This window comes from Scophthalmus maximus, chromosome 14 (assembly GCF_022379125.1).
Source record: "Scophthalmus maximus strain ysfricsl-2021 chromosome 14, ASM2237912v1, whole genome shotgun sequence".
Taxonomy (NCBI): domain Eukaryota; kingdom Metazoa; phylum Chordata; class Actinopteri; order Pleuronectiformes; family Scophthalmidae; genus Scophthalmus; species Scophthalmus maximus.
Window position 1 is genome coordinate 8,492,501 of NC_061528.1, and position 275,000 is coordinate 8,767,500.

Genomic DNA, 275,000 nt, shown 5'->3' on the forward strand with positions numbered 1-275,000 from the left:
GTCTCTTTCCAGCTGATGGTCATCATGTTGCACCTGAACCAAGCCCTGCTCTCTATTCAACTCGTAGTTATGTGTCATGGCTTAGAAGGTACGTTGGATATTTTTTGTGTTTTTGCTGCTTGATTCTCTGCAGATGTTATTTACACGTTTCATTTTATATTGATTGATTGCTTTCTTCCATGTAGTAGCTAACCACTGGAGTGAACTGGTGTTCAGGGGAAAGTCTGTCACGTTAACCTGCAACAGATCCATGATAAACGCAACACAAGTCAACTGGACCAAAGGCAGATTTCTTTTCGCTTATAAAACTGCAAACAATGGCACGGTTTCAAATTTTACCTCCAACAGACAGAGAATAGACGTTGACTTTCATTCAAAGCTGAATATTTTTAATGCTCAGCATGAGGACGCAGGACTCTATAGATGTGACGTATCTGAGAGAAGAGGGACCTGGGTGGATGTGTGGAATTTAACTGTGTCTGAGGAACGGGAAGGTAAGTTGAGCGCGAAGTAGAGCTAATTGTTGCTACACCAGGCAGAGTGCAACTCTGAGCTCAAACTGCATGCTGCCTGAATCAATGCACATCTGACTTGCAGAAATCAACCAACCTTTCCGGTCGTTGTATTTTCTATACATAACCGCAGCTGTCATTGGGTTGCTTGTGTTTGCCATCACTTCAGCTGTTTGCCTCTACAGGTGAGTAACACCTTTTACCTTTCAGATTAGTTTGTGTGAACGAATTAATCGGACTCTTTTCTGCTCTGTTGCACAGCAGTTGTCGGTACTTGGATGACGGAGTTTGACCATAAAGCTCCACAACAGACAATTGTGTCCACGTTTAAGGGTCATTACCGCGAGGGATGCCGTGTCATCCCATATGTGCACATTTTGGAATCTCTTTATTTCTACACCACAAGGGAATGCGAACTTTCCTGCTGCTGCTCATGTCGTTGATTTGATGACAACTGAAAGTTTTCTTGACCTTTTGAATTTGAGTTTCACAGGATGTTCAGCTATTATTACCCACCCCCCCAAGACTAACGTAACTTTTGCAAAACAGCAACAATGCCAAAATGTAATGGCAACAGCAGTGCAAGAGAAGGTCAGTGAACTGAGGTCAATTCAATGGACATAGCTACCATTAGAAAGTGTTGCCTTACTTTCGATTTCAAAGAAGAGAAAGGTGTTTAAGCATCCCATCAAAAGCTTCTTAACACAGGTTTTCAGTATTTCAGATGTCCTTCCAATGTTTCATTCTTCCGCACTGGGTCCATCAAACCCATTATGAGTACAAGTGATATACTGACCTTGAGGTTTGCTTTGTCCTTTGGTCAAGACATTTTTTAATTCAACAGAGATTCCTGACAGACCAGTGTTGATGCTCTAATTCTTATTCTATCACTGCAGCTCAGAACAACATGAGACTCTGATGTCGTTCACTTGAGAAATTATCCACACACCGTTGAATACTTCCCATGGTTATAAATCAACATTTCTATCTGGTTGACCTCATCAGACTTTGGACTGCTTCTCTTTTCTTTTCTCAGCTTTGGCAGCAGAAACAGCCGCACATTACTCGACTGTGCAGTATATTCACAATTATTTGTTCATCATCAGAAAAAAAAGAGCAAAAACAATCTCTCTGTAAGACACTTGATTAAATGTAGGACCGTATTTACAGTATTTCATTAGCCTGACTTAAACAATCAAAAGTTCTCTCGTGTTTATTTTCTCACAGTTTACGTTTCGCGACAGCTAAATTTGCCCGCATGTATCAGGATTCTTATTAAGAACTTTATTCCCGGCTCTGACGATGTTGCATGTAATCAATGAGTCTGCGTCTTCCACGTGAATGCTCTCATAGCTTTGTAGTACAGGTTATCCAGGACGACCAATATCAAGCTTAGGGGAGCCAGATAACGGAAAGATATCCTGGTATGTAGTACCTGGTTCAGTCGCCTGTTCAACAAAACCAAGTACTTTAAGCAAACATAAGGAATATTCACTTTGATAAAGCACACACGTTTCCTTTGGTTAATGTGACAGATTCTGTGTGACTGCGTACCTTTAAGAATATATTGTAATACAAACATTTGACCTTAAACAGTGGCCTCATTGAACTCTTTTTAATAAAGGGCTGCGCATGACTTTCATTACTGATCATCTGAAGACTTTTTCAATTAATCAAGTTTTTGTTTAGTCTGTGAAATGTAAGAAATATCTATCACAGTTTTCCAATGATGTCTTCAGACACCTTGTTTTGTTCAATTTATTTATACATAAAGCGAGGAAAGCTGCAAATCATCAAATTGAGTAAGAGCTAGAGATATAATTGTTTAAGTAATGACATAATGATTAATCAATTATAAAACAATTGTTTTTCTTTGTCTTTATTATCCATTGTCACACGTGGAAACTCTGATTTAATAATTCACCTGCATCAGTGGGACGGGTATCATTATGAGGTTTGTCTTGGCTTGATCTCCACAGAAGACTGGGGACCAGGACACCAAATGGGGAGCCAATCCAGGACCAGTTTTCTCTTCCATTAGATGGAAAGGTCAGGTGAACTTTTGTCATCTCCACGTTGTCGCATTTCTTCATTTTTTCTTTTCCTTGCCAGAGAAATCATTGAACTTTTTGTCTCTGTAGGTGGACATCCCTCATCCGCAGGCTGACAGAGACAATAGGACAAATAAGAAGCGGAGGAGTCAGTACACGGAGAGGCTCAATTCAATATATGGTCTCTGATGAGTTGAAAGGACATAAAAAAAAAAACCTGAGTCAATCAGAGACATGACCTTTTAATATAATTTCAAATCAGGTGCTTCGAGTGAGGACAACTGGTCCACAGATGCCTTTGACCTTAAAGAAATATACATATATATATATATTTTTTTTAAATGTATCTTAAACATTGTATGTACTTTGTATTTTTTATGTATGATGGTTTTGTGCTGTGTTGAATGCCGTACTGTCCGTCCTGCGCTGTTGTATCACCAAGGCAACAGTGTTTGTTGTAATGGCAATAAAGTCAACTCAACTATACTCAACAGGCTTTAACTGAAGGTCTGTGCCCTCTAGGGTTCTGTAAGGGAAGTGCATGGAGTCTTTTTCAACCAACTGATTTATGTTTCAAAGACTCAAGTCAAGGTAAAGGGGCCTTCACGGTCCTCTAGCTGTGAGTTCTGTGAGTGTGCTGAAAGAAATGCGTGTTTTGGGCTCAGCCCAGGCTCTGTAAATCGAAAACAAATACAACAACAGTGCGTGTGCAGTTTGTAAACATCACTTATATGTCACACGTATATGTCTCAAATAATTTTCTTAAGGACCGAGGTACAAAGTAAGTCAAGTAAGTTCACCATAAGTTAACGGATTGGTTATTGAAATGCGGCCTGTGATCAAAATGGGGAACTATTCCAAAGTAGAGGTGAATTCATTATGCACTCATTATGCTGGTCTTGTTTCGCTTCTTCTAAGCATCATAAAGTGTCCGACATGCTCAGAAACCCTTCACACTCTGAGTGTCAAAAGCATCACCTAAATGTGGTTTTCCTGCCACTGAGATTATCCATTATGTGCATTTTATAATTCACTTCATCATATTATTCCTAATGATCATCATCATTTTAGTTTCAAGAAGGACCAAGCTTGAATTCTCAAAATTCTCATTCAAATTTAATAATTGTACTACCCCATATTTATATATATATATATATATATATATATATATATATATATATATATATATATATATATATATATATATATATATATATATATATATATATATCGTTGCTTTAAACTTCGCTAAACAGCAACTAACCACTTCCTTTCCTCTGTGCCTCCACCACAAACACTTATGAAGGTTCAGTGTGAAGATCTAGTCTGTCTCTTTCCAGCTGATGGTCATCATGTTGCACCTGAACCAAGCCCTGCTCTCCATTCAGCTCGTAGTTATGTGTCATGGCTTAGAAGGTACGGTGGATATTTTTTATGTTTTTGCTGCTTGATTCTCTGCAGATGTTATTTACACGTTTCATTTTATATTGATTGATTGCTTTCTTCCATGTAGTAGCTAACCACTGGAGTGAACTGGTGTTCAGGGGAAAGTCTGTCACGTTAACCTGCAACAGATCCATGATAAACGCAACACAAGTCAACTGGACCAAAGGCAGATTTCTTTTCTCTTATAAAACTGCAAACAATGGCACGGTTTCAAATTTTACCTCCAACAGACAGAGAATAGACGTTGACTTTCATTCAAAGCTGAATATTTTTAATGCTCAGCATGAGGACGCAGGACTCTATAGATGTGACGTATCTGAGAGAAGAGGGACCTGGGTGGATGTGTGGAATTTAACTGTGTCTGAGGAACGGGAAGGTAAGTTGAGCGCGAAGTAGAGCTAATTGTTGCTACACCAGGCAGAGTGCAACTCCGAGCTCAAACTGCATGCTGCTTGAATCAATGCACATCTGACTTGCAGAAATCAACCCACCTTTCCGGTCGTTGTATTTTCTATACATACGCATACTCATAACTGGGCTGCTTGTGTTTGGCATCACATTAGCTCTTTGCCTCTACAGGTGAGTAAAACTTTTCATTTTGTGCTGTGTGTAAAACATTGTCATGACAAAAGTTACATCTTGCTTTAGTGTTAAATGGTCGAAACCGTTTCATGTGCCCCTCTTTATTTATTTTTTTTACCTCCAATTTCTTATTCTACCCTCCACCATTTTGACGTCGTAGTGTGACCGTGGTGTGTGATCTCATTGCATTGTGGAACAATCTACAGTTTACTAAATTCTACACTTTTACCTTTTACTTTTGGGATTTTAAATGCAGGACTTGTAATTTAGTATTTTTACACTATGGTATTTACTAATTGTACTTACACTACTGGTCTCGTGCCGCTCAGTGTAAAGATGTGTTATTGTCCCCAACAGTATCAACTTGATCTCTATTATAACGTTTCTGGTCTCACTTTATTTCTACAGAAAACGCTTGGCCAGGACCTGAAAAAACGCTGTGGCAACAGGAAAACCTGAGTTTCATCTTCAGTTGGGAGAAGAGGAGATGATCTTTTTCATTGTTTGAACTTTCATGTTTTAGTTTCCTATAGTCTCTACTATTTCCTGCATCTGTGTCTATTCCAGTCCATTTTTATTTTCAGTCCCTGGTGGCAGGATACAGACAATCACAAGATGCAGTCAACACTTACATGAACCAATTTAGACTCGGTTCAATGTGTGACTTCTAGTAAGTATGAAGTTCAGATAATAGCTGAATAAGAAAAGGGATATTGACAGAAAGTATACGAGAGTACACATATAATTATGCATAAAAAATAAATATTTTCTGAGATAGAGGGTGTATGATACACATTTTTTTGTAGTTATGAAAATAACCTGAGGCATTGTTTATATTTTAATTTCTTGGAACCTAAAACCTCATGCTAGCTTACTGTACCTGCTTGGGTCTGTGACCATAAAATCCATGTAAAATATACCAAAATGCTAATGTTATAAATGTTTTGATAAGTGTAAAGGCTGTTGTTTTATTTTTTTTTGCTTCTTTTGTGTTGTCTGTCTTTTGAAAACTGCATAAAATGTTTAATGCAATAATATGGCCAACATTTATGTAACTATATCTTATATAAAACATTAAAACATCAGCGATCTATTATCTGTGCATGACTTTTTCCATGGAAATGTGGTGAGAAGTTTTTTGACAATTTTTTTCTTATATTTCTTAAAACTAAGGAAGTCTGAATGTAATTCATGAACAGGGCCACAACTATTGAGTACATCTGTCTAGCAGCTTCCAGTTTCTACTTCATGGTACAAGGATCACGTCCTCCGATTAAATCACATGCAAAACCTTGGGTTGCTTTTGCATCAGTTCTCCTTTATCTCTTCTCCCTCGTGGCATGAGGGTGAGGGTTTAAAATGTCATACGGTGCCTTAGAATACAAACAGCTTCGGCTTGACTGTGATGTCGTACTTACAGACCCAGTCTAATGTGATTTGCTTTGATGCCTGCATTCTCTACCAATGTGATACAGACACATGTATGAAACTGTAGTCAAATCCATGTTTCCACACGTCGGTTATATATCTCCTTAACAGACGATATTTGCATAGTTGGAAAAAAACACCAAAACCATTAAATTGAAGCAGTTAAATGTAATTATATATATATGTTTATATATAATTATATATATATGTTTATATATTTATATATATATATTCATATATATATATACCTGTGTCTATCCTACTGTTATGTGAACATGTCTGAATTGGTCTGTATGACACGTGTAGGCGTGTTAATAAGCCAGCAGATGGTGTCAAAGTTTTGTTATGAATCTAAAATGCCACGGGAAGGATGGTGTGTCCTCGCCTCGAAGGAATGAATACAGGGTACACAAAAAATACACCTTTATTTGTTATTCTTAATATGTACATTGAGCTCAAATGTTGCTCACTGAGCTGCAACTTTTTATGTTATTTAAAAAATCAATAAAATAAACATTGCGCCGTTCTGCAGTCATACGCCGTTCTGCGCATGCGTCACCGTTTATCGCCTTTCCGGGGTCGGGGTGTTTTGCTGAGTCCACACCTCCCTCTGGGATGCCCCGCTGTCCAACGAACTCCTAGAGACGAATGGCTGAATGGAGGCTCTCCCGTGTGTGTCGCCGCGGCCGGCCGCCGTGTCCGGGCTGACGTCGCTGGTGGTTCTCATCCTGGTCCTGAGCGGACATCTTGACGGTAGGACGGATCCACCCGCACACCTAGCGCACAGACTGCCCCGTCACATGTATACAAGTTGGACTCTGTCAGTCCAGCGCCATATTGCAACAAAGACGAGTCATCCTCATCATCTCACCTTTACAACGTGACGTCGAGACGTCGAGACGTCACAATGTAACTGAGGAAAACGCGACAGTTCGCACAATGAGCGAGCACGTGTCGACTGCGGAGGAGAGAGAGAAAACCACAACTCCCTTTGCCCATCACCTGCTGCACGAGCAGCACGTGGACAGGGAACATGGCACATTGCAGGTTCCATATAAATATGTACTACAGTTATCAGCTCATGAAACTACCACTGATGATAACAACATCAATAATAATAATAATAATAATAATAATGGTGGGATTATTATTATTAAGTTACATGTTCATGCTTAGGTTAGAGCTGCAACAGTCAATCCACTAAACTTACTATTTTGATGATCGGTTAATCGGTTCAAGTAGTTTTTGTGGGGGGAAAAAAGGCAAAGTTCTCCGATTTCAGCTTCTTAAATGTGAGGTTTTTTTTGCTCCAAGGAAACCAACTGACATCAGCTCCCCCAATAATAACATCTGTAATTTATGAGTTGTTTGGTCCATAAAATGTCATTGAATGGTGAAACATGTTGATCGTGTGTTCCCAAAACCCCAAGATGACATAAGGCGCTATGTCCACAAACCAGAGATATTCAGTAAATTGTCATAGAGGTGCAAACAACAGAAAAAATATTTGCATTTAAGATGCTGAAATCAGAGAATCTTGACTCTTTTATCATCAAAATTACCTAACCTGATAATTAGCTAATTCAGTTGTCCGATTACTGTTCGATTAATCGATTAATTGTAGCAGCTTTAAACATGACAACAATCTCAATCATTTGACTATAAGAGGAGTAATACGACTAACTCACTTCCCTTCAGGTTGTTAAATTATTTTTAACAACCTGGTAGGTGTGCTTTCTAATAGCCTGATGAGATTTCATGCATCTTGCAGCTCTGCGGGTGATTGCGGGAAACAAGACCGTGGTGCAAGGGGAGAGCGTTATCTTGACCTGCAAACTTGTGGACTCCACGGAGGAGCTCACCCAGATCTCTTGGCAGAGGTCGACCAGAGGAAAGCCCCAGAATAACAATTTCTTGACGGTCCAGTCCTCCAATGGACCACTGTTTGTCAATGGGCGCGATGATCAGTTGAAATTTATTGGGAGCTTCCGTGAGAAGGATGGATCTTTCCAGATATCCAATGTCACATTGCTGCATGAAGGCGTCTACTCCTGCATCTTCACTTTGTTCCCCAGTGGAGCTCACAAGACAACGATACTTCTTAACGTGCTCGGTAAAATGAATATTGCATTAAAAAAATTGTGTGGGTATGAGAGAGAGAAAGAGCCGTGTTGATCCCTTCTTGCTTGCATGTTTACTTTTTGTGTGTGTAATAACTCTTCTAGTGCCTCCAGTCACACGTGTGGAAGATAATCTTCCATTTCTGGCTGATGAAGAAGTTAGCATTGCTACCTGCACGGCTGCAGGTTCCAAGCCTCCTGCAGAGGTGAGGTGGCTCACCGGTGCTCTGGGAGAACAACTGCGGGCAACAACCAGCTCCACCAACCACACCAACGGTACGACTACCACAGTCAGCTCCCTGCTCGGAGTGCCGACCAAAGACATCAACAAACGCGTGGTCCAGTGCGTCGTCAGCAGTTCAGCTCTGCTGGAGGAGAAAACCATGCCCTTCACCATACAGGTCTACTGTGGGTACAAAAATACTCCTCTACCTCAGTTTCTTTTTCCTTCTCATTTGCGTCATCTGTTTTAAGAATTTCTCAAATCATTTCACTTTCTTTCAAGAAAGGCGGTTTTGAAAGAAATATTGTTTGCATGGTGACTAAATATTTTTCCATCCACTGCTCTGCTCTGAAGCTGAACTCCAGGCCTGAACTTGGTTGCCTATTTTAAAACTATAATTACTGCCTTGGTTGTGGTTGTTTTGTCTCTGCCATCCAGTCAAGTTGCAGGAAATATGGTCACAATCTGCCCTGTTGTTCTTCACTGATACCTTATGCCTTAAGATGTTACAGTTGGGATGAAATGGTGAAATTTCAGACGGTTAGTTCTACCGTTTCAAATTTTAATTTTAAAACCGCGGCTGATAACCAGGGTATATTACTCCAGTAAATACTGTTTCCCAGACGCAGGTGCAGCTGCAACGTGGGTTTATTGTGGATCCGAGATATAAAACTGTTTTGTTTTGTTTTATTTCAAATCTGATTATTTCATGGTGGTTATGGTGTAAAGTAGAATCAAACACAGGCACATCTCTGCACAAGACAGGATCTTTGTGTATGCAATGCAGCCGCAGTAGGTCTCTTCGTCGAAAAGATAGTGAGCTGTTCTTTTGAAAAGGTTTATGTATCCTTTTGAACATAATACTGATAACTGTGATATCTATCTCTATGTATCTATCTTTATATCTATCTAGCTTTAACTCAACTGGCTAATGGGATATGACGGTGACAGTGATGATGTTTTATATCCAAATATATTTAGTGACCTCATGATGTTCAGTAAAAAAACAATTTCCTGCCATTATTCAATTTTTGCCATTTTTTCAAATTATCTTGTTAAAATAAAGTTTGATTTAAATTTTGGAATTTTCTTTTGGTTTTTTGATTTAAAATTAAATCAGAAGTTAATGACAAAACTCACTAATAGCTGTCAAACAGCCTAAACAGCAGCCAAACGTAACGTAACATTATGTTACACTTTATTCCTCTGGGCAGAGCTGTGTCGCTTGAGCTCTCCCACCTACTAACGTTACACACTGAGCACTCTTGTTGTTCCACACCCAGTTTTGCCCTGAGGCTGCTTTGACGTGACAGAAACACTGTCTCCATTTGTTGGTTATTGAAACATGCTTGTTTAATGAGAGCTTGGTTTACTGTCTCTGGGGGCTGTGGACCAGCAGTCTGTGTTGAAAACTCGAGACAACAGCGTTCTTTCAAAGGAAGTTCACCTACTGTAGATGTGGAGTTTGAGCTCTTGCCAGTAGTAATCCTTAATGTTTGTTAATTGATGGATTTTTGGGTATTCATTTATCAGTTGCAGTACGCAAATATGTTTTGCGACAGTCAAGTAGGAAGTGTCTTTATCATGATTAAACAAGATCATCGTGTGAAACAAATAAGGCCTGTGCGGGGATTCAAATTTGCTAATCCAAAAGGACCTTGAAAACAATGAAACTGTATCAGTGCGTCATGGAATTTGAGCCACACACTGTTATCAATTCTATGTTTACAATACTTTAGTACTTTCCCACATACAGCGAAAACACAGCTGATTCTCTCTCTCTCTCTCTCTGTTTCTTGCAGTTTCACCCAGGGAAGTGAACATTACCACAAAATCCAAGGAAACATTTCAGTGCATGGCTCAAGCCAACCCAAGTGCAGAATTAACTTGGAGCAGGTACAGCAGTTAGAATGAACCAGATTCAAAGGTTTTTTGGTACGAAGCAAGAATTTTTTTTTAAACTATTTTGAAATTGTACATTTTGAAATCATGTAATTAAGACCTATGAACTACTTGGAATTCTAGAGACTTGTAATACAAATTAAATTTTTACAAAATCCAGAACAAAAACTTGAACAAAAAAGACCAATTTGACAATTTGGCACATTAGCTGCACCCATGGATTCAGCAACACCACTTGAGTGAGCGCACTGACATTTTGAGGTTGTTTTGTAGATATGAGTGAGATACCCTGAATAATCTGCTCAATCTCCTCTTTATCCTAATTAAATCAGCAAACAACAAAACCGAATTGTTAAACTTAATTGTTAAAATTAATCTAATGGAATCAACCCATCATTTGTCATCGAATGAAGGTAAATGTTTAAGTTTTAGTAGTGATTTCAAGTCAGTTGAACTCAAAATTCCATACCACAATGAATGTTGCTGCTGAATTCAGTCCCAACAAGGCAGACAGAGTCTGCGCCAGGAAAAACCGGAGCCCTTTCTGCATGTGTGGGACATATATTTGATCATCAGTCTTGTTTGTTGCTTCAGATCAGGCCAAGCGTGGCCTCAGTCTGCCGTCCGAGGAGAGGATGGAACACTACAGTTTCAGAGCATGAGCTCTGACCTGAATGGCCTCTACCATTGTGAAGCATCTAACCAACATGGAAGGAACCATGGTAACCTCTTTGTGCATGTGACTTCAGGTGAGGTGAGGTGAGGTGAGGTGAGGTGTGTGTGTGTGTGTGTGTGTGTGTGTGTGTCGTAGTTATAAAAACACCTGCATGCATTTAGTCAGGTTTCCTCCCACACACCCTAGAAATTCCATGATATGTGCATTGGAGCTGAAAGACTTGGTCCCTCCCACCTGTTTCCTTTGTAGTAGAGTCAAGTGGAAGACATTCACTACTCCCCCCACTGCCCTACAGGAAATGATCTTGTGAAGTGGTCCATGTCACAGTCATGGTCATTTCATGTCTCAGTTTCTTTTTTTTAATCGCAGGACCTGCGAGGACAAGAACGTTTGTCAGAGCACATTTCACCAAGGGTTTAGCTGTGCAAAGTTAGTCGACTAAATGTAGTGTGGAATCTAACGCTAAATGTTATGTAACAGAAGAAAAATATCAAATATTAAGTACAATAAACACCTGTACATGTTAGTACAACATTTTTAAAATGTAGCATCATGGCAACCATTCGGCTGTGCCTTTCGAGCGAAATGGACACGGTGAAGTCGAGCCAGACTTCCTGGTTTGCGGGGCTGCAGTCACAGTGATGTAAAAGGACAAGATCAAGTGTCATTGTGGTTTGAAACTGGATGAGTTGCAAGGAAAAAGGCTCTTGCTTAAGTTCAGGCTCCTTGGCGGAGTTTGTTTGGCCGACAGGCAGATTTCGCAAACCTGCATTCTGTCAGTGTTCTGCAAACAAGTTTTGTGTTGAGTGAGATAACAGCTTAGATTCAAGCTTCTCCCTCTGTTTTAGGTCTCTACAAACTCCTTGGAGAAATCCCTTACTCCACTGTATTCACCAGCTTGTTGCTAGTCTGCTGTTCAGTGCTAAGCAGGTGTACGGAAGGTTTTTAGAGCTATTGTGCATGTACAGCGGCCACAAACTGACTATAAGCTATGACATCAGTAAGAGCGAAACAATATAGTAAAGTTGCAGTCACAAACAATGAGCTGAAACCAGGCGGAAGGGAGCTGCGAGATTCAGGCGAATACTTGCTTTGGCTTCATCACTTCAAATGTCAACTTTCACATTTCATATAGCCATTTGATACATTGTTATTATAAATAATTTAATAGTAATTGTTTAAAGTAAAAGAATACATTTGAAGGAGTTAGTACACGGAAGATGTGAATATTACACATGTCTCGTGTGATGAATACATTTACACCTTTTCACATTTTGCGATGTCCTCTTTGTGCTTTTAGATTTAGCGAGAGAAACTGGCCGTGTAAATCAGTATTTCTTCTTACTGAGTTCTTCTTTCTTGTGTCCCTACAGGAAGCTGCACCGCTTGTTGGACTTTGTTTGCTATTTTGCTTTCTGTCATTATCATTGGAGCTGCAGCGTGGTACCTTTATAAATCTGGAAAATTTCCAAGGTACCAAGTACAGTATTACTGCACATTAAATCTAATTATTTTGTGGTGTATTAATTCATAGTTGATTGTCTAGGTCATTAGGTGGGACAAGCAGGAAGAAGCAGAAGGATCAAAGTAATTCCAGGGGATCCAGCGAAGAGGGACAGAGAGTAAAAGAAGAAGACCCAGAAGAAGAACTTTAAGAAGAAACGTTACAACAGGCATTGATACATTATTATGTTTGATCTGGTGCAATGCTCTGCAGTTCTATTTATTTCAATTAATCACTAATCACTATCTTTCATACAATAATTAGATGCATTTCATTATTACGACACATTTCATTATATCTCCTCTTCTGGAAATTGATGATCTCTTTTCTTTCACCATTTGTTTAAAGTATCATTTGATATGAAATGTTTTAATCAGTTGTTTTGAATTGTCTCTCTTAGTGACCTCATTGACGTCCATGGAAGCGACAAGATCGTCAGCAATTGTATTGCAGGTGATCTACAAGCTCCACCACACTGTTCACTCGGTGAATAGGTGCAACAGTCCAGGTGCTGTGTATCAGTTTGTATCCCCGTCAGTGCCAGTTATTATATAATATATTTTTAATTCAAGGTTGTTTTTTTTTATATTTCCTGTTTGGAACTGATTACTCATTGAGGTCCTCCCATGTTGACCTCGCCTCATTTCATTCCGGTGGGTGGAGGGAGGGAGAATAAAAATAACAATGATAACAGTAATAAATACATAGTTAAATATGTTGACGATAAAAAACATTAATAAAACGTAATAGATAAGGATAAAATACATACAAAAAACAGATAGATATACTTCTATATATATATATATATATATACCACATATGGCTGACAGTATAAATATTGTCCCTTTAGTGTTTACAATGGCACGGCTGCCTGTCTCGTCAAGACTTGCCTAACTACTAATTGCTAGCAAATTTTTCCTGTTGCCTGGAGATTGTCTGCAGAGGACGCATATCTGTCTGTGTAATAGTTTACCGTCAATATGGGAAAAAAAACTTGTAATGTCAATGTTGAGTTTGCTACAACAGAACAGGTTACTTTGCCGGGTACCCAACTGAGTTTATTTATGCCAACACCACCACTGAAAGTACGATCACACTGAATTCAAAGCTCAAACTCAAAGCTGCTCAACTTTTGAAACTGCATAAGATGGAATATATCTATATCTCTATATATTTTATTCTAATTCATACAAAGCCTAACCTAAAAGCAGTATGTCTACTTTGAAATGTTTCTACAACTGCAAACAGTTTGTATTATGCAGTAACCACAAGTGGTTACTACTTTTACTTACTTTACAAGTAATTATTTTTAATACAGTTAGTACAGTTCTTTCAATAAGTTTGAAGTAATGTGTTACCTGTTGTGTTAGCTTCTGAACTGCATTAAGACAGAAGTTAGCAATGAAGCTCTACGTTCCAATCAAAAAACATGTATAATATGAAAAGTTACACTGCATCTCCAAAATGCATATTCCTGTTATACTGTCTCGTGTGTTTACAGTTGATTTGTGTAAGAAACGCACATCCAGGTGCACAATGGACATGTTTGCTCAGAAAAGGTGTTTTTCAGAGCTAGCCTAAAGTATATAGCCAAGCTAACACCTCTGTGAGTAAACAGGCACAACCTATACCTTTAGCTTAATGCTAATATTGCGAAGCTAACATACTCACAATCCCAGTGTAACTACGCTAAAGTTTAGGAGCTAACCTGTGCACCTCTAGCTGGTAAGCATGCTTGTTAACATTTGATATTTACCAGTGTGTGACCGGCACAGCCACACAGTTAGCATTGCTAAAAAATGAGCGATTACTGCAATCAATTTAATTATCGTTAAGACAAAACCGAAAATATCTATCTGCTAATGGCACTAGAGGAAACATTAAGAGGTACAGGATACATCATCAAGGGGCCATGAATGTCTACACCCAAATTGGTGTAGGCCTAGACATAGTTTTCCTGGATGAAAACCAACTACAGTTTATTCAATCCATCCACAATTTGAGGATCACTGCAGACACTGGGATTCATCCTGTGGACAAGAAACTGTCAAGTGAATCAAACCAAGTGTTCGACTGACCAAAATATAGTTTTAGTTATAGTCTTAGTCCTGATTAGTCTGTAGGCTTGGCTTTAATCATATTTATTCAAACTAATTCTTCTGAGCTTTAATTATACACAAGTTACATATTTTTAACTGTTGTACTTAAATCTTTATGTATCTGATTTTCCAGTCAGTTTAGGGTGTGGGTCATGGCGAGACCTTTAAAACTAAAGCTGCAACAGTATCTCTTTTCCACTAATTCAATTCCTACTTGTTGATATACTACACTTCATAGCAGCAGCACAAAGTGCTTTATGTAGTACTTAAAGATACAGTATGAATAAGTGAATGTGCATTAAACAACCTTTAATTTGCCCAAGATTTGGCAATAATAGAATCATGTTTAAAGGGCAACTTTAAACTTAAAAGACATTTGAAAACATTTTGAAAATGAAAAAATTTAATAAAATCTGTCCGTGCGGAGAAGTGAGTCTACCAGACATCTGTAGCCTGCTCCTTATGTTTTTTAAGTTTACTGGTTTGAGCTCTTTCATACATGCTTGGTCTACGTGAACCACTACTAACATAACACCCAAATTTCTGACTGAACTATCGGAAGCTGAGTTGCATTGTGGGTCTTTTTGTTGTTCTAAAGCCTTAACTCATCATGATCAGTGTGTTGTGTGTTCAGTTATTCACATTACATTTTTTTCATTGAAGTTTTTAGAGTAGAAGAGACTTTACCAATGCAGTAATTTTCTCACAAATGTTTTTTTTCCCGTGTGGTGTGTCTTTCCATTTCAGTCTTGTTCCATTGCTTGTTTTTAAATTACATTGACTCAAGTAGTGATGACATTAATTGCCTTCGCGTGCACTTGTATCCTCATTAAAGTAAGTTAAACATTACAAATGTGTCAGATTTGCTGCGGTCAAGGTTTTCTGTATTTACAGTAACAACTCTACACACACTGTCCTTGATGCCGAATCCACAGTTTTGGTTACTGAAACACTTCTAGAATAGTCTTTGCCTGTATCACACAGTATTTCCTGGATCCAGGTTTGTGTCTACTTCACTAGGAACAATAATCCAGCCAAAGTAAAGACAGAATAGGCGAACTGAGTTTCTTGGCTTAGCTTTGTCCTTTTAGAGTGGAAATAGCAGCTGTCACGAGTCGTGTCTTGTGAAACAAAAGTTCTCTGTTCTTTGACCAGACAGACGGAGTTTAGTGGTAGTTGACTCTGCAAAAAGGCTTGAGAGGAGCCACTGTTCTGATCCTACTTGCAGTAAGTCTGTATCTGTTGCATTACACACTATTTCATATTTTTCAAGTCTTTATAAATACAAAACCCACACGCTTGTATGTGCATTGAAAGAGTTACAAGTGTCTCCTCTTGTCTACACTGGCAGAGTTGAATGACTCTTAAGTTACCGACTGTGTTGAACTTTAGTGTACTTTCAAACCAGAAGAGGTATGTACGTATGTGTGTTCAGTAAGATTGATAGCTACCCACTCAGCCTCACTCAGCATGTGGAAAGTCTAAAATTATCCTTTAAAGGCACATTCCACCTAAATTTGCACATTAAAGCCACAGCAGCATTTCTTGCTCTATAGTGCTACTTGTGGTCAGAACCATGGCATGTGTTTGACATTAGCATTTACTAAACAAGGAGGGGCGAGGAAGAGAAGCATCATGGGACGTGTAAGTGGCTTGGAGCGCGACCCATATCAGAGACTTAGCCTCTGCTGCTTTTATTTCAGCTCATCTTTTTGATTGTCTGTTTTCTGTGAGTCCCTTAACTTTATGGAAGTGCAATACTAAATGACTAGAATACCACATTTATTTTAACAGCAATTATTTGTGGGGGTTTTTTCCTCAATTCACAAAGAATCTGATGTGAATATTCTCGAACTTGTCAACCCTGGTCCTCACTTCTCTCTTTTCCTTGTAGAATCAACAACAACATCAACAACAGAATTGTATGTCTACATTTACTTTTATTATCTGCATATTTATCAGCAGCATATTGTTCACTATTTTTATAGCTGATTTCCAAATCTTAACAATCAAAAAGCAAAGAAATTACATTGCATATTTTAATTCATTTGACCCAACATAACACACAGACTTCCTTTACCACCCACACTGCTGCCACTTGCCTCACTGTAATGTATATTTAAAACATGACAAATACTGTGGGTTGTCTTCTGTGGTTATGGTAATTTTTAGTACATAATCTCATTCATCTTTGGCAGTTTACAACTGATACAGCCGCTCTTTGTTCCATGGAACCTTGCAGTATCTCTTATTCTATTTAAATCTGCCCTAATCAATATATATATTTTTATATATATCAAAAACAGATCCAATGCTTGTGGGATCTTCTGCTCACCTCAGCTCAACAATGAACTATTATCTTACACATTCACACGATGAAGGTAATGGTGTAAGTGGCCCGAAATAAAAGAAAAACATTTTAATGCACCTTTCAGCAATAATTATACTCCATTACACATAGTACATTTCTTGACAAAACAGTTTCAAATTGTACATGAAATAAGAGGCAGGTTTTCTTTTATGTTTCTTCTATGAACATTTTTTGTCGTCTCCTTCCCTTTTGAGTCTTTGAACTGCACTTCGGGGCGGCACTCACATGGGTGAGCTCGGGCCTTGTAATGTCTGACGTTTGAGTTGATGTCTAACGTCTATTTCCAGGCAGTTCTCATAAATAGTATCTGTTTCCTCCTGCTATCCAAAAGTGAAAGAGCAAAACTGAAACACTGATCCCAGCTGGCAGGTAGAAAATGTTTGACCTCACTTTGCTTATCATTGAAAAGGGGGGGGGGGGGTTATACATTTACAGGTTGTGTAAAAGTTGTGCAATGAACAATGAAAAGATGATATAAGTTTGTATTTACCATTGTTGTAGCAGGCTGATTGTTATGTCTGTAAAGGAGAGTGACATTTTCTTCATATTCTAGTGGTGAAATACCATCAGACAAACATCCTTTGAGCATAGAGTCATGTGTTCAAGAAAGGCCAGAAGCAAAGAAACTTACCCTCCATGCCAACTGTAGGCTCTTTGCAGAACCGCAAAAGTAAATACAAAGATCAGGAAACACACACAAGGAACAACTGTTGCCACAGCAATTAGGTGCTTATTCCAGTTTCCTTTGGGCTCTGGGGGAAGAAAAAAAAAAGTTTCACTCAATTTACTATGGGTGTGATATGCAATTAAATTGAAGACTTTCATTTTGGTGTGTATGTAAGGTTCCTGTTCCATACAGGAAGCCACGGTGGTGCCCTCATGTCCTGTGGTCTCTTACCCCAAGCACTGACATGTTATGCCAAAATGAAACACCGTGTGCAGTTATTCTATAAAATCCAAGCTGAAAACGTCTGAGGCCCCTTGATGTTTGAGCAGGCTCCCCTAGGTAAGTGCACAGAGTTATGGAATATATAAACTAGCCTCAGGGACCGCAGACATGAAGTGGATGCCAGTGCAGTGTCTCTCTCTTGTGTGTGTCTAGAGGATTATCTCGGTGGGAATTGTTCACGCGGTTGTAGTGTCTCTGTAATCGTTGGCTCCATAATCTTCTGTAAGCACACATTCACTCTGTTCTTTTCCACACCCTGTTTTCTTTGCAGTTTGCCGCCACACACACACACACACACGTTGGTCATTTGATTATGGGACTCCTGAGCGTGCACACCTGTGATTATCAGCTCCCACTCCTTCTCCCACACTCCTGTGAGCGTGGCGATGTCACAGGTGTAGTTTCCTGCGTGTGACTTGTGGGCGCTCTCTATGACCAGTGCGTACAGCTCGCTCTGGGATAGAGATATGTTTATCTTCAGACGTTCAGCCTCCTCTCCGGCGTGCAGGGGTCGCCCTGGCGTGAAGCTGATTAGCTGAACCCTGTTCATTCGCCAAGTGACCTGTTGGAGCTCGTCGCTGGACTTGTCACAGTGCAGCATCACTCTGCTGCCCGCCACCACTGAGAGGGTGTCGCCGTCTGAATCACAAACATTTTCATGATGTCACTACGTTTATGGGAATAGTTTGACATTGTGGGACATGTGTCTATTTGCTTTTCTTGCCGAGAGTGAAGCAGGGATCTATACTGCTGTTAAATGCTATGTAACAATGTAACAAAATCCAGCTACAAGCTTTCCCAAGGTCACCGGTGAACGTGTTATAACTCATCTGTTTAATATGAAACAAATACTAAAGTTTTAAAAATGACAATTTGCTGATCACAGTCAAGTAAGCATATTTCCCGACATGTTGAACTACTCCTGTTGCTCACACTCATTGTCAGGGTAATGGAGTTGAGAATTCATTTTTACCTGCAGGCGAGAAAATCCAGAACATGCAATACATCACGGTCAATGTCCCGTCGATGCTCAAATATCTAGAAAAGTTTTCCATCGCACCTTGAAATAACGATACAGTTTAATTTTAAACATTCATGCTTATCTGGGTTAATAATGGGACAAATGCCAAAATACTGTCTGAAAGTAAATTAAATGTAGATTACTACTACTACGTCCTGATCAAGGTAGGCAGCAATAATGAGTCACACACTAATAAAATTAAATATCACGGAAAATATGTCTCAAAATCAGATTTAAACAAACATACCATTGAAGAATCATGAGTAAGAAATACCTCTGTGAATCTCACACCGTTCCACACCTGGATACCATGAGATGAATATAGTAACAACTTTCTTACTGGCAGTGAGTTTCTGTGCTGTTTGGTTTCATTCTCCTGTTAAGTATCACCTCTTATGACAGTGTAGCTGATGTGTGCTAAACCTGACCAGATCTCCCCTCTGATAATGTTTCCTTACAGGAAGTGGAAGTTAAAGAGCTTCGGTGGTCTGTGGTTTTACTGGCTGATTGTTTGTGTCTTGGAGATTGCAGACATTTTGCCGACCTCGTTCACACAACATTCAGAGCGTTCGAGGCCTGAAAGCTCATTGAATTTCTTTTTCTTTTCTTCATCGTGAAAAATGCAACGGGAAACTTTTACATTTGAAATTCAACTGATCTCATGATGTCAGCCCTTATCAAATGAAAATTAAATGAGACTATGTTTGGACGGTGGAAACTTTTACTCTGGAAGTTCTCTGAGGTCATCTCGTCGGGCGAGTGCAACCTCTGTTCCATTGTCTGTTAAGGCTGGCATGTTTGGTTAGATTGAGTAAGGGCTGGCCTGGCAAACACAACCCACACATATATATCTACTGTTCATCAGTAATACATGCACATGACCACACCCAGTTTCCTAAAATGTTATGACAACACATCCTCTCTACTTCTGACTCACTGATTACAAACTCTGGGATTGTAATCAGCTCTGGCAACTTGAAGCATCTCTGTCATTTGAGTCACTTAACCCACAGGCTAGAAATCCCCCTGTGTTTTATATGCGGGAGGGAAAATATAACCTTAGCCGACCCAAACACTGACACTGGCCTTAATGTAGTCCATCTGACACCATGATATTTACGAATTTCTGTCAGAGATCCTGCTTTCAAACAGGCCCATTCCCCAGCTCCCCAAGCATGATGTCATGATGATGGAACTTCGTCTGAATTACCAGTGGCTCTTACAGTACGTACACGGTACTGGTACCAGGTATTTGTATTTGATTGGTCTTCTTTGAAGCGCAGGACTGTCTGCGTCTGAGATTGTTTGCTGATATTTTTTTTCGATTCAGATTTTAAAATTTAGAATATTTGTGAAGAAATGATTCACTCAGCTGTTGAAGAGCAGTCATCAGCATCAGAGTCAAAACAGAGGCTGCATGACTCCAGGAATAACAGACCTCTTTTACAATACTGCCCCTTAGTGGTGATTCAATATAATCCTCTCCATTTTTCCAGTGTCATAAACACCATTTTTTCCCCACCAACATATCTTCTTATAGTTAAACTAAATGTTTCATTGAAGTCGGCTGAGTAAACCCCTGTGCATGGGATGTTTTCAAGACTAAAAGTGATAATGTTGCCTCCCTCAGTCCAAAGCATCCTGGGACCACGTGTTGTGTTTGTGTGTAGGTATTTGACAGGCTTGCATAGTATCTGTATGGGCCCTGCATCTGATCCAGTGTGCGCTTACACACTGGCCCCCCACAGAAGCAGATACAAACATGGTTATTTCTGAAGCAACAGAAATGTACACATGCTTTTTATTCTTCCTTTTTTGGGTCTAAACGTTTTATGACTGTTGTGTGTCTCATAAAGAACAAGAATTTCTAAAACCAAAAATGTAAATTTTTGGGCTTTGGTGCACTAAAATCTAGTTGAGTTGAAGTCAGTGCTGGAAAGTAATAAGGTACATTTCCCTTTTCAAGTATGATTTTGATGTACCTCAACTTTGCTTGAATATTTAGATTTCAGAGTGAAATGGTGTATATTTTCTTTGACCCCCACTAATATGATACATTTAGCCAATTGTTATTTTCAGATTAAGTTTAATGACAGAAAAAGAGATCGGCAAAGGAATAATTAAGAATTATTACCGGTTAAAATTAGACTCATACACTACCCTGCAATTTGTAAAATAAATTTAAAATCCCTCTTGCATCCTGAAGGCATAAATCGATACGGTCTAATCCAGCGATTATATATGCAATATTCCGAAAAAATGGTCATTCTACTTTAAATTTGTATTATTTTTATTATTTTGAATCCAGGACTTTCATTTTTAACAGTGTGTGTGTGTGTGTGTGTGTGTGTGGGTGTGTGTGTGTGTTTGTGTGTGTGTGTGTTTTATGTTGCACTTGAGAAAATTATATTTCCAGGTTTCTTTATTAATTGTATGTATTTGTACAGATCAAACCTGTCTGTCAGTTATAAAAAATAAACAGCATTGTGAACCTTCATAATTTTTTTTATTGTGAATGAAAGTCCATTGCTTTAGTTTTAGTTCTAGTCATTTTTTTACCTGCTTATTCAAGAGTGTGTGGTGTTGTTGTTGTTGAGTTAAGTGCATGTGCATGTGTGTGTGCGTGTTGGCGTGTTGGCGTGTTGGCGTGTGTGTTTTGCAGGGAAACACTGACACAACACTTCCAGACCACGTGTGACTTTTTATTGCGTTGGTTCACATTCCAAAAGATGATACTGCCACACATCTATCAGCAAAGAAGACTACAAGTTAGTAAAAAGTTTTTGTTTTTTTATCGTTCCAAAGATTAATCTTGTCTTCTTACAAACATACAGGCAATGCAATATTCTTATACAAAAAAACATACGTTACCAGTCACATTTGTTCACACAAGGACCGAGCATCATGCTTTGATTGAAACACTTGATGGAAACAGTCTGGTGATTCACTGAAGGCGCTCTTTGATTCAGATTTTCACAGTAATGGATTATTGGAGCAAAGGGATGGCAGGGGGTCACAAAGGGGTCAAAGCTGCCTTCTCTCTCAGAGTTTCTCTAGAGCCATTCGATCATACCCCCAAAACCAACACTGTGCAGTGTGTGTGTGTGTGTGTGTGTGTGTGTGTGTGTGTGTGTGTGTGTGTGCGCGCGCGCGTGTTCACACAAAGGCACTTGTGTGAGCATAGGCTGTGTGCTCATGCAACTTTGTGCTCTACTATCTACTGAACATCCTAAAATTATGAAGTTAATATTTTAGATACTTGTTATTTAAATAGTAGCGCTGCATGATAGACACACACTCGTCTGTGTGTGTGTGTGTGTGTGTGTGTGTGTGAAAGGGGCCACATACAGAAATTAAACTCAAGGTTTTAAAAAATAGCAAATAAAACAAGTTCACATACTATAAGTCCCAGAGCGATATAACCACCTGCTACAATCTCACAACATTTGACAACGTACATTCACAGATAAGGCACAGTAAGTCGTACAGTGGCAGCTGTTTGAATAAGGATAAAATTTGTAATAAACCTAAGGCATATTTCAAGGCTTAATGCACTTTTGTGTTATTAATATATTGGGTAATTGTTTTCAAAGAAATTCACCTCCTTTACTCAGAGGGATGCACGATACCACAGCACGGTCATGATGTGATTTTTTTTCAGTTTTTTTGAGTTTGTGAGATTTAATCAATCTTGCGATCACAATTATAACCTTTGTAATTCCTCTAGACAGTGTAATAACTAAAAACAGCTGTTCAGCAACATTATGTACATTATTAGACATGAGATAGGGCATTATGTACAGGGGGAGTTGCCCCTAGTTGTTTGTTTCTCTCTGAATTTCAAAGCATGTCACAACTATTGTGTTTTCTTGCGGGGTAAGGACCAGCTATGGTCACATAAAATCAAGTCGAAAGAATTTTTTTTTCTTCTTTTACAGCCAGGTCAAGGAGGCTTGTTTTCATTGATGAGCGCGGTTTCTTTTATTGTCTCGCCTCGATCAATACTTTGTGCTGATGGTGCATGATCTTTATCGCCCGGACGCGTGTTTGTACAGCACGAAAAGAGAGGATTTGGCCTGAGGTCGCTGCTATAGTTCATTCTCTGATAGGGCGAAAACGAGCGCCGCTCTCTTCCACAGTTATCACAGTATACACAGTTCAACTCGAAAACCAACAAAGTATAAGCAAATCTAAAATGAAGAGATGCAGATTCACATTGAAAAAGACATTCAACATGTGGTCTTCTTTTTTTTTCCCTCACTAACTCAGCTCTGGCTGTGCTACCTTGGTGTATAAACATGAAAAGGAGAGAAATGCTCTGAAACTCATGCACGTCTCTCTTCACTTGAAAGAATCCTGTGTAAAATGGATGCATAGATGAGGTGTTATGAGGGTTAAAGGCCTTGCACAGGGTCTAAACCTATGGATGTGCAAAACAAAAAAAGATACGCTCTTCTCAACCTGAAAATTTAATTTTCGTCTTCTTGTTCTCAAAAAAGCTGTATACTTTTAAATGTACCGGCACGCATCTGTATGATTTGTCAATGCAAGAGCCCCCTCACCCACAATGTTTGACGCCACATGCTGCATTTGCAGTATGTCACTTTCTGAATTGGGAATGACAGTTGGGGCCCAACTGCAGCCAAATTACTGATTTGGAGACACACAAGTATATCATAACTCTCTTTTCCCTATCTACTCAAACCCTGTGTAAAAATGTCTATTCCTCCATCGTTTATGATTAAAACTCTTTCAATAGAAAAAGATGTTTTTAAAAATTGAACATGGATTTTTATCAAGTAAAAACATTTCCCACCTGCATGTGTCCTCTTCACATTTTTAAATATAAGAACACGCTTAATAAAAAAAAAACAACCTCCTCCTCCCGTCTTTAACTTTTCTACTTTTTATATTTATCACAAACACTCAGATTTTTTTCGTCGCTTGGTAGAATTGTTGCCTGTGTTTTAAAGATTTAATCCCTGTTGATATTATTTTTCATCCAGTTGGTTTTTGACCTGCTTGTTCAAGAGTGTTCGTTGTTGAGTTAGGTGTGTGAATGTGTGTGTGTGTGTGTGTGTGTGTGTGTGTGCGTGTGTGTGTTTGCGCTATCTCTTATGTTGAACATTTTGCATGTGCAGGTGTACGTGCGCTCTCTCTCACAGGTTCATACGGTGAGATCGTCTGACCTGGCCCTGCTGCTGGCTTTGCTCAGTCGGCTCAGCGGTCTGGTGTCTTCTATCGTATCCGTGGCCTCCATTGCCGCCTCCGCCGCGGTTACCCCCTCCCTGTTTACTGCCTCCTCCACATCCTCATCCACAGCCTCCTCCACCCTTTCTGCTTCCACCTCTGCTGGCTGAACCTCCTCTGCCTCCTCCTCGTGTAATGTCACCCCCCCTGTGTCAGTGGTCTGGGCGTAAGTGGGCAGAGTCTCGTCATACACCTTAGAGATGTCGTCCATTGGCAGCACCTCCTCCCCCTTCTCCTCCAGCCCCTGGAAGGGTGGGGCCCCTCTGCCAGCCTCCATGCCCACCTCAGCCAGCGGGTAGAGGTGAGTTACAGGGGGAGCTTTCTCCTCCTCCAGCAACCTGTAACCTTTCGCCCTCTGCAGGGAGGACACAGCCAGCGGGGGCAGGCCCTTCCCTTGTGGCGGTAGGGGGGCCGAGCCCTCACCTTGGGCCGGGGCTGGGGCTGGCTTACGAAAGACAAATCGAATCTTCTTCAGGCCCAGGTGACTGATCTCCACAAAGTTGAGGAAGAGTGAGACACATGCCACAGCCAACATGAAGATGATAAAGACGGTCTTCTCCGTGGGGCGTGACACAAAGCAGTCCACCGTGTTGGGACAGGGCCAACGGCTGCACTTGTACAGTGGCAGAATGCGAAAGCCATACAGGAAGTACTGGCCCACCACGAAGCCCACCTCAAACAGTGTCTTGAAGATGATGTGGCAGATGTAGGTCCTCAGCAGGGTGCCCTCCAGCCGGAACTTCTTGCTGCCCTTCGTACTGGTCTCTTTAGTGGTGCGGACGCTCCCCTGATCGGGTGCCAGAGGGAGACGCTCTTCACTCAGCTCCTGCTGCCGGCTCAGCTCTGCCTCCTCGCGCTCTTTACGTTTCTCCTCCATGTGGACATGGTGCACGGCGTGACCCACGTACACCAGAGAAGGTGTGGACACAAAGATGATCTGCAGCACCCACAGGCGAATGTGGGAGATGGGGAAGGCCTCGTCGTAGCACACGTTCTCACATCCAGGCTGCTGTGTGTTGCAGACATAGTCAGACTGCTCATCACCCCACACAAACTCCGCCGCCGTGCCCAGGATGAGGATACGGAAGATGAAAAGCACCGTGAGCCACACCCGGCCGATCACCGTAGAGTGCTCGTTGACTTCCTCTAAAATATTACCCAGAAAGCTCCAGTCACCCATGATCGGTCCGTAGCACTGCAGAATGAAGGGTGGGGTATGGAGGGAGAAGGAGGGTGCAAACGAACAGGGAGGGTGGGGTAGGCAGGTCAGACAGGGGGAGGGGAACAGAGAGTGCCAAAAGTAAGAAATGTAGGAGAGGAAAACGCGAAAAAAAGTAAAAAATCTAACCTAAGCCCTAACTTCATGCTAATGTCAATTTCTATTAGAGAACCCGGAGAATCGGAAACATTTTAAATCTTGGCCTCGTGGCTTTTGAATCTATTCCGGTCTCATTGCATCATTAAAAAAAACGATCTCAAATATTAAATTAAAACTTTAAACAAAACATTGATTTTGCCGTAGTGAAGGCTGCTTGTTCTCGCTGCAAACATTATCAACTTTGCCGAACATTTTACAAAGTCCAAACTAAAGAATGTCTTTCACTAGCCCTTGAAAAAATAAACGACAGAACAACTCGTGAATAAAAAACCACTAAAGAGAGATCAATGAGTAATATATAGTCCTGTCTTCTGCAAGGTACGATATAGGTTAAATCAAATGGGCAACTTGCCACAGCTGCGGCTCCGGCGAAGTTGAGTCCTGTCCCGTTCTCTTGGCACCCGGCAGGGAAAAGTGATCTTTTTTCTGCCCTCTTTCCCACCTAAAGCCCTGTCCTTGTCGCCCCACTGAGCAGATGTGAATGAATCGGCTCTGATGGTTGGTTTTTAGTTTGCTGCAATATTTAAGCTTGGAGCCAGACGGCCTTTATTTGCCGGGCGACGTGTGGTGACGCAGGAGACAATAGGATCAACAGAGCCAGAGCGGGGATGTATGGGAGTAGGCCTCAGGCTCCCACACCAACACGGACACTGTACGGCCGGGCCACCGGGTCCACAGCACAGCAGTCCTGCTCTGTGCGTGCGACATCCTTACACATATATTATGTATATGGTATGTAGAAACACAGATAGAGTAGATGACACAACAGCAGCTGATGTGCCCCCATCTCCACCGACATGCCCAACGGTATAGCAGAGAGGCAGGTCAGTGACGACTCAGGCAGGGATAAAGGAGAGTTTTTGTCCTCGTGTATTAACCCTGGACGTTGTTGTTTGTACAACTATTCAGTTAAGGCAACAATTAGTAAAGATTTAAATCTGATGTTGACCCTTGGAAATTATTTTATTTTTGTCCAGAGGAGGTGGAGGCCAGTTGTTTCTCATTTTCTTTTATTACATTTTGTGAATAATTACAGTTTTTATTAAAGTGCCATGATACAGCTATAGCCGGCTGCTACACATCCAGAATTCCACATACGCATTTTCATATAATTTGAATGATTGTCACGATAAGATGTTCAGACGTTTATGTCTACAACAAAATCGATAAATCACTATGTAGAGACATTTGCAATACAGGAAAAAGGAAAAATCTGACGGACTACTAATTAAATAGATCATCTCTCCTTGTTTTCCAGGTTTTTTGAGACAACATTAATAAACTTGAACACTCTTTTGAAAATTCTTCATAATGTTTGTAGTACAAATCACACAGTTTTATTTTCCTCATATATATATATATATATATATATACATATATATATAAACCTGCAAACCTTGATAGCCAAAAGAAGAATACCAGTTCTTAACTGTGTAACTAGAGAGGAAATCTTATATAGAAACCAAACCTGTTGTTAAATGTCCTTTTATCGTTTGATTGGGTGTGCTTATTTTTTCAAATCGCTATTTATTGTGACCTTTCGCCGACGTAAAAACGAACACAATCTGTTTGTCTGTGTTGCATTTATCTTTGCTATCGAATGTAATTTTTTTTACTTTATCACACAGCAGACAACCGAGGCCACCTTTGTGTGTGTTTGTGTGTATCATCATATCTGTGTCACTTGGCTGGAATGTGAAGAATGTGAACCACTGCGTGAAAGGACAAACTGAAATGTCGCTATTGGGGACGTTAGTTAAACTTTTCCTGGCTTAGGAAAGAAAAACAGTCTGCAGTGAACTTTGATCACTGAATCTTTCCGCAGATGTTTGAAGAGAGAAAAGGCTGCCGCAGCACCCGCAGAGACTTGTTTCCACTATCCAAGTCCACTGAACAGTTGCTCCAGGTTCGCACAACTACATATAATAACTCGAATAAGTGTTGACTGAAAACAGAATGTGTAACGACAAACGTGACCTGAGATCCTGGCTGTGGCTCGGATACATGAAGTCCAAAGCTTCATGATTCATCACCTGAGAAAAATATTTAAATATATAGTTTAGTATTTTGCGTGGAGATACAAGCACATATATATTATTCTTATGCATTTGGTGATGTGGTGTGATTTTAAGGGGTTATAAAGGATGTGGCTTATTATGATGATTCTGATATAATTCATAACGATAAGTTGTATGTAATATGATAAAATATACTGACTAATACAAATCTAATAAGGTGCAAGTATAATGAGCCCAAATACAATTTTTGCTCCAAATACAATTTTTTTTTAAATCCCATTTAATTTTTGGTAACTGGAACTTTCTGTACAATAACTCACTCTCAAAATGAGTTATTGAAAAATGTTTGTTTTTTAACAAGAAAAATTTTACATTTATATTTCTTATCTGATATGCACAATACAGTCTTCTCATAAAAATATTTGCCCCATCTTAAACAGCATAATGATACCTTATCCAGCTCAGTGCTCTGAAAACAAACCACATGTAGTTATACTGAAAATAGAAAAGTGTTCTGGATCAGTATCAGAGTGTTGGTGTTTCACAGATGCCGCCTCATTTCTCACTGGTTGTTGCGGTTTGTCTGTTACACTTAATCTGATGATTTTAATGGTTTTGACATAAAATAAAATGTTGCTTTAGTAATATTTAGCAGAGGCTTTCCTATGTCCAAATGTTTCGTCATGACTGTACAACAATCATTAGGACACAGCGCATGAAGAACTTAAGACCTGCTGTGAATCAACACAGGTGATTTCTCTGTGCCAACATTTGTATGCCTTTATTATAAACCATGCTTTGAAAAGTTTATATGAACAAAGATATTATTTGTTGAAAACTTGCACTCCTGGTCTCCCACTGAACACAACAACTGCATGCCAGTCAGGAACAGAATGTTTATTTACAGTTAAACAACTGTTTTACAGACTAATTTCCAGGTTCCACAATTGTTTCACATTCACAGGACCCAGGGTTTTGTCACGAAACAATGGCTTTTTTTTTCTAAGGAAAATATGCTTATATGTTCAATACTGATATTTCAAGGTTTTAAACTCCCATATGATGTTCATATAACACTCATTCATAATCTTTAATTTGAAACTAGAAATATTTTTTTATATTCATTTATACATCACATACTTTTATGACCCAATGCATCCGTTGAGATTTGAGAGTCTGTGATTTATTTGTGCCTTTTAAGTGAATTTAAAAAAATTGTATACAGACCCAAAGAAACTGATAACATTTTATTTCTTTATTTTCTCCAATTTTTTTTTTATCAATTTCCCCAAGGGGCAATTGAGGTGACCTCATGCTACAAGGCCACATCAATCGTCAGATTCTATGGACGTGTCTTCACTCGGCACATCTCGTTACAGCTCGACCTCACTGTCTCTCGACCAATCGCGTTCACGGTACAAGGTGACATCACTCGGCTGGTAAACTAGAAAGTCCACCTATTGATGTCTGGCCTCTGAGACTGAGAACCACTGATCCCCACAAAAGCCAGAGTGAGGCAATATCTCTTGTTGAACGCCCCAAATGCAACATTACGTCCAGGACCATTAGTGTGTATGTTAGCCAACTGATTGATGAGAACAAGTCTCCAAATTACCAGGAGCAATGATCTCTTCTCAAATAAAAAAAAAGGCCCCTAACAAAAAGCCCAAACATTTGCTCTCCTCTGGGCCATGGATGGCACAAAGGTTCAGCCCGTTATGTCGGAGGGGAAGCCATGTTCAGAGTTCTGTGGAGGCATCAGGGTGTATCCACTGACCTGGGGGACCAGTGGACTCCCTTTAAAGAGTTGTGTGTTGGTATAGTGAACGCTTGCATGCTAAGCCCCATGGTGGGCCCGTGAATGGCACCGGGATTTCACACAAAGACATGATGTCATGATGCAGGGTGCGGACTCTATTGAGCACGTGCAGTGAGGCGTGAGGCCAGATTAGACCGCCGAAGCAGGGCACCAACTGGCCGTTAATCAGAATGCTAACACGCTAACAAACATATCGTATGGCGATCTGCCTACGGCGCGACGGTGCCACGCGCTTCCTGCTCGCAGAGCCTTTGAGAGACGGGAAGTAACTGAAATCTTACTTTTGTAACGGCCTCACCAGTGCCACGCAATTTAAGACATGCATTCTAACACGTCGGCAGGGGGTAGGTTTGATTTGGCCTCGTGGTTACCTCGCACACAATGAACACCTCCCACCACTCCCTGAGGAAAAACAGGATGTTTTTTCTCTTACAGATGTTTCACAATGGACACATAATGAGCGCTGTCTGAACTGGAGGCGTACATTTTAAATCCGGCAGATATCAGCAAAAAGTCGTTTCTGATTGTTTCAGGAATCCTTGGTCCTTGTTTGACCCCATTAGGTGATCATGACCATGTCATGTCTGTTCTGTCCACACTGTGTCTCCTCAGGACAACAGTTAAGCTGCGTGCAGACATGCACAAAAGTCTGGACATCTTCCTGAACTTTTCTGGAGGAGCTGTGTGTGAGAATGCAAATGGCCGCAAATGTTGCTCTCGACATTTTGCAGGACTTTTCCTGCCAGCCTCCATAAAATGTCAGAGCGAGCCCACGTGAATGTCGCCTGAATGTTCCAGAAGTGTTCCTGCTGTTGCGATTGCATCGGACTTTGACAATCTCCTGCTGCACTCATCATATGTACTGTAAACGGCAAACTCCCCAAAAATGGGGTCAAGCGTTGTTAGCAGCGAGGACTGCAGCATCGCTCCAAACTACAAGCAATCAAGCAAACTTAAGTGTTCCCTCTTACCACCTGTAAAATCTGCCCTTATCATAGTTATCCACCAAGGTGGAAGTGCCTCTGGCTTTTAAATGGAATGGGAGATGGAACAATTGGTTTATTTCGTGATACACCCAAACACATCCACACTCGGTGCACCTCCTTTTGAACCATGCAACCCTTTTTTTCCGCCGTTAAAGTTCCAAAAGTCCAGGGACCATGTGTTCATATTGTATATAGAGCCTTTATTCTTTAACTCACAGTTCTGCTTTACTTTAATGAGGATGCACTGTGAAAAAAGCCCAAAGGTTTTGCTGTCAGCTAAAAAAGCTGAGGTCGTAAGATGCAGCGGTCTTCATGTATCACCCACTTGAAACTTTCTTTGAATAGTCTGCCGAAGCTGACTGGGGGGTTGGGGGGGTGCAACTTGTATTCAGCAGAGGATGTAGCCGGCATATTTGAGGCTGTACACAATTACAAAGCGATGTTCAGACACTTCAAGCAATCATTTTGGGCCCGCTTAAATGCTTAGTTAATAACAGGCTGAGATTACTGAAGTCACAGTGATTTCTCACCCTTCATTTAAGTTTGCAATAACTTTCATGGCATAACTAGCGGCACAGTAGGGATTATACCAAACTCGTGATTCAACAAATATTATCATACCTTTGACCTTTTTAATTCATCTTCTTGCTTTCCTAACTTTGCAAAGTATATTGTTAGAGATGCTTTACATAAGAATTTATTACATTAGATTAAATGAATAGTAATTAAAATTAGTTATTATTACTATTATTGTTGTTGTTAAGGTAGACAAAATGGCTGAGCTACTGTATGTTAAATTTATCTAATATTTAATAAACGTAGATGATCTGTTACAGGATCTGAGACTATCGGCCTCCTGTCAGACAAAGTTTACAAGCTTTAGTTTTTGCATGTGATGATTATGCGATTTGATCCCAAAGATCACTCAAAAAATGAGTAATGGAAGCCTAATATTAATGTTTGATAGAACTAAATAAATACCAAATAAATACAAAAAGTTCTATTAGTTCTAGATCTATTATTTTATGACCCTGGGAAAGTGGGAAAAACTTAAATTCCCCAAACCCACTGATCCATTTACTAAGTCTCCCCCAGAAGCAGTTCGGTCTTCCTCGGCAGGCGTGCCTCCCACTTCGAAAACCTCCGATGGAACAATTTTGAGATTAGTGTTTTCATTTCTTTATTTCTGAAGAAAATACACTATTTACACTCCATTATGTTTATTTGACAGCTGTACGCTGATCAGATCAAGCCCTGAAGCCATGGAAAATAAGTTCACAAATCACATTATTGTTGGTTCAGAATTAACTCTTTCCATCCAGGCCACAGATATGACAGCTGCTGTATCTCTTTCAAGATTATCAACATTTGATAAACTTCAACATCAGATAAATTATTTTAAAATGATGGTTTCACCAAATGCCACCAAATTACTTTTCATATCTTTCATCTTGTAATTACTTATTTGTTTCTTGTTTGAAACAGATTGTGGACTATAAACTCAGAAATCATCATTCATCTCAAAGGCATGATCCTGAAGAAGAGTTAAAATAATAGACGAAAGATATACAAGTTATTAAACAGCTACGAAGATTTTCCAGCCAATATTTGAATACCATTTTGTACCTCAAGAGGCAATAGTGAGTCACTCTATCCTCTGGTCTTCCCTCTCTATCCTCGGGATGAGGGTTGGTCAGAGGAAGAAGAAGCAGCGCTGCCCAGAGGCCAGGAAACCATGTTCAGGGACAAAGAAAAGAAGTAACAGAAATAGAAGTAAAACAAGACTTAACACTGCTGTAGCTTTCCACTGCTGGAAACCGCTCTTGGCAAGTTAAAGAATGACGTTTGATGCTTAATTCCTAAAACCTTCCTTCTAGACTGCAAGTGAACAAGCTGTAGATGCTAAAGTTGGCACCTTCAAATCCATCTTCAATTACACTGAAGTCACAGTCTTTTCATTTCAGTCTTGTCACCTCCCTAGCCTTGCTATAGCAGTGTTAAATGATAGTTAGTAGCCAAATTGATAGATGCTCGACACCTTTTTACATGCAGTAGGTCAAGTCGCAGATACGCAGATTGTTTAAAGCAGACACTGTTACCAGTCGATCTCGGTTCCGACCCTCACAAGCTTTCGGTGGTAACCCAAAGAACAAGATTGCAGATACGAGGGGTTGACATTAGTTTCCTCCACAATTGGTAACCGGGCTCGGCCTTAGAGATAGCGTACAGAGCTGTGATGACAACAACATCTGATCAGGATGACTCCTTCCACTGGAGGTCTTCCAGACATGTTCAACTGTCAGGAGGTCCAGGGGTCGACCCAGACGTTGGAGAGACTATATGTCTCATCTGGCCTGGGAACACCTTATGATCCTGCAAGACAAGCTGGAGAACGCTGCTGCTGCTGACTTCTCTGGTCAACCTGGTGCTACAGGATCCTGCCCTTTTGAGGTTTTGCTACTTAGTAAAAGAATTAAATTATATTATATTATATTATATCATATTATATTCGCGGTGATAATTTCCCTATGGTTTGTGATTATTGCCTTTAGAATTTAGTTGATCTCCCAGTTCGAGGAAAAACCTCATATATTTCCAAGCTTCACTCATCTGTCTGGATCTTTTTCTCAGTCACTTTTCTTTTGAATCACATGAACATCACATGAATTGTCTGTGTCATACATAGCTTGACATAACACAGAAAGGAGGCATTCACAGTGGGTTTAAAGAGATGGTATCAGTGATGCCCTTCGCTGATACAACATGACCTGGGGGCAGTGCTGAGTCCCATGACATAGCACAACACTAAGGCCTCAATGGCACAAGGCTTATGCTTAAAGACAGAGATGCACTTGTTCCTCCACACTTGTTTGTTTAGTGTGCAAACCTTAGTCCATACAAATTTGTGTCCATATGTGTGAGTTTCATCATTTCTCTTTGTGTTTTAGCGACCTACTGCCGCAGCGACAAAGCATTCGTTCTTCTTTGTTTGTATGTTTTTTTTCCCATGAGTCATCTGTTTAGAACCACCTCTTCTGCATAAAATGGAGCAGTTAGATATCAAGGATCGAACATGCCGCTTTTTTTTGGTTTTGCAACCACGCAGACTTTTCTCTCTGCACTTTTGAGTATCAGCATTCCCTTCTGGAAATGTCTCATTTCCTCTAAGAACCAAGCAGTCATTTCTTCACTGAATAAATTAACAGTCCGACTGCAGCCACTCACTTCAGTATTAGTCGACGGAAGCTGCTGAGAGGACTGATAAATGCTGCAGTCCAGAAGCTTGAGCCAGGGATAAAAAAAAAACTGAGACAAAAATGTACACCAATCTGTCAGAATGAAATTCAATCCTTGCTTATCTGTAGACACACAGAGACCCACACCTATGTAAGCTAAATCGATGCACACACACACACACACACACACACACACACACACACACACACACACACACACACACACACACACATACACATACACACCTGCAGGCCCTACAGCATATGTCACCTCTGGTCCCGGGCCATTACATTGTGTTTCTGAGTGCTGAGTTCTTGTCGCCAGCTGACCCAGGGTTCGAGCATTGTTTTTAGGAGATCAGATTTGTTGAATTTGGACCAGCCCGCTGTCCTTCATGTACTTCTCACAGACGATGGTCTCATGGGACATTTGGGTCATTTAGTGCCTGGAAACACATAACCATGACTGTAAGATACACTTTACTAAAGGAACTGGGCCTCAAACACACTCTCATGCATAACAATTTAAGCACGAAGAAAGCTAAACGCGTCACTATGAAGAAAAAACTGGCACTTAAAAATCATAGTTTGTTCCTCCGTAAATATTTTTCACCGGCTATTGTATGACAGTTTGCTGGAGAGGTAAATACATATTGATGGTTGGTACGATTACAAACGAGCGCAGTGTTTAAACGGTGAGAAGATTGGACTGTTTAGTCTCACTACCTGCACTTGTGCTCAAGGTTTCCCCTTCCATGTCCTGTTACAACACCAGCACACACCACCCTCCTGTGTCTGGGAGGGGACTCGGGCCATTATTCTCTTGTTTGGGTGGATGGAATTCTTGTGATGTTCCACCAGGGAAATTTGGTAACCATAAAAGGAGGATCCCCACATGCCCGAATGTAATACATGTTATGTTCTGCAATAGTTGAGGAAATATTAACCTTGACATTGTCTAAGCACCCTTCAATTTCAGATTCCAGTCATTTGTCGGGATTAAATGTGAAGATACTTCGGTTGGTAAAACTATGAAAGTATAAAAACAGGGATTAAGTGACACAATGCTCTTGAGTTTTTGCACATAGCAGTGGTCAACATGTCTGGATATGGGGAAAACAGAAGAAAATTCTTGCCTCCGACAGAAACATTTTGGAATTATTAACAAATTGATTACTCTCTCAACAAATACTTTGATTTAAGATTTGATATCCGTTAAAGGCATTTCCCAAAAATCCATATTGCAAACAATGTATCAGTTATTCACAAGTTGTAGTCAGGACACCGAACAGGGTCACGGGATAAACCTGAGAGCTCAGGAAATTATCAACAAGTTAGGAATGTGTATGAAAAACATTTTTTTTTTTATTTCTGACTTTTCTCAAAGTTTTGCATTATGAGTTAATGTTTCTGTCACTCGTTGACACATTCAGTGACACATGCAACAGCCAATAGTTAGTGACACATGAGTTATTGCTCATCAGGGACAAGCTGACGATGATGATGTATTCAGTGTGTTAAATATGCGACATGTGGGCGTTACCAGGCTATAAAGGTCATAATCCTAAAGCCATGTTCGATTTATGAACCTTCATGTATGTATATTCAATTTCTTTTTCCTGGCCCCTTTATTTCTAAGCCACCAGATGTATTATGTTGAGCAATATATTTGGTAGTTATGCATTGCTGCCACCTGCGTGTGGTCTGGTGTCCGACATTGGGCGGGCTGGAGAAGGACTCAGCCCAGTTAGCCCATTAGTGCATTAATACATTAATGAATGTTATTAGTCTTTAAGTATTAAGGTATTAATTGTAACTTAAGTTAATTTAGTTTCACCAGTCACAACACATCTGTTTTAGACACTGTGGACATGCGTGTGATGCTGATTTATTTAGCAATTCATGTTATGGTACCTTATCCTTTATTTAAATTTAATCTACGATTATTTTTGGCCAGATTTCTAACTGAATTTGAATTGATTTGAATTTAATAGTTTGTGTATGCCCCAGGCATTGTCTACACTCTACAGAACTTTAAAGCGACCAAAATGAATGGGAAAAAAATAAAATAAATATACAGTTGTACAAACATATTGACTTCACACATTGCAACACCATATTATATTTGATATTATTTGTAGTTCAGCTGCTGTAAGATTTTCATACTCTTTCCCAGAACTTCATTATTTTATCTTTTTTGGGAGTCATACTGGATGTTTATGTCGCTGACAGTCTTATAATAATTTCCCTCTGCATTTTTATAGGACCAGGCCCTGCACCAGGAAACTGTCTGGGTCTGAGAAAGAGAGAGAAGGGAGAGAGGGAAAAAGGAGAGACGGGGTGAGAGACAAGGCAGGAATTGTTCTCACTAGTAAGAACGGAAGTGGAAGGGCAACTTCCTCTCTGTGTAGCGCTGGGCACCATGGGAAGGAGAGGAGAATTGATGTGCACACAATGGAGAAGGGGGTGGGTGGAGGGCAGACGGCGGGTGTTAATGGAGAGAGGATGTGAGGGCTGTGAGCGACTGGATGTGAGCGGGTGGATGAGAGAGAGTGAAGGTTTGGATGAATTTTGCAGCACTGAGATGACCTTGAAGGAAATCCATTCCCTGCAACTCTTGAGTTTGCGTTGTGTTATTTTTTCTTGTTTGCTGCCCCACTTTCCCACAGTCTGACCACGAATGCAACATTTCTTGCCTCTGGCAACATCCACATTACTACGTTTTAGTTTTAAAATGCATCATTGCTATTTCACTGTGCGAGTTTTCGAAATGCCTGAAGCAGAGATGTTTGGAAAACCCAGCTCTCCCCTGCTCTTTGGAAACGATGAGGCTGTAACCCAAATCCGCCTGATTGGTCCTTACCGGTCGTGACTCGACTACCAGCCGTGAAGGCAAAATGTTGTAAACACAGTCAGTAAAAGTTCCACCTCGCATTGTGTCCGGGTAAAAGAACCCCACGTCTTACTTTTCACCATTGTTGTCTCTCACAATTAGTATTTGATGTAACTAAGCAGTCAACTGCAGACAGTATTTTTTAAAGTTTTAATAGGGAAGTTTGGGGCCCCTGAGAAGAGGCTGATTGGGTCAGTCTACAGTCACTGCACCCTTGTGAGAAGCCCCTTAAATTCTATGATCGGCACCATGGTCGGAAAACCCCAAATGAGGCCCCTTCATAATTTTAGAGGTTTGATAGAAGACTTTAATGTCTAAATGTGTGTAGGATGTGCATGGGATGGTGAGGGGGGGGTTGCACTTAAACTTTAATACTTCACTATATTTTATGTGTATGCACAGTATGTGCTTTGTTTAAATTTTGATATAAAAAAAGAAAAGAAGAATCGTTTGAAGATTGGAATGATGTGGTTTGGTATCATATGTTTCTCGGGGGATAAGGGGGTGGGTGGGTGGGTTTGATGTAGGGGCCCCTGGGTCCCTTTTGCCAGGGGCTCCCAAAGTCCCTTGAAACACTCCTGCTTTAACTGCTTGAGTTCAATATGTCTTTTCGATGTTAACCTGCTAAATCTGATTTTGTTGGCCACTTGGGGGCAGCAGAAACAAGCCACGTTGTGAAGCCACATTAACGTTCATGTTTTTAGTTCTGTTTTGTTCACCACCAACTCCACGGAGACATTTCTTAAGCTATTAAATTAAATGCTCCACATTTCTTTACCAGCTTGTTGCCAATTTTGTTGTTTGGTGCTGAGCAGTTGGTGAACAGTGGGTTTTCAGAGCTTATTTTGCTGGAAGTGACACTGACTAGAGCAGTGCGAGTGAAACATATAATAACACCAGTGGGCTCTAAAATGAAAAACTAAATCGCTGAGTAAATTGAGTGAATGTCGATCGAAGATGTTTTTGTGTATTCATCACTACGAATTTCTCATACGAATATTAGTGTGATCCATTTTTGATAATCCATATTGATCAGAACATGAGCTTTTGGACAAGCAAGTTTTCAGGTTCTTTACATGTGAACGACCCTGGGAATCAGTCAGAGGTTGTTAATGTCTTAAACATCTGAGGAGACCAAACAAAAGGAGGATGAAAGGACATTTTGATTTTTCGATAAAAGCGCATGAAGGGTGACTAAGGTGCTGAGAAAAGCGGTGCAAGGTGGAACACTGTGGGTATGTGTATCGCTCAAGGCAGGAAGAGCTGCGTGGGACGCTGGAGCTAGATCTCAGAGGAGGGTAACACCCTCTGTGTCTCTATCAGGGGAACACATGGCCCGACGCAGGAGGATTTCATGACTCTTGGTTCCCTCAGTCAGCCGGCTGTCCAACACAATGTTATCTACGGATGGACTTGCGGGCACACACGGTCAACCAGCCACCTCCAAACACCCGCAGCAGTTTCTCACACACGTTGAGTGGGGCGAGAGGAATGATTTAAATTAATGTTGTTTCCTCGACTGAAACTGAGTCACCTCAACAATGACCAGGACGTCATAAAACATGACTGCAGAAAAGTGTGGGAGACAGAAAACACAAACACAAATGCACATACACAACCATCCATGAGTTTATGTTCATTTGTAAAATCAGCTACCCCTTGATCTTAATTTATTTGGTTTTAAATTACTCCAGTCAAGTGGTCGGCAGAGAGGAAGGGACTGAACTGAAAGCCTGAAAGCCTTTTTCAAGCTTGGCCAGTGGCTGCATGTTGCACGTCTACTGGGTGCGATGAACAATACCGTCCTTTCATTCACTGTTTGTTTTCTGGGATGTATGGTGCACACATAAACACACATACAGCCCTCGTCTGTCTTCAGTCGACATACACACATAAAACACATGCACTGGACAAAGTTGATCTGTTCTCACAAAGACAGACACACACACACACACACACACACACACACACACACACACACACACAAGCATGCACACACACACACAAACAGCACCCGTCTGTCCGCATGTCTGGGTTGTCTTGGGTGAGAGGTCTTACAGATATCCCCCTTCCTGTGTTTGTTCGGCCGCTCCTTTGCTGCGACTGCATACTGGGATGCTGTTACTCCACAGTGGTGGTGGTGGTGGGGGGGGGGGGGGGTTGAGACTGTGGCATTAAGGGTCCAAGTTTCCTCCGACTCTGCCCACATCTTGATAACCTTGTTCTTAGAAGGGCGGAGGAGGAACTGACAAGGTCCACCGCATGAGTTTTGTTTGCTTACATTTTGTTTCACCATCGGTCGCACAAAGAAACACACGGTAATCTTTCGAAAACTTTTTAAAATAAAAACATTGATAGAGGGTTTTAGCAACAGCCCCGCCAGTCGCAGATATATGGCTACTGAGCCTTTTTTTCATGGCAGACATTTTCACTTTGCAACCAAATCAGCAAAATGAACTTCAGTCTTCATTGATCTTATTATTTACACCTGTTCTTATATCATTATTTGAGAGGTTTAGAAAGCTGCCGTTACATTAAACATTATAATAATAATAATGATTTAAACATTTATCAACACTTGGCTGGCAGATATGTCTGTGATACTATGAAATCCTCTGGAGTCTACATTTAAGCCGGCATGATCAAGTCACGTGATGTGTCACGTGTGTTTTTAGGTCCAATCTATTGATAAAAGTGAAATATTAATAGCATTTCGAAAAACAGCCAAAATAGCCCAGGACTCCTAAAGGTTAATGCATAAATCTAAAGTGTAACTATTTCACTTTTAAAATAAGAAAAATACAAACAAGAATTAAAGAAGTTAAATTCATGGGCAACAGAACACATCTTTGTTCAATTCACTACAATGCTACAGTCTTCTTATTTCTGCCGTTGCCATTATATTTTGGTGTCTAATATTAATACAAATGTACATATACATGTACATATAACTGTAATCCTGTAATATAACTGTAGTTGTAACTGGCATCATATAGATTATTGACTATATGACTCTCCTCTACTTGTGCCACTGTTACACTGTGGTTTGGCATTTCACAGATAAACCTTTAATGATTTTATGACAAAGTTATACAAGAAATAAAGACACTGCTCTTCTCATCCTGACTGTGGTCCTTTCATTCACGACCTGATCCTTTTCCATTTAAATTACTCATAATAACGCACGTGTGACCCACATAGTGCTTGCCTCCCGAAAACCTAACGTCATCATCAATACTCTGAGTGTCAGGCAGCATTTCAGTCAGGGTCAGAGATCAGCTGATAAGAATAGCATCAATCTAAATGGACAGAAACAGCGTTGGAAACATCCGAAATACGTTTTGAGTGACAAGTCTAAAATACAACTGACAGCTGACTCACTCGCCTGCCACGTGAGCCTCTCCCAATCCCTCACCTGTCGGCCCAAAGCTTTGTCACCCTATAATGAGCAAACAGCAGCGCGGCTAATCGCTTACCGCCTGCGACCATGTGCTCTCTTCTCTGGGTCAGCAGAGCAGCACAGGTTTAATAATAACCTCTCGCTCTCAACAGTGAAGATGTGTGTGAGATGAGAGTGAGGATTGATGGCGTCGTCGTTTGTTCTTTTACACTAACATCAAAGCTAACCTGGAAATATCTTTATCAGCTGTTAAATCAAGTATTTATATATTCAATATTGAGAATAAGGAGGGGGGGTTCTGGATTTTTCTTATTTTCAACAAAGAATCCCATTAAAAGAGCAGACCCAATTGCAAATTAATACCACAACAAGTATTGCCTGTGTATCCAAAGCCTGATGCTGTACTCTGTACCAAAGACCTCCATTGTTGTCCAAAAACGATTAAAATCACATAAATGAGCCACATTGTTGCACTGGGTGACATGTTTCTTCATAACCACGAGCACATGGACACTGTAGTTTATTTCAGTTAAATCCTTATACACCATGTTGATGCCGTCAATAGTCACTAACCCACAAAATTGATATTCATCCACAGCAGCAAATAGTCCACAACAAATGCTATATTTGCTTCAGTTTGAGTGTCCATTGGAAAAAATAATGAAGGCGATCTTTTTGGTTCAGGGCCAAGTTCAATTCCAAGGAAGGGAAGGGCTGAAAGTTGAGCTGATGTTTCTGGTGTTTCTTTTTATTATAAATGAAATATAGAATAGCACAAGGAGTCAGACAGTTCAACTCTAGAGAAATGGGTAAAAGACAAAAAGTAGATGGATGGTGGCACCCTCAATTATTTCCAGTGCTTGAGCACTAACACTTGTATTGTTTTTAATAAAAGCATAGACAAAAAATGGAAAATTAGACCTGAAAAATCTTCTAGGATTTTTTCATTTATAAAACCAATTAATTTACTGTATATTAAGAGGGGAAAAGGAAAGCAAAGGTGCAAAGGATTTCTAATTCAGCTCCAGGATGTTTTGGACAGTTTTGTCTGATTGACAGGAAGTCTGTGACAAAACAACATGGCAGTGCAGTGGATCACTTCAGTCAGTCACTCAGACAAGGTTTACACTCACACATAGTACAAGTGAGTGACAGTTTCTGCATGAAACAACCTTGACTTTTCTCTTTTCGACCTTTTCCCACTGTCAAGTTTAACGCTACATTTAATTGCGGTTCAGGCAGCCGCCAGTGGATGACAGTAATGAGTTGGAGGGTGTATATGTGGTCGTGATGTCCGTCCAGGAGCACGTGTCCATCAAGCCTGGCTTCCCTCCGACTTGAGTGAGGCAAGGCTGAAATGGGTTTGTGTCACGAGCGGGCAGGGGTCAGGCTGGTGGGGTGGACGGGGAGGGGGGTTACACTAACGCATCCTGGCAGCATGGGCTTTTTCCAAGCACACGTACACAAAATTCAAATTCAAACGCAGACGCAAACCATAAACCCATGCAGTTGGTGTCTCTTGCTCTTGATCTCGCCGTAACACACACACACACACGCACACACACGCACGCACACGCACACGCACGCACACACACACACACACACACACACACACACACACACACACACACACACTCACACGCACACACACACACGCACACACACACACACACACACACACACACACACACACACACACACACACACACACACACTCACACGCACACACACACACACACACACACACACCCCTCATCCTGGCACCATGGAGGAGAAGAAGTGATGTGATTAAGTGAAGTCGTGGAACATGACTTCTATGTTACAGATCACTTCATTCCGTTACCCTGCGTGAACAATGTTCCACTTCTAAATCCATCCTGATGAGCAGCACAATGGAAATGAGAGAGTTGCCTTCAAACTGCGGGAGGCTATGTAATTAGGAATTTGCAACAGCTTTTCCATCCCTTGGAGTGATGGACCATAGGCTTGGGGGGATGTTGCATGCTCCATCAGCTTTTGTTTAAGGAACCTCCAAAAATCACAGTGGACTCACGACCAGCACAAGAGTGCACTCACATGCACAGAGTTCGGGGGTTTTATGGAAGACTCAATACAAGTCCATGAGAGACAGAGAGTGACACAGACGAGATGAGGTTTCAGGGTCATCGCTCCTGGCAAGAGGTCTAGCAGGGTTTGTCATGAGATCCTTATTACCCAGTTTTCTCTGCTATTTATACATGCAAAACCATTCTCTCTGCTTTTCGATCAAAGGCACAGTTGTTGGAGAGGAGAATTAAGCAATTTAGATCACTCGCCCGGGCCATGTCATTAGAGGGTCGAAGAAAATCAAGTCAATGAACATCAGCGCTAAACTCACAATTGACAATTTCTGAAATGAAAATGACACTTTGAATGAGTTAAGGGGTATTTGAAAGGTTCCGGAAAGTTTGACATTTTTGGGGAATACAAGAGACATATGGTGCTGGGAGTGAAGTCCCATTTTTAATTGAAAATATGCCGGCACGCGTGTTCCCTCGCCACGTACGGCCACTTGAATGCCTTCGAATGAGCGGTGGCCCGTCCGCAAGGGGGAATCAAACGTAAAAGATTCCCAGTACGTAATAATAGCGTGTATCTGCAGGCATGCTGCGGAGCCCAGAGATAATCCTCCACTGAAACTCACACCACATACAGAGGGAGAGGAGAGGAGGAGGAAGCAGGGAAAGAGAAGGATGAGCTCTCTTCGTTTTGTTTGTTTCCCTTTGCTTCCATCCCGCACTCCAGCAAGGGGGTGTCACAGCAGCACGAACTCTGAGAGGAGCAGGAGCGGAACCAGGGGGAAGAAAGTTTCTCCGCCAATTCCTTCAAAGGTATCTATCTGTATCACATTTGTCTTTATTGGTGTTTAACCTCAGGAAAACCTGATGTGGGCTTAATGTCAATCGCTTTACTCCATTCACTCATCAGTTTGACCTTTTCTTCAGGAATAAATGCTCAAGACCTGAGTAAAAACATCGTCAACTTGTTAAAAAGATATGGAGCGAGAGATAAGTGATTGCTGAATTAAAATGTTTGCTAAACTTTGTTCAAAATCTTGCTTTGCAGGAGTTCCTCTGTGCCTGGTTGCTGCGAGTGCAGAGGAGCACTCGTGCATGAGAGAGATCTGGGAGTTTACTCTGAGTGGGATTGCCATTGATCCCAGAAAACAATTCCACTTCCTCTCCTGTTGCCGGAGAATGCTTCCCAGCAAAAAATAGAGCAGCAGGGATGTAAGACGAACAGGGAGGTGGTGGGGAAGAGGAGGAGGAGGAGGAGGAGATGGAGGAGGAGACAGAAGGGAGGTCCATGGGGCGGAGGGGGGTGGGGGGGGGGGGGACTCTCGTGATGCCCCTGCTTTTCTTCTCGTGCCCCCTGTGTGGACTTACAGTTTGGTGTTGGGACAACACTTAAACCAGACACCGTTATTCAGAAGTCTCTCCAGTTTTCTCCTGTGTTCAACAAGAAGAAGGCAGTCCCACTGTCACACCTGCCACCGGTCCCAAGGAAGACTCATCTCACCAGGGTTCATACATGGAGCCTCTTCTTGTTTAGAAGCAGCCGCCCAGACGACTGTCCTAAAGCCGAGCAGCAGGTAAGCCTCCAAATGAGCATCAGATGTAGCGAGTTATCGCGGAAACTCTTACTTGAACGTTAAACTTAAAGGGGGTAAACACTGTGAGCATCCTACTTCAAAACTATACTTGTGGACCGAAGCTTAGTGTCGCCGTCTCTAAGGACGACAGTGTCTTGAATGGCTGGGAGGATGGCGTGGGAGGCCCGGTTGTCCCAGGCAGGTACAGCTGTCACCTTACTCGCTCTCACCTCTTTCATCTCCCTCTGTCTGTGTTTCCTCCTCGGTCTTCTGTCCCCGTAACTCCCACCAGAGTCAAAAACGTTGAGAAACTGTTTCCTGTGTCTACACAGAAATTGTTAAATATAGGAGTTAGGGCATTTGCTACTGTGAAGGATTATGTTTAGATGTATTAAATAGCACGGTGGTTTTTTTGCTCTTGTGAAGGCAGAAATTCATACTGTTGTTCATGAATCTGTTTTGACAAAATGCATTGCTAATATCTACTAATCAATCAGACAATAATGGGGGGGGAATGCTAGAAAAGTGAAGACAAACACACTGTTGTTCAGGAATACATAAAAACAAAGGAGGTGAAAGTCCTGCACCGTTAAGTCTGTTGCAATGTGTCTCAACTGTGGTTGAAGAAAGAAAAAAATCTTTTCTTTACTTCATTGAAAGTGTTTATATCCCAGTGTAAAAGTATTTCCTATTTTCATAATGCTACTTTCTAAATGTAAAGAAGTAGTAGCAGGAGAGATATTACCAGCAATATGTACTTCGAATGTATAACTTATTTACTGTATGCAGGTAAAATGGCCATGGTCAGTGTTACAATAGTATTTACTATAACAATGGACAGTTTTTAATCCATGTATTAACATGAAATAAGCATTTAATGGCATATCTTCACCTTGACCTATTTATGGGGTGGTAGAAATAACAATAGAGCCCTCAATATAGCAAGTGGATTAAAATGCACAAAATATATTTTCTGAAATGTGATGGAGGATAAGTAGGAAAGAAGTAAAGTACATGTACCTCAGTTAGAGTATATGGTTACTATCCACATCATGCCTTCTTCAGAAAATAGTGAAAATGTGATTCGAGACAATATTTTTTTTAAGGCCAATAATGTGGCAAAAAGGGGTCAAAAAATTTGTTACACACAAGTTTTTCAATCTGAATCTGGGTCAAACACAAACAACGCCTTGTCACTTTGGTGTGAATAAAATACAACAAGAAAAAAAAACGGATGATAATCAAGGCTCACTAACCCAATCATACTGATGCCATTGCCAAGAATGAGTTGACATCACTGGAGACGTCAGATGATAAGAACAAAAACAAACAAACAAAACACGCCAAATATGTAGTCTGTCACTCTCCAGGAATAGCAGCGTTCCAGGGATTTCAGTCGGGAGCGTTAGACAGAATTTCCCTCGGTGAAAACACCCCGCAACTGTCTCTCGCCTGACGGTTCACAATGTAATGCCATATGCAGCGAAACAATGGATCACAGCAGTGCTGTGGGTCTGTGTACAGTAGTGGGCAGATGAAGAGCCAGACAGCCATGTAAGGTAGCAGGGAGCACATCGGCCCCGCCGGCTTCTGCTGGTGTGACTGATATACGGCAGCCTAGATCCATGCCGGCCTGCAAGCGGTGACAACAGGTGACGATTTTCTCTCCCTTCATCCCACATCAGAATCCACTTTGTAGGTCGCGCTCGTCGACCAAGCCGATACAACTAACCTTAAACGTGCTCATCCTTGACAGTAGTGCCGGCACCCATGGGGAGTGACGTGCACACGACCCCACAGCTGCAGCAGTGCATATACTGGGATCAAATCTCCACACGTGTTCAGGTTCCAAAAGCCATGCTTCGAAAATTGCACATGAACTTTGACCCATTTGTGCAAGTAGTTATTCTAATAGCATACACAAGCAGTATTTATTTCTATTAATCTCTCCGTAATACGTCAATCACCTCACGAAACAGATATCGATCACTCTGAGAGTAAAAATAACCATCACAGAGCTGAATAACTGCGGCCTCTGCGTATGTCCGGCGTCCTGTGTGGAAGTCTGTTGATTTCAACTGAGACTGACGGAACTCGTGTGTACTGTATAAATGTGCTACCATCCAGCAGCTGCGTGGTTCGGTTTGACATTTGTCCTCGTGCTCCGCTGTGGTTGCTCCACTGAAACACTGCTGAGCTGTCACAACACGGCAACATTAATTGTAACCGGCAGAGTAAAAATGTTGTCATAGAGCTCCCGGCGTATGCTCCTCGTTTGGTTTGGTTTGTTTAATAGAAGCTGTAATGTACCGTTGTTCTACATTAGTAACTTAAAAAATAAAAATAAAAGAATCATCACAAAACCAAACAACCAGCACGCAAGAAGCAAAACATTATTTCAGATAACCAACAATCAAGCAAATAATAGAATTTTTTTTAAACAATTACAAGAGTGAAAGTATGAAAACATTAATTAATAAACATTTAATATCGCTAAGTGGAATGAAAGAATCTAGTTTGTGGTATAAAACGTCCTGTAGTTTAAATGAGAGAAGACACATTCACAGTGAAGTGTTACAGTTATTTTAGCATGGGATTGTCTGAAAGTCCAACATTATGATACACAAAGTGGTGATGACTTTGAAATTTGTCATCAACGATTAAGTATACACCGTTTTTCTCCAGATATTAAAATGCAAGACTTAATGGGTGTTTATTTTAAAATGTATCAGACATTACATGAGTCATTATAATCAATGCACTGTGTTTAAATTCCCCAGCAAAACCCAAATGAATGAGGTGCTTCTGAGCTGGAGCCACTAGTATGAACATGTGGTATTAAAGGTGGTCTCCACTAGTATCCCCTGAATCCACCCTCCATTATGAGAACTACTTCCCTCTAGTATATGTCAAATACTGTCGGCCCTTTTTCCAGGGAATGAATGAGTTTTCTTGCTGTGTTTTTCTTTCTGATGAGGGCAGTACATTAGGTCGTCAGGCGATGTGGTTTTGAAGCTGGCGTGTTGAGATCCTGAGTGAGATTGTCGAAATATCTACTTCATCTCCAGTAAATCCACTCACGCACGAACAAACACAACTGTGCTTGGTGCACGACACCGCGCAAATAGTTTTTGTTCCGCTGATGTTCGTCTAAACACGCCCCGTTAAAGGGAAGCGGGCCAAGAAAATGTACAATCCACCATCTAATTGCCTGTATTTTTTACGAGGACAGCGTGGACAAGGCAGTGTATCCTGATCCTCTATGAGGATCGGGAGTTTGTCAAACATGGCATAGTGCTGCTGAAAGTTGCACATCGACAAAGGGAATGTTTAAATCAACCCTGCCCCCTGTTGATCCTGCTCTGTGGATACACTGCAGGCAGAGAGGAACCAACTAGTGTTGGCACATGAGGACAAAAGACTGGAAGAGACTTGTTTGCTTTTGTTTTGTTCTGAACATCTCTATTTCTAATGCGAGTCAGAAACTAAAGACTGAGAAGAGTTGTCTGACCTCTGCTCACTAATTTAATGACGCGGCAACAAAAAAAATTGCACAGATTCTGTGAGCGACATAAATCTGGAACCATTGCTCCATGTGCCACCGTGCAGTGAAACAAAGCTCGGTGGTCCAATAAAACGGAGGCATCTCCAGCCTGAGTCGCCCGTCTCATCCCTCCCTCATCCCTGATTCTTGAACCAGAGTCACTGCCCTCTAAGGTAAAAGCGAGGCCGGTCCAACAGGCCAGAGGATTTATTGTTGTGTTACAGGGTAGAGAAAACACACAGCCGTTATTCTCAGCAGCAGCCGTCACTTCACACCCATGCAGTTTAGTAGCTGTATCTTCGTCCCTTTTTACCTCTGTGAGCAGCCTGGCTGCCGTCCAAACCTAGCCGAGTGTCGGTGCGCACACATCCGACCGGAGATTCAAATGCAGCCACATTCAGTTGTTCCAGCTTCGGTTGGAGTTGACCCCGAAGTGGTGAAAGGACATGTAGTTCTTGGCTACAGTTCCCCCAGGGTCTGCTTTGTCACTTGGTTTATCATATCTCTACAACACCTATGCTAAAACCAACACTCTCCGGCATGACACACTCACTCACAAACACACAAAGAAGGGCATGCACACACACACGCGCACACACACACACACACACACACACACACACACACACACACACACACACACACACACACACACACACTAATGAGATCATCCCTGACGCTGTGATCGACGTCAAGGAACATAAATCAGACGCACATTATACTCCATTTGCGCTGTTCACCGTTCTGATTACCGTCATAAGCAGATTGCCCACTACTTCTCCTTTACTTTGCCACAGAAATTATAAACAACTATGACAGTCATGATGTTCTACAGGCAAACCAGACTGCTCAGCAAAGGGCCCAATGTGTCTCCATAAAGTCCCTGGCTCCCAGAAAGCCCACAGGAGCACAGGTATCACCCAGAGCCAGCGGTGCTCGTTTGGAGCATAGAAGTTCACTGGAATATCGGCTGTAGCGTCCCAGCGCCCCTCCCCGTCGATTTAATACCGCGTTCCTTTCGTCCTTCGGAAATCATATTGTTTGAGATTGCTTCCCCTGAGAACAGGAAGAAGTCGTTAAGGGAAAGAGACAGAGACTAATACAGCGGCCTCTCCCTGGCAGTTTCTGTGCTTCGTGGATGAAAATACATGACATGTATATAAAAGAATAAGTTTAGACCATGTTAACTGATTAATCTCCCTTGGTTGCTGTTCGCCTGATATCTGGTTTATATACAAGTGTGGAAAACTGTTGTCAGTAATGTCCGATAAAAATGTCGCCTCCTGCTATTGTGCAGGCTGTGCTCTCCCCCCTCCTCCCCTGGACTCCAAGTCTGTTTGTGATTTACATCCAGTAAAGATCCCCAGCTTTATCCAGTCAAGCCTTTGAGCCAATTCCCTTCAGTTCACCAGCGGACGATCCAACTGGTCTGCAACCTGTGACCAGTCTGACGTTATCGCGCATTAGGCAAAATGCTGGAAAACAAGTGTCAGACCACAGACTTTCCTATGCTATGTATCGGCGTATCAGACTCGGGCGCGGACAGAGTTTGGACATCTCCTCTCCCACATGTTCTCGTGGGGGTGTCTTGTTTCCCACCTCTCCATGTTGTACTGATAAAGAGCACAACGCTCTGATTTTCCATCTTATTGCCATATATATACTTCACAGAGACACAGAGGGAGGGGGAGAGACAGACAGAGGGACAAATGGTCCTGGTCAGTTAGACCATCTCTCTCTCTCCCTCTCTCTCTCTCACACACACACACACATAACCAGTGCGAGTGTCAGCCGAGGATTTCAGATCCCTGCACATTGGACTGTTTAGCAGAAGTTAGTCTGTGGGGGAAATGGACACAACCGCTTATGGATTACACATGGAGGGAGATGAGGGACGGTAAGAGATAACATCAACTCCCTGTTTGGCTCTTTTCTTTCCCACTCTCTGTGATTGTAGTGATTATACTGTATATGCTTTTCCTGCATGGCACACCATTAGAATAACAGTTTGTCTTAACACACAGCTATTGAGGAATGTATACGTTTTTCTATAACTTTGCCGTGTAGTGCAGTAGCTTTACGTGTTGGAAAAAAAACCTGTCAAACTGTAACACTCAGTCGTGCCTTTGCCTCATAACTCATCTGTCTTTGATCTCTAATTGTACAGTAAAAGCTGGCCGACAAACATCGAGCACGTAGATGTCGCAGTAGGTCATCCCTCAGTGGAGTTTGATGGGTTTTCCTAACCCCTCGATGATGGGGTCATTTATGGCACCCACAAAGCTGTCTGGTGAACTGCCTTATAGGGTCATTCTCGGCTGAGACTCGCCAGCCTGTCACTGCCATGTTTGGGTCATACCCAAACTCTCACTAATGCTCGAGTCAAAAGGTGAAAGCGCGCACGCAGACACACACACACACACACACACACACGTCGAGTAGACGGAGGAATCTGACTGACGCTTTAAGATGGTCGGAGATCGCGGGATGCAGGAGGGTGTCCTCGCTGCAGAGAGGGGCGGTGGGCATCAGAGCTGCCGTTCTGTCGTTGGGAGTGACGGCTGCTGGTTGCGTGCCGCGGGCAAGATGGAGCTCAGGCCGGGTCATGGCATCAAAAGGACAAAGTTTGCCTCGCTTTGATTTGCCCTGTGGTACAGTAGCCAGTCAACCTCTGTCTGTCACACAGAATTTGGAATAGGACAAGATGGAATGTAAAAATATACGTAACGTAATATTAAATCATTTTTCTTAAAACAACTTGATTATTTACTTTTACATGACTCCTGAACTTCCCCCTCCTCCCTCTGTCTCTCTGTGTTTCTCTTTCTCTCATGGGAAAGTGGTTGTTCTCATGCCGCGGTGTCCAGTCCTCAAGCGATTCAAAGACAGCAAGGCTATTTTTACGCATACGATGCCACTTACAAACATACCGAGGTCATTTCATCAGCCATTCCTGCAGAGGACCTACAGCTGTTTATGACTGATTGTCTGTTTTTATCCTTTTTTTTTAACTCTTCTCTCTCGTCTGTCCTCTCCACCTCTCACCTGTTCACCCCTACGACCCCCTCTTTTCAGCCTCTCTCTCCTCCCGCTCTAATCTTTGTTTCCCAGGTGTGTGCTCAGCCCGTGAGCAGCGATGGGGGATTGGAGTCTCCTGGGGAATTTCCTAGAGGAGGTCCAGGAACACTCCACCTCAGTCGGGAAGGTTTGGCTCACCATCCTCTTCATCTTTCGCATACTTGTGCTGGGCACGGCGGCCGAGTCCTCGTGGGGCGACGAGCAAAGCGATTTCCTGTGCGACACTCAACAGCCCGGTTGCACCAACGTGTGTTATGACAGCGCCTTCCCCATCGCCCACATCCGTTACTGGGTGCTGCAGATTGTTTTTGTCTCCACGCCGTCCCTCATCTACATGGGGCACGCCATGCACATAGTGCGCAGGGAGGAGAAGCAGCGGAGGAGGGAGCAGGAGGAGAGGGAGGCAGGAGGTGACGGTGGTGGAGACCTCGAGGGGGAGAAGGAGTACCTCCAGCAGAAGGAGAGCGCGAAGGAGATGGCACCTGCATCAGGCGGGAGTGTCCGTATTCACCTGAGAGGGGCGCTGCTGCAGACTTACATCCTGAGCATCTTGATCCGCACAGTAATGGAGGTGACGTTCGTTGTTGTGCAGTACCTGATCTATGGGGTGTTCCTCAAAGCGCTGTACCTGTGCAAGGCGTGGCCCTGCCCCAACCCAGTCAACTGCTACATGTCCCGCCCCACAGAGAAGAATGTCTTCATCATCTTCATGCTGGTGGTGGCCGGCGTGTCTCTACTGCTGTCTATTTTGGAGCTCTACCACCTCGGTTGGAAGAGTGTCAGAAGGTGCGTACGCAACAAAGTGATCCAGAGGAAGAACCAGAAAGCTGTGACAGTGGCCATGTCTGCAGCTTTAGAGCCAAACAGCCCCCCGCGGCCCGCGGTTGCCTGCACCCCACCCCCCGACTTCAGCCAGTGCCTGGCAGCCCCGAGCTCCATGAACGCCATGACCTCCATGGCCTCGCATCCCTTCAACACCAGGATGGCGCTGCAGCAGAACTCAGTCAACTCGGCCACCGAGCGGCATCACAGCTGCGAGAACCTGGAGGACGAGGAAGACTTCCTGAGGATAAGATATGACCAGGCTCCCATGGAGCTGCCCAACAGCTGTGCCCCATCGCCTCTGCCGCACTCTGGCTACATGAAGGACAAACGCCGCCTCAGCAGGACCAGTGGGACCAGCAGTCGGGCTCGCCAGGGTGACCTGGCAGTATGAGGCTCACAGCTGGAATGAGTGGCTGACAAGGGGAGAGGAGAGCGGGTTGGACCTTCAAAGAAAAGTGACGGAGGGATCAGTTTAGCAGGACACAAATACGGATTTCAGGATGTGAACACACTATGCAACCTGGCACAAAGAAGTCAGGCCTATAGACTCTAGATGACCATAGAAGATGGACTGAGAATCTACATTAGAAAGATACACTGAGATCTGTGAGTGGACCATGTGAACTGGACGTGTGTGAGCTCTGTGAGTGGACAGTCTGTCGCAGAGCTGCGGGGGGGGGGGGGGGGGGAATGACAACCAAACTGCAAAAGGAAAACCATTTTGAAATGAGAACAGGGTAACAGGTGTGATACCTGACTATTGCACATTTTATGTTTTACCAAAAACTAACTGAGTGAAAGAGACAAGAATGACATGATGCACGGTGCTTGGTGTGAGCTGACTTAGGGAATCGTTCATGGTAAAGCAAAAATATTACACACATCTCAACTATTCAATTAAAATACTTCAAATAGACTTTAAATAAATAGCACAACCAAGAGTGTCACTGCTAAAAAACTTGCAAAGAACTTGATGGACAATAAACTGTGAAGGTTGCTGCACATTTGCAGTGAATCAAGGTTAAGTGCCTTATCAAAAGTTTTAAAAAAAAATCCACATGAAGCATTTTTATATATATATTTTCCCCAAAGGCCATGGTAAAGCTGTAACTTTAAATTAATCCACGTGTTTACTTGATTGCACTATACAGTACCTGCGGGTCAACAAACAACATGTAACACAACAATAATAACCTAATAATCTTTTTAAAAAGTGTGAGAAAAACTTAATTCGAAATTCATGTATTCGACAGGACTCTTTGTGTGCAGAGGTGGTGAGAGAAAGTAGCCAGTTTGAGGATTTTCCCGTTGAAAGGGGATTTAATGAAAAAGAAGAGGTCCTGCCTGGACGGCGGTGATGAGGAGATCCAGCCACTCGGTGGCAACATTGCACTAATGTTTTTCAGTTTTTTCTCCTGGAGCCATTGTGTAAATACTGAGTTTGTCCCGATGCAATGATCTATGTTAGAGTTAACGTATTTGAATGTGTTTCATATTATCTCTGTTGTATGTTCTTCTTGTATGCAGTTTGTGAGCGAACGTCCTTGCAAATGGAGGTTTTACGTTTTTATCCTACATATGTATTCGACAATCACTCGTCTAAGAAAACAGAAATCTTGTTCAGCCGACAGCTGCAGTTGTTGGCTCCTTCACAGACATTTATGCAATAAATGTCGTCACTAACCCATCACTAAGCAATAAATCATCAACTGTACAGTCTGTTGTTCACAATGTGTGAGATTCATTCAAGAACTTCTAATAATGTGTCATTGTTCTTAGATTTCAGTGTTTTTCTACGTCAACGTATAAATATGATGGTGTTTTTACCAAATGATTCATTGCTCGCACACCAAAAATCTTGGTAATATAAACTAATTTACATTTAGACCAACTTGCACCATATCAAAACCATGTGGAAAATTGCAGTGTTGGTGTCACTGGTTGTAAACTTGAAAATGAAAAAACTGCACGGCAAGAGAGAGCAGAACTCATTGGGTAGTCCAAGACAAGGCAACCACATGCCCTTCCAATAATAATCATTTGTCTTTTGCTTTTTTTTTGTTTTCAGCGTTAGTTGTGACAAGCTGAACCAGGAATTGGCTCTGCAATGCGATGACTAATACAGTGGGAATGTAGGGCATTAATGGGATAATTTGGATTTCATATCACAAGACTGTCAGTGTCTGACCTTTATTGATATTCTTGCTTCATCATCACCTTCGGCAGCGGAGATGTCCTCTGGTTGGTGACTTTTTCAAGCAGCCAGGCCTTGGAGAGACAATAAAACTCACTTAATATCTAATTTAAGTAAGGACATTGTTTGCATTTACAGTTTATATTTAGTGCGTTATTTCTGAAACATATATTATATTTTGGATGTAAGTTTGATTCTGTATGCAACTATTAACTATAGTATCACATAAAAGGTACAATAAAAACTATGATATTCACCTATAAAATGTATAAAGTGGAAAGTAAGTAAGTATAATAGAAATAAAGTTTAAAAAAAAAGTAAAGTGGGTTACGATTTTCCATGTAGGTTTACATACTTCTCACTTCTCTTTCAAAAAATGAAAAATTATCATAGATCAATTAGTCGACCATGAAAAAATATTTATATTTGTTACTACAGTATAACATATCATATTCACAGTCCGGATATATATATATATATATATATATATATATATATATATATATATATATATATATATATATATATATATATATATATACATAATGTTTTGTTTACAGTGACACAAAATAGAGGAAAACTGTAAATCCTCACATTCAAGAATATGGAAACAATAATCATTCTTAATATTCACGTAATAAATCACTGAAATGAGGCAGAGATCTTCAAAAGTGAAGCATGTCGACATGCAGCTACACGTTATGTTCCCTAGAGGGCAGCAGCGTGCTGCGATACACTTCCTCCGAAGCAAATCCTATAAACGAAGAAGAAGGACGACGTCACGCCTGTGAGGCTGGTGTCGGGAAATGTAGTTCAATCCTTGTGGCGTTCGCGTTCACATTCACAGCAGAGTGGCAGCTGCTGCACTACACTTCCCGACACGCCTTTCGCCTCAACCCGACTCAACAGTTTGCCTAATGACAAATTGAATTATCATAAAGCCTGAAACACATCGCGTTGTGTTCTTATCGAGGGCAGCACAAGAATTTCATTTTAATCTCCTTGGTAAGAAAAAGTAAGTTGACCCCTGCGATATAAAGCGAGCTCCTCTGTCACGGTTTAAAACTTCACGTTGTCATGTTGAGATGCCGCCGCTAACCAGGAAGAGCCGTGTCTCTCCACCGGAGGTCTCTACGTGCTCTTTCTCTTAACAACTAGTTTGTGTAGGAATATGTTGTTTTTTTGTCGGCCAACTGTTTACCTGTAGTGTAAAAGGTCCTGAGCTCCGTGTCTGGGCAGCTTCGTAGCAGATGATGGCTTTTACAAGCCGATTTAAATATATACACGAGTCCAGAAAAGCTAGTGGACGTCCTACAGCGTTCTAAGTTCGTCCTCGTCTTACTCTTCTATCAGGCTGTCAACGTGTCCTGGTTCTTTAATGGCGTTGGTCCTGACCGATATATCGGTTGGCCGACTAAAATCGGCCGACATGAGACGTTCACAGACGCATCGGTATCTCGCATTTGATTTGAGTCAATATGAAAACTTTTATTTTTACAGCATAAAGAATGAAGCAAACATGTTTTTGTCTGCACAGAGATGGCGCTCTTAAAGAAAACACAGGGATGATCAGAGAGGGAGCAACACCGATCACCACAACCTCAGAAATGTTCACACCCTTGGACATGATTAAGTCCTGTGTGTGTGTGTGTGTGTGTGTGTGTGTGTGCGTGCGCGTGTGTGCGCGTGCTCCGTCACATGTCATTCAGTCCGTAGTTATATAGATAAGGACACAGTTCTTCAGTCCCTCTGTCCAGGGGTTTGTCAACATTAATGTTGGAATCACCAACAATCACAACACGGTAAAAGTCAATGCAGAATTTAGACAGATAGTTCAGAAAAGTCATCAACAAAAGGGTTGCGCAGTATTGAGGTGGCATGTAGATATTAAGGATCATAACTTCCGTAATGTGAGTTTGTTTGCTGGGTGCTGTTATTGAAAAAAAATCTGAATGTCTTTGGGGTTTGGAGACAAAACAAGCCCTTGGAATAAGTTAACGTAATTATGCATAATTGATAATGAAAGTAATCAATAGCTCAAATAGCACAGAGGCAGGTTGAGCTGATGTGTCGGGAGGCTGAAGCTGTCTCTGAGCCTTTTCTTAACACCAGCAAAGATGATATTATAATAATAATCTTCCTCCTAATATTGACATTAAGGTTTCACATTAGACATTCTGCTTTTTCTGTTCACAGTTCAGCCATGAGGAATCTTTTGACCAAGGCAGGTGTTTTAGGCTCAGCGTCTGTAGCGCTTGGCTCAATGCTGTGGTCCCAAAAAAACACAGACTCGGACCGAGTTGCTTCAAGTGGCACGGCTGCTGATCCCAGTTCTGCCTACGAGCTAAAACTGGTCCAAGTCCTGTTCCGACACGGTGCTCGAACCCCGCTGAAGTCAATACCTAATGTGATGGAGGTAAGGCCCCCCCCAGCGATTCATCAAATCCTTTAGCGTGTGCCCTTTAAGGATCTCAGGTGTCAAATAAAATCTAAAAATAACAACTATGCATTTCATTTTCTCTGCACATTTGTCTCGTCAAAGGTCCAGTGGGTGCCAACGCTCTTGGAGCCTCCGGCTCACACCCACATCAACCACGTAGTGACAGATCTTCGCGGCGGCCCCAGGCCCTCAGCCCCTGTAGAAGACAGCTATCGGAGAAACACGCTGACAGTGAGTAGGTGTTTTTTTGCGGCGTTAAATGCAGTCAGACAGCAAAAAAGAGGCTCAGTTGTGGAAACTTGTATATAAGCTGCTGCTCCACAGCAAGAGGCTTTTTGGGAAAGTATAGTAGCTGAATACGTGTCAACAACAAAAATGTAATTTTCATGCCATATTGTGTCTGAGTAGAGTCCTAAATGATGAAATGAATCAAACAAATTGAGGCAAATAAAGAACAAGAAGACAATAAACCAGCCAGAAGGCCAGAAGCAGACATTTACACGATTAACACTTACTAACCTGAACACTGACATTGTGCCGACTGGCTTAGCTTGCTTGAACAATAAAGTTTGTTTCATCTGTGCTTTTGTTACCATAACAAGTTAATATCTGCCAGTGACAAGTGAGTTTGGATTAGTTGATTCAAAAGATGCAAAGCAAACCATATTAATCTGTTGATTCAGTCGTCTTTCACCCCTCTAGTGGCCACTAACATTTCCTACAAAGAAGACATGTGACACTTAACAGGTTCATTCATTCGCCTTCTCTCTGTAATACAGCCAAACTGTGTGTATAGCTACCCAGTGAGATGGTGTCCAGTTTGCCAGCTGCTGTGTCACTGAAGATGTTGGTTTCCTCGTGTTGAGTTAGCTGCTTCGCTAAAGAGGTTTAACTGCATTCGGCTTTGCAAACTAAATCCCATGTGGTGTGGACTCCTGCCACGCTTGTACTAACATTCACTCTAAGGTCCTGCATGCGATCGCAGATGTGTGTGTGTGTGTGTGTGTGTGTGTCTTTGCCAGGCCGTACCTGTGAGTAAAACCTGATCCTGTTTGCCTGCTCTCGGCAGGGTGGCACGTTCCCTGGTCAGCTGACCACGGTGGGCATGCAGCAGCTGTACGAGCTGGGCGAGAGGCTGAGGAGGAAGTATGTTGAGGAGGTTCCCTTCCTCAGCTCCACCTTTAGCCCGGCTGAGGTCTAGTAAGTGTTGCACAACACGGTGGGTTAGAAAGAGGACAAACACTTTTCTGTGCTCTGCGGTTACATTGGGTTTATGAGTTCTGTACAAAGGACATCAACTTAAATGCTCTACTATGTTTTAAGTTGGCTGCCTTCCATAACCTTGTTTTTTAATTTTTAATTTTTATTTTTAGTGTGCGCTCCACTAACATTACGAGGACCATTGAATCTGCCAGGTGCCTGATAGCGGGGCTCTTTCAGCAAAAACAAAAAGGTAGTGTATATAAACCTAGATGTGCACAAAATTATTTATTCTGTTGTGGATCTCATCTCACCTGTTTGTGTCATTTTTTTTCTCTTCTACTTGAAGAAATTGTTCATATATTCACAACTGAGGCACAATCTGAAATCCTGTATCCAAACTACCACGGATGCAAGCTGCTCAAAATCCTTAGCAGGTATGTTTGAGTCAAATTTTCCTACCAAGCGCACAACGAGGGCCTGGGCCCATCCTACGCACCCACAACCCAAAACTGGAACCTTGAATAATGTGTTGTGCAAAATTATAAGCAGAGAGTTGAGATGCCTCTGACAGGTTGTCATGGTGTATCTGGGTTCGGTGGCTGACACTGTGTTCTTTGCAGCCACCGCTGGGCAGAGTCGTCCACTCTGCCAGACATTGCGGCAGACCTGCAGAGCATCCACGACGCACTGGGCATCGCTGCTCACCAGCACGTCGACTTCATCCTCATTAGGGATGACATGGTCGCCAGAGAGGTGACACTGCCACATCACCATTCATATGACTTTTATTAGGGTCTCACCACCAGCTATCAGAATACATATGCCTGCTAGTTATGTATGTTGAAACAAGGTCATCGAGTTTATAGAGATTTTAGCAAGTAAAAAAAAAATCGAATCAAGCAGGATTTGTGTCTTTTGTAATGTGTCAGAATTTGAGGTATTTTAAAATAAATGCATAGATGTCAAATCTAAAGACTTTGGTCAGTGAAAGAAAATCACTGCTGGACTTTTGCAAAGATGAGTATGGTGATATGAGATTTTAGGGGGGCGTTTTTGTAGATGTTCAAATAACCATATTATAACTGCACAATGAGCTCACTTTGAGATCTGAAAACGCACAGCAGGGGGCGTCTGGCTGAATTTCTTTTCTCTACTTAAGTTTTTTCCAGCCAAAACCAAATACTGAAGACCTCCCTTACATTCTTTCCAATTATCCTTTTAGATCCACCTGGTATCGGTTTAAAATCATTCCAATTAATAAACAGATAAACGCATCAAATTTCTCAACATAACCGTATTCCAATTAAACAGGATAATAAAACTAAGAGTAAATTATAATTGGTTTAATTTTGATGCCCCTTCTTTCAATAGACAGCACAGTGGAAAATGATTATAATGAAAGTAAAAATTGACCTGATACTGTGTCTTGTTCCTGCATATTGACAGGCGCACGGCCTGCCCTACCCACCAGTGCTGGACACCTGGAGGGATAAAGTGGAGCAGAGAGCCGTGGAAATGATTCACTACATCTATGAACCCAGCAAGAGGTTAGATTGAACAATGCCCGTAGATTCAAAATCCAACAATAACCCAAATATCTGTGTGGATGAGGAGCATTTACAGTTAAGCATCAAGTTAAACAAGGCCACCTTTAATTCTTCTGCTGTGCTCCTGGCAGGGAGAACCTGCAGCTGTGCGTGGGACCGCTATTGCACACAATGTTAACCAACTTGGACGAGAAAGTGCAGGGCACCTCGTCTGAGCCAAACAGGTTGGATGAACACACCCATTCTCTCACACACACACACACACACACACACACACACACACACACACACACACACACACACACACACAGTTGTGTTTGGTCTTTACTTGTTCCCCTCTCTCGCACAGGAAGCTGTTTTTGTACTCCGCGCACGACACCACTTTGATTCCCTGTCTCATGGCTTTGGGGATTTTTGACATGAAATGGCCTCCGTACGCAGCCGACATCACCCTCGAGCTGCACCAACACCGGCAGACCAACGAGGCCTTTGTCAAATTGTCATACGCGGGCCAGGTAGGGGGGTGAGAATGTATCTACGTTTACTTGATAAGCTGTTACAACATATTTTTGTGATTTACTCAAGTTGCTCGTCTTTCTTCAGGATCACCTCATTCCAGGTTGCAGTGGAGTCTACTGCCCCCTGCAGGAGTTTAAAGAGGCCCTCTCAGCATACTCCCTGACCTCTGAACTCTACCAGTCTGTTTGTAATAACACAGAGGGTTTAACCAAACCCTGAATCCTTCAGCAGACCTCCAAGTCCGGACACAGTGCTGCTTGTGATATTTAAAACCTGACACCCCTCATTCCGTGTTTCTTAACGTCCTCAGTTTTCACTCCATCGTCGCACTGCACTGTCAGACTACACTGGATTACAGCCTCATGTCTACGTATTTGGCATCAAATACACCATAGAGGTAAATAAATAAAATGGTCATGGCTCATGTGCAGAATGATTCTGCTATTCAATGTATTGTCTTGGTATCACATGCTGGGGACAGTTTGGCTCAGTGAAAAAAATGATTTTATTCTCAACTCACGAAAGACTCAAACCAACAATGTTTGCCCCATCAATAAATCTTTACGATGTGGTTGTCAAGAAAATGTGTAAATTAATGTGTACAAAAACCCCCCCATCAAAATAGAATAATTGCCCGTTTTGATGTCCCCTTTGGGATGTGAACAATCCTGTATTGGACGTCATTTACCTGTAATCTTGCCCTCGCGTCACCCTTTGTTGACTGAAACTAACTCTTGATATCATTTTTTCAAAAGATCATTCAGACTCCTGTGCCACCTCAGTCAAGAAAAATTCTGATGAGGACAATTGAGACATGAACTCAGCAGGTGATCTTGTGTTGAAATAGTCAAAAACATACTCATTCCTACAGGAATCACTCACGCAGTTTACTCGGCTGAAATACTGCAAAGAAGTGAAATGCCATACATGTACTGCTCTCGATGTAGCCCGACATTTGCAGATAAAACCTGACGTGAAACACTTGTAAAGCACAACAAAGACAGCATGAAGCATTAACTATGCAGGGACAGATGCACTGATGGAAATGCAGAGCCACATACTTTTGTTTGCATTTTGTAAGTTGAAACTTGTTTCTCATGGCAAATATGGATGTGTGATTCATTGAGATTAATTTATCACAAAGCATGTGATTAACATGATTTTTAAATTGTTTCACAGCCCTAATAAAAACAGATCAAATGAAAATGTTTTTGTTTTTTACAATGGAATAAACAAAAGCCATGCTTTGCCAAATAACTTTTACTTGTTATTAGGGTCAACAATGTTAATTTACCACTTGAGGATTTGACAACTATTTTACATCCCTGTTCTTTAGTTTGTTGGTAGTTTGGCTTGTTTTATACGTGAGCAGGATTACACCAAAAATACGGAACCGATATTCACGAAACTTGGTTGAAGGATGGACTGGTCAGTAATTAAAACTTGATCAATGTTATGTCTCATAACTCGGAACGTCACACAAGTGACATTGGAATATTCCTCCCGGCCAAGTTAACAAGACTAAGTTCAAATGTATCAACATGCTTGCATCTATTTTGGAAGTGTGGTGTCCTCTCACTACAGCACCTCCTGATAAAATGTCAACGCTGCGTCTTGGTAGAACTCGTTCTAGCTGAATGTTGGTTAGCTGGTTTGACACGTAGAATGACGAAAGACATCACCTGGTCCACAAAACTGACTAGATGTGAACAGGGCCACGTAGACACATGCACACGTACACACACTACATGGACAACATTTATATACCAAAACAATATCTTTTATTTGTAGTCCATCACCACAGCCCTGGTAGGCTATTCTGCACCAAAGCCAATGGAGAAACACATGACAAGCTTATACAATAGAGAAAAGAGGAAGTCAACTGGATGGTAAGCAGTACTTGTTTACATTTCCACGTGTCTCACTCTGGACACCACACCGGCCTCACTAAATTTTTTACCAGATCTACCTAGCTCTAGTTCTATAATACCTGGCATACCTGGTGTGGCACTCGGCCACTCCTGTCCCATTCTGCTGACCATTGGGGGGGTTTATTGCTGTGGGAATGATTATTACCCAGAGTCAACAAGAGAGTCAAAACAAAACAGGAACACAACAGGAACAAGAAGAACACACGTAGCACATCTGGGTATAAGCAGTATTATTCACACTGGCGAAAAGTTTGAGTCCTGAAAGTTTTAGAGCACCAAGTCAAATATCATCCACAACCTCAAAACGGACTAAGAGATTATCGTTGTGCTGCAAAGCTGCCAGGATCCTCACACTCAAATGTGTTGCTCTTAATGGTAAAAATAGAGAAAGAAGACGCTTTCTGCAGACGGTCCATGTTTGTGCTTTTTTAATAATACTATTATCTTAATGAGGTCATAGTTTGGTTTGTTATACACTGGAGTTACAAAGGAAATTAAAATAGACTAAAATTCGAATAGCCCACCAATGGTAAACAGTACAGTATTTTTAGGGGGCATTCCTCCCCCAGTGAAAGTTGGGTAAGAGGAGTTGAGAGGTCACTGATAGAATGCCTATACATACAGACACATACATAACACACAAACATACAGTCTGTCAAGCAAACATTCGCACTCGCACACGTATATACTGTACAGAAACAGTCAAAACAATGGAGCGAAAGACAAGATGGAGTTCCACTAAAGTCTTCACAAAGCACAATTTCTTCTTATTCCGTTCTCTTGTTCCATACCACTTTCATGACAAATTGGTTTTTTTAGATTTGAAAAAAGTAGACATATACTGTAGCGTCTCGATTGCTGACTCTTAGTTAGGTTGATTCCTCTTTGATGATGACGTCATCTTTATAGTCAAATAATCAAAAAACACAAGAACAGTTTTGCGAATTTGATGCACAACAATCCCATACATTCTGGAGTTCATGAGTCAAAATTAAATGTTCTTGTGGCAAAAGTACTCCAATCTGGGCTTGTCCGAGTCTCCGTTGGAATAGTTCCCACAGGACATTATCGTTTCGTATTATACTTCCTTTATTTGAGTCCATCAGAGTTTTCTGAACACTCTTAATGTCATGATCTTAACTCCATCCTTGCATTTTGTCCAAGAACATTCTAGATACAAGGTTTCTGTTGGATTAGAACATTCCAGGGCCCGGACTGAATCCCATGTCCATGTCACGTGGCCTCATCTGACCCCCCATCATCATTGTCTGCTGTGGAGGGCCGCCCATGCCCTGCAGTGACATCATCATGTTAGGTGAACCACCAGGGCCAGGGTGGGCCATTTGTCTCCCCTGCATCATCCCTCCCGGACCCCCAGGGGACATCATCCGGTGCTGGGGTCCCATCATGCCCTGGCCCATGAATCCTGGTGGCCGCATCGAGTTGTGGCCAGGATTACCCATTGGCATGTCTTGGGGGCCCATTCCCCCGCCAGGTCCCCCAGGCATCCCCCCCATCCCCTGCATGGACATTCCCATCCGTGGCGGGCCATCGGCCATCATGCCCTGCATGGGGAAACCAGAGGGGTGTGGTGGTTTTCCCCCAGGGTTGTCTCCTCCACCTCTGGGGAAGTAAGACAGAGTCTGGCTGGGCTTCTCTGATGGGATTATCCTGGACAGGTCAAACTCAGGAATGCCGGACGCTCCCGGCCGCATCACCTCATGAAGATCTGCATCACTGAATCCACCTTGCATGTTGTTGAACTCTGGTCCCCCCGGGTTATTGGGTTTACACATACCCCCATCACCCCCTCCCCCGTGAGGCATGTTCCCCATCCGTCCACCCATAGGGCCTCCTTCTCCCTGGAAGCCCATGGGATGGCCAGGGAAACCTTGAGGACCAGGACCATTGTGTGGGGAGAAGGGGCCTTGCTGGGAAGGGGACTGGGTGAGGGGGTATCCCTGGCTTCGGTGAGGGTAACCCATGCGTCCCTGGGGCATCATTTGAGGGTTTGCCATACCAGGGTCTTGGGGATTTGGTGGTATCATCATGCCATGAGGCATCATTCCTGGACCCATATTAGGGGCATTGGGAGAGGGCATCTGTGGAGGCATGCCATGGGAGAGGGGCTGAGATCCCATTGGATTCATACCCAGAGGGCTGAGGGCGGGCATGGGTCCGGCGTTTCCAGGTCCCATCATACGTGGATTGCCTTGGTGGTTCATTACCATACCTGTATGTGCAAAGCGAAATATACATTTATGATATATTCAGTAAACGCGTTAAACAACAAACAGAGAAATTTCAGATTATCTTACCATTATTGTTCACTGAAGGCAGGTTAGGGGAGCGGGCCGGAGGCGAGTCGTCATCAGAGCTGGCAACAGTCTTTATGGCATCATGGTAAAGAGGGGTAGAGCTGGGCATGGCAAACTTGGACATGCGTGACATCATGATGGAGAGAGGGTTCTGGGATAGTGTTGGCTCAGGTGGTATGGTGTACGGACTGCCAGACGGGACATTGCCTGGGTGGGACATTGAGCCAGATGGACCCCCTGATGGAGGGGCTGAGGGAGGACCGTTTCCACCTAGAGGACGACACAAAGCAAAATAGATTATTTGCTAAAACTTAGCAGTCGATACTTTTCATTCTTTGGCAGATTGTTTTTATTTCTGATGCAATTATCAATGGTGACACCCCTTGCAATATGTTTTACTGAACACACTGGGTTATGGTCCAGTGGCCATGAGAGGGAGCCACTGGACCATAACCCACTCAACCCCACCCCTCATATAGATGTGTTCACACATGAGTGATACACCTGAGTGACAGCCTCCACATCCATTTCATTTTCAATTTTGTAGACATGTTTTTGTTATTTTCAAAAGATTAAAAGATAGCCAGTTAAAGTTAAATGTTAACAATCACTGAGACCATTTACTTCAAATTTAACACTAACCCGTTTACAAAAGATTTCCCACTATTGATGAATTTTAATGAAGATGCACTGCAAAAATGTAATGAAGTATTGGAAGAAAAAACAGTGGCAGATAATTTGATGAACACAGAAAAGGGAATACAGTTTGTTGTACCTTGCTCCATATTCCCCATCATATTTGGTGAAGTGATACTGAGGGGAGGCTTGCCACCCTGAGGTGGCACTCCTGGACTCTGCATGGGTGGTTTTGGTGAGGAAGCCCATCCTGGAGAGGGGTTAGGAAGAGAGGGAGACCTCATATGTACAGGAGAGGCACCTGCTGATCCCATCATGGAGTGGGGGGACTTCATTGGTGCTGAAGATTGAGGAGCTGGAGGGGCGTTAGGACCTGTGGGACCAGTTAGCATGCCAGCCAGCTGGGACGGTGTCTGGGGCGATTTAAGGTTTCCAGAGGGGGAGCCCATCATTGGAGACTGCACTTGCCTCAGAGGTGGGGACTTGAGTGGATTAACACTGGGAGAGTTCCCTCCTCCTGCTTGGACATTCAGATCTGCTGGCTTTCGGCCCCTCTGACCTTGTGAAGGGCCACCAGCGGAGGCAAGGTGGTTCATACGGCCGTTACCTCCTGCTGGTGTAGATCTGTGCTCTGGACCGAAGGCTTGGTCTGCATGTGGACCCCTCATTCCTCCAGGACCCCCTGGGAAGGGTCGCCCAGGCCCCATAGGAAAGTCTCCTGGCTGTGTCTGCTCAGGGAAGACAGGACCCTGCATGGGCCTGCCTTGTGGACCCATACTCTCCATTGGAGGACCTCTACTCATTCTCATCATCTCGTCTGGACTCATATTCATGGGAGGCTCTCGTAATTTCGAAGGGTGCATGTGTGGTCCTGGCCCAGGGCCCATGCCAAACTCAGGCACCATTTCCCTGCCCCCCATTGCCTGGAGCCGTGACGATGGACTCATAGGACCATCACCAGGCATTCTGGGAAACATACCCATGCCATTACCAGGTTCCATACCACCTCTTTGATGCCCCATCATCCTTTGCATGTCCATCATCATCCCAGGAGGGATGCCCTTCTCTCCACCCATTCCTTGGTGGAACATTGCTTCTTGGACTGCCTGGGGGTTTGGGAAACGCTCACCCCGACCCCCTGGACCAGGAAACATTCCCCCAGGTCCTCCAGGGAAGCCTCGTGCATCTCCCATCCTGGGAGGCATGTCGTCAGGCCAGCCCATTCCAGGCCTGGGGGGTCCCTCCATCTCAGGATTCATCATACCAGAAAAGCCAGGCATCCTCTGCATATGAGGAGGCATACCTCTGGGGCCGGGGCCCGGGCCAGGGCCCATGGCCATGCGTTCTGGGTAGTGGTCTGGTGGACCACCTGGCCCCCCCCACATCTCGCCTGGGCCCATCTGGTAAGGAGGTGGGGGCCCGCGCATCATGGCACGTGGACCATGGGGGTGCATCATCATGTCTGGAGGAAGTGGCCGGTGTTGCATTTCTTGCTTCTTCCTTTTCTCTTCATAAAATTCCTGTTGTAACTTCAACCAAGCCACCTGTTCTGGCGTCATCTGATCCCCTTCTCCACAGCCCCCTGGACCCCCCATATGTGGACCCATTTCATCCTGCGGAAATGGGGGCATGTCCCTGGGACCATGGGGAGGGCCAAAGGGTGGACCCTGTGGACGGGGGCCTCCTGGCCCACCTGGCGGTCCAAGGCTCTGTGACTGCGCCATCATAGCCTGTAGGGGGCCCTGCTCAGACCTCCGGGGTGCACCATCAGGGCCTCCATCATGCACTCCACCATGGGACTGTGGGGGCCCAGTTTGTGGGGCATCTCGGTCATCAGGGAAAAGCATGCGCTGGATATCTCGCAAGGTCTGCAGGGAACGCTGCCGATGCTCCAACTGTTCTTGGGACAGGCCCTCTGTGTTGGCCTCCATGTTCAACAGCTCCTGGGCCAGCTGCTGCTGTTGTTGCTGCTGCTGGGGTGTCAGCCCCACTCCACCAGAGCCTCCACCCTGCCCTCCTTCACCTGTTGTAGGAGGGTTGAGGCCTGCCTCAGGTTGGGTGACAGGGGCCTGGTCAACTGGAGCTGAAGTGTTACTGGGGCTACTGCCAGGAAGATTTTTGGATTCCATGCCTCCAGCAGATGACCCTTCCTGTGGAAGAACACCAGACTGGCTCCCTTGGTTTGAAGGCTGGGGTTGGGCTGGCTCTGCCATGCCAGGTAAGGACGGTTTGGATCCAGGCTGATGGCTCTGATCTTGGGCATGGGATGTAGGCTGCTGAGGAGGCTTAGAGTCATTTCGGAGAGCGTTTGCTGCATTGTTCTTTAACAGAGAGGGACAGAAAAAGGATAAAGTTAGGATAGTAATGTGATGTTGGTTTATGTAAGCTTATGCGAGCATTAAAAACGCTTCTGTGAGTGTTTACCAAGAGAACGTGAGCTTTGTCCTTGCTGTTAGAGATGTTTTTCATGTGGAAGGCAATGATATTTTCTGTGTGGCCAGTTAGAACTGCATCGGCTGCCCTGAGGACAAGAAGGCAGACAGTCAGATATCAGTCATCAGACACAATAAGCTTGCGTGTGTGCGTGTGGTGGGCCGGATGAAGGAGTACTGGATGGGACCATGAAGGTAATCCCAAGGTCAACTGATGAGGCACACTACTACACGCACACACATTCCCCGAGCATCCACATATTTGCTCTCTAATTCCCAAAAGAGAGTATTAATCTAAGACAAGTTTACTCCCACTGAGAAACACATGCTTGTGCAGATACATAAAATGGATTTGGGCTATAACTGGGAAAGTAAGGGCAAGGAAGAGAAGAAATGAGAAGCAAGTATCTTAGTGCAAAACACAAACATCAAAGGCAAAACCCACCACCGTTGACAGAGGCACAGAGTTATACTTAAGGCAATTGACATTGTTAGTAATGTCGTTTAATTTTGAACTGTAGTTCCACAAAAGGGTTTCTCTGTGGGTGTATGATTTGCATATGTTAAAAAAGGTCTATGTTTTAAGACCATGATTTAATTAGCCTGCCTAAACACATAAATATTAAAAACTCAGAGATAAACTTTAACAATAAATACGAATCATTCATCACAACAAAGCAAAAACACATGTACTGTATATGTACAACAAATTCTATAACAATACAAATGGTGACTTGGCGTCCTTACTTGTTGGCCATCTCCGTGGTGAAGACATAAACAAGTTTTGTGCCTGGTTTCTGGCCACTAGCTGGTTCTGTTGTGGAGCCCTGGCCTCCCAGCGTATTGTGGGAAGGTGTCGAGGAGCGACTGAGTCCAGCATTGGAGGTAGGATGTGTGACTGAGTCCTGGGGCTTCACGTCACTGGAGTTACAGTCTACGGGAAGACAACAGGAAGGACCACAGATTTAGGACCAGCACAGGCTTATAGGCAATGTAGTTCTACTAAGGAGCTGTTATAAGTTTGAGATGATCTGTGAACGGACCACTACACATGCTTGGATGCACACGTTAACACACTTACTGAAGAATCCTTTGTCATCTTCGTCACTTTCTCCCCCAGAGCACCAGTCAGCTCCACTGTACGGCTGCCTCCTCTCTGCCACACACATCCTCTTCACCCTGCTACTGTCTGTTCAGAAACACACACACACACACACACACACACACACACACACACACACACACACACACACACACACACACACACACACACACACACACACACACACACACACACACACACACACACACACACACACACACACACACACACACACACACACACACACACACACACACACACACACACACACAGAGAGAGAGAGAGCAATCAGTGAGATGGGGTTGATCAGTGTGAGTGACAAATATATCCAACTGTTGCCTTGTCTGGGCAGCTTGTGTTTTATACCTTATAGAAAAATAAATAACTATGTTTACAACATTATAAGTTGCGTAATGCAGTGGTACACAATAAAAGGAACACAAAAAACATCTGATAAATCAGGGCTGATTACATTTGATAAAATGTCTCTATAGAACATGAGGTCTGACTACCAGATGCAAAGATGCAGTTCACAGGTATAACATTCATTAAGTATGAAATGACAGCTACTAATTATCCCCTAAAACATCATGAACAAACTCCTGCTCTTTGCCCACCTAGCTTAGTTCAACTATCATTTAACATTTACAAAACATTTGTAACAGTCTCAGATTTAAAATTCATACTATCAAACTTCAACACTGACTTTAGATGGACTATATGAAAATCTCTATCCCCGGCTACCAGCTCGATATCAGATAGTCTGACGATAACAAGTTCTGGCTTTGTGGTTTGTACCTTTCTCTTCACTCGTGGGCGTGCCGCTCTCTGGCTGATCAAATGACTCCACTGAGGTGCTTCTCTCCCTTTTGACTTTAACCTTGGAGCTTGGGCCAGAGGTCAGGCCCTGGCCATTCTTCAGCCCCATGCCCCCTGCCACATTTTGAGCCCCTTTGTTGCCCATGGTCTTGGGATCACACGGTGAGGACTGTGATTGGCTGCTGGTGCTCCCTGGTTTCCCCTGATTGGGCATTTTAGAGTCCATCTGGGCAGCAGTGGAGGGGGACATGACGGGAGGTGATCGTACCATGGCCTCCGTCTTAGGTTTAGGGCTGACATAAAAAGGATTAAAAAAACACATCAATTTAGTACTTGACATTTAGAGAATAACAAAAAAACATTTTCTGTTTCTATGAAAACAGGGCTATATGACTGATATTACAAATTTAATTTGTCCATTTACACCATTCAGGAATCTGATGCAAAATGACATTCTGCACACTTCCAAAATGTTGTGTTTTTTACTTCCAACATTATTTGTGACCTTGTTTACATTTTAAAAACACAAACAGCGAAGGGGAAATGGGGCAAATAAAGCAAAAAGCCCGGGGCTTGAAGTAAGGTTACCCAGTAATCATGTTCTGGAATTGGGAACAAGCCAGACGAGGGGAGGGGTTCGTACTCAGGCAGCTGGCCATCCATGAAGTCTGATATCCCCCAGCTCCCCACTACAACAAGTACCCTTGTTACCTAATGTGGTGCCTAGGAGGGTAGGGAGCGTATGAGAGTGAAATGTACTTTTCCTCTTTTTTTTCTCCTTTGCAACCGCTTGACACAATGTCATTATGACATCCAACAGTTGGCATAGAGGAGGTATGATTAGCTACTGGTCTTGGGAACTCAATGCACACAGTTAAAGCTTAAGAAAAAATGACTGATTGAGAAACAGGCTGTGTACAAATAACTGCTGCTTACTAGTTATGAGAGCAGTTCAGTTAAGGCAAGCAGGACAGATCCAACTGGCAGAGAACTCCCTTACCACACCCTAATCTCTTTCTATGTCTCTCTCAGACACACACACACTGACACACGTGCATACACACGCACGCGTGCACACACACGTAGCCTGAAACAAATGCCAACATGTTCAAAAAGTACAGCCACAGCTTAGCAAACTGTATGTACATGCACACAGACACACAACTAGAAGAAAAAGGCACAGCCAGGATTTTGGCAGTCCAGACAGCCGTTTCCCGAGGCTCCAGGACCATGAGTCAGCAGGGAAAACTTCCAAGCACCATGTACTCCCTGACCCTAGAACAGCTCTGGATCACACATCAGGACATTTCAGGTAAAATAATAGAGCGGAGGAGCTGATCCTAGATCTGCATCACGACAGACGTACGCTACACCTTCTTAAACACAAGGGTAGGGACAGTCACACGCTTTAATCACATTGCCAAGACTCAGTTTCACTACCGTTCAAAAACCATGTACACACTTGCCGTGGCTGACACGGACACTATTAAATGAGAAGGTCTCAGCCTCTGCCCTTTGTGTGTGGAGATTGCATGAGATAGAGGGGTTTCCTCCAGGTAGTCCGATTTGTAGGCACATGAAAATCATGCTTGTTACGTCATATAAAGCCCTCTAACATTGACCTGATCAGATTTTTCAGAATTAATAACACACCTTGCAACTGGTTAGATCACAAGTTCAACACGCCAAACACTGGAATGAAGAACACACTATGCAACCTCAGCAACAGTGGCTGCGTAAACTGGCTTCTCTACTTGGCTGAACCGCATGAGAGAGTTACAGCAAATATAACTTTTAAATACCGTCACTGAGCAGGACCTGAGGCCTTCACATCAAAGGATGGTTTGGGGTTAGTGACGTTACTTAAGGTTTCTCCCTGGATTTTCAGGGTTACAATTAGAGCTGCAACAGTTAATCACCAACTATTTTGATAATCGATAAATGGGTTCAAGTAGTTTTTATGAAAAAAAAGCAAAAATTCTCTGATTTCATCTTCTTAAAAGTGAATATTTTTTCTGATTTCTTTGCTCCTCTATTACAGTAAACTGAATATTTTTCGAAACACAACCTCATTTTGGAGTTCGGGAAACACGCTCAGTATTTTTCACCATTTTATGACATTTTATGGACCAAACGACTAATCGATTAATCGAGAAAATAATCGATAATGAAAATAATTGTTAATTTTAGCCCTAGTTACAATGGTGGTTCACTTATTTCCTGCGTAAATCGCCCGGGTAACATATGCAGCACACAAGAGTCAAGAGGATCAGCTGAATGAACGGCCCAACTAGAGACCAATCAGTTCACTGGAAAACCAGAGTCATCTTTCCTACAGGATCCTGAAAGGGACAGTTTACAGCAAAAAGAGGAATAATAAACAACAATAGAAAAATTTAATGGATCGAATGAATCCAGAAGACTCTGGTTTTAAAACATTTAACAGACAGAGGGAGGATTTATCACACTAAATAAATACATAATAAGTATCGTAGATTCATTTTAATTGAACAAAAAAAACTTTGATCACAACAGAATTGCTGCCAGTGTTGATGCTTTTACCCTTCCCTACCCTCGCTGCAGCGCAGAACAACTTGAGGAGACTGGGACGATGACTGGAAATAAAGACCATGATTATAAATGAACATTTCAATCAGATAGACCTCACATTTTAACTACTTCCTCTCTACCTAGGCAGCAAAAACAGTCTGACATTACTTTTACTTCTACTTTTAAAATCTGTATCACTTGAAAAACTCCTTTACTTTAATAACTGGAAATTATTTCAAATTTTTTAGTTCCTATTCTTGTTCACTTTGTTGAATTGTCTGCCACCGTAATCTAATTTACCTGCAGATATCAGCGTTTCATCTCATATCACGTTAAATACTTAACAACTCCGCCTCCGTCACATGACGGCGCTCATGGCCTGAAGGAAAAGCCCTGGGTTAAACCCCAGAGTTAACTGGGCCAGTTGATATCCAGCTTCATAAATCCAGGATGGCCCGTGTTAGGCTGAGTGAAGCCCGATAACTAAAAGATATCCAGAGTATGTTGAACTTGCTTTGTAGCCAATGCCCCTGGTTATTTAATTTCATTCTTTTTTGAACAAAGGGTTGAGTGTGTGTGTGTGTTTCTCTCTTCTCAGCTGTTAATAAATACTGTGAGCCAATGACAGTGGATTTTTTTTTTTTTTAATTACTTGAAACAGGTTTATGCAGTGGATAGAAGCTTGTGCTTCCACAAATTAAGTCTGATTATATGTTATTGATGTGGAACGATGCAACTAAGTGGCTCAATCGGCAGCCATTGCTGAAACGACGAGGGGCAAAAACTTGATTTGGTGTCACTTACTGCTGATAACAATGTTGTGCAACCATAAGAATAATCTGTTTTAACAATGTAGCTGAAATTCTACTTGGTGTGCAGTTAAAAAACGCTGAGCTGATTATAGACACTCTGGATCTAATGCACAGTATTAATTAACATTCAGATCAGCGTTTGGCTGATTAGGCTGTTGAAACACACACACAACACACAACACACACACACACACACACACACACACACACACACACACACACACACACACACACACACACACACACACACACACACACACACACACACACACACACACACACACACACACACACACACACACACACACACACACACACACACAATCCTGCACATGTTCTTCCTCACCTTTGTGTGTTGGTGGACGGGGAGTTCTTTAGCCTATTGGAGTGCATTGATGGGGCTCCCAGGACTACAGAACAGGGTGGGGTGATGAGCTGGTGAGGACTGCCCGTGTGCGTGAGCGGCGCTTTTGCGCGCACGTTCCTCGAGCCCGGAACTGGATTCCCGATGTTCGAGAGGTTTCCCCGACTGTCCTTGGCCTCCTCTCGCTCTTTCTTCCCTCGCTCCTTCTTGTTGAAGTGTGTCGCTGCTGTACCTGCCGCCGCTGGCCTTTCCTCTTGGACCTCCAACATTCTCTCCACGTACTTGTCTATGTGAACGTGTGTGAGAGCGTGTGTGTGCGTGAGCGTGCGTGTGTGAGCGTGTGTGTTTGTGTGTGTTTGTGTGTGTGAGTGTGTAAAAACAATAACAATAGTCCAGGAGTCTTTTCTTGTCCGGGGTGTATTTATGAAACTCCCCCAAGGGGGCTTTCAACGGCCCTTGGGCACACTGTTGAGAGAAAAGAGAGACAAAAAAGTCCAGTTAACAAAAAAAAAAAGAAGGAGGCTACACTCGGCAAAAATTAAAGAAACATTCCACCTGATAACTCTTTAGTGTCAATCTACCAGTGGGCTTCAATAGTGGCACATTTGTTAATGATAAAATGAAAACCTGACACTTCACAGCGAGCTGAGCCATTGTTTAGGTTCTTAGTAACACCTGCTTTTCCAGTCAGAAACTTTTTTTGCTAGCCCCCTTAGGAAAATTCCCGAATATGTCCAAGTGAGCACATGTAAGAATACATCAGGATAATCTCCGGCAGATTCCCAGCCGGCTGCTCTAGTGGCCACTCTAACCAGGCACAACACTTCACCTGAATGTTCCTGCATCTGGCTCAGACAATCCCCTATTGCGTTCTTCATATGTGATAGGCAAAACTCTGGAAAATATCCAGAACCCATTTTTCTGACCATTTTCCAAAGTTCATGCCTGAAAACAGCTTTAGATACTAAACAGATTTAAGGTGGGGTATCGAGTTGACTGCTCAAATACCAGCACTACATTCTCTGTACAGCAGTGAAACAGTTTAGTGTGGTGGTGGTGGTGGTGGAGGAAAGGGTTTTACTTTTGTCCAACCAACTAATGCTGTTTGTTTCAGTTTCTGTGTCTGCGTTTTGGTGAGTGAGCAAGAAAAGTGCATGAGAATCCTGCTGGAGAGAGCGGCCCAGTCAGTCAGATTACATTGTCATCCTGAAAATATTTAGGAGCTCTTCCAAAACACTCAACAGTGTAACTGGCTCCAGAGTTCCCCTGGGGAGAGGGAGGTGGAGAGTTTTGGAGGGAGAGAAGGGGGGGTATCGCTGGGAACCGTACAAATGCAGCGACTCCTGCTACAGCAGCAGCAACTCTCTCGTCCCTCGCTGGTCTACAGGAGAGGTGATTTACAGCCCTCAGGTTCAGAGATTACTACTGCTCACGAGCAGCGGCTGGCGTCCGCACGAGAACAGAAAGGGGGCAAAAGAACAGTGGAGACTCGCAAATCCAAATTACACTGATTGGACTAACCTTTAAATACAAAAACAAACTGTGTGACAGTGGAGGCTGTAGTGAGTTGATTATTGGACTAAGGACACTTAGACAGGCTGAATATTTATTTACAACAGAAGTTCTTGAAAGAACTCAATCCTCAGTGAAATTACTACACGACTATGGAGAGAATTTCTACAACAGACAATTACACAGGAGTAATTCTGCACCCAGGATGTACCGCAAATAGAAAGCAGCGTGCATTTCACAAAATAGTTCTTCCTCAAACGACAGATCAGACAGTAAAAGTATAACGTCTACCACTTCTACAGTAGCCTTTCTGTTGTTTCTAGTGTCTGGGTTTTTCTTAGTGCAGAGTTTGGATTGTGGGAAGAAAGATGATGCATGAGACAGGTCGGGAAGAAAGTGTCAAACCAGAGACGCCATGTTTACGGTTGCAGTGGAAAAGACCTGCCAGAGCCACTCAGAACCAGAACACTGTCAAGAACAACATGCAGGATTTTAAGCTTTTACGCCAGAGAAAGGGAACTCTTGCCTTTCCAAACACAGAGGCAAAAAAAAAATTTTAAGTGTAAAAACTGTGTACACTGAGCAGTTAAGACAGACAGTCTACGGCTACATCCATACTAATACTTTTCGTCTTTAAACTACAAGGGGCGCTTAAAGAGACAGGAGCTAAAACCAAACAAGTTGGAAAGAGGAGCTGCAGGAATGGACAGTCTGAGGAAACTGATGTGTTTTCTGAACACTAGAGCACACAAACCATTTCATGTAATAACCCAAATTAAAATTAACATAATATGTGTCCTTTAACCAAGATGAGCGACGTAGCAAGACAACTGTCCACAGCCCCCGCACTAAAATCCTGTTCAGTTTGCCCCCCGCCGCATTCAGCCCCAACTATCATGCGTCTCTTCGAGGGGTGTTATCTCATCCTAAACCCCAATCATTCACAAATGCCAGTAATGCGAGTGAGTGCACGAACAGAAACTAACAGCAGGACCCGTCAATCACCTGTTCCCTCCAATCGCACGCTAACGAGACACTAATTAGGCTCCTTGCTGACGCGACTGTCAGAAAGAATGCGCACGCACACACACACACACACACACACACACACACACACACACACACACACACACACACACACACACACACACACACACACACACACACACACACACACACACACACACACACACACACACACACACACACACACACACACACACACACACACACACACACACAAAACAAAGCAACACAGAGGTATTCAGAGATTTCACTCCCTCCATCTCCGGTGGAGACGCTGAACTGTCGATCACAGCACAGCCGAGGAGCCGAGGTGCGTGCGAGTTAATGGGAAAACGGTATAATGAGGCTCTAGACTTGAGCCCTTTTTTTGCCTCCGCTACAAACATGAGGTTGCACATGAAGAGCGGGCAGAAAATAGTTCAATTCAATTAGATTTGGCTTTCCCGATGCGGGTGGCACTAAAAGGGAGCATGTCATTTTCGTGCTTATGTAACAGTCACTGTATGCTAGCCGGGTGCAGCGAAGAAAGTGGACCCTTCCCCGGCTACGTCACCCAAACTCCTCTGCGGGGGAGATGGGAGGATTTATACCAGAGTAGTGTCCACTGGTAAGATTGAAATTAACAAGAGAGGAACCATGACCCGTAAAAGGACCTGCTGATGTTTCAGTCTTATTTATGCAAATCCCATTTCTCTCTCTCTCTCTCTCTCTCTCTCTCTCTCTCTCTCTCTCTCTCTCTCTCTCTCTCTCTCTCTCTCTCTCTCTCTCTCTCTCTCTCTCTCTCTCTCTCTCTCTCTCTCTCTCTCTCTCTCTCTCTCTCTCTCTCTCTCTCTCTCTCTCTCTCTCTCTTTTCCCTACCCGGTCTCCGTCTGCTCGGCCTCCATTTCAAAAATTTCTTAAGCCCATTATTTGTTTAGGGCAATATCAGAAACGTTATTTCCACTTCTCCTTGCAGTTTCCTGCAAGAATATACAAAAACACACAGCCGTCAGAAAAAAAAAGCAGACGGAGGAAGAAGGAGCCAGCTCCGTCAAACAGCGAAGCCTTTCCTTCGCTTCACTTTTCATTCAAATCAAATCACTGTGTATGTTGTATGCAACAGAAACCCAATGAAAAATGATTTTATAGGTCTGAGGTCGGCTTCTCATCTCAAATTCTGTTCTGAAAATGCAGCACTTAGGTCACTTTTAGAATTGAAATACTCTTCTACACTACCATTTTGAAAAGGCAGGGTTTTTTTTTTTACTGCCTCCGAGAGATGGGTTTTCTACACATCTTGGGGCAACCCCAGTAATTTCTGTTGAAAAGAAGCCACAGGTGGTAATTATGAGATCAGGGCACATTGAAATTTCTTACTTTTCAAAAAGTCCCTCCTCAGTGAATATTTCAAATCCTTCATTAGTGCCCTGAGAGTGTTACTGTGTGTATTTACTTCTTGTTTTACTCTAGTGATATGGAATTATACATTTTTTACCTGACGAGGGCCTGAGGACTGACGCATCGAAAAAACAGCACAAATCATGGACAGTGTGTGGGAGTTTATGATCTGATGCACCTTATATATTATATTATTTAAAACTTTATGGTGCACAAGAACTTTAAAATTCCCATTTCTTAGAGAACAGAGTCATAGACATTTAAAAAGGAAGAAATAATTTGCAACTGGTTGTTAAAGACTAACAACAAACCAAGAGAATATTGCTTTGCAGACTTGTATAAAATGTACAGCTTTGCTTCTCCATTCTTCAAAAGTTATCTTTAAACACATCTATTGAACCTAAACCAATACTGAAAACTTGCTAAAGGTAAAATGTGTTAAATTATCTGGGCTTCAACTACTATTTTCATCATCAATTCATTTGCCAATTCTTTTTTAAATGAATCATGGTCTATAAATGTCAGACAGTACTTAACGGTTTATCACGGACTGAGGGGATGTTTTCTATATTTTTTTAATTTTTCAAGCATTTCAAAAATCCTGAAAATTTTAGAGTTTATAGTTTTATAAGAAATTACTGAAATAGTTAAACGATAAAATAGCTGTCGCATAGTTGATTAATTAAGTCATCTTTGAAGCTCTGAATTTCAGCTGTCTAATCACTGTAAGGCGAATGTGAACCAGTATTTATTCTGCAGTAGTGATTCAAGTACAAAAATGGACAGTACTTCCTTGTAAATAACAGGTTTCTTTATACAGCGAGCTCCTACACATACCTGCCAGGCTGGTAGTGAAGCATAAGCTTCAAGAAGAACTTCAACTCTACTTTTAGATGCAAGACGTGACACTGTATATCTGTGGGACGTGCCCCCAACGATCCCTGACTGATGCAACACCTGAGTGCTTACCTGTTGAGGGGACTTCCTGAGAGCACTGTCCCAAAATGCCACACCCTGCAGATAGCACTCATGACTCACTTGGCACACGCAGAATGTGAGGAATGCCGAGTGTCGCTACAGATAGAACTGTGACGCCACGGGCGCAGCATTTGACATAATACATCTACTGTGACAGGAAGGACGCTCGCACGAGTATGACTGGGCTCCTGTTTCTGCTAAAACCGAGCCGCGCAAATATTTACAAGGAAATTTTCTAACTTTTTCCGCATTCTCCAAACTCTTTAACTGCTAGGTACATTTCTCTGTTCACTGCAGTCTGTGTTTGTCTTTCCTTCTCACTCACTCCGTTACCCCTCCACTCTCAACCTTCTCCCTGCTGGTTTTTCTGTCCTGCATTTGTACAACCAAGCCTAACCACTCCCCTATCTTCGGTTCATCCCTTCCTCTGGCCTGCAGACGATGCCCCTCCATCCCCGGGGAGGCGACATGTGTGTAATGTCACATTTTGTCATGTAACGTAGTGACAGATGCGTTGCCCTGTCCATCACGGTGATGGAAGGGACAATGAACACAGGAGGATGGGAAAGGGGTGTGATATAGATATACCCCTTTTTTTTTTTACATAAGTCGATCTCTTCTCAGAGAAGACACACACACACACACACACACACACACACACACACACACACACACACACACACACACACACACACACACACACACACACACACACACACACACACACACACACACACACACACACACACACACACACACACACACACACACACACACACACACACACAGCTGACTCACTAGTGACACATCTGCTGGCGTAGCCTGGGCACAGTGCCATGTGTGGTGGCCAGCTCCAGCAGCAGGACTGGCACTCAGCACTCAAGCCTGTTCTGATCTCCGTCTCACACACTTCACTCTGCACTTGCATCTCTGTGCATCTGCTCTCTGTCTCTGCATCTCTGTCTAAGAGGGTGTGTCTTGTTTACACACACACACACACACACACACAAGTACGTATGTTCTCACAGATCACTTCTGGGGACAGTACATTGACTTGCATTCATTTCCTGGAGAATGAACCTTATGATAAGCAATAACCAACACTACTCGAGACATTTTACATTTTTCCTGAAATGCTGCCATTAGTGCCAAATACAGTTCAGACAAAATTTTTGCCTTGGATTTTATTAGATGTGAAACTGAACTGTGAAGTGTATATTGTAGCTTTTGAATTGACAGTAACATAAAATACGGACAGAAATTCAGTCAACAGACAGTTGACCTGAAGTTACTTTAAATTCTGTCTGGTCTGGATCCTGCTTCACTGTCCTACTGTGAAACTGTAGGTTTTTCTGTCTGGAACTGACCGGTAGAAAGGAAAAGGTTTTCATAGGTCAAACTCCAGCCTCTTTTTCCACCTGGACGGTGCCAGAGCAGAGGACGCACAGAAAAGGCTCCAACCGCCAGCATTTAAACTGGGACTCCGTATCAGCAGTGGTGGCAATGCATCAATTCTTCACCATTTTTTGTTTACCAAGAGCCAATAAACCTCACAAAAAGAAGAAGAAGATTACGTAGCAGAAGTTGCGGTTGTTTCCACTGGAAAGGAATCACAGCTGACAGAATGCAACTGCTTTGCTTGCTGCCATAAATTGACTGTTTAAGTCATTACATCTTGCGTTCTAGAAAGCATCGAACTTCTTGTGGTAGCCCCTCCAATATCTAATGACATCAGTGGTTCCAACTTTTGGACCAGCAATTTTATGGGAATTTTTTGGAGGGGTTGAAATGCGTGGAACTGGTTCTTGATTAGGCACCAGCACCACATCGGTGGAAAAGCGCCATCAGACAATAATAACCAGGACCAGACCATGCTGAGCTCAGCCGACATTCTACTTATTCTCTTAAGTCTGGGTAGAGTCTTGGGTCTATGAATGAACACGTCTAACACACGAATGGATCCAAGCAGTTTTACCGTCAGCTCTGATGATGGTGTGATGATGTGTGTCACACTACAGAGGAAAAAGATGAAGCTGAAGGTAAAATGATATATTGTTATGGTTTTGGACAACGGCTGCTTGTTGACTAGTAGCACATCGAGCTACACCACCAATTAACTGTTGGTAGTCTTCTTTCTTCAGACTGGGTCTGAATTGTTTCAGATCTATTCTGCATTGGGTTTTTAATATATTAATTTTCCACAGGATCAAAAATTTGAATCCATGTATAGACAGTATCTGCGATCGAGTGCTTCGGTGTAGCTAAGCAAAATAAAGCCCCAAGGATTCTGTGTTGTGTTCATAGTGTCCACTGTAATAATCTGTAGTTATAATGATCACCGGAAGATAGTAGAACGGCTCCGAGTGCAAATGCATACATGCAAAGCATGCAAAGTTCTTCCATACAGTAGGTTTCTCTCACTGGCAGATCGAATGACAAGCCAAACAGAAACACCATTTGCTGGAGAGAAACTCTGCTGCCCCTCTCTGCAGACCCCTTCTTTCCTCCCTTCCCTTGACCGTGCTCTCTGGTCCGTGACTCCCTCCTTCCATCCAGACGGTCGCTCCCACACTCGGGCCACATTCCTCCCCTGCTCATGCTGGGAGGACGTCTCCCTGTGGCCAAAGGCATTGTGGGAAATCCCAGTGGCCAGGCCTTTCAGAGGCCATGCAGACCATTGAGAAAAACTGTAAAGGAGATGTGCGTTACCCGCTTAATGTTCATAAGGCCCTTTCTGCAAGACACCCTCAAATGTACTTCTCAGAAGCACAAGAAGTAACAAGCGTAATTAATGTCTTGATACTGAGCCTCAGAACAAACAGCAAAGAAACTCCACATATGCATATTTCAACCAGCAGTCAATACAACCCACGCTGTGCAAAACCTAAATTTGGAGCAGTTAAAACGTTAGGCAGGAAAGGAATAAGACGCATAATATTTAAATTTTTTGGGGGGTTACATCAAAAATCACTAAGCAAAAGAAACAACTGGCTTCTCAACCTGTCAGACCATGTGACACACCTCAAGCATCTTCACTCACCTGGCATAACAACAGACAAACAGAAATATATTTAACTCGGAGCAGAACACTCACGGACACAATTCATGTGCCGAATCCTTTCCTCTGCTATCAGACAACAAAATTAGCACTCTGGAGAGAATATGAGCCAGATTGTGTCCCTGAATTACCCCAGTCTGCACTGGTGTCATTTCCATGGAATTTTAAACACACTGGCTAACACCTACCCAATTAAATATACAGGCACAGAGCAATATACACACGCACACACACACATGCTCATACTATCGCACATGGAAATACTCACATGTGGCAGTATTTAGCCTAATAATGTCCAAGATGTACCGAAATCGGTGCTACTCTATGGCATGTGCTGCCGTGAGACAACAGTGTGTTCAATTCTTTCTTAGCCTCCTTTAGGTTCCTCAGAAAATGTGCACGCTTCACAACATTTGACCTTACTATTTACCCTCAAGGTAACATGTTGAGAGCATACAGTGTATCGCCCAAGCAAGCCAGGTACAATCCAACCTGCCAGTTAATCCTGCTATAAGAGACACCACACTCTTAACACATCATATTATCAGGAAAGAGGAGATGATAATTGTCATGCCATGGTGTGGTTGCTCTCAAACGACTACAAGGACATTCAAATTTAAGTCATTACACTGTACATTTGAGGCATACAATTGTTTTTTTCATTAAATTCAATGTGGGTAATATGGATCAATTGAATCTCACTTGTTTATTAGTAAAGGTAGCGACTCAAAAACTATACTGAAAGATTAAATGAGTTGTGTTCAAAGCCAAAGTGTGGCACTGTTTTGAATGTCACAATAAAAAAAATATATAGTAGTGAACCAAAAAAAACTGATGATGTTCTTTTCCAACTAACATTTCATGCAACCATCCACATTATTAAATACAAAATACTAATAAATGCAACAACTTTTCTGGTTAATCCAATATTTAAAAAAAAAAAAAGAAGCCAGAAAAGATTGACATTCCTGCGTCCATTCCAAGCGAGACTCAAGGAACTCTCAACGGGTGTCATATTAGCACCTCGGGAAACAAACTCAAAGAATTCTCAGATCTCTTTTTTCGTCAGACCGACAATGCAAAAAACACCGATATTTAGTTTAATACCATGAAATACAAAGAAAGGCAGCAAATCTTCAATGAGGAGCTTCTCCCCCAACTCAACCACATCTGATACCTGCCCTCTTCTAATTACAGCTGATTCTGTAACTATGCATATTTCCCCTTGTGAGATTGATAAAGTTCATTTTACCTTAACACGGCAGATTATAGTCAATTATATATCAAAAAAATTGTTTGGCAGACCACTGATCATTTCAGCATCATTTAAAAACTTTCTAAAAAGATATATTCTATAAGGCACTGACACATACTAAGGGGTCTAACCAACCAGAAGCTTCCTCTCACTTACACTGAGATTTTAAACAAAGACCACTTGATAATGAAGATTTGACACAGCTGATTGAGGCTCATGACTGCCTCATAAAATCAGCTGACTGATTTTCAAATTTAAACCAGACTCCTTTGAAATGTGTCACATGCGCCAGGTTTCACAGTAAATGGACAAAGTGGAGAATATCGGGAATTTTTTGTGTTCTGCCCGTTGGTAAACCACAGGGACAGAAATAAAATCTGTAAAAATAAAAATTCATAAGATATAGTGGGCAAAACGGCTGAGGACATATTGATTATTCTTGAATACGGTCACTGTCCAGTGCTTGTGTCCATTTCAGTTGGCCGTGAAAGCCTTTAAAACTTTTAAAATTTGGTATTCTCTTTAAACTTTTGCAAAGGTAAAAGTAAAATATACCTTACAGACCGTAAGCTATTACCGTTTTCAAATTTTAATCATCATGAAACTGTGTACGAGTAGTGCGCGTTGAAAATCACACAATAAATACAGTCCATCAGCGTTGGCAACAATAACGCAGGAGGCAGCAACTGTGCCCCGGAGATTCTTTTTTTTGCCTTTTGAAGAGGACAGAGTGAAACCTTATAAAAGACGGTCACCTTGTCTGCAAAACATGCAGAAAGAAAAATGGCAACAAACGGGAGGGGGCAACACTTCAGATGCAAGGCAAGTTAACGTTTAGCTCGATGCACGATTCAAGGGGAAGATGTCATCGCATGATTGCTAATAACGTGATAACATGTTGGGCTGTTTAATCACCAACATATTTTGATCATTTAAAAAAAGTTGTGGAGTTGTTTGTGTTCCAGCAGGAAAAACACTACAGACTTTTATATTAGACACATCAGCACTCATGTCAATCGTTGAGCTCATTGCAATTACTGTCACCGTCTCCTTGCTCATGGGTATTTATTTAACCTGCGCATGGGGACATTGTATATACTAAAATGCAAGGAAAATAGAGTGAGTGATAAATTTAGCTTCACTAATAACAAATATCAAATTATCTAAGAAAGTGTTTCAGTACTTTTCTTCAGTAATACTGTGATATAACTGATAACCATGATATTTCTACTCATTGTGCTGTGTTAAAACTAGCCAATCTAGTAACTAGTAAACTAGCTGTAGAGGCTCTCAGCTTAGCTCGCGGCTTTAAGCGCAAATAGTGGAGATGACTTCTGGTCACCAGCAGCCCCCATGTTGCACCTGAGAGCAGCTCCCTCTGCGAGGATCCCGCCGCTCGGAGCGGGACAAGCAGCCCATCTGTGCCATAACTGTCAATCACGGCAGAGAAACATGAAAGCAGATTGATAGGTACATTCTGACTCAGCCAGGCACATCCCTGAGGATCCCGTACATGCAACAATCCCACCACAGGAGACAGAGACCCCCGCCACTGAAAAGCTTGGAGCTGGTCCCTAAAATATTTGCTTTGAAATAATGTCCCATCTTAATTTTGTCCGTAATATGTTTCTTAATGATGATTGGTGTATACTGGTCAGCATAGAGTGTGATCAAATGAATAAATAACTTTAACACAGTAATGTGCTTGTTCTCACACTTGCTGAAAAACGCTCTGTGGCATGAATGACTTTAAAATGAGTAATATATAAAAATTAACAAATGCATTACGTAATTTCATCGACTTAAATCACTTGTCTTTGTTTTAAATGATTGGTGCTGTGCTCCTGAAACAACAGAGCATTATTTACTCTAAACATTATTTTAAGATAGACATTATCTATCCATGCATGTCTTATACCTTAATGTTTTATTGTCCTCAGTTTTATCCTGTTATTGGCCCTAACCATGAAAAATAATTACAGGATTTAATGTGGATCAATCACATCAGGCTAATAAAGTCACTGATACACACCACTACGTATTTGTAATGATGAGGAAGGCATGATAACCCCCCATCATGACACTTGGAGGGGGGAAGGGCCACATCTGGTGCAACCAAGGTATCAATAGCCGTAGAAATCAAAGCGTTAGTCAAATACTTATTAGCCATAAACATATCATGCAAGTTATAAAGTGTGTCTTGGAACAAAGACTCTTACTCTCTATGAATATTTTTCTAAAAGGTATTACACATACTTCAATGTTCTGTGGGGAACATCAGAATAGACTGTACACAATTTTACATCACAATTTTATGTACAGTAGTTCTGTGATGCGAGAGTTTCAATTACCCTGAAGGCCCCAGAAGTGGTAAACACTTGGATTACAGCTTTATTGCGCTGTAGCAATAATTCAACATCACTTAAAAAAGTAATGTGATATCTTGGAGACCTACGATAGTAGATCATGCCAAAGAAAAAAGTACAAATACACATAACCAAGAAGAGGAACCAAGAGTTTTTTCTGCTCCTTGGGGAATACTACTACATTATCACTGTAGTTTGAAGGTCTGATTGTTGAAGGAGTCACTCAGGAGACAAACTGAATTCCTTATTTGAGAATAAAAATCTCGATCAGAACACCATTCATATGTGAAAATATTGTCTTAGTTGATGAGCAAACCGTCACAAAAAAATATCAAAATGAGGATACAGAGTGGATTTCAAGCAGGAAAGAACTGATCTACTGTATGAATGGGGGGGGGGGGCTGCCATCCACTACACATGCTATGAGACGGACCATCCCTCCAACACATCCTTCCATGTCATACACAACACAAGCCTTCAAGGTTTTAATTAGAAAACCCATGAAGCAAACAAATGCACAGAAACATGAGAGGCCAATACACAAGAGGGGGAAAATAAATCCTTTGCTGCTTTACGTCAATATCCACTTCCCTGCATCCTTCACCTCACTGTGGTTTTTGGTTAACACGCTTTCGGATTAGATAGCAGATAAATAAACAGTGTACACAGCGTTCTCAGGAAGTGCTCCCCAGCCGTGTTGTGTCCTCAGCATGTGCAGATCAGAGAAATAAGACCCAACATTGCGCTGATAGTCCAGAGCAGCGTGGCTCAGAGGTCCTTCGCCTCGAGCCGATTTCCCGGAGCATGGCGAGCAGTCGCACAGGGCGGACGCTCTGCAATTCAAGGCCTCGCTCATCAAAATACAGCTATCCATAGATAAATGTCAGGGCGATAGTGACCTGATGTTAGGAAGCGCCTGGCTCGTTACTGCTGCATCGCAGCAGCGTTGGGCTATCGAGTCACGGCACCAGTTAGTCTTTGAGTTAGAAAGAAATCAGTGTTTGCTGTCGTGCTTGATATTGTGACAAACGTTGACAATGCTAGACAGTAAAAGCTCCCAAAAAAAGCATGTCTCGTTCTTTTTCCAGTATCAAATTACTCTTTTGTTCACTCGTTGGATTACTCCACAGTGACTGGGTGAGATTGAGAATTCGGACACTTATGAATCACCGTCATTTTCCATCGCCTCTGGCGAGCATAGTGTCACATGACTGATCATTTTCACATACAGTCAAATGTGACGGGTTGGGGGAATTGTTGAGGGCACTGCAAGGGTGCATACATTTCAAAAAGCAGATGCAATTATGCATTGAGGGTGACAAAACTGTATTTTACTGCAGCGTGTCCTGGATGTGTGCGTGCGACAAACTTTGTGATAAAGAGTGAACAAAAAAAAGAAAAAAATGAGAGTTGAGCTGGGTTACCTCAGAAGCCCCCCTGCCCTTTCAGCAGGGCCTCATATGGAGAACCAGGCCTCCAATCCCCTGGGCACTGATGTCTGCTGAGGCTGTGCAGGAACCTGGCCCACTCACGACGCCCTACAGCCACAAGTCATTCACACCTGGAACAGAGGCAGAGAGAACTTTGCTCATCGGGGGGGGGGAAAGACAAGAAAACGGCAAGAGGAAATACACTCAGTCGCTCTTGTTGACACGACTGACATGTGGCAAAACACACAAAACCAGAGCGATGTCTCGAGTCATGGGGGGGGGGGGGGGGGGGCAGTAGTGGCGTATTCGCCACTTTTTTAACCCAGACGCTCGTTTATACTTCAGTTATCGACCAAAGTGCACATGAGGGACTACAAGACAGAGTGTGATACTCCATCAAGAGCTTCCCTGTCTCTCTGCATCCAACAGGGCTTCCTTCTTCCACTATTACTCAAACATTTTCTTGCATCCCCCCTTAAGAAGCCAAAAGAAGTTCATGATCTGCCTCCACAACTTTTAACTTTTTTCTTTTAACATGATAGGCATAGCAACTAATAAAATAGAATAAGATGTCTATTTTATCCACATAAATCATATTCATTCAACTTCGCTTCTCTCCATATTTTTCCCCCAAGTCATCCAGATCCCCTCCCCCCTCCGGCAGTGGCTTTACGCTCCCCCCACCCCAATTTGAAAACCACGGGTCTGGATATCAACTGTGGGAGCAGAAAAAGAAAAGGAAGGTGACTTTCCCCGGACATGAAAACTGCAAAAGAAAAGAAGTAAAGAGCAAGAGAAAGGATGAATATGAAACGGCCTCAAGACGACTATATGCAACAGATGCACGTTCGTGGCAGACGGCAGTGTTGCCTAGCAATTGCAGAGACCAGAGTCCTGTAACAGGAAGGTTCAACCTCAGCAGCTGGCGTGTGCGCGCGTGTGTGCGTGCAGTCAAAACTGACCCTGGACGAGACAGTGGAGCCCCTGTTACCTGCTGCAACACCCAAGTTGCTCTGGAGAACAGCCTCGGCTACACTGGCTAAAACTGAGGAGTGCTGAGATTCTCTCATTACTCTGGTGGAGGAGGGGGCTGAGCGCATCAGGCCAATAGTATTTTTATTTTAAATCTTATTTGCAAAAAATGAAAAGTGAAGTTAAAGTGACTTAATACATGAACAAGTGAAAGACCTTCACCCATCTTTTTGACCCTGACGCACTACAGGACCTGTGGACGACTGCGTTCCACTCACAAGTCAACTTGTACGACGTCACTGGAAGGGAACAAACGGGCGAACACACACATTCTTTGCCATGTTTAGCTCCCTGGTCTCTGCCAAGGTAACAACAACAACAACAACAACAACAACAACAGCAGCAGCAGCAGCCGCACAATGCCACAAGTTCTCCACACAAAACAGGCCTGACTCGAGGAAGTCGTTCCTTAAAAAAAAAAAATCACACACACACAGAGAGACACACACAGAGAGAGACAGAAAGAGAGAGAGAGACAGAGAGAGAGAGAGAGACAGAGAGAGAGAGACAGAAAGAGAGAGAGAGAGACAGAGAGAGAGAGACACACAGAGAGACACACACAGAGAGAGACAGAAAGAGAGAAAGAGACAGAGAGAGAGAGAGACACACACACACACACACTCACACAGAGAGAGAGACACACACACACACACACACACTCACACAGAGAGAGAGAGAGAGAGAGAGAGAGACACACACACACACACACACACACTCACACAGAGAGAGAGAGACACACACACACACACACACTCACAGTCCACAAAGCCCCGAAAAACTGCGAATAAACCTCGCCCCCCCCCCCCCCCCCCCCCAGTGAAATCTCAGCGCCTCACTGGACCAACTCTTGGCGGACAAAGTAATTCCATGGCGCTTGAAAACTCCAGGAACTTTTTTTTTTCTTCTTCTTCTACTTTTTTTTTCTCTCTTTCTTTTTCCTAAAAGAAGTTGTTCCTGTTTCGCCAGAGAACTGGTGGTGGAGGTAGTGGTGGTGAGGGGGGGGGGGACTTCAGCACTCGCAGTCATGGAGCCTCGGCCAGCGCAAACAAAGTCTTTCCCCAAAGAGGGAGGCACTGGACGGGCGGCGGAGAACAACGACGTCGGTCACAAGCAACACACACACAACACACAACACACACAACACACACACACGCAGGCACACACACACTAAAAAAAATTTCAACAAAAAAACGACTCCACACAGAAAAGCTCGGCTCGTCTCGGAGGCTTTGTCCGATAATGAAAGCAGCGCGGGGCCTCGTCGCGTCGCTCTCAAGTTGTCGCTCGGCTCCGTTCGTTCACAATGTAACAATCGAACCAGCGAGAGCCGCCGAGGCCTCGCCCGCGCCGCCGCGCGCCCCGCGAGCCACACCGGCCACATCTCCTCGTCTCCCTCGGCAAAGAAAAGAACGGCGGCGGACACAATACCCACGGTGCGGTTCTCCCGAAGAAGGCGCGACGCGCACGCTCCGCATTGTGTGCGTCCCCCCCCGGCTCGTCGTCCGTCTCCCTCACGACGCACGGGCGGTCCTCCGCCGCGGCGACGGGCTGAAGCCCGATCTCTCTCCGCGGGTTTCACACCGGGCCCGAACCATCGCGAATAATCCGCTTTTGTTGCGCCCGGACAGAGGGAGGGAGGGAGGGAGGGGAGGAAGGAAGGAAGGGGGGAGAAGAAGGAGAAGAAGGAGAAGGAGGGAAAAGGAAAAGGGCCGTTTAACAGGCTGGAAGGGTGTTCACTGTCTGCCAGGCCAGACACGACGTGGGCTCCGCTAGCCAGCCTTCGGGGACAGAGGCGGAGACGGACGGAGACCGGAGTGAGATGTCCCCGGGAGGAGGACCCGCGTGCGCCCGTTGCCAGGAGGCGAAGCTCGCTGCGCGGTCGGACACTTTCCACCTGGATTAGACGGGAGGCAAGAAAGGCAGAAGCACTCACCTGGAATGTGAGCTGAGCGTCCGCTTCCCCTCGAACGACGGGTACATGGCGCGCGCCTCTCAAAATCACAACATTATCACGGTAACATTATAAAATAGAAATGTGCCAACCCCCCCCCGCTTCGCCTGAGCTTTCCAGTGGTCCTACTCCATTACATCCCGGGTAAGAGCTCCTGCCGCCTCTCTCTCCCACCACCCCCCTCGCGTTTCGGCGCGATGGTTCAGTCCGAATTCTAAGTAGCAATTCTAGGTCAGGTCCGTGCGCCAGTGAGGACGTTACTGTCGGACAGAGAGACACGACTGTCCTGCTCCGTGGGGCCGCCGCACAACACGCGCACGCACGCACACACACACACACACACACACACTTCTACCGTCGGTTTCAAATGAACAGGTTATTCCTGTACGAACTGAAAGAAGTCCGTCGTAGTTGAGCATCAAACTCGTGAAAGTTTTCACAGGACGCTGTTAAACGTCTTGGTATTAGTCATGGATGGATCAGTGCAGGGCCTGGGCCCTGGCCCAGGAGAGGTCAGGGGGCCCCGAGCCACCGCATTCGTATGGAGTGAGTGTGTTGAAGTTGTTGTTCGAAAGTCGTTCAACGCAGTTATAAATCACGCAACTACCTGAAAGGGGTGCAAAACGAGGTATAACGACCACAAAGAGACACAAAACAACTACTGATAGATACAATACAACTACGAAGACACAAAACAACTACAGAGAGACACAAAACCACCACAAAGAGACACAAAAACACCACAAAGAGACATAAAAACACCACAAAGAGACATAAAACCACAGCAAAGAGACACAAAACCACCACAAAGAGACACAAAAACACCACAAAGAGACATAAAAACACCACAAAGAGACATAAAACCACAGCAAAGAGACACAAAACAACTACTGAGAGATACAATACAACTACGAAGACACAAAACAAGAGAGACACGACGGCATCCGTATGAAGCAACTGTTATAATTTCTTCTTCGAAAGTTCTTGAGTCTTGTTATAAAACATGCAATGTCGTGAAAAAGATGCAAAAGAGCTCAAAACGAGGTATAACGACAACAAAGAGACACAAAACAACCTCAGTGAGACACAATAAGCAAAATGGACGCAAACAAAATACAGACACGCAAAACTACCACAAACCCAAAACAACCATGAACACACTCAAAACATCTACGAAGAGACACGACCAGAATGGACATGGATGCAAAACATCAACAAGAAGAGTCACTGAAGTGCAAACAACTAAAATAGGAGATTGAAAATGACTACGAACCAAAAGAGACACAAAACAAGTACAGACAGATGCAACACAACCATACCTTGGGTGTTGCATTATTCAGTATCTTCTCAACAAAAAAAAATCCAGTCCAAACTATAAATGGAGTGATCAAGAAAACCACTGGCAGATGAATCTGTTCGCAGCTTGATGTTACAGTCCTTTTTGGTTTAACTTCCAGAAACCCTGGACCCTACTATTGCTACAATCCAACCAATAGAAGCTTTTTCATTAGATCCCCAGTGCCTGGAAACACCCGGAAAAGTTTGGGTTTTTTAAAATCTGTATCCTCAGGAGACGCCGTACAACTCTTTCGACTGTTGTAGTAGTAGTAGTACTTCTAATGAATAGTGCTCTAAGGTTTGTTCGTGCCCACATTCTCTGACTGTCCCACCAGGAAGACCGTCACAGTGTTGCACTGTGTTGTCTCGCACGGAAATTGACGAATGAAAACAAGAGACCAAGAAGGAGAGAAGTTCCAACTCAGCGTACCGTCTACCCTCCGCACAGCTGGCCAGACACGGAGTGAAGTTTGTTATGAATAAACGTCGGATCGTCGGAAACCGAAAGTAAACAGGTAAGTACTTTTGATGTTGGGGCTGCTCCGTGTATTTCCTACGTCAGGCGGCTGTAGTTCGATGCATTTAGTAAAATTGGTTGAACATCATTTGGTGATGGACATAGTCCCATCCAATTTAATATACAAGGGTAAAAACGCAATCAAGAGACCAAAAAATAATATCAGTATAGATTTCTCAACCTTTCATTCTTTTTATGTAAGTCGAGGTCGTTCAGTGCAATGTCGTTTTAATGGTGTTCATAATGAGCAACGTAACCATATGAAAACATTGACTGATGCCACTTGATGAATAAGGTTATGTTCGGCTACAGTACGCGGGTGCGCGCACACACACAGACACACTTCTCAGAGAGGGACCACTGCGAGCCTCAGCGGAGGAGTGAAACATTAAGGGCATACAATGTGAGAGTGGTCCTTCTCAATATTTAATCATGATACGTTTCAAAACCAGCCCAAATATATAATCAGTACAACTGGGGATTGAATGAATTGGTGTTTAAGTGCACACATAATTAGTTGGCCTGGTTGTGTGTGTGTGTGTGTGTGTGTGTGTGTGTGTGTGTGTGTGTGTGTGTGTGTGTGTGTGTGTGTGTGTGTGTGTGTGTGTGTGTGTGTGTGTTTTCCTGTACTGAGCTTATTTTCACTCTCAAAATGACATTGTTTTTGCAAAGTGGAAACTGTTTCACAGCACGTTTTATATTATACAACAGGTTAAATGTACAAGGACTGAATCACAAGTGAAATATATCTATTTAGCTTTAATAAAAGGGTTTTCGTCTCTAGATTTGTTTCAGCAACAAGGCCTCCTTTGCTCACAATCTTCAGAATGTCAAACGAAAGTCGTTCAACTCAGTTATAAATCATGCAATTACCTGAAAAGGGTGCAAAACGAGGTATAACGACCACAAAGAGACACAAACCACCACAAAGAGACACAAAACAACTACAGAGAGACACAAAACAACTGATGAGAGACACAATACCACTACGAAGACACAACAACTACAGAGAGACACAAAAACAACTACAGAGAGACACAAAAACAACTACATAGAGACAAAAGGCCAAAATATCTGAGAAAAAGCCAATTGCAACAGTGGATTTGGAGCGGAAAACACACAAAAGAATGGTGTGCATGTTTTGTGCTTGAAACGGATGCAATTCGGGGCTGCAATTAGCTATATTTTTGTCATAGTTGATTTTACATGCCGTTTATCATCTCCTGAAGAATTATTTGGTATATAACATTTCAGAAAAGAGTCTAAAATGTGAGGAATAGAGAAGTAAGAAAAACATCAATTGCTGACACTTGACACTGAACCTGCTGCACGATTTGTCATTTTTGCTCAAAAAACCATGACAATCATCTAAATTGTCCCTAATTTGTTTAATGTAGATCATCTAATTGATCAGTCAACTAACTGATTCCACTCAATATCATTATGGAACTAGAAAATGTGTTTTTGTTTGTACACTGTGTGTGGAATCTACATCTTCATGTCCATACGAACCTAATTAGTTATTCAGTGTCTTTCTTTAATTCTTTCTATCTTTGTCATGCATGTGAGCAGGCCATATTCCTCTCTGCGTTTATTGCACATGGCTGTGGAGCATAAGCCAAAGTGAAGCCTTCTCGCGGCAGTGATCATTGCAGGATGACACACTGCACAGGACACAGACTCATGGGATGAGAGCTGCATATTTGTGACTTTTGACAAGCAGGCCATGGCTATGTTGGACATGTTTGCGCATGCTAGCAGAGATCAGTGACAACCACAAAGCTCTGTCTCTCTCTCCCACACACGCACACACACACGCACACACACACACACACACACACACACACTTACACACACACACATCTGGAGAGGGGAGGGAGAGTGTGTGTGTGTGTGTGTGTGTGTGTGTGTGTGTGTGTGTGTGCGTGCGTGCGTGCGTGCGTGCGTGCGTGTGTGTGTATGTAGGTGTGTGGGTGTGTGCATGTGTGTATGATAAACCCCACTGGTGAAGTAACAGTAGACTGGCAGTATTCCCAGACTGGGTTGCATTAGACATGCACACTAGCAGAGCTCTTCAGGTCGATGTTCTGGCTCTCCAGCGCTGCAACTCTCTGGCATGACTAACCCGGAATACTTTGGAAACTGGGAAAAACAAATCCAGATTCCGTCCAATGTTACGTTAAAAGGACTGGGGTTGAAAAAAAAAACTACAAAAAAACATGGAATGACATTATTGCGCTGTGGACGTTGTGTGTTTTCCCACGTTTTGCCTCTCGCGTGCGTGGGTGTGAATGCATCGTCTGTGTGTGAGTGTGTGTGTGTGTGTATGTGTGTGTTTAAGCAAGACACTAACATTGACTGTTCGCTTATCATATTACCATCTGCATTATTTAAAGTTTCGATAAACAGTCTTATGCTGCATTGGGAGACACACTGCTGACACAGAGAGGAAGGAAGAGGCGCAAAAGAAGACAAAGAAGATGAATATGGAGGATATTAAGAAAGTGCCAAAACACACACACAGCTAGTCTTAGGCCAGCGGCCCCGGGAAGACTGATAGGTGTAAGTATTTTCCGGGCTCCCACATCAGGAGAGGCTGGTCGTGTTAGGGATTAGTTCATTAATAGGTTGTTGTTGGCGATGCTGAGAAGAACACCAGCGCTGACTGGGTTATCAAAATACTGAGACAGTGAGCTCACTCACGCAGCCGTGAGGTCACTTACCAGAGTGTGGCAGCCTGACCAATTATCAGTCAGCCTGTTATCATGGTATGCAGTGTTGCTATGAGTTACAGCACAGCCTCGCGGATCCCTTAATGATGGCTGAAACACAGACATGCTACCACTTGGGCAATTCATCTCCAATGCTGTTCCATTCCGTCGTCCGTGCGTTCCCCCACAGCCGCGCTCTCCTCCGCACTCCGCTCACACCTCCTTCTGTGTTAGCTTTCAAGCATTAAGACGGTAACCGATGAATTTGTTTCGACATCATGCCACCTCATTTCCTTCCTTTTGCCCTGGCGTCCTCCTCCCTCCTCCTCTTGTTTACGGCCTCCTGCAGCAATGTTTTCTGACTCTTCCCCGTGGCAGGTGAGCGCAAACAAGCCGGAGGACTGCAACAATGTTAATTAACCGATCATTAACGAGTCGAGGCGGACCCCGGAGATCTAAGCAGTTGCCCACCCACCTGCGTCTCACCATTCCACTAACTGGACTGTTAATGACTAATCAGAGGCAAGAGCGATTAGATTGCCTCCTAACGAGAAGGATTTATGACTGCGAGAGTCCGTAATGCTTATGTGGCTGAGGCGTTTACAGTGACAACAGGAGCTGAGCTCAGGTGCGGAGGTGGAGGAAGTACTGAGGGATAGGATTAGGTTCCAATATAAGAATGTAAAAATACTCCCATGACAAGTAAAGTAAAGTACAGTACGGTAGTTCAGTCCAGGGGTTTCCAGCAAAGGGGTCGGTCCCCACAAAAAGTTCAAAAGATAAATTTGAGGGATGATTAATGCCGTAGAAAAGGAAACAAAATTCTGTCTCATATATTTGTATAAATGTTTTTTGTTTTTTTCAATTTTCTGTTTTGACTCATAGACCTCTGAAATGTGCAAACCTGTGTGCAAGAAATTATGTTTTGAGGGGAAGCATAATGCCGACCAGATTACATTCTGTATTAACATAATAAAGAACTTTTCTTAATGAAGTATCTGTGCTTTTTACGCCCTCCATCAACCCCAACCGTCCCTGTGACTTTGGTACAGTTCATAAAAACAGTGCTTCATTCACTCCAACACAAACAGGCATCGATTACATTTGTCAGTAAAACTCTGTATTATATAAAGGTAATTTCCTGGAGACAGGGTTGGAAACATGACGAAGGGCCCCCCAATCAACAGCTTTATTCTGTAGAGGTCAGGAACCATGGGTTAATCTATGAATACGCATTGTATATAATCTAATATTAATCAGTAGTAGTAGTTAGGCATCAAACTGGATACTGTTATGTGTCAGCATCAGTCATGGATGGATCACTGAACCCGTCTACCGGGTGCAGGCACAGGCCCAAGGGTCTGAGAGGTCAGGGGCCCCGCGGGCCACGGCATCTGTATGAAGTGACTATTGTAATTTCTTGCTTGAAAGTTTCGGAATTCACTTACAAAACATGCAATGACCTGAAAAAGATGCAAAAAGATCTCAAAGAGAGGTAACGCCGACCACGAAGAGACAAAGTGGACGCAAAACAAAATACAGACACGACCAAAATGGACATGGGTGGACTGACAATCCCCTCTGAATCAAAAGCATTTCAAAATTGCACAGTACAGTCCTTGCGGTAAATAAACTTTCTAGAGTGCCGAGGTCTCACAGCGAATGGGTGACATGGAGGACAATAGTGGTGAGTGTGCGTTGTCGAACGCCTCCCAACAAACAGAAGAAGCACCCCGACTCAGCGAGCGCATTCTCATCCTCTCCCCTATCTTTGTGTATGAATGCTTACGGAGAGGAAACGATAGATGCAGACATTCCACAACCCATATTCACCCTCACTCTATCTTGTTGCCATGGGAACCAAAGCAGACGGGAGACAGGTTCATATCGGCCTCCCTCAGGTCTCGCAGTCACAGTCTCCTTCTCTCTCTCTCTGTGTGTGTGTGTGTGTGCTGTCAGAGCTGGCTGCTCCTGTGTGGGCCACTGATACTCGCTGATTAAAGGAAGTTATAATTTGATTTTCTCAGCAGGCGCCGTTTAATAGAGCAGTTTAACTAAAGCTGTGCCATCCCCAGGGCTTATAGAAGAAGAGGGAGAGAAAGAAAGAGGGCGATATGTGGAGAGAGAGAGAGAGAGAGAGAGAGAGAGGGGCAGAGAGAGGGAGAGACAGTCATGCTAATCCCAAACACTGAGCAATCACCCTGCCACGAAACTCTCCCACTCACTCTCTCGTTCTAATTCTGTTTGCCTATTTTATCGTGTCTCTCTCTCTCCCCTCCGTCTCTCTCTGTTTCTCTTGCTCTTCCCCCGCCTATTAATCTGTGCCTCCCCTCTCCTCCCCCTCCTCCCTTATTACTTCCTCACTCCTCTCAGTGAGGCAAACATGGGAGGGCTGGCTCCTCTGTGTACGAGCCGGCTGTATTACTGGCCCATTGTGATAATAGTGTTTAATTATCCTCTCAGCTAAAATCAGCCCCATCACTCTGCTTCTTTTACCCATGCTTTCCTTCCCTTTCCCACCCCCTCTCCTCCTCCTCTCCCACCACCCGTCTGTGGTGTGTCTAATACTTCCCCCTACCGCCCTCTCCCCCTCCATGCATCTCTCCTCTTCTCTACCCCGCCGCCACCACCGCTCCCCCGCCCTGTTCTCCAGCTATTTCAGACCCATTTAGCGGGATAAGCATCTTGAGACAGACAGAGGGGTTTTTTGCTCTCTTTCACAGAGAAGCGAAGAGAGGATATGGAGACTGGCATCCTGGTGCCCGCCTCAGAATACCAAACAGGGTCCCGGGCATCTTAATATGCAGTGTGGGACAGAGGCTGAGATCAAAGACAGGCACAGACAGACAGAGAGATGGGTTGTGGGAGGGTGCATTGAGAAGGAGGGGGGGGGGGGGCAGAGAGAGGAGTAGAGAGGCAGAGATGGAGAGAGAGGTGAGAAAGGGAGGGAGTGAGTCCTCTCATTTCTCCTCATCTGAGCATCCTTTCCCTCACATCATCATTTCTTCTCTGCTCTCCTGCGTCACTCCCCTGACCCTAAGATAAATCGACAGCTTAATTACCACGGTGTGCAAATCTGCATGCCGCCCCGTGCATTGATGTGTTTTTGTTCAAATGCGAGGATGCTGGCGGAGTGTGTGTGTGAGTCTGTGTGTGTGTGTGTGTGTGTCTTTCTCAATTTCACCCTCGCACATATACATTTGTTTGTGGACGCTGGGGGGTTGGATGGTGGCTCTGCCTCTGCCACCTATCAAGCCCGTCTATCTCCTCAGTCAATTAAGATCGTGAGTAGCTGTCCCTGAAGCGGTGTAGACAGGCTAAATGGAAAGGCACTGGATGTGAAATATGAATCATTAGAATACTGCAAGGACTGGGCTGGGGGAAAGACAGGAGAGGGGAGGGAGGGTCTGGTAGGGAGATAAGGAGGAAAAAGGAATGGAGGAAAATGGGAGAGGAAGAATGAGGGAGCAGATAATAAAAGATTAACGTCACGCCTCTCAGAGTGGTGGAATTTCAAAACCCTCCAGATCAAATTATTTATCCCTGTCTATAAAGGCAGTGGAAGAGAGGAAGATCAGGAAGAAGGAAAAAAGGGGGGGGGGGGTTAGAACAGAGGGGGGGGAAATGAGTGAAGAGAGGGAAATGGAGTAGAATGGAAGAATGGCGCGAAAGACCTCTCGCTCTCTCTGATGACGGTGCTGACAGCAAAACAAATGTGGCGCGTGTCTGCGTGCGTGTTTGTGTGTTGGTTTGTAGACAGAAGAGAGGGAGAGAGGCAGAAAGAAAGAGACAGACACGGCGGGGGGAGAGAAAGTGCGGGCAGATGTCTGCGTTCACTCTGTGGGAGGCTCAAGGCTGTTTGCCGAGGACAGAGAGAGGGAAGAGAAGGAAAGACAGAGAGAGAGAGAGAGAGAGAGAGAGGGGGGAGGATTAACTGAAACCTGTTTACCTTTGATTCTTCACTAATTTGCAGTGAGATGAAGAGAAAACAAACCACCTACGCAGCACAGCACCACACCAAGCCGCACACACGCACATCACTTGCCTAAGTCTCCGTGGAGTTCACCCGGGCACACTGACACACACTCTCTCACGCACACACACACACACACACACACACACACTCACATTCATCTGTAGTTCACTGCCTCGGCACTGACATTGACATTTCTCTGTATGGACTGTGTAACCCCTGCTTGACTTCAACTCTGCTCTATTTTTTTATACTACCCACTCATTCTTCTCTCAACTATCTCTTCCACTATCACCATTTCCTCTCTTTTTCTCTCTCTTAAATTTCCTGGAGTGAAAAACCATCATAGCACCAATTGTCCAGAATACCAGCGGACCGTGTTGCTCAGATACACATTGACTAAACACTTGCGCGCACACACACGCGCACATGCAGGCGCAAAGTCCTTCCTCATTAGCCCTGATTCCCCCTGAGTGACATCTTTAACAAAAGGATGCAGCCTCTGCCGCCATGGCAACAGCCTCCTCCATCTCTATGCGGTGCTTCAGACTGTTTACATGATGGGATCTCGCTCTCTTCCCTCCTCTCACTCCATCTCTGTATCAGCTTCCCGCTCTCTTTCAGTCCTTTTTGTCCGCCTTTTTCCTTGTTCATCACTCGACTTATCTCACTGTTTTCTCTGCTTATTCTCTCTCTCCAGCTCTCTTTTCTCTTGCTCTGCCTCAACACGCTGCTGCTTTGCTGTTAGTGTTATGTGTTGGTGTTATGTTTATACCACCAACTCTCAGTGGAGACCACCTGCTTGCCAATCAGAACATTATATGTAGGTCTGAGAGAAGGGGAGAGGGAAAGAAAAGAGAGGGATACAGATGAGTGTGTGTGTGTGTGTGTGTGTGTGAGGGGCTTCCAGGTGACTCTGATATGTAGGGCATTGGAGTCCATGGCAGCCAGTGTGTCTGGTGTCACAGCAAATCAACTGTCAGCTGTACACCACCTGCCCACCCACACATGCTCACACACACACACGCACGCATACACACACACACACACACACGTGCGCACACACACACACACACACACACAGTCTGAGGAGAGAGCGACTAAGAATAGAACACCCAGAGAGTGTTGCCGCTTCTCCCTCCACCTCCTCTTCCCTCTCCTTGCTCGCCTCCTGCCACTGTCAGCGGTGTTTTGCAAGTGGCCTCCAACACGATAGGAATCTTTTCTGTCTTCCGCCCTCTCCCCAGAGCTCAGCTCAGCCCAGCCCTTCTCTCCCACAGTGAAATGAGTCACCTGCGCACTCCACCGCTTCCCCCTCCACGGCCGTAGGAATACAGTAGCAGTTGAGGTCTTCTTCTTCTTGAAAAGAAAAAGGAAAGACAAAGCAGACAGACGTCATCTACAGCCCACCAGTGTGTTCTTCTTTTGTTGACAAGAGTATGGGAGCGAGGGAAAGCGGCGGCAACACAAGAGGGGATGCTCCTGAAGCGGGATTTGATCCAAGGCCAGCAGGGGTGCGTGCCGTTTCAGAGGCCGCAACCACTAAACCATCTCCTGAGGGCCTGCGTGTGCGTTAATGTGTGTGACCTGGAGATGTTGGACACGATTGTCACTGCTTTGTTTGTGTGTCCGCACAAGGAGTGGTTGTGCAGCTCTGTAGCATCTAGATCCACATAGCACACAGGCGATGTGTGTGTGTGTGTGTGTGTGTGTGTGTGGGCACGTAAACAGAGAGATGTGTGAGCGCTTGCTTACATGCAGTGTATTTATGTATGGTTGTGTGTGTGTGTGTGTGTGTGTGTGCTGCTCTCAGTCTGGTCCCTCTGTTTCCCTGCTGTCTGTGGCCTCCTCTTCCCCATGAATACTAATGTGCCTCAAACCCCAGAGATCAGCCCTCCTCCCTTCCCCTTCACTCCCCTAACTCCCTCCCTCCTCCATCAGCCTCCCTCCCTCCCTCTCTCCGTCCCTGCCTTGCTTCGCTACCGTTTTCATTCATTTCTCCGCCCCGTTTACCTTTCAACTTTCCCTCTCTTTCATGTACCCTTTTACACCCCATCCTTCTCTCCTCCCCAAGCGCCCTCCCTCGCTTCCTCGTTCCGTGCCTTATTTCCTCGTCATCCCCTCCCTCTTGCTTTAACCTTTTCTCCCCTTCATTTCTACCTCTTCCCTTTTTCATCCTCCCATCTCGTCACCTCTGCTGAACCTCTCCTCTTTTACTACCTTATTTTCTCACCCTTTCCTATCTCATCCTCTTGCCTATTCTCTCCATCTTGTGCAGCTCCTCTTCTTTTCATCATCACCTATTTGCTAAACATTCACCCACTCATCGCCTCTCCTTTCCTTCTATTATCTCCTTTTTCATTCCTTTCTTCATTCTCATCTCTATTTTCTTCTCCTTCTTCTCTCTTCTCCCTTTGCTCCTCTTTCTTTCCTTTCCTCCCTCTTCCCTGATCTCCTCTCCTCTTGTCACTTCTCCTCTTCCTCCCTCTTTCCTCCCCCTCCTCTCCTCTTTACAGTACACCACCTCAGGAGGACATGTAAATGAGGTCAGCACAGTCGAGTACATTAACCACATCACTCAGGTGTTGGCGTAGGTGTGTACCTCCACATACATGCAGAAAATAAAACATGTAAGTCTGTGAATATGTGTGTGTGTGTGTGTGTGTGTGTGTGTGTGTGTGTGTGTATGTGTGTGTTCATTATGGGCTGCGTGTGTGTGGTGCATTCCAGTATTAATAAAGAATTTCCTCTCTTCGGCTGTATACCAGTGAACCAAGTGCTCCAATTACATAAACGCCTTCACCCCAATACATTTTGACATCCTGAAAATTATTCACGGCCTAATTAATTTTAAAATTGCATCCCATTTCTTGGCCTTGCCGTCTTTTTTTTTTTTTTTTTTTGCAACACATGCTGTGGAAACAGATGATGAGTGAGGGTGAAGGGATGAGAGGAGATTTCAGTTCCTTGTGTAAGCTACAGCTCAACAGTAGCTGCTGACTGGACGTTCTCAAACTTTACTGCCTCTCCACACACACACACACACACACACACACACGCACACAAAGGATGGGCGAGGAAATAAAAACCCTGTGACTGCAGAGTGTGCGAGTGTGTGCATTTGTGAGAGAGATATGGGAGTGAGTGAAAGGGGAGAAAATGGGAGGAGATAAAGAGGAGAGTTGTGGTTCAGTCACTTAGAGCAGAAAGTTGTCCAAGTTTTGGGGAGAAAAGGAGGAAAATGCTCCTTGTGTGTTCATCACTAACATCAGGGTAAGTTTCAGTCGAAAAGATTCCCCGCTCTGTGTCGGAAAACCATCTCAGATGTGCGTGTGTGTGTGTGTGTGTGTTTGTCTGTGTTTTTGTTCAGCTGCAGCAGTAATGAAGCCAGAGAAGAGGAATCCTACGACAGGAATCCATTTCAGTCTGCATTCCTCCCGATGTAGAGCTGAGAGCAGTCAGAGACAGAAAGCAACAGGCTACTGGAGATTGACCCATACACACACACACACACACACACACACACACACACACCTAATTCTAACCCCTAAAACCGTCAAAAAGCAGTCTCCTGAGGGTAAGTGTATGTGCAGCCACACACACACACAACATCACACACACACACACACACACACACACACACACACACACACACACACACACACACACACACACACACACACATTCTTAAGACAATAACAGCCCCTACAGGGGAGAAAACACATAACATGACCACACTGAAATACACACATGGACCTTTGCATGCAGAAACACACACACACAGACGGGGCTCGAAACACGGACACACACACCCACACTGCACAAAGCAGGACACACACGGATTGTTAGTAAACACATTAAATTGGAGAAGCTATCCACACTGGCATGCACACACACACACAGACATATGCACATATGAGCATCTGTGTGCGTACGCGCACGCACACACGCACACACACACACACACACAATTCACACTGCAGGACCACTTCAGGTTTCATCATCTTCTTTCCCTTATTTTTTTGCTTTCTTTCTCTTGAGAGCCAGAGGAGGAGGAGGAGGAGGAGGAGGCGGGTGAGGAGGGGGTGTCTCATTCCCTGTCTTTTGTTGCTGCTCTAGAGAGAGAGAGAGAGCACATATCCATACAGAGCGCTCACTCCAGCCCCATTCACACCCACACACTGCTCCCTCCCTCCCTCCCTCCACACACACACACACACACACACACACACACACACACACACACACACACACACAAAGATACAACATCAAAGAGACGACACCAACGAAGGATTACTTCAGCCACACACTGGCCCCCCTCGATCCGGGCCTGCTCCTCTGGTGGAGCCCCCCTCTCCCCTGGCCACACTTGGTACGGCCCAAGCATTCCTGCCAAGTAGCTTTCACACATGGAGGGGAAGCTTGTCTCAAGCAATTGCTGACAAGCTACAAACAAGACAGCCTCCCATTCCATCTCCCTCCCTCTCTCACCCCCCTTTCTCTCTCTCTCTCTTACCCCTTCAGTACCCCCCCCCCCCCCCCCCCCCCCCCCCCCACCCTCTTTCCTCTCTCTCTGTTTCTCACTCTCTCTCTGAGAATGTGGGGGCCCCACTAGCATAAATTGTCAGCTGTTCCTGGGCGTACCTCTCCATGGCTCCCTAAACTCACATAAGCCCACATATGCGGTCGCTGGTGGGACAAGGGTAACCCAAGTAAGCCCCCGCCGGTCGTAGGTCTGAAAGCGTATACCGAGGGCCCCCGAATAATGCTGCAGTGTGAAGGCACCAGGAGTTGGACTCTATAATAAGCGGCAACAGATACTGGGGCTAATGGTATTGCAAGGTTAACGTGGATGTGTTTCCCTTTTGGCCTCCATTAATGCTAAACAACCAACATACTATTATTAGTGTGGGGTCTTCGTTATGCACGAGCAGTGTTGTCCACGCTCCTTTTCCTGCAATCGAGAGCAAATTGTCCCAAAGCCACAAGTCAAACTTGGGGTCACTCGGTATCAATCCCCCTGAGAGTTTTCATGATTGTAATTGTTGCGTCTGCTTTAGGGGAAGAGATATGAAGGTGATTCGTATTTGTATGAGTCATGAAAAAGTTTCCACTCACAAAATAATCACATCCCTCTCATTCACCCCCCAGTCTGAGACGCTCCACACCAGGGAGTCTTGAGGTTTCCTGAGGTAGGCTTTGATATGGCTGGAACCATTTTGCATTAGTCTTATTGTTACTGAACTGCCACTGTTGTCCACTAGTGCATGCTGCCATCTAGTGTTGCGTTTAGGTACTGTCGGTTTTAATGGAGCAACACTTTCTTTCCCCTTCCCCTCAGTGGCTCCACAGAAAACTTGAAACTGAGTACCAGTTTTTGTTTTTTTGCTGTCCTCATGAAACATCAGCATTAAAAAGTAAAGGAAAACAAAAAAACTTTCTCTCTTTTGTTTTGCAGTTGTAAATTGTATTGTCCTCTGCTGTAACACAGACAACGGCAACGTTTTGTGGCAACAACGTAGCCTAAGTATAATGTGGGGTACTATACTTTTTCTAAAGCAAATAAAAGATAATTGTATTGCAGTGTTCCACAACAGTCTAAATAACCAATACTTCACACAAACATAAACACAAAATTAGTATATTGTGGCCACAATTTATTAAAAAAAAAATCCGGATGTCATGTCTGGGGCTTTCCGTAGATGAGGGACTTCAATCTGACAATTACATTGAGATTTCTAAGCTGGAATTTAAATTTTTTTTTTGAATAGTATATGGTTTGTGCGAACTAGATTCAAATGCCGATGTTTTAGCCACTAGCTCAAACTTGAGCAAATTGGTCTCTGGTACTGTAAAAAAAATTTTTGCAAATGTTTGTGACCATTTGTGAATTTTTAAACAAATGTCAAAAAGGGAATCTGCCTCACATACAGTATATCTTTTAAAAAATCATTTGTGTGCATGTTAATGTCCCCCGAAAAGTTTTGTTTGCTTTTATTGCTGCACCAAGCAGACACAGTTGAATTTGCACAATGCTCCCAAAATGTTATTTTATTTGCTCCGTTGCTGTTCAGTATGTTGATCGATCAAATCTGTTCCTGATGCCTGATGAAGATCTGACTCATCTAAATGTTTAATAGTAACAATGAATGAAATGATTTGTTGAAGCAAAGAACACTGTGAAAATTATATTAAGCTTTTAAGCTATTGAAATTGTACAAGGAGCATTTTTGAGGAGAATGTTGGAATAATGTTAAAACTTGACGTTGGGAAAATAGATGTACTTGACAATCATTTGTTTATTCATGAGTCTATCTCAAGCAGCAAGATGAATTCCTCTCCCAAAAGAAGCAGGTGAGATAAACTCCAAGTGCCGACAGACTTGAGACAGTCAGCGAGGGAAGATGATATTTAACTCGATCTCCAACGGAGACAACACCTCCCACCCCCTTTAAAGAGCTATTACCCCCCTGCAGCACCGACCGCCTCCAGTTCACCACGACTATAAATGCTCTTTTATACCGACAGCACATTGGACTCACCTCTCGCAGCATCCAGTCTCCTTCAGCTCTATATGATCCATCCTGGTCTATTTCCCCTTATGCACATTTTTGGATTTATCTGCAGTAAGACATTTTTTGCACTATTTCGGATCCATGTTCATGTATTTCTATATTTAACATTTGCCTTGATTTCCTCACTGACCTTTTAGAATTTTTAGAATTTTTTAAAACTCCCAGTTTAATTTAGGTCATTTTAATGTTATCGTACTTTGTTTTGTTTGTTTGTTTTGTTTGATTGTGTCTTTGTCTGCAGGATGACGCGAAAATGAAAAAAAAAAATCATATATTGTGCACTGATATCTATGAGTGTGTGCAATTTGGTGCAGCTTGCATAAATTGAAAGGGACTGTTGGGCCTTTTTTAATGTCACTTTTGTTTCATCTTTTTTGTATCACAACACTATTTTCATTTTATTTTCGTATCATCAAGGGTTCATTTCAATGCAGCAGAACCTTCTTAAATCATTTTTACTTACTGCCCAACATGTTGAAACTCAACGATCTGCACATATGTACTGCCGATGAGTGAAGGCTCTTCCTCATTCCTTTCGGGTCACCACATCCCAGACGGAACTCCTCATCCTCCTCCTGACTGGACACTGATCCCCTGTCTTTCCTCATCTTTCTGAACCAGGAATTCCCATCATGAGAATGAATCATGAAGTTAACATTCTGCACACTTGGCTCTAAATCTCTTCAGATTAGATCTGAAAAAAGTAGATGATAATCTGATTAGTCAAACAACAGAAGCTTAATCAGCGTCTTAATTAAATAATTATCATTTTACATTCCTTGCAGAATTGCCAAGATTTTTTCTTGTTCCACCTCCTTGTTAGAATTTACGCTTCTTTTTTTTTGAAGATTGTAAACTGAATATCTTTTGAACTGTTGATCAAACAAAACAAGACAATTGAGGACATCACCTTAAGCTCTGGGAAAATTAAATAGATCTTTCTCAATTTTCAACCGTTTCAAACATCAATTCAGAAAATAAGCAGCTTAATCAATAATGTAAAGAATAGATCAATGTAACCCAACTCCAGACAAATGTCCTGTGTGGGCTGCATTTACACATTTTGTCTTTTTATCATTTGGTCTATAAAATTATGATTAAAATGTTTGTTTTCAAAATGCTTGTTAGTCCAAGTAGAAGTATACAACACAAACAAATTGAATTTAATGTAAAAAATTATTTATTATAACACAAACATTATACTTCAAAGGGTGACACCTTCTTTAACCAAATAATTACTATAATAAATATAAGTAATAATTAAATAAAAATAAAATAAATTAGGTAGAATTTCTCCAGGCAACAAGTCCTCAGAGAATTCTCTTGAATTTTGGTTTGGATCTTCTATTTATTTTTCTCTCCAATATCTCTAAACTAAATAATATATAATTTGAATCATGAAAGTTATACTCATTACCCCTCATTTCTTTGTTTCATATCAAATGTGTAATAAAAGCACAAATAACAGGTCATAAAAGGCAAAAAATTTATTCAGTCTTTTAACAGATTGCGAGACAGCTCATTTATTTCTAAAATCAATTTTTGAAGAAACATCTCTTTATGTGCACACATTGCATTTACTCAGTAGGAGGAGGGGAGGGAAGTAGAAGAGGGTCTTGGATTGAAGTGGAAGAAAAAGATCAATAAAACCAGTAATGACACTGTTGTGTTATTACTTATTCAGAAATTCACATTAAAAACAACATTTCCCTTTTAAAATTGGCAGCCTTAGAAAAGACAGTGGCAAGAAATGGCCCCGCGAACACACATGCAGTGATGTAACCGTACCGGCCCACCGAGTCACTGACTGTGTGAGACCGGCAGATCTATACGAAAGGAGGGAGAGACTCGTCAAATCGTTATTAAAAAGTTAGGACATGGAAAAAGGACAAAAACCCACCTTCAAGTATTCCCTCAGATGTTCGCAACACTTCAAGTATTCCTGCTGCGGACTCCAGACCTTCAATTTCATCACCACTTCTTAGGTTTACAACATAAGCTATGATATAAGTGCACTCAAAATTCATCTATAAATAGAAAAATAATGATAACATTAAGTAGCATTAATAGTTATAACAATCACTTTACATTTCATTTTATACACAACCGTGATGTTATATCACAATATACCGTGGCGTCGTCATCCCCCCTCCCCTGAGTGTAATGTTCAAGTTTAACCTTCTGTAGCCATGGAGATGCAAACAGGAACAGCAACCTTTTTTTGTTTGGTTATTTAAATAACATTAGCGATGCAGAGACAAAGGCGAGGATTAGAATCAGAGTGATTATGCCTTTTCCACAGAGTGTTTGTGCTTGTGTGTGTGTCTGTGTGTGTGTGTGTGCGTGTGTGTGTGTGTGACAGATGCAGTATGTACAAGCTGCTGATCGATCATGTGCCTCTGGTTTCTCTCCAGTCCGCTGGTGTCGGACGCCGACAGCCTTCATCCTGGGAAAATAAACATTAGCGTTAAGGAACAGACGGGGGCACTCTAAAGAAAATCAATGGCGATATTGAACGCACGTGATCACATCGCATCGTTAGGCCGCGTATCGACAGCACCTTTGTGTTTATAGAGTGAAAGTCAAATACCTACTCATCTCCTCCTCTCGCACGTTTAGACTGCACCGTGACACATTTGCAAGCTAAGCATGAAGCATATTTACTTAATCAGTTAGGGTGGTCAGGCTTTCACATACCCCAGTTTCACTGCAGACACTCCAGTTACCTCAGGAACTGGCAGCGATGCAGCTCCGGCATTTGTACAACTTGGGGTCGTGGGTGCGGATGTGGTTCCGTACATTCCTTAGTCGAAAGAACGTCTTACTGCAGAGCTACAGAGCGCAGATTGAAAAAAACAAAAAAACAAACAGATTTAATATCATGTAAGGCAGAAATCTAGGCTGCTTTCAGATATGCACTGAAGTCCGGACATTTTCCTGAAATTGTATGTGAGAATTAGGGCTGAACGATTAATTGCATTTGCGATAATATCGCGATATGATAAAACGCGATTTCTAAACGCAAGGGACGCGATTACACGGGTCACGTGATAAGCGAGCGAGTGGAGCCCTCCAAAACAAGCATCAGTCACGCTGCACTCACCTGCTGCGCAATTTCCTCAAGCTCGACAGAACAGTCGGAAACTGATACAGCGGAGACTTTAGTCTCGAAGAGGAACAGCACGTCGGTTTTAAAAAGGGCGATGCTGCGCAGCGTAGGGTTTTGTGCAGAACCTGTATCAGCGATCGGCACAGCGGCTACATGACGAGTGTACGGCCAACAATAAGTGACAGTAGTGACGAACACAGAACCATACAAGAGTTGTTTGAGACTGTTACTCCGTATGGAAATGTCTCACGTGGCACCGTGAGGTGACGAACACCACGACAATTCCCTCGTTAAAGAGACATGCTGCTAACAGAGAGAGAGCTCTCTCCCCTTCTCCTCTTCAACACATCTTGCTCTCTGTCAGTGTGTGTGTGCGCGGGCTAATTATAATCGCAAATCAAATCGCAATCGCAATATCTGTTAAAAAAATCGCGATTCAATATTTTCCCCAAATCGTTCAGCCCTAGTGAGAATGCAAATGTCAGCAAATGTTGCTCTGGAAATTTTCCTGCCAGCCCCCTAGTAAAATATTCCAGAATATATCACAGTCAGACCATGTGAGAAAACAGCAGGAAAATCTCAGAAAGATTCACAGAGGGCGAGTGTGTGTGTTGATGACAGTTAACAAAGACACTGAATCATCATCACGCCTCCGGCCTCTGGTGTGCTCTCCCCAGACAAGACAGAATGTTCTGGTAATGTTCCTGTTGGTGAGAACTTCTCTGACCTCGGACAATCTCCTGCTGTGTTTGTCATACGTGAAAGGCGAGGAGTTTATGTTTAAAGAACAGCTCAGGTGTGTTGAGCTTGTGTCCTACTCTGGATTTCTGCAGTTTAAAAGGTGAAGAACCAAATTGACCACACAGTAACTATCCTCCCTCTATATTACAATACGCTTATTTTGATCCATTTCCTTCTGTTGATCATTTATTTTTGAAATAAAAAGTCCAGTTACAGTCTCAACTAATACTGCTCATAATCAATTATTTCTCCATGAACACTTTGTGACACCAAAGAAAGATAAATGAACCCATAGAGGTGAAACAGAGCAACAGAGATGCGTTTTAAAATGAAAAGTAGTGTGGATGTAGCATGAAACTGTCTTTGTGTGCACAGTTCTTTGTCGGTTTGTACAAACACAAACTGGACTGGAACTAAAATACAATTACATACGTTTTTCTTTTTGTCTGGACCAGATGAAGCAAACTACATGTGTGAAAGCACCCTTCGATATTTCACTCAAACTGGATTATGTTGGATGGGAGTAACACATTTGCACGTTAGGGTTGTCTATCCATAGTCTCAACTCGAGTGAGTCAAGTGGTTCTAGGTTGTTTAGGGAAGTCGGTGCTTACCGGACAGGGCCACTGCTTGCCCTCGACGTGCCTGAGGCGATGCATGATTAGAGCATCACAGTCCGTGTAGGAGGCTGGGCACTGTGGGCAGGTATGGGCCCCCTTTGGGACCTTCGGGGCTTGACTGCGAGGCCCTCGGAGCCGCTTTAGCCTTGACCGTCGCACAGCATCCTGCATGGCACAGTTCCTGGTGCTCAGGGCGAGGAGTTTAGCTTGTTGCTGGAGAGAAGACAAAGGGGGGGGGGGGGGAGAGAAGATTATGGATGGGTTGACTCAATTCTGCTAAATACAAATAATGAATTTACCAGTGTAGTTTTAGTAGGAAATTAACAAAGAAAAAAAAAAGTGATGTTCTACTGTGTTGTTTGGTCCCTGTTATCTACCTTTGGCATGGTGCGTGTCACCTTGGACCCAGAGGATTTGGCCTGATGAAGGGTGTTGTTTCGGGGGTTTCCCCTGGGTCTCTGAACCCTGCTTTGGCTCACTCTCCTCTCCTGCCTCTCCCTCTTCACCACGGGCAGGGTGGGTGGCACTCTGGCCCTCAGTGCCCTGGGGGGGGGCTCTTCGGCTACAAATTTATCCCCCACTTGCGACACGGAGCGCATTAGGCAGATATCCACGCTCTCCTCCTCCTTCTTCAGTCCTGCCATGGGGCCCCCTGCCGACCGACAGAAGCTGAACAGAAAGCCAGAGTCCAGTAATTTGATGGGGGGCTTGCTCTGGCGCTTGCCCAGGTCTGGTGATGGTGGATCAGGGAAAGGGCCACCAACTGGCACTGGGTCTGCTGGCTCCTCTTTAATGACTTTGTACAGAGGGTGGCTGTAAATGGAAGGTGGTGGAGGCTCGTGCTCTGACAACTGGAGCCCACCGGTGTCATTATCCTTCCCTCTCAGTCTGGTGTCCATGACCCCCGTCAGCCCCTGGCTCCCCGCTTTCCTCCCCTCCTCCCTGGGCTTACACTTGGTTTTCTCTACCTCTTTTGTGGAGCCCCGCTTGAGCTTGGCCTTTGTTGCTGGTCGGCTTCTGTTGTAGCGCAGCGATCTGACAGCCTCTACTGTGATCTTATTTCTGGCCTGTGTCCTCTGTGAAGGTGAAGGGGATCTGTGAGCTTTGTGGCCACGACAACTGTTTGACGAAAAAGAGAGACCTGAGATAGAATAGTCAGTCGGCTCTGATTTGATCCTGACTATATTTTTCATAAAAGATTTGCTGGTGCCATGAAGCACATGCTGCTGGGCAGGAAGGTGGGAACCATCGCCTTTCCTCACTGACCGCCTGAGTTCTCTTCCCCCGAAGGAAAGCCTGGATACTGGCTGGAACATGTCTGGTAACACACCTTTACTTCTCATGCTCCTGTCGCTTGGAGGGACACGTTGCAGGACAGTCTTGGGCCTCTTTGCTTTAATCTGCCCCGCGCTGACTGGGCCCACGGGCTTGGCCTTCGCCGACTTGTTGAGTAGTCGAGTGTTAACAGGGTTACAGAGGGGAAGTGACAGTGTCACAGCACCATATGGTAGCACTGGGGAGGTGGAGCGGGGTTTCCGCCGTTTGGTCAGCGAATAGTTGTTGGCCTTCAGCTTCCTCAGTCGTTTCTTCTGTCTCCAGCCAATGAGGTCTTCTGGTCTGGGGAGGAGAGCGGTCCTCTGTAGCCCCAGAACATTCATCAACTTGTACTTCTCCTGTGCTCTTGCATAATCCTGCTCATCCTCTCCTACCTCCTCCACTTCCTGCTTCACTCTCACGGGGCTGCACACTGCGCCGGGCCTCAATCTGGAGGTGCACGAAAGTCGACTGATAGCGTGAGATTTTCTGTTTTTCTGTCTCGGGCTCTCCGGCATGGGCAGCAACCTCCGAACCTCCTTGGCAGCCCCCGGAGAGGAGCGGAGGAGACGGGTGTTCGATGGAGGTATGGGCGAGTAGTTCTGTGACTGAAGGTTGGCTATGGCGTGCCGAGGTATAGCAGCTTTCTTGGAAGAGGGCGATTTGAAGTCCATGAGCTTCATCCTGTGCGAGGGACTCAAAGGGAGGCCGTTATGAACTTGGGGAATTGCCATTCTGCGCAAATTGCGCCTGGGACTCTCCTCTAAAGTCTCATCTGACACATCAAGCATCAGACTGAAGCCGTTGTTAATGTTGTCCTCTAGTCCCAAGACTTTTTTCCTCTTGCCTTCCCTCTGCTGCCGACGGCGCTCATGGCAAGCACTGGCACAGGCCAAGTTAAAGCCTTTTCCAGGTTGGAGCTGCTGTTCCTGTTCCTTTATGAGAGCGGAGCAGGCTTCCACGGCGAGCCACATGCCCAGGTGGCGAGCCATGGCGATGACTTCGGGTAGGTCCTGCTGGCGAACACACAGAGTGGAGGAGTAGGAGAAATCCAGCAGGGACAGGAGGCTGTCCTCACTGAAACCTGAGGGGGAAGGAAGGAGCCTTTAATTAGTTATACTGAAACCTGGCCAATCGGTGAGTGAGATGAGGGAGATAAAGGCAACAGGAGAGATAGCAGGAAGAGTGGTCGCAAAGTGCAAACATGACAGTGGAGACAGAGTCAATATAAAACTGCGTTAACCAGGGAGACAATCTGAGGACACAGAAAAACATAATTAAATTAGAAGACAAGACAATGGCAGGTTTTCTACAAAGTCTAGACGAAACAATTACGAAGATAAGGATTGGGTTATGAAAAGATCAGATCTGAATGGCTTCACTCTATTGTTTCTACACTGGTGCACATTTGCAGACAGTCTTTCCATGAAGGCGTTCGTAGTGTAAATGGGTCGCTACTCAAAAAAAAATCGAGTAGTGAAGTGGGAGGAACTATTTCGGGACAGCCCTGATTCTGGAAGTAAGAGTTCCTTTCATTTTTTACTACAATGTGATGTGACTCACAGACTCACGACTCACCAACTGTGATATAACATATCAGATCGATGAAATGCTCGAGCTTGTGTATAACCAAATATTCACTGGTGACGTTATCCCGGGGGGGGGAATTTCCAGCAATTTCTAGCTTTCGGGTAAGAATGACCCCTCTGGGAGGCAGATACAGACTCAAGTCTGATCTTAAGATTCATGCGAAGGCCCCCAAACTGAAAACAGCTCAGTGGTTGTTTCCTAGGGTCAGTTTACCCTCTGGGTGTTTGTTCTTACCAGTCAGATCTATGTCTGCTTTTATGCTCGAGTCCATCTCTGTGAAGATCTCCTGGAAGTGATCGCTGACCGCCGCCAGAACGGCTCTGTGGGCCGAGTAGGACTGGCCGTTCGTCCGCAGGGTGATGTCGCAGAACAGCCCCGCCTCCCGCTGACTCCGCAACTTGCTGAGCATGTCGGCGCCGTGCGACGCCATCGTCTTTGTCACGCATCCTCTGCCGCCCAGCTCCTGGCGGGAGCAGAGAGAAGTTCCATCGTCACAGCAATATGATGGGTGACGAAGCACGCGTGGAGCAAAAGTGTAGGAGCGAGATTAGGCGAGAACAAGAGCGAGTGTGAATCTAAAATGTGTGAAAAATAAGGCGCTGATAAAACGCTTTTGCTATTACCAGTCACATCAGCCTCTGTTGCTCCGATGTGCTCAAACTCACCTCTATTTTCTTGGTGTGGCGGCTCCGACACTCTGGACAGCCCAGGACAAAGTCTCTGATCTGGAAGTACATCCCTGTGAAGGAAAAACAAGACTATAAAAGGGCAAAGAGAGACCAGTCGACTTCAAAGATGCGTGTATAGGACGACAATAATCTTAAGAGGCTCCAAACTCCCCGACGACAGGTTGAGGTCCTGATGGCAGACACGGGATTAAATGTTTGGACTCACAGATATCAAACGGGGGACATGATTCAACAGACACTGATCTTGTTGACTTAGTTTTTTGATCTTTGGTTGATTCAATCAGTGGCGAGTGGCTGTTTCAAATGTGCCACTGAGTCCTAACAGAAAGATAATGCAGACAACCAGTAAGAAGTCTGAAGTCATGTGAAGGCACGTGTGAGGCTCGTACCCTCCCACCAGTAGTTCTCCGCCACACATTTGTAGGTTTCCTCCAGGGAGAGGTGGCGCTGGCCGGGCCGACGCCGGTGAAAGGTGGACACGGCCTCGTGCCTCCGCTCCTCCTCCAGCACCTCCCGGTAGTTGAGGAAGCCCTTCTCCAGCTTCTTGCGGTACAGCAGCCCGTCGATCACCTCGAAGTGCGGCGACCAGCGCGCGGCGGGCGGGCCGCGCGCCTGCGAGCTCCCGACCGGCGCCTGCGCGCGCCCGTGTCGCCCCGCGGCTCCATCCGACCAGGGCTTGGACGGAGGGAAGGTCTCGGAGTAGTGGGTGTTGGCGTGGGTGCAATCGCCGGCCATTTTAACCGGGGTGGTTTTTTCCTTTTCTTCTTTTTTTAAACTCTGGTGTAAAAAGGAAAAAAAAATGCAGCGTTACGCTGCCTGGGAATCCTCACACGGTCTTCTTCTGCTGTGAAGAAACAAGCGCCCCCCCCCCCCCCCCTGCGCGCTGCCGGGTCGCGCCGTGTCGTGCGTCACGGCGGGGGAGCTCAACTTCACCCACCGTCCTCGCGCAAGGTCCACGTGGATGCGGTGACAGCAGACAACAGACCCCCCCAGACCCAAACGATGAGCCCCGACAGACACCCCCTCGGCAGCTCGGGGTGTCTGGCTCCCGTGGCCTCCCGCTCCCGCTCGGTTGTGGCCAGTTAGCTTGGATCACGCGCACCGTCTCCGGTTGTGTCCAAACACGAGCTCGTTTCTTCTCGTGTCCTCTCCACTGGCGCTTTAAGACGAAAGTCAGTGTCCGATCAGCAGCCTTCCGCCGGCGGCTCCTGCTTTGTGCGCCCTCGCTGTCAATCACCACTTGGGACGATCCACACACTTAGTGGATAACATCCCTTTAAAAAAAAAAAATGTTTACCAGAGTTTCACTTTCTGTTTAAATCGAGCTACGCAACACACCGACATACATGTTTGACTGTCCATCCGAGTGAGGATGATAGATTCCGCCGGGGGAGTAAACGCGCCAACACAACAAGCGCCGGGGCCAAGTGATGCAAAGTCACCAGTTTCTATCGGCGGCCGCGCGGGACGCAGTGCTCCTCGCCGCCGACCCCTCGCCTGCAGCCCGTCGCCCATCCACTTCAGGGGTCGGGAGTGGCCTCCGGGGCGGGATGGCGGCGGGCAGCCTCACCTCCGGCGTTAACTTGAGATTTCTTTTCGCCAACTCGAGACGGAAGCAACATGATGACGCAGCTATCGGCTCAGCATCGCCACTCCGACGACCTGGGGGGGGGAAGCGAGGTTGCGTCCGCGACCAGCCCCGAAAATGTTGTAAATCACCGCCTGCTCCTCTCGAAAGCGAACCAACAAGCTCCGGTTGGAGACCCCGACATAGTTCGTGGCGTTCCCGTCCCCGCAAAGCCCGTCCGGGGGTCGCACGGTCCGATTTTTCAAACTCGTAACCTTCTGTTTGTTGCTAATCGGCAGCCTGACCGAGCCAACTCCTGCCCGCCTTCACACAAAAGCCATTAGTAGAAGCTTTAAAAGACCTTCCGCTAGACGCGACGTGATTGGCCGAGGGAGCTGCCACTCACTCAGTTTTTCGCCCCCCTCGCAGTCACGGTAGGTTGCTCGCTCACGACGCCAGTGCACCTAGTGTTCGCTCGACTTGCTGCACAGTCAAGTTAAATGTGATGCTGCCTCCTTGTTCTCTACCAGGATGCAGTTTCAAGCTAACACATGATTATCTATCTTTTATCTTCCGGAAATACTCAGTTATTTTGCCAAAACGAGATACAATACAATTATTCCACATTTTTAAATCTTAGCTGTCACTGTCTCAATGTCAACCACACGTATTACAAAACAGTGTTAATCTTTTTCATTGGCTTTTAGTTCAGTTGTCTCAAAGCCTTACATTTTCAAAACTCTTGACACATTAGGCGATAAGCAGATTTCTTTTCAAATATCATAATGGGGAAAATGTGTATGTTTACATGGTGTTCTTGTATTTTTGAAATAATATTCTCATTATCAATCATAGCAGTGGCAATTTCCTCAGGATTATGCAAATATTAATGAGATAAATGTGCGGTTTATGCTCAAGTAAGATAATGTGAGGTTTACACAAAGCTATTTGAATCGGTACATTTTATTCACTGAATATTCTGGATATATATATATATATAAATGTAGATGAGGTCTAGAGGAGATGCTGACCTTACACAAGACAAAAACGCTGACTGAGGGGCATTTCAGTCACTTAAGTTTATAAAACACTCAGGTCTACCATTAGAGACACTGAGATCGTGCCCTTTGTATTTCATTTAAGGGTTTCTCAACTGGAGTAATTTTGATTCCACAAGGAAATAAATTTACTGCATACGCCTCAAAAATTATTTTCAAGACTGTATTTTTAGATAAAGAAACACAGGATTTCTTATTAATCCAGCAGTTTGTTTCCTGGCAGTGTGGAGAACATTTACATTTTCATGTAGTTAATAAAAATGCAAAGTAAATATAATGTTAAGTTTGTCTGGATAATTGAGTGTAGGACTAGAAATTATCATTTTCCAAATAGAAAATTACTGTTTTACTTAGCTAGTACACTGCTTGTTATTTACAGAGCACACATGGTCCCAGTCATTAAACACAAACTGTATATGAAATGTCCTTTATTAGACAATAAGAAAACGACTTAAATGCTTGACAACTTTGAGTTTTTAACTGCTGGTCCAATAAATCTTGAGCTGATTTAGACTCAGCACAATACACTAAATACAAGCACTAAACCTTGAAGCTTTTTGTTGTTGTTCTTCTTCTTCTTCTGGTTTAGAGTGCAGTTTAAGTTTCACAATTACATGTTGTTGTTATAAGATGTAAGACATTTTTCCTTTTTACAACTGCACTTCAGCATCTAAATGTCAAACGATTCAAATATAAAACAGTTGCCCCGTTATCTGTTTACGGTACGACACAGAACACAAGGGAGAGCAAGAAGAATCAACTCAAGGATACCTAATGCAGTGCAGTCTGTTATATAATATTATCTGAGGTTAAAGCTTTGTCTCATTAGATCAAGACATTTCAAACCCAAACACAGTGCTACAGCACTGCGGGATTAGATCCATGGAGGAGCCTCAGTGGTCGCTGCTGGGCGAGCGTTTTTTATGATACAGCACCACACTGTTCCCAGTTAAACACTGGACTTTGCGGGAGGGTCACTGGTCTTGGGTCGTTTGGACTCTGGAGGCTGGCACACTGGATCAGTGGGAGGAGAAGGACGTTCTGGAGAAATACAAGTGAAGAGCTCAGTGACTGAAGGGGCTAAACTTGACAAGCGATTAAACCACAGTGACACACACCGACTAAGGATGTTTTCAGACACAAACTCCAGAGAATGTCCACAAAATTGCGTCCAGACATTCAGTTCACATATGATGAACGCAGCAGGAGATTGTCACAGTCCGACGCGTTCACAACAACAGGATCATTTCTAGAATGACTGGGCAGAGCGGCAGGAGGCAAGACATGATGACAATTCTGCTGTGGAAAGCAGTGTTTTTATTTATAGTCATCAACACGCCCACTCTTCCGCTTTGAATTTTCCTGCTGTATTATTTCATGGGCTGATTGGCAGGAAAAGTTCTGGAAAATGTCCGTACCTCAGTGCATGTCTGAGCTTAGTTGTCATACTAGCAATTTAATGAAAATGGTAAAGACAGTGCACAGAGGTATTCCAAATATTTCAATGTCACATTGTTTGTTTAATCATATTTTCAGAACAATCACACCATATTACAATTATTGGTCTTGTTTTGATAGTTTTGACCATTCATCAGATTTTGAATTTGGGAAAAACAGAGTACTGCTATATGAGTGGTACTCTTTCATTAGATACCCAGCGTTGAGATCAAAACCAGACGGAGAGGATGGAGGGTTATTTTTCCATCTGTAACATGTTTTTTTCAAATCTTTAAATGTCTTGTGTGATATCTGCAACACAGAAGGACAACAGCGGAAGAAGTTGCCCTCACTAACCATGTTTGGCCTTCTCGGTGGAGGAGGGAGTGCGGAAGAGTGAGCTAACAGCTGGAGATCGGACTGCAACGGGAGTCAAAGAAACTCTCCTGAAAACACACAGAAAAAGGAAGGATGATAAAGACACTTCAAGTGTGAGGTCAATGGAAACACACAAGCACAAAACAGTAAAATAAAATGAACTGTTCCCACTGTGTTTATCCTCTTTCTTTCTTGTTCCTTGCCTAGTGGTAAAAATATTCCAGACAAGTTGTGGCCAACGTTCCAAGTTAGAGATACAAGACAAATAAAAACGCATGTGCAGATCTGCCATTGTTCTGCGAGCGGTCTGGCAGAGTGATTATTATTTTATAGTCAGTGGGGGGTCCAACGAATCCCTCAGTCCAGACAGGGCTTTGTTCTCACAGTCAGTACGGAGCACATGCAAACCAACCAAAAATTGCACAATCCCATCGCAGCTACTAAAAATACCACTACTACTTCTGTGTTTTAAAAAGCATGATCAAAATATAGGATATATCGAATAGGATATAGGATGTTTTAAACAGCACAGGGCTTTCTTGCTGTTAGTACTCATCTCTGTGAGCAGCATCTTCAGAGATAATCACCATTGGTACTTAAATCATTAGGGAGGACGGAGGTGTTTGGATTGTGCCTTGTGTAGTTACTTCCTGTGTCTGACTGAAGTCAAAACACATTTGAGTAGCTCAAAGAATTTCCATAAATTACCATACACACTCATGTACATGTAGCAGCCGAATTCTTCCTGCCACCATGGGTACATTTAAATCTGTCAGCACCTTCAATGAATTACAAAATTCAATCTCACTGCTATAGAAATTTAATTAGTTCCTTGTACAAATATCACCATTGTAACGGCTTCATATGGGGTTACTGCCATATTTGGGGCTTGAGCCAAAATTCTTCTCATTACTTTTTATGGTGTTGCACATTTTGACGTATATCAGGGAGTTGAAGACTCGAGCAGAGCTTTTGCAAATTGAAAATTGTATGTTAAAATATTAATAATGTAGTTTAGCAATGAGTTGCAGCACAAACGCTTGAGCTCATGTGACTAGACAGATACGCTTGTAAACAATCAAAGTGTACCCGTGCTCATGTGAAGGCTCAGTGTTATGGTAAGAGCCGTTCACTCACCCTGACAGAATCAAACACGACAGCTTCTCTAATATTTACCTTGGGGTGGGTCCTTTAGGGGTGTTTGCACCCTTAGGAGTAGTCGACCCGGCAGTATTAGCACTATTGAGGACTTTAGGGGTGGAGGGAGTGAGGGGCGTGAGGTGTAGTCGAGTTTTGGAGGAGCTGGTGGGGGTGAGGGGGGCGACATGCGGTTGGGGAGTTGATGGAGCACTTGTGCTTCCAGATGTTGGGGTCTGAGGTGCTGGAGGAGCCGTGGTTTTAGGGCTAGTGGGCTTCCCCCACCCCTCCAGAGTGTTGAGGGTGATCCGGCGTGGCTGGGGTTTGGACTTAGCACTGGGGGTGCTCTTCTTCTCCTCCGGGGGGGTGACAGCAGGGGCATCTTTACCAAGGCTGGTTTGGGTCATGGGAGTCTGTGTTTGGGACACAGGAGATGAAGTCCTGCCAGCCGATGACTTCTTGCTCTTTTTCTCAACGCCACTGTTTGGGACAAAGACTTCTAATGTGGGGGGCTCCTTCAATGGAGTGCCAAGCTCCCCGGGAGAGAAGGACAGGAAGGAGCAGTAGCCGTCTGTAGAGGAAACGGCCAGGAAGGAACCATCACGAGACCTAAACAGGATATAATAGAAACACGTCAGTGGAATGGTAAAACATAAATGAGACGAACTTTTCTCTGACCTTAGTATGAATCTGGTGATAAATTATAGATTTCAGTATTGTTAGGAGACCGGCTTAGGAAAAATGTAAACCTATTCTTTAATGATGTTTTAGGTAAAAATTTCAGATAATTCAAACGGGCGTAATAATCTTTACAAAACAATAAATGCAAACCAGATTAATTTAGTTCAAGATGTCTGAATCATGCTCCCCCATCTCAAATATGACCACATATCATCCATTGGTCATCTTGTGTTGAGCACATTGTTTCCACCAGTTGGCGAAATAGTCGACCAATCACCGCTTAGAAGACGAGACAAGAAAATGGGGCAGTAGCTATTTAAGTACCGAGATACATTCAGAAAAAAATTCAAAAGGAGATTTGCTGGAGTTAAAAGAATTTGCAATTTAGTTGCTTTAGAATCAAACCACATTTTATTTCCGCCACTGATGACAATTCTGCTGTGGAAAGCAGTGTTTTTATTTATAGTCATCAACACGCCCTCTCTTCCGCTTTGAATTTTCCTGCTGTATTATTTCATGGGCTGACTGGAAAAGTTCTGGAAAATGTCCGTACCTCAGTGCATGTCTGAGCAAAGTAGTCGTATATCTATGCAAGAAAACTACAAAAGACGACAAAAGCGGGAACATGCTAACTTACCAAGTGAGGTCACTGAGTGTGTGGTAGTGGATGTTGGCCACCAAGCCAAAAGGATGGGTCTGTTGAGTGTCATACAAGAAGATGGAGTCCTCTGATGCCACTGCAAACACCATGCGGTAAGGCAACTGGAATGTGTTGGGAAGATCCTCAACAGAACCGTCTACATGAAACAGAAAGTGGAGAGGAATTATGAAAATATACAGGAAAAGAACAGACAATCACAAAGGACTTTTTTGGACAGTTTTGCCTGTTAAACAGTGAGACGTGTGTCCGTACCTTCTCCCTTCTTAGTTCTCAGTTCAAAGTAGACAGGGCAGCAGCGCACAGCCAGTGTAGCTTTAGATGGACATGGCAAGTGGGCGATAGGCCTAAAAGACAGACAGATATTTTATACATGAATTTCCAGAGCTAATATAGTCAACACTGACTCCGAATAGTACGGAAAAGTTACCTCTTGAGACTCTTCCTGGAAAAGACGTAGGTTGTGTTAATGATGTTTTCTCCAATCTCCACACATCCAGCTGGGTTAAAAAGAAGGGGGAACTTGGTTTATATAAATTATTTTCACAAGGATATTATAACACTGAGTTTCCCCAAATAACTATCAGGTGAAAGCCACACATTGAGCATGTACCCGGGGCAAGCAGGAAGGACCCGTCTGGTGTGAAGGAAAGACGTCGGAAGAACGACCTCATGCTGTCGTCGTGGAAGATTCTGTACTGCTTGACCTGAAAAGGTACAGAGAAGTGCAGGACTGAGAGTGTGCACTTCAACACGTCTCGATTATTACGAAATTCAAAGGAGACAAAGAGTCTCTGAAGATATTAGGGCGCTTGTCTGATCTCAGTCATAACTAAGTATGAGCGAGTTAAAAACACTGATTGGCTTCTAAGATGTGTGTGAGTGACTCATGTGAATTTATACTGACCTCTCCCTCTGAAAGTTGCCCAGAGCTCATTTTACTGATACAGAAAGCTTTCTTCTTGGTATGAGTGTTGTACACACGCATCACCCTGAAAGGGAGAGAAAACAAAAACATCTTGAGCATCAATCTCTTAAAAGCCCAATGTCAGCAGAAAAATACAATAATTTAATGAAGATTAGGAATGTAGTCACAAACAGGAAGTCAAAAAAAGAGAGATTGTTGTACCGGTCACAGCTGAGAGTGGCGATATATTGCCCCTGAGGATCCCAGGTCACCCCCTGCACGTAGCTCTTATGGTCATTCAAGATGCACAGCTTCTGCCCTAAAATACAAAAACAGTAGGAAGCAACATAAAACACAAATAGATACAAAGCCCCCTCGCTAAGGTACTTTGTTTCTATGACTACAAGCAGACCTTTGTTGATGTCCCACATAATAGCAGTATTGTCGACAGATCCAGACACCATGAAGTTTCCATCCCGTGTCCAGGAGATGTCATACACATCCTCTATGTGTCCCCTGAAAACAGATAAATGATAAGAAATCTTTGTAAAACCACACTGCGACTACGAATTTATTTAATCGTTTCCATTAAAACATTTAAACTCGATCAAAGCTGTGTACCTCAGGGTCTTGACCACGGACCAGCTCTCCTTGTTGAGCTGAGCATCTTCATCCTCCTGAAACACAGGTGTCTGCTCGGGCTCCTTTGAGTCGTTGAGCTTCCAAAGGAGAATCGCTGCATCTGTATCAAATAGAAAATCAAACGATTATTAAAGGGAAAAGTGTTTCAAAATGCCAACATCACCAGTGCCCCTTAATATCCTTTACATACCATCTCCTCCTGAGGCAAGCAGTTCTCCATTTGGGCTAAAGCGCACTACGTTGACAGCCTTGGTGTGTCGGGCCAGATTAGACAGAAACTCCACCGCTGCTTTCCCATCTGAGCCCGTGTCCACCCGCCACAGCTGCATCAACATCAGGACAGCACGTCATTAAACACTCTCTGGTCTGACAGGTCTGAATACATATGTATCAATGTTGCAGACAATTATATTAACATATCTTTTACCACCTAAATTAATACTTTGCAAACACATTTAAGGAGTGTTTTGCATGTAGTAACAATTTCAACCACTAAACTCCCTTTATAGATTGAAATGGTAAATGGACTATATTTATATAGCGCTTTATTGACCACTTAAAGTACAAGTCATTAACAGGGATGCTATTTACCGCGTTTTTTTCTGTCACATTCATACACTGCGGGATGAGCTGCCAGAGGCAGTTTAGTGTTTTGCCCAAGGACACATCGGCATGCGGACCGGGGGAAGCTGGGATTGAACCGACAACCTTCGGGTTAGTGGACGACCGACTACCTCCTGAGCCACAGCCAAAAGTGACCCGCTTTATGGTATTTTACACTTTGATCCCCAATTCATTTAAAAAAACATCTAAAACATCAAAGATGTCATGATCACTGAAACACTGGTGGATCCTGTGTGTGACAGTTACTCTTGTACAATGACTCTGTGACAAACTACTGTTGATATTACATGTTTTTTTTGGTCCTTCTCGTGTATCCTCACAGCTGCAAAACCACTGGTCAAATTCATATCCAACACGAGTAATATTTGTGCTCTCCCTTGTGTGTCTCTTCTGTTTCTCCACTCGGTTCCTCGCAGCTTTAACCACATGTTAGTATCCATCCATCCATCCATCCACCCATCCTCTGTCCACTCACTCTGACAGTAGTGTCCACTCCGGCTGTGGCCAGTCGGTGGATGCGTCCATCCGCGCTGTGCTGGAAGTCCAGACTGTAGACTGGCTCCTTGTTGTGCCACGCGATCTCACACGTTACCACCTTCATTTCTTTATACCCAGCGCCGACTTCAGGAGGAGGGGGGAAGACAACATGTATAGTTAATGCTTCGTGCAGTTTTAAATCCACTGACACGAACTCAGCAGCTATAACAGTCGGCTATTTTTTTAACATGCTGTCAATATTGGAAGCTGTTTCACTGACGAGGAATGGTAATAGATGAATTTGAAACAAGCGAATCCGACCAGTCACTGCAAACGAATGCTAACACAGGAGCTAACGCAGTTAGCAACAAACGTAGCCGATATGAGTGAGTCGGTTAGATTACTTGTGGCGAACGTTACTCACGACAGATACGCGTGTACATACGTTACTGTTGGCTGGACTGTGTGTTCGTCACGAGCGCTGTCTGTTCGTTCTTCCGAACAGTTATCTCAAAGTGAACCGGGTCGTTTTTTACCTCCTCTCTTATCCAGCTGAAGACTTTAGAAAACTTCCCGCGTACTATTCGTTCAAAACTTCCGGTTGAGCGGGTGCCAGTGATTGGACGAACATGCGGAAAGGGGCGGCACATAGTAGTGACGTATTACTTTCTTTTGGCATTGTTTCACAAAATACAAAATTCTGACAATACCTCAGCAGATTTGTCATTCACCATGTTTTCAGAGATTTTACTTCATTGTGGAAGAATCCGGGTATTAATATTTTTCAGAATCCAAAGAAAAGAAGAAAATATTTTTTGTAATAAATTAACTAATTATTTTAGCTAAATTATTCACTCACAAATGTGATTTAGAAATATATTAAATATTTTTTTTCTATTGTTTTCCATTAAGATGTGGAGCAATATATACAACTATATACATTTGATAACAAAAAGGCTATTATAACCCTTGAAAAAAAACGTGTTTACTTAGTATAATGTAACAAACATCCCTGTCTACTTTTTTGTTCTTTACATCCTTTCATTGTATACTCTGTCTTTGTTATTTTTCTCATAAAGAATTCTTAGAGTAAAAAAAAGAAAGAACAACTCTATATACAAATATGACCCGAACCCTAAAACCTGTATTCTACTGAATGACCAGCAGAGGGCGAATCCACAGCAAAAATAAGTCCGTTTCTCCAGAAACTCCACTTCTCACTTGATTTTTGACTTCACTATATATTTTCCAATACAGCAACTTATTATTCATTACCGTACTGATGAATAAACAACCATAAATTTTTTGTTGAATGTGCTAAAACATTTATTATTTCACACATCAACCCCACACTTCATTTAGTTCAAAGTCCCTTGACTTGATGGGACTAGACTGATGATCGTCTGTTGTCATAAGACTGGAATATGAAGACGGGTATGTTTTTGGCATAAACAATTTACCACAATCCTCCACCCTTTCAATCCAAAGGGGAAGAACTATTTGCCTGCGTGTTTAACATGCAGATGCAGTTTTCTCATGATCGCCTATTAGAGAAACTAGCACAAGCTGATTAAGAGGGAGGTTAATCAAACAATAATTTGCAGTAACAGTTTGTGTCATTCAGAAACATACTGAAAGGTTTATTGTGTTCAAAGGATGATAATGTGCCAGAGAACATCTATCACAGAGCAAAGCAAATAGAAAAATATATTTGAAAGAATACATTAAAAAAAACATGATAAAATGTATTTTTATTATTTGGAAAGATCAAAGTCTGTGGCCTTTAACATTCATTGATGTACTGCTGTGATTGTTTACATTTCATTTTGTTAAAGAAGCAATAGTAGTTAAATGTGTTCTGCATTTCTTTTGCACCAATATAAAATCTATACATATGTACATACATGGAGGTATATAAAACTTTTTTTCGAACCCCATAGAAATCTGTATAAAATATCTAAAGGTGTAATGCAACAAGTGGATGTGATGTCTTGGTAATCCCTCTGCCCCATCTCAGACACAATTTTTCAAGGATCTCATCAATCACATCGCACTCGTAATTCACCTTGTCAGGGTCCAGAGGAGGCACGTGGGTGACGAGAAGGCGCCCGATGTTCTGCTGAAGCTTGATCAGACTGAGAGACGGGGGGAGAAAAATAGAGGGGAAATTCAGACTGACATCTTTTTTCCGCTGTGTTGCCATTAATGTCTTTGTAAGATTGAAACTTCTGTGGTAATTCATCATTCATCAATGGGAGCAATTTTTTTTATAACAATCTAACCTTCAGAATGTTGTGTTTTGAGCGTTTTCCCTCTGCGTCTGCAGTCTCGACCGGAGCTCTTCACACTGGGCTGCCATGTTTGCCCTTTCCTCCTCTAGATGGACCAACTGGTGGCGTAGCGCACAGTGAACCCCAAGAGAAAGCAAAATGACATGATTGATACATAACATACAAACATAAAGTGAAGAGTCCTCTGACAGATATATCAGTGGATTTTTGTTAAAGAATTATTGAGAGCTATAAATTGATGAAGTCATCTAAATTGGTGTTTGAAGCAGACCTGGTTTGCGTGTGTATGAAAAAGTCCTCTGACTAGACTTTAAGAGATTTCGACTTGTGTTTCATGGTCTTTAAAACTCCAAATTCCCCACTTGAGTCACGTGATGAAACACGAGCCAGTGTTCCAAAGCTCTGATAAATTATTATGTCGACCTTCGACTTGAGATTATTTTGTTACATGTTTTTCCAACGTCAAAGTTTAAAAGGTTTGACTCGGAAGCAGTTGTTTTTTAGATGTCGAGTAGCATTTTCTGGTTGTGACTATGCTTTACATAATTAAGGAAATATAATATCTACATATATTAAAGGATAGACTCTTTTAAAGTCTGCTCATATGCACATTAAAAGAGTTCTTGTTTTGGTGTAAATGTTTTAATCTTTTTAGCTCAAAATACACTGACCTGTGAGCGCAGTTCATCCCTCTCCTTGTTTCTCTGATCCAGTTCCCGCATCAGAGAGTCAACTTGCAGTGCAATCTCATCGATGTCCCCTTCATCACCTTGACCAGGACTGGGATCCCTCTTAGCAGCTGCCAGCGACGCCTCTTTGTCCTTAATCAATTCATCAACCTTTTCTTTGGCCTTCTCAAACAGACTTTTGTAGTCATTCACCCCCTCCGCTTCCTCCGTCTTCACCGTCTGGCTGGCCTGGTCAGAGCACGTCACCTTTACATTGATCCGAGACAGCTCCTGCAGTCTGCTTTGCATTTCTTTCAGCTGGCAGGTAAGTATATTGACCTGTTCTTTAAAGGAGTCTCTCTCCTGTGCTGTCGCCTCCATTATCTCCAGGAGCTGGTCTTGTTGTTCCTGTACCTCAGTTATGCTGGGGTGGGGAAGTGGAAGGTTTCCGTCTACACGAGAAGGTCCTGCAGCTTCGCCACGTTCCAGATGATGTGTCACTATGTTCTGCAAGGTTTGCTGTTCTTGGTCAACACTTTCTTGCTTAATTACACTTTGCTCAGCGGCGTCCACATGTGTACGATTCAAGTTAGATGTACTCTCATCGGCTCTTCCCTCCCCTTCACTCTGATTCTGATCCGTCTCTTCCTTCTTAATTTTGGGTACTTCTGTTTGGGTTTTGCTGCTGGTCAGCATTGGAGGAGGCGCTGGGGAGGGCTCAGCTCCGACAGCCGGACACCCAGTCGAGCTTGTTCTCGCAGCATTCTTCTCTGAGGCCCCGTCCATGGTAGCATCATCGCTACACTCCAACACCAGGCAGACATTGGAATCAATTGGCTCTTTCTCTGTCTTCACTTTGTCCAAAGCAGGGCATGGATTGTTTGGCTTCGGCGTGCTGGCATCCTCCAAGATGACAATGTCATCATCATTTTCACGAGTGTCATCTTTCTCAGACACTGATGGGGAGCACAGTGGGCTTGCATCCCCCAGTGACGGTCGCAGTGGTGAGATACTCCTCCTCCCTTTCCAAGGTATTTTGGGCGGAACGCCACATGGAACATGTTGACTTACAGACTGCGTTCTTTTCCCCCTGCAGTGCACACAGTTAATATATGATGTGAAACATAAAAATTACAGAGGTAATTAACAGTTTATGTCATTGGTTGCCAGCTTGAGTGGGGACTATTGCTCAAGCTAATTTTTTTCGGCGACTTAAATATTTGGTCGAGGCTGGTTGAATCCGCATTTATTGCTCATTTTTCGGAATCAGGGACTGTTTTTTAATGACACAGAGTATATTTCTGAAACAAAATAAAACTAATATATCTTATCACACAAACAACAGAAAAACGTACCTCTTGGGTGCTGCTGCCAGAGAGCGTACATTAGAAATAACTGGAAGGTCATTGGAGGGGCTGCAAGCTACAGAGAAGAAAACAGACATATTTGAATATTTTAATCTCAAACTCTCTCTCTCTCTTTCGCTCATTCATAAGTGGTAATTGTTCTTACCAACTGGTGCAATGTTCAAGGGCCTCAGTGCAGCGGACTTAGTACTCGAAGCAACCCCTTGTCGTGAATCAGTGCTAAACGTACTCCTTGGGGTAGTGGGATTCGAAGGTAAATGGATAGTCTATCAACAAAAACAACAAAAAGACAAACGATAATAGAAACAGAATTTTCAAAATGTGTAATTCTTCATACCCCTCAATCGTAATCAACTTCTGTAATCATTAAAAATAATGGCACTGGAAAAAAATCCTCATCCTATATACAATTTTAAACCAGGCCCTTTAGCATTTTCTTAAAAGGGATAAAGTGATTTTGGAAAAAATTTTGTTGATTTTTTTCACTGCACTGGTCGGGGCTGGAACCTGCAGCCTCGGGCATGTTAGCGACGTGCTAGCCATGAGGCCAAAACCCTGAGTCTTAACATCTGTCGCCAGCACTTCTCTTTAGGTGTTGGGAGTTATGTTGTGTGGTGGGGTCCGCACCATTTGTTTTTGTTTTTCAATTTACAGAGCCAGGGCTGTGCCGAAAAACTGGATCATTTTTTCGGCACAGACACAGAACCGACAGCGCAACGTGGGAAAATATTCGCTGAACCAAAGTGTATTGAATTGCAATAGCTTACTGACTCTTTGATGTAAAAGCTCACTGTCTGATTCGGTGGTTGTTTCAGGTGACAGGCGACAACAGGTACTTACTTTTTGTCTTTTCTTGACCTCCCTTTCTCTGTAACACAATATATAATTCTCAGCTCAAAATATTGTTACACAGATTTGGCCAAAATGCGTGGCAGTGCTTGAATGGAGATTCGTGACTCACTGTTGTTTATAGGTCTTGCAGTACGAAGGTTTGTCATCGTCCGAGTCCTCTGGTTCCTCCTCTACCTGGCAGCTCCTGGGAGAGCAAATTAGATTCAAATTGAACATTAGCAGTGATGTGAGTATGACGGTGGCCACACAGGTAGATTCTTTTCATGAGAAGATGTAGAATTCATCCCACAGAGTCAAAGTGAAGAGGAGTACATTTATTTAGTTTATCAATTTCAAATCAGATCATTATTATTTACAACGTGTTTATCGATAATATACTGGTTACCTGAACTGAGGATCAGGGTTCATATGACAGAACCATCTATCTGGTAGCTTGCTGCAGTCAATCCCATCGGGGAGTTTGCGCCAGCGCATACAGTCGTTGCACTGCACCCAGTTTTGATCTGGTCGCTTCCTGAGGACACGGACAGAGAAGAGCATCAGAGCATGCGGGGAGGCAACACGGTTCGACAAATATGCACGTAGAGTTTCGACTGAACACTCTCCAAGTCACTGCAGTTGTACTAACGTGGTGTCCTCCACCGACTTGATGCTGTCAGGATTTTCTTTGGTCCACTTGAAGCGGATTTCTTTCCAGTACTCCTCCAGTTTGATCCCCAAACTGATTATAGTTTTCCTGTGCCAAGAAATAAAGCACCTAAAACCTCTACCTTTCTGGCCTCGTGCTGACATGTGTAACGATCAAAATAACAAACAAAAAATAATCAAACCAATTTGATCAAAACTGAGTGCAAAATTGGTGCCATTACCTGTAACTATCCGTCTCATCAAAGCTCTGTTTGTTGTGGGTGGGATTAAGAAAGTTACACTCTATTATGCCAATGACCCCAACGCCTTCGTTGTTGGCCTGTAGAGGGCAAAGAGTCATGAGAGATGAAAAACAGCTGTCAACATTTAGAAACCCCTGATAATGTGTCAACACTGCAACAGCAGACACTCACCTTATTCTGGCAGCCCACGCGTTCGTAAGCTTTGATGAGGCGATTCTTGTGATACATCATGATGCCATACTGCTCTTTACTTTCGGTGTTGTACCCGAAAATGATGGGAATACGTTTACATTTCTACAATAACAGTTAAGGAAAATCCAAGAGCAGAGATATAAACAATGTCAGTTCACAAACATTTGTCCCGACACATTTATGCTCATCACACAACTTGTGATAAAAGAAGAACTTAAGTCCTTCGAGGATTCCCTTGATATGTCACTTCCTGTTTCCCCTAGATATTAAAAGTCAATCGTGATAAAAGGATACCAGGAATTTAGGCGTGTAGTGGTCCTTTCTGGTGTGGGCCAGACTCTTAGCGATGAGCTTAGATTGCACCTTCTGACCACGTATGATGATCTGCATCCGAGGCTTCTTGTACAAAATACTGCAATATGACTGCACCCATGAAAAACAAGTATTACTTTATCTATCAAAGCAAAAGAAAGGTAACAAAGTCTGGTGAAGATGAAGAAAAAAAAAGTGAATCATTTTGATGATATTTCACTCTGAGATTAAGCACAATTAAATGCATTTAATAAAAATAATAAAGACAACTTGCTCAGCTTCACTTAATATGCAACAACAAAAAGTTATGACAAATTTCCAGTATATGTTTTCAGATGCATAAATATACTCTGCTTTGTAATGGAAATTATACTATCCAATGTTCTGACTGCTAAATGTTCAGACACATATACGATATACTATATGTTCTTTGCAAGATGTCTTTCCCTGCAAATGTGTGACCTGACCTTTGTGGCCGATGCGACCTTGGGATAAAGGGGACTGGTGCAGTCGTATCTCACCAGTGCTATTCCTCCTATACTCTTAACCAATGCCCTTTTCCCATCGTTAATCCTTGTGCTTTGTTTTGCTTTTAACACTGTTATGACTAAAATTACGTACTCGGACAGAGCTTCTCCATCAGACTTGCAGACTCTGATCTGATCCCTTTGCAAAAGTTTTTTCACTTCTAATAAAAAACTTGAAGACAAAGAATTGCATCTACAATCTTACTTTCAGATTTCCACCACTGTTTTGAATAATTATCACGACTGATGTGTTGTTGTTTTTTTATGATTAAGTCAAATATGAAATGAAGTAACAATAAGCAAAACACATTTGTCAGGACTTGTATACAAAAAATTGCATAATACTCTGTGTGAACCAGTGAACGTGTGTGGGTTAGGCATGAAAATTAGCATAACAGAGTCATAGCGACTCCTTTTGGGGACATTTTTAAGGCTCCTTACCCGTAGTGAGTAAACACACTCAGGCACGTATGACGAGACCCCACCATAAGGGCCGTTCTCAGACTCATAGAGATCAGATGGAATTTTGACATCATAACGGTCCTTCCCAAAATCAAACTCTACTGTTCCAGAAGATGTCCTGAAACAAAATAGGCACACAGAGACAAGAGACTCCTCTTAAAGACCCCCCCTCACTCACAGAGAGGGGGAGATAAGAGGCTGACTCATTTTTGTGTCTGAGGAGACCTCCCCCAGACTAGTGTTGTCTCTTATGTATACTTCACTATTGTGATCATGAATATAAAGTATGATTCGCCAGAACAACTGCATCATGGCTTCATTTAACAACAGCCTCCCTGACTTGATGCTTGATTTAAACTTTAACAGTCAAAGTTGTGACCTGACAGCCTCCATAAATGTTTATCACTATTCAAATTGGAGGTTTTGACTTAAACAATGGCACAACGCAGTGTAAATTATCCACAAAAAACAAACCAACATATCAAAAAAATAGACAGACCTGCGGAGATTCCAGATGATAATCTTGGTGCCAGTTTTTCCTGTGGCACTGATGGCTTTGAGCTCATCAAGAAGCTCCTTCTGCGTTGTGAAAGGGGAATACTGCAGGATGTCCTGCAGACTGCCTCTGTCCTCCTCTCGTACCGGGAGTGAAGCTCTAGTTAAGGACAACTTGATATGAAAAATTTGATCAAACCGAAGCCTGATGGATGTATGATTAGAAGAGAATATGCTAAACTAAAACGTGTACTTTACTTTGAGGATGCCAAATGAATCAAGAGGACATTAAAAAACAATTTTAAATTTCTGACGTGAAATAGTGAATTAGATAAGGGATATACCTGCTGGTTTCCACCTGTCCAAAGCTGACAATTGGCACAACTATTTGGTTTGCGTCGATCTTTTCCAGGTAGGTCTGAGAGAGCATCCCGACGCATGAAGTGCTCTTTGACTTGGAGAAAACGATGGCGTCCTTGCCAAGACGCATGGATCCAGACTTGAAGCCGTTGCCATAGATACCTATTGGCGCTACTCCATTTACAGCAGTCTTATCACTGTACCCGAAGCTTGAGGGATGAACATGCAAATTGTAATTTTATGAACTGCATAATGATTAATCAGGTTTACACTTCTTCTTTTTTTGAATCACTTTTGCTATAACTTATTCATAGGTTTGAATATTTTTAAGTTTTTAGCCAGTGGTCAAGTCGGAATAAAACTAAAAATGACAGTGGGTCTTTTTTTCCTCTTCCATTTGTAAAAATTCTGAAAAAGTGTTAACCAACACTAAGTTATTTAAGCAGCAGTGAGTGTACCTGAGCATCTTATGCATAGTTTCATGGTCAAGTCCATTTCCATTATCCATAAAGATGAGGCATATTTCTCCTTTAACCTCAGTCTTATCAATCCAGAACTGTTTGGCATTGACATCTGGATCAATGGCATTGTCTGTAAGAAAATTTTTTTTTAATTCACAATGATCAAAATGCTGAACCAGCGTTACTCAAGTTCAGATATTTTCCGGAATTTCCCCTGTAAATATTTGGCTATTTTTTGTGATACTCTTCTGCTCTAACTAGTAAATTTCCCCGGCGGAGGATGAATAAAGTTCTTAATCTTATCTTAAGAGCTGTGGCCTCCATCACACCCCTCCCTTCACAAACACACACAGACACACACACACACACATCAGAGACTTTGACACACTTGCACACACGCACATCAAAGACTTTGACACAGACACACACACACACACACACACACACACACACACACACACACACACACACACACACACACACACACACACACACACACACACACACACACACACACACACACACACACACACACACACACACACACACAAAAAATACTATACATAAGCATATGAATATCACTATAAGCCCCTTTCACACTGGCCACACAGACCAGAATTTCAGACATGCAGGTAACTAGCATGTAATGGAGTACTTCAGAGAAACGTAGGAAGACGTCAAGCTTCAATTCAAACCGCAATCTGGGGATGATGACTCACCTATGAGCTCAGCTATGGCACTGAAGGGCCTGGTGTGGCTGGTGGAGTTGGTGTGAAGAAACTTGGGACAAAGCTGCAAGTGGAGAAAATTATTATCAGTCTATTCAAAGTGTCCTTTACCATAATCAAGCACGTTACATTGTACCAAAAAATATTCTAATATGTTGTGTATAAATTTTGTGTATGATGTTGACATTACAAGGTAAACAGTATAAAAGGTTGTATCAGCATTTGGGGTTGGGGGAATGTACACAGGGTTTCCTGTTCGTGAAATGCTTCAGGAGCTGCAGTCATATGTCCCCCAGTTAAATATTTGTGAGCCAAAATATAGACCTTGATTTATTGAATCAATTATCATTTTGAATCGGGAACTGATTCTGAAATGAATAGGAACTGAGTTGGTCGTGTAATAGAGAAAAATTGAAGACGTTGATGCAATCTCAGGGAGACGGAGACCGTGGCTGTCTTACGCAGAAGTATTAATTACAGGAGCTCAATTTTGAGGAGATTTCTGGTTTGTTCCACAAATCACAGAGTGGTTAATGCATTCGCATCCCCCAAAAAAATCTCCCTGCCCCAGTCTTTGTGATGCATTTAACCATCTCAGAGTGCCTCCTCGTCTCCCTCTGTCTGAATAAAATCTATGACACAGCAGGGCTGTGGCACAATGTGCTTCTAGCTCCATCAGACGACCTTGCTGAAAACCGAAACATTCCCTCTTAAACACATCGACAAGCAGGACAGAAAATTACGCGACAGGTAGGTTGCCAAAGCTTCCTCCCCCAGAGAGTATTGCTCTCGTCAATCTGTCTGACTGGTGATGTTGGCTTTTTTATCTTCAAATCAACAGCACAAATGAATACACTGCAGTAAAGTTGGAAAGATATTCACAGATTCTGACTTTCCAGATCAATTACTTACACTTGAATTCCAACTGCACAACCATCTAACTTTTATCCAATTTAAATTGAATGCACAATTACACTGCATGTCATTGTATATAGTATTATTATTGTAAATAGTGTTATTGAAATATTTCTGGCAAAGTATTTCTATTTTATGTCATTTACCTCAGATTCTGTTTTAATTTCATTCTATTATCACACTTTCCTGTGTGCTGCTATACTTTGTGCTGCTGTGTCATCCTGATCAATAAAGGTTCCTCTTGTCTCATCTCATGGAAAGTTAACAAAACAAACAAGAGCCACAATTATGTTGTAGTGTGAGCAAAAGGAGACCACTTAGCAGTGAGGTGTTTGGTTACACTACAGTGCAAAGCAGTGAGCCTAATGATACATATATGTATATATATATGTATATGCATATATATATATTATTATTTTTTACAGTATGTCTTTTCGGCGATGCACTTTGCAGACGGTCCCCGGGCTGCTCAGACAGACCCGAGTTAGTCCTCCAGCCCGGAATTCTGGTCGTTTAGATTTTTAAAAATTGTGTACACAACGCTGATTAGCAGGCGGCTGCACTCGTGCTTTAACGACGTTTCGTTTCTTAGCTCTCGAAACTGAAAGTCCGAATGTGTGACTATCTTCCCAACTTTACCGCAGTCAATGAACGGATATTGTCTTTTTACAAAATCGAAAAAATGCTCTGGTTTTCCTTAGCTCGGAGTGACATTTCCACGACCCGGGAACAAGCCCAGATAAGCCGGGTGCCATGTCCGAACGGGAGTAAATCTAACTCACCGTGCTCAACGGGACGCCGCGGTCTGACTGCGCCGCCATGTTTTCGTAAACACGGATGCCGGAAGGAGCAGCGCGCTCAGCGGTAGGACGAGGTGACGTCACACCTTGGTGCGCACGCGCAACCCTGTCGGAGAGGATGACGACATGCGTCTGGGAGATTATTTCCACTTTCTTCCCTCTCTATTAGATAGATAGATAGTTACTTTATTCATCCCAAGCTGGGAAATCCCAGTGTAACAGCAGCACATTTCGCACACAAAATATATAGAATATATTCACAAACAAATGTAAAAATTGCAAACACACTCGATATTTATTATTACACTTGGTATTTTAATCCTCACTTTTCTTTGTATACTTTGTTTTTATTCTTTGTACCGCAAGCGTGGAGAAAAAAAAAATCTGGCATGACAAATTTCTATCTTTTATCTTTTGTCGCAGGGGTTTCTGCTTCCAGCTTTCTGAAATAGACAAAAATGTTGGCAGTGTGTAGTAAAACATGGTTCTGATGATTGTGATTACATCACTTATCGTGCAGATGATGTGCATGAAACATAACGCTATACCTATAGGTATGTGGTAAACATTTGAACTAAATGTATATATCGCTACAATTTGCTTCTCATTTGGCAATTTTCTCACTGCCTCTCTCTCTCTCACACACCAACACACACACATACTGTACAAACTAGTGGCAGCGAACTACCATGCAAAGCAGAAGAAGAGGGCTCATTGTTCAGTGTCAACTGAACAATTTGCGCAGGAGGAGCCAGGGACCGAACTGCCAACCCTTCGATTGTTGTCTCCGTTGTTTGAGTGCCTGAACAAAATGCAAGAAAACAAGCGCCTAAAAGCAACAACGAGTAAGTGCAGTATTTAAGCGTAATATTTAATTCAACGAACCTTATTTCCGTTAATTCAAAACTTGACATGGTCCTTTAAACCTCCAAAATAAATTATTTCAACATTCAGTACTGCGGAAAAAAACAACAGGCAGTTGTAAAAACTACCCATCAAGAACTACAAAGAAAGATCTGAAATCCCTTGAACACCAACAGTGGCAAGCATTTGAACACAAGAAACGTACTCTTAAAACTCTCAACGTAAATCAGCGAGGTCCCATGATTACTCCGATAACAATAAAAGAGAAAGTACTCCTACAGCCGGCTCCTGCAAATGTACAATCCTAACATTCTCAGAGTCAGACAGATGCAATATGTATGCTTGTACTAACTAGAGTATTGTTGACCAGAGTTATGGGGAAAAATAAGAACATAATCAATATTTAAATAGGTTATTCATGTTGGATCTGCTTCAAACTAAGAACTGTTACCGGAACTAGAATTTGAGGTTTACATAATTATTTTTAGTGGTGATTTTTTTTCCTCCAAAGTCTAAAATCATCAAGAGTAAAGAGAGTAGACACAATCTCAACACTTTGCAACTGAGATAATACACATCACTAGGGAGAAAACGGAGCATTGCTCGTTAATTTGTGATTAATACCATACATTTCAAGACATCCCATAAAATTCCACATAATAAACAACAACAAAGATCCTTAATTTGTCCAGTACAGATTCAGTGTGAGAGCACCTCAGAAGTATGTGGAAATCAGACAAGTTAAAACATTAAAACATTTCCTTTTTTTCCCCTAGTTCACAACACTGGTTGTGCCTATTTTAGATATTACACTCATATGGCTGCAACGCTTGAGAAGAGAACTTAAGGTCTTGAAAGCTTCATGCTTTTAACTCTCCGTGGAGACCAGGAACTCTTCCTCAAGGATGTGCTCCAGCTTCCTCAGGACTGTGTCCGAACTGGCTGCCGGGTAATCTGCTACTGGGCAGTGGTGCATGTGGTGGCCACGAAGGGGAGGAGCCTGGAAGGAACAGCAGAGGGTGCGAAGAAAAGGCAACAGCTGGGTGATGGAGCGCAGGGAGCGCTGGGTGAGGAGGGGAAACGCCAAAGGCTCCGTCGAAGATTCCTCACTCAACCCATTCAGTGTCTGGAATAACAGGTCAGGATATTACAGTTAGAGGGAGATGTGGCGATTTCATAAAAAAAGACTTGATGGAATAACTTGAGTTATTTTTATTGGTATGTGTTTTTTTTCTTCTTATAACTGAATACAAAAACATCCGTTTCAGTTATTGGTCATCACAACTGACACTGGAGCGTTAATTCATGATTTGTGGTGTAATTTCCATGGAAACAAACTTTTAAGTAACATTTAAGTAAAAATGTGTATTGACAAAGAAGAATCTGCACTGTTGCCATGGTTACTTTATTGAGAATGTTTAAACTGTTGACTTGAAATAAGTCATTTTCTATGGAATAAGTATGACTAACATGGTAAGTTTGCTCTTGACTTACCTCGTATCGTTGCTGTATCCCTTCCAGTACTCTGACAACATGGGGTATGCATTCCTGCTCATCCTCTATCAGCGCAGTCTCTGGCCCATTGTAGCGTTTCACATCCACCTCAGGGACAAACGCCCAGCGATACCTGTAGATGGAACAGACAGTTAAAGAGAAAAAAGTGAGAAAGAAATAATAACATCCAGACAAAATAACTTATGCAAGACCAAAAACATATTTAAAAAACATGGGTTTAAGGCAAAATTGGGCTCTCACATTTGAAAGAGTGGAATCTTTTCTGGGGGAAAAGTCAGCGAGGTGTCCAGAAACTTGCAGGCTGACAGGTACATGTCCAAGTCTGCCTGAGAGAAATTCACCGGTCCGTTTCTTTCGTGGGCTCCGCGCACCACTTTAGCCAGCCTAAGTAAACAAGGATGCAAAAGAGGACCTCAGCATTTTTGACAGAGAGCATTAAAATAGTGTTTGTGAATAAAACAATTGACTCACTTTGAGACGTCTTTATCCGCCTGCAGAGCTTTCTCCAGACGTGCAAAAATACGAATCTAATGAAGTCAAAAAAAAATCAACAACAATTAAACTGTCACTTGTGCAGTATTGACCCTGTGCATGAAACAAAGTTATCAGAGGATGTGATCTTACCAGTTCTGTGACCATGATTGGCCAAAGAGAGGTCAGGTGCTGGGATGAAATCCGCAGCAGGAGAACACGAAACATCACGAACATCTGGGCAGAAGCACCAGCGCTGGGGTTCATACGCAAAGCCTCTGTGAGACGCTCTGAAAGGAAGAGGATTGGAGCTTTATAATTGTAACAGAACTTTTAGCCATCTTTAATGTCTGCATTAAAAAACAAAATTTAACCCAATTACAAAAAAAGAAAGAAGTATATTACAGGTGCCACACCTTGGATGAGGGGCAGATAGAGATGATACTGGTCGAGTTCTCCACTGAACATGGCAAACGCCTGGCGCTTCAGCAGCATGGGTTTCTGATCTACATTAGCAAACAGTTTCAAGGAGCCGCTCTGCATACCTACATCACAGAAAAATACAGGTTAAATAATCAAAAACATGAAGCGGATGCAACATTTCCAAAGGGTATATATTCACTGTACTGGTTTGAAAATAATTTCTCTCCATTTTCTTGCCTGAACAGTGCATATCTTTTTTTTTTCAATCCTTGAAAAGCTTAAACTTTACTCTCTTTTGAATGAACTGATGATTCTCTCTGTCAACGTCTATATCACTGTACCTTTCCCGACATGCTGCAATTCCAATTCAAAGTAACAAATGAACCTCTATCACAGATTTCATCTTTAGAAGAGAACATGAGCTGTACTCACTCATGAGGTCTTTAAACATGGTCTTCTCATGAGTCAGCAGATGATCAATAATGGATTTCCAACTAGAGAGAACATGGGGAGGTCAAGCAGAAGACATTAGAAATTGGTGTTTTTCCCTCAAATAATGAAAAAAAAACCCACCTTGCAGAGAAAATACTTTCATTTTTGTATGATGATGCAGAAAATTAGGTTTGCACACGGAATGAGCTCTTAGCTTTAGTTTCAGATCACATGTTACTTCCTGAAAAGCTGAATAAAACACACCTGTAGGATTAAAGAGAACTCACTCTAAATACTAGAACAACACTTAGTACAGTGCATTCCTCTGCCAAGGGCCAACAATGCTCTTAAATACAATCAAGCCGCACACACCCATAGATGTCGGTCCCACAAATATTCCAGATTGTTTTCCCTTACATCTCGCAATGTCAGGAAGTTATCTGTTATCTTTTGATGACTCCTGAAGTTCCTGGTTGAAGAGTGGTGACTAATTGAAGTAAATACCCATCCAACGGACAAACGGACTAACCTGGGCGCACAGGAGGCCTCCATGGTGAAGAAGAGGGGGTCCATGAAGAGCTCCAAGACCTCCTTCCTCCAGGCCCTTTTCGTATAGGCGTACCCGCTCAGACTGCTCAGCAGCTGAGCACCCGCTTCAAAGCTGGGCATGTTGTAGGCACTAGAGCAGAGAAATAAGTCTATTGAAGGACAAGTGTCTAGGATTTAGTGGCATCTAGTGGTGAAGTTGAAGTCTGCATCAAACTAAATGACCCCACCCACACTCCTCCCCTTCCAAGTGAATAGGAGAACCGATGCTGGACTTCGGGTAACATACGCTGCGTTTTGAACAAAAGCAGCACGATCCCAGTCTCTGCTGTACTTACTGTGGTTGTAGTGTTGCTCGATTTAGCATCATCGTTGGTGTACAGTCTTATGATTTACACGCCCCCCGGTGGACTGGAGTTTTTTGTAGCCGTCAGTGGATAATTTGCCTAATTTCCCCTGGTCTTTAGACCATGGTGGAAACGCAGGGGAACAACGCTCTGCAAGAACCTTTTAGTTCCTGGAACCTTTAGTCTCAGGAACTAAAACCTTACAGTGTTTGGTTTGTCTGTTCTGGGCTACTGTAGAAACACTGCAGTGCCACATGGCAGGCTCTGTGGAAGAGGACCAGCTCCAGCTCATTCTAAGCTAACAAAAACATGGCTCAAAGCTGTTGAGCTAACCAAGGCACCAATGACAGTTGTTACCTGTGGTTCTTCAGGTATGGAAATACATGGTACATGAGCCGAGAAATGAGGGGAACAGCTTTCTCCTTCTCATCACTGCGGTAGACCATGTCCAGAAGTGGTGCCAGCATCTACACGGGGAGAAAATGTGTTTATCACAACAAACAAACAAATGTTCAGCCATTAATTCACTGACCATGGATGAACTCACAGAACCCTACCTCAGCCAGGAGAACAAGAGCTTGCACGCTGTAAACTGAGGGAGCGGAGGAGGAAACCATGGTGCTAGCTTGAGCCAACTCTGACAGGGAGATAAGGAGCGAAAGAATAGTGACTCGACTTGTGTGTGTTACCGAGCTTTTAATATTTTGTGTATTTTCCATATGCTTACCGCATTGTTCACCATCCACGTCAGCGTCATCCGGTTCGACTACTTCAGGGCACACCTGTGGCTGAACTTTGACCTCAAGGCTACGGCTGAGCCAACTGGTCTGCTCCAGAGACGATCCTGCGATCCCACCTACTGCCTCGAGGATCCGCTGAGTCACCTCCTGCAGGGCAATGTCTCCATCAATGACATTTGGCGTTTACATGTAAATGAGAAACCTGGTTCTCGCAACAGGGTGAGGGTATAAGAGAACCCTGATTTCTCCTGGGGAACACTCTGCCATGCACACAGGTGACCAGATTTCTAATTGGTGTTTTACAACATGTGCAGTCACATGGCTAAATACTGCAAAGAGTGAAAGTAGTGGAGTATACCTGCAGGTCTCGAGTATCCTTCTTATTGTCCAGGTTGGGCAGCCTGTTGACAAAGTCATTGAGGATTCTGCAAGATATGAACCTTTCATGAATATCATATCTTCCACAATATGGAGTATGGAACAAGCAATGAATGTGTACAAAAAAACCCACTGACCCCAGCAGTAAGAAGTGCCCGGGCGGTGCCAGGTTCAGCTGAACAGACTCCCGCAACAGAGCAAGAAGGGGAGCCACATTTTCCTGCAGAGCCTGAGCTGAAATACTACACACAGAAAGAGAGATGATCATACAAGTGAGCATTTGTAGAATGGTTGCATTAAACCAGATGTTGGACTTGTGTCTTTTCCTACAGTACTTACCTCTGCATATAAGCATAGCTGAACTGTAACATAGGGATATCTACCAAGGAAGACTTCTAATGGATAAAAGAGGGTAGAGAATATTTTAAACATTAGTGAAAATAAACTTTATAAAACTTCGAGGATACAAGTTTGGAGCATGTGTGTGTGTGTACCTGTTCTCCTTTGATCTGATGAGGTTTTTTCACCACCTCTTTGACAAACTGTAGGATGGTATCTGTACGCAAGGTGTTCAGTGATTTCACCAGATCCACAATAGTTAGACGAGCCTCGCTGGTCACAGGTAAAACCTAAAGAAGACAAGAGTGTAAGAGGTGATACCCTCTATAACCAATTAGTGACTTGCCCTTTATTATTTTTTTTTTTACACAATGTTGGTCTTACCTTGTTTTTATGTCTCCTTTTACTCTTCCTGCTGCTCCACACTACGCCAAGTGAAGCCATCATTTGAACCCCATACTGCCCACTCAGAGGGACAAGGAACTCCAGTACCCGGTGCCTTAGGATCTGAACACACACACACCATGAATGAATAAAAATGTCCACGATAAAATAATACATACATATGGCTGAACCGGAGCCAACAAACACACCACAACACCATAAACAACATGTTTTGTAACACACACACCTTGGTGCTTTTAAAATAGACAGAGGTAGAAGTGTGTCTGCTGCTCTGGCCAGAGTCAGACGCTCGCCTCTTGAGCTCTTCCCTCATGACCACACCCCACAACAGTACCATGCTCGTGAGCATGTGCGGCAGAGCCTCGATCACAGCGTTGCGTGCATTGCGGACGTCCACAGGGTCACAGGCAACCAGGGACTGACAGAGAGAGAGATAGATAGAATATAATGAGCATTAACATTATCATACAGATATGAGAGGTACATATCTGTGTATGTATGTTTGCTCACTCCTCACCCTCTTGTTGTCCAGCAGACAATAGTGTGTAATGGTGGTCAGGCCCTCTAGCAGAGTCAGAGGGTAGTCAGGGGCGATGTTCTCTCTCCTACCACTGAGGCTGATCAAAAGACACAAACATAAATACAATATTTTATTCAACCAGTTACCAGACAACAGACAATATTTTTGTGCACAAGCCCAAACAGAATGTAACTAAAAAATCACCGTCATAATCCTGGGACTTTTTTCTCCATAACAACATATTCATGGGATTAAAGCATGGGTGCAATGGTTTAGTACTTTTAGCTCATTCACACACATAAAGTAGCACCACAAAGGCCAATGCTTTCCACAACTGGGAAGGTATTTTAAAAATAAGTATTCTGTAAACTTTTGATTATATCAAATTATATCTTTGGTGATAAATAAATTGAGAGCTAATTCTAGTTCTTGTGCATTCATCATGACACAGGCACAAATAAACACTTGTGGGTTAAAAAGTGTCAAATTACAAAGCTACGTTTTTTCACGGGGACCACGATCTACCTTTGATTTGTCTTTCCTCCATCATGCTCGTACAGGTTGACCAGCTCGTCTAAGTTCCTGCAGATCTGACTGATGAGAGGAGCCACAATAATTCCCAACGAGCGTCCCAAGTAGGGCAGAGAGGAGCACAGCAGAGACACCCAGTGGGGGTGCATGGCATAGCCGTACTGTGGCTGCAGAGCCATGGCCGCGGCAGACACAAACATTCCTTGGGCTGTGATGGGGTGACTTTGAACGTACTGAGCTGACTTGATGGACTGCTGGAAAAGGACAGCAGTTTGCCACTCACGAGTAAGGGGGCTGCTGGCAGTTGGGGACTCCCGGGGCTCCACAGGCTGGCCGGATGCTCCTCCTGACCCAGCTGTTGGGACACCCCCACCAATCAACACGTGGTACTCCAAGACTATGAGAGCCTGGAGGAGTTTGAGTAATTCCATTTGTAAGGGGTATTGTTCCTGCCCCCCTCCTGATCCAAGATTCACCAGGCTCTCCTCTGACAGGCCTCCCTGTTCATCTAGCAGCTCCACATGTCTGGGTGCTCCCTTGTCTGTTCCCCTCTGGCTGACGTACATGGATGCAGAAAGTGTAAGAAGCGCATATTGCTGCACTTGACATCTGGAGAGTAGTCTGCGGATGGGCTCCAGACTGGCCCCATCGCCATCTTGTCCCCGCGCCATGCAGCCAAGCTGGTTCACCAGCCGAGTCAGCACCTCCACACTCCTCACCTGAACCTCCCTGTTCGCCTGCAGGTCAAGGGGACCCAGGCTCAGGTAGGAAGGGTAATGAGAGCGCAGGAATCGCAGGCACAGGCACACCAGCAGCTCAATGAGAAGGGATGGGGGCACAGAGGCGGAGGAAGTTGGGGAAAGCAGGCAGCCGTAGAATCCTTTGCCATCCTGCTCCTGTTGGTGTCGCTGTAAGAGGTTAGAGACCAGGTTTAAATGCGCAGCCGAGCTTGTGTCCAGAGAGGTGGAAGAGAGAGCATCCACCAGAGGGCACTCAGCGCTGCTCCTCAGCAAGCTGTCGAGCAGCGCCAGGCCTTGTAGCAGATGGCGCCAGCCGCCCACAACAGGATACAGCAGAACATGACGGAACAGAGAATCGATGGCTTCCCTCTTCTCGCGCTCCTGTTTTAACAGACGAGACTTGGCCATGGCCTCCAGCTCTAAATCCTCGTCGTCCTCACTTGACAGTGAATCAGATGCCTGTGTACGCTCAGACTCAACCCTCCGCAGGCCATTGACCACTCCTCCTTCATCAGTGCTGCCGTACGGAGCGGAGCCGGAGCTCTCCGTGGATACCTGGGCACCGCTGGTGTCAGCTGACTCTGTGTGCTCACTCTCAGACTCCTCCTCAGCTCGATTCTCCTCTTCTGTGGCTTCACTGTCACTCCTAGATAGCTCAAAAGAGTCCTGTCGTTTGACCTGCTCTGGACCACTGTCTAACTCTGCCCACAGGGATTCCCGGTCCACGATGTTGGTGAGATTTAAGGTGGTGACCTCTGTTGCCATTGCGTCCGCAGACGACCCAGACGTTCTGGTGGAGCTTCGACTTCTGCTGCTCAGAATCCTCAGGTTACCTTTAAAGCAAAGAACAAATCGGTCTTAACAAAACTCAGATCTTTTAAGTCACATTTCACTCATACATACATAAACACACACACACACACACACACACAATGCAGGCACATTAACTTACCAGCCGTGAGATTGTGTTTGATGCTGTGAATGGAGGAGCGCTGAGTGGACGGATGAAGCAGCAGCAACAGAATAGGTTCCAAGATTCGGATCACATCATTTAGGGACAGAGCTCTGACCAGCCAGCACTGAGTCGCTGCACGTATTGAGCCATCGGTGCAGCTCAGACTGTCCACCACAACACACAGAGACCTGAGAGATACAAAAGGCAGGGAAACTTAAACAAATTGTTCCAATGAAAGCGTTCTTCTTCTTCTATACCTCTTTGAGATTTTTCATCCTTAGTTTGATAACATGCTGTCAGTGAATTAAGAGGTCCAATGGGGCAAAAGATTTTGGCCAGAGGATGCTCTCCCCTTTTCAGTGGCCATCTTAGGAAAGCTTTAAATCAGGGCGTTGCATGTTGCAAAGGAGCGACCAATTTAAGTTCTATGGTAGAGCTCTGCACACACACACTGACACTTCTCGGCTGTCGCACAATGATGCGACTTATAGGAAATGTCAACATCAAAACACGACCCTCCTTGTGTACTGGCACTAATAAATTGGGGTATAGGACAATTTTTAACAAAAAGGCAAGCACTTGGGCAGTTGTTAGCAGTATTGAAGATGCAAAGTACATGATGTACATAAGAAAAGTAATGAAGAGTAATGAGAAAATATAAAGTATTCAGGAACAGCAAAGACTCTCAGTATGTACTTTACTACATAAGACACTACACCGTCCATTTGTCTGAACTTGCTTTCCACTTTTCAACTCTGTACTAACCGGTCAAAGGAGCGGTTGAGAGACATGGTCCTGTTGGTCTGGATCTCCCGGGTCAGGTGCCATAGCACTGTGAAGCGGTGCAGTGCTTCCAGCCTAACACCCTGGGACAGACGAACACAAGGTTAGCTGCTGGCTTGTTTGCTCAACTCATCAAATAGCCTATAGTTGTTTGTTTCCCTGTTAGAGTGAAACATCTAGCAGAGGCTGGGAGAAAATTTAAATGTGAGAACATGTTGCGTTGCGTTGCAGTGTGTGTGTGTGTGTGTGTGTGTGTGTGTGTGTGTGTGTGTGTGTGTGGGCATATGTACCTTATCTTTGTGCAACAGCGCCTGGCAGATTATGTCCTCGCAGATCGTCGCTGATGGAGCCAAACAGTGAAGCCTGTAGAAGAGTTCCACACAGGAAATGTGCTGCTCGCTCCGATCCATGTCCAGCTGGCTCCACAGAACCTGGGACACCCTCTGGATCACAGCAGAAAAATAAAAAAATATTTTAAAATACCACACTTTAAGTACAGCTCTGAGTTAATCAGACATTTTCTCTTGTGATTATCTCGCCTGGTAGAAATCTGTGCCTTCCTCAATGACCCGTAGCAGAGCAGGGTAGATGGGCGGCACAGTGACCATCTGCAGTCGCCCACTCAGAGGGTTGGAGTCAGAGGTCTGGTAGCGTCTTTGCTTGTCCTGGATGACCAGCGATAAAGACTGGGAATGGTTGATAAGTTCCAACAGGGAGGCCACAGCTGTGTGTTGGATGTTGTAGTCCCTTGTCAGGCAGCACAGTATCATCAGGGACCTCAGCCACACTGGCACGCTGTACTCTTCACTGCCTGAGGAGGACAAAAACATTTTAATTACTTATTTTTGGCCTGAAGCATGGAGATGAGACTCATATTAACTCATCAGCTTTGACTTTATCAGCGTGTGAGCTGACCTGTGTGGCCAAACATGTCTGCGTGGAGAGCCAGAGTTTCCTCTTCACATAGGTAGATAGGGAAGGTGGCACACTCCAGGAGCAGGTGGCATGTGGCGGTGAAAGCCTGTCGACAGGCCTCAGAGATCTCTGCCCTGCCCCGCGGCATGTAGCCCGCCGCCCACTCCAGACCTCCTAAATTTACGCGTTCCTTTTTCTTCTCCAGGGGGCAGAGCTGGGCGTCAGATGTAGGGTGGCGGCCTTTATTTTTGTTTGGATTGAACAGCTCAGAGAGTTTGTCTTTAATTTCACGGCCCCCCATGCTCTGCAACAAAGTCTTCTGATCCACAGAGGCAGCGGTTAGATCAGGCTGGAGTCCTTTCTCTGGTCCCCCGACGTCCTCCACCTGCACTAGCAGGTATCTGAAACATGAAAGGCATGACAATATTTTAGAGATCACTTAAAAAAAATAGAGAAGAACATTCATATTGACATTATTTGGACCATGACTCAGTATTTAGTAAACTCAGTTTACCTTGTGGTTATAAAGGACAGTATGTCCTGCAGACAGAGGGCCATTGTGTCTACACTGCCTCCCCTCTTCCACACTCCATCACCTTCTGTGCAAATTCCATTTCCCTCGGCCCCTATTCCTGGTGGGAGATGCTGTTCTGACGGTGAGGCACTGATCCCTAAACCGCTGTCTTCTGATCTGATTATTGGGTAAAGTCTATTTGTAGTCTCTGCCTCATCTCCGCCATCTGTGTTCAGCTCTTCATCTTCCTGGTGACCAACACTGCCATCTGTTTCTCCATCCTTGTTGATGTCCTAGATGAAGTGGAATTTCTTTCACGGTGAGGTACAGTCAAACAGTCAAAAATATCTAAAATGAAAAACACATTGGCACAGATTGTAAAAAAATCAAACCTCTGAGTCTTTGCCTTCCTCTTCTGGTGTCCGTAACTCCTGCGCCTCTGTGTGGTCCCCTGCTTCAATGTCCATATAAGTCACGGGCATTTGGATCTTACTGAGGACCCTGAAGCAGGCACGCAGGCTGTGTGTCACATCCTCCAGGCTAACATAGTCCATGTGGCTGCGCAAGGTCTGCAGCATGAAGCCCAGCATCTCTGGGAGCAACTGGGATTGGATGTCAGCATGGAGCTCCTGTGGATTAAAAAAAAAATATATATATATATTTCTGAATTAATTTTCTGTTCGATCCAACATACATTTATTTGCAGCAGATAATAAAAATGAGTGTGTACAATTGTAGAACAGCTGCATCTTCCAAGGTATTTCTATATTAAAAGTACCCTACCAGTCCCTCCCACTCAAAACCTTCCCACGTGTCCCTTTAAGTCCACATCTTCACAAGAATGAATGTCCAATGAAGTTTATGTCCAATCAAGAAGTGCAGACGGAGTCATGCAATATGGCACAATGTACAAGGATAAGTTATGAAGTATCAGTACAGAGGAAATGTGTACACATTTCTTTAGGTGTGTTTGTATGGCTCATACAGGCATACAGTGCTGACTAATTGTCAATATTTGTTTAAACCTATACACAAAATATTTATCTTTTGTCCCTTTTTTTTTACCGGGAGCCACAAAGGTCTCCTCCTCTCCAAAACAAACAGACCAAGTGCTAAAAACCAGTAAAAAAATTAAAAATCAAATAAGAGTTGTTAAAAATTGTCCACAAGGTGCTGTGGTTCAAGCTGTGATCTTCTTAGCTGGTTTCTCTAACAAATCATAGTGCAGACGTCCGATGACAAAAATCCTTGATCTTGGTAAAATATGTAGTTGAAAAAGAAAAGCTAGAAAAAGTCTACCATAAAAATGTGGGAATCTTTTTTACTACTTCTGGCTGACAACCACAACACTGATGAATGCACAAGTGGATATGACGTCAATGATGGGCAACAAAAGGAAATAGACTGATACAATGATTATAGAGAGATTTCTCTAGGTTTGAAAATCAATGGAAGCTTTTGGAATAATATAAGTACACAACACAACAACCTATATAACATCGATCCTGTTGTTTTTTTACATCTTAATGAAGAAAAGTTAAATTATACCTTTAACTGCAACTTACTTTTAAACAATCTTACTGAAAATATTTAGATTCATAAAGTTTAACAAATAAAAACGTATAATTTTTATAGTTCTAACCCATTCACGCACACTATGTGTGTGTTAGTGTGTGTGTGTGTGTGTGTGTGTGTGTGTTGTTTACCAGAGGAAGAACATCAAGGAGGAAGATGATGAGATTGGACATCTCTATGACAGAGGGATCATGGTGACTGCAGTCCCGCTGAGGAGGCATTGGTTGGTCATTTTTGCCACTATTGAGAAAGACAAAATAAAATGATCCTTTCTTTTAATTTGTGGGTTGAGATATGAGGATAAACAGGATATGTCCCAGGACATATATTCTTCCCCCGACTATAAACTTAATGAGGTTTAAGTAAACTCAGGGTTTTTGGATTCTTTCCCCATCATAATTTTCCACAATACTCAAAGTCAACCCCACAATACCTGAGAGACTTGCAGAAGCGTTGTGTCATGTACTCCCACAGGTATTCACTGTTCATGGAGCTCACGAGCATATTCACCGTCTTTATGATCTCTGATGCGTTCTTATTCTCTTTTATCTTACTGTTTGAGAAAAAAGAGCAAAATCAGCATGTTTTTTTTTTCCTCCTTTTTTTTGGTTTCACATGTAGCGCTATCATCTCTAACTTTCACCTGGCAAGCTGGTTGCCTGAGAGCCCTGAGTTGGTGATTGTTTCCTCCCCCAGCATCTCTCGACAGTACCTGTAGAAGGCCCGGACCACCTCCAACAACACGCTGCTCAAGACAGCTGGACCTGAGCAGAAACATCATTGTTTCAACTGTGTGACAACCTCAGAGTGAGTCTGAGACAACAACAAAAAGAATGGTGGGTCGAAGTGATTCCACATTTTGACGTATTTGTGTTGTGCACCGTGCTGCCTACCAATCTCTGGTTTATCCAGCAGGCTGATGATGATTCGAAAGGGCCTGAGGTATCCAGTCACATTCTCTGGCTTGCTCTCCACATTCGTCTGTTTGAGGATGCTAATCAGAGCCTTGGGGGAGGGGGGTCACACAAATGAACAGATGAGAAAAAAGGGAAGCTGATGACAAAACATACATTAGTGCTCTGTTCAAACCAGAGACACATGACCATGATGTCACATGTCAATGAGCATTTACTGTACAACCTGAAATGTACTCTTTTTACTCAGGTTTTTAATATCTTCCATAAACCCTTTAAAGCCATGTGTTGTTTTCACACTTCTTTCTTTTGAACAAACAAGGTTTAATGTGTTAATTAGTATTTTGGGTTTCCTGTTGTTATATTTAAACACCTGAATTAGCTACCAGACATGAGAATGGTACTGATCTTCTCTTGTAGTTCTTAGCCAGAAAAGACTAATGAGCACATTTCCCAAAAAAGTTAAACTTTTTCCTTAAATGACAAATTAGGGTATTGTAAAAATCTTTCGGGGGGTTTAGCATGTGTCTGTGTGCCATCACACGAGTGAGTTACCTGTACAAGGAAATCTCTTGAGTAGGTGTTGAAGTAGAACAATGCATGCTCCTCTGTGGTGGTGGAGAGGTTGGGTTGTGGTGCCACCATATCCCCATTTATGTCTGTGCCTGAACACACACACACACACACACACACACACACACACACACACACACACAAGACAAAGACAAAGACAAAGACAAAACATTATAGTGAACTGAGTGAACTCAACCAAACTCAACAGTGGTCACGTGGCCAAACACAGAATTCGTCACTGAAGTGAGCACCTAGGAGCCAGGCGTAGAGGCGCCTGTTCAGGGACATGTCTCTGCGGAGCACCGTGAGTGCGGCAGCAGACACCACAGCGACCATGTCCTCGTCAGTCAAAGAAATACACTTCTCCACTGGGTCCTAAACCAACAACACACAAAGTGACAGTGAGCTGAGGAGCAGAAACGGAGAAACACTTTGTTTTGATGAAAACAAAACATATCTAGAAAAAACACAGGAGAGATGTGTGTCCCTGTGTCGACGTACCAGGCATGTGGCGAGAGGGAAAAAGTAGAGCAGGATTTCAAGCATGTTCCTCTGTACCAGGACATTGGAGTCTTGCAGAGAAAGACACACTGCCTTCAACTGGAGACAGACAGAAGCCGAGAAGTTCAGACAGAGGTTAAAAAATAGTGATGGAGCAGATTGTAGAGCTGCACTTAATGACAAGAAAAATCACTGGACGATGTCCATAATACAAATTTATCCTTGTTGGTGTAGATGTGTGCAGTAAGACACGCACAAACACTCACCACTTGCCGGCTGTCATAGCCTAGCATGTGTGTCTGCTGGTGCAGCGATGCCCTGCGGTCAAAATGTGTGACGATAAAGATGGAGGCGGGCAGCCGCACACTCGGGCTGACCACCATACTGCCCCACAGGGCACCGTAGAAAACCTGCTGACCCACCAGCAGTGACAACTTGAGCAGCAACGCATCAGTCCTGGACAGAGAGAGCAAAAGAGAGATGACAGAATTGAGTGAACTCGTTGACACGTGATCAACAACACATCAACAAATCTATACTTCTGAGTGGCAGACTGGCCTAGTGGTCATACCAATCAATTCTGATCAAACTAACCCTTCAACAATCAAGCTCTGAAGCACCAAAGAATATATACAGGTAACATATACAATATCTCTGTTTCTTCTAACAAAAACAGCATGTGCTGTGTACCTGTCATAGACCTCCAGTCCCTCCTCTAGGCCAGGCAGAAGTCCTGTTATAAAGGCCTGAAGACTTGGCAGCAAAGTCCTCTGCAGGGGCAGATAGTAACGCTCATACAGTGTCAGCAGCACAGGCTTCACTGCCATGGCTGCATGGCCCAACAGCGGGAACAATCCTGAGCTAAGAACCAGAGAGACACACAAATACTTTTTTTTTAAATGCTCTCATAATCAGGCCAATACTCTCCTTGAAGCAGTCAAAGATCTAGGTTAGTTTCTTCACCTGTAGATGAACAGATCCTTGGCCAGCCATTTTGTCCCAATTATTTTGAAGATGACCTCATAGGTTTCCAGAGCCTTGAGGTGTACTCCGCTGGGCAGGGCCGGGTGAAGACACTGGGCAAGACGCTTCCCTATGATCAGCCTCTTGGGTAGGAGTGAGTAGCGGAGGTTACTCTGTAGGGCCTGATAGAGAGACAGAGAGAAATCAAAAAAACACAATAAGAAGAAGCTGGATTGGCAAAACAGCAAATAGTTTATACACTGAGTGAGAATTTTGCGAAACCACAAAACACATAAAAAACAATTGAACAAATACAGACAAACCAGATAAACCGGACTTGGTTCATAACATCTGTCATTTCTCTTCCCCTCACATTCTCTGCACTTTTAATAAAGAACACATTTTTGTGCATTGCAGAAGGAAACTAAATATCTGTTCTTAAAGCCAAAACCAAAGTGGCACATTTATATTGCATCAAATAGATGAGCCAGAAGACTTGAGCCAAAGTTGTATCAGCCGGCGTCTCGACGACAAAGAAGAACTTCCTCATAACTACAGGGAACTGAAACACAGCTGCAGCTGTGAAACCGACGCTCGAAGAAATATTGAAACAAAAGAAGTTCAACACCAGAATGCAGCATGTGAACACATATCCAGAGAAAGTTGAAATGTTTCTGAGGCATGAGGTCATCTTTGTGCGTCATACCGTACCTTATTGAGCTTTCCCAGGGATGAGATGAGATCTGCCCACTCACTGGACGACTCGAAGTTCCGCAGCGCTTTCTCGATGACTGACGCGTAGCTACGGTAACGGTAGTCATTCTGCAGCTCTGACTCCTCGGGGTCCATGATAGATCAGTCAGATGCCAGCATGTTCAGCACAACGTGTTCTGAAAAAGGGCCAAAGACATATCAAAAAGGTTTAAGGCAAGAAAGAGAATTTTTATCAAACTCACCAGGAAGAGTCAGTATCTGTTTGTCTGCAACCTGTTGCATATCCCTCAGCCTCTGAAGCTTGTTTATGGCAAAAGGAATTAGCCTATTTAGCTCTGTTCATTGGCTTACACAAGTTTCGAGGCAAAGGAGACAAATGTCCTCATTCATGACAAGACTGTGTTTGTCTGACTGACCTTCCTCTCTGTCGGTCAGAGCTTTGCAACTCTGTGTGCACTTCTAGATAAAAACAAGTCATGGATTGGGCACAGACATACAGAGAGATACAGTTTTTCTTTTTCTGTAATTTGAAGCTGCATTCATTATCTTTTTTTTATTTTTGCCACTCAGGGACAAAGTTAGGGCAGCACTGATCGATAATTTTCTTCTAAAAGCAGTCAACAGTGGCCTTTTTGCACATCCAGCAGACACAGAGCAACATTGCAGTTTGTGTGGGCTTGTGTTTTTGGCCAAGTCATGACTCAAAGTCCAATATTCACTGTCTCGTTGAAATCCTGCAGGAAATGTCTGGCTCTTTAGCTGCTAAATGCTAAACTAATGTCCACATTCTATTTCACTCTGCCCTTATGTAAAGTGCACGTACACTTCAGTAGTTTTATCATTATGTATTTATTTATTTATTGCAGAAAAGAGCCGCCTGCTACAGTTGGAAATGATGGGGATGAGAGTGGTAGGCCTGAACCAAACTGTAAAGTTGCTGGGTGTAAAACCATAGGACGAGCAGCTGCTTTCAAATTGGATGTAGTCATTTTGTTCCTTTTGGTCATTTGATTCTATAACGGTTATGATTAATGCGTCTTTAATGGGATCTCGAGGAAGAACTAAAATGTGGAAATGATCTTTTTTCAGGCTACACTGGCAAAAAAACCCCAGAATTAAATTTGATTTCATGCACATGGCAACGGCGTTGTTGTGTTTTTTTGTTTGCACATGTAGCATATCGGAATATGTCTAAGCAGGGAGATGGGTAGGGGGAGTGGGAGGAAGGCAGGATTAGAGGAGCACAGACATCTGGACTCCCTGTAGCTGAGCTGATAGGAGCTTTACCATCCTGGACAAGCCCCAACAACACGTGCTCAGGATGGCAGCGCATCAGCGCATCCAATATCTTTACAACCTCTATTGAGGATACAGTGATACTCAATCCAAATAGGCTACTTAAAGACCAGGCTCTGGGAACTTCTGAGGGGCATTTACAATATGTTTTACAGCCACATGCAGGACTCGTGACCTCAGTATTTGTTAAACCCTGCCACTGGAATATTAATATTTAAGTGCTTGAAAGATGACTCTGTCTAAATGGCAACTTTTCCTTAATCGAACCGATCCAACTCAACACAGCAGGTATTATTTAGATGAAACCATGATTCTTCCTGGAAAGAAAGAAAAGGGACAACTACTGTGCGTGCAACAATCTAGCAAACTATGATTCAATTTTTTTTGTTTTTTTAAACCCATGACAGCCTGATAGTCAAACAGTGTAGAGGCCGGACAGAACACACTCTCACTTCCTCAATTATGTCAGCCACAAAGTACACGAGGGGCGATAAAACCATAACCATGTATTTCTACAGGAGTGTGTGTGTGTGTGTGTGTGTGTGTTTGCATTGAGGGTGGACACTGTGGAGCTATGGACTGTGTCGCCTGACTGACACCACCACTGCAGCAGACTTTAAGGTGGCAGCAGGTGTTCAGAGATGTTCAGAGATGTGGCACATGAGGAGACATTTGCATTCAAAATAAACTGTTAAAAAAAACAACAACAACAACCTCCCAATTGGATGCTGCGGCTCAAACGGACTGTGACCCGACTGCAGCATCAGTGGTGCACGGACAGCGCAGAGCACATTATATAAGTGTGGGAGCTCAAGGCAACAGACTGAATGATAACATTGCCGCCTAAAAAGACAAGAGAATACCACCGTGGCGAAATGATATTTGTGTACAGCTAGCTAGAAGCTGGAAGCTTTTTAGCTAGTACCGCTATTCGAAGACATGTAGCTAGCGAGCTATAAAAAAAACAACAACAACAACATCAAACCCGCTAATCCACAGATATTCATAACGACAGGGTTTCATTTCAACAGGGTGAATAACTGGAGACGTCTGGATCAAATGGAGACAACATGTACAGTCAGAACCGACCACACTTGACGAGCGTGTAGATGCAAAAGAGGCGACTCACCAAGTGCGAAATAAGCCGAAGGGTACACTCTCTTCACGGCAGCCTGGTTCGACTAGACCCGGTCCTCATGGTGCACGTTACACTGTCGGTAAAGCGAACCTGTAATATGTCCAGAGGATGTGTGTGTGTGTGTGTGTGTGTCAATAACCATCCCCGGAGCACCAGGGTCGGTGTTGAGTCACAACGGGGCGGGATCCTCGAAACTCAGCTGATTCAGACCCGAGCGGCGGAGGCTCGCTCGGTTCACCTCCTCCGAGAGAGGGGCGGGGGCGGGGCTCGGGGCTCGGGGATTCTCTTCTAACGCCCAAGGAGATGTTTGCCTTCAAAAAACTGCCTTCAAAAAAAAGTCAACACACGAGCAGAGTTCCACTAAATCTTCGCCCGGAGCCAAAAGAAACCAGTTCCCCCTCGGTTGCAGCATCGAAATGTAAATCTAAACACTTACTGCGAACGACACCGCCCTCCGGCCTTGGTACAGTCCAGGATGTGCAGTGTTTACAAACCTCTCACCTCACTGTGAGGTATTCTATGCTTCCCTACTTTAGTACAGTCTGATTTCTTTGTTTCTGCTACATTTCTGATGTGAAATGTATGGGTATGTGTATCATTTAATGTTTAATGATTGTACAAGCAAGCCACAATCGTTTGGACACAATGTCCATAGCCTGAAAAGCGCAGGTGCATGAATAAAATAGATCCCCCCTGATACTGGATATTTGGGGCTGATGGCGGTATCAATATTTCAGGGTTCATATAAATCTCTAGGGGAGGAAGTACTCAGATCGTTTACTTGGGTTAGTAATACCACAATGTAAAATTAACTACAAAATCTAAAATCTATACCAAGATATATACTGATTGGTCCATTTATCTTTCTATCTGTCTATTTATCTATCTATCTATCTAAATATATATATTACAATCTACATTCAAATTGTATGGGAGGTGAAACTGAATACAGAACATCAGTTTTTTTAGGGTTAAGACTTGATAAGACCTGATGCCATGAACGAAGATAAAATTAATCTGTATTTATTACATCAATGACACTAAATTCCACACACAAAATAACTTCATTCGGAGAAATCAAATCAACTGCAGACTCAAATCACAGTAGGAAAATGCTGGATTAGAAGATTTTTGTTGAATGTCTTGTATTGACAATTAGAAATAACTGGATTAAAATGTCTCCGTATGGTTTCACAGAACAGACATTTTGACTGTGTTAGGTCACTTTGCAAAACTCGCTCCACTGTTGTCTAAATTCCATTGAAAGTCCCTGCTCCAAGAATTCCAAGTTCACCTCCTCACAAGCACAACTCACATCTCCACCTTGTGGTAAATCAGAATCATTACATGACTAGACCTTTTCTTTAATAATATAGTTTTTGTTGTTATTTTAGATACAGGTTGATAAGTTTCATAATTTATGTAAATGTCGTTTTTTTATTAATGTTTATAACAATGTCTTTTAACCCATCCATCCTTCAAATCCCCTACACACCTGTCTTCTGATTACACCTTGCTTATATGAGAGGATGGGACAATGGTAACACTGAACACACAGATGTAATTTGTTCAAACTTGACATGTGCAGTAAAATAAATAAGAGAGTTCCCGCCCATACACGACCAATTGCGAGTCAGTCTCAGCTGTCAATCGTGACGTTTCACCCCGTTAAAAAGAAGAAGCAGCAACTAACTTATTTGAGTATGTAGGGTCCTAAAGGTCCCTACATACTGTCCAAATTTGCTTTCATTGGTCTAATGTAATTATTTTATTTTTTAAATTTACAACGTACTTGTAAATCTTAATTATTATATCATGTTTGGTGATCTACAGTATTGGATTGTACTGTATGTGCAAGTTTATGTCTGTAGATGGAGCTCCTGCATTTTCAAACATTTCTCAAACTGCCTGTACAACAGTAATGTGGTCTGTGACGATGCTTTATATCTTAAGTAACACTACAAAAGTATAGTGACATAAAGCATAAATGCGTATTCTAAATTGTGTATGCAAGTCATCCTTTGCTAAAAAAGTTTTGCAACATTAACTCAAACAGGTAATGATCTTCCTGGGACAGGACATGTAAAGTGCTTAATAGCAAACAGTGCTTGCCTTTTAATATTCAATGTCAAAGTTGCCTCATCTTTTTGAGGTTTTTATTTTAGTACTGGAGCAAAAAATACCTCTATTAACATTAAAAATTATCTTTCGATAAGCTGGTATTATAATATTTCACTGGCTTCTAACAACCAGTCAGCAGTTGTCTACCACATTATCTAGGATGAGAGGACTTAACTGTATCCACTGTGGTGATTTTCAGAAGAGAGAATATGTTTTATAGACTCAGGGAGATAATACAGTATTCTACACTATACACCCAGTAATACCATCTAGGCCCTGGCAACTGAAACTTTTCAAATTTCTTTTCCATGTTAAAAATATTTTTTCCTGTCATTCATTTCAACTTTCCAACTAGGAGTTTTGTGTTTTTCAATAATGCTTGTCTTTCTTTGAAGATTTCCATAAAATCTAATCTAATCTAAGGTAGGTCATGGGAAGTATCGGGTCACTTCTGGTGTGGATAGAGTCGCTATTTGTGGCCATTTGAAAAGCGCTAATGTCTTGCTAATGTCTCCAAAACTCAAAGACTAAAAGCACTTTTTAGCTGTATTCCTTGGTTTATCTCATTCATTTCCCCCTACACTTATTTTCTTCTGTTTTGAAGTTCAAAAACAGCTAAATATTATTTTTAGCACCATGTTTTATTAATTCTTCATGAACTTAATTTTATTGTTTGAAGGACTCTTTTTCTATAACTGACTACAAACTGACACAATTATTACACCCATTGTGCAATTGTGGGAAAGACTTTAAAGACACATGCACAAATCAAGTCAGAGTGATCCTGCATGAAACAATATGATGGAATTTTGGCAATAGGTAGTGCTGTTGCAACATGAAAACTTTTAATGTCCAAAACCCAGTGCTCAGTTATGTACCTGACTCAGCAGAAGGTTATCCTCCTTGTACAAAAGCTGTTAACATTTCCAGAATTTTTGCAAGTCAAGTTGTCATTGACCGAGGACATGCACGCTGAAACGGTTTTTGTTTGACTTTGCAGCCTTTGCAGCTGTATGCGACCCCTGAGTGTTTTCTAGTTATTCGATCACTTATTTGTGCTTCACCTGAGCTGACTGGACTACTTACACCACCCCTTAAACAAGGTCATTCCAGGTTTGGCAGATTCAGGTTTACATTGCAACACAAACACTTGAAAACTATAGCCCAGTGAGATCCATTTATCCAGGTTCACCAGGGTTAGGGTTTGTAAAGTCAGAGGATGCAATGATAGCCGGGCTGGATGTTCCACAGACAAAAGAGAGCCAGGGGTGTCCTAATATTAATTTATTGTCAATTTTGGATAGCAAAAAATGGATAAACGTACAAATACCCAGCACTGTACACATGAAGGATGCTGTCTAACAGGACACTGGTGTTTCTAATCAGCCACAACTAAGTTGGACATGAGGGAGGGGGGAAACAATGGGTTTATTGTTGCCTCCATCGAGAGGGTTGTTTTTCCCATGTTTTTCTGTCAGTTAAAGAGAAACGTCAACAGATTTCAATTCAATTTAGTTAAAAGCTAGGCTTTTGTACAAGGCAGAACTAATCAAAAGATCTATTTATCCCTTCTTTTTCTTTCTTCCCTTTTTTCTGCCATAATTCTTAAAAATGCTGTGCAATTGCTACCAAAAATGTATGTGACGTCTGCAGTGATCTTGCAAAATTTTGTGCCTGCATCTCTCCAGCGGCATGATAGATTCAGATATACCGTATCTTATCTGTACAAATTGCACAATTGTCCATCACTGTGTCTTCTGGATAATTATCTACATCAAGGTCAAGACTAAAAATGTCTTAAATTTCTCTCAAATGCAGATTTAGAGAACTGTGCATCTCTTGGGTGTCTTCTGATTTTCTCACTCATGGTCGGAGTTGACAGCATATATATTTAAAATAAATATATACAACCGCTTATTGAAATCATAGAGGAAAAGGGCTGGTGTTGTACATGGCTAGGATAAAAAAGATGTACAGATGTAATATTTCTTTGAGCTATAGATGATTGCGAATGGCAGAGTTTCTCACTGGATATTATGTCTCTGATGACTCTTACACACGCAGTGTAGGTAAACAACAAAGTTGGGTGACCTACATCACAGAAGACAGAAAGGTGCTCCATGAGCCTCTATCATTCTGAGGGATGACTTTGTGGAGACTTGATTACTAGAACGAGTATGTGGTAGTCATAGCCATAACTCTCCTATACACCTGCCAAAGGGAATTCATAATACTAGAGGGTTATTATTAATGATAATCAAGCTTCCACGTCAAACTGGCAATTTCTCATGAATTCTCAACACAAACCCACCGTGAAAAACAGCTGCTGAGCTCTGACGCTAATCGACAACATGGGTCTCATGACTGGACGATGGGGCAAAGTGACAACCAAATGAAACAGGATGTCGCCCGCTGCGCGTGTGCAAATCACCAGGCTCTCTGGCGATAAGGCCCAACCCACTCAGGATCATTACCTTACAGTACAATGCAAGACAGGTAGGTGAATGTTTCAAGACTTAGGTGCTGCAGTTGCCCTCCACTCATTTCAAAACCCCAATGGATGATGGGGATTTCCCTAAGTGCCCACTGACTCAGATGTATCATTGACAATGTTGTTTGACAGTAGCTTGTATAAATTTACCCTGGATACTATATATTTATTTCTAATATTAATTATATTTCTTTAATTAGCACATTTTGATTATATACTTCATACATTTGTTTCATGATCGTTAGTGTTTAGTGAAAATTTAGTTATATAGAATATGCAGGTTTTAACCTCTCCCTTTATATGTACAGTGTTTGATTCTGTTGATTCAAATGGGAATGTGGATCTGCTGTGCTCAGATATGAAATTAATATAATTTAATTTAATATAAAATCTGCTGTGATGATCAACTTTTTGATGTCTTTGTGTTTTCAGAATATTTTTCTAAAATTGGGAAACTAAGTCATTAGGCTTTGATAGAGAAATCCTATTTATTTTTAACTGCATGATTGTTAACTGAGATAAATGAGTGCAGACTACATGCCAAGAAAGTTTGTCCTAACGTGTGCGTCTGCTTGTGTACGAGACGGAGCGAATAAAGGAGTCAAATCTTTTATCCACAACGTAACAGCGTTTTAACGACACCACTGCTGTTGGGCCATTTGAAGGCACAATGTAATGACGTTAAGTTCCGATAACTTTCCAAGCAAAAGTACGAAGTGACACGATTAAAATAACAAGGGAATTCCATTTCTACTTTCAGCCATGGATGTGATACACGACCTTAGAATACCTCCGCGATCCCGAGCCGCGCACCCCATCCGACCGGCGCGTGCCGCAACGTCCACGCGCAGGGTTTACTGGGAAATGTAGTCTTTGATGAAATGGAAATTTCCAGGATATCTGTCCAGAGGAGTGAGTGGAAATTTACTCTCTTTCCCTCCCCCTTGTTATATGCATATGCCTTGCAGGATGTTTTGTTGGAAGTCAACCAAGGCATTCTCATCTGACTGCTGAGTCTGCTGACAGTTGTTTATTTGATTGTTAGGATAACACTATTATTACAATTATTCTGTTTATGTATCATCGTGTAATTGTCACACTGAACAGTTGGTATGCCCCGTTATGTTATGCAAATGATTCACGCAGAGCTTGTGCGATAAATAACATTTTTAAGTGTAGAATTAAAGTCTATAGCTTACAATTGTTCAACATTATACAGGACACACGATGCACATGTTATCAAGCTGAAAGATTCAGGTGCCACAACTTGTATGTGTGTTCAGTATACCCAGTATATTTTGGAGACCCATGCTGCATGTGTATAAATGTGCTATTTAAACAATTATTGCACAACAGGTATTACTTGCTGCTGGTGGTAGACCCGAAAGGCTTGTTTCCTCCTATTGCTTTGAAACGATAACCATTTCCTACTGATCACCAGGCTGATGCTTTCCAGTGTACAGCTCCATCTGTGCAAGATCACTTGTAAAATGAAAACACGTGTTGTTGCAAAAGTTAAGTTTGCATAACTGAGCATCTCTTATGGGCATTATTAATATTGGCATACTGGATGAAATTCCATTCAAGACTTAAGAAAAAAAAAGGTTAAAGCACAGAAAAAGCCAAGGTCAAAAAAGAAACTGTAAAAAATAAAAAAAAAATAAAAAATCCTTAACCATTCAGAGAGCACTTGCAGCAGTGGGGCAGTTTCCAGGTTTGTCCAGTGTGCAGACTTCACCCTAAAATCTGATTACGACACTACACTTCTAATCAGTTTAAAGAAGGTTTTATAGAAGTTTCTATGATTTGCATCATTACAACTCTGGTAATTTCCAGCCACCTTGATATCTACTTGTGGTTGCATGCTGGAGAATATTTGCTCCTCCTCACTATGAGTTTTTATGTGTGTGTGTGTGTGTGTGTGTGTGTGTGTGTGTGTGTGTGTGATTCTGTATTTAGTTGGACACCTCTCTCTCTGGTCAATCACCCATAGGTTATACATATCTATATTACAAATGTATATGAATAGATGAGCTGTCGTTACTTCGACAGTTCATCTATTCATATACATTTGTCAGTTTCATGCAATTTATACGTGCATTTTTTGTGTTTAATGGCCACTCAAAATATCCGTATTCTATAGTTCACGTTCACATGCAGTCCAGTGTGTAAGAGTGCGACTGAAGTCCTGAAAGGTGCACCCAAGGTTTTTTGCACCCAAACGCATCACGGGTGAGCTACACGTGTGGGGCGTGGAGCTTGAAGTAGCGCCTATAAGGAGCAGAGGCGGCGGTGTCTGTCCGGGGCACCGCAGATCCAGCGACAGCACCGACACGGAGAAGAGCAGGAGCCGCCGACGTCTGTCCCACCTGCACCGACAAGGAGCCCCTGTGTGGGGGGCGGGACGGGTCTCTACAGGACGGAGCCCCACGTCTTCATCATCATCATCATCATCATCCACATCTGCGCTGTCGGAGCGCGGGGGGAGAGGTCGTAGCATCTCAGACGCGTATGCTAACGCTAGCAAAACAAGGTACATGTTTTACAGTGCTCGTGTCGTTTGTGCTTGAAAAAAAAAAACCAGGGACCCCCCCTGTGAGTACCCCTCCGTTGACTGCTATGTCTTTTGAAAATATGCGGTCATTTTGTGTGCGTCAGGACGGCGCGGAGCTGCGTTCGTTTTCGTGCGTGACATTTAATGTGTCATTGGTTCTCAGACGTCTCCCTCGCGTCAGACAGGAATATCAATTATTCAAAACACCCATTCGACAACGTGACGTGCCAAACTCGCCAGTTTTTAAATACACCACGTGGTGCGTTCAAGGTACAGCTCAACACGAGCGCCTTGGAGATGCGTAGCTGGGGCAACCGGATGAAAGAGCGCGACTGTGTTCTGGAAATTTCCTTCCGCCCGTTCGTTGTGCCTGTGCGCACAACTGTACATGTCCGTGACACCGGGGACTGGTGTCGCCCCACGGTTTGCACTCAAGGAGGGCAACTGTCAGCCGCAGATGCCCTTCACTTAAAGCTCCATTGTGCTTTTACGCCAAATGTCGATCATGGCATTTCCCTCTGAGCTGTACAATGTTGGTAAACACAAAGTTTGGCCGGGCCTGTTTACTTTGCTGCATCACATTGTTGACTTACCTACAGTTCTGCTTAACCTGTGTCAGTGTTGGTTTTGACCCCATAGCATCTCCCTTATGGCTCTTACCTGTGGCTCACATTACACTTCCCTCAAGGTAGAGCTCCAGTTTCATCACCACCTGTGCAAGTTAATTGTTGGCTTCTGTTGCATGAAGGAGGTAGAATAAAAGTATCGCACATATATATATATATATATTTTTTTAAATTCAGGACAACTACTTTAATCATTTTGGGCTAAAGTGTGGCTGATTGTGACACAGGCAACACCATATATGGTTGAGCGCTGTTTAGGTGCATCCTGGCGCTGCAACACTTTTAAAATTAAAATTATACTATTCTAGTGAATGACGTTGGCTGTATTTCACAGCCAGGGAGTCTTTGGCCATGTGAGCACATGGCGATGTGGATATTTGATGAAGAGATGGTTAAATTGAAAACAAAGGCTTCTTTTATAGAGCGATGGTTTTGCATAAAGCCTGGTTGTGAAGAAGGTGGCGTGGGGGTTATTTGCTGCCATGCATGGCAGACCGAAAACCTCAAGAGAGGCCAGACGTCCAAGTGTGTGTGTGTCATTAACACAAAACAGATGTGCTCACACATCACCATATATTTTAGTAATTGGCGATAAAGGGATTTATTTTGAGCCATCACAAGATGGTATCTGTAGAATTTTAATTATTGAGGATATGTTTAGTCTCAAGCATACAGCTAACTGTAAGTTAGTGTTTTCCATTCTAGGCTGAGGTAACTTCTTGTTTTTTCATTTCTAGGCAAATGATTTGGCTTTATATTAGTGTCAATTTAACTGAATTAACTGTGTGCATGGAGTATGGTATTGTAAAATTTTTAATTTGTCATGATTATTTTTGGGGGTTGGCTACTGTCCTGTTGGCTTGTGCGTCCCTCAATTCTTTATTTATCCATGTCCTAAACCATCAAATGGACTGTCATAATTTTGTGCCAGCACAGAAAGGCTGTCTTTAGTATTTTTCAAAAGAAAAAAACAAAAAACAAAAAAAACAAACCCTGAGACTATCCAGGCATGTTTTGTAATTTTGCAAGATTTTCAAAATGCAGCTAGTGAAACCCCTTATTGAGTAATGTCTTTCAAGTTTAATCAGTAGCAGAGTTTGAGTTCTTGTAGGAGTCATAGGTAGGTTAGACACAAGAAAAATATTGCAGTTGCTAAATGGAATTCATTGAAATCAGCAATCGTATTAATATAATCTTCATATAGTTAATAGGGAACATTTCTTTAATTAGCCAATTTTGATAATATAACTTTTTTGTGATGTGATGTACTTTTTACACATAATTTTATGATTCTATCCCGTTTTCGGACCGGCTGTTGTAAACTTTGAAGCATTTGTGTTCGCCGTTTTCCGTTTCAAATCAAGGCTCTAATGAGGTGTTTTTCTTTGTCTTTGCTGTCTTGCAGGAATTTTAAGTCTAGGCTTTTCTAGACCAGAGGCCTACAACACCCTCCTCTAAATCTAGAACGACCTCAGTGCCGGTGGATAACCCCCTCCGAAGCACACCTAGTGAATTTGAACTGGCGGTGGATACTACAGCTTCCCTCAAGACAGCAAACCAAAGCAGAGCATTTCCTTTGCTCCATTTCTATTAATCAAATCCATTACTTTGACTATTTGTACTCCTTTTTGAAAGAACTTCCTTAGCTGTGAACTTTACACCCAAGACCATTTAAATAATCAACAAAAATGGCTCCTGGAATGGAAACAGCGGACATAGCTGTGGTAGCACTGTATTTTGTCCTGGTGCTAGTCATCGGCTTTTTTGCCATGTGGAAAGCAAATCGCAACACTGTCAGCGGCTACTTCCTGGCTGGACGCTCCATGACGTGGATAGTGATAGGTGCATCGCTCTTCGTGAGTAACATTGGCAGTGAACATTTCATAGGCCTGGCAGGATCGGGAGCAGCGAGTGGCTTTGCTGTTGGAGCGTGGGAATTTAACGCACTTCTACTCCTGCAGCTGCTGGGTTGGGTGTTCATCCCTGTTTATATCCACTCAGGAGTCTACACCATGCCCGAGTACCTGTCGAAACGCTATGGTGGCAACAGGCTAAAGGTTTACTTTGCCTGCTTGTCTGTGTTACTTTACATTTTTACCAAGCTGTCTGTGGACCTGTATGCTGGAGCTCTCTTTATTCAGGAGTCCTTGGGGTGGAACCTTTACCTGTCCATCTTTCTGCTCATCAGTATGACTGCATTGCTCACTGTCACTGGGGGACTGGTGGCAGTACTGTACACGGATGCCCTTCAGGCAGTGTTGATGATTGGTGGAGCCCTGACCTTAACCATCATCAGCCTCATCAAAGTAGGTGGGCTTGAGGGTGTCCGATCGAAGTACATGCAGGCTGTTCCCAATGTTACTGCTATACTGGCTAGTGGAAATTTCACGTATTATCCTTCCTGTCGCATTGAGCCCAAACCAAACTCGCTACGCATCCTTCATGGCCCTCTGGATGAAGACATCCCGTGGCCAGGCTTCCTTCTTGGCCAGACCCCTGCATCTATTTGGTACTGGTGTGCAGACCAGGTCATTGTCCAGAGAGTACTTGCAGCAAAGAACATTGCTCACGCCAAGGGCTCAACACTCATGGCTGGACTTCTCAAGATCCTTCCCATGTTTGTCATAGTCATTCCAGGAATGATCTCCCGTATCCTGTTCACGGACGAGATCGCCTGCATTGGGCCAGAGCACTGCATGGCTGTGTGCGGTTCTGAGGCTGGCTGCTCAAACATTGCCTACCCACGCCTGGTCATGGCTGTGATGCCTGTGGGACTCAGGGGTCTGATGATGGCAGTCATGATCGCCGCCCTGATGAGTGATCTTGACTCCATCTTCAACAGCGCGAGCACCATCTTCACCCTGGATATCTACCAAACGGTTCGGAGGAAGGCATCGCAGCGTGAGCTGCTGATGGTGGGCCGCATGTTTGTTGTGGTCATGGTGGCCATCAGCATTGCTTGGGTCCCTGTTATTATTGAAATGCAAGGTGGACAGACATATCTGTACATCCAGGAAGTTGCTGGCTACCTTACACCACCAATTGCTGCCCTCTTCCTGCTAGGTGTGTTCTGGGGAAGGTGTAATGAGATGGGTGCATTTTGGGGAGGCATGACTGGTTTCACACTAGGTACCATACGACTGATCTTAGCTTTTATCTACCGCCAGCCTCGCTGTGACAAGCCAGATGATAGACCTCCCTTCATCATTCATGTTCACTACATGTATATTTCTGCTGGGCTGTTCTGGATTTCAGGGCTGGTGGCAGTGGTGGTCAGCCTCTGCACCTCTCCCCCAGATAAGGAGCGGGTTCGCACCACCACATTCTGGGGGCTCCGCACTGTTCAAATGGCCCCTGCCAAGGATCGAGAGGAAACGTACAGGCTGACTGACGAGAGCCTTTGTAATGGTGATGGAAACCTCCACAAGGAAATGCCCATAGATGTAAGAAAGGACATGTGTTTGGATGGGGTGGATGTCAAACTCCTGGTCCCATCCACCGACCATGACCCAGCAACCCCTAGTACAGAAACCACCCCTGCAACCAGCCCTGCGGAGCCACTTGGAAATAGGAGGATGGAGATGATCAGAGCAGAGGAAGGCTGCCATGGGAATTGGGAGAGTAGCAGGTGCATGCGCTTACTAGACTGGTTTTGTTCACTTAAAGATGGAGCAAAGAGTGCTCAGCAAAAAGTGGCGCAGGACGAGGCGGCACTCATTGCAAAGATGCTGTACGAGCCACCCAGAGTTAAACTCCTTCTCAACTTGGGTCTACTATGCGTCTGCTGTGTGGGCATCTTCATGTTTGTTTATTTTTCATTGTAGCTGAACACTGCACTGAACTAATGGGGACTGGTGTGGGTTTTTTTTTTTAATGAAGTTGGAAGGTATGTACAGGGGTTTGAGCTGTTAACAAATTGTCTGTAATATTTACAGTTGTCTTTTGTAGTTCTTTAACAGGGATCCGAGTTTATTCTAATCATTTTTAAAAAATGGTTAAAGCTTCTCCATATGTAAACTTTACTCCTTAATGACTTAAAATCTATTTGGCACTGGTGTTTCCACTTTGTACAGTGCTTGATGTTAATTCTTCAGAATATCCACTGGGATTTTTAGAACCGTAGTATGCCAGTGAATTTAATAGTTGCCTTATTTGACACTTGCACTTGTCTTTCTGTGTTTATGTTTTATGTGATTTAGGTTTTTTTCTTTCCATTTTTGTTGATAGTAGGTGTAAGCTTAGTTGCTGGTTCAGCAAACATGTCTATAACTTAAACTTTTAGGTTAAAGGCTTTGAAAGTTTCTTTTTACAAGTTCTGAACTCTATGATTATTAGTACATTTATATTAGAATTTTAAGGATGTTATTACTATTTTGTTTTATTGTGCCCTGGACAGTCATTTCAAGGTCGGCAAATTATCCAATAAATGTCCAAAGTGCTGAGAAGAATTGCCCCCTGAAAGTATTGCATCAAAAAATAATCTTCTCAATCTTACAATTACATACCTGGTATTTATGATATGTACATATTTTGCAGGACATAAAATAGAAAGAATTATCACAGAAATTGTTACCTCATTTTTCCATCAGAAGTGTGGAATTAACCAAACTTAATATTGTGAGGTACTTGTTCCTTTTTACTGGCTGTTCCATGCCTGTTGTTTTTTGTTGTCACTGATGACCAAATTCCAGTCACATCTGGAGCTCTACTGGTGTTTTTTTCTTTTAAAGGTTTAAATATTGCATTTTCTACTACTGTGTTTTAATGGTTGTATTCTGTTACATTTTAAAAAAAACACAAAAACCTCTAATTCATCTACTGCTATTCTATCATAGCAAAAAGCCACAAGTTCCAATGCTCATGATTCTGTTTCACTTAACACGTACATGTACATCTCATTTTCACATTTTTGAGGCTGCTGCATTGTGTGCAACATAATACAGGGCTCATTGGATCACTGACAGTAGACACTTCTCGTGTAGTAAGCTATCTGTTTTGAATATACTGTGCATCAAAGTGCACTGCAGTGCTGAAATGTCATTTAATCTTGTTTCAAGTGCATCTTTTATAAACGTTCTACCAAATGTGTCTTAGTCTGCAAAGTTAAAATAGAGGGGAAAAAACACAAAAAGAAATCAAAAAACATTTTTACGTCCTGAACAGTTTTGCGCAGTGACTACAACATCTCTTTAAACCCATGTATTAAATTAGCTTTGCCATTTAGTGTAATACATTAGCTGCATATCAGCAGAGATTGATAATGTAAAGCAGAAATGGCATTTCAGGTGCTGGTTGCAGGATTAGCACATCACTAGATGAGTTGACATTTTCAAAGGTAATTCAACCAGGTAAATAAAATTATTGGAATTCTCAATTTTGCTCATTACTTCCACAGTATAAAGTGTTAAGATATGAAAAAGCCCCACCGTTAGAACTTTTAGAAGAAGAAGAAATTAGAAGAAAAATTAAAAGTGTTTTACATTGTGTTTTTAATTTGAGAGCAGTGTTGAATGACATCAGTCCCAAAATGTGTCATAATGTGACAGGCATAAATGATGCATTACATGATGATAAGTGATGATTGCTGTATGGGAAAGAGCTTTAAAACCCTTTCTTTTTTTCCTGAGAGAATAAACATTGTTATTTTCATGGATTTAATTTTTTAGAAACTGAAAAATAAAGTTTCTGTGGAGACAAAAGACAAACGTGTACTCATTTATGTTGTGAAACAGTTGGAGAAAATACTTTCCCACCAAACTGGCTAACATAAAGTCAGATTTCATTTCTTCTTAATTCAGGTAATGTGTTGTCTTGTTGTTTACTACAGAATGTTGCAACACTAGAATCATTATTCATTTATCATGTGATTAACAACTGGACCCCAGCTGTATGAAGTCAAAACATCTGTTTTAGGGGAGCTGCTGAATTATTTTAAATTTGGAACAGATTAGTTGTGGATTCAACTGTAGCAATTTATCTCATGTGGTTATGTCATTATTGACATTCACTTTACAACTACTGAATAACAGCATTGTTCATCAAGTGATATTTTGCAACTTGTATGAAGTGAATAAAATGTTGTTTACAAAACTCAAAGGAATTCCTACTGGGTTCGGATTGTTAGAATATTACCCTCCCATTTCCATATATTGTGGGGCTTCCTGTTATTGCTGACCAGGATTATATTAACCCCAGCAATAAGGCTTTATTAATCTGCTCAGCGCCAGAAGAGGATTGGGCGATTCCTGGATTCTTTGCACACGATTCAACCGATCAAAAAGCCAGGATCAGTGACACAAATCTCCACTTCTTACCAGTTTAGGTCCATACATGCATTCATCCTGTTGAATAAACCTCGGACCACTGTAACTTTCCATAACTGAGTAAAAGGAGGAGGTAAATTGCTGCATACAAATACACTTTCAACTTGTCAAATCGTGACAGACACAGAGGCCAAAAATGCAAAACTAAGCAGTACCATAATTTGTTTTTCGTAGGGTTATCTAATGTCTCGAGTAATTCACTGTTTTAAAGAGTAGATAAAGGAATTAATCTCTTTTCAGTCAGAACTAGGCATTTAGAGGCCATGATCTCTGTGTCCATCACATGACTCATATCAGTGATGTCCTATGACTCCCCAAAGTTAAAATGTAGCATGCACTCTCAAAAAAAGGGTGTGGGTGTGTGAGTAGCAGCTGGGAATATATTTGGGAAATGACCTTCTGACAGGCTTTTAGCAGGTGTCTTGACCAATGCATGCAAATCAGTAACTTATTTAGTAATTTGCAAAGTAGTAAGCTCTCTTTTAGTGTGACCTTGGATTCTTTTATTGGTCAAAACAAGAAGCGTATTTAGCTCATGATAGCTAAATACGCTGAATCCTGTCACGTAATAGCGTTCATCTAATGGATACACTGTGCTTGTGTTTCCCTTCTAATGGTGTTAAAAGCTGCAGGCTATGGCTCCATTGCTCTCATGTGGTTTTTTGTTTATTTTACATCATTGTTGTAAAGACATGCTTTGAGTTTGACAGCAACTGTAACTCAAACTATTTGGACTTGTCTTTCTCACACTGTATATCATTCCTGCACTGTTGCTTAGTCCTCCACCAGCCCCTGGTCGACTCAAACACTCCCTCTTTCCCAAGAAGAAACTAATGATATTGTCCTTGTGGAAAAGTACTGGCATGGAGGCCATGCTTTGTTCATTGTCTATTTTGGACAGTGAAAACAATAGTCTGTATTAAATGACCCAAAGGGCTTCACAGCATTGGAATGAAGATATTATCAAATGGGATGAAACGATTAGACAAGTATTCAAAAGTGAAATCTAAAATCAAATAAACCCTAAAAGATTTGATTAAAATTTGGGCAATACAATGGAGTTTGTTTGCCTCAAGGCAGGACTTTCTAAATGAAACACCATAACGTAAACATAACCTATTCAGTCTTTCATCCTGTTGGTATGCTGTCAGTGTTCTCAGGCTTCTGCCTATGTTTTGTCATCTCGTTATTACTGTTTGGGGTCTTTAGGTGTGGTAATCTTTTGGCAGGGGATGTAAAACACAAGTGCACTCATGCCCTGAGCTGATCCTCTGAGGTAACGCTTCCTGACATGTCGTCTCCCACCTCCAACAAACACCGCTTATCATATGGTTCAGGCTAGATGGGTGGTTAAAATGAGGATTGAGGCTATGGTTGAGCTAAAAGTCTGTAAAAAGGGACCGCCAAAGAGGTTCTACTTGGGACATTTTTAAAAAACCAAACATTTAGGCCATAATCTGTAATCATACTAATATAAAAAATGCAACTCATAAAACTTGTTCTCACATTGAAGTCTTGAATTGCAGCCAATAAACATGTTGATTCAACTGCCACCAGCTGAATGTTGATCTGTGCTTAGTGTTCAATAAAGAGTGGAGAAAAAAAACATATTCTAGTCATTCCAAATCATTACTGACAAAGAAGACGGTATGAATCGCCGTGGGTGTGGGTGAAGCTTGCCTGTCAAAAGGCACACCTGTGAGAAATGTTATACCATCATCACTGAGAGAGGTAAGTGTGATATACACTAGACTGTTTGTTGAATAATTTAGTATGGCCTGTGAAGATGTTATAAAAACTGAAATGGCCCTTGGTATGAAAAAAAAGGTTCTGTCCTTACAGTATAACATTTCTTCCAAATTTACCAATTGTTACTCCCTTGTTCTGCTGGACTTTAAGTACCAGTAGGTTCTCCCTAACAGTTCTTTCTGACAGTTCAGTTGGGGGCCAAAATGATTCACAAATTTGATTTCGAACACCACTGTTTTTGCTAACTTTACTGTTAGTGCCAGCTATTGGTTGTAGTTGCAGAAAGTACATTTTTGTATGGTCTTTCAGGCTGGGACCTATCCTACGGTGTGCCACATGTTAAAACAAATATACTCAGGGAGTAGAACTGTTGAAAAATCAAACATGTAGTTTTGTGTACCACAATTACCTATGAAATACTATTGCAGTTAAAGTACTGCATTATCAGGACCACACTACTGATTTTGAATTATTGAAATGGATGGTTTTGATTTAATTCTAGACATTTCTGTTATTTGCATGTTAAAAAGCAAACAAAAAATGTATTTATTCTAATCATGTCTAGTTAATCTTTCTGAGCCAAATCAAAGAACCATTTGTTATTCATTGTTCCTGTAATCCATTTGAAAACATCAGTGTTCATTCTTAATGGGGTGACAGCGGAAACAGCCATGTAGGGAATGTGGTGTGACCTTTCAAATATACAGCAAACACGTCGTCAATGCATTCCTGTCATTCCCCATGCACAGCCCTGACTAAACTATGGCGGCATGCCTGGGAATCCATGAACTAGGGCTTCAATGACTAAAGGCAATATTTACCTCTTTTTGTAATAACAGCAGGAAGAATAGTGTCTGGGGTTACAACACGATGAATGTGAATCAATGAGGCATACGTCGGCGAGGCCTTTTCCTGTCTTTCTGGGTCAAACTCACCGTGGACAACAACATTCTTGACTGGTGACAAATCTCCAGCGTGGCACTGCTGTAAACTTCTGATAACAATTTTGCTGATATGGACACTGATATTGATATGATGTAAAAAAAAAAAAATAGCACAATTATCAAAAGCTGTCATTCGTGTGAGCCATAATGAACATGGACAAAAACAATCCTTATCACTCTCCTCACATGTTCCTGTAATAAAACAGAACTGTGCACTCCGCCAGATTCTTCAAATCAGGTTGGAAATGGGGCAGAACAATTTCAAGACAGGAGAGAGGGAGATGGCTCAGCCCCTGCAGGTCCTGGACTTCAATCTCCTTCCACCATGTTTTGCAGTTTTCTGGAAAAAGTATAGAATCATCAGCAGTAGTAGTATCTTTGGGACTTGACTATGCACTTGGCTGTGGTCCATGTTCTATGCCTTCAGCATGGATTGAGGAATGTGCAGAGAAGGAGCATGAAAAAAAACATGTATTTGCTTAGCACCAATTTCAACAAGCAAGTGTTACTAGCAATGCCAAGAGGTGCTTTGTCTTGGGCCAAGGTGTAGGCAAAACATGCAGAGGGCTTAGATTTAGCTGTGATGAATCAGAAAAGATATAATGTTCATCGTTCACACTGCCCCGATTAACTCTTTTGCAATCTCTGTTGGAACGTGCATGCAGCATGTTATCATGGTTTGTCAATTCCCCACGGACATGACAAATACACTTTTAAATTTCAGCTGCATTGCCAAGCAACAATAAGATGACTTTGACGGCGACTTGACGAAGAGAGCGTGACTTTGACCGCATTATCTCTGGATGTCTGTCTTTAGGAATATGGTCTCAACATTAACCCTAACCCTAATCCATAATAATTTTGGAACTGAATCAGAGTGTAAAGTTTACCTTCACAGCAGCTCAGTGAGATAACAGGAGCAATCATCATCTGCTCCCGGAAGAGGGAGTGGTGTTACAGAGGCAAGTGTGGAAAAGTACTGCTGTGTTGTTTTGCCCAGGATCAATCACAAGGGGGAGAGATATGGAGGATGATTCCCATCACAAGCGAGTTGCAAGTTTCCATTTACCTAAAACTAGATGAATCATTTGTGCGGTATGTTGTGATGAAAGTGAGTGTCCTGGAAGACATAACCGTTGTTCCTACCTGTAAACCTTGGATTTATGTGGCCAGGTGCGTGACTGTTGCGGCCAACCAACTGAAAAACACATCGAAATGCGATTGTACTGTTCATGTAACCACGAACGCCGACTCCTGTGACTCACAGAGCAGTGATTACTGGAACTCACGGTGAATGGCACGACCTCATGTTTTGCCGCGAAAGTTCACATACGAACACCGAGGTGAGGTGGGCCCACAGAATGCGCTCTGTTTTGATGTATTCCTGCGTTTGCGTGCATAAATAAGTGGACACGGTGTGTGAATATGCATTTCAGATTTTACGTAACATTCGAGCCTTGCAGGGGGGGTTTATGGTTCACCGACTGCAGTGGCACTGGCCTTTCGTCTGCATCATGTCAGTCTTGCCTCACGGGGTTTCCGTTCATGAAGTCAAGCGGCCTGTGGTTATTGTGGTCATCACACTTGCTGTCGTTATCCCTTTGAAATCCAGGGGCAGCTGTGCTAGATGATGAATTTTTTCATGTTAAGTATTTGCATCATCGGCTAAGTTGCCATCAGCTGTTTGCAACGTGCTTCACAATAGTTGGCCCATTCACAGCTGTGTGGCTTGTAATATCCAATCACATTCATGCAGATGCGTGTACATTTTGCATGTAACTGCTGATTAGGCTCATGCTTACACCAATTCCCTGCTGCAGCTCCCTCCACCACCACCACCACCTCCTCCTCATGTGGTATTTCATCTGGTTAACAACGAAGATTTAATGTTCATGTATGAAGTTAGATTATCATTCTCAGCAGAATCATCTGCTGCTCAGACACATTGAAACAACAGAGTCTTTTTCTTTTTACTGTATAACCGTTTGCTGGCCAGTTCCCTGAAAGTATTTTTTTTTTTTAAGTTGGTCAACATTTTCTTTTTTCAGTGTGCCTTTCTATTCCATTAGACATAATATATTGAATACACCAAATTGAGTTAGCTGCAAATTTAATAATGAAGTTTCCAGTCGGACAGCCAACTGAAGCAGTGTAACATAAACAAATTAACGCGTGCCATTATTAGATTGTTGAATGTGCATTCAATGCAAACAATGACCAATTTTTAAATAGCACATTGAGGCACCTTTAGCATAACAATCAGGGCTCCCATTAACTGCTTTAGTTATGGTGAAAAAACATCCGTTTTAGGCTGTTTATAAGAGCAGCCTTTGGGTTCCAAGCTCCACGTTGACAGTTTGACGATTATTTTGCTTTTAGAATCCATTTATCTACAACATATATATCAGCAAACCTTATGAATTGAAAGCCATAATGATTGATTTATCAAAAGTTTCAATTGATTATTGATAACCAGGCAACCCAATACTTCTATGATCCATGGAACATAATCATTATAAACTTTTACAAAGTGCCTCATTAGGAGGTTTTAGAAAAGGGTTCTGGGCAACGTGTCAAGGCAGGAATGCAGTCATTTTATATAATATCATATAAAATGTGTGTAATATAATATAATATAGCTAGGCTGTTTTCGGTTGATACGTTACCCCTCTCTTCTATTGTGAAAAGTATCGGATGTCATGCTCCCTTGCTGTCAGCTCACTACAACACACTTTGTGTTGAAACATTCTTTCATAACACTGAGAGCCAACGGCCAAGATTCCTGACGTTTTAAAGAAACATTAAATTGTGAAACACTGATCAGAGAATGAAAGAAACAAAGGGCAGACACCCCAGGCTTATTGGAAAATACACTTTTGTCATAAAAGTTTGATTTTTTTCTGTGCAGTTTCCCTATTCCATATTTGCATATTGAAATTGAAAGACACTTTTAGACTTTGCTAGAGGAAAGCCATGAATTTGCAATGTAGCTCTCTTTTTCTTCCATATTTTCTAAATCAGACTATAATCTAGCTGTTATTGTTTCTTTTCTCTATCTACCTCTTGCTGTGGAGTCTTACCACTTTGCAGCTCACTTTTCAGTTTCACTTTTCTCTGTGAGTCTGTCTGTCCTTTTGTGTCAGCATTCTTTGTACTTGCTATGCCATTTTTCTCTTGTTTCACAAAAAAGTCAGCACAGCGTCGACCCGCTGGTACTGGAGAGCAAAACATAAATAATCTTGGAACGATCAAAGGAGGTGGGACTAATTCTACGGGTGGCCCTGAGGGTCAAAACAACAACAGAATTTTGGAAAACAGCACATTTCACAAATTAAAACCCATTTCAGAAAACAAATTGACATTTCCCAAAACACAAGATTTTGTAAAACACAATAAAAAATTTCTGAAAACGCACAAAAAAAAAAAAATTCTGCAAAATTTCACAAGAAACAACGTTTCCCAAAACAAAACAAAATAATGGAAAAAGACACGAGTGTTTTCTGAATTGCTGATGTGTTTTGACCCTGAGAGCCACCGTAGTAATCCGCTGCAGCAGTGTGGCTCCGAGGGGGAGAAACTTCCCCATTTCAAGCACCGCATCCAGTTTCAAACATTCTAGTCAGCAAACAGATACTGAGCTGAACTGTCAACAGGAACAAGACAATGGCTCTGTAATGACTCCGGGGCGCTGACAGTGATACCCAGTCCCTTCAACTAAGACCCCGTTTCAACCCTTCACTTGACAAAACGGCACAGTTTTTGTGTTCTGTTTTTTTTACAGAACATGAAGACAAAAAATTTGAATTTGATAACTTGGTAGTGAAGCAAGAATTGACTTATTTAATTAAAAAAGTATTATGAGAAATAAGGGTTTGTGAATGTGACCCAAATATGTGTAGCATTATACTGCCATCTAGGGAGAGCTACTGTAAAATGGTTATTGACCAGTAGTCAGTGTTCTCTTGTGTTGTGCTTCCTCTGTGCGGGCAGATGAGGAATTACAGGTGAGTAAACACACAATCCTTTTCCGCTCCCTGCCCTGTGTTAGTTGCTGCTGCCATTTGGGTTTAATGTGGTAATGTTTGTATAATGACTTCCAGCCGCCGCCGCTTTTTCTTTCTCAACTGGGGGAGATATCAGCATTCGCTATTGCAAACATGTTGAAGGTCATGCCGCATTATCTTTCTTTCGTACAGACAAAGTCAAAACCCACCCCCATTCAGCCGAGCAGAAAAGATTAAAAAAGTAAACAAAATATGAGCAGTGTTTTGCTTTGTCCTGTGAAGCAGTGAGCCATTCAGTCTTTGCGTATCACTCTTACCAGCTTTGTTTTGGTGTTTTCTCACTCCTGAGGTCTCCTGAGCTCCTGACAAATTCCATGATGCGGCCTTCGAAGACCTGGCAGCAGGTCGGTGCAGTATGGAAAAGCTGAAAAAACAAAACAATACCAAAGTGTGTGTCTCGATTGTCTAAATGCATTCTTATAGACAGCTCAACCTTTTTCTCTTGTTCCGTATGTGGTTGGCGGCAGAGTTGTGCTTGAATGAGGATGCATGAGTGGACAAAACACAAATTAAATCACAAAGGTTGATGATAGTTGGTGATACTGATAATGAAATCAATCTGAGCAATGATAATGTCCCTTTTGGACTTCTGTTACAGATTTTATGTTGCTTTAATATGTTGCATATCACAGTTCTGATTTTCCCAGGCTATATTCAGACATATGACCTGCTTTTGTATTTGCTGTGGTCACTACAACAGAGTTTAAAGACCTTAAAAAAACATTTTCTAAATCAGTCCTCACTCTAAATGATTGGGTCCAACATATATATGAAATGTTCTGCTCAAGTTAGAACTATTTTGTTTATTCCATGTGAGGAATGTCTGTATGTATTCATTTTTCTGTGCTTTTCTGATTGGTTCTAATTGCGTGGTACTACACCCATTACAGCTTAGCAACACCTGAATCATCAGATAATAGTTGTGTTTTTCTTTTTTTGCGGACGTTACCATGCAGGCCACTGTCTTTAAAGTCTGATAAAACCAAACCCACACACAACTGATTGGGCAAATTAGAAATATAGTTATTATTTTTTGTATTTAATAATACTTTTTTTTTTAATCCAAAGGAAGTTTTCGTATAGCACTTATTTAACTTAGACTGTTAAATGCTGTAGAATAAAAATTCTCACAACGTGAAACCAAGTTTTTCCAGGGGCTTTAGAATATATTTGTTTAGCCATAGTAACAGGGAATCTTGTATGTCAGTGGAGCTGAATTCACACAAGTCTACGTAGTTGTATTAACAGTTTGGATACAAAACACTCAGTTTACTTTACAGACAATTAGAAGTAGAAACTTTCGAAATAAGATAAAGTCTTCCGGTGTTTTCCCTCCAACTAGATGAGTGCCTCTGATTGGTCCAACCTGACCCTTCACCTGGAGAAGTCCATGACCGGCGCTCTGGGTCACTTCCTTGACAACTGGAGGCGTAACATGACGGCTGCTGCCAACGCTTTGGACAAGACGCTGGCCAAGGAGAACTTCAGTGGCGTCCTCTGGTACCTGGCAGTGATGGTCGGCATGTTCGCCTTCATCATCGTGGCCATGCTGGTGAGCACAGTCAAATCCAAGAGGAGGGAGCACTCTAATGACCCCTACCACCAATACATCGAGGAGAACTGGACGGCCCAGGCACAGCAGAGTGGGGCGATGAGCAACTTTGGAGCTTGATACTGCGCATAGATGCTAAACTCGCAGCAAAATCATCATTATCATCAGTTACAAAAGGAACAAAACAACGTATAGTGTGTCTTTTCTGATGTACACGCTTCTCAAATTTGTAATCACAGTAATAAAGTCTGGTTGATTTTGTACATCTAACTTGTGGTTAAGCTTTGCCTTCAATCCATTACGTCAAAATGATGTTAGAAAAATGTCTCCCAACCTTTTATGTCTTCCCCACAACCACGTCAAATAAACTCATCAACACCACACGTCATGTTCCAAAAGTCTTCAGTTGAATTGGAATCACTCCATGTTATTTAACATTATTATTATCATCAGTGGAACGTGTTCCAGTTCCAGTTAATGGAAGATGTAAAGATTCTGGTACTGTTAAGGTTTAGGCTTGGTATCGATACAGTTAGAGTCACTTTAATCCTCACCACTACTTTTTGTTTCCAACCGTTTATCTATATTTCTATTTATTACTTCGGAATCATTCGCTTCTCCATTTTTCTCTTGTTTTTACTTTAATGCCGGGTCTCGAGGAACATCATGTCTTCTGTGGGGTTTTTTTCTGTCTTCCTCCAGGCTGCCAAGCAAATTTCTCAGTTGCACATGAAGCCAATTACACAAAATAAAAGTCTTCAATTTTGTTGTTTTGTCCAAACTCATGTTGCAAACAGACTGTAACTATCACAAACACGCTCAGTAACATCCATTCTGAAGCAGATCGTATCACTTTTACAGAAGATTTCATGCAAAAACAATTCCTTGCGTTAAAAAATGTAATTTTATTTTGGATATGTTGTATAATTTTTTTCTCCACAACTATCTGGAGACCCCCAGAAATCCTCTTGAGACCCCAGGTTGATAATCACTGAACTTGACGATGATTTGTGGTGGAGGCAATGAGCAAATGGCTGAATTCCATTTAGCTGCTTCACCAAGTGACTCAGCAGGTCGTATACGGTTCTACCTGCAGAGGGCGGTAGAGACTCTATGAAGAGCACTACTGTCCTTGAGACAAGAGATAAAGAGGAGGCTTCAGAGTGAGGTGAGGATAGAGGTGCAGCAGCTGCTGTTTCGTCAGTGGTGTAGTAAAGGTGTATGTGGTTATTATAAAGTTGAAGAGGAAGATCTTTGAGTCGGTGTGTACATTTGGAAAATGAGTAAAGCTGTTGACGAATGAGGCAGATTCAATTCGGACATTTAAAAAAAAAAATCAAAGCAAAAGTTATTCATTTTATATTTAGTCAGATAGCGCATTACACATGCTATACTCATAGGACCACATCTGCAGGACAACCGCTACAGACGGATGATAGAAGTTGTCCTTTGCACACCTGTTGGCAGATCGTCTCTTGAGCTGCCGCTTAAAATAGTTGCACCACCATTTTCCTACTCTAGCAACAAACCTCACACTGCCTTTGGTCCCTAAACATTAAACACCTCAAAATAACTGCACCCCGCAAATCTTTGGGCCTCCCTCCTCCTCCCACATCCCTGAGAGCGTGAGGCATCACAGGTAGAACGAACTGTAACTCCCCATTAAACCCCCTCACCGTTGTCCTCTGCTATCTCTCTTTCTCACTGGCCATTTTATTTTTAGAATTCAAACAACTGGTCTCCTAAAAATGGACTTGTCCAACACGGGCCGGGGGAGAGGAGCGTTGCTATGTATGGTATCCCCCCAACACCCCCTCCCCGATACCTCACAGGCCCCCGACAGTGCTTCTCTTTTGCCTTTGTGTCTGCACAGGGAGGGCGTGAAGGAGTGATCATATTGGGAGAAGGAGTTGCTGGCTCCTGAAGATGCTTTAGAAATTGAATTTCTGTGGACAGCTTTTCGAGTCTAATACTTTCTGAAGCATTCCCCACATTTCCCTCCCCTTTCACGGACCTCTCTGGTGGTCCAGTTTGCTTTTGTGAAACTAAACCCTACTCTGACTTTTGGGAGTGTGTGGGGACTCTGGACCATGCTCTCCCTGTGGTTGCTCCTGCTCCCTTGCCTGAGCCTCGTGCCTCTGGCGCCGGCCGAGAAGGGCCTGGACTTCCCACAGTACGACGGGAAAGACCGCGTCCTAGACATCAATGACAAGAACTACAAGAAAGCCTTGAAGAAGTACAGCATGCTCTGCCTGTTCTACCATGAACCCATACCAGACAGCAAGGAGCTACAAAAGCGACACCAGATGACCGAGCTTGTGCTGGAGGTAAAGTATCAGGAAGAAGGAAAAAAGAGAAAAGGTTCAGAGTCAGATTAAAGGAACAGGCGAGGGAGAAGAGCAGGGCTACGGAAACTTGTGGCATGGTGGCAATGGTTTCCTCAAGGTCAGTGTGTAAGTGTAAGCACTCTATGAAAGCACAGTACTCCAGTAAGATGCAGTCCTGTCACTTAAGGTTATCTCAGCCTAATTCAATGGGCGCTTCAGTCCCGTAGAAATGCATGAGACTAGTTCTCCCCGTGGCTCTGTCTTCTTTTGTCAGAAATAGGCCAAGAGCTCGTGTGTGTAGTTTTACATTTTTCAGCTATTTATGTATATCAAGTGCACTATTGTTCTCTCCTCCACTTTGGCTTTTTGTGGACCAGGAGCATGAGGGCATTTGTATTCAGGCTCAGCTCAGCAGCTGAATGCATGTGTAATTGATAAATTAAATTTACATCTCTCGATGAATCCCATACGGCAAGAAAAAAAGTGTGCCCTGTCTAATGTTACAAGTGGCTGAGGGTGAGCTGCTCTTTGATCTGTTGAAGGTAATCTGAGCCCATGTCATGGGACCCTGATATTAGCTTCACTTATTTTACACAGCACACAGGTGGGTCATGTTACTATAGAGTCAGGCACCCATATACGGTACAAAGAATGCACATTAGTGACGGCTAGTGTGACACGAGCAGACACAGTATACAACATATTATCAATGTTATCCAAAAAAATTGACATCCTGCAGGTGGTTTGTCCAATCATACAGCCTGTTTGATGTCTGTTTACACTGTCTTTGTCAATTGGCGCCCTGTGAACTTTTGAAAGATATAATTCAGATAGATCCTGCATCATTTACATTCCTGTTTACCACAGAATGAATGTAAAAATAGTCACTGGGACTGGATGGTGAGGCCAATGCGAAAGTGGCTGAAACCTGTATTCTCTGGAATGACAAGCAGAGAGCGACTCTACTTCTCACTTGATTTATAACTTCAGTATATTTTTTCCAGAGGAGATTATGGCCTCAATCACTAGTTTCAAGTCTTCTCCAATTCAGCATGATGTCCATTTTGTTAATTGTGGTCTAATTTAGAGTAATAATACAACATTAGACGATAATGCACATCCATTGGGGCGTCGATACAGCATGATTGACAGCTAGTACTGTCCAATAAGTGCATGTTGCTGGTGTAGGTGAACGTGCAGTGGACGAGTTCTCAGTCAGGCCACACCCCCGCTCCTCCAAATATGGTTACTTCTGGTTAAAAAAAAACAAGATGGCGCTGGCCAAAATGCTAAACTTGCGTGACATGAGCGATCACAGGATATGAGTTGTGCAACTAGCTTGTAAACACATGATCATCTCGATACACAATACAAACAAAAACATGAATCCTTTTGTAAAACCATGGCCACATAGCACCACCTGTGGTCAAAAACTGTACTGGATACCTTTAACTGTATTGTGTTTGTACTGTGTTTGTTCCCCGGGTCACTGGCGGTGAGCTCATTCCATTTGTGTGAGAATCATTGTGGCAGTAGAGTCTCGATCTTAATCAGCTCACAGCTCATAGAACAACTGCCAGAATAATTATGTATGCTCTTTGGTGGTTATATTTAGAACAAGACAGTCTAGGTTATTATGTAACTGTGTCTTTACGGCTCCTGGGCAGCTTGGTCACTTCTGTCAGCTCGCCAACTTTGGTATTCATTTTTCCGCCTGGAGATCTCACCCAACACTGAAGTCAAGTTCCCATTGATTTTTCCCCACGAAACGAGCTTCAGTGGAGTTAGATAGATGCTAAATTTATCTAAACTTTAAACCCAAAATGATAATTTGGTTGTTAAAATCTTTTGTGCTCAGTCCTCTTCTTACTGTACACTCCCTAATGATATTTTTTTCTCTTGGCTGCAGCTTGCAGCTCAGGTTGTGGAAGAGAAGGACATTGGGTTCGGAATGGTCGACTCCAACAAAGATGCAAAGGTGGCAAAGAAATTGGGTGAGAATTTGAATTACAGCCTAAACTTTATTTAGCTTCCTTTATCTGATTAGGATTTGCAACTCTTGAAAGAGGATTGCCCCAAATCCCAGTTAATAATTCAAGCGTCAAATAGGGGAACAGTCTTAACATGAATGTAATGGCATGTATGTCTTTTAATCACAGGTCTGGAAGAGGAAGGCAGTGTATATATTTTTAAGGCCGATCGGGTGATCGAGTTTGACGGCTTGCTCTCTGCTAACACCCTGGTGGAGTTTTTGTTGGATGTGAGTTGATTGATTTAAGGGCAGATTCCCAGCTGCTACCGCAGATCAACACCAGCCTGACTTCTCTATCCTCTCTCTGTCTGTCTGTAGCTAATGGAGGAGCCAGTGGAGGTGATAGGAAATGCTCTGGAGCTGAGGGCCTTTGATCGGATGGAGGAAGATATCCGCCTCATTGGTTACTTCAAGAGCGAAGACTCGGAGCGTGAGTGTTTGAGTCTGCTGACATGAGTGATGCGTTTGTAAAATGCTTTTTTTGCTGACTGAACACGGCTCACCTTGTTAGATGGGTCTGTGATGGGCTTTAAGAGGCCAATGCCCTTCATTATAGCCTAAGTACCTCTTAACCCGCTCATCTCCATGGATTTACTGATCCATTTTTACCACTGCAGCACACACAGCTGCCGCTGCCTCGTCCCTCCTCACATGCTTTGGAAGAACTGAGTCTGGAGTAGTTAACTTGTGGCAATGAGCCGCAGCTACATCCCATCTGGCCAACTGTGGGAGCATTAAGTAGAGGTCAAAGTTGAGCTATTTCCGCTCCCTGGTGTGCAAATGTCATGTATACAACTGCCAAAGAAAGCACAAACAGATATGTGATGAAGAAAACAGGAGCACAACGAAACTCTGTTGCTCAAAAGACACACAAGTCCTTTTCCCCTCCTTGTTTTCTCTCATATTCTCAGATTATGAAGCATTTAAAGAAGCGGCAGAGCAGTTCCAGCCCTACATTAAGTTCTTTGCCACGTTTGAGAAATCTGTAAGTGATAAACAAACACACGGACAATCCCATACACGCCGGTCATTACTCTTGAGTGATCTGACCTTTATGCTTCAGGTGGCCAAGGAGCTGACTCTGAGGCTGAACGAGGTGGATTTCTACGAACCCTTCATGGAGGAGCCTGTCACCATCCCAGGCAAACCCCTCTCCGAGGAGGATCTGGTGGAATTCATAACAGAACACAGACGGTAAGAGCAACCAAATACTACCAACCAACTTCTCTGTGACTTTCTTTCTGTATAATAACACCCAGTGTCTCTTCTGTACCATCAGACCCACCCTGAGGAAGCTGCGGGCAGAAGACATGTTTGAGACCTGGGTGAGTGATGACTGAGGCAACAACTTTAAATTCAGTTTTCCCTGCCACTTAACTGTGACCTGACATTTCCGTTTTCCTTACCTTTGCGCAGGAGGATGATATTGAGGGCATCCACATTGTGGCTTTTGCAGAGGAGGAAGATCCCGGTAAGAGCCTGTGAACTGTTACACTGCAATATGATTTTGGAGGAGATGAGGTACATGAGACTAGAACACTGGAGTTGTATTTGGAACTGTTTTGTCTTGATGTTCCATCAATTTATCAATCAAACTTTGATGACAGGTGCTGATGATACAAATAAGCTGTGAAATATTTGAGGGCTAAAGGCATAAAACTGATGAATGGGAAATAATGAAACCATTAAATTGATAAAAGGCAGTAAGAAAATCTAACAAAGGAAGCAGTTCACTGTTTTAAATTGAAGTCATTAATTTAAGCAGTGTGCTTATTCACTTTGTTGCTGAGAGTCATATGAGAAAATCAATACCCGTCTAATGTCTCTAGCCCTTCCCAGGTTTGGAGAAGTGGATGTTTTAAATCAGTCTCAAGTCAGTTGATGCTGTGTGGTATTACTTTCTTCTAGACGGCTATGAGTTCTTGGAGATCCTGAAGGAGGTGGCCAGGGACAACACTCACCTACCTGACCTCAGCATCGTGTGGATTGACCCTGATGACTTTCCCCTGGTGAGCTGTGACACCTCCCGTCGTAGACCTTACACAGGCAAACAAGAAAACAGAGCAACATCCAATCAAGCCCTGAGAACAGATATTCAACTCACAAGCTGAAGGTCTAAAGTGATCTGTTATTTTTTTTCTTCCTCGCTGTCTCCCTTCAGCTGATCCCCTACTGGGAGAAGACCTTCAAGGTGGACCTGTTCAGACCTCAGATCGGAGTAGTGAATGTGACAGATGTAAGTCCGGGGCAACGGGACAATTAGTTTTGTCATGATGTGAATGTTGTGCTGAGTTTCCTCTGACCGCTCTGTGTGTTCTGCGAGCAGGCCGACAGCGTGTGGCTGGAGATGGACGACGAGGAGGATCTGCCCAGCGCTCAGGAGCTGGAGGACTGGATCGAAGATGTGCTCTCTGGCAAAGTCAACACTGAGGACGATGATGACGATGATGACGATGATGACGATGATGACGACGACGACGACGACGACGACGACGACGACGACGATGACGATGATGAGGAGGATAATGACGATGACGACGATGACGACGATGATGATGACGATGATGACGACGACGACGACGACGAGTAATTTATGAGAATAACAGATCTTGACTCCTCAGTCTTGAACATGGACTTCAAACAACTGCAAAGTAACTTTTCACCAAGAACTGATTTTTACATTTGTACTGAATACTATGGGATAAAAAGATAGTCATAACTTATAAGCTTACTTAACATCTGTAAAGGTCATTTTTTGACAATTTAAATAATAATGATAATAACTTGGAAAAACATTTGAGTACCTCGGCACTTTCAAAATGTTAATATCTGTTCGGCCCGCCCGCCTCAGTGTCAATAAACCAAGCTGAGTGGTAAATGTGTGTTAACAACTCTCCATCCTCCTTTCAGGTAATTGCGACTTAAGATGTGATGTGTGGTGTAAAGGTACATTTTTCTGCCCAGGGGGCGCTACAGCTTTGAAAGGCCACGCGCTGACACCTTCCATTTTCAATAGCAAACCTCTAATCTCTTCCTTCATCTCTCACTAGTTTCTACGTCTTTCTACGTGAGGTTTATGTCACACCTGAATTAATGGGACAGGCAGCAGCTGCAAAGGGAGATAACACTGTCATTACACCTTTGGACCGATGCAGTGGAGCTCACTGGAATGCTAATTCCCCAAGTTTCTCTTCCTCTCTGCATTCCGGCACTTTCACTTTGTTTTGGTGCTTTCTCTTTTCTGCTGCGGCTCATTGTTTGCTCCCCGTTTTCTCTCTGCAAACAAAGAAAAAACACAAACTACAAGGACAAGGGAGGTTTCCTGATCCATTTTTGGCTGGTGGGCTTCACACTGCAAAACAAAGGCAAGATAAAATAGAAGAAATGAACCAGAATTAGCGGAGAAATTGGTTAATACAAGTGAAATCATCTGTACATTCGGCAAGATCATTTTACTTGACAAGAAATCTTGAAATAAGTTGGTTCATTCTAGAAACAAGTAGGGTCTGATAAGTTAATAAATAACTTTTGAAACAAACTATACTATATCACTTGAAGTGCACATATACATCCACAAAGAAAAGCAACTACCTCTGCATTCGGTTAACTGCTTTGAACAGTACTAGTTTTAACTACATAGTATATGATTGCTACTGAAATACCAGAAAAAACTAAAAACTGACCATTCTATCACAATACAACAATAATCGAATACCTTGAAAAGGTCAATACAAATATTTATTTTTTTCTTTTTTACAAATGTGACTTTGACACAACTGCTATGATTTTACATTTCCTGCTGTATAAAATAAGACAGAGACAACTGTCAGCTGCATGACATTTGGGAAAGCAATTTCTTTTCTTCATTATCTCTCACTCTCTCTCTTTCTATCTCTCTCACACACACACACACACACACACACACACACACACACGCTCACACACAGAAGCACATTTGAAAACTTCACACATATGTAGATCAGATCCTAGATATGTAAAACTGAGGCACGTGTAGTTAATAATAAGTATTTACAACCATCAACATAAAATACACCGTCAGTCACCACATTAAAAAAATTGTGTAAATATAAATTTACAACATAACATGCCTCCCATGTACAGAATACCTAAAAGATACAGATCAAATAAACGGTTTTGATTTATGCACAGGACAGTTCATGTTCCAGTGGTGGCGGATAAGGTGGCAGGAGTGTGACACGTGGGTGTCCACAGACAGAATGCTGACAGCAGAAATACTGACATTGGCTAATGTACACCATTGTATATATATATTTTTAACACTTGTTTTTAACAGTTGATGACGACAGCATGAGTTAAGTGTCTATTCATTTAAGGTAGGGGTTTTATTTCAGAGACAGGGTGAGTCAAATCTTTTGAAACACCTCCTGAAATCTGGGTTTTAAATATTTATAGATTTAACATTGTCTTATGCGGCTGAGAACCTCATGGCTCAGTGGGTTTTACTTGGCTGACAAGATGCATCGTATGCAGAGAGGTGCTGTAATAATATGTTCCCCTCAAAGAGTGCAGATCCAAATCAGGGGAATATGTTCTGAAATCCAACATCACACAGGCGACAGTTTTAACGTGCGATGTAAAAAATCTCAGTCACTTCAAACTCAAAGCTGTTCAAACATGAATCCTTCTGTGGGCCTTCAAAAAGATCAGTGTAACTGTACAAATGCAAACATAATGACTAGTCAGGTGTGTTTGTTCACAATCTGCCGGCTAGACTGTTTGTATTCAGCTGTATTGTGTTTGGCAGTTTTTTTTTTCTCTCCAAGAGATTTCAGTGACACTTCCAAAATGTGTCTGTCAACTATTTACAGTCCAGTATTCTCCACAAATACAGTGCAGACAGACAAGATAAAAACATCTGTGATGAGGTAAAAAAAAAAAAAAGAATCCTTCGAACCGAGCACAATTTTTTATATAAAAATGGAGATAGAGTATATTCACATATAAATACTGTACATAGATCTATCTGTGATACGGGACAGTTAAATAAATCACTCCTAAGACAGAGAAAGAGCAGTTTTGGTGAAAATTATTCAGTTTATATCAAATATTCGGGTCACTACGTAACGCAAAGGAGAAAGGGGAGACTGGTTAAGACAAACCACAGGTGTATATTATACTCACACACACATGCACGCACGCACACGCACACTTTCCCATTCTCAAAAGCACACACTCCTCCAACATCATGAACTCTCCCACGCAGGCACGCACTGGCACATGCGAGAAAGGAGAGCATTTGTGAAGTGCATAGAGGAATACCTGAACTGTGCTCTGCAAAACGTCAGGACACAGGAATCCAATCATACTCCCTCCTACTTTCTGTGTTTTATCGTCTTCCATGTCTCCCAGGACAAAGACAAGGGCAATAGGATGCTCTATGTGAGAAAATAACAAAAACCTAAGTACAAAAAAACCCAGTACAAAATGCTTTTTTTTCTTTTTCTTTTTCTAAATTCAGTCAGATAAGCGCAACAGGCCTGCAAGTCCTGGTCCAGCGGGTGTGTTAAACGGAGGTTTCTGACTGGAGCAGCAGTATAAACTTGTGAGACTTGGGGTCGACGTACTCCTCCATCAGTCGGATGTAAGGGATGCCCCTGATGGTAACGGCTAAGCTAAAGTCAAGACACCTCAGCAGGAACTCTGTCCCCTCCTTGACGCCGCTGGTGACAGAAGCCTCGCTGATCAAAGTCCACTGATCTGCCATCCAGCGCTCAGGGCCGTACTGCAGAGTGGGACCAGGGGCCAGGTAGGCCTCAAGGAAGGCCTGCATGGACACACACAGCCAGTGATTCTACACGATATTCACCAAGATAATTTACAAAAACAACAATAACCACTATGATAACTGCTGAGATCTTGCAATATGGCAGCAACAGCACCAGACAACAGTTACATCACGTAAAAGACACAAGTTGCCTGAGGCCTGAAATTCAAGCTCAACACTTGCAAGTTGTGTGTTCTTCAGTTAGTGCAAAACATCTAACATGTAAAATGTTTACACCTTTCTGTGTGATAGCCCCCATTATATTTTTCTTTAAACACCCTGGTTAGTCAAAATTATTTCATATCAAAAACTAAGGTGAATGGATCAATTATCAACAACAATTGACATCCAACACAGTCTGACCACCCTGTTCAACTGTGATCTACCATCCCTGCTGTTTTTTTCTGTGAAATTAAGTATGAGCAAATTTTTGTAGGTTAAGTTTTGGTTAACTTCTTCAAATCAAGTGATCTAGATGCAGTTAAAGTCAGTTGTGCACCTCTTATTGAACTGGACTCTTTGCAGGGACAACAGCCTCTGAACTGTGATATATCCGCAGCTGTTGCATAATGAGACCACAGTGTTGATTTTCATGTTTGTGGCCCTGTCAGACGTAATTGTAGTGATGTTATTGTGTTCCTAGTCTCAGCAATAATATTGGAGAGTAGAATGTCATCACAACTCATAGAAGATAACGGCCAGAATAATGAAAGTAAGACCCACGATGTGATAAACTGGAACTATCATTTACAGTCAGTTGGATAAACACTGCCTTTTGTGACATGAAATATTACCAACTCATCATTATCATTCGGACAGACAACAAAAGCCGAGCTGACCTTAGGACTCATGTTGTTCACGAGGCAGAAGGCGAGGTGCTTCTGGATGCTCTCCATGCTGTGGCAGTGCTGCCTCCTGGTGGTGCGGAGGTACTTCTGCAGGGCACGTGCCATGGACGGAAATATGGCCAGCGCAGCCTCACGTACGTCCATGATGTCGGAGGGGGCTGCGCGCTCGTCCTCCTTCTTCATCCGACGCACATGAGTGAAGGCCTCCTCCACAGCCACTACCAGCCTGACAAAGCAGCTTACAGTCAGCTCTCCAGGTTTCAGTTTTTTAATCCATACTGTTTAATAAGCAACGCATGTACACAATGTGATATGGAATACATAGTAAAGCTGGCTTTGCCCATCATCTGTTCAAGTAATGGCTTACATAGCTCAATATTCCATAGAGCTTTATTCGGACAGGATGTGACACTTGCCCCAACATAATCCTCAGATAAATTCTCATCAATTTTATCATAGAGAAGAATTCTGCTACCTATATTTTGTAGTATCCAGCAGTGCACACAAATGGACTGGCAAAAAGTTGAAACTCTTTTATGTCCAGATATTTAATGAATATTTATATTTAAACCGATGCATATAAGCACAAATGAAAATATAAAAAATACATAGACAAATCCAGTTATGATTGTTTTTTTTCAGTTCTTTAGGCCTGAATCCGGGGGTAATCCTTTTTGACATGATAAATCTGTGGTTATATGTAGCATTTCCTGGTTTAATAAACAAAATGCATTTGTGCTCAAAGAGATTTTAAGATTATGATTCTAGGAAGATTTTGAGTCAGACTCGTGCCATGCTGAAAGAGTCACAGAAATGGCTCAATCGTCTAGCCTCTTTGGTAAAGGTGATTGCCGCAAAATTACAAACCACATTTACAAAATGTCTCTGACATGACGTCATTCCTTCCCCGCGACTCACCTGGCTCTACGTTTGCGGACTCTTCTCTCGTAGTCGGCCTCTTCGTAGTACAGCTCGTTGTGGGCGCTGTCTTTGCGCTTGGCGGCAGCTGTAACCATCGCCCGTGACTGATTCCCATTACCGGGCTGAGCCCCTGCCGTGTTCCCCGGGGCTGCACCAAAAGGAGAGGACAGGGGCAAACTGGTTATATTTGTCCCTGACCCACCCGGAATCTGATTAATGGGATATACCTCGGTCTGAATCAGGGGAAGAAAGGGCCACATTGGAGGAGAACGTCCAAGGACGGAGGTGTGTAGCAACTGTAAATCAACCTTCTTGGCCCCTTTTATATCCCCCAAACTTTTGAGAAAGATTTAAGGGCTCTGTGTGTTAATCTTGGTAACTTATCTGGGGCATCCAGCCAGATCATGTGTCCCAGTCACAGTGAATGTTCATTATAGCCCCGAGAATAGAGGCAATTTCCACTGGAAGCATCCACATATTTTCCAGAGACAGGATCAAGCAGGAACCGTTTCATTCGGGCGTGTTGGGGGTTGGGGCGGATGAGATATTCATCATTTTACACTACAAAGACTGTAGTTCTTGTCTGATCTGTGAATTTACTGATTTGTGTGACAAACCCATAAAGCTAATGGAGCTTGTCCAGCAGTATATCACGGTTCCTGGTTTTTCATTGTCGGGGAGTAAAATCTGGTCCATATTCAGGAAGATCAGAACAGTTTGGGGGGAGGTTATAAAGAGTAAAATGCTGCAGGTCAGTTAAGACTATAAATCATTAATAACGTTATCTGCATATGTGTGCGTGTGCAGGTGAGAAGGAGACAAGTATGGTAATAAAACATGGATGAAAACCTTCCTGGTATAAAATGTGGAAAGAATGCACATGGAGGATTGTAAATATTTTCCTCTGAAAACACGGGGTGAACACAAGCCTCTTTAACTTCCTGGCCTACATCTTCTTGCAAATGAGAAGATCAACCGTGAAACACTGTGAATGAGAAAGAGAGGGGGTGGGGGGGTTGGACTAAGTGAAAAATGAAATAAAGAAGGGGGGGGGGGGGGAGAAAGCAAGAGTGAGACGAGCTGAGCGCGAGGAATGAGAGATGTGGGAGTGTGTGAGAAATAAGCGTTACTCTGATGCATTATTTAAGGCTTGAAATTCCACAGCCCTCTGGAGGCCTTTCCGCTGCTCTTTGATCGGGGAGGGGGTGGGGTAGATGGAGCTGTGAGGACACCATATCCCATACTGCATCCCTGCCATAGATCATCAAATCCACCATGCTGTGTAAGGTGGGGGAATGATGGCTGGTGAGTGGAGGAGCCTTTTAAGTGCAGGACAGGACACAATATGTGGCATTACAGGATGTGTGTGTGTGTGTGTGTGTGTGGATGCAGGGAGGCAAAATGTTGAGAGCCGTGCAACGCCACTGTTGGCCTGTGAGTGCTTTCTTCAGATGCAATATATACATTGTGTCAGGGACGGAGGCTTGAGAGCGCTGTGAAGATGGCGTCAACCGAACCGTGAATTTAGAAGCTTCCTGTGATAAAGTGCCGTGTGGAGCGATTCAGGACTTTTTATCTGTACTTACTGTCCAAAAGGTATGCTCTCAGTTTGTTTTTAAATGCTGAAGGAAGAGATGGAGATGAAAAAAACAACAATATCACAAGCAGAAGAAGCAGAAGACATAGTAAACCAGGGGTATGGCTTTGTCATAACTAATAATCCGACTATTTAGGTGTCTAAATGAATCAATGGCACAAAGGTAGGCCACAATTTGCCATGGATTCTGGGTTATGCAACTTGCAGAGGGAACTGCATCAATCCAATCAGCTCCTTTCATTTCAGTAAAACATGTTTGCCCCGTGGAAGAATCCAGCAGTTCAAGGATATTTTACCAAGCAAATTAAATTAGGTAAAGTGTGTAACACAAAAAAATAATTGCAGCATAACAGAGGATCTGAGATTCAGTGAAACAACAGATAACTTCAGACTCTTTCCCTTCTCACCGCTCGCTTCACAACACACCACACATTATACACCATGTTTTTGTTTGGGATAGATCAGGTGACTCACCGTCTACGTTGTACACCTTTAACCCAGCTAGGTGTTTGGCAGCCCGGTGCTTCGAGGCGGAGAGGAGTGCTGGGTTGTGGAGAGGGAAATCTCTGTAGTAGTACTCCAGAATGGACAGACAAGCCCTCTGAATACTGTGTGAGATGAGAGACAGACAGAAAGGCAATATAAACACGATTAGACACTGAATTTTATCCACAATCCCCCCAAAAGTGAGTATTTAGACAAAGAAGAAGACATTATTGGTGTCCCAACTTCACACCCTCAGATCTTTTTATTTTATTCTCACTAGTCATCATCCCCAAAGCATCATATTTCACACGGCTTCCTCTGGAGCCAAGAATGCTTCATACAACACAAACAAAATCAGTGCAGTTCCTCTTTCGGTAATTGGAAGCTGTTAATATAATGTGTATACTCAGTCTGTTGTATCTGGCTCCGTTGCAGGTTTTCACTTCCTGTTTACCATCCTGCAAATTCTTTCCAAATTACAGAAGAACACTGTGAATCATGTTTTTATCCGCATCATGTGAATCTTATCCAATTAGCCCTGTTTTCCCCTTGTCCTGCAGTCACACACTTGTCCAGGGCAGGAACAACGTAAGAGAGCCTGCGTCCGTCAGTTTCTCATCCCCCCCCCCCAGACTCTTAGAATAACCCGCCTTGAGCAAACTAGACAAGGGAACTGATGAGTAACTCAATTACTGCCTGTGCCAGTCTTCCCTGTGGACATGAGCCTCCAATTATACACATACTTCAAAATGGTAGAGTGTGATGACTGTGACCAAGTGCCACTGTGTGCATCTCAGTGTGGACTGTACAGAAAACTCACATTCACACGTTAGCTCGTTTCGCATCTCCGTCGTTCTTGCGTTACAGACGAGGTCATTACAGTGAATGCATATGCGTACCTGAGCTGTCCTATGTTGTAGTGACGCGTCTCTCCGTCCGTGGAGCGGATAACACTCACGCTGTAACAGGGCTGCAGCTGACGGAGCTCCAGCAGCACCACGGCCAGGTAGTGGACAAACAGCTGGGAGTCCACGAGGGACACGGCGAACTGGACGATACCGTGGTAGTCCTCATCCTGCTTAGACCACATCACATGTAGGCTATAGTGAAAACATTCACTGCTGTTGGATGAAAACCTTTAAAAAAACCAACTTTTTTTAACCTGGATTAAACCATGCAAATCAAATTGAAATTGAAAGAAAATAAATCTGTTATTTGGGAGGAATATCAACATTATCGTACCAAAAATTTGGGAAATACATTCCAAAAAATTTGAATTAAACAATATACAATTATGATTGATAAAACAAATAAGATAGCATAGTAGAAACAACCTAAAATGGCTTAATAATAAAAAACCCTCCATCTTGGATTTAAATTGTTACAGGTATTTATGTGCAGAAGTGCTTCCCTTAGCTTAATGAATGAGCACAGTAATTAGTTATTTGTTAGGCAAAATAAGAAAAATAAGGAGAGATAATATTAGTAAGAGTGATCGTTAATCTTAGATAACCACACAGCTCAGATAAATCAGCCTTGCCATTGTTTAAAATGAATCTCTTTAACCCTTATCTACTAATAAAAATAAGGAGAAAAAATAAATTCCAACCTGGAATGGCAACAATATAAGGAAATATTTTGTAAAAGTTGGCAGATGAGCCATAAATAAAAGTACTTTTAATGCTCTAACAGCAAAGTCTCTATCCCACCTGTGCATCGAGGATCCGGACCCCATAGAAGAGCCAATAAGACATGGTGAGCAGGAGTGTGAGTGTGCTGAGGAAGGCCCGGTACACACACATTCTGGGCAGGCTGGCGCGGCCCGGTCGGAGAAACAAGGCCCAAATGGCCACCAGGAGGATGAGGAGCTTGAAGGAGATGGAGAGGAAGAGGCCCTCACAGGCGGAACCACAAGCCTGCAGTCTGTCAGGCCACATTACGGCTGGAAGAAGCAGGAAAACCAAGGGCGTGGCCAGCACCAGCAGCCCCACACACAGGCCCACCGCGAGGGGAAGATAGCGGCGAAAGCCCTGGGTCCGGTCCTGTATCCCCTTCCCCAGTCCAACCACCTCCTCCTGGGAAACACTCAGCTCTGAGGTGCCTGTCACTGCCGTGGTAGTTTCTCCCCAGTTATCATCCTGAAATGGGAAATAGAAACAGAGATAAAGGAAAGGTATCCTTTTGTGAGTGTCATCGCTGGCACTTATCTCAAAACCTGGGCTAATAAAACCCCTTCACAACGGAAAAACAGACAGACCAGAGTAGAATTCACAAGAAACTGATAAACATGAATCCGACAGACAAGAAAATGCTTCCATTTTCCTATTTAACTTCCATCTTTGCAGAAGAGAAAAACGTGCACGCAGCAGAGTCTTTGTGCTTTAGAGACGTTTGATTTTCTTGGAGGTTTGCCTCATTATGAGAAGCCTTCAAAGTCCAATTGAAGTAACACAGGATGACAGGAGGGGATGCGCAGACAACATATGAAAGTATAAACACACACACACACACCCACACCCCCACCCCCACACCCACACGCACACGCACACGCATAGACACACACACACACCCACACGCACACACACACACACACACACACTCATAGACAAAAAGCTGAAGCTGTCCAGGCCCATCATTTTTTCAGGGTCATTTTAAGCATAAATCTTTCTAACAAAGACACACAGGATACACACGGAATAAATTAATGACACGTCTGCTCTAAAGAGGCATTTGTCAGGTGTGCCTGTCATAAATTTCACATAATTAGCCGTTCATTGTCCCCAAAGACTGTCACTGTATTGTATACATCTACAACTGCAACCAAAGACAAGAGTAGCAGCTGCAGAGAGAGAGGGATGATGGATTTTTAAAAAATGACAAACTGAACAGATGAGCCTTCATGGCTTCACACACACGTGCACACACACACACACACACACACACACTTATACACCTACAGAGAAACAACAGTCACATTAAGTTTTCACTGTAAAACGTTGCTATTTCAGGCTATTTAGCATTTGCATATTTCCAATCAGGAAAAATGCAACATTAGCTGTGAATTCTGTCCACCATTACTGTTCACAGCCAATTAACCGAGCTGTGCTGCGAGAGCAGACGCCAACAGGAAGCAAGAAGACGAATGATGATGAGATGCAGGGGAAAGTGAGAGAGGGGGGCAGCATGTGTAAGATAGCAGGGGGGGGGGGTAATGCATGAAGCCAGAGGTCAGCTACATAAGTGTATCATCAGATCCATTTGTAATCCAGTCCAGTAGCTGACTAAATTTGACAATCCTCCCTTTTTTTTTTTTCTGAGTCAAAATCTGAATAAATCTGAAAATGCTTCCCTTGGGTTTTTTGAGAAGGGAATATAATGAAGCTTTTAGAAAATGAGGACCCAAACCTGGTCGGACACAGCCGGGCATTAAAATTGAAATGGGCTGTTTCAGTTGCCATGATCGCTCATTATCCAATCACAGAGTACAGGTATATTTATTCATGCACATTCCACTATGACTTCCCGATCATAAGTTAGGGACAGAGCAGCAAAGCGGAATTATTGTTTGGCAGATTATCAGGTCACATTCATAAGCTGTGATCAGATCAGGCTATTTTATGATTGTTCTGTTCTCTGACAACAGGAAAAACGAAAATATGCAGCAACACATCATTGGTGAGATTTACATGAGGAGATTGCACAAAACGATATGCACAAATTCTCATTCATGCCTTCATCTGCAGCCGTCTACACCCTACTGCAATTCACTATTTGCCGCGCTCCCCCAGAAATCAATTAAGTGCCTCCAACTAATGCGAAACACAGCGGCGAGAACAAGAACTCAAAAATATGATCACATTACACCCATTCTCGCCTCGTTGCACTGGCAACCCGTGGTTTTAAGAATAGATTTTTTTTACATTTTATTACTCGTTCTTAAACCACTGAATGGCCTTGCACCGCCGTACTTAGTTGACCTTCTCATCCCTTATACCCCTGATCGTAATCTTCATTCTGCCAACCAGCTGTTGCTCTCAGTGGCCTGCAGGGCCGGACTTCAGACAGAGGGACGTAGGGCTGTCACTGTGAGGGCTCCACATCTGCAGAACAACCTTCACACAAGCTACCTCAGTGTCCTTTTTTAGAACGCTTATGAAAACACATTTTGGCTTTTAACCAGACGATTGTTTTATTGCTTATTCACATATCTATTCCAATGATTCAATCCGTTGCCTCTTGCATGTATTTCCTATTTCTAAGTCTGTGAAGCTCTTTGTAGACATGTTTATTGAAAAGTACAATATAAATAAAGTTTATTGATATTATTATTAAGATTGGCATATGGCATGTATATGGTAAATGTGGAGCTTGGTCCAGCAGCCTATCAGCTTGCAAGACCGGGGAACAGGGGAAAACAGCTCGGCACCTCTAAGGCTCACCGTTTAACACATTTTTATCTCTTTTGTTTTATTGTACAAAAACCAAAGAGTAAAAACAACTATTTGTTTTTCTTTGGGTGTTTCTGTGTGTGGGGTTTTCTTGACTGTGGTTCAGTGACTCCCTGGTTTTGCTGCTGTTTGTGTGGCAACTAAACTAACCCGAGTTACCCAACTGTTGGTTGTAGCCTCAAATTAAACTCATATATAGCACTCGGCAATAAAGCGTATAAGCCAATTTCCCCAACTATCAAATTATTCCTTAAAAACTCTCACAGAGCGCTCGGAGGGAACACATCACAATTTTAACTAGCCCAGACACAGCAGACAAACCAGACGGTCTGTGCCACTCCTCACCAGATGTTGTCTACGAGGCAACCGTTTAACGGTTGCGGACTAAAAGTTGAGAGAGACTTCACTTTATTATAGTTTCAGTGTGGTTGCAGATCTTTAAAAAAACAACCTCAAAACACTAGGTTGGACACATTCACATGTTAAGGCCGCCTTCTAAATCAGCTACAGTGACAGTGTGTCTTAGTCCTCAATAAACTCCAGCTACAATATCGTACACTTCAACATATGCACCATGATAGTTCACACTCTCCGTCAGCCTCCGTTTGGACGCACTGTCGGAACATTTCAGTCCGCCACACAATCTCTCTCCGCCAAGCCATTTCATACAAACAAGGATTCCCAGTCAGTCGTCACTGACTGGGCTAATACACAGTTAAAAAACAGCCATTAAGTCCCAGTTGATTAATCCGCGGGATTAACGCTACACTAATCAGACCTGATCTCTACATACAGTAAAGTGAGGAGAGACATTGTAAATGAAGGAGAGTGATTTAAAGAGAGAGAGAGAGAGAGAGAGAGAGAGCGGCATGACTGCTGCCGTCCTGCTTGGCAGTCGTTTCATCTGGAAGAGGGTGAGGATGGATTAGGGTGAGGCATGTTAAACCGTCACAAAGCGCATCTGCAACAATTCACTGATAAGCACAGAGCTAACAGTCGGCCAGATGCAAAAACGTAATGGCTGAGCCTTACCGGCCTGGATGGCAGTTAGAATGACACTGAACATGTTGGTTTGCGCAGTGTGTGTGTGTGTGTGTGTGTGTGTGTGTGTGTTTTTGTGCTAAAATGAATCACAGAACCCGTGAGACAAAATCGTTCAATAAAGCCTGACAGGGTTTCCTTCAATTTCCTCCATCCTTTTATCCCAGTGGTTATATTGTATGTCTCTGTATCATATTACAAGCTGTCGGTGTGGTATTTGTAAGGTTTGATGTTTAAAATGCCAAAACGAGACTGTGTGTGCCTTTCACCGAGCACTCTGGTGTCGCTGGAGTCGACACTGTGAGGAAAGGGAAGCTGCTGCTTCGACTGGCACAAATTCACAGCATCATGAAGCAGCATGCAGTCTCAGTAACAGATTTGGCACCCTCTCTGTGACTCACACACACACACACAGGCAAACACACACACACCCACACACACACTCACACACACACTCTCACACACACACACACACACACGCACACACACACACACACACACACACACACACACACACACTCACACACACACACACACACACACACACACACACACACACTCACACACACTCACACACACTCACACACACACTCACACACACACTCTCACACACACACACACACACACACACTCACACACACTCACACACACACACACACACACACACACACACACACACACACACACACACACTCACACACACACACTCACACACACACACTCACACACACACTCTCACACACACTCTCACACACACTCTCACACACACACTCTCACACACACTCTCACACACACACTCTCACACACACACACACACACACACACACACACACACACACACACACACACACACACACACACACACACACACAATCACACACACTCACACACACTCACACACACTCACACACACACACACTCACACACACTCACACACACACACACACACACACACACACACGCACAGAAGCAGTGGTCCAAGAGCGTATCCTTATGTCATAGGCATAGAGTGTAAACATGGAGGATTATTCATATCAGCTTTCCTCAAAGTGGCGCTTGGCAGGATGCTGAGGCTAATCTCAGTCTGCGAGAATGTCTCTCCTCACCGGAGCCTGTGAGTACTTCAGCAGCTCTGGCATCCCAAAAAAAACAACACCCTCTGGCTGCATGGAGTGAACCTGGTGGTGGTACCGACGGAACATTTGGAACCATATGTCTGGAGGGCAAACGCGACACAAAGGGAGATAAACTTACACTGCCGACAATGGACGCAAGCTACGAGCTGACAATCACATGACAGCGTGGAATGCGGCTGCCCAGACAGAAGGGGATGCCGAGCAAGAGACGGCAAAATAGGTCAGACCTCTCTGAAAGTGTGAGACCGTCTTGGCTGGAGACGCGTCCAGAACCTAATCAAGTTGGATTAGAACAGTTTGGAGAAGCCTCAGCCACCTCGTACACATGCCCATTCCTCTAATGCACAACACATCACAGTTCATACACAATGATCAACTGTGTTTTTTTCCCCTTCTATAGATTTCAAGTAGGTCAGGGAGCCTGCGAAGGCAGCCCCAGGCGGAGTACTCTCTGTGGAAAATATCTATAACTCTTTATTCTCCTCCTCTAGGCGTCTTTTTGCTTCTCACTTAGCTTCCTGTAACTTTCATCGCGACTTACCTGATAATCAAAGAGGAGTGGAACATTTTGAGAAACACACGAAAAGATCGAAAGCACTCTCGTATCCGTCTGTTGAACGTGAGGCTGGATTCGGGAGCTTCGGTATCGATCTTCTTCCTCTCGCGAGATGTACAGTCGACGAGAGTAAACATTTATTTTAAACAACGATCCAAAATATTCAACCGCATCTTTAATCCCTGTAGAGTTGTCTTGGGTAAATATGCACTCTCTCTTGAGCTGAGCTGCATATTCACAGCATTTACCTCCCGTCTGAGCTTTATGGGACGACTGTTCTCAATTTGCTCTGCTTTAAAGCTATCAGGCTTGACAGTTATCTTTCACACACACACACACACACACACACCGTAAGATAGCGTTTTCCGCACAAATCCGTCCAGGCGTACAAGAGGGATGCTAATCCTCTGACCCATATGATCCCTTATCACCATTGTTAGTATGTGTCAGTCTCTGTGGCGGTGGGTAGCCAGCTGTGTGAGGAGAGTTTATAAGGTCATGGTGCTGACTTCATGGCTGGATTACTGGCCCTTCTGATATACCCCCAAGGTATGTGATCACCGCAGAGGCTGTTTCAAAGTATGCATTTAAAAACAACAACAACACACCGCCTGCCTTCATTTACAGGTTAATTGTAGTTTCTGCATCAGTACCTGGGCTTCATCTTCTTCAAGATCTGCTGCCGGCGAGGGTTCCCCAGGCAGCGGCTCTCCGTTGTGAACGGGGGATTCCTGGGATGGTGTGTCGGGCGGATTGATGACGACGGATCTCTCCGAGCGACTGCTGTCTTTGCTGCTGCTGACCTTGTGCCGCTCACGGTTTCGATCCCTGGGAAATGAACACATGAACCACGCAATGAACATAAAAATATGGTACAATATCAATATAGACACCTCAACATAAGATCAGAAATGTAATGTGTGTTTTGTTCTTATTAATACTATTATTATAGCTTTTTCTCTTTCTTCTCTCTTCCTCTTCTACTTCTTGTTAACGTCATTTATCAGGACCAAACTGTAACATTCTGAAACATTTCTTATTTTACTATTGTCTTATGAATGGATATATGTATATATACTGTATGTACATGCAGTTTAGCCCTAATGTGGTTCAACCAGTTTATCTTTTCTCACTTACTATGGCTACTATGTCTGTTATGGATACTCTCACTTTGAAAAAAACAACATGTAATGTACAAAATATACTCATTATTGATTAATGCAGAAATTCAGTTGTCCCTCAGTTTTTTTGTATATCAAATCAGTTTCAGTTTTGTATAAGAATCCCCTGCCCCAAAGGAAAATATATAAAAAGGACAACAATTCAGGTTACTACTTATTATTTTATTCACATGCACAAAAATGAATTGTTTGGGGTTTTGGGCTGATTATTGGACAAATAAAGACATTGAGAGATAAAATGATTAATAAAATGAAAGATTGCTCATGAAAATTATTTTTAATCGCAGCCCTACATGGAAGAAATATGGTGAAAAGGGAGAGCAATGAATATTCCAACAGACAAATGCAGGAGTGAGGAGGAATGGACAGGAGGACGGGAATCAATGACTCTCTTATTTTGCAGAGTAAATCACTGAAATAGGTTAAAGCCACTCATCTGTGACGACCCTAATCCATGAGCTCGGTCTGTCTCAATCAAATAGCTTTCTCCCGCTCTATCCCTCCCTTAGTCTCCCATCTCATTTATTTGTGCTACAGCCAACACGTGGCTCGTACCAAACTGACGGCAAACGCAACAAACTCAATGTGCACGCACACAAAAAAAGGTAAAGTAAAAAAACACGTCAAGGGGCTGGGATGAGCGAGGCAGCATGTGATCAGACAAAACCAACAAAGAGGATGGGGTAGACAGGTACAGTGGAGGGGCGGGCTGCGAGATGCAAAAGGCAGACAGACAGATGACATACCCATGTCGGTTTGATCTCCCGGAGCGGCTGGAGTGATAGGAGTAGCCCGAGTGGGTCGACTCTGTGTCCATTCCGGCGCAGTTCAGAGGCGGTGATTGGCCAGGGGGATGAGGAGAGACTCGGCGTGTGGCAGAGGGGGTAAGCCGGCGGCAACGCTCAGGAGGAGCGATGGGTTGCTATAGAGACGAGCCTCTGGAATCCACGACGACTGACAACTACCCCAGAGAGCTGCTTCGGTAGCCACATTGACCTGAGAGATGGAGAGATAGAAGGTGTGTGTGTGTGTGTGAGAGGTTTGCTTCAAAGCCTGCTACACTCCGTCTACCGAATAATGCATTACACACACAGTGTCTCAGGATAGTGTTGACTGTTATCGTACAGTTCATTTCCGTCCAGCACAGAATGACCAGTGATCCAAATATCACAGGAACCACCCATTTTAATCTGCTCTGTATTGTAGGGCTGCTTGTCAAGGCGGATACATAAAATGATGAATCATTGAAGTATGGACCAGGCAGTTTTTACTCACCTACCTCTGTATAATGCTTGTTCCTGTCTCTAACAACAACAGTGGGGTCCACGGTGAATTATGGGTGGATTATCTGTCCACAGAGTCCGAATTTGGTCAACCCCTTTGTTGTACACATGACAAAACATGGAAACACTGCCTTCATACCAGTCAAGATTAATCTTTTACGCCTCTCAAATGTATCATGTCTGTTTTTAAATGTGTTCAAGACTTTGTCCTAATTATGCCATTTTGGCCAGGCTTCTCTTGTTAAAGTAATAATGCATCTCAGGAGACGTTCTGGTTAAACATAGTGCAAATAAAAAGGAAAGCAAATAAAAATGATTGGACAATAAAGCGACAGACATGCGCTGTAGACGCTTCAGGCAGAAAACAGAGACCAGTCCAACCAGTTTCGACTAACACTGATAGAAATGTGTTTCAAATTTGTATATTTTGAACAATATGACACCTACTTTTGCTTAATGCTTGTAAGCCGGGGCTGCAACCTGGATTCATGAAAGTCTTTTAAATGTGTGTTGTTGATTTTTTTTTAATGATTTGGGTTTTCCATCCATTTCAAAAGTCTAAAAATAGTGGACTGAACTCGTCAAGAATGATACCATCATACAGTTTTAATTGCAAAATGTAAATGAATCTCTCCTGGTAACTGAAACCTACAATTTCACAATAAATATTCACAATAAAGGAATGAAATCAAATGAAACAAACAAATGATCTCAGCACCCTCATTATAGCTATGTGAACTACATTCATAGCATAAAAATTCTGGTTCAAATGAATTCTCAGATTTATCTCTACCAGTACGTAAACGACCTCCCCATCCGGTTATTATGAGGTCAGAATGAATCTGCCAGACTCACTTCCTGGGCCCTAATGTATGCTGAGTGATGAATGAGGATGTCTACTGCTTCACCATGCATGACCGTTCATTTAGAACCTCCAGCTACACCCCGTCCACCTGCCAATCATTTCTCATTTCGCAAACTGGGATTATTCTCCCCCTTTGTGGGTTTACAGGCTATTTGTTATCGCTGCAGCTAAGGGTGCCAATAAACACTGAAATAGCCAATTCAGCATATTAGGATGTGAATCCACACGGCGGCCTGGAGATCGTACTGTGGAAATCATGGTTAGACGAAGACACTGCAATGAAGCTGATTTCCATTAAGATGTTATGAATGTTTTTCTTTCCTTCCATTACCCATCAGGGGAAATGTTGGTGCATGTGAAAAATCCCAGATTTTCCATTAGGGATTGTCATATAGTGCATATGAATTATGTGAAAACACTGTCCCTACCTATAGTATTACATATATCAGACAAATGCCTTTTACAACATCCAGGTGTAAATGATGCTGTGACAGAGAGTGAAAATGACATCATTCTGGGCTGATGCAGTTGCCTGTGCTATTAAAAGCAGAGGAACATGACATTGCAAATGAAAAACGGAGCTGTAGATACGCAGCACGTCGATAAATAATGCACTTGAACATACTAGAACGTAGCACTCGCGGCATCAGAGCCGATGTCGCCGCATCAAATTTTAACCACAAACCAGAGTTTTGGCAGAGGACGTTCGTTTCTCTCATCTCTCAACCGCATCTGGAGCGTCCACTGTTGCCCAGGCAACCCAGGAGGCAGGAGGCCCCATCCAGCAGCAATAATCAATCACCCCCGCTGAGGGTAAATTTGTGTGATACACTTATGTGTGTGTGTGTGTGTGTGTGTGTGTGTCGGGGGGGGGGGTGTGACACAGAGAGAGGGCACAAAGAGCAAACAATGGCTTCTCATCCCACCCAGCACCCGCATGGTTAAATGAATAAGCCTATGATATGAATGAAAGCTGTTAACCCCATGAGTGCATGATCTCTGAACGCGTGGCAGCGGTATGTGGGCCAAGATGATCCCCCCGAGAAGCCACTCATCCACGGGACGAGCATGAAGAGGCGTAGTGAACCAGGCCACGCGGAAAATCGCTGCCACAGGGCAAGAAAAACTATCAGTTACAAACTAAAGGATAACTATGAATAACGCATGCGGGGATAACAATGTGCGTCATAGAAGTGCTGCTGCCCGTTTACTGAGGGTCGGCCCATCCAAGAAAACTCAGGAGTCACTCTATGTAGAGAATATATTCTCTGCTGAGGCGCAGTAGCATCTATCTGGACCGTTCCGGTCGGCTGCAGATTCACGGGGGCGGAAAGTGACACTAATGTAAAACAAACACTCATTAATGTTTGTTTAGCGGATGGAGGACGATGCGCAGTGGGAGCTACTGTAAGTACACGTGGTCAGATTCAGAGATTGGGCTCATGTATTATGGATTCATTTTTATTTTTTTTTATTCCAAAAGAGCATAAGCACACTGCACTATTGCAACAAATACTTGTGAGTCTCTACGGGGGGCAACATCTGATATAGTTCAGTTTTCTTTCCCCCCGCTGGTTCACAACTCATCAATTAATAACAAAGCTGAGAATGTGGGATTTTTAGTGCAATGTCACGTGGCTGCGAGGACTTTTGGCCTCCAGACTGGGCAGAGAACAAGAGGTGTGGAATTTGAGATTCCATCAAAGTGTGATGAGGAACTGGCAGAGATCAGCCTCATAGCCTGGTTACCATGGAATCGGTGCCCTCCCTCACACCCATTAGCCCCCCGAGCCGTCCCCTCCCTCCTTCATGAGCGCCCTGCCCTGGTGGCGTCACGCCAAAATCTGCCAGATGCAGCAGCTGTCCGTCCGCTGGGTTACAGTGGTTTCACAATTTTGGAGGAAATCTGCAAACTACACATTTACCATCTATAGCCAACAGTTGAAACTGATGATACCTGCTGATGAAACATTTTTTGTACATAAAATATCAAAGAGAGAAAAATTGCCATCACAAGTCTCCCGAGCCCCAGCTGACGTCTTTGTATTGATGGTTTTGTCCAACCAATATCCACAAAAATATCCCCTAAAAATTAACCAGATATCAAATGTTTTGCCACAATTCATGTACGGTTTAACAACGAAGCCCTTCAGTGTGTAATTAATTCAGCTGTGTGTTGTTTTTGTGTAATTCCAACATAAAACGCCATCTTTGAAAAGCCAAAATTTTGCCACATACACACACACACACACACACACAAGTGACACAGTCCTGTAGGCTGGGTCAAAGCCTCTCACAAATAAACACACTGTTTTCCACTTGTTGTGTCATGGACTCATTCAGAACCCTGTGTTTTTCCTCTCATTGTTTGCTGCGACAATCTGACATCTGATTCTTGGCACGAGCGTATATTTGTCTGGTATGTGCAGGGAGCGAACCTGTGACCTTTGAGTGACTGGACTCGGCCTCAGCCACTCCCAACCCGCCGCTCTTTCACATCCCTACACACCCCACAGGGTTAAGAGGAGAAAGTTAAGACCTGACACAGTTCTCTGGAATGCAAACTTAGTCCCCCCTCTGATCTGCTCATGTGGAACTAAGTAAAAGGATAGTGCAGGGAGAGGGAGAGAGGGAGCCGAGGTGATGCTGGGAGGGAGGGTTGTAGAGGAGGAGACGCTTCAGTACATTCCTGCTTTAAGAGCAGTGCTCTATTGTCCGTAAATACGCTACTGTACACTACTCTACAAAGCACCACGCTTCCTACTGTGCTATCCGAGCTCCCCAGGATCCTAATGCTCCTGAAGGGAGATGAAAGGTGCAGCTCCATTTCTCGTTTTAACTTCTCACCGGCTGCCCTGCCAGCCAAAAAAAACAATGACAAAGGCATCGCCAAACAACTCCGTCCTTTTGATCCTTCATGGCAGGAATATATAGCTTCCAGGGGGGGATGACTCATCTGGTTCAGGGGTTCCCATGCCTCATAGTGTCCTTTCAGCCTTCCTCGCACAGGACCTCTCAGCACCGTTTAATAATACATGGCCGCAGGCTGCAGCGGCGGTTTCACCGCGGCATCATGCCTCTGAGGGACAATCAGGGGGGAGACGGTGATGTCCGAGGAGACACGTGAAGCGGCTTCTGTCACACTGAACACCTCATCCAGCTGTGTGCTCCAGACGGCTGCTGCTGATGGCGACACACACACACACACACACCCACCCACACACACACACACACCACCACCACCACCCTGCTGCGGCAGCCTGCTCTGAAACGCCCTTTATTTTGCAGACTCCTCCCGAGTCGTAGAGAGAGGGAGAGGGCAGGGGATGTGAGGTTACTTCTTCTATTACATGGCTGTAGTTTCGCTTACAATGGATCTCTGGTTTCAGTTGCATCCTCCTGAACCCCAGTAGGAGGCTCAGGGGTGGGCTGCATCAGCCACCATCACCTCTAACAATGCTCTCATCCTGTTGGTTTGCTCAATGTATTTACACGCAAATCAGAGGCAGGGCAGCACACACACACACACACACACACACACACACACACACACACACACACACACAGCACATACATTAAAAACATAAAAGGCGGAACAACAAGGTTAATCTCCACATCAATGTGGGTTAGGAGCAGGACCACAGACTAAAGGCTGCATCCGTCTGGTTTGAAGCAAACCATTTTTTCCCCCCACGACAGCAATGAACTTCATCAGTCATTTTTAGGAGGGGTGGCTTTTTATCTTTTCTTTTTTTTGCAAGGATATGCCGGGTGTCATGAATATATAGCATGGATTTCTTAATCCTACCTCTTTCCTCAGATGTGTGTCATATTCCCTCGCTCGCGTCTCTGTGCGTCGCCGAGCTGCTGCCGCTGCTGCTGCGAGGCGCGTTCGCGCTGTTCTGAGAGGAGGCTCGTCACAAGAGAGAGAGAGAGAGAGAGAGACAGAGAGAGAGACAGAGAGAGAGAGACAGAGAGAGGGAGGAGAGAGAGAGAGAGAGAGAGAGACAGAGAGAGACAGAGAGACAGAGAGAGAGGAGGAAGGCAGCATGGAGGTATGACACATCCTCCAAGTGCACTGAAAATGAGGATTGTTCCGCTGTCGCCCACAAGAGGGCGCCCTTTGCCAGCGGTCGCCCTTTGGCATAAAGGCATGGTCCCCAGACAGGCGGAGTTTTTATTTTTTTTATTTTAAAGACTGGTCCATTTAAAAAATATGTTTGGCCTGTTGCTTCACATGTTTAAAGTGACGTATGTGTAATATAGGAGGCTGCTTTCACATTCATCTGCAGAGAGGAACGTCTTTTCTATGTAGACACACCCTAAATCTGACTTCGATTCAATGATTCTGTGACATCACAGTCACAGTCTTTTTTTTGCCAATCCTGCTCCGATATGTAACTCACAGAGTGTGTGATGAGGAAACCTGCAGCCTCCAGTGCAACTCTACACTGACCTCACCTTATATCCAACATGTAAACTTTGGACATGACAACTAGGCTATGGATCATTTTGCACATCCACCAGTAAGAGCAGTTTAGTGTTCAAGATTGTATAAATCGTATCTAACTTATTTTTGCTGAAATATCACATCAGACGCAAATCATTATACATAGCTGTGTTGTTTTTTTTATGTCGTGGGGGGATCTTAATGCAGGAGGTTTGTGAAATCCAGAAGTATCCAACCAGAACCGTTCCAGTAAACTAAATTAAAATGCCAACAGGTTGCAAGAAAAAAAAGTTGAGGAAATGTTTGCCACATTTTATTTACTGTCTGCATCAATAGCAATAACAAAAACAACACTAATAGTTCTTCTTCCTGACCCTTTCTAAATGTCAAGATCTGCAATTCAGTATCAATTCAGCAAATTCCTTCTACTGATGAAGCTCACATGATATGAAGGAAGGCAGCATAACAGCTACTAAATGAATCAAAGCACACAAAAGAACATGAGGCTAAATAAAGATGATTGGAACAACAGTAACCTACCCTTTACCGATAAGTTGGTTTACATGGGCACCAGAGGCACCTGGTGAAATCAAAAAATGATCCTGAAAAGCCACGGCGCATGCTGCAGTCGCAATACCCACGGCCATACGAGCAAGATTCAGGCAGAATATTAAATAAATTGACATGAAATTAAATTTCTGTTTGTGGAATTCCATCAGAGGGCAGTGTTGCTCCTTCCAAATACTGCATGACGAGTCAAACTAAAGAATTCTGAGGCGGGAGGGACATATAGAGAGGAAATATCCAGAATGACATCAAACCACAGCTCCGAACATGTCCACACATGAAAGTAAGTTTAACTTATAGGAAAAAAAGTTCAAGTCTATTGTCCAAAAAACTGGCGTGTGACAGACTTAGATAAAGAAATATAAAATACAGAACATTAATCATCACCTTTGCAACATCTCCTGCCCCATTTATGTTAAAATATGATGTCATGTTGGCCTCTCCTCCTCGATAGTCCCCAGCTTACCCATTATATCCAGTGTGTAGTCCAGTGTGGGGTGTGTGTGTGTGTGTGTGTGTGTGCGTGTGTGTGCGTGTAATGTGCAGTGTGTAGACAAAGGGCTGTCACTCGTACTGCTGGAGTGGACACGAACAATACCCAGAGCCCCTTGGGCCACATTACTCTGCGGAGACTCACATAAAGGGACGAGAGTGGGAAAGAGAAGCAGCACAGACAGGCTCTGACTAATGGAGAGAGAAAGAAAAAGAGACACGCCGGAGTTAGTTCACATTCACTGCCTGATCTCGGACGATGTAAAGGCATCTTTTGGTGATGTACAAAGACAAGGCAAGGGAATCAAAACACTGAGTTAGTTATTTTCTCTTTGTACAATTATGTATGATCCAATTTGACTAAATTAAATTAGAACTGAAGGCCAGTCACGCTAGATTGTATCAGCAGAAAACTGATGTGGGGTTCCATTGAGCATAATAAAAACATTTTCATCATAATCCAAAAGCACAGAACCAAAATGTGAGACATGATTCCAATTTCTCTGTTCTTTCTTACTTGTCTTCGAAAACAGAAGTTCATGCTAATGTATTGAAAACTGTTGGCTGCTGACATTTATACCAAAGACAAAGATCACGTTGATGAATGTGTACTTGGCCTATTACTGCCACACACCAGCACTTAAGGACATTATGGTAAATGCTTTGTGTGAGTGTGTGTGTGTGTGTGTGTGTGTGTGTGACATTACCCATGAGTCAGAGGAACAGCTTGTGTGATCTCCCCCAAGCACTTCCCTTAAATTAAAAAAAGGCCCTAAACAACAATAAAGATAAAAATCTCTAAGTTGCAAAACGCATTTCAAGATCAAATCATAAAAAGGCCTTAAAATCAGATATTTAGCCTTTAAAAAAGGTTAAAACAGTTTTTTAGCCGCCACAATTTATTTTCAACATTTCAAAATGTAATTTCAGCAAATTAATACAACATAGTGTAAACACACAATAGACCAGTCGGTCGTCAGTTATTATTATGATAATCATTTTGAGATAATTAATAAATGTACAATTTGGCACAAACAGGAATCAAAACTACGACAGAGACAAGGCATTATATATAAAGCCGAGCATTGCGATGTTTTAGCAGTTTGGAGACGAAAAATATCACAAAGCGGCTTTCAGAAATATTTCCATTCTGGCCTGCAGCCGTCCTGCAGCTATGGTGAAAAGTCAATGTCAGCGTGTCGGCTCAATATTACTTATTATATATTACTTATATATAATAAATGTTACTCCACAGTCTGCCTGCAGGGCAGTCCTCAGATTTTCTATTATCTTTATAATTGCTTCCGGAAATCATTCAGCTGTCAATGGCAGATAACCACACAGCAATGACATATTTGTGAGAACCCCCTTAAAATCTATGATCAGCTATTTACAGGAGGCTGCAATGATTCCATGCTGTATGCCCCCCCCCCAGCCCACATTTTAACTGGGGCCCCCAAAGTCCCCCCTTGGATCTCCTGGTCCGGCCGATCACCTATAGCCTAGACATCCAGCACGTGGTTGAGGTAAGAGATGTAACAAATTGCGAGTCTCAGGATGTCGATCTTGGACAACTTCTTGTCGGGTGGAATCGTCGGGAGCAGCTTTCTCAGCTCCGCAAAGGCCACGTTGAAGGCCACCACGCGGACCCGCTCCCTGGTGGCGTGCGCGGATCGATATCTGGCCGTCTTGCGCCTCCTCCGCCTCTTCTCCTCCCTGCTGAGGGTGGGCACGTGGCCGGAGCACGCCCTGCCCTCGCCAAGCACATGAACGTTGTCCAGGAGGTGCTCTGTGTCCGTCTGTCCCCAGGGCAGCTCGGGCTCGGGATGGTCGGGACTGAGCATCATGCTCTTTGTCCTCACGCTGCAGATGTCCTGGAGAAAAATAAACAACAGAGGTCTGCATGACCTTAATGACCAAGTACCAGGAGTTGGGACACAAATAATCACCCAATATTAAAAGATAATTTGATTTTTTACAGCACATTTAATACAAATAAACGCACGGACCTTGCATTTTAAAAAAACGGACTTTGTAGCAGGAATAATATTTACATTTCTGTTTGATTTGTTTGTTGAAAAACTTCATTTATGGGGGAAAGAGCCCTAAAATATGAGGGACTCGTGCTGCCCCCTTGTGACAACATGTCATAGTAGCCACCGGCGCTGTCTGAGGTGCTGAAACAATATCAACACCGCAAAATAAATACAAATAGACGTCTAGGCTATCACATCATTTAGTAATGAATACGAATCTTCTTGTAATTCTCTCTTCCACACCACCGACTCAGTATATCGTTATTTTTGCACTTAACTTGTGGTTAATCAGATGAGGTCCGAAATGAGAAAGAGTTTCTTCTTGTGTTTGAATTAAATTGTGTTTCAAAGTAGCTAAGTTAACTTTTTCCCAAAGTCTTAAACACTTTAGCTTTCGATCAGCTGAAAAGATCCGATCATACCCGTGAAACTGCGCAGCAGATTAAACTCTGAGTCGAATCAGTGTTTCTCATCAGGATCAACATTGACAATTGAACTTACTTTGCACATTCAATGATCCAAATCCAGCTGATTCAATTCGAGCTGCAGCGGCAAATAGTCAGCGGATGTAGGTAAAGTTGTGTCCCCGTCAACCTCCATGCTGATTCGTGTACGTCAAAGAGTCAAAGGGAAGAAAACGGGAGGCGGTGGAATCAGGTCCGGCTTGTCCTCCCGTCTGTCCATGTCTGCCACTGCTCATCTCTTCATCCAGTGTGGAGACAGTCTGCCTTGTTCCTCCCATCACACCTCGCCTGGGTGTGCGCGAAATAAGACCCCGCCCCCTCTCCATCTCTCCATCTGTCCACAGAACTGGAGCCGAGTGACGACAGGCACAGCGGGACAGTGAGAGAGTGTTTCCCCTCCTCCCTTCACTTTTATTCCCGTGAGACGAGGTCAAATTTGTTTGTGCGCACGTTTTATTCTAAATTCTTTGCAACCCCGTGAACTTCTTTGCAGCATCCTTACGGTGAACTGTTGTCTACTGCTGTTGCCTATATATCTATTAAATACTTACAGGCAACACACACATCGAAGAGGCAGCTCATTGCAGCCTCCCCTTCGTGGAAGACTGGGCCATGACTGTGCAAGTAGAGCTGCTGACAGTATATAAGCCCGTGGATTGGTGGGAATCGGTAAACAACACATGGTTTTGATCACAAACTGTCCAAATTTCTCCAGAGCACACGCGCTGCCATTTGCAGCATCTGTGAGAAACTGGTATAAAGGTCAAACAGTCTGTGCGGAAAATTAATTTGAGAGCTGCAAGAAAGAAAAGAAAATGTACAGGCTACTTTAGCCCATCCAACGGAAGTTGTTTTAAGTATATATTAGTTATTGTGGATCAGTTTGTGTTTTTGTTGTCTGATGGGTATATGGTCAAATGTAGCAGGGGTAGTAGCATGTTGATGTGCTCATGTCTTAGAGGGAAATGTCAGCGCTAATCATTACTGACATCATCGCTGTGAGGAGATCACCACAGGGCCTCCACCTCTGTGCCGAGGGGGGCGGGCGGGTGTGAGCGTTGCCACAGACACTGGCAGAAATGGCACCATGGATGCTCAGTCGGGATCGAGGGTGATTATCGGGGAAAAGGCCTTGGCATATGGCTGACGTCGTTACCATTCTCCCCAAACTCCCCATGTGACCATTCTCCTGTCGATCGGGGGGAATGACCTGCTACGCTGCTCGTCACGGGAGGCAAGATGCATCATGTGATGCAGATGACTGCCGTGATATATAATGACAGTAATATTTGTGTGTCCTTCTACGTGATGACCTGATTGATCCGAGTGCAGGATACTAACATCCTTTTGCATTTCTGTGTTTAGAGTGTTTAGAGTTAATGTGGCCGTTGGAATGTAAGGAATGTAAAAAAGCCTCAATGGCTTCAGTAGTTATATTATGAGATCTGAATTAACTTTTCTGTCTAGCAGATTATTTAGCAGTTATGCATGTCCACTGTTTTCACAAATATTCATGCACATGCTACGTGCAATTACCGTCTTTTAAATCATACAACAATCAGTACTTACAGCAGGCTGCTTAACAACGTCAGCATAGGGACAGCTCCCGGTGCTGAAATCAGTCCGGCTGAAAACAAACAAGGCAGGAGAACTTGATTTAAAGTAAACAATGTTAAGTGTTAATGTCAAGTCTTTTATCCAATCACTTTTCATTCCTTCATAATTTCACATACAGTATTCGAGTTTTCGGGCAGATGTTTAGATGTCCAGAGGCTCCATCTTTGACTGCAGCTTCACACTTCCTCCTTCCACACTTAACTCACCAAAAATATACATATATTTACATATGTGACATCTGTCAGAATGTTATCTCTGTACTGCAGATTTGGGATTGTCTAGGTTTGTGCATCAATCACCTGGAAACAAGCTGATTTGAACATCAACCAAATGTTCTAATGGTCCTTTTCCTCAGCTGCATTCAAATATTTAAATTACAACCACAATGATGATTTCAGTAGATTCACTAATGACCATAAACACATTGAGGTTCTTTGCCTTTTGCTACACTTCACTTCCTCTTTTCCAGGCCATTTCTCACGGGTTTGACTCCTCGTCCGTCTCAGTCTGGACACCATCTGTTTAAAGGCCAGAGCCACAAACCTCATGGTTTTATCTCCTCCTCTTCCATACATGTGCATTTGTCTAGTCATAAACTCCCATCCACAGTAAAATTAAATATTCTGCACCATTTTTTCAACTTTATACCAAGGCATAGTCTTTATCTGTATTTCGATGGTGAAAAGGTTTGTGTTGACCCACTGTGTTTGTTTATGTTTGCATGTACAACTGCAAATCCAAGAATCTGTTCCTCTCTACATCTCTTACTTTCTATCTCGTTACCTTCTGTCAAGTCCAAGTTCTGCTTCACCCTGAAATCACACACTGTGAATGCAAATGCTGAAGTACCCCCCCCCCCCCCTCTTCCCCCAGGTTCCTCTGTGTGCTTTACCATCTGCTGTCATATTTTGTTTCTGCTGACTTGGAATCAGATATGTAATCAATCAGCTTTGTCCCCATAGTTACAGCGATGATGAGGAGGAGGAGGAGGAGCAGAAGGGAAGTGAGACAGTGCAGCAGCTCTGGTTCATCCCATAATGTTATTGGGACAACTTCCAAAAGGAGAGTCAATAATAAACTGTATTCTTCTTTAATTAATTATTGAAGGAAGATAAAAGCATTCATCACAAATTATTTCCATGAATAATGCATTTGCTTGAGATAAAAAATGATCAACTGACTGATTGTACAAAGAACGCAACAGTTTTTTTCATTGTTGATACATCTGTGATCAATCAATCGAACAATCCAGTGTCCAAAAACCAAGAAGAACACAATTTAAAATGGATATAAAACAGAAAAACCCCTGCAAGATGCAACCAGACAATGCTTATCAAAATTTGAAAAGAAATTCTGTTGATTTACTAAAAGATGAATGAATCTTTTCAGCTCTACAGTGTGTGTCACATAATGATGTTGATAAAGGCTTGTTATTGAACTAATTAGGCTTCACAGAATATTTGACAGACCATGAACTAGTTTTGTTATATAAGTCTGTGCCATTACCAGTCATCACCTTTAATTTATTTAGCGACGGCTCAACATCACCCTGTGAAACTTGCGGTCGATCGTACATAGTTTGTTTCATATTCTTCAACCGTCTGCTTCGTTCTAGGTCGATAGTCAGACACACTTCCAATTAGTTTCTTCCAGCCAAGAGAACCTGGGTTCTTTTAATCGATGTACGACAGGTAATTAAACACAAGCTCAATAAACATCAGCTTCTAAGCTCAACACAAAAGAGCTTAATTAGCTCGAATAATCGTTTGTGGCTTTTCCCTTTGTGTGGCGCCAAATGACCTATTTCTTATCAGCAGTCATTTTGGGAGACACGTTGTTCCCCTGGTTTTTCTGTTGATGACAACAAAACAAAAGACCCATCCAGCCTCTCAAAGAACTTTTTGTAGAGTTTTCCTTCCAATCCCCAAAGAAGTCCCAAATGTATGAAAATGCAAGAACAACTCTGAAGAAGGAGACGAGGACGTAAACAGACCCTTAACAAAACCTAATTGATTCAGCGAAGCTTGAGTGGAAAAGCAGAGTAGATGGGTTTGTTGCTCACCTGAGAGTTACGCTGGGGGGGATGCCTGTGGGATGGGGTTTTTTTTGTGAGTTTAGATGCAAGAGTTATGTCCTCCAAACGTAAAAGAAGCAACTTGCGTTTGCCGTCTACTCCAACTACATAAGCAATTAAGTAAGACAGACATTACAGCGGGCAACACCTGTTGCCATCTCCTCGGGGGAAGCTAATGGACAGCGGAGAGCGGCGTACGACATTTTCATGTGCCGGAGATGAAGAGGGAGATTTTCACTTGACTGAGAGCATTTACTCTGGAAGCAGTGACTCTTATCTCAGTACATTCTTATACTATAACTTTGGATAAACATGCACAAGGTCTTTCGTTCACTCTATTAATAATTTAACTCCGTGTTTCACTGCTAGAGGCCGTCACTGTTCAGAGAGCATCACTTCATCGCCTTCAGGGGAAACCCTGCTTGGCTGATAAACAAATGATAAGTGACTTGTTATCCTGCTGAGGACAGAAAAGAAAAGCACGAGAAGAAAGAAGGGGATTATTATATGTTGCATTGCCTGTCCTATTGACGTGTAGCAGATTTAGTGCAATACGTCAATGGGACAGTTTACGTCGATTAATAAAGTCTGCTGCTTGTTATCACACTTTTCCATGTCTCACACAAAACACCAAGGTCAAGTTCTTCCTCAGTCGTGAGCAGTGACCTAATTCTCCTACATCCATCATCACTGCTGATAACTGTTGTACTGACACAGAAATTTAAAATTATGCATGTGGGGCCTAATAAGTTTTCATATGCTTAGTCATCTGTTATCACTGTCAACATTTATTCAGCAACAATGTGATTGCAATGTGATTTTTTTTTTTTGAAGGAAGCACCAGATGTACCTTTTTGTGGCCACTTCTGTTTCATTAGAAAATCCCAACAGCAGCTTTTTGGATTAAGAGATAAAAACCACAGAAGCAGCTGTTTGATATAGTTTTATGAAACCGAGCTCTTGTCTGATGCAGGCATATAATGTTTAACCAATCACAAACTTTAATTACATCCTCCAAATCCAAAATTTCTTTTTTGTTTATATCCAACAACCGTGCAGCTGCTATCATGTCAAAGTGATGACAAATTGGGACTTCCTGATTCATCACGGCTCTTTACAGGCGTTAGCTGCATTCTGTGACTTGTACATTTAGCTTCTTAGTCAATAACATCAAGTTATTTAACATATTGTAGCTTGTCCAATGCTGATAACCGGTTTAATATCGAGCGATGAAGACATATGTGTGTACAAAGTTTTTTTGCTCCTTTAATCTGAGAATTCCTCTGCATTTGATCACTTTATGATGCTAAAACAGAAAAGGAAGCATCGTGACAGAGGCCTTTTGACAGAGGCCTCTGCAAGACTTTAACTTTCTCTGGCTGCCACAATTTAAAAAAGATTAAAAAATGTGCTTAATAATTTGCATCTCTGCCAGGCAGCAGTGCTGCGAGTGAGCCAGAAGTATCGGGAACTACAGTAAATCCTGCTGCTCTGTTTACTTACAGTCGTTCGAGTTATTAGATTGGGGACATTAAGTTGCGGTATACATGCATTACAATGATTCTCTCCCGCCAATATATCGCCACAATTCATTACTGACCATCTGGATGGCCATTACTCACTTTGGCCTTAACCCTTAACCAGTGCTCTGGCAGATATTCAAAAAACTGTAATGAAACCAGAAACTGCATCAAATAAATTTCTCGACTGGAGGAGAATCCAGTTACTGTCGCCATCTAGTGGTAAACAGTGGAATGGAAATATGCGACTATACTGTAGGTGCAAATGCACGAAAGGCAAATCCACGCCATGCCAATCATTGTCTCTTTTCCAACAATGTTATCAAGTACAGCACCTGAACTTGACTATTCTGTCCATGCTAGAAGATGAAAAGAGTCTAAATCCTGTCCAGAGATTGATGCCACAGCAGATCAACACTGACTCTCCTCTCACTGACACCACAAACTATTGGATAAACACATAAATCCTCCAAGGTAACCTGTGATACAGGCACTATTGTCTGAAGGTTGAACAGTTTTTTGTTATTACGTGTTTACATGTATTTACCCTTTTATGATTCACTAATTTTAATGTAGGTCTTCTACAGCAGCTGCAGGAAAAATAATCAAAATACAATAGAATTAATAATTGGTGCATATGTGATAACCTTACTCAATTCAGATAATCGGCATGAAAGACCTTGGACTAGAAGGAAAAAAGTAAAATACTATCCAGATACTTTTGTAGCTTGTGGAAATGTGTTGAGAAAAAATGCTGTATTTCCCCCAGGTGGCCACATGATGGCACTGCAGGATACATCTTAATATCCAGCTGTTACTATGTACAAAAAAATACAGAAATCCTGTGTAATTGTATTTCTGCAACTTTTGCATTCCCCAGACTGAGCTATTATTCACCTGATAGTGAAGGGGAAACAAATGCTGCAGATATCCCTTTTATGCGGTATATGTCATAATCTGGAGGCCGGAATGAATCCTTTGAGCCAGACTAAAAGCCTTGTAAAAGCACACACACACCAAATACCAGACACATGTGAGAGCAAGTGTGAAACATACGTGTGAGCACAGCACACAATGTACACAAGGTTGCAACAACACAGTTTGGGATCATGTAGCTCAATACATCACAAAGCATGAAAACATACCTCCCAGCACATGAACACATGATCCCGTCCCGTCACAACAGAGGGAATGCAGCCAGAGGCTCCGTGTGAGCCACAAAGAACACCAACATACTAGTGTGGGGATGACGTAACAAAAAAAATATATACCGGGGGGCCACAGAGATGAAAAGGAATCCGCCTCATATATTCACCAGGATGCCTCGTAATTTTAAATTTGAACCAATCCATGTGGTGGTTTGACAAATACCTACAAGCCCTTAAAACTCAAATCAATCTCAGCGAGTGAAAAGCAGGAGAGACAGAAGGAAGAACGATAGCTGACAAAGCGTATCCATATGTCTCACTCATGTGGCATCTTTGCATGCATGTGCGCCTATGTGCTAATGCATAGCAGTTGTTCCCCCCACCCCCCTTCCGTCCTCCTCACAGTGGCTGCATAGATGGGGCTTCGGACTGATTTCGGCACCAGATGTGTGCCAGCTCATGTCTGCCTTTGATGCCCATTGCAGCCTCTTTTTTTTTTTTTTTAACAGGGCAGCATTCGTGAGGGGACTCGACCACAGGCCAGTGATTCTTCAGAGGAAAAGTAATGTCAAGGAAAACAGAGTGAGAGGATCGCATCTGCTTCATGTGGTTTGAAGACATCAGGAGTGGCACACACTTTTCGAGGGGGGAAAAAGACGGAGACACGTGCTCTGGAATATCCTCACAAAGATGCCGTGTGTAAGACAGAGGCAGAGACAAACGTAGACTCTGACTCTTTAGGCCAAACAAGGAGAAGACCATCATTAAGTGGGAGATGAATGTACAAACTGGCTAAATCTGCAGCTGCCTCACTGATAAACCCTACACGCATTCTTGGCATTTAGCTTTACATAAATTCTGCTCTACGTTTTAAAAATCTTCTCCGGTGTTCAGTGAAAGAAATGTGCACAGGCGTCCTGAGAGACAATCCCCACATTGGCAGCCGATTGGCTGACGACCCGGATCGTCAACTCACAGCACCTGTGAGAGTGCTAATGAGCCACAAAGCGAATAAAAACAGCATCTCCAGCTCTGCACCAGGGTGAGTTGCTGTTTCTCCTCATCGTACAAGTCAACAGTAAAGCGCATCATCTGCAGTGTTAAGGGGCGAAAAAAAAATGGGTGAGTGTTCTTGTTTCAATTGCTGCACTGTTTCATTTAAGGCTCTGATTAATGTTGGATACCATTGTTTTCTGATGCTGTGTACAAAATCTAATTTGAAATTCTTGGCTTGGCAGCAAAGAAAGTGTTGCTTGTGTATGCCCATCAGAGCTCTGGCTCATTCAACGCCGCTGCCAAAGATGCTGCGGTGAAGGCATTGAAAGCTCAGGGGTGCACAGTGGAAGTGTCCGACCTGTATGCTATGAAGTTTAAGGCCTCTGCTACTGCTGAAGACATCACTGGTAAATACATTTCCTAGTAGCTTTAAAAAATGTCTGTACTTTTTTTTTTTTTTGGATTACTCTTCAGCTGTACAGCAAACATTTTTATTTTTGTGTCTGCAGGTGAAGTTCAGAATGCAGAACACTTCCGTTACGCAGAGGAGACCAAACTGGCGTGGAAGGCCGGGAAGCTGGCTGCTGACATCGTTGAAGAGCAACGTAAAGTCACTGAGGCAGATCTTATCATCTTTCAGGTAGAGCCGGAGTGGCAGTAATGTTGTGTTTCAGAAACCCTGAGATCTCCAGATTGAAAACTAACTTTAAACGCCCAACCTCCAGTTTCCCATGTACTGGTTCACTGTTCCTGCAATCATGAAGGGCTGGTTTGACCGGGTGCTCACACTGGGCTTTGCCTACGGACATGATAAGAGATACAGCAGTGGAATCTTCAAGGTGAGGATTCCAAGCAAGAGGCAAGAGGCTTGTTACTGGTCTGAGGTTTTGTTTTTGTTTTACCTCCTCTAACTTGTTTGCTTGCTGCACAGGACAAGAAGGCCATGCTGTCTTTCACCACCGGTTCTCAGGAGTCGATGTTCAGTGCAAATGGCATCAATGGAGACATGAATGTCACATTGTGGCCACTACAGGTATTTATACATTAATTAACTGAATCCAACCCTTTATCATTTGAAAGGAATTATAATAACATGCTGTTTCCCCCCCCCCCCCCTCTCTCTAGAACGGTATTCTCAATTACTGTGGCTTCCAGGTTCTGGCGCCTCAGATCTTCTGGGCTCCATCTCACATCACAACTGCGGCCCGCAAGACCATGCTGGAGGCCTGGTGCGCCCGAATGCAAGGCCTGCTGGAAGAAGAGCCCCTTACCTTCACGCCCTCTGACTGCTTTGACGGGGAGAAGGGTTTCCAGCTGAAGCCTGAGTTCCATGAGAAACACGCCAACAAGGAGTTTGGACTGACTTCGGGGATCCACCTGGGAAAGCCACTTCCACCATACAACCAGATGAAGGTTGGAGTGTGAACACGGCGGAGCCTCACTTGGTGCCATTCCTGTGTGGTTGAAATAAATATTGTGACTTGAAGTACATGTACTGTCTTGGTTGAATTTCTTGCTGGTTATTCAGTTGTGTAGTGATGCACTCATGGATTCGCCTCACTGCGTTTTACATGGAGAGAAGTTGCAGCCAGTTCAGGGAACTGACAAATGGTCGGCCTATGTGCAACATTTGGCTCTTTAAGAATGATGCATTTGTTGTTGGCTTAACACTGCTGCCATATTTGGCGACGCGACAATCCCACTTTAAAGCTACCAGCATTTTAAAAGCTGTAAAAAGCTTTAACATTTCCACTCTTGTGTTGTCAAACGGGAGCCAAATTTTTCCATGTGGCCAGAAAAACACTGCCCCCCCAAAGTAAAATGCTTACTGCTGGATGTGTAAACAAGCGACTGTTAACAAGTTTCCTTTTTGAAGACAAAGTTTTCACATCCTGTTCCAATGTCCCCAAGTGGACAAATATCAGTTAATGCCAGTTTCAAACGCCTTTATCGTCCTGTGTCAGATGAGATCCTCAGATCTGGGCCTCCTGGGAGAAACTCCCTGCCCTCCCTCCCTCTGAACTCGTGCTTTGAGGAAGAGGGTTTCTAGCTGAAGGTTGAGAAACATGTTAAACAAGGAGCTTGTTCTGACTCACCTGGGCAAACTCCTCCTACCCTGCAGCCAGATCAAAGCTGGACGTGGGTAATGAACGCTGCACTCTTGGCTCTGCCCGCAATAAAACCTTCAAACTTCTTGCTGATTATCGTGGAAGTCTTGACCTTTGTGTTTGGGTGAGCCGAGTTAATGTCCCTGTGAGCACTTTTGTTTTGGATTTGTTGTTTTGAATAAATCAAACAAGTCTCATGCTGTCTGCATTACGCTGAAATGTTCTCTACCTTGTATACAGACATGCTGGCGGCCAAAGGGGTCTGCTTGCATGCAAGTCGGGCTCTGCACAGAAACACAAGTGGCCAAGCACTTTTCCCAGAGAGGCGGCTTTTGTTTGGGTATGGAGGAAATGAGATGGAGGCAGTGGTGGTGGGGGGGCGGGCGAACTCTTGAGGAAATGGCCTTGCACTCATGTCCAGACCACAGCCTGTGACAAGTAGGAACTTGACGGTGTGCATATTTCACAGCTAAGGTTCCACAAGGTCACTGCGTGTTTGTTTGTGTTGAGTCAGGTCCACTTTCATCACCTGTTGATGCAGCCACATGTTTGGATCATTAACTTTTTTTGCTGTCAGAAGAAACTAGAGTGACCAGTGAGCTGTCTGAGACCGTTTAATTTCTGTTAAATACAGTGTCTACAAACATGAGTCGTAGACGACAGTTGCCGTCTCCAATTGCATACTTCCATACTCACGCTTTCTATTTTGAGTGCATACAAACATGCAGAAACTTGAAGATGCACAAAAAAAGTAAAATTGTGTAAACAACCCTTTTCACATGATTATCGAGGATGTGTCATTGGTGCGGATGGTGGCAACATTATCACGTTGGGTGAACACTGGGCACATGGGTATAAACTTACATTTTTAAGTCATGTGATTACCAATATTTTGACGATTGCTGTCAAATGTCGCAATCGTCATTTCCTGTGAGTGCACAGCGGCCGTGTTTGATTTGGGAAGACAGGCACTATGCCATTAAGTATGAGTGAACTGTCTGGAGTATTCACTTTGAGACGCATGAGATTAGAAAACATGTAAATGTGTTATTCATTCTGCACACATTACCTCATCCTTAAATCATGTACCAATTGATCTACACACCAATGTGAACACATCCTCCTATCAACAGATTTTCAGTTGAGCTTTTTTCGCATGCCTCATTGTCTCAGACAGAAAACAGGAGTGTTGGAGTTCGAATGGCAGGAGTTGTGGTCACTCAGTGTTTATGTATGCAAGGGTTATACCACAGTATCGGATCTGGTGACCATCCTGCTCTCCCATTGTCAATCCCAGTTCTCTCACCCTGGCTCATGGGAAGTCCATTTTTGTCTGGCTCAATGGAAGGAAGTGGGCACCGTCTCGCACCGAGCACGGAACAGAGTCTCCGGAAAAGCGCTGCTGTTTTCCTGAAAGCTCAAATACACACATTTATTCAGATAAAAGATGGCAAAACAAATGTTCACTGGAATCCTGGAGGTTGAATGAACCCCATCTTCTCACCAAACATTCAGAACAGGGGGGAGTTTTAACATCGAGGTATGGTTGTTTTAAACCAAAGGTTTGACATTATGGGACATAAAATTATTCACTTTCTTGCCAAAAATCTGATGACTAAAACACAGAAGTTTGCCCTCTAGCAGCAGATTAGCTTAGCATAATTAATGGAAATGGCTAATGTGGCTCTATTCAAGTAACAAAACTCACTAGTTAACACATTATGAATTGCTTGTTTGATCTGTACAAAAGTTGAAAAAGTAAAAAATGAACTTGTGGTACAGGTGGTTATGTGTGGGACGAGTAACTTCCTCGGCTGGGTACCTGCCAGCTGCTTCCTGCCGATATGGTCAGACACATAATTCTCTGTAAAACCACAAGGTAATGAGTTTATATTTGTGCAGACTACACATTAGATATAAGGTATTATTATTATTATAAATTGGTGAGCATGTTGTTTCTGTTCGCTGCCACTTTTAATGTATGCTAACTGGCTGCTAGCATGTAGCCTAATATTTACTGTACAGACGTGGAAGTGATTTTGATCTCTTCATCTAAGTTGTGAATAAATGTCTCTCCCCAGATGTCAAACTAAATGATTAAATAATTAAGTTCAAAATGTAAATATGGCAAATTCTAACATTAAGACTTGTGTGGTGAGATTTTAGCAACAGAACCTGCGATCGCAGCGCAGAGCCAGATGTGACTGAATGTTCTTTGTTGCCTCTCGGGTGTTTTGATAAGGCCATAAATGGGTCCTTGTGTTTGCACCAGATGTCACAGGGTTAACAACAGGCCGACCGTTAAACGCTAAGACCCAAAACAGGCAAGGAGAGAGAGAGAGAGAGAGGGAGAGAGAGAGGGACAGAGAGAGAGAGAGATGGAGAGAGGGAGAGAGAGAGAGATGGAGAGAGGGAGAGAGAGAGAGAGATGGAGAGAGAGAGAGAGGGAGAGAGAGAGAGATGGAGAGAGGGAGAGAGAGAGAGAGATGGAGAGAGGGAGAGGGGGGTGAGAGAGAGAGAGAGAGAGAGAGAGAGAGAGAGAGAGAGAGAGAGCAGGCGGAAAAGAGGTTGGCTGAGAAATGAGGAAAATTGTATACAACATCCATCCTCTCACTCTTTCAGGGGCTTCATTAAAACCCGATCAATTACATCTCAACACAGACCCCAGGTTGTCGCACTTGGCCTGAGTCCATGTGCTTATACAGTGTGTATATTAAGAAAGTGGGGCTCAGTTCAGGGGGAGTTCTATTAAGATTGGCAGCAGGAAAGGTTTGTAATGAAGAACTACTGGAGTTCCCACTAATTTAACCTGAAGTTTCTCAACCGCCCCTCTTACAATTGTATCATTGTAAGTTGCCCATCATTATGAAACGAGGAATTCACTCTGACACGAGTACAATCATCCTGCCAAACACCATCCACGGTAGCCTCTTGAATCGGTCTTTTCTTGCAGTGAGCAGGTGGGTTCCCACAGTCCTTGTTAGAGAGGAAAAAAATCTGTGATCGATATTTCTTTACTCATTACTGACCCAAACGAATAACATTTCAAAAGTGGTTGTGCATCTGGGAAAAAAACTGCCTGAGACAGTAGACAAAATATTTCAGGTATCTGCCTTTGGCAAATAAAGGTTTTTTATGGATTTTATTTTCTCATAAATACATGGCGTAAACACGTGTACATAAAAAAATACTTGCATATATTTAATGTGTGTGTGTATTTGTGTGTGTGCGCGCGCATCAAAGATAAATCTCTCATGGCCCAAAGCCAGTGATCACAGCCTCAACAGCTGTGGAGGAACACGATCACAAATAGAGCCAAGGAGCCTTTACACGGTCCAAAAAAGGAGAGAAAAAACATGGGAGGAAAAAAAAATAATAACAATCACTGCCTCCTTCCTCTTTTCACGAACTCCTGCAGGATGTGTCTTTCATGCCGGGCTCATTTCATCCTCATCTCCATCCTTCTTTTGTCTCGGTCTTCTCTTCTCACCGGTGTGAAAATGCACAGGAAACTTTTACCACAATGGGACTTTTCACACATCTTTTGCTCATTAGGGATTTGAATGTTCTCGGGGGATGTTTTCCTCAGGGGATCGGACTGCAGTTTACCGCACATAAGCAAACGCTTTGACAAATCGGGCTCCTGACAGGCACTTCACAAAGCTCGGATGGCAGTGATAGTGCCCAGGCAAGCCTGCACTTTGCAACTTTGAAACTCTTCCACGGAAGGCCTGCCATCATGGTTTTGATGGATGGATATAGGCACAGAGCTATTGGCCTGCATTCGGGCTGTGATGTATAGAGTGCCTGGTAGTGTGAGGCTGACGTGAGGCAGCAAAGCTGTTTCATATTTACGAGCAGAGGTTGAGTGTGGCTGGGCGGTTCGGGGAAGGCTTTCGGTGGTGTGGTGCATCAGAGTGGCAGGGTAGAGACTGCAGTCAGCCATTACGCTCCTCTCTAAATCCTTTTCTGTATAGTAATGAGAAGCAGATATCTACTATCTCCACCACGAGCTGCATTGGGTGAGTGATGGGAGAAACAGACACATGGCGAATGCGGCACATGCTGTCCACCACTCCTGTTTGATCGTTTGCTCCGACTTTGACTCCTCTTTGGTTTCTATTTTTTGATTCAATCTCCTTTCTGGCTCTCGTTTCATGCATCTCACTTAGATATTCCCCTCGATATATCCCCACTCATACATCTGTATGAGCAATGAAAGACTAGAAATATGGTCTCATATGTTTTTGCCTATAGCAGATGTAAGTAGAGGCTCAGGGATATAAATGAGACTACGAAGAAAGACTAGATAAATGGGAGCGCTAGCGTTAGTGCCCCTCACGAGCAACACAGGGCTCAACTCCAGATGCAGCCTGGGTTGCCACATCCTGGACGTAATCCCCCTGCAGCGCTTCGTTTTTTGCTTGTGTGTATGTGATCGGCGGGGAGACTGCGAATGGGTACCACCTGGGACAGAGAAATATTCATGGCTTTAGGTCATTTTCCGTCACACGTTGCTCCGGTGATTTTGATCTATAATGTTCTGCTACAGGGTCATTTCTAAAGGACAGTAAACAGCGTATCACCATTGAGAGCCCTCTCCATTAAAGTGACTTCATTCTGCTCTCCTGGCTAGTGGTGACTACTTGTGGAGTTGTGTTTATATCCAGTAAAGCCTTCAGTGTTTGTTTTTCTCTCAAACGTCATAAACTGTCCATGATAAATCAGCTTTGTGTTTACAAAAACCATCAACTTGATGCCAGGGACTGTACATCAACACTGAGGCTCTCATGCACACTCATAGGCTATAGTCTATAGGCAAAGGCAACATGTACAGCACCTACACGCTGCCTGTGAAGCCACCGCTGCAGGCTTCCCTAAAACATAACACATTCCAGCAGCGCTCATGGTCCATTTTTCATTCGGCGTGACAGGACAATAGGGGTGAAAGTTAGCCACCTTATCTGTAAACTCTGTGTCATCGGCCTTGGTGAGGCAACCGTGTTGTAAAGCACACATTAGGATTGTCAGGATAGGGTTACTGGATTAGAGCTGCAGCCCCCGGGGAACGCAGTGAGACGGACACTGTCTCATGCAGCCTGTGGACAGATTCTGTCTGTCACTAATCCATACTGGACACTCACTGTCCCCTGGAGCAAGACTTTTCGTCAGCTCCAACACATCGTCTGCATGATCCCGATGACCTGACCCATATTAATGAATATGGAGAGTGTGTGTGTGTGTGTGTGTGTGTGTGTGTGTGTGTGTGCAAGAATGCAGAAGGGGGGCGGGGGTTGGAGAGCAACCTGTAAGGCTTTGGGCTGAGCAGATCTTTGTTTGAGTTCCTGCTGCGTGCGGAGATGATGGACAAAGTTAATGGGCTGTGTGAACCGCGGCCAGTCACGGTGAACAAGCTGAGCATGAAGGCACTGACAGATTCAGCGAGGTCAGAGGAAGAGACAGAGAGAAGAGAGAGCCAAGACAGGGGGAAAACAATGTAGAGGACACGATTTTAAAGCCACTGCTCTCAAAAATGTTCATGTTAACAATAGATCAAGTTATATGTAACGTGAAAGGTCTCCCTCATACTGTTGAACCCACAGAGAATTATCGCCCAGTTAGTTTTATAGAGCCCTTTAACGTCTTTCAGCCCATTGTTTCGGTTTTCCCGCCCACTACTTGACTTTTTTGGTTCACTCTCACTGCTCTCATCAGCGTTTTTCTTTTCTATTTAGTTGCAGCATGCAGTGGTTTTCAGCACAAAAGCTCTTAAAAGCCCATTGTAAGATGCTTGGCCGGCACAAATGACAAACAGACAAAGTTCGAGACTAGCTGTTGAGCATTTAGCAGGAGTTTGTGTAGAGCAAACAATCCAGAAACTTAAAGGAGAGTAAATATTGGACTTATATTCGCCCGCATTGTCACAAACACATATCTCCAATTGAATTATACTTTTGCTACATTTCTGAATAAATAAGCCTCCCAGTGGCCACAATGCAGCTTGAAGAAGTCTATTCAACGCACCACAAAGCCTCGTAGTATGTTCTCACTTTTCGTAAGCTTGGCATCGGAGCGATTCTCGGGTTTCACTCACATTCATGGGCTGGTGTCAGAGATGTTCTGTCAGTGTGAGGAATGCCTTGTTTGCTACATGGCATGGGATCCACTCCCTCTGCCAAACGCACACCTGCAAGAACAGATCCCACAAAGACACAAAATATCACCTCATCGGGAGCTTTGACGAAAAAAGAATGCATCTTTTGTCCTTTGACTTTAACAAAGAAAAGATTCATTGTGCTCACTCATGTTCATTCACAACTTCACACGCTCCATGCTTTCAGTTTCACTCGCGCTGCAGGCCCTCCTCCTCTTGAAGGACAACTGAAAACCAACAGATTATTAGGTGAAGGAAGAGTGAGGAATGAAGAGCAGGGATAAGGAGGAATGTGAGGAAGTCGAGGGCATGCAGGAAGGAACCTCAGAGCAGGATGGCAGAGATGTTGGTTGAGAATGAGATTCTGAGGGACCCTCTGAATGGAGATTTGCACAAAAATGGGCCTTGTCCGTCAGATCCCCCACCGTGACACAGGGCCAGACTACAAAAGAAACGGCAGTCATTAGGAATAACTCTCTCAATCTTTCTTCCTCTGTTCTCCACAACTTTTCCCTCCTACACCACCATCCACCCTCCACTTTCTTTTACGTCATCGTCGCTCTGTTCTCCCACTGCGGTCCCCTTGCCCTTTTCCATCTCCTTATCTCAAGAGTGGCCGAGAGTAGTCTACACTGTGTGGGAAACAAAGTGTGAATTGTGTAAAGGTAAAAACAAAAATAAAGAACATACAAAAAAGAAAAATTCTCGTCAAACCTTGTCAAAAAAAAAGGTTTACACAACCAGTCCTGTTAGCGATCCTTGACAAATTTAAGTCCAATGTTCAACCTCTTTTTTGCTCTTCTTTGGTCTCCACCGAATCCAGAAGGAAACGTCTGGCATGTTGGTTGCTATAGTAAATGCTCCATTTTGTTCACCAACACGTTGCTAACCTTTGTCTGCCCATTGTTTGGTGCCGAGGAGGTATAGTGCGCTGTTGGTTTCAACTTCCAGCTGTGTCGCTGATGAGAGTGGTGAGAACGACTCAAAAGAGAAAAGCCGTTGGCCGGAAAACCAAAACAATGAACTGAAAGGTGCCGAAACGCTCCAGAGCAGCTGAGTGGAACTGTGGAGTCAGGTGGTTAGCAAGTAAAGTCATGTAAAAGTTATTTTTAGTAAGTTGATATGATTCAGGCGTTGATCTATTTTTCTCTCACACATTAAATGCAGATGGTCTTTTCCCTAACAACGTTGCAGTACACACATTTACACACACACACACGCGCAAACACGCACGCGCACACACAATTTTCCCAGTCCTGCTTCCCTGTGAATGAGGACTGCAGAACAGAGGTTGGCAGCAGTCTGCAGGGCTACGGATGCTTATCAGAAAGGCTTACAAATCCCTCCTGATGCTCCTGATATGGAGGACAATGGGTGTGCGTGCGTAGTGGGAGCTCTCTTTAAAGCCTCATTGAAACCGACTTCACTACTCTGCTCTTTAATGAGGTCACAGTGGCCTGCTGGCTGTATTTCATCACTGAGTGCAGTGTACAGTCATAATAAACTGCGCGGAGGGGACCTGTACCGGTCAATGATATCTTCTTTCTGAACAAACATGTTGGACTCCCTGCACCTGGTTAACTCAGCACCTCCATCACTGAGAGTGACATTCAAACGGAATTACTCTCACTTGAGCTCAAAGTAAGCACATTATCATGATTTCAACATACAAACGAGCTTTATCCGTGCGTTCGGTTTTAACCAAATTCCACAGTTTCTGCTTCTGCTCCTTTGTGTGGTCCCGTCTTTGTGTTGAACTTGGGGGTTAATTGCCCTGGTGGGAGCAGTCGCGAGGCCACCAGAGTTGCAGGTGAGCTTTCAGCTGCTTTCAGCAAAGATGTGAGCCACCCACACACGGCTTTGTGCTGCTTCCAAAGGATGTGCCTGAAATGAGACTGAATACCGCTCCAACGACAATGAAACAACAAGGCCCGTGCAGCTGATGTTGTTGTTCACAGTTTCAGGACATCGCATAAAAAAAAATCGACCCCTCTTGCACCTTTGATTCGATCAGATTGTTCACACGGATTCAAAAATAACCGGCATCAGATTAAAAGGTGAATTGAGTCAGGAAATTAGTTTTCGGCTTTGTTCATTCACAGAGTGTATTTTCAGTTAGCTCACCGGGGACTGGGTTAAACCTGTTTGTTGGTTTTGGGTGGAAGCAGAAGACAGAAGATGTGGTTTACCGAATGTCTGCATCTCTGGTTTCATATTTAGGTAACTGGGGTGGGGAACTGCAGGAAGCACAAGGAGGTGCCCTTGTAGTGGGATGTAATGTGGTTAATGTGTCTGGTGCATTATGAATATTACATATTTTGCCTGTAGAGATTTCAAGGTCAGCATTAGTCACAATAGTCACTAAATGTAGAATAAAAACCCAATGCCAGTTAAAAAAAATTTGGGATGATTTGACGCAAAATAAATTATTTCTCAGGTTTCCTTGGCTACTATGCTGTAAAATATTGTTTTTTTAAACATGATGAGCCCCTTTTCTACTGATTTGATTCATTAGAAATGTATAATATAGTAACAATACTAATAATATTCTAGAATTGATGCTATACATTAGCAAAAGTACTTTACCAATGAACGATAAGCTAAATAGACAATATAGATAACTCCAGTAAAATGTTGATGTCAGATTTCTTTTTCAAAGTATGTATTATTGTCTATTATGTATCTCTGTCAACAGCATTTATTATGAAATGTGCGTTTTATAATTTTTCTATTATTGTCTGGATTGATTTTATTTTTAAATTCCCAAAAATTCATGATAGTAATGATGTAGAATATTATGCAATATACTCTACTTAACAGGGAATGGTAAGTTGTACACATGGGGTTACACGTGTTTAATGTTGAATATTGCATGAAATATTCTACTATGTAGTGTGTATCATTATCTATTATGTATCGGCATGTATTACCACTCACTAAACCATGAAAGCAAAATCACTGTCACGCAAAGGAGTGCAGCATCTAGACATCTAGCTGTACCCTTCCTTTGGGAATCGTGGGAAATGCATTGTTTCCTCAAATGTTCATACACTAGTTGCATAATACAATAATAACAACAGCAGCAGCTGCAGAATATAGTGCAGTGCACATAGACATGCCACAGAAAAAAACTGCATAATATATATTGTCATCTTCCGCAATGTTGCCTGGAAGCTGTATTGGCCATCTAGTGGATAGAAAGTTGGAAATTCCGCCTGTTTGTTTTTTCTTTCTTCCTGCTTAGCCGAAACTGACCGGGCGGCTCGCTGCGTGGTGAACGCCGGAGGGGCTGGATGTGCCATGTCAAATACGCACTGCTGTGTGGGACCAGCCTTGGAGGCGTGAACTCCCGTGAGTATCAGCAAGTGCAGAACAAGGAACAGGCTCAGCTTCATTTGCGGAGGCGGAGGCAGAGCCAGCGCACAGACCGTCTTCCTCTCCGCAGTGGACTTGATGTGACTCATCAGTTAAACTTAGCCACAACGAATTCTTGGTCTTTTGGAAAGAAGAGACGTGAGAGAGAGAGAAAGAAGAAGAAGAAGAAGAAGAAGAATCGAAAACAGGTAAGCTGATGAATAACATGAGCTCATGTGGACTTGGAAGCGTCGTCTCTTGGCTTCATAACAACACTCGGACTACCTCGGGGATGTCCGACACCTGCGTTTTAAACTGCTAACTTCTTATTACACATACCCAACCGGGACCCCGGGGGTTTAAATCATTAACTCGTAACCTACTCACTATGTTGTTGCTGGTATTAGAACAGAAACAGAAGAGAAAAAAAAGTTCTGGGAGGGATATTTCTGTGGGATCGTTGTGTTGGAGCTCTGGTCTCTTTCCTGCGTGCGCAATTGATTCGCCTGTCCCCATTCAAACGCGGACTCGGCGGCTACTGTGGGCACCGAGCTGACATCTGATAAGAGACGGTTTGTTTCCAGCCTGACATAAATCAACAGTGACAACAATGACACTGTATGTATTCACACGCAACCCAGCGGGGCCCGGGTGGTTCCGCCGGGTCCGTGCGTAAAGACGGACGGACCCGGCGGCGACGCATGTTCCTGCTGCTCCGCGCGGACACTCCGCGCCCTCGTCCTTCGCTGCAAATGTGTTGTCCCGAGCCGAAAGCCAGCGGACAGAGACTGGCAGCGGGGGCAACTTCTGACAGTCACGATGCCGCACCTGCACCCTTCTTTTCGGCGGCATTAGCACACGAACAAAGTGGCCCTCAGTGGCCTTTATTTTGTGTGTATTGAGGAACAAAAGACGCACTCGGCTAATTTGTAACTGGATGCTGGTGGGTTGACAGAGGGGAGAAGCGCAACACACACACACACACACACACACACACACACTGAGAGGAGAGAGAGAGGGAGATAGAGATGAGCAGCCTACAGTATATGTGCCTTTTTCTGTTATCTGATGGTGTGGGCGTTAAAGGGTTAATGAGCTTGAAGCCCGCGGGGCTACCTGGCACCTCCAGGTCTTTTCCATATAATATGAGGGGGAATTAGACAGAGACCATTGTGAGGGATTATCTCGGCGCAGAAAATCCCTCCATCAAATTGAATGGCACTCCCCCGGTGGGTCAAAATAATCGAAAGTTAAATTAAAAGTGAGGTATACCTGACATCTCTTTGAAGAGCTTCTTTTTTTTATCACACAGGCAGAAGTGAGAGAATGGTTGTCATTAGCAAAGAGAAGAAGCAGAAAAAAAAGATCTCCACTGCAGGTCATGGATTCAAAATCAAGTGAAAGTACAGAAATATTTATATCATCCAAATGTGAAAATGTTTCTCATTTGTCCTTGTTACAAGGGGTTGACAAGAACAAAATCTCTCCCAAATATGCTACTTTAGAACATGCAACTTTCCCTTACATTTATGCAAAAATATTTTTATCATATAAGTTTTGCTCAATAATTGCAACATTGCCTAATTGACCCTGCATATGCACAGATATTACAAATCATTCAAAAATCTCTGGTGGATGCCAAATTCATATTGCCATTTTTATGTAGGCATACTTTATATAATGTTAGGTTAGTTTAATCTTTAGTAATTTAACTTTTTTTTTTACAAGCTGATCATACGTTTGTATGTGTGAAATCTGAATCTTCAAAGTAACCGCTAACTGTACCTGTCAGATAACTGTGGGTCAGAAATACAATATTTGCGTAGAAGTACAGAATGGGTATATTCAAGTAAAGTGAACGCAGGTACACAAAGGCAGACATGAGACGTGCCAGAGAGCTGCACTTCTTAATACGTTGCAGGTGTGTGTATATATTTTAAACTTGCCTTTTTCTTTCATCATCCTCTCCGACTCGGTGCCAATTATCCTGTGTACAGCACCAGTCCTCCACACAGACAGATGTCTGGTGCGGTCACATTTCACTGCTTTTCCGGCGTGCCGTGTCAGCCAATGGTCGGTGACCCTCGTTTAAATCGTGCTCCGGCTGTTTCGCGGGCGTCAAGCCTCCCCGCTGGTCCATGCACACAATTCACTCGGTGGGTGTACAAAACCAGCGGGGTTAAGCCACTCGTGTTCTGGTTTTGATCTGTCACCTTTCACCCCTGAGCTTTCACACTGGCGGGCTGCCTGTTAGGGGAGCTGAGAGAGACATCACACAGCAAAAACAAAATGTGAAGACAAGGCAGACACGGCCGTGCAGATGCCGGACCTTTCAGTGGCCCTGTAGGCTCAAAAGGTTACTGGCCTGCTAAAAGCTGCCCTAGACTGCCACCTCTGTGATCTTGCACATTGCTTCGGTCACCTCACCCTGAGCCTGTATGTAACTTGTATTTGAAACTGTGTGCCGAGTGTTCGAGTCCTATTAGATTCAGATGTAGTAAAATGACGTACTCAAGGTTATGAGCTGCATTTTCTTTGATCGTCTGGCTGGTGACAGCTCCACTCTCACCCTTCCTCTACCCTCTGCCTCAGGAAAAGGGCAACATGGGATTTTTTCCCCTTTTTTTTAAACTATAACACGCTTGTTAAGGGAAAACATTCTTTAAAGTGGCATCAGGTTTCCCACCCTGACCAACGCTTTATCTTGGAATGCCCGAAACACACCGGAAATAGACCCTGTTTGGATTTCTCTATCCCACTTCCTCATGTCTAATCTGCACTCTGTGCTAGTGGAGCTAATGTAAACATTTATTGTACTGCTCCCCTACTGCATATCGGTCACAGACCACTCCATTCGGTTGTGGGACGACAACACAGAACCTCTATTAACTCGTTAAAGCAATGTTTGAACAGTTAACCACATTAAGATTTTTCAGGATCTGGTGGCATACCACAAGTGGCTTTATGTTTTATTAGCTTGTGCAGTTTGAGTCCACACGGGTAAAATAAGCCAAGCTTTATGCAAGAGAAAATAATTGCGTTTTAAATATGATAACCACAAGGCTAAATTGGAAAAACAGAAGCATTTACATGATGGAATTTTTTCAGAATAAATGTATCTGTTGCAAGAAATGACAAGTTGATGTTTTTTGCAGGATCTGTCCCATTCAGAGGTGGTGTGTGTGTTACGTCCCAGCGATCTGCGGTCCTCTCCCAGCCCTGAAGAATGAGTCTGAGCACCAGTGAACTGGAGGACCTGTGGGAGTCGTTGGGGGAACTCAACTTCTCTGAAACCTTCAGCAACATATCGAGTGTGGATGCGATGGTGTGTGCCACGGCATTCAACCGCAACGCTCTGCTCTACTCCATGTGTGTCCTCTACACCTTTATCTTCGTCATCGGTCTGGCTGCGAATGCTCTGGTCCTCTGGGTCAACGTCCGAGCACAAAGAGACTCCACCCCTCGCCACGAGACACACATGTACGTCGCTCATCTGGCAGTTGCGGATCTGTGTGTGTGCGCCACTCTGCCCGTGTGGGTGAGCTCGCTGGCCCAGCACGGCCACTGGGCCTTCGGCGAGGTGGCGTGCAAACTCACGCACCTGCTGTTCTCCGTCAACCTCTTCAGCAGCATCTTCTTCCTGGCCTGCATGAGCGTGGACCGCTACCTGAGTGTGGCGCAGCGCGGAGACAACGCGGGGGGCGTGCGCAGGAGGCTGATGCGCATTGGAGTGTGCGTAGGGGTGTGGCTCCTGGCTCTGGTGGCTTCCTTGCCAGACACATACTTCCTGCGTACTGTCAAGTCAACACATGGGGACACCATGCTTTGCAGGCCTGTGTACCCGGAGGGAAACCCCAGGGAGTGGATGGTGGGAATCCAGCTGAGTTTCATCCTACTGGGCTTTGTTCTCCCCTTCCCTGTCATCGCAGTGTTTTACGCCCTGCTTGCCAACGCGCTCACCCGCTCCTCTACGTCTTCGTCATCCTCCATAGAGCAGGAGCGCCGCGTGAGCCGCAGGATGATCCTGGCCTACATCGTTGTGTTCCTGGGTTGCTGGGGGCCCTACCATGCCGTCCTCTTTGCTGACGCCCTGTCCCAGCTCGGCCTGGTGCCTCTGACCTGCGGTCTTGAGAATGTGATTTACGTGGCCTTGCACCTCACCCAGTGCCTGTCCCTGCTCCACTGCTGTTTCAACCCCATCCTGTACAACTTCATCAACAGAAACTACCGCTATGACCTCATGAAGGCCTTCATCTTCAAATACTCAACGAGGACGGGCTTAGCGCGTCTCATCGAGGCTCCCAACATGTCCGAGACCGAGTACTCTGCCGTAGCTGTAGAAAACCCTCCACACATCTGAAACTCACAAAAACACAATGAGCATTTCTTGAACACTGTTTCTAAATCTTTTCTGATGATAATGAAATGTAAACAAATGTTATAACTGACGTTTTCTCGTCGGAATCTGACAAGTATCAGCGTTATTTTTGACATTAGATGACAGTGGAAGGAGAAAAAGCCAGTTCAGATATAAATATATATTATTTTTTTTACAGAAATCTGCTTGAGTCCTGTAGAAAAAGCCTGAAGCACTTAGAAAGCAGTTTAATTATAACAGCTGATACTAAAATAATATGAATATTGTCACTCATTTGTAAATCAATGAAATCATTGCCTTTACTGTGTTTAGAGGATTGTAATGTGTGTGTGTGTGTGTGTGTGTGTGTGTGGTGCTTAATCTGACAGGCATTGAATACTAATAGTATTAGTAGAGTGATATTGTTAATCATTTTTGTCTTAAGTTGTATTTATATACTTTTTGCCTCTTTCACGCTGTAATGGAAGGTCTCCTCACACACTGATGTCTGCTCAGTGCTTCACTTCATACAATGCTGCCGTATCATTTTAGTCCAACCACTGACCGGCTCAGTGTTGTGGTCCTGCTGTCTCGTCATTAATCGTAACCTCATGTCACATCAGCTGAATCCTTTAGACAAACAATGTATCATTTAAAACAATGTAAGGTTTATAAATCATCAGGTGAATCTAAAGGACTAGTTAATAGTTTTTTTCGGAAATGAGAAAATGTTCTTACACTAAATATGAAGGTAGCCAGCAGCTTATTAGCTTGGCTTAGCAAAATGGCAGATGGGAAATAATCTTCCGGGCAGGATCTGTTATTCATATATTGTTTGTTTAATATTTACAGAAATGACAAGTTGTGGTTTGGACTTGATCAGCTGGTTGCAGTGATTTACTGTCAAGACGTGAGCTATAGCCTCTCATTTAAAAAACAAAAACAAATTCAGTAAACAAGACATTATATGCTAATTCGTGGATCTAGAAATCAGGCTAGCTGTTTCCATCTGGTTCCGCTCTTTGTGCTAAGCTAAGCTAGCCACCTGCTGACTCTAGCTTCATATTTAGCATACAGACATGAGAGTGGCTTCAACCTTCTCATCTAACTCTCTGCAAGGAAACAAGGAAACTCATTTCACAACATGTCAATAACTGTTTCTTAACCAAGATGTTGTGCTTACAAATGATTTACATTGTCCATGCTGCAGATCATTAACTTATCTGTTTGCTTTTAGTTGCAAATATTGTTTATTATGGACCAAATCAAAAAAAAATGTCACTGCATTACTTTAGACTTGTTTGTGTGCATGTGTGTGTGCGTGCCACAGCTTGACACCAATAGGTGACCTTTAATGTGTCATAAGCATCGAGTTTAACACTGAAAAGATGTCATGTTGCGTTCAGAAAAGACTGGAGACACAAACATGTGTCTACAAGAACAGAGGCAGTCCACTTGTACTGTAATGTGTAACACATGCTTTGTTATATATTAAATACAGAGAAAATGTTTTGCCTCAGTGATTTCTTTGGTATTTGTCAAAATAATCTCACAACTTAATGTCCTCCATGACTCAAGGTCTATGAAATCTATTTTTTTTTTATAATTGAGAAGCTTTGATGGAATATGTTCCAGAAAAGCTTTTACTGCTCCATCTGATGCAAGCACAACATACAAACAAATCAAGAATTATTTAAAAAACGCATCAGCGCGACTCTCCGTGGTTTAGTCCAGCTGTCGTGGCTTGTACACTGAACTCGAGATAAGTTATGGTTCAGTAATGGAGCATGGGGTTTAAAGTGAAAGAAAACACACAGTTTTCAACTACTGTCACACTAACTGTCTTTCATACGTCAATGAAAGAAACAGATGTTGCTTCTGTCACTATAAAGGAACTGTCAGACATTTTCTTTTGTCAATCAGGGTCACGTAGGTCAAAACCAGACATTTAGATTTATGACCTGTTTCCTCATATAGTGAGACAAGAGTGAAAGGGGAACAATTTAGCTCCATTCAAGCTATTTATATGCCTCCAACGACCAACGAAGAAGTTGCACCTTCAACAGTGCTCTTTGTGATTTGTCACATGGGGACGGCAACTTGGCACAGTTCTTCTCCCTTACCCCCAGAACTTGACCTGCCGTCCCGTGGGAGGGACACCACCCCGCCACTGTTATCTTCAGGATAAAGTGAAAACACTCCACCCTGACTTCTTGAAATCAGCTGCCAGATGTGAAACATCATTGTCTTACGCTTATCGTCAGTACCCCCCCCCCCCCCCCCCCCCCCCCCCCCCCTCCTCATGGGATGATGAGTGAGAGGGGGAAGACCATCTTGGTGGCCAAGGACCACACTGGGTGGAGGGATGTGCTGATCTCCCTGTGGGATCTCCCTGCCAAGGTCAGCGCTCATACTTGCCTGAGGAGATGACTGATGATCCATTGTTCCCCAGGGACACTGATATTTTTCCCTCTTTCTTGTTTGTATGCATTCTCTTTCTAGCATCTGAAAATAATTTTCTATATTTTTTCGACCGCACGTCCTTCATTTTCGGTTTCTGCAGCTGCAGTTCTCTTGAGGCAGCACAGTTTTGCTGATAGAATGTGTTGAAAGTTTGTATTGGCAAGTGAGGGGCGGCACAGCACCTCTACTCCATGAAAGGGCGTCATAGGTCACTCTGGTGAGGAAGCTGTGCAGGGATTTCCAAAGGTCAAGCCAAGTCAGTGATCTGCTACTGACCCCCCCCTCCCCCACAGCTTCCTTTCCCCCCCCAGTGACACTGCCTTGATCTTGCAGCACTCCCTGTGTGTGCTGGTCACCCCCGCCACGACCAGGGCAGCCTTCTTCTTTCTCGTGTGAATGATTTTCGCACCACAACACCCCACCGCTCCTCTGACCTGAACCCTGTCATTATTTTTCTGAAGGTGTAGCCTGGTTTTCTCCAGGTCAGTGACTAACTCACTGCACCAGGTGCAAAGTGTAATTTAGACAGCAGTTTTATTCTTTTCTACGTCTTGCTTTTATCAAAGTGAAGTGGCCCCTGGGCCAAACATTGGGACCTAACCCTAACCCCTATTAAGGCCTGCGTATTCCTGCATGTTAATACAGTATCGTTGAAAGTTGATGAAAATTTAAATTAAAAAAATATGCACCAAGTAAGCATAATATTGCAGTTACAAGGCCTAAAGATTTGGCACAAAAGCAGAGTTATATTAATCAATTTAAAAAACGTCAAGGCCCCCCCAAGAGCCCCCATACGCTTCTTCTGCTCCACGACTCAGTTGCCTGTGTTTTACTTGGCAGGCACATACGCTGCAAAGTGTTTCAGTTCATTTTACAGTTTGCCACTTATGCTTTCCTTTTGATTCTCTCATGTTCCCAGGATAACTTGCTCTTACAGGTGATGTCAAACTTACTATACTGAGCCAGGCCGCTACACAAACCCAAACACTGTAGTGAGAGTAAAATACAGTAAGAGCTGAACAGGAGCTCTGGAAGGGTCTTCTCTTAACGTGCTACATCTAAGACACAGTCTCAACTCACTAGCCGGAACACAAACACATTTTAAATCTCTTACTTTACCAAACCAAAGGAGAGATTTCCAGCAGGATGTGTGAGATTTTAAAAAGTCCAAAGTCAAAAACTGGGTGATGAAGTCACCTGATGCGCAGCTCAGTCCTGTTTTTATTTACTGCTGGTTCCAGAGGTGCAGTGCATTCTTATTGGGGCTATTTGTAACAGTTTGATTTAATACGCATATGTAATGGAGCAGAGATGAATTAGATTAAGGGAGTGTTGCTTTACAGCTGATGATAGTCTATTATTTATGCCGAGGAGAGATAACATTAATGAATGATGGAACAGGGGAGAGGTGCAGAGCAATCTAAATCAACTGGATTTTAAAAAATGTTCTCCACAGGAGATTGACCACGCTCATATAGCAGTGGGATATATTCACACAGGCGCTACAGGGCTCTGTAGTTGTAAACCTAAGTTACTATATTTTTGGCCCATTTCCAAGCATTTAGATATTAAGTTCAATTCTCAACCAAGCCCATGCATGCTTCGCTGGTGCGAGTGAAGGCCCTTGCTCTTGAATTATTGATGAAGTTGAATGGGAAAGCAGCAGCTGTTTGTGTTCACAGGGAGTTTTTTGGTATGATTATAAGGAAAGTCGGAGGATAGTTAGTTTAGCACTTCATGAATCCTCTCCAGCAAGGAGACGACGAGGACATGTGGCTATGCCCAGATGTTGGACAGATGTTCAGAAAAAGGGGGGTGGGGGGGTTGAGTTTAAAGACCTGAATTTGGATCAAACAACGCCAATGGCACATGTCAGTTTACAAAGTCACGGCTTATTCAACCTTCCAAGCGCAGCCCTGATAGCGGTACGTTGAGGGCAGATTCTTTCTGTGCACTGGAACACATCAACAGAAACTGTCTAAAGTCTGAGCAGGAATTTATGTCGCTGCGTGTGTTCAGGAATAATGATGATACTGTAAGAGTCTTTGAGAGCAGATGGCCCATGCACCCAAGATCTTTGGGGAAACAAGTGGAGCGGAAGACAGAGGGAAACACTTTTGAGACCTGGAAATGGATTCATATAAAACCACGTTTTTGTAATGGGTTGATGGAACCATATTACAAAAAACATATTGTCTCACTTACCTTTTTATTTGTCCAGGTTATGGGATATCTGTGTGGTAGAATTCTGCCTCCACCTCAATATAATGGAAGAGAATCAAGTTTCAGTCCAGATACAATGGGCACAATGGGTTATCCAGAGTTAACTAGGGCACCGTCTATGGAAAGAGAATCATGTATTTGTTGTTGTTGTTGAAATTTTGCATAGATTTTAGTGCCACAAAATAAAAGCAACACTATCTGCATGGCTGAATGCCATGAGAGATAAATGACAATATGTATACATTTTTTTTTGTTTGTTTGTTTGTTTGTTTGTTGTATTTTGGGTGTTTAACTCTTTGTGACTGGACATTATCATTAGAAGTGTACAAAGTGAATTAATATCTTTAAACCTGCAGTAACTGATTTATTTTTTTTAAGGTATAAACACAACTCTGACACATCATCACTTTTAAAGTTGATATGTACTTGAAAACAGTTGCAGTAACATTAGGGTTAACCTGCAGTCTTGTTTCTGGTTGTCTGATAAATATAAACAGGTTTATAATTGCACTATAATTGCACGATAATTGTTTGATAATTAAGTCAGAACAGTAAAGCTACAGGCCAAAAGTTTAATAACTCGCTGAAGAAAAACAGTGTTCATCATTAACTGTAACTCCTTTCCCACGACTGTAATTCTTCAATAGAAAATGAAGATATTGATCAGGGCAGCTATAAGGGAATTATGGTTTTTAAACAGAAATTCCCAAAAGAGCAAGAGCACATTTTCTTTTCATAAGTTTAAATATTATTTGGCTTAAACCACTAAAGACTATCTTTCTGGTTGCAATAGGCCCAGATAGTTTCGCAGATTGCCGTGTTGCAATATCTGAGTTGGTCGCCTGTGGACCGACCTCTTACTCTTATTTATGTCCCGTGAGTGTTTCATGCGTACGCTGAGTAATGGGTTGTGATGTTCTTTCCTGTTGTCTAACACACCGTGCCTGATAATGTTCAACCCCTCATAAACCATCCCATGGCATTGTTAGTGCTCAAGCTCTAATCTTTTCCAGATCCCCCAAATGGAACTGTACAGGCAGGACACACACGGCTGCGAGGGTTTGATATCTGGGGGGAGTGGAGGGATTGCTGATTTATACTACACTTCGTGCCCACGCTACGGATCCGGTTGTTTAGATATCACCTAATTCATCCAGCATCCCGTCGGCTTTTAAGAGCTCAGCCCGATTTGCAACTTTAAAGTTCAGCCACCGCGCCATCAGCTCAGCGGCACGCTCGTGTCTGAGTCGATGACGAAACTTCAAAGACCTGTCAGAGAAGAGAAGGCAGCTGCTTCAACGGCTTACGGGGGCACACAAACCCATACAAACCATTTGCCTGTGTTAATATATGTGCATCTGTCAAACATTTTATAAGCACGCAGTAATGTATTTGGAGTCAAAGGGAAGTTGATCACAGCTTGTTGTGTAGGTATGATGTTATTTATATTCAACCAGAGTTAATTTAACTAAACTGCGGCCTTATCTTTTCACATTAGGTGTTTAATGTCTCTGGTTGAAGTATGGAATGAGTATATGGCATAAAAAATCTAAACAAAAGAACTTATGTTACACTACGCTTAAAAATGTCTTGCTAACTTAGTTCACAGTTTGGTGGTGTTTACTTCACTTTGTCAAATCACCCTCTCCTCCAGATGGATAATGAATGACTTACTGCAGGGTAATGATAGCTTATTGTGACTGACGGTGTTGAGGCACCTTTATCTCGACTGACAAGCTGTGTTAACAGAGACAGCCAAAATCAAAAGCGGGATTTATGTGCCTCTGTGAAGTGACAAGTAAAATCCAAACTTTTGGCTGCGGGTGATGTTTTGTCTGTGATGATGTTTGAGCAGACACACGTCCTCCTCTGGTTCCTGTCTGGGGTCAGACTCCGGCATTCCACTGGAAAAACAAGCCTGTTTAATCAGACAAAAGCAGGGCGTCTCAGTTAAAGTCCACATGACATCACTGCACCAGAGCCCACTTTAATAAGCTTCATAAACTGGCCCAGTTGCCTCCTCACTCTTTCTACTTTGTGAAAAAATTTTTAAAAAATCACAGGATAAACCGGAAATAACATCCTGCCCCATGTTATTCCTTTCCACAACACTGCCTGAAGTTGTACAACTAAAGACATGGAAATCCCCAAATCTAGATTTGGCAGGTTTTGCCTTGGCAAATTAATACAGTGCACACAATGGCAATTCAGTTTTTTCTGACTGCAATGACTAAACATTTCTAATCCAAGATGGTATGTCATATCTGAACACATGCCAATACACACTCATTCACCACGGACCGCACTCTGTGGCCAAAAATGTCATTAATCTCATTTGAGTTTTACATGGGTATTATTAAATGTCACTAAATCACTGAAATTCTTGAAAAAACTTTTTGTAAAACAATATACCAATGTGAGACTTTGCCCACAAAACTCACGGAGGAAAAGATAAATGGTATAGATTTAATGATTGTGATTTGACTAAGTATGCTCACTCTACACCTGCCGATTCCATTACGGGCTCATGGGGGTGAGAATTTATATGTTTCTTGTATAATGTTGTTTGGGAGCCAGCTGGTAGGTTTTCAGCTCATACGACTTCCGACTGTCTCTTAGAAATTACAGTAAGTTTATGTACTTCGAAACTTGGGAGTAAGCAATTCTCTTGATATTTTGAGCTCAACAGATGTACAGGCTCCGCCTCGCAAATTTTTGGACACACGTTGCCAAGACAACGACACCAACAACTGGGCTAGCTGACCAAAAGTGGAATATGTTGGAATCCAGCTGAAGCAAAACAAGAATTAAGCGTACTTGCACATGGGAGCGTGCGGCCGATCACAACCAAGTTTCAAACTCACAATGAGGAAGCAGTCACGGGCCAAGTCTCAGCAAACACGTCTAAGGACTGAATTCCTTCCCAGTCTTACTAGAAGCACAAACACCCCATGTTGATGATAAGCTGGGCTTGGTCCAAACAACTTTGTTTGTTTGAGGAAATATTCACTTGGATTTATTCGATGAGAGTCACTGACACAACTAAGTTAAGGAAACCAAAGTGTTACCTGTTTTTTTTTCTAGGGTAGGAAGAATTACACTTACATGTTTGATAACAAAAGCACTCTGGTTAGAGGTGGGAAAAGATTGTCATATGTAAAGTAAGATAAAAAAAAACTATTTTTCCTCGTGCAATGTAATGAAACATTGTTCGATTTGTTTTTTTTACTGTTACATTAATAATTTAGTGACTTAGCAAAAATGTTCCTCCTGTCTAAATGTATTACTCCATCTTTCCCCATCAGCCATTCGTATTGTTTATCACAGACACTTCATTGTATATACAGAAGGTAAGTTCAACAACCATTGTCACTGATGATGTGTCAGTGTTTATGTCCGCCTGTCACCAAAAAAAAAAAAGAAAAACATCTTTGTCTTTTTCCCTCTCGTCTACTTCTTCTTCTTCTTTTCCGGAGAGCAGGACAGAGAGCGATCTGCATGGTGTCGGTTTACAGGGAGTTTCTCTCACTGTCAGTGACACGCACACACACACACTTCACACCCTGGGGTGAAATCGAATGGCTGCATGTCATTCAACAACCTCCTCGGGGCGTCTTGGCTCTCATCATCCTCCATATCAGCCGAGTCCCCCCCCCCCCTCCTCGCTGGAGCGAAACTTCCCCCCGATTCCCTAGAACTCACTCACGTCTTCCTCCATTATGAGTTTGGCTGCAGATTTTCTGCAGCTCAAGAAACGTGTGATGCACATTATGCACGCTGCCGCGGTGATACAACGGAATTCTAAAAGAGCGCGCATACACTGTACACACCCACATAAACAACACTGACTATGTTTGACTGTTTCCAACATAGACCGACTTTGATTCTGAAACTGAAACTTCTGTATTTCGTTGCGGCTGAGGTCTGCTGCCGTTGGCCTCAACACAATAACCTCGCCGCCTAACTGTTTTCGTAATCCTGTAATCTCTGTGTATAAAAAATGAGACTTTCCACTGTTTTCCTAAGCTTGGTTTCACAGGCCTCAATAAACCTTTGTGTGCCTTGACAAATGAGTTTGTAAAACAGCTCCTGAGAAATAAAACAAAATCGCAGCGAGATGAATGGGGGAGGAAGTTGTACTTTCCGGGTGGGGTCGAGGCTGGTTTAGGGTGGGGAAACTGAGAGCAGACACACCTAATGTCTGTGTGTGTGACACCAAATCTCAGCATTCATTCGCACAATTGGCCAAATGAAAACATGCCACGGATTGTATTCCCCCTCCGGCCTTTGGTTATGAATAGAAGATTTTCAGAAGCTGAACTCTGGGGTTTGTCCTCTCCTGCCCCCTTTTCACCTCAGCAGTGGTTTTGAGTCGCCCCCCTTGTATCAATTACTAAATTCATTCGCTTCAGGACAACGTTGTTGTCGCAGCTGCAGCGATTTCATTGTTCATACACAAAGATATTGAAACAGAGAGCGGCAGGAGAAACACTGAAATAGCTAATGTAGCAATTAACATCGCCTGGTATCACTATAGAAGGTCATTTATCTGAAAGTTGTAATCAATCAGTCTGGTTCCTTGAACATTAATCAGAACTCAGCAAAAAATAACTTTCATTAGGTCAGTTTATTTTACCATGATGCTGCTGAACTGATTAGATATTTAAATCACTGACATTAGCCAAGTAAAGGATAAAGATTTTCAACATGAGGAAATTACCCTGCTTGCAGTGTTTTTTGTGATCATTTGCAGCATCTTCCAATTAAGTTTGCATAGTAACATGAAACATCAAAGGTTTGACATGACAAATGGAAGGAATGAGCAACAGAGGTAATGTATACATTTTGTGTATGATTGTCTAATTTGAGAGAAAACTCCCTTAAATAAAATGAAAATCCCTTTAGGAAAAAACAAAAAGAAAAAGGAAAACATGAAGGGAATAAAAACTACGGAGGAATATGATTCTTTGTGGCACTTTCATTTTCACAGACATGAAGGATATCATTCCCTCATTTGACTTTCAAACGTTTCATACTCAACTCGTAAGAAAACGTACATACATTTATTTGTTTTAGCCATGCTACTGGTGTTTAATGACAATTGTCTGTCTGATGGTTGGTCCACCACAGAAATACCATTCTAAACCACTATTGGGTGATTGACATTTTTTTGTTCACGCCTCACACATTCTGTGCTTAACACGGATGTCACAGGGGCTACCATTTATCAGAAAAAAAGGATAGAGTATTTACAGCACTCACCTGCATAAAAGAAAGACTCAATGTTTTAATTTTTCCAGAAGTATTCTCATAAGGTTTTTTTTTTTTCAAAAATCCCAGTTTTAATCTCCAAGCATCACACGTCTTTTGTTCAGGCCTGTAAACTCATACTTGTCTGTGTTTTAGATTGATGGATGAACATTTTCATTGAGGTCAATGTGTCACAAGTAAAGGCTGCAACCCAAACTGGGCTTTCCATCCTGCCCTTGGTATATGGTTTGTAATTCTATAGGAGAAGTGGGGGGTTTGAACAAACAAGTTTCAAGGGAGGAGGTGTGTGTGTGTAGGCATGTGTTTCACCGCGCTCTCTCTCTCTGCTACAGTATTAAATAGCTTTGCTTAACATGTCTGTCACCTTGTAATCAATAAAGCTAGAATAACAGCTGAAACACAACAGTCATCAGTAACGCTGTCGTTCATTCACTCCCAATCTTATCCGCACATGCACACAAACTCAAAATCCCTCCATCATCCATAACTGTCTAGTAGGTGCTCAGACAGCACTCACATGAACACACTGCAGCCCCGGAGCTTCCAGGCATCATCCATCACGTCGGCCCACCGAGAGGGGTTCCGTGGCAGGGACACACACAGGCGCAACGGGCCTGATCCACACCAGGCCACCGACTCACTGGACACACGCAGACCACCACCTCCAGGAGTGGACAAATATAAACACACGTAAAACAAAGGTCACTTACAGTGACATACAGGTGCCCTTTTTTCATTGTTCCAAGCTTTTAAAATATGCTGGCTCCCTCTCAGCCCCGTCATTACCACTGTGTAATTATTTTCAGTCCTTAATCCACATTATTAATTAAATCCTCACACATTTTTTCTTCTACTTTGCAGCCAGACTCTCTTCGTCTCCTCCTGCTTCTCCCACTATGCGGATTATGTTTGTAGTACAGTGTATAAATAGTGCTGAGTAGGTGGCCTTGTAATGAAAACACAGATACACAGAAATCAAAGGCTCAGCCCCTTTTCCTTCAAATCCTACACACATTAATCAAGACCCGTGTTCCACAGATGTGCCTCAGCGTATGTGTGCTGTTTTCTGCTCATGTGCATTACCCACCTGTGCAAGCGTGTCTGGAAATGTGCATGCATGTCATGCCAGCTGAAAACATATGGCAGCAGTATTTACACTTTCTCATAAAAAAACAAAAGCTTAAGGTAGGCTTCAAGGTAGTATTTAAATGAATATCTCTTGTCAACTGGTGGATTTATGCTTCCACGCAAACAACTTCAGCCTGTTCAGTTCACAAGCTGAGGTGTAAAAATGACAATGTTATTACAGAGGTAAAGGTTTGCATGACTTGCAGTCCTCAGCAACAACATCAGCTCTGCCCTTCCATTAGCAGCAGTCACAGGACTCTTAGCAAACCTAAGTGTATATGTTCATGTTCCCCTTCGTTGATCCTATTCCCATGACCTGGTTCTTCTTCATGGCAGAATGGACTATCTCGTCTTGCTGTTTGCACTGAAGGACAAACTTGATGGTCACTCTTTGGTGGCTGCTGGGTAGGGCTGCGATTCCTGCTTTACTAAACTTATATAATAACGTTCTTGTCCGTTTGTTTCATCCTCTATATAAAAAAAATAAAATACATGACAAAAGTTTTAGTTAAACCTTGTTATGGTTTTAGTTAAACCAGTTGTACAGCATCCTAGATAAACCCCTTCATTCCAAAACAAGGGAGAACTCTGTCAGTCACTCAGTCACATTTAGCTGTCACCTCCCCAGCAAATTTTTTATAACACTGTATTTTACAGTCATGTCCGCCACCCTGAGGATCTAACTCTTCATTGGTGAAAACAAATTATTGATGGGGGTATGCTCTTGTATCTGGGTGTGTGCCTGCTGAGGTGTTGTCAGGATGAAGGTGAGATAAAGAGGTTGACGAGTTCGATACAGGAATAAGGAACTGCTGTGGAAACAGTGGTGTTTTGTATTACCTCATTTCTTTCTGTAAGTAAGTCAGTGGAGCCCCTGACATGAGCAGGGGGAGTATCAGGAGGACAGAGTATCATGATTCGGAAAATACGTAAATGTCACCATTTGTAGTGTGTAAACTTTTGCCTGGTTACATCATGTTTCATTATTTAGTTCTTTTCTAGTCTTCCAGCATTCTTGTAAATAGAAGCAGAAGTGTGTGTGCACCCAACCGAAATCAGCCTCTGGAGTGGGATAAAGTTCAAACTTTAGAGGTAAACAGATTCCTCTACAGTCCAATGAGAGTCATAACATTACAGGCCTAGCAGCGGATGTGAAATGTACCATTGTTGATTTGTGAAACGTGACAGTACCTGGACAGCTTCCCCGAAACATCAAAACCTTCAATAAACAACAGTGACATTCACCCTTTCAGTTGACACGGAAACTGTGTTGACAAACAGTTTTTTTCTCTGGCGAGTTGGTGGGGAGGGCTTCATCCCTGCAATTAATAAAAAAAAAGAATTGCAGTATTTTTCCTATAAAAACAATATCTGTTGGATGCTTTCCCTCCAACCTTGTATATGGATGAGTTTGTTGCCACTCGATCTGACAACTGTAGATTGAAAACTAAGTAGATGGCAATAAAACCAACAAAATGGCTAGTTTAATTTGATGGAGAAAAAAAAACTGTAGACCTGAGGGTAGCTGCAGTGACCCTTCCATGTACACAGTCATTTGAGCTATTATTAATAGACAAATATTGACTACAGGTGGTTAAAGAGCCAAGCTTTGGTAAAGGGATACTTTCATTTTTCTGTCCAAGCAGTATGATACTGTGCAGCAGCAGGAAAGCTATTGGGCACAGAGGGAAGCTATCACAGTGTCCACTCTAACCTGCAAAAACATCTGGACTTGATATCTACCACTGCTGCTCAGGAATGACGCAGAAGGAAAACCAAGTCCCACCCTTTGTAACCCATGTCTCCATTTTCCTGATCTTTGCCATCACTGTATATGTCTGACCCTTATGGAAGATTTCACACAACCCTGTGCAGTCAAGGTGATTTCGATTACAGTCTATGATTATCCATAAATCACTCGGGGGAACACTGTTCGGAGACAGCACGGAAGATAATGATGAAAATTACCCCCTGATGGCATTTGGGTTGCTATTTGCTTAAAAAAAAAAAAAATCCAGCATAGAACGTGGGAATCTTGCCAAAGCAATGACATGAATCACAAATTTATTGGAGATGTAATTCACAGGTGTCTCTTAGCCTTTGTATGTGCAGTAAAGTGATACCCCCGCCGGTCAGTGCCATAGTCATCACAAAAATTATCCTGTTCCTTTATTTGTTCATGGTTTTGTTGAACCTCACATTATGTCTTTGTACACAAAGGATTCAACATAGATCCACTATAGGTTCACTGTGAAACAAACCCACACAGACACACACAAAGACAGACACACGCAGACATTCCTTACCAACCATGGAGTATCAGATTACACCGGACAGGGATGGACCACTAATTTCTAGTTATTTAAAAAAAAAAGATATGACTTCAGTGATATGAGTGCAAAACTGCATTTGTAATTTTCTTATAAAAATTTGTAAGAGGGGATTTGCCACCCTGGCAGTTGCCTACATTTCAAGGAGGGTTTGATTTGACCAAAAACAGGCCGGATTTGACGCAGCTGCTGCACTTCTGTCACTTCATGGCCACAAACAAACCAACTCACGCTACTGATTACAATCAGAGCTTTTCTCTTAGAACTTTCCAGTCACTTTGGGGTTGGATTTCAAAACGTAACTGTTGCTTGCAAGGACTGAACACACCCTCAGAAGTTCCAAGCAGTCTTCAAACACACTAAATTGTGTGGTCAAAGACAATTGATCTGTATTTTGTTAGAATCCTGAAGTCTTTCATCTGTGTGTTGGATTTAAAAATCACTGTGGATTTAACCCTGTACCTCAAAACATTAGTGTAATCTTCTAACACCCTGAGCTTTTTTAGTCAGACGCTCCCGAGCTGTAGTTCTTTAAACATTTGGGTCTTTGGATGTCTTGACTCCATGATTCAGTGAGTGCACTGTTTTGACACCATGAGCTAGTTGTAAAAAAAAAAAAAGAGTTTTGATTTGATTTATCAGGGCCTGTGAGTGTTTACTCTAGGTGTTGGACTAAAAGTATCCAGTGCAGCATGTGGGGATCAAACCCCACACTTTAAAACTTGGTGGTCTTCTAAATCCCTGAGCTATTTGACATGTGAGCTTCATTCCTTGGGAGATTTTGACACTTTCCTTTAGACACTGGACTTCAAAACATTTAGTGAGCAGCGCAATGATCAAACCCTTTGTAGCCCACGTGTCCCTATTTTATTCAACCTATAGTGAACTGTAACTCCACTATCGTCAGGATTGGCAAACTGTAACCTATAGTCATTTAAGCAACCAAATGCTATAAGGAGAATAAAATTTTACCTGTCACCAACCACCAATATTTACCTTCTAGATAGATAGTTACTTTATTTATCCCAAGCTGGGAAATTCCTGTGTAACAGCAGCACGTTTCACACAGCACATTATAATAATAATAAAAAATATATATATATATATATACAATATATACACAAACAAATGTAAAAATACACGAATTGCAAAAAAATATAGAGAATAAGAATATTAAATATAAAGAATTTACATGAATATTAAAACAGTCACAACCAAATGAATAACCAAACCTCACACCGATCAGAGTTTAAATCAATAGCTTCCTCTTTATTTTTAGGATGTTAAACTAAATAAAAAGAAATAATAGTTTGTTTGTTTCTCTCTTTACACTTGAATTACAATCATAAATCCCCATTGAATGGGAAGAACCATTGGAAGAACCAGGTTATCAACACACTTAACCCTCAGATGACCTCTAATTACAAAATACACACAAGCGCACGTACACACAATATATGAACCAAAACACCTTGTTGCAGGCCTGATGCAACGCTTGGTCTCGTAGGGGCCCAAAACAGTTTGGCCGTTTCACTCAACAGAGCAATACAAGAAAAGTGTGGTACCTTGGTTCACTTCTGAGTCCGACCTTTAGCCAGTCTCTCTCTGCATGGGATGAAGAACGGGGGGCGAGCAGGTGTCCAGAGATGGAGAGGTGGCCTCCGCAGCTGATGACGTGTGGTCTCTCCCGCGAAGTGGACGGAACCCTGAGTGTTACCTGGACAGCTGCTGCAAGTGTCACAAATCCTGAAGGTTTCCACGTCGAAAACGACGCGCTACAGCCCCCGGCGCAAGCTAGGTTAGCTGTGCAGTGGCTAAGTGGCCGTTCACTTTGCTAATGAATGCTAATAATAATAAACACCTATAAGCTAATGAGCTAATACACAGGTGAAGCTAATACAAGCACGTGAACAACGGTATGGTTAACTTCGGATACAAATGCCTCCAGTTGCCCATAACGAGTATGTAGAGGCAATATCCTGATTAAGACTCTCGAGTGGATAATCTTAGGACATCAATAACACATTTGTTTGCACAAACTTTTCCCCAGACTCTTTTCCGCTGTGACGTCAGTCAAGCGTCGCCGTCACCCCCTCTACTTCCGCTCACTGCAATCGGTCCTTCACAATAAAACTCCAATCTACTTCCTCTGACCGCAAGGAATATTTCACAATAAAACAAGCGATTCATAACTTTATATTTGTATCGTTTGAAACGTTTGTATTACATTGTGCCCTTTTCACTCTTTATGAAACGTTTTAACCATTTATTATTTATTTATCATGTACCTTTTTAACCCTATCTATCTATCATGTAGGTTTTTAACGAAGTTACACACCTTTATCTTAACATAATTGTATAACAAAGTATAACATCTTTAACCAGGTTACACCTTGACATCGAAAATCGAAAGTCCTTGACCCAGTTGTTTACAACCATTTGGGTGGCGTCCCTTTCACCTTCTGTGTGAATCCTTTGGAAGTCAAACCATCAACATTCTATACGTTTGCTGAAAATTGAGCCATTAGCTCATACTCTTATGAGCTGTGATTCTTGGAGCCTTTGAGTTTTCACTTTGGGTGTTTGGACTTCATAATTCAAAGAGCCTCATAAATATCAAATCCCAGAACTCCCAAGAAGTCCTCTAATGTATTCATCTATTTAGTTAAGGACTGTTTCACTTTTTCTTAGAGCTTTTGACTGAGCTTTTTGGGTCGCGTCCAAAGGAAAAGATGGGACAGCCTTTGTGACTAAGTGGAAAGGAAACTTTTTGTGCTTTCAAGTTTTGCATCCGGAGGAAAGATGCTATGATAAAAATAGGATGTATAACTAGTGAGGTGTTTCAGGGACAGTTGTGGGGTTGTTCCTTGTGTGATACATTGAATTTTGAAGTTGTGTCAATGGGAATGAATCAAAATCTCTTTAGAAAAAGCTCTATCTCTCTCTCTCTCCTTTGCCCCCCATCTCCCCCTCTCTCCCTTCTCTCCCCCATTTCTTTCCTCACATCCCAACCAGTTGAGGCACATGGCCGCCCACCCTGATTCTGCTTCTGTTGGAGGTTTCTCCAACACCACCAAGTGCTTGCTTATTGTGGCAACTGTTGGGTTTTTCTATAATATTGTAGGGTCTCGACCTTTGAATGTAAAAGGCCTTGTGATAATGTATATTGTAATTTGTCACTACACAAATAATTCCAATAGAATTGCTCAAATGTTTCTTTTGAAATAGTTGAGGAAGCAAAATGACTACTCAGGAATTTTGAGCTTGCAGTTTTGATCCTCACACTCTGCAGTGAATGTCGAAGCCCTGCTCCAAAAGCAAACATTCAAAGGCTCTAGAAAAAAAGGGGCTGTTGTATGACCACATAGCGCATGGTGTTGGAGGTCTGCTCGGAAGGCTTGAGGTTGTGAATTCAGTCCTTGTGAGGGTGAGTGAATTATGAAGTCCAATACCCCAAGTGTCTAAAAAATGCTTAGAGAGAAGCTTCCAGCGTGAAGGGGACTTTTTTTGAGACCCAAAGGTGCCATGGTGCAATGTCTGGTTTGAATCCTGCCCATTGTTGGTAAAACCAATGCCATTGCAGAGGGTGAAGGAGGAGGAGACTCTGGCCCCCTCCAGCCTATTCAAAGGAATAGTGGGTTATGCAGTGGAAAACTATGTTGTGGCCAAAATCTTCCCACAAGGTGGAGAGTTGTCAGAGAAGAGCGTGTGCATTTAGGGAATAATTAAGTATAATTTCATTATATCTGGCACTGTGGTATTGCACCTTATGGGCTTGGGCCTGAATCAGCACACTGATCATTTTAGCTTTGATTATAATCATCATACATGAACATCATGTATGTAGAAAAATAGGGATGCTCTTTCAGATTCCAGATTTGGCGTGGTTGAACTTTGCCTCACCTCCAGAGGCACGGCAGGGACACAGCAGAAAAAACACAGTGCGGGCCAGGGGAAATTCCTGCCAGGGATCCATGAATGTCTTAATACCGCAGGAATGCACAAGTCAAATTTACAAGACTGTCATGACAGCTACAGATATGGAGCAAGATAAGCCAAAGCACCATTGTGGTTGGTACTATTTGTTCTGAGCCTCATCACATTGTTACATCAGGTATTTTGTTTGTTTATAGCATTCGGGTATTTTAGGAGACATTGCAGAATGTGTGTGGTCTTGTAATAAGACTTGCTTATGTTGATACATGTGGAAACATCAAAACCAAATGAAAATAATATCAGTTATATTTACCATCTAAATTCCTTGTAAGACAGCAAACAAGTATTTTTGTTTCCTTGAAACAAAAGAGTATTTCTTTTGATAATAAAATGGATTCCATGAAGAATTTTCCAGTATTTTAAGTACAAAGAACATTCATTTGTAACACTGGTACTGCATTTTGTCTTGCACTCACAATTTTGGCACATTTTACTTTTATTTTATATCTAATTAAAGGAAATTTTATATTTGTGAAAATGTGCAAGTTCACATTATAGTTTAGAGTTAGATGAGACGATTGGTACCGCTCTTATGTCTGTACCGAATGTGGATGCAGTAGCAGGATCCGGGCGCTGGATAGCTAAGTCCAGCACAAAGACTGGAAACAGAAGGAAACAGCTGTTCTGGGTCAAAGTCAGAAAAAAAACCCAACACTGCCAACACCTAAAGCTCAAAATAATAATACTTACTGCATAAGGACATTTTAAATCCTTTCAGTTAAAAGTAGGACTCAAAAAAAACTATACAAGCTCACATATGTTATATATTTGTTAGAAAAAACAATTGTACCGACACAAGCTGTTCCCAAAAAAAGAAAAAGTTAAATCTCAGAGTTACATGGTTACTCACATAATCAAATGAGTTACCCACACGACTGGTTACTTCACTCACGGGAAATCCACCCGAATGAACTGCTAACAGCTTTCGCCCTCAACTGCTCGACCTTACGTAACCCAATCAGGGAACACCCTGTCGCTCCTTGAAAAACAACGCTGATTTGTTACATAGCTAAAACTTCACGGCTGGGTGGATCTTCTCCAAAGCTGCCAGCGTTTCTCAGATAGTTTCTGCATTAGTAAGAAAAAGATTTGTTAAGGCTCGCGTGGATTTTTTTTGAGAGCTCCCAATGCGTGCCTCCATTCCTGTTGATGGAGCAGCTCATGAAATCTGTTGGCAGAGGGCCCACTGATCATTGCTCGCTAATTGTGAGGCATACTTTCCCTCTCTCTCTCTCTCTCTCTCTCTCTCTCTCTCTCTCTCTAAATGCCATTCAATGTTTCCTGGCGAAGAAGATAATACACACACCCCTTCCTCTGTGGAGTTGTTCTCCAGTCTTCTTCACTCAGACTTCAGGAAACCAAACGTGTTGCTCCATTAATCTCCATATCCTATTTATTTGCTTTTCATGGACAGTAGTAACTAAATACTGTACAGTACTATTTTATGGGTTAGTGCATGTGCACTCAATATCCTGGCGTGGATCTGTACAGAGTGTTTCCAGTCTCACTCCTCTCATCTGATGAGCAGAACCGTATAGCAGCAGAGTCCATTATTTGCTGCTATACTGTACATACTGGCTATCTGCCAGGCCCCTCTGGTAAGCCACTCAAAGAGGCCAGCGCTATAGCCAAAGCCTGAAGCGTTCCCATGCCATACAAAAAACACATCAGTAGAGTCAATATTTGCCTTCTATGCTGCCAGCCAGCAGCAGGAAAGGCAGAATAAAAGAAGAGCAAATACCTCAAAGGACATCGTATGAGGCTAAATGAAATCACTTTTGCAGGGACGTCAATGAAGTGCTCTCAAAGGTCTGCGTCTCGAGGGGGCCGTAGCACATCACACTGCTGCTCTCACTTCCGACCATCCTCTGTGTGAGGTTAATTGGACAGTGGGACAACACTTTGTCAGGATGTGTATGTTGGAATAGTTCACAAAGGCTTTTTTTTTTTCTAAGGCAATGAGCAATTTCCCCTGTTAACAAAACTCCCATGTTTCACTGCCAAGAATGAAGAGAGTGTGGAGATTAAGAGAAATCCATGGTGTGATATTCTTGACCGCCTCCATAAATTTGTTGTTTAGTGGATTTCAAGAGTTGTTATTATTTAAAAGCCGTGCGCCTCTGTCTGCTGTCAGTTTTTAATTTAATAAACAGCAGGGGTTAGCGCAATAGCCCGGTTTGCCTTTTTTTCTTTTTTTTCTTCATTTCACCCTTTCTCTTCAAAGGAAATCTATATGAGATTTCATGAAAGGTTATGAAAAACAAGGGTGAATCTGAAAAGAAAGACGCTGCTCTTTTATTTCTAAAAAAAACACTGATATGTCGCATTGATGACCGAGGTGCATTGTGGTTAGATGCATCACATATACCAAGACATCTGATGAGTCATTTGCCCATAACATACGAGAACAGACAACCAAATAAGATGAGGGTGAGTTACATTATCATCAACTGTATAAGCTCAATTATTTAATTTCACCTGGTAGTCGATGTGTGAAAAGTTCAAAAAAGCTGTTAGATCCTGAGCACAATGCAAAACAACAAACCATTTGTGTGATCTCCTCAGTGTTTTACATTTGAGCCGATAACATCTCGAAGTGTAAATGTTGTTGTATAGTTCGTAGTCCATATGCACGTGTCTCCATCTGCGTTACTTCTCTGCAGTGTCCTGCAGTCGTAATCCCTAAACGACTCTTCAGCTGAGGCCAAGGATTTTGGAAAAATGTGTTGATACGGCTTGACTCTTTAGCACTCTGCACAGTGGGTCCAACAGCTGTTGGAAACACCAGATGGGGTGAAGGTTCATACTCCTACTTGGATCACGCAATACTAACGTTTTGTACAGACTTTTTTTTCCCCAGAACAAATTTATTTTCTCCAAACGAGATGGACCCGCGGTGCCAAAGAGTTTGCTACATGATGTTTTTTTCCCCCCCTCACAGCAGAGAAATGCTCAGCAGCAAGATTATCATGAGTCACAGTTCAGCCTGAATATGAATACAGACCAGGCAGCTCTCTGAAGCAGTGGAAATATGTCTTCTCACTTTCAGATTTGTTGCCAAAATTGCTTTTGCATTGCAAGACTTAACATAATTGTATGTGTATCATATGTATGCGTTTGAATGGGTTAAAAAAAGAGAGCAAAAAAGGAATTCATTATTGCCCAGGGATATTATTTGAGCTTAAAATGGGGTAGAGTTGAAAGCTAGGTACAATAACATAGCACAAAGCATGATATACCAAATAGAGGATTATACCAGTTTTGAATAAGAATGAATAAATATCAAAAAATACAATACGTAATATATAAATAAATCTCAGTCTGTCTGATCCCAGGGCTCAGTTTTATTAGAAATGGATTTCCTGTCTTCATAAAAAAATGCAATCCACAATCTTCAAATATTAAAGATTAAATCAGATGGATTACATTTCTTTTTTACGGAGTCTGGAGATAAGGTTTCCTCAAATAAACCCACTCAGTGGGCTTCAGGTCTTAAATCATAAAACCCCCCAAATATATATACTTATATATATACATATACATATACATATATATATGTATATATATATATATATATATATATATATATATATATACTAAATTTGGATCTTTATTGTTTTATAACCCCATCCTGTCTTGCCAATTTCCAGCCCTTTGAAGTGACACTTTGTCCACCATAAAACACTAAGTTATGACTCTTGGAAGGGTCCACTTCTTCCCAGAGGGCACAGGCAATTACTGTTAAATGTTGGCCACTACTGCTATGAAGTGTGCTGTGGTCAGGGCAGTTAAATTGAGGTCACATCAAAGAATACCATGAGAACCATGACATATATTAATTTTAATGCTGTTTAAATAACTAACATGAAGCTGATTAGGCTGGTGCCACTTGCAGATTTGCCCACGTAGGAATATTAAAGCACCACTCTATTGATTTCTGACTTATTTACTTATATACTTATAATGTTCTGACATAAGATCCAAAATGCACAAAAAGAAGAAAAAAATGCAGTTGCAGTCGCAACCAAAGGTCAAGCAGAACAAACAAAGACTACAGCTTTACTTTTCCTGGTTCCAGAGTTTCAGTTTTATGTGGTTAATGATTTCAGACGATGGGTCTTTGTGGCTAATGCGTTTTCCTGTGAGTGCATCATTGTAATGAAAAGACTCTCTATTCCATTCAGCCAGTTCCAAGCCAGGCCTTGGAAAGTAAAATCTTGTTTCAAATATATCAAATCCACTGTTGTCTCGCATTTTCTTCTGGCTTGCCTCCCTTACCTACCAGCCTGAGTGGATCACTTTTTCATCTGCCTATAAAGTTACAGTTTACAGGATATAAAGCCCTGCCATGTTTGTTTAATCCTCCATGTATACAGACCATCAAATACTCACCTGTTTCCCCATTGAGCATCCATGGTGAAGGTCAACAAACATGCTCCTTGTGACCCAGGCAGGAAAAGAAACTCGACTCACGGAGGGAGGTAGCACCCATCCCACCCTTTCCTTTCCCCCCCAAGGACCCCGACCACGGTGACATAAAGCCCAGGAAGGGAGAGGCTATGAGGACACGTTCCGAGTCCGACCATCACAAGAAGCCGGTTTATCGCTATCTGTTTGCTCAGGAGGCCGGAGTCAGTTGCAGGCAGGAAGCAGGAGGAAGGTTCCAATCAAGATAATACATGAAGAGTTTGGAGTTGAACCAAGTTCTTAATAATCAACAACTGCACAGGAAAAAAGAAAAAAAACCCACAGAAGCACTGTCTCCGTTCCTGTTCCTGTCTTCTATTACAGAGGTTAAGGGTCATAAGAACCCAACTTATCAAAGTTTATAGCTCATATACTGCCGAACACAAGTGTACACATCTTGAAGATCACTTAACTCACACAGTAATAATTTCCTATATGAAATCAACAAACCATTTCCCCTGCAGATTAGCAATTGTAATACGGGATGTTCTTTTTAGCGATCCGATTTTCCAGAAGGTTCCTAATTGCAAATGAGCTGGCTATTGATTAACCGGATAATTACTTCATAGTTGGCAAATGATGCAGTTCAAAAAGCCGTTAAACAAGTTCAAACATGTTTAATACACACTGTGTAGCACTTGATTAGTCAAAAGTCTAAATCTAAACCTCCTGGAAAACAAATGTAAGTGCTGATGAAGTCAGATTCCAAATTAGTGCAGAGTACATGACCTGCTGTGGCAGTTCAACAACTTGAAACTCCTAAAATGGCTGCAAATAATACTGTATATATATACTGTGTGTACATGTGTGTGTGTGTGTGTGTGTGTATTTGTTATATACAAACATATATATACACACATATATATATATGAAATTGAACACTTACTAATTTAGTAGACCGGGAATGGAATTGATTAAGCTTCAACTTTTATCAGCATCAGCTCGCAAGTGTCCCAAAGTGTGGATGAAGAGACATTTTTTAATTGTCTCCACAGATGACTGAGATGCAGGAACGCGTGTAACGAGAAATCTTTTATCCACAAGCTCATTAGGATCGCACAGCGCCAACTGCATTTTCACAAGCCGTGAAGAAGTAGAGAAAATGTGAAGTGTACACACGCACACACACTTTTAATTCTCGATCGTCCGAGTAAATTCTAAAAGTTCTGCCAGGAAAATCTGTGACAGTGACTCGCCCACTGTCACTTCAGTGCAAAGTAAATACGATGGTATTACAAAAAAAGGCAACTAACAGTTAAAGGTTGGTATATAAATAATTAAAACATAACAGAGCTATGCATTTTTAAAGGGGATGATATGTATATGTTGTTATAACATATGCTTAGGGAAAATCCCTCTTATTCTCTTTCTGTACACGTCAGTGTCGTCAGGAAACCGTGTGACTATATTTGACAGCACAGTGTTGGTATAAGTTATTCTGGAGTGTGTTTAAACTGAGAATATTTCAAAAATGAGCTATAGAGAACAGCTTGATAGCGTCTTAAAAACGAATGCAAGTCACATTCCTGTGAGCTGTTCCTCCTCTACTAAACCAAAGGAAGGTGTCTTTAATGGGGACCTCTGGTAAACAGAAGCCCGGGCTCCACTGAAATAATGGCTGCTGCGTTTTAAGCTGTTTACAGTAAAGGTGATAAATGTGTCTTGGTGTCAACTGCATGAAAACGAATGAGCCCCTATTAAAGACGGAACACAATCAGACTGGGCAATGCATCAGTCCAGTGGAAGCAGACTGTAGCCACACTTAAATCTCCATCTCGCTCAAAGTATTGACCCAATAGCTAACCCATTAGCGAGGGAGCTGCAGTGAATCTTCTTTCAACCCTGCTCTCAGGAATCAGAGACACTTTCAGAGAGGTACCATGAGGGACTGTTGAATAGACAGACGTATAAAACTTGCCGGTCCACAAAAGCGACTGTCAAAGCCTGAAGCTTTTTTACCACCTTCCCGAGAGGCTCGTGAGGCCCCAGTTCTCTGCGACGCCAACTTACTCTGCTTCAACCCCACTCAAGAATTGCATATATCATATCGTCCCGTGTGCCTTGCCACGGGTGTTTCCATCATTTGCCGCAGTAATGGAAGACGTGGTGCAAAACTCATAAATGCCAGATTCTGTTTGGCCAATCTGGGTATATGAGTGAGGCTCTTTGTGGGGCCGAGCCTCCGCAGAGTGCTGCAGAGAGGCAATTTAAATCCCCATGCCTTCTGCTCCTTATAAATCACAGCAACTTGCACACTTTACAGAGTGGAATGTGTCCGAAGTGCTGACAAACAAATCAGAGAGAGAAGAATAGTAATAGTAAATGTGTAGTAAAGGTGCGTGAAACGTTATCTCTCTGAAGAGTATTAATGGCTCTAAACTCTTAGAGATAAAGTACCATAACATATAAATCATGCAGATATGCAGAGACATCTGGGTCTGATTAAAAATTGCATATTTCATTAGGTGCCATCCACACAACCTTGAGTCAACTAACCGTAAATATGAAATCATACAAATGTAATCTGAGTACTCGGAAAAAAAATATTCCACCTAGTTGACAACCTACTTTGTTGTTTTGTCTGTTTTATCATTTCTTAATTTTTAAGTTGGTTAAAGGTAACATATGGTAAGTTTGCCACAAGTCATTTTTTTTTACCCACATGTCTGTTTTTTTCTTTAGGGGAATAGATTAATCACGGGTCTTTGGCAATAACCCTGCAGACTAACCTGTCTTCCGCCAAGATCGAGCCAACTGCTTTAATCAATAAACACTATTTTTTACCTCTAAAGCCAATACAACTTTATATAGTTGCAGCCCGTTTCCTCACATACCATCTGTGAAAAGAATAAAAGAGTTTTCCCCTGAGGCCATTTAACTGTCTAACATATAGTATATTTTCAAATAATTGCATCAAAGAATGATGGAGACAGATGGAGAGAGGTGGTTGACGAGAAAGCGTCGGTGAAATCTTAGCGAGGCATTAAAGCACGAAATCAACGGCCCAGTGCAGAGAGAAACTAGATGCAGAAAGGAAGTTTCAACAGATCTGACAGTCGTGTCTACATCATTTAGTGAACTGTGTCCAACATGACCTCTCAATTTAACACACTATGCCAATTACAAAACTGCATCATATCTCACCCAAGTGTCTTATTGCGGAAAATAACCCAGGAGAGATTCAGCATTTTTTTTAGGGTGTTATCTTTTATAATTTCACAGAAAGGGCCTTTTTCATTACTATTTTTACGAGAAGTGCAGTTTTCCAGGAATATTTTGCAACCAATTAGTGTAAGAAATAATTTTTCACCGTTTTTGCGTCACAGAGAGACGAGCTGACATGAGACTTTGTTGCAGTAATCCTCTCCTCCATCAACCACCAGCCCCTCAAAGTAAATCTGTATAATGTCCATGTCCATGACCTATATGAGCCACGCGCCATCTAGTGTCGACACGTGAGCACTGTCTTATTTGGAAGGCGGAAGTGTGACTCCAAAACATGAGGACAAGAGAGTGATCAAGCTATCCACTGATACCTAGTGTGTTACCGAGCGGCTGCTTTCAAAATAAAACCGTTGCAATTGTTGACATCCTGTTTCACTGCCTTCATTTATATATTTTTGTTTCATCAGCTGCTATTACAGATCACACCAAACAACCGCCACATGAAATTATTTTTTTTTTTGTAAATGTTAAATGACCGTTTTTTTGACTTTTTGTGGCTTTTTGTGGATTTTACTTTGAAGGTCATCGGCAGGATGTTGTAATTCATAACAGAGCTAACTTGACCTGCTGTTAGCCGCCTGTCTGCCTGGCCGCCTGCAGACAGTAGCAGCATGGCGTACAGTGCGAAGATCGGTCCGTCCATCCTGAGCAGCGACCTGTCCCGTCTGGGCAGCGAGTGTGTGCGGATGATGGAGTGCGGGGCAGATTACCTGCACCTCGACGTCATGGACGGGTCAGTTTGTCACTTGCCCAGTTAGCTAGGAGAAACTAGCATGCTAGCGACTAGCAAGGGTCCGGGAAGTTCAGCGCGCGACAGAGCTAAAGTTGGCTAACGTCAACAAGCTACGTTAGCCTGCCAGTGGTTAAGCTGGGGGGGGCAGATGTTTAAGTAACTGTTTTTTTCTCTGGCTTAAGTGTGTCATAGGAAGACGCTTTTCCGAACTTCAACTTGTCAAACATCACACCAAGTCCTCACGGACTCATTCCTTCTGCCTGCGGATTTAGATGGTCGTGTCTTCCGCTGCACTCATGCAAGGCGTCATTTTGTGCAACTGTTTGGAGGAAATGTCACAACAGTTGCTTGATAAATGTGTCGGGTTTTTTTGTTGTTGCTTCCGTTTAAAGGCATTTCGTCCCCAATATCACATTTGGCCATCCCATGGTGGAGTGCCTCAGGAAGTCAGTGGGCCAAGACCCCTTCTTTGGTGAGGAAATCCAAAACAGCCTTTACCTTATTATCCCATTTGAATTGAATCATGTTGCAGCAGCAGCAGCACTGTGACAGTGTTCACGTTGCAGACATGCACATGATGGTGTCCCGGCCGGAGCAGTGGGTGAAGCCCATGGCTGCAGCAGGAGCCAACCAGTACACGTTCCACCTCGAGGCCTCCACCAACCCCGGGAACCTCATCAAGGAGATCAGGGAGAGCGGCATGAAGGTGAGACACCGCTCTGCCCTGCACGAGGATAAGATTTAAACCCCACCGCCTGTAATATGAAGAATAATGTCACTTATGTAGAGAATTTAAATGTACTATGGACGCTTTGTGGTAGGTGGGTTTGGCCATAAAACCCGGCACAACGGTCGAAGAGCTGGCGCCCTGGGCCAACCACATCGACATGGCTCTGGTCATGACTGTTGAACCTGGCTTTGGAGGACAGAAGTTCATGGAGGACATGATGCCCAAGGTATGGACAAACTGCTGGTAGAGGGGAAACAAAAGTTAGCGGGAACCTTAACCAGAACCCAGACTAGACGTCAAAAGCTTACAATAATAGTCTTTTTAATAGTCTTATGAAACTTTGAGCAAAGCAAGCAGTCAATGCTTCCTTCTCCCTCTTGCAGAGAGTCTCTCTTTTTCAAATAAGTGGAGAAGTTAGTTAGGTGCTGTACGCTGGGTCTCTTTGCAGTCCTACTAATATCTGAAAATTGTGTTGCAGACATGGTGTTTGGTAGGTTCTGATCTCTTTGTGCTCTGTGACCCAGGTGAGCTGGCTGCGGAGTCAGTTCCCCTCGCTCGACATTGAAGTAGACGGAGGGGTCGGCCCTGACTCCATTCACAAGTGTGCAGAGGTATTGAATAGACACATTACAGCCTATTCATCACGTTTTTTCTTTTTGAGGTTCTCCTTCATTGTGTGTATTCTCATGTCTGCTTCAGGCTGGAGCCAACATGATAGTGTCGGGCAGCGCCGTGGTCGGCAGCGAAGACCCTCGTTCCGTCATCGCCCTTCTGCGCACCGTGGTGGCCGAAGCCATCCAGAAACGCTCGCTGGACCGCTGAGGTGTCCTCTGTGGGGAGATCCCCCCCATGCGGACGCTCTGGCTGCCTGTCCAAGCCACATACCACAGCAGCCAGTGGAACAGACTCAATACGGACATTTCTGAGGGTAAATGTGGGGGGTCCCGGTCAGAGCAGGGGGGCATATGTGCAGGCGTGAGCTGATGGGGCCAAAATCAAATCACTTTGGTTCACGTGACGCTGCGTCGTGCCTCTACAAAACTATCACTCTCTGAACGGTCTAGTGAAAGGATGCCTCATCATTTCGATACGGGAGCTGAGGTTTGCGCTGATTTCACATCTGTAAAAAACATTCCTGAAATCTTGTTCTGATTGACACTGTACGTTTTAAGCATAGATTATGACTTTCATCTGAAATCACGTTTCATACATCATGAAAAACTGTTGTGCTCTTTCGCTGTTTTGTTGAAACGGACCATTCACAAAGATCTTGCTGTGCTATTGAACAAAGATGTTGTACCCTATTAAAAAAATCTTTTGAGATTTGGTTTTGCAGATTAAAAAGACTCAAGTGACATGTGGATTACCGGCAGTTTGACTTGGAATGTGTCTGTTGAGAAACTCAACAAGACAAAATGTATTTTTAGAATTACACAGACATTATTTCTCTTCAGGTTGTTTCCGGCTACTGCTGGTTCTGACTGGATGTGGTCGGATGATTATCTACTGATATGATATATTCCTGATAATGTAATCTAGTGTAAGGTTAATAAAAAGGTATGTAATATTTAGTGAGAAACAACAAACTGCCTAATTTTTTCTTTAAGTTATTCATTAAATTTCATGTTGTGCATCTATAAGCAGAAAAGACCCGAGATTACAGTAAACATGAATAATCTGCATGTAAACTCACCAAGCACTTTTATAAGGAGCCACCGTACCAATGCCGAGTCGTTCCTCCCATGTCAAATCTTTGTGGCGTGGATTCAAAAAGCCGTTGGAAACGTTCCTGTGAGATTCTGCTCCGTGTTGACACGACTGCGTCACAGCACTTCTGCGGATTTGTCATCTGCACATTCACGCTGTGAATCTCCCTTTCTGCCACGTCTCGGAGGTTTTCTGTTGGATTTAGATGAGGTGACTGCGGCAGCCGCTGAATTTCACTGAACTCGGTGTGAGACGACTTTTGCTTTGTGACATGGTGCATTATTAAGCTGGAAGTGGCCTTTAGAAGATGGCAAATTGTGGCAAGAGGCAACAACACGATTGGCTGGTATAATATAAGTCTGTGAAGAAAACGTTGCCCACACGTGACACCACCATCAGAAGCAGCCTGGTAGTGTCGACACGAGGCAGGCTGGGTTCATGGATTCATGCTGTTGACTTTAAATTTGGATCGTACCATCTGGGTGCCAAATCCAGATTCATCAGACCATATTACGTTGTTTTTTTCTCCCCCCGTCGTCCGTAGTCCATCTGCCTCATGGTTCGATGTGTCGCACCTTCTGAGAAGCTTTTCACAGTCGTTAAGAAGTTGTTTACCACAACATCGGAGGTACATCCATCCAAATTAAATACAAATAAGTAATACAGCAATTCATCATCTACAGCAATTATCAATTTTACTTTTAAGACAACTCATAATTCACTGATGCTCCAATGCTTTTACTGGTTAACCAGTAACCTTAGCGTACTATGGGCTTGCTACTTTAAGTGAAGGAGCTGAATTCTGCTTCCAACGCTTCTAAACCATATGCTGCATGACATCACAGTTTCCTCTTTCATACACTAGATGGCGAATTTGGACAAAAACCCCCAAGTAGGAAGGGGTCCTGTCAGAGTAAGAAATCATGTAATGCAATTGTAAGCATATATTATTAATTTGTAAGCATGGACAAATATCCTACACAGCTCTAGATTTTAGAGACATAGCGGTTTAATTTATAATGCATCCAGCGTGCACGGCTTGAGCTGCTCCACTAACAGCACAGCAGAGAGTTGGCTGCCAACTCGAGTGCTACTGCAGAGCAGCAGTTCTCTGCTCAGAAAATGTGTTTTCCTAAAATAATTAAAACTCAAGTGACCTGTTTCGTATATGTGCGCAATCCCACCGCTGTTTTTTCTATATGTTGGCCCCTTTTGTCACAAACTTTTTTACTACCAAAACGATTTGCATCAAACATTCATAAAGTTGTGTTATTAGGGAAAGTGAATCTCGCGCCTCTGAGCGTTCAGTTGGAACAGGGAGAACTGCAGGTTTTTTCCGTGCTGGGTTTACGTTTAAAGGAGAACTATACGTAATCCTGCGTTCACTGAGTCAGACTGGGCCGTGGAGCCATCTTCCCGGGGACACCCAGGAAGACTAAAGACATGTCTGCAGTGTCTCTCATCTTTTTGTCCGCTGACAGATTTCCTCGTGTCGATGAGAATCACCCATGACATACTTCAAACCGCAAGCAGCTCGCTCTCAATAATGCAGCGCATGTCTCGGAGGCAATTCACAGGCCGCTGAAATATTGATGGCCGAAATCTGTATTTTCATTACAATGTGACATATAGTGGCAGGGAGTGTCATGATTTTTGATCATTGTATACGTGTACATATGTGCGTTGATAAGTGCATGTGGAGAGTGAGTTTGTGTTTGATGCATCCATTCCTGTGACTTATCTCACTTCTAATAGATGACGACGGGCATTTTGTCTTTCCCGCGTCACCGCCTCCTCGCACTGACGGACACAAATCGGCATGTGCGAGGTCACCAGCAAGGTCACATGCTCCACACTCCTTAAAGTCTTGTCGCCAGTCTCATTATCAGGTAATCGACAATTGCTTCTCTCTCCACATTATCTTGCAGCTTTTGCACACCATTTGTTGATTTGTTGAAAAAAACCAACAATACGGAGGATGCTTGAACCCACACACACACGTATGTACCTCATATGCTGGGCCCCAACTCATACATCAAAGTCACATGAGACACTTTGATGCCATGACAACCACATCTACTGGTACTGTCATCTGTTACTGTTAAAAACAGTAATAGATGGGGGGGTTGGTGGTGGCATGGATACAGCAAGGATGGCCAGAGATCAGTCAGGAATCGTGTGTCAGTGAATCACCAGTTAGAGAAAGAGAAGATACTGAAAAGTCCAGAAACTATTTTACACCAACATTTGAGTCAGACAGCCGTCATGTAGAACTTTAAAGCGCTTGCCTTGAGGGGAATGTCTGAGTCCCTGGCAGAGTTGTGTGCAGACCTCAGCAGAGTACCACAGTGCGTACAACCGCCGCACAAGTAAAGGTGGATCACCACACAGTGGGTCCCACCAGAGGCCATCTTCATAAACCACAGGGGCTCGTTCTCACCCGCACGAACACACACCACCGCCGGGAGCAGCTGCACCCCGATGGAATCGGTGTAAAATCCGCGTCTACAATTTTTTTTACACCAGGGCCTCAGTGAGCACCATGATACCAGTACCCTTAACCATATTCACGATCACGAGAGATGAATCACCGGATAAGGAACCATGCTGTCAAATATTCATTGGGCCCGTCCAAAGATACTGTTTGAAGTAGCTGTGCCAGGGGAACGTGTGGTTTTTTTTTTTTTTTACATTTTGTCTTTCTTTCTTTTCCTCCTCCTCTTGCACTCTCTGCTGCCATTTATATTGTTCCATTTATTCCCTGCCGCATTGTCTTTGCTTTCATGATTCACCCTTCCCCATCTCTGGAATCGTTATATAGTAGAATTATATCTTTCCGCTTCTCTCCCCATCTTCAGCACTAAAAGCACATTAGTGAACTCGCTCTGCCTGCTCCTTTGCTCATTCATAATTACTCGGCATCCCACAGGAGAACAACATGCACATCGCTGATTAGCTCGCTGTTGTTACCACACTTACTTATGCATAAAGGCCTCATCTGATTGAGTCTGTATCGTCTTATTAACAATTAAAAAACAACTTGTTTGGAATAACATTACAAAAGGTCTCTTTGCTCTTCCCTGCAGCAAGGTGGTTGATTGCACTGTATGGAGATTGCGACGAAATTTTTGCTCATGCATCCACAGCGCCCAGAGAATTAATCATTTACGAATATAAACGTGGACCCAGTACAAGCTTTGTGGCTTTAATTTAAAGTATTACTAGTAGCGTAAGCTCAAAAACACAACTGTGCCACAACTGCTCATAGAAACTACGTTTTAAACTGCTGCAGATAGTTAAAAGTCTTAAATGATTTGACCACTCTCAATATTAGCTTTAACAGGAAAGGTCGTAACGAAATGGCCTTGGCTAAAATTTCTTGAAGGATCAATAAACCGATCAGTTATTAAAAGTTCAATTATATTCTCAATAAAACAAATAAAAAACAAAGCAAAAGCCTGCAACAATTAATTAGCTTCGCGTCATAATCTGCAATTTTTGCAAGGGCCCCAGAGACGAGGAAGTCTTAATGCAGAGGTCCCGGGGGGAAGTAGAAACCTTAGCATTAGTTTACGCTGTCTCTCACAGAGCCAGAGGAAGTACATAAAACGATTTCAGTGCCAATCAATTATGAATGAGATGAGAATATTTCAACGTGTGTTTGTAAATGTGTGCATGTTTTTAATTCATTATAGATGATGTGGGACCGTCGGTGTTTCTGTTTGTTTGGATTTGAGGACGTGTGCGTTTTGAGGTGCACGTGGATCAAGTGATTTTCAAAGATAATCATCAGCAAATTCTTTTTTTTCCCCAGATAAACCGCTTCAACCAAACAGGCCCCTCGCGCAACTATTGATTCCCTTTCTCTCTCCAGCAGAATTTACCACTCTGTCCGAGAGATTACTCCCTGCTGCTGATGATGCATCAACAGCAATTTGTAGCGCCATATTCTGCAGTTATCTGTTCTCCTCCCACCTGTTATTGCTCACCCCTGCATTTGAAACCTTTGAGAGGAAAAAAAAAAACAGCGCTCCACTTTGAAATGTGAATGTTACAATTTGTGTATTAACGGGACTTTTCGCTGTTCTCACTGACTCACACTTACTCACTCACATCACTTAGTGATGTAAGTGTGCGTGACAAAGGTGAGGGCAACAGCAATCTGTGCACAGGCCTCAGCAGACCTGTCACACTCTACAAGCTGTTAATTTGTAGCTCTGCCCACCTTTTTATCTTCCCTTCTAAGAACTGAACAACCTGTTCAGCTTATATATTGAGCATTGTATACAAGCAGGTATTCCTTTTGCAATTCACACTTGTATGTTATTGATCTGAACCGACCTTTGTGTATTTTTCTCTCCGTCCTTGTTACGATACATCCGAGCTCGCCACGATTAGAAGCGGGACAAGACATGTCTTTTAATTCTCTTCGCTGCTTCCTCTCACGCTGGTATTAAATCATAGCCTATTTGCCCGACAGGTCTGGATTCTGCTGTACCTACGTATGTTCTGCCTGCCTACTGTATGTGTGCCCTCAGATGTCTGCATCCTCAGTGAGCAGACTACGGATTTGTGAGTGTTACTTAGCTTTATGCAAAACAGATCTTTTCTCACAGGGTGTGCACTTGACAAAATGGAAGCAGAATTAAAAAATCAGGGACAAAGTGGGACAGGGAGGAAGTGCTCGAAGCGGGAGGATTCTGTTGTTTTTGAATCCTGTAAAGTTGTGTTGGCGCTGGCTGACAGTGACATCGCAGCAGTATCGGTTTGATTGTCAAACCGATACTGATACTGAAACCGATGAAGATCTTGCAGAGGAACATGCACAAATCCAGAAAACGATCTAATAGAAAGAAAAAAACTAATTCTGATTTTTCTTGCAGTGAGTCACCGTGATTTATGGAGTTTGTTCTTGGCTTCATTGAGTATGTGTGAATCAATATGAGTTAATATGGATTCATGGAGAAGGAGTTATAGAGAGAAGTTTATGAATGGCGTGGACTTGTGGACGACTGCAGTTCACTGCCTGCCAGAGAGGGACAGAGTGAGCGAGTCCATCTGTATTGGTTATGAGTTATGAACGGTGACATGAGATTTGCCGAGGCTGTCAGAAAAGTGGCTGGTTAACTTGCAGCATGCCCTCGAAGCATCATTTATCCTCTTGCTGACCCCATCCTTCTTTCTCCTTTACTCGCAAAGACACAGAGTGGGGGGAACATGCAGTGTAAATAAACCCTTGCGTCGTCGAGGGGCTCAGAGGTCAAAATTCCATGCTGACTCAACAAGACCCTCGTGGCTGCGGGGCATTGATCTTGACTTTATGATGAAAGAAGATATAGATGTTTGGGACGGGAGCTGGTGGTATGTTGGTATATCATGGCTGTTGGATCACTATATGTATGTTTTAACAATCCATCTCCAATCACATGCATAGCGCATAATATGATTTAAAAGAAAACAGGAAGTTGCACCGAATGTATTTTATTGCAATAAACTGACAATAGCAAAGTGCCTTTTTAATGTTCACGATGGCAACTATTGGATTAAATAACAAAAGAAAATGAAAATAAAACAAACCATGGCCATATAAAAATACATCACTGAAAATAAAGCATCACTGGCTGAACTGAAAACATCACCACAAACTATTTTACACCTAAATCTGGAGCCAGCACACAGCCAAAACATGCAGCCCTCGGAACGCAGCTACAACACTGTCAGAATGTCCGGAGGAATCCTGGGAGGCAGCGATGAATGGTTTTAATGTTATTGTTATTACAAAAAAAACAACAACCATGAAGTGTGTGCAGCTCAAACGATGGCGGCAAGTCTACAAAGATGAAATGGGTTTAATTTTGAGTGAATGAAGACTGGAATTATGTAATTTATACGGTGAAGCTGCGGCACAATGTACCCAATTACCTCGAGGATTGTGCCTCACAAAAAACTCAGCAAAACTTGCTTTTAAGCATTTACTGCCGATGCAAATGCAAGATTTGCCTCCATTATGGTCAAATCACACGAGCTCCATCAATTATTCCTGGAGATACTATTGGGCCTGAAATGAAACAGAATGGCTTTCCTGCTGTTCATACATTATATATATATATATAAATATAGATGTATGCACTTCTGACTTGCACCAGCATCACATCAAATAGCAACAGGGGGTTAAAGACTGTTTGTATTGGTAAAAGAGAAGGTAGTTCACACACTGAATATTGCAATTTAATGATGCGACATTTCAAACCACCAAGGTCTTTGTTAGGCAAACACCATGGTTAACCCCCACTCCACAGCCCGTCCACTACTGTGCGCTGCCACTGCCAAAGGGCTTGCTGCTCCCTCACTGCGAGGGGCGGGCAGCCACCGCTCAACTAAATCCCGTCCGCCTGCTGTACCGGTTCCTCAAAGGTGGAACGAGCTCGCCATTGACAACAGGGCAGCAGAATCCCTGCAATGTTTCCGTAGCAGACTGAAAAAACAACCTGTTCAGACTGCACCCTAGTCCTTGAATAAAAAAATACTAATACAAAATAAATAATCTGAAATGGAGCACTTGAAGCTGTTTTTGCCCGTTTAGTAAATGTTAATTTACTCTCACGATTCTTTCACTTTCTGGGAAATATCTTCACGGTTGAATGCACTCGTAAGTCGCTTTGGACAAAACGTTTTGTAACGTAAGGGAAGAAGTGGATTTACTTTATATACAAATGCAGATGCAGAAAACAAACCGACTATTTACAAATGTATCTTTCTCATGCACAATTACAACATTGTGCATATTTCTATTGTTGTATATTTGTCAAAAATACACCCAGTTTTAGGAAAATAGTGGGTAATGTTTTTGTTCATAGCAGGTTTTCGTATCAGGTGTTTTCTCCTAATTGTAATTGGACTTTTCAAACCTTTCTTTTCCCACATGGGGGTGGGACCTTTCTAGTTGAAATGTTGCCTCATCAACTACTTGGGAGCTTGCAATATTCAGTGTGGACTATCTTTTTCCCCATTGTATGATGCTTTTGTCCGGCACCTTATACCTAACTGATGCCGTGTGCAAACTGACCAAACTTATGAATTCACATCAGTGGCTCTTTTATGAAAAAAAGAAAAGAAAAGGAAACACGTGGTTATGAATGATTAGACAGGCAGGTAAATGATGGGCCTTTTCTTTTACATCGATCGATTTAGTTGTAGCTGAATTCGCTGCACATTCGTGACATTTCTGACTCCCCCGACTAAACAGTCCCAGCTCTTCTCCACTTGGCAACGGTCTGGTCTACTTGTAATGGACCGACTTCCTTGAAAAACGGCGACGCACGTTGAAATAGCAGAACTCGTGGCTTGTGTCAGTATCGGCTACGTACTTTTTGGATTTTTATGGCATAAATCGGTTTAATGAAGTGCTGCATGAAAGCAAGGCTTTAAAAAAGAACACCACAATCTCCACAACACCCATTCTTGTCATAGATTACTTCATAGGTTCAATGGGCATCATTGGCAGTCGGGGGGGGGGGGGGGGGGGGGGGCTTTGTGTTGGCTCGGGGGAGAGGGGGTTGGGCACTGCTCTGTCACACAAACACAATGCTCAAAGAGTTCAAAGTTTACAAAACATCAAAATTCCTCCTGCAATACTCATGCAATATACATGTTTGACACAATTGAGACAACAATGTCAATTCTTTTCTTCCAAGAGTGTTCATGTCCAGTCTGGCAGTGAAAGGGTTTCGGCCCGGGTCAGGTAAAGGATTCCTCACGTCCCCGGGCCGTTGCATTCCAGGGGAAAGTGACTGATTTTCAACCCTTCTGCCTTTTGTCAGGGGGAACTGAAGGGACGCACCTTCAGCTAGAATCCATGATTAGAAGACGACGTGGTAACAGTTCAGTTTCGGTGGACTCGGATCAAACATCCTACGCAGGTGTTACATCACATTTCACTAAATAAATGCGACTCAAGCAAAAAAAAAAAGCATTAAGTGAATCCATTTTGTGACTTGTCTGTTCAACTACTGTACATGTAAAGCCACAGTTAAATTCCATTATAGATATAGATATACAGTGTTTTGACACTGACCAAACTCAACAATCTGGTGTGAAATGCTACAGACTGCAATGCGCAGGACAAATCTAGCATTTCTACATCTACCACATTGCCAACACACAAGGCTATTGACATAATCTGCTTGGTGCAGTTGCCTGGCAACACAAGCAGCACGTTTTTAGAGAATTTCAAAGCAAAAAGAAAAAAATCTTACAAAGCTCTGCAAAGTAGTATAAAACAATAAATAGAAAAATCTTTAAAATAAACACAAAAGACAATTTGTTTCCTTATAGTGTGCAGAGTACATTTTTAGAGTGTTTTCACTACACATCTACACATTAGTAATCTGAAGTGTGGCTCTTAACAGATCTTTAAACTTATATGCATCTTTTGAGCTTCTGATATCTTCTGAAGATGGGACAGCAGAGTGGTCATACTGGGCAACTTAAAGAAATGTGCAAGAATTCAATTTCAGTCATTGACCCCCGCTGTGCAATTTATGAAGGACAATTCAACTGATTTAACATGGGTGTAGAATCGCCCTTTTTGCCCACAAGGCCCATAAACCCACAGCAGGCGGTAAACAGACATATTCACAATCTGCCTCGGAGCCAATCAGCTTTCTCTCCACACTTTAAAACTTCAAATACTGGCTGCAGAGGACAGCGTGGAAAAAAGGAGGACATGGTACTGGAAAAAATCCCATGTGTTGAAGAACGTATATCCTCAGCAGGAGAGAGCTGTTCATTTATTCTCCATCATTTCTGACCTCCCTCCCTCGCTTTCTCTCGCCGTTCCCTTTTGGGAGAGGAGGAGGATAGAAGAGAAGAGCGGAGCAGTCTCTCGCTAAGGCCAGAGTGTCTGGCAGTGTTTAAGTGGCGCACCAGGACCTGTTTCTGTCTGCCAAGGCAAATTCATTGTGGAGGCAGGTGGGCCAACACACATACACACATCCTCACTTCGGACACAGACTTGTGTGTCCTTGCCTTTGTCTCTATGCAGGCTGGAAACCAAGTCATCAGCTACGAAGTCAGGGGGCACAGAGCATCACTATGGCAACCAACATAGTGGGCCAGGCTGTGGCCTCACTTGGATCAGCGCGGAGACTTTTTTTTTTTTGGCATCCGCTCAGTGCCAGAGTCCATTATAGAGTTCCCTCTCTTAAATCTTCTTCCCGGATTGGCCGGCGATCTCATTTGCGCAGTTTTCTTCTCTTTTGAAAAATAGACACATATTCAGAGTAATAAAAATCAAAATGCAGCTATGAGATTAAGTTTTGCAGAAAAAAAAATAAATAAAAGAGAGAGAGAGAGGCTTGTGATACTCTCTTGTCCTTCAATTTGCACTCATACAATTAATTGTGCTAACATGGCACACTCACTCTAGTCCACACACCCACACGCACCCAGAGACACACAGTTGTTAACATAAAACAGGCAGCAATCAGGGAAGGAATCTTTAAACTGATCAACTGATTGACTAATTCAACAACGCAGTGAACGACAGTAAGGTCTGAAGGTGGAGTCCGTTTTGCTCCCTGGCATTGTGTTGGCTGGATCCGCAGTGAGTGCGGGACAGTACGGAGGGGGCACCCTCGCTTAGTCAACGGAGCCGGGGTGCAGGCTGAGTGCAGGTGGGTCCAAACAGGTGGGAGAGTAGCTGAGGTGGGGTTCTTTAATCCACAGGAGGGGGGCGCCGTTTTTGCCTTCCTGGCTCTTGCTGTTGCTGCGGCTCTTGTAGCGCACGAGCAGCAGGGCGATGAGCAGGATCCCGAAGATGGGGAAGGGGTAAAAGAAGACAAAGTAGAAGAGGGACTCGTTGGAGCACACCACGGACTGGAGGCTGGACACTGCGGAGAAAAAAACCAAAAACAAATTACGCAAATGTTTTTTGAAAAGCCCTCCTTGGTTTAGTCCTAAAGAAAATGATCACAGAAAAAATGATAATGACTGAATTCTGTATCTTATGGCTCTTTGTGGGGAAAATGCAGTTTTTTACAGATACATCTTATTGTTGACACAGGTGAACAAATCTATTTGAATTCTTCAGATCCCTGCACTGCAATTACTGACTGTGCCTTAATGCTGAACAGTGGGTGGCCATCGCTGGCTCTGCTTTTAACTGTGGTTTCCATCTTGAAAATAAATATAGTGACTCGGGAAGCCTGATCATCCGAGGCAGGGGTGACATGAAGAGCATCTGAGAGCACTATTAATATTCTCTTGTTAAATGTGCTTTCAAGTGGACATATCAGGATTGGGCAACACGACAGAATATAGTTTAAGACCAAACATTCAAGGGAGCGGCAGTAAAATTAACTCATATCCTGCTATCTGAAGTCTTAAATCGCCAGAATAATATAAGAAGACATTCAGGGAGCTCAAAAGATTTAGGGATTTACCTTGTTGCAGTACATTGACGATAGTGAACCCAGAGTTGTTGGTGGCCAGTCGGTACCATGCATTGCGGGGGTTGAGCAGCCACTCCTCTACGTGGCAGTAGTATCGGCCTGCATCTGTTGGCCGGGCCCCTTGAATGGTCAGGCTGTACTGGTCGGACGCCATCCTCTCAAACTGCAGGCGGGAATTAGGCCCGGCCTCCTCTCTAGGGCTGCAGTTTCCATTTCCAAAAACGGCATCGTGGCCAATGGAGAACACGCACTCCCGCTCCCTTTCCTCCTGAACCGGCTGGTCCTCGCTGTCCTCGTCCTCGGCGTGCTCCACGTACCACGACACGGAGAAGCGGGAGTCTCGGGACGACTGGAAAGGAATGCTACAGCCCAGTCGGATTGAACCGGACTCTTCCACCGTCACGTTTGACTCCAACTCCTCGACCTGCAGTCGAATCTCTGTAGAGACCCAGGAATATAAGAAAGGGGGGGGCGGGGGTATAGACACATACGATATTTGTTAGAGCACAAGCAACAAAATTCCCTCAAAGTAACATTACTGCTTTTTGATAATTCATTGATTGATCATCTCTATAAACCTTAATCTGGAGAGACACTTTCTCTATGCGCAGCTAAAATGGATTCACTGGCTTCACCAGTCTGGCAGTTTTTCCAAGTGTGTGGATAATACAAATATATATAATATATTTACACTAAATTTCAACACACGTGAAGGATATGACATGTTTGCAAAGTTAGATAGCACCAGGTACAGAGAGAGAGGGAACCGTTAAGCAACTCTATCACCTCTCACTTAAGTGACAGAGACATTGCTATGACGGCAAGAAATCAAAAGATATATCAGTCTAAATAATGGTCTCATATGCGTTGATCACCAGTGGAAGTGGAAGAGTTGAGATGACTCATTTCCTGTTAGAATCCACGCTACACTCTGCCAGGGCGTAAAATAAATATTTCACGGATGCATTGCCTGCTACAGTTACACCAAACAGTGTTTACACATGTCGACGGCCGGCCTTATGAGGGACAACATCAGAGCTTTAACTTGTCTTCTGAATGCGACATCTGTGACGTGGCCCAATTTTTCCCCTCAGGGAATCAATGAATTATTGAAGATACCGATTTTGATTTTCTGGAGAAGATCTGTGATTGGCCGACGCCGCTTCCAGTGAGCAGTGATCGGCCCGAAAAGTCCTGACCGGAGCGTTCTTAATTTTAGGTTGTCAGCTTGGCCTCTGTGAAATTGTGCTGGGTAGTTTTCTGACATGTCACAGACAAAACATATGGTCAGAACATTTTTGATCAAATAACTTTTAGTTGCAGCATAAATTAAGTTCATTTAAGACCACAAAACACTGAATGTGATGATTCGCACACAGACACAAAACTTTCCCACTGTGCAGAAGAAGGACAGAGGTAAATAGCTCCCACAGTGCTGCCCAAAGCTATCACCAATCTTTGAGCTTTCCAGCAAGGTTAGGTCCTACCCGAGGGCTAGTGTGTCTGTCTGCATAGGTATGTGGCAGCCCTTCAGGGCTGACCCAGTTCCGCTGCAGTTTAAAAAAAAAAAAGAGCAGTAAAGACCTGGCTTGCTTGGGCTCCTCTCGCACAGTTTGGAACAGTCCTCTTTAGAGCAAAATAAAATGAGAAGCAGGAAGGACAGCAGGAGAGCAGAAAAAAGACACGAGCTGGCACACACGTCCCCTCATCATACCTCTCGGCATTCAGATTTCTGGATGACTTCCAAGGTGAATGCATTTTTTTAGCACCTTAATGAATATGCATGATGTTTTTACCACAAATTCTTCTTTTTCTTATGGACAGATCATTAAAAGTTCAAATCTATATAGTTATGGATAATATACTCTACCTTCCTGATTGCTTAATAAAAACCAAGGCCCCTGGTAAGTTTCCATAAAACAACTTTTAGAATCAAAGTTAAAACCACGGAATGACAGAAATGCCTTATACAAAATGTCTAATATACAGTATTGACCTTCCTTACTTATTCTGTATATATATATTTTTAAAGCCTTCATTACTTCACTATCTACATAAAATACAGACATTTTCCTTGCCTTACTGGCTCATGACCAGATTTGAATCCTTGCATTCCAGTTGGACAGACGCCATGTCGAGGATTTCATTCTGCATTAATAAACAGGACACCTGGCAGAAGAACAGTGCTCTCGGAGATGTCTGAAAAAGGTCACCTTCAGGTTGTGTGTGGAATAGTGCCATACAAAAAAAATCTATTTATAATAACAGGGACTTGTCAAGGATGGATGGGATGGATGATTATTTGTTTGTCAAGGAGAGAAGGCGATACGAGATTGAGTGTACTTGAGATAACCGTCCTAATATGGGATTTCAGGGTCTGTCTGGCAATAGGTACACCATGGTTTGGGAAGTTTTTAAGTACTGGACATGAGGATCAGGTTCCTTATCTGAGCCAGGCTGTGCCCTCTGGCATGACTTCAACCCATTTTTTTTTGCCACCTGAGCTTTGGCCCAGGACATGTGAAAGGTCATCAGAGCGAGACGGACTTGAGGCCTTTCCGCAGAGCATCGTGTGAAAGGCAAAGTCAGATGAAAGCAAATAAATCAATAAGCGTTTTGTTTAAAAGAGACTCACCTGGCTGTCTGACCAGAACCTTCGTGAACCCCGAGGGCTCCCGGGAGAGTCGATACCAGGTTCCATCTGGGTCACTCAGCCACTCCTCCACCAGGCAGTAGTACGTCCCAGAGTCGCTGCTCTCAGCCCTGTTCAGCGTCAGCACATAGGAGCGGGATGACAGCCTCTCGGCCTGCACACGACGCCGCAGCCTCTCCTCCTCTGCGTAGGCGCCATACTCAAAGGCCCCCGAGCGTTCAATTCTCAACAGGAGCTCGTCAGCTTCTGACCCTGTCGCGCGCCTCACGTACCACAGCACAGCATGCTGGGAGTCCTGGCTGGTCTGGGAGGTGATGGAGCAATTGATCCTGACACGGCTGTCCTCCGGGTACACCTGAGACTGGTTGTTCTTTTGCACTCGGAGCTTACTTTCTGTAAAGAGTTAAAGGAGAGGGGGGGTTCGGGTTGGAAGGAGAAAGAGCAGCAAGTCATTCCTTTGGGTGCAGGGAAACGGGATCACTGGTGACAGGTACACAATGCAATTTCTGTTTTGCGACAGACGACCTGTTGCTGAGTTTATTTCTGTTGGCAGCAGGGCAGAAAAGGATAGTGGTGAGTGGGTGGGTACAGCAGGTGACACAGAGAAAGAAAAATGAGGGAAAGGAGATGGAAATGTCAGGCAAATCAAAGCAGAGGGGATTGTAGGTTTGCCGGTGTTAAGGTAGAAATGTAAGATAAGGTACAGAGGAGACAAGGGTAAAGGAGGAGTGTGTTATTAGGTAAGATACAAGACAAAAGAAGGGCAGGAGGTTTGTCAGTCTGCCTGAAAGAGCAGGAAGGAGACAAAGAGAAGGAATGCATTTGTCGAGCAAGGACAGGAAGAGAGCAGATAGGAAAGTGGGGAGATGATAGAGAGGTGCGACAGAGATGTCAGGGAGGAAGTGAGGCTGCACTGAGGGCTGTGACAGGATGGTTACAGTGACATTGGTTGTGAGGAGGATTAGCTGCAGGTACATCAGGTGTGACCGTGACCAGAGCCCTGCTGTCAAATGTTTGGGGGAAGGATTATTACAGTAGAGAGCATGTAGAAAACAGGCATGCACACACACACACACACATGCACACATGCACGCACGCACGCACGCACGCACGCACGCACGCACGCACGCACGCACGCACGCACGCACGCACGCACGCACGCACACAGCCACCCGGGTATAAAAACCATAGTATTCTCAAGCTTAACTCTCGAGAGCAACAGAGTTTCTGTGCCGTAAGACCTTCTGTGCATCACAATGGACATTTTTAAGACAAAAACTAGGACACTTCATCTTGAGATCTTAAAATAAAATTATTATTTATTGTAAATTTGTTGTCTCAGACAGTCATGATTACAGGGGTATTTGCCTACACTCAAACAAATACCATGCATCTTGGATAAATGCTGCATAGTTCCGTGCACATGTTGATTTTTGAATGTGCAATTTCTCGCCCATTTTCACTGGTCGGCTACAACCACCTAAACCATGACGATCTGATTGGTAGCACTTGTGTTGGCACATGGAGAGTAATCCAAGAGTTATTTGTTGGCTAGGCACAATTTATTTTCCGTTTAGAAACCCTTCAAACGCAATTTCTTTTGTTATTTATAGTACATAAATTACTGAAAAACATAGGTCAAACATGTTTGACCCTTATTAAACTTAGTTATTACGTTTCGCATCGGTGCAAAAACTCTGGTGTTGTAGCGGTACAAAAACAATAACCAACCCCAATCAGGAAAACACATTTGTAATAAAGTTTTTGATAATGTATTTGTTTTTTGTTCACTACACCATATCAAACGCTCACTCTCCTATGTGTCTCTTGCATTCTTAAACAGCCCTCTGCATCTCCAATTTCACCCTTCCAGCTCAAGCTCGGCTCTGGTATGACTGACTGACTGATTGACTGCCTAGGGTCACAGCCATCTGCCCAGAAAATCTCACCCCTCTCCACAGATTGGCGAGCGTGCTCAAATGATCGCTTTTTTTTTTTAGAGATTCCGCACATTTGCATCATGCAGAGACAACGGTATGTAAATATTTGGTCGCGTTCAAAAGAGATGGCACATGGCATCGCCATGTAGACCACCGTGTTGTTCAATGGCATTTCAAGCTACCATCTCAAATTAGTCATCATCGTTGCCTCAGTACCCACTGGAGACTTGGTAGGAAGCCTGACAATCCCCTCCCATCCGGAATTACTGCCGAGCCCTGCGGAATCCTGGCAATCATTTCTTTTTCAGGAGAATTACCTCCGAACCTCCTGAAGTGGAACCATGCAGGATTGGATTGGCACAGGACAAAGCAGTTCTCTGCCGCTCCCATTTGAAGTTTGAATATGCAGCCAGGAGAAGAAACTGGGGGCTGAAAGCCTGTTGCCATACATGAGGGTTTACAGAAATGCTTTTTCAAAGCTAAAATAGGCTAATTGTTCATGCCTTATTAGCATCCCGAGCTATTACAAGTTATACCAAACCGAGCACTCACTCAAGCAGAGAAAGGGGGACAAATAAAGTGAAGGATGAAATGACCAGAAAGGTAAAAGAGAAACAACAAGGACAGATGAATGCCGTCTTTTTTTTGTGCGTCTCCAAACAACTTTAACCGCTCTGCTCCCCCCAGAATCCTCTTGCCGAGAAATGTCTCCCGAAGAAAAGAGCGACTTCACAGAGCAGCCTGTCACATCCCCTGACACGTGTCCAGTTCCGCAATGCTGAGGCAAGTATCAGTAAACAGGCTGAAAATTGTCTACGACGTATGTACAGTGCATGCAGTGCTATTATAAATGTCGAATTGATTCATTACGTCGTGAAATAAGAAGACAGATCAATTGCACATTCGTCAACAAGGCCGCTCATCGTGTATGTGCAGTTTCCTAAACAGAGAGAGTCGTTCTGTTTGAAGGCTGTCAAGGCTGTCAATGCCTATTTTTAGTTGCAATCACATTTTCTTTGCTACTGTATTTCTTAAACGAGGCTCAAGGGTGTATCTAAAGCCACATCCATTATTGGAAACATGTTCTCACTGCTCTGCATTAGTTCATGTGCCAGTCACACCTGATCCTAGGCCAGAATTACAGTGCAAGTTTCCTCTTAGCCCCGGGGGGATGAGGAACCTTCCGCCTCCGGGCCATATGTGTGATCTGACCCATGAGACAAACATATACAAAAAAAACCCAAAACAACTCAAAAAATATAGAAAAGGGGGGAAAAAAATCCCATGACAGCAATTATTTATTTTCCGTGGTAAAAGAGAATATCAAATGGGACAGTATCGTGTCCTTGAGGGTGGTCCCTTCTGGAAGTATTCGAGTCAATGTGAGGCTTGTCAAGAGGAGGGAAGAGCAGTATTGTTGTGCACATTGATCTATTGATTGATGATGTCTCTTATTCCACAAGCTGTTAAGTTTTTTAAAACATGCACAAAAAGTAGGATGTCCAGCTGCTCTGGACCAAATGTCTATTTCTGTCATTCAAGAGGTGCTTCAGGGTGCAGTGTGAGTGTTGGTGATGCCCGTTGATGGTTTTGTTGTGTGTGTGTGTGTGTGTGTGTGTGTGTGTGTGTGTGTGTGTGTTGAAAAATGCCCAGTGATTGTTGCTCCAAACCAATTTCTGTGAAGGGTGACTAACTGTAGCTAGTTACAGATAAGTGTGCTTGTCAAGCTGCCATTGACTCGGCTTCCATTGTTGAGATTGGGTGTTATGCATTAATAGACACATGCACAGTGTGGAAACTGTACTTGCGCGTTAGAAAAAAAAATCAATTATCTGCATCTCTGCTTGCCTATTTGTAAAAGCCACACCATGACACTGTTATAGACCATTATTTTACTCCTTTCTAGTCTGCTTGGAGTCCGCATGCGTTGGTGCCCTTGGAGCATAGCGGCCACTGAGACATATATTCACCCTCCGATGACCAAATTGACATCACGCAGACCTAAGCATACCTCCCTGTACTGAACGGATGCAGAAATAATAACACTAGCCTAAGACTTCACCCACTCATCGTATCATATCTTACAACAGCAGGCATGATTGAATGTAGTGTAATTAAAAAAAGCTTGAATTCCTCTGCGGAATGTGTTAAAAAAAACATATCGTATTGGGCAGAACAGCACTCTGGGCTCCAATGGAGGTACTTGTGTTTCAGCAGTTTGCTGGGCATGTAGGCCACTGTCATTACAGTACACACAAACACACATAAAACTGCACCGCGCAGTCACTAATTGGCTCATTGAACCCTTGTCTCACCCGTTTCCCATGTGTGCAGTTTGTCTGTTTAATAGCTGCGGGAGATTGCAGAGTTGAGACAAAGCTGTCTTTATTCCTTTTTTATTTATCAGCAGAGGTAAGTACACAAAGGCTGCAAACAGCTCGGTTTT

At 43.0% G+C, this 275,000-nt stretch overlaps 18 protein-coding genes and 5 long non-coding RNA genes across 58 annotated transcripts in view; 12 read left to right on the forward strand and 11 right to left on the reverse strand.

The window, feature by feature from the left end:
- The window catches only part of LOC118282941, a 3,102-nt gene extending 53 nt beyond the window's left edge, over positions 1–3,049 (forward strand). Inside the window, exons 1-5 of one of the 3 annotated variants that reach the window (XM_035604519.2) lie at positions 1–88; positions 186–494; positions 598–697; positions 2,492–2,561; positions 2,654–3,049. The exon at positions 1–88 is cut by the window's left edge and continues 53 nt beyond it. In XM_035604519.2, coding sequence (XP_035460412.1) covers positions 16–88; positions 186–494; positions 598–697; positions 2,492–2,561; positions 2,654–2,752 — 651 coding nt within the window. In that variant the 5' untranslated portion in view covers positions 1–15 and the 3' untranslated portion in view covers positions 2,753–3,049. The remainder of the gene's footprint in view (positions 89–185; positions 495–597; positions 698–2,491; positions 2,562–2,653) is intronic. The other 2 variants (XM_035604522.2, XM_035604521.2) reach the window with 2 other exon arrangements.
- A 776-nt stretch (positions 3,050–3,825) lies between these two features.
- On the forward strand, positions 3,826–5,676 carry LOC118282942. The gene is made up of 4 exons (XR_004784407.2): positions 3,826–3,979; positions 4,077–4,385; positions 4,489–4,588; positions 5,000–5,676. It is a non-coding gene; the product is annotated as an uncharacterized LOC118282942 (long non-coding RNA).
- An 898-nt stretch (positions 5,677–6,574) lies between these two features.
- si:ch211-214p13.3 (nectin-1) lies at positions 6,575–15,392 on the forward strand. Of its 2 annotated transcripts, none has more exons than XM_035603902.2 (8): positions 6,575–6,772; positions 7,791–8,132; positions 8,245–8,547; positions 10,165–10,258; positions 10,859–10,986; positions 12,314–12,413; positions 12,487–12,613; positions 12,845–15,392. In XM_035603902.2, exons 1-7 carry the CDS (start codon positions 6,676–6,678, stop codon positions 12,593–12,595), a joined length of 1,173 nt encoding a protein of 390 aa, XP_035459795.1. In that variant the 5' UTR covers positions 6,575–6,675; the 3' UTR covers positions 12,596–12,613; positions 12,845–15,392. The 2 variants fall into 2 exon arrangements, with proteins under 2 accessions (XP_035459795.1, XP_035459794.1); XM_035603901.2 differs by having other exon boundaries at positions 6,576–6,772; positions 10,859–11,013.
- On the reverse strand, positions 6,754–7,173 carry LOC124850991. Of its 2 annotated transcripts, none has more exons than XR_007032108.1 (2): positions 6,891–7,173; positions 6,754–6,795 (listed from the first exon to the last, which is right to left on the reverse strand). It is a non-coding gene; the product is annotated as an uncharacterized LOC124850991 (long non-coding RNA). The 2 variants fall into 2 exon arrangements; XR_007032107.1 differs by having other exon boundaries at positions 6,754–6,807.
- A 1,071-nt stretch (positions 15,393–16,463) lies between the features above and the next one.
- On the reverse strand, positions 16,464–25,323 carry LOC118283124 (gap junction alpha-8 protein). Its single transcript, XM_047337194.1, has 7 exons — positions 24,074–25,323; positions 23,447–23,520; positions 18,837–18,923; positions 18,200–18,502; positions 17,546–17,666; positions 17,405–17,432; positions 16,464–17,234 (listed from the first exon to the last, which is right to left on the reverse strand). Exons 1-7 carry the CDS (start codon positions 25,312–25,314, stop codon positions 17,136–17,138), a joined length of 1,953 nt encoding a protein of 650 aa, XP_047193150.1. The 5' UTR covers positions 25,315–25,323; the 3' UTR covers positions 16,464–17,135.
- Positions 25,324–43,260: 17,937 nt separating this feature from the next.
- gja5a (gap junction protein, alpha 5a) lies at positions 43,261–52,661 on the forward strand. Of its 2 annotated transcripts, none has more exons than XM_035651261.2 (2): positions 43,261–43,495; positions 50,115–52,661. In XM_035651261.2, the coding sequence occupies exon 2, from the start codon at positions 50,176–50,178 to the stop codon at positions 51,331–51,333; it is 1,158 nt and encodes a 385-aa protein (XP_035507154.2). In that variant the 5' UTR covers positions 43,261–43,495; positions 50,115–50,175; the 3' UTR covers positions 51,334–52,661. The 2 variants fall into 2 exon arrangements, with proteins under 2 accessions (XP_035507154.2, XP_035507153.2); XM_035651260.2 differs by lacking the exon at positions 43,261–43,495 and adding an exon at positions 47,739–48,936.
- LOC118320447 lies at positions 51,264–54,467 on the reverse strand. The gene is made up of 3 exons (XR_004796317.1): positions 54,338–54,467; positions 53,131–53,210; positions 51,264–51,385 (listed from the first exon to the last, which is right to left on the reverse strand). It is a non-coding gene; the product is annotated as an uncharacterized LOC118320447 (long non-coding RNA).
- acp6 (acid phosphatase 6, lysophosphatidic) lies at positions 54,003–60,051 on the forward strand. 4 transcript variants are annotated; one of them, XR_004796315.2, is made up of 12 exons: positions 54,895–54,938; positions 55,333–55,552; positions 55,679–55,807; positions 56,646–56,776; positions 56,950–57,029; positions 57,126–57,213; positions 57,400–57,532; positions 58,226–58,326; positions 58,458–58,550; positions 58,676–58,841; positions 58,930–59,242; positions 59,601–60,051. XR_004796315.2 is itself a non-coding variant. In XM_035651258.1 (11 exons), the coding sequence occupies exons 2-11, from the start codon at positions 55,340–55,342 to the stop codon at positions 59,062–59,064; spliced, it is 1,269 nt and encodes a 422-aa protein (XP_035507151.1). In that variant the 5' UTR covers positions 54,003–54,151; positions 55,333–55,339; the 3' UTR covers positions 59,065–60,051. The 4 variants fall into 4 exon arrangements, 3 of the variants coding, with proteins under 3 accessions (XP_035507151.1, XP_035507152.1, XP_035507150.1); XM_035651258.1 differs by lacking the exon at positions 54,895–54,938 and adding an exon at positions 54,003–54,151 and having other exon boundaries at positions 58,930–60,051; XM_035651259.1 differs by lacking the exon at positions 54,895–54,938 and adding an exon at positions 54,028–54,141 and having other exon boundaries at positions 58,930–60,051.
- Positions 60,052–60,603: 552 nt separating this feature from the next.
- On the reverse strand, positions 60,604–92,494 carry bcl9 (BCL9 transcription coactivator). 7 transcript variants are annotated; one of them, XM_035651251.2, is made up of 11 exons: positions 87,777–87,915; positions 87,276–87,451; positions 84,806–84,942; positions 71,792–72,274; positions 68,063–68,376; positions 67,244–67,351; positions 66,910–67,096; positions 66,155–66,251; positions 63,870–66,051; positions 63,095–63,364; positions 60,604–63,009 (listed from the first exon to the last, which is right to left on the reverse strand). In XM_035651251.2, exons 4-11 carry the CDS (start codon positions 72,076–72,078, stop codon positions 61,970–61,972), a joined length of 4,485 nt encoding a protein of 1,494 aa, XP_035507144.1. In that variant the 5' UTR covers positions 72,079–72,274; positions 84,806–84,942; positions 87,276–87,451; positions 87,777–87,915; the 3' UTR covers positions 60,604–61,969. The 7 variants fall into 7 exon arrangements, with proteins under 7 accessions (XP_035507144.1, XP_035507145.1, XP_035507146.1 ...); XM_035651252.2 differs by having other exon boundaries at positions 87,272–87,451; XM_035651253.2 differs by lacking the exons at positions 87,276–87,451; positions 87,777–87,915 and adding an exon at positions 92,373–92,494.
- Positions 87,806–99,867, forward strand: LOC118320446. Its single transcript, XR_004796316.2, has 3 exons — positions 87,806–87,938; positions 89,468–89,647; positions 99,704–99,867. It is a non-coding gene; the product is annotated as an uncharacterized LOC118320446 (long non-coding RNA).
- A 4,513-nt stretch (positions 99,868–104,380) lies between these two features.
- On the reverse strand, positions 104,381–112,849 carry si:dkey-229b18.3. Of its 2 annotated transcripts, none has more exons than XM_035604786.2 (7): positions 111,361–112,849; positions 110,948–111,021; positions 110,517–110,745; positions 107,756–109,776; positions 107,373–107,591; positions 105,635–105,740; positions 104,381–105,354 (listed from the first exon to the last, which is right to left on the reverse strand). In XM_035604786.2, exons 1-6 carry the CDS (start codon positions 111,704–111,706, stop codon positions 105,636–105,638), a joined length of 2,994 nt encoding a protein of 997 aa, XP_035460679.1. In that variant the 5' UTR covers positions 111,707–112,849; the 3' UTR covers positions 104,381–105,354; position 105,635. The 2 variants fall into 2 exon arrangements, with proteins under 2 accessions (XP_035460679.1, XP_035460678.1); XM_035604785.2 differs by having other exon boundaries at positions 105,606–105,740; positions 111,361–112,848.
- A 1,162-nt stretch (positions 112,850–114,011) lies between these two features.
- On the reverse strand, positions 114,012–131,974 carry LOC118283097 (chromatin assembly factor 1 subunit B). Of its 7 annotated transcripts, none has more exons than XR_007032150.1 (19): positions 131,840–131,974; positions 130,134–130,206; positions 129,412–129,544; positions 128,938–129,162; positions 128,598–128,753; positions 128,078–128,216; positions 127,092–127,220; positions 126,777–126,899; positions 126,585–126,682; positions 126,344–126,451; positions 126,101–126,229; positions 125,825–125,899; positions 125,704–125,731; positions 125,009–125,129; positions 124,852–124,918; positions 123,500–124,586; positions 122,820–122,926; positions 122,603–122,672; positions 120,611–120,681 (listed from the first exon to the last, which is right to left on the reverse strand). XR_007032150.1 is itself a non-coding variant. In XM_035604787.2 (18 exons), the coding sequence occupies exons 1-17, from the start codon at positions 131,876–131,878 to the stop codon at positions 122,822–122,824; spliced, it is 2,835 nt and encodes a 944-aa protein (XP_035460680.2). In that variant the 5' UTR covers positions 131,879–131,973; the 3' UTR covers positions 122,272–122,672; positions 122,820–122,821. The 7 variants fall into 7 exon arrangements, 5 of the variants coding, with proteins under 5 accessions (XP_047193369.1, XP_047193370.1, XP_035460681.2 ...); XR_007032151.1 differs by lacking the exon at positions 120,611–120,681 and adding an exon at positions 121,000–121,131; XM_035604787.2 differs by lacking the exon at positions 120,611–120,681 and having other exon boundaries at positions 122,272–122,672; positions 131,840–131,973.
- A 733-nt stretch (positions 131,975–132,707) lies between these two features.
- Positions 132,708–151,197, reverse strand: dop1b (DOP1 leucine zipper like protein B). Its single transcript, XM_035604783.2, has 38 exons — positions 150,941–151,197; positions 148,513–148,691; positions 147,802–147,983; positions 147,529–147,699; positions 147,105–147,294; positions 146,839–146,937; positions 146,589–146,712; positions 146,320–146,429; positions 145,744–145,855; positions 145,494–145,614; positions 145,284–145,403; positions 144,982–145,090; positions 143,668–143,904; positions 143,276–143,568; positions 142,762–143,162; positions 142,386–142,657; positions 142,137–142,289; positions 141,829–141,929; positions 141,061–141,251; positions 139,363–140,941; positions 138,835–138,934; positions 138,544–138,735; positions 138,297–138,419; positions 138,068–138,202; positions 137,913–137,968; positions 137,711–137,815; positions 137,554–137,620; positions 137,183–137,342; positions 137,013–137,092; positions 136,813–136,922; positions 136,092–136,241; positions 135,563–135,624; positions 135,124–135,252; positions 134,861–134,997; positions 134,708–134,763; positions 134,477–134,620; positions 134,216–134,348; positions 132,708–133,847 (listed from the first exon to the last, which is right to left on the reverse strand). Exons 2-38 carry the CDS (start codon positions 148,648–148,650, stop codon positions 133,590–133,592), a joined length of 6,900 nt encoding a protein of 2,299 aa, XP_035460676.2. The 5' UTR covers positions 148,651–148,691; positions 150,941–151,197; the 3' UTR covers positions 132,708–133,589.
- A 6,762-nt stretch (positions 151,198–157,959) lies between these two features.
- Positions 157,960–164,841, forward strand: slc5a3b (solute carrier family 5 member 3b). The gene is made up of 2 exons (XM_035603755.2): positions 157,960–158,094; positions 160,147–164,841. The coding sequence occupies exon 2, from the start codon at positions 160,430–160,432 to the stop codon at positions 162,563–162,565; it is 2,136 nt and encodes a 711-aa protein (XP_035459648.1). The 5' UTR covers positions 157,960–158,094; positions 160,147–160,429; the 3' UTR covers positions 162,566–164,841.
- LOC118282564 (potassium voltage-gated channel subfamily E member 2) lies at positions 157,964–173,756 on the forward strand. 11 transcript variants are annotated; one of them, XM_035603766.2, is made up of 4 exons: positions 168,093–168,852; positions 168,931–169,100; positions 172,111–172,165; positions 173,164–173,756. In XM_035603766.2, the coding sequence occupies exons 3-4, from the start codon at positions 172,136–172,138 to the stop codon at positions 173,491–173,493; spliced, it is 360 nt and encodes a 119-aa protein (XP_035459659.1). In that variant the 5' UTR covers positions 168,093–168,852; positions 168,931–169,100; positions 172,111–172,135; the 3' UTR covers positions 173,494–173,756. The 11 variants fall into 11 exon arrangements, with proteins under 11 accessions (XP_035459663.1, XP_035459657.1, XP_035459661.1 ...); XM_035603765.2 differs by lacking the exons at positions 168,093–168,852; positions 168,931–169,100 and adding exons at positions 169,129–171,761; positions 171,954–172,002; XM_035603764.2 differs by lacking the exons at positions 168,093–168,852; positions 168,931–169,100 and adding an exon at positions 157,968–158,094.
- Positions 173,757–175,216: 1,460 nt separating this feature from the next.
- Positions 175,217–180,620, forward strand: casq2 (calsequestrin 2). The gene is made up of 11 exons (XM_047337432.1): positions 175,217–175,700; positions 177,610–177,694; positions 177,860–177,960; positions 178,051–178,162; positions 178,644–178,717; positions 178,796–178,926; positions 179,012–179,057; positions 179,149–179,203; positions 179,641–179,741; positions 179,894–179,968; positions 180,059–180,620. Exons 1-11 carry the CDS (start codon positions 175,464–175,466, stop codon positions 180,320–180,322), a joined length of 1,281 nt encoding a protein of 426 aa, XP_047193388.1. The 5' UTR covers positions 175,217–175,463; the 3' UTR covers positions 180,323–180,620.
- An 832-nt stretch (positions 180,621–181,452) lies between these two features.
- Positions 181,453–201,864, reverse strand: LOC118282922 (vang-like protein 1). Its single transcript, XM_035604486.2, has 9 exons — positions 201,709–201,864; positions 196,499–196,748; positions 195,225–195,399; positions 189,100–189,528; positions 188,290–188,465; positions 187,379–187,512; positions 185,305–185,455; positions 184,378–184,612; positions 181,453–183,538 (listed from the first exon to the last, which is right to left on the reverse strand). Exons 2-9 carry the CDS (start codon positions 196,567–196,569, stop codon positions 183,278–183,280), a joined length of 1,632 nt encoding a protein of 543 aa, XP_035460379.2. The 5' UTR covers positions 196,570–196,748; positions 201,709–201,864; the 3' UTR covers positions 181,453–183,277.
- Positions 201,865–204,894: 3,030 nt separating this feature from the next.
- Positions 204,895–207,592, reverse strand: LOC118282926 (helix-loop-helix protein 2-like). 3 transcript variants are annotated; one of them, XM_047337238.1, is made up of 3 exons: positions 207,479–207,592; positions 205,947–206,255; positions 204,895–205,283 (listed from the first exon to the last, which is right to left on the reverse strand). In XM_047337238.1, exons 2-3 carry the CDS (start codon positions 205,953–205,955, stop codon positions 204,912–204,914), a joined length of 381 nt encoding a protein of 126 aa, XP_047193194.1. In that variant the 5' UTR covers positions 205,956–206,255; positions 207,479–207,592; the 3' UTR covers positions 204,895–204,911. The 3 variants fall into 3 exon arrangements, with proteins under 3 accessions (XP_047193194.1, XP_035460382.2, XP_047193195.1); XM_035604489.2 differs by lacking the exon at positions 207,479–207,592 and having other exon boundaries at positions 205,947–207,451; XM_047337239.1 differs by lacking the exon at positions 207,479–207,592 and having other exon boundaries at positions 204,895–205,308; positions 205,947–207,451.
- A 5,677-nt stretch (positions 207,593–213,269) lies between these two features.
- On the forward strand, positions 213,270–214,755 carry nqo1 (NAD(P)H dehydrogenase, quinone 1). Its single transcript, XM_035604488.2, has 6 exons — positions 213,270–213,390; positions 213,507–213,671; positions 213,774–213,904; positions 213,990–214,103; positions 214,196–214,297; positions 214,390–214,755. The coding sequence occupies exons 1-6, from the start codon at positions 213,387–213,389 to the stop codon at positions 214,687–214,689; spliced, it is 816 nt and encodes a 271-aa protein (XP_035460381.1). The 5' UTR covers positions 213,270–213,386; the 3' UTR covers positions 214,690–214,755.
- Positions 214,756–224,892: 10,137 nt separating this feature from the next.
- On the forward strand, positions 224,893–230,746 carry LOC118282844 (atypical chemokine receptor 3). Its single transcript, XM_035604332.2, has 2 exons — positions 224,893–225,089; positions 228,036–230,746. Exon 2 carries the CDS (start codon positions 228,107–228,109, stop codon positions 229,238–229,240), a length of 1,134 nt encoding a protein of 377 aa, XP_035460225.1. The 5' UTR covers positions 224,893–225,089; positions 228,036–228,106; the 3' UTR covers positions 229,241–230,746.
- On the reverse strand, positions 229,100–245,587 carry LOC118282845. Of its 2 annotated transcripts, XR_004784358.2 has the most exons (5): positions 244,218–245,587; positions 239,712–239,856; positions 235,735–235,841; positions 233,906–235,192; positions 229,100–229,236 (listed from the first exon to the last, which is right to left on the reverse strand). It is a non-coding gene; the product is annotated as an uncharacterized LOC118282845 (long non-coding RNA). The 2 variants fall into 2 exon arrangements; XR_004784357.2 differs by having other exon boundaries at positions 233,906–235,841.
- A 9,311-nt stretch (positions 245,588–254,898) lies between these two features.
- On the forward strand, positions 254,899–257,158 carry rpe (ribulose-5-phosphate-3-epimerase). The gene is made up of 6 exons (XM_035651565.2): positions 254,899–255,073; positions 255,466–255,545; positions 255,640–255,779; positions 255,895–256,029; positions 256,328–256,414; positions 256,503–257,158. Exons 1-6 carry the CDS (start codon positions 254,952–254,954, stop codon positions 256,623–256,625), a joined length of 687 nt encoding a protein of 228 aa, XP_035507458.1. The 5' UTR covers positions 254,899–254,951; the 3' UTR covers positions 256,626–257,158.
- Positions 257,159–262,975: 5,817 nt separating this feature from the next.
- igsf3 (immunoglobulin superfamily, member 3) overlaps positions 262,976–275,000 on the reverse strand; it is a 66,582-nt gene continuing 54,557 nt past the window's right edge. For both annotated transcript variants that reach the window (XM_035651563.2, XM_035651564.2), the window contains 3 exons: positions 270,597–271,007; positions 267,953–268,399; positions 262,976–267,400 (listed from right to left, as the gene is read on the reverse strand). In XM_035651563.2, coding sequence (XP_035507456.2) covers positions 267,150–267,400; positions 267,953–268,399; positions 270,597–271,007 — 1,109 coding nt within the window. In that variant the 3' untranslated portion in view covers positions 262,976–267,149. The remainder of the gene's footprint in view (positions 267,401–267,952; positions 268,400–270,596; positions 271,008–275,000) is intronic.

Bases quoted from the DNA above. Each gene is read 5' to 3' on its own strand.
- gja5a (XM_035651261.2), top strand. From the start codon at position 50,176: ATGGGGGATTGGAGTCTCCTGGGGAATTTCCTAGAGGAGGTCCAGGAA.
- LOC118283124 (XM_047337194.1), bottom strand. From the start codon at position 25,314: ATGGGTGACTGGAGCTTTCTGGGTAATATTTTAGAGGAAGTCAACGAG. The intron at 23,521-24,073 runs GTCAGACGATCT...ATTTGGCTGCAG, and splicing joins AAAGCCAGCAGCAGGGCCAG to TTGGGCCCCAACTGTCATTC. The intron at 17,235-17,404 runs GTAAATACAAAC...ACTTTTGGATAG, and splicing joins ATCAGCCTGCTACAACAATG to CAGGAGGAAACAGATACTAT.
- si:dkey-229b18.3 (XM_035604786.2), bottom strand. From the start codon at position 111,706: ATGGCCGGCGATTGCACCCACGCCAACACCCACTACTCCGAGACCTTC. The intron at 111,022-111,360 runs GTACGAGCCTCA...TTTCCTTCACAG, and splicing joins GGAGAACTACTGGTGGGAGG to GGATGTACTTCCAGATCAGA. The intron at 107,592-107,755 runs GTAGATAACAGG...TCTTCTCTCCAG, and splicing joins TGACACGCACCATGCCAAAG to CAACAAGCTAAACTCCTCGC.
- dop1b (XM_035604783.2), bottom strand. From the start codon at position 148,650: ATGGACCCCGAGGAGTCAGAGCTGCAGAATGACTACCGTTACCGTAGC. The intron at 145,404-145,493 runs GTGAAAGTTAGA...TTTCTCAAACAG, and splicing joins TCAGGCAACCAGCTTGCCAG to TAAGATAAAAGAGAATAAGA. The intron at 137,621-137,710 runs GTCAGTGGGTTT...CATATCTTGCAG, and splicing joins GGGCACTTCTTACTGCTGGG to AATCCTCAATGACTTTGTCA.
- LOC118282564 (XM_035603758.2), top strand. The intron at 172,166-173,163 runs GTCGGTGCAGTA...CCCTCCAACTAG, and splicing joins CTTCGAAGACCTGGCAGCAG to ATGAGTGCCTCTGATTGGTC.
- nqo1 (XM_035604488.2), top strand. The intron at 213,905-213,989 runs GTAGAGCCGGAG...CCCAACCTCCAG, and splicing joins CAGATCTTATCATCTTTCAG to TTTCCCATGTACTGGTTCAC. The intron at 214,298-214,389 runs GTATTTATACAT...CCCTCTCTCTAG, and splicing joins TCACATTGTGGCCACTACAG to AACGGTATTCTCAATTACTG.
- LOC118282922 (XM_035604486.2), bottom strand. From the start codon at position 196,569: ATGGACACAGAGTCGACCCACTCGGGCTACTCCTATCACTCCAGCCGC. The intron at 195,400-196,498 runs GTATGTCATCTG...TTCATTTCCCAG, and splicing joins GGGAGATCAAACCGACATGG to GGATCGAAACCGTGAGCGGC. The intron at 188,466-189,099 runs GTGGGATAGAGA...TGGTCTAAGCAG, and splicing joins TCCGGATCCTCGATGCACAG to GATGAGGACTACCACGGTAT.
- bcl9 (XM_035651253.2), bottom strand. From the start codon at position 72,078: ATGTTGGAGGTCCAAGAGGAAAGGCCAGCGGCGGCAGGTACAGCAGCG. The intron at 66,252-66,909 runs GTAAGGACGCCA...TCTTGTCCTCAG, and splicing joins ACCACGGAGATGGCCAACAA to GGCAGCCGATGCAGTTCTAA. The intron at 63,365-63,869 runs GTACAACAAACT...GTCGTCCTCTAG, and splicing joins GATGGGGAATATGGAGCAAG to GTGGAAACGGTCCTCCCTCA.
- si:ch211-214p13.3 (XM_035603901.2), top strand. From the start codon at position 6,676: ATGGAGGCTCTCCCGTGTGTGTCGCCGCGGCCGGCCGCCGTGTCCGGG. The intron at 6,773-7,790 runs GTAGGACGGATC...TGCATCTTGCAG, and splicing joins CCTGAGCGGACATCTTGACG to CTCTGCGGGTGATTGCGGGA. The intron at 10,259-10,858 runs GTACAGCAGTTA...TTGTTGCTTCAG, and splicing joins GCAGAATTAACTTGGAGCAG to ATCAGGCCAAGCGTGGCCTC.
- casq2 (XM_047337432.1), top strand. From the start codon at position 175,464: ATGCTCTCCCTGTGGTTGCTCCTGCTCCCTTGCCTGAGCCTCGTGCCT. The intron at 178,718-178,795 runs GTAAGTGATAAA...TTTATGCTTCAG, and splicing joins TTGCCACGTTTGAGAAATCT to GTGGCCAAGGAGCTGACTCT. The intron at 179,204-179,640 runs GTAAGAGCCTGT...ACTTTCTTCTAG, and splicing joins TGCAGAGGAGGAAGATCCCG to ACGGCTATGAGTTCTTGGAG.
- LOC118282844 (XM_035604332.2), top strand. From the start codon at position 228,107: ATGAGTCTGAGCACCAGTGAACTGGAGGACCTGTGGGAGTCGTTGGGG.
- LOC118283097 (XM_035604787.2), bottom strand. From the start codon at position 131,878: ATGGCGGCGCAGTCAGACCGCGGCGTCCCGTTGAGCACG. The intron at 127,221-128,077 runs GTAAGGAGCCTT...TCATGGGTGCAG, and splicing joins AGTGTGTTTACTCACTACGG to TCATATTGCAGTATTTTGTA. The intron at 124,919-125,008 runs GTAAGAACAATT...TCTTCTCTGTAG, and splicing joins CTTGAACATTGCACCAGTTG to CTTGCAGCCCCTCCAATGAC.
- rpe (XM_035651565.2), top strand. From the start codon at position 254,952: ATGGCGTACAGTGCGAAGATCGGTCCGTCCATCCTGAGCAGCGACCTG. The intron at 255,074-255,465 runs GTCAGTTTGTCA...TTCCGTTTAAAG, and splicing joins CACCTCGACGTCATGGACGG to GCATTTCGTCCCCAATATCA. The intron at 256,415-256,502 runs GTATTGAATAGA...TGTCTGCTTCAG, and splicing joins CCATTCACAAGTGTGCAGAG to GCTGGAGCCAACATGATAGT.
- slc5a3b (XM_035603755.2), top strand. From the start codon at position 160,430: ATGGCTCCTGGAATGGAAACAGCGGACATAGCTGTGGTAGCACTGTAT.
- acp6 (XM_035651257.2), top strand. From the start codon at position 54,910: ATGTTGGAATCACCAACAATCACAACACG. The intron at 57,030-57,125 runs GTAGTGTATATA...TTCTACTTGAAG, and splicing joins CTTTCAGCAAAAACAAAAAG to AAATTGTTCATATATTCACA. The intron at 58,327-58,457 runs GTTAGATTGAAC...TGCTCCTGGCAG, and splicing joins ATCTATGAACCCAGCAAGAG to GGAGAACCTGCAGCTGTGCG.